Source organism: Labeo rohita, chromosome 7 (genome assembly GCF_022985175.1).
Source record: "Labeo rohita strain BAU-BD-2019 chromosome 7, IGBB_LRoh.1.0, whole genome shotgun sequence".
NCBI lineage: Eukaryota > Metazoa > Chordata > Actinopteri > Cypriniformes > Cyprinidae > Labeo > Labeo rohita.
In genome coordinates this window covers 38,431,800-38,666,964 of record NC_066875.1, presented here as the reverse complement: position 1 = coordinate 38,666,964, position 235,165 = coordinate 38,431,800, and the positions used below count along the sequence as shown (strand labels likewise).

Sequence of the window (235,165 nt, the reverse complement as noted above, 5' to 3'; positions counted from 1 at the left end):
CAAACAAGACAAAACTATAATGCTATAAGAAACAGAAAATATTGATTAATTGTTTACCTGGGTCTTTAGTCTATGATTAGCTCACCTCACCTCTTATCTGACAAGTTTTCGGGTTTGAGTCGTTCGTTCATCACGTGACAGCCCCATAAGATGAACAAACGACTCGAAAAACCCGAAGACTCCAAACAGGTGAACTAATTCCAGTACAGAAGCTAATAGGATGTTGCGCATGCGCGACTGAACGAATCACTCCCCCGAGACGACTCGTTCTTCCCGAGTCACATTAAAGATTCTTTCAAAATGAAAGAATCGTTCAAGAACGAGCCATTACTAATTCGTAGCGTCGTAGACGCGCATCCCAGAGCCTGTGCTACACCTGCTTTTGTGCTTAAAAAGTATACAGATTTGTATTTTTCGACAAAATGACCGATTGTTTCGCTAGATATGACCCTTCTTCCTTGGCTGGGATCGTTTAGAGCCCTTTAAAGCTGCATTTAAACTACTTTTTGGAAAGTTCAAAGAAAGACATGAACATCTTGGATGACAAGGGGGTGAGTAAATTATTTGTAAATTGTTGTTCTGGAAGTGGAATTCTCCTTTAAGATATATTAAGAGATACAAATTTTGATTAGGCCTATAATAAAGCAATAAGCCCCAAGAAGCCATGGTTTATCGTGAATTTATAACAGCTAAAGGGGCATTGTTAGGCACAACGTGAAGCGGAGTAAAACAGAGCAAATAAAGTGCAATGATTTTAATATAAACATTATTCTTCTACCAAACAATGTATTTTCTCAGAAACGGTTGTGGTTGCAACAAAGTGGTTGCCGAGCAACACGCAGATGTAAACAAAGGTGTATGTTTGTAGTGTAATTTACAACAGCTTCGAAAGTGGCTCAACCAATCGGAATCAAGGACCAGAACTATCCGTTTCATAATAATATTTTAGCAAATGTTAAAATTAACATGAACTAAGATTTAAAAAATGGTTTAAAGTTTTCACTTCCAATACAACTAATGGATCCTTACTGTAAAGTGCTACCATTATTTTTGATTTCCTCTATGAAGTATCCACCTTATTTTTCCCGTAAGAGCGGGTGCAGCCATTTATAAATTTTAAGGGTCCGGCTTCCGGTCTTGTCTGTGTCCAGCTATTTTTAGCTGTACAAACAGTTAATTTGCTGCTTGATATTACAAACTGGTGTGTCTCACCATATTATGTAAATGTGTTATCTTAAACGCAAACAGTTTTACCATTTACTGCACATTGTTATTCTTCTTGTTATTTCCCTGTAGAGGCTAATGAACTGGAGGTCTCACCCATAGGCTTACTTCCGTGTTGAAGAATGTGGATACTATTGTGTAACTACGATGTTTTTGTCATTTTTCCCCATCATATATTTTTGTACATATGAGTACAAAAGAACCTTTAGAAACTCCAACCTTTTGTAAAAGTAATTGTGATGCTTGCCTTGATCTTCAACTCCATACATTAACCTCAGAAAAAAAGACACTTGACAAATGATTCTTCAATACCCTTTCTTAAATACAGTATATCTTGGAGATTTTCATGAATTTGTTTAGCTTAAAACAAATGAAAAACAAGCATAAAACATTAGGAAGACCTATGTCCTTAACATCAGTAAGGTCAAAAAAGACACTGCACTGGCATGTCGGCACAAACTAACAATCACATACCCAAAACCTTGCAAACCTTTTAAATTATGTTTGCCACATTTCATAAGTCATCAAATAATACATTTTTTTGTGTAAAATTATTTTCCAATAGCTAGTGATTACTTAAGTTGGTTGACCTTTAACTCAAAATGAGAAAGTGCAGGGTAACTTATTAAGTTTACATAATAGTTTCAAAGCTTTGTTGTGGGACATTGACCTGTTGATATATTAGACACAAGACTTCGACCAAATAAAGGCTGCTTCATAGCCTGTCATCTGATTTATCATCAGCAACAGCTGTAGAATGATCATAAACATTCTGTCATGTAAACTTTTAGCTAAGATCTTAGTAAAAAACTATTGTGCAAACTGGTATCAGATCGAAGGTGTCAGGATATAAAGCAGCCCAAGGGAACATTCATTTCTGATGGCTTTATGCAATTAAAGAGAAAAAAAAAACAGACATAAGACAAAGATATGAGAAAAGGTACCTCCTTTGCCAAAAAAAAGTGTGCAATACTGTTTTATCTATTTCAAGACTGCCAGCATGTCAGAGTTGAAGCTTTAAGAACGCAAATATGACATACTGCTGTCAGAAGTACATGGCACAGTCTAAAAGAAACCACAACCCTAAATTCTGGAGTGTCATTTAAAGAAAACAAACATAAGCAGCAGAAAAAAAAGCATGAGACAGAAAAAGTAATGTTAGAAATGGCACGTATGTCAAAGAAAGACTGAAAATTTTGAGCCAAAATGACTCAGCTGGGGTTAAGACTCCAAGTTCAACTATACTCCATTTTAAGTCTTTAAGGACAGGAAATCAAACACCAAACTAATAGTGTTTGCCCAATCAAGTAATTTGCTCCTGGAGAAGTCCAAAACAGCCTTTGGATTCAAGTCTCAACAAGAACAAAAAAAAAAAAAAAACTCTTTGTTTGATAAGATTCCTCCAAAGTTCAGTTTGGATAAAGCAGATTCTCTAGCCAGGTTTCTTAGTCCAAATCATTGTCCGTGCATCAGCCTCTCTGTTATCAGTTGTAGTGGAACTTGAAGTGAAAGTTTCCACCCTCAAAGGGGTTGAAGCCAAAGGGCCATTCTCTGGTTCCTCCACCTCCACCCTGCTGATTCTCGGGGTCCAGGGGGTCCTCGCCGGCATCAAATTTCTGACGCATTTCTGTACAGAAAACAAAGAAGAATGCATCAGTTTGAAGTTAAACAAACGTCCTACACATGTAATCATTTTTTTAAACGTGTTTTTGAAATTGTGTGTGTGTGTGTGTGTGTACTTGTTTTTGCTACATTGTGGGGACCAAATGTCCCCACAAGGATAGTAAAACCTGAAATTTTTGACATTGTGGGGACCGGCTTGTGGTCCCCATGGGTACAAAAGCTTATAAATCATACAGAATGAGATTTTTTGAGAAAGTAAAAATGCAGAAAGTTTTCTGTAAGGGTTAGGTTTAGGGGTAGGGTTAGGGTAAGGGGATAGAAAATACAGTGTGGACAGTATACAAACCATTGCGCCTATGGAGAGTCCCCACAAAGATAATAAACCAGACTGTGTGTGTGTGTGTGTGTGTGTTTTTATATATATATATATATATATATATATATATATATATATACTGACTCCAAGCTTTTGAATAGTACAGTGTATAATGTTATAATGTTACGAACATTTTATTTCACATAAATGCTGATCTTTGGATCTTTCTACTTAAAGAATCCTGACAAAATGTACTGAACTGTTTTAAATATTGATATGATAATAATAAATGTTTCTTGAACAACAAATCGGCACATTAGATTCATTTCTGAAGAATCATGTGACACTGAAGACTGGAGTAATGAAGCTGGAAAATCAGCTTTGATCACAGGAATAAATTACACTTTAAAATGTATTCAAATATAAAGCAGCTATTTTAAATAGTAAAATTATTTCAAAGTTTTACAGTTTTTTCTGTACTTTGGATCAAATAAATGCAGGCTTGGTGAGCAGATGAGGTTTCTTTAAAAACATTAAAAATCTTACCGTTCCAAAACGTTTGTCTGGTAGTGTATATTACAGAAAAGTACTAAAAAATGCTATTTTAAATTGAAACAATATTTTACAACATTATTGTATTTATTAACTAATTGTATTTATTAAATGTATTATTGTATTATTATTGTATTGTTGCATTATTAAATAAATGCAGCTTGGCTGGGCATACTTTTGAGTAACAGTGTACATCCAGCAATAAAACAAGCTGAAACTAAATGTTACTGTGAATTGATTTTTTTTTTTAATTAATCATAACTAATATTCCTTTTTTGCAGGCCTAATATTTGTATGCTTTTGAGAACAAATATGTACCAACACTTTAGATAGCATGTTGCAATAACAGATGTATAAAAATAACCATAACAACCCATGACTTGAGAAAGTGAAGTAATCAAAAAAGCTAATGTTTTGCCAGTAACAGAGGCGGGGTTTCACATTTGAAAAACCAATCACATTAGAGAAAAATGTATACATCCATGCTATATAAACTGCTGCATTACTGTTGCGGGGATTCTCTGTGATTGGATGGGCTGACAATAGAAATTTTCAGTAACAGACTGATAAGGACTGAAAATAATGTCTTCATGTTTCATTTATTTTCTGCTGTCATCTGACGTTTTCCTACCTGGATCTGTGAGCACTTCCTTTGCTGATGCGATATCAATAAACTTTTTCTCTGCCTCTTTCTTGTCTGCTTCAGATTGGAAATTATCAGGATGCCACTGCTGAGCCAGCTTTCTATACGCTTTTATGATTTCCTGTTTGTTGGCACTCCTGAAAACAAATGACAAGAAACAAGCACTTCAGTCAAATAACCTTTTTTTTTGGCTTACACAAATATGCATACATGCTACATACATTATTATTATTACATATCGCAATTGTCCCAGCAACAACCTATTACCATATTTTCTGCATTATTATCATAAAACAGGACATAAAGAGTTACACTGCCAGCAAAATTTTTAAGGCAGGACTTTGATCCTTAGTCATTGCCTTACCTGCTGACCCCCAGGATCTTGTAATAATCTCTCTTGCGAGACTGCTTGAGGAGCTTCTGTGCTCGTTCAAGACCTTCACGAATCTCCTGGTTTTCCTGGTCAAACTCCCGTGCCTCCTGATAGTCTTCCACAGCTTAGAAAAGGAACAGAGGAAGAAACATGAGTTGAAATGATATGGTTAGAATATTTGATTCATTATATAGTAGTCAGTGAGTGTTACCTTTCTCATATTCCTGCAGTAGGATGTAGGCCTCCGCTCGGTCCCGGAGGATGTAGATATTCTGAGGTTCTCTCTGGTGGGCTTCTGAACAAATGTCTACGGCTTCCTCAGCACTCTTCATCTAAGGAAATCATAAGAGAGGGGGAGAGAAAAACATAACTAGTGAGGCTAGACAGTAAAACCAGACTTTTGGTGTTCTAATTCTTATTAACCTTTAAAGTGTTTATACAATATAAATGGTGATTACTAGCACAGCTAGACAAAAAATCTTAATTAAATTTTGTAAAGGAACACACTTTGACTAAGCAGAAGCAGATTCTCTCCTTTGCTTTATTAGTGTAGAATGCCACGTTCGGCTCTGTTCGCATCACAGATTCATATTTCTCAATGGCCTCCTGATACCTGCCATTTAAGAGAAAAAAAAGAGGACAAAAGAATTAATAAATCATCAGAACTGCAAAGCCTGGAATAGTAGAAATTATAAAATAAATTGAACACTAATGAAGATATAAAACCATTTAAAATCAAATCAGTAAGATTTCATATAATATATATATTTTAAAAGAATACTTTTATTCTATATTATAAATGTGACATTTATAATCTTACAACATTTCTATTTTCAAAAAAGCTGTTCTTTTTTAACTTTCTATTCATCAAATGATTCTAAAAAATGTCGTTTCCACAAAAATATTAAGCAGAACAACTGTTTTTTAACATTGATAATAATCAGAAATGTTTCTTGAGCAGCAAATCAGCATATTAGAATGCTTTTTGAAGGATTGTGTGACACTGAAGACTGGAGAAATGGCTGCTAAAATTCAGCTTTACCATCATAGAAATTAGTTGCATTTTCATAAATGTGACCCTGGACCACAAAACCTATCATAAGGGTCAATTTTTTAAAATTGAGATTTATACACAATCTAAAAGCTGAATAAATAAGCTTTCACTGATGTATGATTTGTAAGGATAGGGCTATATTTGGCCAAGATACAACAATTTGAAAATCTGGAATCTGAGGGTGCAACAAAAAAAATCTAACTATTGAGAAATTTGCATTTAAAGTTGTCCATATCAAATTCTTTGCAATGTATATGACTAATCAAAAATTAAGTTTTGATATATTTACAGTAGAAAATTTACAAAATATCTTAATGGAACACGATCTTTACTTAATATCCTAATGATTTTTGGCATTAAAGAAAAATAATTTTGACACATACAATGTACTGTTGGCCATTGCTACAAATATACCACTGCGACTTATGACTAGTTTTGTGGTCCAGGGTCACAAATGTTAAAATAATAATTTAAAAAATGTAATAATTTCATTTGACTGATACTGATAAAGACTAATAAGTATGTAATACGTGATAAAATAACTAATACAATAAAATAAGATATAGCTAAAACTAAAATATTATACATTTATAAAATAATTTGGTAACACTTTACACTAAGGGTCATTAGTTAACATTAGTTAACTACATCAGTTAACATTAACTAAGAACTAAGAATAAACAATACTTCTACAGCATTTATTAATCTTAGTTAATGTTAATATCAGAATTTACTAATGCATTATTAAAACCACAAGTTGTGTTTGTTAACATTAGTTAATGCACTGTGAACTAACATGAACAAACAATGAACAACTGTACTTGTATTAACTAACATTAACAAAGATTAATGAATAGTGTAATAAATGTATTGTTCATTGTTTGTTCATGTTAGATAATACATTATCTAATGTTAACAAATGACACCTTATTGTAAAGCATTACCCATAAATTATAATACAACAAATTTCAAACAAAGGCCAAAATGAAATGCAGGGTTGCTGCAGGATTTTTAAGCTCAAATTTAAGACCTTTTAAGACCTTTTTTAAGACCTGCACAAATAAAATTAATACCATATGAACAGGGTAGGGCAATGTCTATGGCTAAATATTAAGCTGTAAAATGACTGTAAACTACTGTAAAAACTGATTTACAGTTCAGATTTTTCACAAAAACAAAAAGTTTTATAAAATGATACATTTCACATTTCTTTAAAGCACCAATTTTTAAGAAAATAGATGAGTCCAAAATATTACTTATATTAATTTAAACAATTATTAGCAATAATGATTAAATTAACTTAAAAAAACATACAAATACATGATGTTAGTGTTTAGATTTTTAAGATGAATTATCTTCTTAATGATCCACCAGTTCACATTTACAGCTCTGCATGTTTGCAGGGTAAAAACATGGGTCACTTTTCGCTTTGGTCTGAACAAAAACAACCCCAATACTGTTGTTTGTTCCTATGGAAACTATTCATTTTCTTTCCATCTTATTTTTAATGTAAAAGCTGGCATAAACTTGAGTGTTCAAGGGAGTGTCGGCAATCTCCATTTAGCCTATTTAGCTGTCCAAAACAGTTCATTGTGCTGCTGGATGTTGTAAATTAGTATTTGTATTCAAATTATTTTACATTTATTGAAGTACTAATAAACACTAATTTGTACAGAAATTGTTTTACTGTTTACTGTACTTTGTTAAGTGGGTCACACATCAGGTATGAAGCGCTGCGGCTAATGAACTGAAGTCTAGAATATATTGAAATAAATTAGGTTAAATATTTCAAGAGGGTTACCAAGGGGTAAGTTTAGGGTTAGGAGTTGGTTAGGACAATAATTAAGTCTATATAAGTGTATATAGCAATTGCTATAAATAGTATGAGCTGTTAATGCATACACACAACAAATAAATAAAATAAAATAAAATAAAATACCCCTACAGTGCCTAGAAATGTGGTCCTGAAACTACAGCCTCCTGTATTGTAAGAACACCCTACTCAAAACAACAGGCTTATTGAAATGCACATTCAATCTCTGCCAGCAGATGGCGCTTTCGGAACTGCAGACGTGTGTTTCCAGTAACGTCAGTACACAAAGCAGCTCAGCACCGGATTTTGAACGTGCAGCGCTCATGTTTATTTAACGAAATCATAGCCTTTCGAAGTTTAATCGTCACACTAAGCTGTATCCCAATTCTGGTCTTCCCGTGCCTAAAATTTAAGAACCTCTTAATCAATTAAGACTTTCTTGTATAATTTAAGACTTTTTATGACCTTACATTTGATACAACTAAATTTAAGACTTTTTAAGTAACTGCAGGAACCCTGGAAATGGCTCAAAAATGAATTTGAGTTAGGTAAGCCTAATTAAAAGGTAATTTCTAGAAGTGACAGGGCAGTTTTCAGCACCTCTGTTCTGAGATCAGCTCTTCTGCAGAGTCCAGCTGCTTGCTGAGCTTCTTGACCTGTTTGTAATGAGCGAAACACTCCTTATCATCCTGATCCAGCTTCAGACACTCACGGACCTGACTGAAAACAGAAACAAAGAGGGAAACACAGTGAACAGCTGCAAAAGAAAGAGACAACTTTCTTTTTTACATTACATGAGGTTGTTACATTATCACTACTATATAACGACATGCACACAAGTCAGTGTTTCCCATTGACAACTGTAAAGGTTTGACTCTAGAACTGTCCTTAAACCGGCTTACAGAAGATGCTTTAATACTTTCTGTATGATTTAATAACCAAAGAATGTGGCTGTCATTCATACTGAATGGCATACTTAAGCGAGTCGTGATGTTCGCCCAAACTGTAATGGAGTTGACTGAGTTTGAGGAAGCCTGCTCGGTTGTCCGCACGAAGACGCGTTGCTGGCGTCAGGTCCATAATGGCCTTCCGCGGATCCCCAAGTCGGATGTAGCACTCGGCTCTTAGCTCTCGAGACTCCGGGTCCCAAGGAGAGAGCTGGAAATACAAAGAGTAGATGACTATAACAAAGCTAGATGACAACTAAACAAACACACTGAGTTTTTAAACATCCAGAGACATGTTGAGCTTATGTAGTTTGTTTTTGTATTTTATTTGTAGGGCCATGAATTTCAACAGCTCATATAAGAGAAGTGATAAATGATAAAATGTTAAATTCTTAAAGAATACTTAATTAAACAGCCCAAAACTCTAATATTTTTAGTAAAAAAATGAATTAATATCATTAAAATATTTTTATTTAGTAAAAGCTATAGTAAATAAATTTATAATGCTACATTTTTATTTCAAATAAATGCTGTTCTTTTTTATTTTTTTATTCATCAAGGAATCCTGTTCAAAAAATATGTTTCTATAGTTTCAACAAAAAAATTATTAAGTGACACGACTGTTTTCAACACTGATTATGAGAAATGTTCCTTGAGCATCAAATCAGCATATTAGAAATTAACAATAACTTGGCAAAAGCATTGAAAAAAAAAATTGGCAAAACTTTATTTTAAGGTGTCCTTGTTACACGTTACATGCACTTGCTATTATAATAACAATAAACTATGCATAATCACATGCAAGTAACCCTAAGCCAAACCCTAATCCTAACCCTAAATACATGTAGTTCATTAATATTACTCAGTACTTAAATGTATAATTACACTGTAATAAGGACACCTTAAAATAAAATATTTTACCAACCCCAACATTTGAACAATAGTATAATTTTGGGTTTCTAACTTAAACAAAGCTACTGTGTGGATTCAGAAATCACACAAGTTCTATAGACGAATTTTATGCTAATTTTTGGGTCCCTTTTTAAGCTTGACAGTATAAATTAAACGTGACCCTGGACCACAAAACCAGTCATAAGGGTAAATTTTCTGAAATTGGGATTTATACATCATCTGAAAGCTGAATAAATAACCTTGTTGGGATAGGACAATATTTGGCCAAGATACAACTATTTGAAAATCTGCAATCTGAGGGTGCAAAAAAATCTAAATATTGAGAAAATTGCCTTTAAAGTTGTCCAAATAAAGTCCTTGGCAATGCATATTACTAATCAAAAATTAAGTTCTGATATATTTACGGTAGGAAATTTACAAAATATCTTAATGGAATATGATCTTTACTTAATATCCTAATGGTTTTTGGCATAAAAGAAAAATCTATAATTTTGAACCATACAATATTACTACAAATATACCCGTGCGACTTAAGACTGCTGCATGTGCATTTTTGATTTCCAGATTAACTCACCTCTATGACTTTCTCCAGCACCTGGACTGTAGTGATGTAGTCTCCACGATGATGGGCCTCATGTGCCTCTTCCTGGAGTACCTCCAGCTCCTCGGTCTTGTGGAGCTGATCATGTGCTTCCTCGTGGTCCGGGGAACGCTTCAGCTGCAAAAGAGAAACGTTAACAAAGCAGTGGGCAGGAGAACAGAAACAGCGCACCAAGCAGATTCAGAATGTGATCTGGTTTGAGAATGAAGTTGGCAGGTTTTAAAAGAATAAGGGAATTGTTTCACTCACCACTGCTAGAAAGTCTTCTCTGGCCTCCTGAGTACTTCCCTGCTTCAGTAGGATATTACCCCTCTGCAGTCTAGCCTGATAACACACAGGTGCACACACACCATAAACATGCAAATACAGTACTGCCACCTAAAACTTAATTTGATATCACAACAACAAAAACAAACTCACAGCAAGGAAGTCTGGCTTGAGCTGTATGGCCTGTGTCAGGTCAGGAAGTGCTGACTTGGACTTTCCCATAGCCAGGAAAACAGCGGCCCGTTTGTAGTATGTCAGGTAGTTCTTAGAGTCACCCTCTGATTAAAACATTTGCATTTGTTAATGAACTGCATCTTTGTTTTATTTTAAACGTGACACTGGACCACAAAACCAGTCACCAGTCAATTTTTTGAAGTTTAAATGTATACATCATCTGAAAGCTGAATAAATAAGCTTTCCATTGATGTATGGTTTGTTAGGACAGAACAATATTTGAGATACAACTATTTGAAAATCTGGAATCTGAGGGTGCAAGAAAATCAAAGTATTGAGAAACTCACCTTTAAAGTTGTCCAAATGAAGTACTTAGCAATGCATATTACTAATCAACAATATTTATGGTAGGAAATTTACCAAATATCTTCATGGAACATGATTTTCACTTAATATCCTAATGATTTTTGACATTAAAGAAAAACATGTATAATTTTAACCCATACAATGTATTTTTGGCTATTGCTACAAATATACCCGTGCAAATTAAGACTGGTTTTGTGGTCCAGGGTCAAAAATCATCTGCGTAACCTGAATCTAAATGCATTTAAATACTAATTAGCATCAAGTAAAACAATTCATTTACAAGTCATTTAACTGCATGGTTTGTAAATGTTTTGCATTTGTTTTTTTTTATTTTTTTTTTTTATTCTAATTATTTTAAAAGATTTAAAAGTTTAATTTATTCGTGAAATGGCAAAGCAGAATTTTCAGCATCATTACTCCAGTCTAACACTTGTGCTGCCTAATATTTTTTGAGGAAATCATGATTTTTTCATCTTTGATTAATAAAATGTTCAAAAGAACAGCATTTGCTTAAAAAATAAATCATGTGTAACAGTATAAATGTCTTCACATGTCAATTTTATGCATTCTTTCTTAAATAAAAGCATTAATTTCTTTAAAAAATCTTTTGAATGGTAGCGTAGGTTCGATATGTCACCGTGTTTGTGTATATATGTCTTACCCACAGCTGAATGATAGTGAGACAGGGCCTCAGCCAGCTGTCCGGCTGCCAGCAGCTTACGGCCCATTTCCAGATGATGCTCAATCTCAACAGGTGTTGCTCCTAACACACCTGAAATAAAGAGACAGGTCACTTAAACATGACACCTGCTGAATTTTCATAATTTTCATAATAATTCTGCTTTTTGAGGCAGCTTTGAAAACCCTCCATCTGCCTGAACGGATTGAGTTTACATGCCTTAAACTTAAAAGAAACTTAAACGAAAATCCTAAAGGGTTCCTTGGATGCCCATTATCCACAAGTTGATATGATTCTTTAGCGTCTTAATGAAAAGTCTATAACATACTTTGGTTAAAAATTCTCAATGGTTGTGTAAAACAACACTCTTTTTACCTTGTCAAACTGAGCTCTGCAAAAATCATCCCATTCTGAGGGATTGTTCCTTTAAATGCAAATGAGCTCTGCTGGGAGGCACATTTCCTTTACAAACAAATGGAATCCACTGCACCTCCAACGGCTCAGATGTCGGGAGTAAATGACGACCACTATGTTCATTATTACATCCAGCAACACAACACCTCAATCGCTCAGTCGAAGATATTCTTGTCTAACTTACATCCCTGCTCCGGCATCGAAACAATGGAGGTCGGACTGTTACAGCTGATCTGAGGTAAGACGCTCATGTCAATCAACTATCGTGGGAGAGGCCTCTGTGGGTGTGAAGCCACACCGACAGGCGTCTGAGAATGGCTTGATTTGAAAAAGGGGATACTATTTTTACAGATTATTTAAAATCACTGCATGGATTTTTATCATTATAGGGTAGATTTGTACATACACTGCCAACACTACAAACAACATGTAAAAGCGAAGTTTGCATCCGATGACACCTTTAAAAGGAATTCAACATGGCATTCCACTGCATCCATGCTTCAGTGAAAACTGGCAAAACAAAAAGTGAAAGCACTGCAGTTGTTATGGAAAACAAAAGCTAAAATGACTTGAAAAACTACCACCTTTACTTACTCTAGTATGGTTTCTGTTTTAACATTAACCAATAAAGATCTCTAAAAGCTTTAAATGCATGATATTATCAACTCCAAAGTCAAGGTAGACGGTCATTGTATGTTTAGTTGTCACAACAATGCAAACTAATTAATTATTTAAAAACAAACTAAATAAATCTTGGTTTATGTCCAAAACATGGTGTTACCATATTAAATATACAAAAAAAATAACATGGTAGTATTATGCTGATTCTCTGCTTGACCAAAATCAGATTCTAAAGGAAGTAATTTAACTTAATTTAAATTTTATAATATACTTGGGTATCAGAGGGCATCAAAATGCTGTCTAGATAGGCATCAAACAAAGTTTTAAAGTCAATATGACTATATACTATTATTTAATAGACTTCTTCCTTGACACTTCCTGTTGAGCACCTGTGGAGGTACAGTGGTAGAATTATAGTAGCAGATGATGGCATCATAGTATTCTGATATATATATTTCATTATTGCTATATTCCTGTACCATGATTTTAAGTGATACTTCAAAAAATACCATAGTATTACCATGGTCCTTGTCCAAAAACATGGTAATGCTACGGTACTCAACAGACAACTGGGGAAAAAACTAAACAAAGCAAAAAAAATTCAAAAATCTGGAACACCGGATTTCTTTTAAATAAAAGTAAGATCTCAGGTATGAATGGAAAGTGAAATCTATGGAACAAAAATAATGCCAAAAGTATTTGAAATAAAAAATTTGTTGAATCACACAACTGGGGAAAAAAATGCATTGCAATTAACAGTGCTTACATTTTAATGCATTGTAATTTCAGGGGTTGCATTTTTGTGCGCTGCATTTTAACATGGTTGTATATTTAAGTAGTGAATATTTCAATCAGAAACATTTCACCAACTTTTTCATTGTTAAAAATTCAGTAATTAATATTCACCTCACAAAGTCCATTTCCAAAATATTCAGTTTGTTTAATAATTCCAACAATAACATTCGTCAGACAATTTTCGGTTAATTTTATTTCACTTTACAAATTCGTTTCCGAAAATTCAGTGGTTCAAATTCGACAGCTCTTAGCAGCGCACAACCGGGAACTGCAGGAAAAGCAGTAGAGTACCGGTAGAAGATCACCATCTGCTGTTAGACGTCCTCACCAGCAGGTGGTGCTAGCGGCTGTAAACGGCTTCATCAACAGGCCTCTGCAAAGCGATATGTGGCCAAGATGGACCAAGCGGTGAGTATTAAATACCAATTAAGACATAAAACCGAACTTTACTTCTTCAATTGCCTATAGTAATATGTCATTTCTTTTTACCTCGTGTAAACATGATCTTCTTTCACTGTAACGTTAAAGTTGATATAACGCAATAAATGTAACACATCACATCCAGTTTTCCTGTAGTTGGCAGTTATGTTACGTTTTAGAGAAACCAACGTAATTCGCAGAGAACGACTTGTTTTTGCTATTGACTTTTATTTGCAACAAAAATGTGCACTACAAAAATGTTTTGTTGTGTTTCCAGTCCAAATACTGTAGCATAAGATTCTTAAATCGAGAAGTTTTTAGTAGACAAGCAACAAGTAGTCTATTGTTTTGTTTTCTGGGGAAAAAAAAATAATATATATATATATATATATATATATATATATATATATATATATATATATATATAAGTCGTTCTCTGCGAATTACGTTGGAAGCTGTTTACACCCGCTAGCACCACCTGCTGGTGAGGACGTCTAACAGCAGATGGTGATCTTCTACCGGTACTCTACTGCTTTTCCTGCAGTTCCCGGATGTGCGCTGCTAAGAGCTGTTGAATTTGAACCACTGAATTTTCGGAAACGAATTTGTAAAGTGAAATAAAATTAACCGAAAATTGTCTGACGAATGTTATTGTTGGAATTATTAAACAAACTGAATATTTTGGAAATGGACTTTGTGAGGTGAATATTAATTATTGAATTTTTAACAATGAAAAAGTTGGTGAAATGTTTCCGATTGAAATATTCACTACTTAAATATACAACCATGTTAAAATGCAGCGCACAAAAATGCAACCCCTGAAAATACAATGCATTAAAATGTACGCACTGTTAATTGCAATGAATTTTTTTTCCCCAGTTGTGTAATTCAACAAGTTTTTTATTTCAAATACTTTTGGCATTATTTTTGTTCCATATAGATTTGTACATACACTGCCAACACTACAAACAACATGTAAAAGCGAAGTTTGCATCCGATGACACCTTTAAAAGGAATTCAACATGGCATTCCACTGCATCCATGCTTCAGTGAAAACTGGCAAAACAAAAAGTGAAAGCACTGTAGTTGTTATGGAAAACAAAAGCTAAAATGACTTGAAAAACTACCACCTTTACTTACTCTAGTATGGTTTCTGTTTTAACATTAACCAATAAAGATCTCTAAAAGCTTTAAATGCATGATATTATCAACTCCAAAGTCAAGGTAGACGGTCATTGTATGTTTAGTTGTCACAACAATGCAAACTAATTAATTATTTAAAAACAAACTAAATAAATCTTGGTTTATGTCCAAAACATGGTGTTACCATATTAAATATACAAAAAAAACATGGTAGTATTATGCTGATTCTCTGCTTGACCAAAATCAGATTCTAAAGGAAGTAATTTAACTTAATTTAAATTTTATAATATACTTGGGTATCAGAGGGCATCAAAATGCTGTCTAGATAGGCATCAAACAAAGTTTTAAAGTCAATATGACTATATACTATTATTTAATAGACTTCTTCCTTGACACTTCCTGTTGAGCACCTGTGGAGGTACAGTGGTAGAATTATAGTAGCAGATGATGGCATCATAGTATTCTGATATATATATTTCATTATTGCTATATTCCTGTACCATGATTTTAAGTGATACTTCAAAAAATACCATAGTATTACCATGGTCCTTGTCCAAAAACATGGTAATGCTACGGTACTCAACAGACAACTGGGGAAAAAACTAAACAAAGCAAAAAAAATTCAAAAATCTGGAACACCGGATTTCTTTTAAATAAAAGTAAGATCTCAGGTATGAATGGAAAGTGAAATCTATGGAACAAAAATAATGCCAAAAGTATTTGAAATAAAAAATTTGTTGAATCACACAACTGGGGAAAAAAATGCATTGCAATTAACAGTGCTTACATTTTAATGCATTGTAATTTCAGGGGTTGCATTTTTGTGCGCTGCATTTTAACATGGTTGTATATTTAAGTAGTGAATATTTCAATCAGAAACATTTCACCAACTTTTTCATTGTTAAAAATTCAGTAATTAATATTCACCTCACAAAGTCCATTTCCAAAATATTCAGTTTGTTTAATAATTCCAACAATAACATTCGTCAGACAATTTTCGGTTAATTTTATTTCACTTTACAAATTCGTTTCCGAAAATTCAGTGGTTCAAATTCGACAGCTCTTAGCAGCGCACATCCGGGAACTGCAGGAAAAGCAGTAGAGTACCGGTAGAAGATCACCATCTGCTGTTAGACGTCCTCACCAGCAGGTGGTGCTAGCGGCTGTAAACGGCTTCATCAACAGGCCTCTGCAAAGCGATATGTGGCCAAGATGGACCAAGCGGTGAGTATTAAATACCAATTAAGACATAAAACCGAACTTTACTTCTTCAATTGCCTATAGTAATATGTCATTTCTTTTTACCTCGTGTAAACATGATCTTCTTTCACTGTAACGTTAAAGTTGATATAACGCAATAAATGTAACACATCACATCCAGTTTTCCTGTAGTTGGCAGTTATGTTACGTTTTAGAGAAACCAACGTAATTCGCAGAGAACGACTTGTTTTTGCTATTGACTTTTATTTGCAACAAAAATGTGCACTACAAAAATGTTTTGTTGTGTTTCCAGTCCAAATACTGTAGCATAAGATTCTTAAATCGAGAAGTTTTTAGTAGACAAGCAACAAGTAGTCTATTGTTTTGTTTTCTGGGGAAAAAAAAATAAAAAAAAAAAATATATATATATATATATATATATATATATATATATATATATATATATATATATATAAAGTCGTTCTCTGCGAATTACGTTGGAAGCTGTTTACACCCGCTAGCACCACCTGCTGGTGAGGACGTCTAACAGCAGATGGTGATCTTCTACCGGTACTCTACTGCTTTTCCTGCAGTTCCCGGATGTGCGCTGCTAAGAGCTGTTGAATTTGAACCACTGAATTTTCGGAAACGAATTTGTAAAGTGAAATAAAATTAACCGAAAATTGTCTGACGAATGTTATTGTTGGAATTATTAAACAAACTGAATATTTTGGAAATGGACTTTGTGAGGTGAATATTAATTATTGAATTTTTAACAATGAAAAAGTTGGTGAAATGTTTCCGATTGAAATATTCACTACTTAAATATACAACCATGTTAAAATGCAGCGCACAAAAATGCAACCCCTGAAAATACAATGCATTAAAATGTACGCACTGTTAATTGCAATGAATTTTTTTTTCCCCAGTTGTGTAATTCAACAAGTTTTTTATTTCAAATACTTTTGGCATTATTTTTGTTCCATATAGATTTGTACATACACTGCCAACACTACAAACAACATGTAAAAGCGAAGTTTGCATCCGATGACACCTTTAAAAGGAATTCAACATGGCATTCCACTGCATCCATGCTTCAGTGAAAACTGGCAAAACAAAAAGTGAAAGCACTGTAGTTGTTATGGAAAACAAAAGCTAAAATGACTTGAAAAACTACCACCTTTACTTACTCTAGTATGGTTTCTGTTTTAACATTAACCAATAAAGATCTCTAAAAGCTTTAAATGCATGATATTATCAACTCCAAAGTCAAGGTAGACGGTCATTGTATGTTTAGTTGTCACAACAATGCAAACTAATTAATTATTTAAAAACAAACTAAATAAATCTTGGTTTATGTCCAAAACATGGTGTTACCATATTAAATACACAAAAAATAACATGGTAGTATTATGCTGCTTCTCTGCTTGACCAAAATCAGATTCTAAAGGAAGTAATTTAACTTAATTTAAATTTTATAATATACTTGGGTATCAGAGGGCATCAAAATGCTGTCTAGATAGGCATCAAACAAAGTTTTAAAGTCAATATGACTATATACTATTATTTAATAGACTTCTTCCTTGACACTTCCTGTTGAGCACCTGTGGAGGTACAGTGGTAGAATTATAGTAGCAGATGATGGCATCATAGTATTCTGATATATATATTTCATTATTGCTAAATTCCTGTACCATGATTTTAAGTGATACTTCAAAAAATACCATAGTATTACCATGGTCCTTGTCCAAAAACATGGTAATACTACAGTACTCAACAGACAACTGGGGAAAAAACTAAACAAAGCAAAAAAAAATTCAAAAATCTGGAACACCGGATTTCTTTTAAATAAAAGTAAGATCTCAGGTATGAATGAAAAGTGAAATCTCACCGTCCAACTGTAGGTCCAGGACCACACAGAGCAGAGACAGGGAGGACAGGACACTGCTCAAACCTCTCCACCGTCCCGACTCCATGATGACATTTATCACACCCCCGATGTACAACCGTGTGTCGTTCCACTGTGTTTCACAACGCGCAATAGGACAGAAAGTGTATTTATACTCAGATCATCATAACAGCGACATATCCGGCATACTTGGCAAGGAGGAGATGTTTCTGTTGTCCGGGTTATAAATATGTCCGAGTGGAATAAAGGAATGCGAAACTAGTTCCGCGGGTTTCTCGATAATCTACACTCTGCCGACTGCTGAGGTAAAAAAAAAAAACGTGTATTGTAATTGACAGGGAGTTGTTTCTTAGCTCAGTGTGACAGTGACCGTGCACAACAGCTGTCGGTCGTGTACTTTAGGAAGTCTGCTCTTGTTGAAACCTCCTGGGTGTACAATTCAAATCGCCCTACATTTCAGCGCGGTGACTGGCTGCACACATCCGTGTTTGCCGACAAACGTGGTCCCGTCCCATTGGCCGAATTATTTTAGCGCACTGGACGGACACGCCCACGTCCTGCAATGGACTGGTAGATGATATGACCCATCATTTACTTCACATGAAAAGTCTATTCTCGCTTGGCTTTTAGTCTCGATGATAAAGGAACCCGTCGTTACCATGGTTAATATTCTATTCTATTCTATTCTCTACTATGTTGTTACAGTATTATAGAACTAAGAACAGAACTTTACAAAATGTTCCATGTTAACCTTCTACCAAAATACCACACTACACGCAATGTAGTTCTCATTTTACAGAAAATATAAATAAATTAAGGCAGTGTAAGAACAGTGTAGGAAATTTTCGAATATTTAACATGATAAACATGGTTATTATTTGAGTTATTATTTGAGTGTCATTATTTGAGTGTCAAATAACATCCTCTCCAAAAATAATAGGATTTCATGGTTTGTGTATTTGGACCTATTGTATTCTGTTCTGTTTATACTGTTTTATAGCATTATAAAATAGATGAATAGAATAGAGATTAAAAGAACAGAATAGAAAATAGTAATGATGGTTTCCACCAAAATGCCAAGTTATCATTATTACTGAAAACAGAAAATAAGTAGTGTTACCTGTTTCAAACTGAAAATCTTGAAGGGGTTAATATGTATAAACAAAAAAATTTAAAAATTAATGTAGGACTTTATTAAATAGTGTAAATTATATAGTTTTGTAAGAATGGAGAATAATACGCTATCAGTCAATAGTTTTTGAATGGTATTTTTAATGTTTTTTTTAAGGAAAGTCTCTTCTGCTCACCAAGCCTGCATTTATTTGATCCAAAGTACGGCAAAAACAGTACAATTCTGGAATATTTTTGCTATTTAAAATAACTGTTTTCTATTTTAATATATTTTAAAATATAATTTATTCCTGTGATTTCAAAGATGGTTTTTAGCATCATTACTCCTGATCCTTCAGAAATCGTTCTGCTCAAAAAGCATTTATTATTATTATGTTAAAAACAGCGGAGTAGAATTTTTTCAGGCTTCTTTGATGAATAGAAAGTTCAGAAGAACAGCATTTATCTAAAATAGAAATATTTTGTAACATCAAAAATGTCTTTATCAACACTTTTAATCAATTGAAAGCATCCTTGATATATAATAGTATTAATTTCCAAAAATTTTTTCCAAAAAATAAATAAATAAATAAATAAAATTTAAAAACATATATACTGACTCCAAGTTTTTGAATGGTGTAGTGTATAATGTTACAAAAGTTTTTTTTTATTTCAGATAAATGCTGATCTTGGATCTTTCTATTCATCAAAGAATCTTGAAAAATTTACTCAGCTGTTTTAAATATTGATAATAATAATAATAAATGTTTCTTGAACAGCAAATCAGCATGTAACATATTTCTGAAGAATCATGTAACACTAACGACTGTAGTAATGATGCTGAAAATTTAACTTCAAAATCAAAAAACATTTCATGATGCTGTTTTTGCTGTATTTTGGATCAAATAAATGCAGGCTTGGTGAGCAGAAGAAGTACTATTTTTGACTAGTAGTGTACATTAATCTGGAACAGTGTAAGAAACTTGAATAGAATAGAATAGACCCTTTCACAACTGTAGTTAATTTGCTGTTATTATTATTGATATGCAAAACCAGACTAAAATAATACAGTATTTTATTAAATAGTGTACAGTGTTGTAAGAATGGAGAATACAATAAAATATGACATGCTGTATTATTGTAGTTAGTGTGAGTTGGGGTCAAACCACAAAATATGGCCAAATACATAATGGCATGTCATGTTTGTTCAATATTTGTATAAAACACATTATATAAAACAGGGTCATTTGTACAAATAAATGGAGACAAGATAATTAACATACAAATCTTCTTTTAAAATCTTGATTTATGTAACGGGAACAAAATCAATTTCAACTCTTTCATTCTGTATAATGTTCTCTGAGGTGTTTTTGCACAGCAAAACCGACACAGTAACATTTTACTTGATTAATGACTTTTTCCTAGGTGGCCACAAAACCACCTGTGCGTTTAGGACTGTAAAAATATTTACATAATTGCACTGATAAACCATCACTAGACAGAATATTAACAGTCGACTATTAACGTTACATTTGTTTGGCCATGAAATTGACCAGAATTGCTTCATTCAGACATAGGCATTTCTTCCATAAGTGCTCTGACCGTCTCTCCTGGATGCGGACGCTGAGTAAATGGTTTCACGGGTGGGCTGGTAGTAACCACTAGAGAAGAAGCAGAATGTAAGAAACACGCTCCCAAACACATGCACAATGCATAAAATAATAAGAATGGGCAAAATGGTATAGGAAAGTGTTATATGAAACAGAAAGAAGCGCATGAGTGAGTGTAAACAAAGAAACTTACGTCTTTTCCTTTTTGCCTAATTTGCAGGAGCACATGAGACAAGATCCACCACAGATGGCAAGAACACCGGAGGCCCAGCCGATGTATAAACCCTCTCCAATCTCATACCTATAGCACGCCACAAAAATAACAACATGTTCAGTCTAACGTACATAAGTTTCACTCAATCTAAAACTGAGCACCACAAACAGGTATTTGATGAGAGTAGTAGCTGAGTATTAAATAAGACAGCAGGAGGCAGCATTTGACTTTTAGCTGTCCATAGAGCACTCACTTTTGGCCAGGATACAACGGGTCGAAGAACACCTGAGTGATGTTGGCCGCGTACCATGATACTGATATCATCGTGCAGAAACCTTTGGATGGGATTAATAAACATAAAGATTAACAGATACAATAGCAATAAAGCGTTCGGAATGTGAATCTGATAAGAACTCCTAAAGATAGCTTAGCTGTTTGCCTGAAAAGCACATGTACCATAAGAAGATTATAGTCATCGTTGAGTTTAATTAGTAATGTGACTTACCCTGCAGCAGGAAAAATGCGCCTCCGATACCGGCGATTCTGCCTTTCAGTACTTCGTTGTCACCAGCGGCCTTCGAACACTGCATGCCGATGAGAGTGGCCACCACGCCGAATGTGCCACACACCACTGCCGCGATCATGAGAGCCCGAGACGCCTGGATATAACCTGATGAAACAGAAATATTTATCATTATATTACAGTATTAATTAACATACCAAAAGAGGGGAGTACAGTTTTGAAAAAATAATGAGGATTATATCTAAAATAATTACATTACTGCAATAAACTGCATAAAAAAGTCAGTCAAATGGGTATAAAATTAATTATAAGGCAGAGTAAACAAATAATTAAAGCTGGCAAAGAAAATGCATAAATAAATAGTAAACAAATAAATAAACCAAAAATATTGAAATGATAAATAAACAAGTAAATAAAAAGAAAGAAGGAAGAAAGCAATTAAAGTCAAATGATTTTAGAAGAATTACTAGATAAATAAATAAATAAATAAATGGCTGACAAAGACAATTCATAAATGTAAATAGTAAACTAATAAATAAACAAAAATTAAAATAAAATAAAATAGGGAAAGGATATATAAATAAAAAGAAAGAAGGAAGGAAAGTCAAATGAATTTAAAAGAATTACTGGATGGATAGATAGATAGATAGATAGATAGATAGACAGATAGATAGATAGATGACAAAGAAAACACAAATGTAAATGGCAGTAAAAAAAATAAAGAATAAATTAAAAAAGATGGAAGTTTATTTATTTATTAAATAAAAAATAGCTAGCTGGCAAAGAAAATACACAAATATAAATAGCACTAAACAAATAAAAAGAAATATATAAACAATTGAAAGGATAAATAAATTAAAACGAAAGACGGAAAGAAAGAAAGAAAGAAAACGTCAAATGAATATAAAACAAGTACTGGACTGAAAAATAAATAAATAAGAAAGAATAAATATATAAACGTCGCAACTTTTAAAATAAATGAATACATTTAGACATATTTAAACACATATATAAGACATAAAGAAAATAAAGAATTGGTTTATTCCAAAACATGCGAGTTGCGAGGAAAATAATTAATGGTAACCAAAGTTTCCACCAAAATCACATTTATTTATCAAGTTGCTACAACTGAGATTAATAAGTTATTATTATTAAAATGGTAACCAAAGTTTCCGCCAAAATTACATTCATCAAGTTGCTACATGAATAAAATATTATTAAAGTATGGTGATTTTTGTCTTACCAGACAGGGCGAGTAGAGAAGGGAATTCACGGCAGTTGTGCACTCCAGTCGAGTCCGTGGCGCAGGACATCCACAGGTTCTCATAAAGGGTTGATGTGGTGATCACAGTCCCATCTATAGACGACACTTTCCAGTAACGGTTCGGAATTGCGACGCCAACCATTATCCAACCGAAAAAGCCAAGACATAAAGCAACGACTTCAATAATCGGATCCATGGCTGCTTTAGATCAGCCTAAACAGACGCCAAGATCATCCACAGTCGAGTATGCCTTATATGTTTCTCTGCTTTATTTAGCTGTTTTCAAAATGTGTTCAGCCTTGGCTGCAAAATTAAAAGAAATGTCCAGGTTTTATTGATTTCGCAAGCAGTTTCGTGAGCTGAGACAATTTTTCCATACAGAGCGAGACTGCAGCAGTGACATATGAAATGTTGTTTTAAAAGAAGCGATGGGTCATTTATAGGCTCAGTTTGCCCTCCCCTCTAGTGAGCATGTCTCGCTTTTGGATTTTACACCCCGAAACTCAACAGGTGGTTATCACTAAAGTCCAATGGTCGTTCCCTGACCTTCGCAGGCAGTGCATCCGTTATGTTTCATGGATTCAAACACACTGCACACAGTAAAATGTGATTAGATGACTTCACCTGGGATCCGGAAATATAAATAAGAAACATAAAAATAAATAAAAAGACTATCTCGAAATTTAAAATATTTGTTGCCTATATCTGAAGTAACTACTATCCATATAAACTGTTCATATAAAGTTCGGGGTTGGTACGATGTAGTTTATTCCGCGACGGCAAAGCTGAATTTTCAGCAGCCATTACTCCAGTCTTCAGTCATATGATTCTTCAGAAATCATCCTAATATGCTGATTTACTATTCAAGAAACATTTATTATCATTGTTGTAAACATGTGCTGCTTAATAATTCTGAGGATTTGTGATGAATAGAAAGTTCGAGAACAGCATTTATTTTCAATACTTTTTTTTGCAACAATTAATGTTTTCTTTGTTTGTTGGCATTTTGCCTTTATTAAGATAGGATCGTGTAGAGTAGACAGGAAGTGAAGTGAGGGAGAGAGAGAGAGCGAGAGAAAGGAAAGGTCCTGGACCAGGGATTTGAACTCGGGACACCCACAACACAACAGCGTTACATGTTTGCACACTGCCAACTAGGCTATTGGCGCCTTTTTGCTACAATTAAATGACTTTACCTCCTTGCTGAATAAAAGTATTAATAAAATAAAAAAGTAAGCTTTTTTTAAGTTTACAAAAATTGAATGGTACCCATAAATGAATATAAAGACCAAAATAATTGGTATTGGGACTAATAAGAGCCAGCTAATAGTACTTTATATGTTATAAAACATATGGAACATGTCAGTTCAACAAGTGGTGACTAAACCAAATTTTAGAAGCCTTTCAAATGTTAACCTGGTCTATTAATAACAGATAGTTTTAGTGGATTTTAATAGGCTACTCAGACGTTTTCAGTAAAATGTTTTGGAATTGTCTTCAGAGGACGCTATCAGAGGAGGGAAAAGTGCAACTACTACTGGATGCAGTGATTAAATTAACAACTGAAGAAGCTATTGACAGTGTTTATCTAGTACTGCCTTTATCATTTGTCTCATTATCTGTCTCACTACGTCAGACGTCTTTATATATTCATCTCTAGATCAACAAGTTCACTGTCACCCAATGAAACCTCACTTCAGGAATCTACATGATGGTTAAATTTGTTCACATCATTTATTTGTCATTTTTGTGTATTTTAACCCTTTCCAACAATGACTATGATTTTCAGATTCATCTTTTCACACTGAGGACAACTGAGGGACGGACTCATACCCAACTATTACAAGAAGGTTTAAACACTCACTGATGCTTCAGAAGGAAAAACAATGCATTAAGAGTTAGGGGTGCGAAAACTTTTAAACAGAATGAAGAGGTACATTTTTCTTATTTTCTAACTTTCAGAAATTACAGAAGATACTTACATGTTTCACAGAGGACAAAACAAGTTAAATTTACCTTAGGTTTACCTTAGGTATTAACCTTCTGTAATAGTTGTGTATAAGTCCCTCAGTTGTCCTCAGTGCGAAAAGATGGATCCCAAAATCATACAGTCATTATTGGAAAGGGTTCAAATACACAAAAATACTGAAAAACCAAAGAATTTGTGGGACCTGAAGGATTTTTCAGAAAAACAGCAGGCAGTTTAACACTTCAGAATCAGGACAAACAAGGGACTCATGAACAACTCATCATTAAACAATCATTAAACAAAAAAAACACAGCTATGGATCATTCAGGTAACAACACAGTATTAAGAATCAAATGTGTGTAAACTTTTGAACGGGGTCATTTTTATAAATTCTAATATTTTCTCTTGTGGACTCCATATGAATGTCTTTCATGTATAATATCTTAATTCATGTCAGTATTAATAATTAACATTTTTCAGATTCTAGAAGGTGTATGTAAACTTTTGACTTCAGCTGTATAAAAATAATGCATTTAAACAAATATTGCATTATATTCCTGCAACACACCTGGTAATTGTCTCAGATTAAGAGTGTCAACATTAACAAGAAATAGGATTTAGTCACTGAAGATATCGCAGGAATGCCTACAAAGATCAAATATCTTTGACAAGTTTAAATAAAACGTCACATGACATGCAAATCTTTCATTAATGTTTAAAGGTTTAAAGAAAAACTCGCCATCTCCTAAAGAAAGACAATGTTAACAAAATATGACACACCAGAGGTTGAAGTTCATGTGGCAATAACTAAAACTTTCAGATTATTGTGAAATCCCTCGGAACAACAAAGAGGCTATTGATTTTAAGCATTAACACCATTAATAGCAAGATAACTGTCACTTATCCTTAGTGTACAAAGACCTATAAGTGATTAACTTATTTTATTGACATGAGACTAAGATATTTTGAGTGCACAGTACTGGAAATAGGCAAAATGGCAAACCATATCTTGAAGGATTTACATAGTGATTCTCAAATCGATTCCCAGGAAAAGGAAGCAAGTATGTTGCAAAACATGCCTCTGTAAATTCTGTAGAATGAAAAAATCAAATGCAGTCAATTCATATGTGTATATACTGCTGAAAGAGAGCACTGCCATCAGGAAACACTATCGCCATGAAGGGGTGTACAACACACTTACCTGGCCAGGCAAGACCAACACCAGGCAACCTTCTTTCATTGCTCAATGGTCTATTTCTGACCCTCACATGCCCATGTTAAAGAATTAGTTCACTTGCAGAATAAAAATTTCCTGATAATCTACTCACATCCATGTCATCCAAAATGATCATGCATTTCTTTTTCCGGTTGAGTAAAATATTTCAGGATTTTTCTCCATATAGTGGACTTCAATTGGGCCAATGCGTCCAGATTGCAGTTGCAATGGAGTTTAAAAAAAACTGTATATATATATACACAGTAGTCAACATTTGAAGTGGATCAAACAAGTTCATCAAAGGTGTCCTAAGACAAGAATGGGTATTGTTATGGTTTTAGGACAACTTTGATAAAAGATTTTGATCCACTTTAAATGTTGCTTTACTTTAAATTTTGATCCTCAAAAATGAGCATCTGTTAGTCTTGGGTGTCCATGATTCTGACACCGGTTTATCGGTTGTCCTTCCTTGCACCAGTTTTGGTAAGTACTAACCACACACTGAGAACATCCCACAACATCCCTAGCCATATCAGCCTTGGAAATAGCAACTTTTCATTTTCCATCGGTCTTAGCACACGATTAAACTACGGAAGTCGTTTTTTTAAAAAATATTGAAACTCTTTGGTCATTTTTGAACGAGATGCTAACAGTCTAATCAGATTCAATGATTTATGCTAAACTATGCTAAAAGTGCTACCGCCAGACCGGGAGATCGGCTAAACGTGTTCGGCTTTAATTCTAGGGAAGTTGGAAAATGAGCCTAATTTAAAAAAAAAGTGGAATGTTCCTTTAACCACACTATTTGGCCCTTGTCGGAGTCATTAAAATCAGTTTCCCCATTTTGCCCAGTTCCAAGTGAGTTTATATATTAATGTGCCCCTTTTATTGACACACAAACATACACACACTCACCACTCGCACACAAATCAAAGAAACATTCAGAAGCACAGAAACTTGCTGTGAACGTAATTAAACTCACAGCTTGTTTGTAGAGCGAGACGCACAGATGCAGATAATTCACGCACGCAACTTCCACCACTCTCAAAATGGCCATATTTATATTGTGAACAGCTGACTAATAGAGTGTTTTCACAACGCGTCATTAATCGGCCATATTTGGCAGCACTGAATGTAAACAATGCCACTGAACCGAAAGAAACTTGCATATTTAGCTGATTATTGCTGCTGAAAATGGTCAATTATCGTCATGTTTTTTGGCTGTACTTATCGGTTGGACTGAGAAAAAATAGGAACAAAAGTCGTTTGTGGATAGCCGAATTGAACCAAGATTTCCAGGGCAAAAACCTAACAAACAGTTGTGTTTCTTCTTATAATTTACAGTCAGGTAGGTGAAATATTAGGCTAATATCTTAAAGGGTTCATCGGATGCAAACTTTACTTTTACATGTTGTTTTAACATTAATGTGTGTTGGCAATGTATGTACAAATCTACCCTATAATGATAAAAATCCATGCAGTGGTTTTTATTAGTCTGTAAAAATAATATCCCCTTTTTCAAATCGAGCCATTCTCAGATGCCTGTCGGTGTGGCGTCACACTGACAGAGGCTGCTCCCATGATAGCTGACTGACCTGAGCTCTTACCTCAGATCAGCTGTAACAGTCTGACCTCCATTGTTCGAATGATTTAAGTTAGACAAGAATATCTCCGATTGAGCGATTGAGGTGTTGTGTTGCTGGATGTAATAATGAACATAGTGATCATCATTTACTCCCGACATCTGAGCCGCTGAAGATGCAGTGGATTACATTTGTTTGTGAAGGGAATGTGCCTCCCGATCTACATAAATGCGTCTATGTTTGCACAAATGATTCATGATCCGGCTTCACCTACAGCAGAAGTGAGTATAATTTTTTTTTGTGAATCTCTGCAATCACCTTTCCTAATAACGTGCTAGTTAGCCAGTTTTGCGGCTAAACGCGCTAAATGCGGTTGAAGTAATCAATCTCTCAGAGCAGCAGAGAGAAGAGAGGGGCGGGGCGAGCAGAGCTCATTTGCATTTAAAGGAACAATCCCTCAGAATGGGATGATTTTTGCAGAGCTTATTTTGACAAGGTAAAAAGGGTGTTGTTTTACACAACCACTGAGAATTTTTAACCAAAGTATATTATAGACTTTTCATTAAGACCCTAAAGAATCATAACTTGTGGAAAATGGGCATCCAATGACACCTTTAATTAATACTGCTGGTACATATCTTTACCTAATAACTTTAGTTTGTCCAATATTGTGCCCTTTCCTGCTTAAGTCCTTCTCTACATGATTTAGCAGCTTTCACATGTTTCTTCTGTGGTTTAGACAGCATAAATTAGCAGAACAACGTATCCAGTAGTACATTAACCGTGCAGTCAATGCTGTTGTTTACATCCAAATATCGCCTATATAGCCACGCATCCGGGTAACTGACCAAATTGTGATTGACGTTAAACATACGCTTCGCGCTCTGCTTCTGTGAACAGTAAACCCTGCCTACTTTGATTTGATTGGCCATCTCAATTATTTTGACATTGACGAGAGCTGTTTAGCTTGCTGAGGCCGAAAAATATGAAAATATAACTTTAAAAGGCTTTTGTCATCCAAACAAGAGCGCTAGAATGATTTCTGAACGATATATTCATATTGTATCAATGTAACAGATTTATGTAGAGAATAATGAATGTTTAACTCCTTCATATGTAACATGAAGAGAGGACAAAAGTTAAAAGTGGCACTATATTGAATCGCTTGCGTGTGATAAGCAGATGATTGTTCTCGGTTTTAAAGGTCAGGTTTATGACTAGCTTGCTTGACTATTGCAATACATCAACTTTAATTGTTCTTTAACAAACACAATAGTTTTCCCACATAGTTCTAAAACCGATGATGACACTTTCAATGATCTGACATTTATGGGGACCATAAAAAGAGCTCATAAAATAGTTCTGTTAGTTTCTGCAGTGATGCTGAATCCTGCACGTGGAGATCTATCCTCAGTTCAAACCCTGCTCTAACACACACAGCAAACTACTTCAACTCCAACACAGAACTCTGTCAGAGATGAAGGATCACTCTGAGTTTGTTGTGTTAAGTGAGTGTTATTTAATTGTCAAACTGTCATTTAAATGAGACTTATGTGTTATGTAAAATCAAATGCATTAAATTAGCCAGTAAACGTGTTTGCATGTTTGGTTACTTTGCAGGAAGGCTGATTTCCAGGAGCAAGATTGAGTTATGAGTGTAATTTAGGAAGGAACACGGAAGTGGACAAAACAAATATAAATGTATAGATGAGTGTATACAAGAATAATACGTGTTTGCCTATAGAGAAAGTGATGTAATTGCTTCAAGCAAATTTGTAATGTGTAAACAAGGAAAGAAAGAAAATTATGACTGAGCTCTGAACCCAGGCTGTTGTAAATCATTTTTATGATCTCTTTATTGTCTTTTAACATCAAGAGGCGAGCACAATCAAAAATGACACTCAATAAATAACAAGGATAACCTGTGCATTGGTCTTGTTTGACAGATTCTAAAATGCCCCTACATGTTTCAACCAGATCTCAAATATCAAAACACAAGTGTGACCTTCATAGGATGAAATGCACTCTCAAAAAAGGTACAAAGCTGAGCAAGTATCCGTAGGTACACAAGCTAAATGCTAAATATTAGTACTTTAAAAGTACATATTAGCACATAAAGTGTACACATTTGTAACTTTTAAACGGGTACCGCCCCAGTGACAGTTTTGAGAGCTCGACTTGAATCTTTGTTCTCATTTTCATGTCAGTGCTTTTTTAATTTGTCCCACAAACTTCAGTAAAGTTTAGGCATGACTAGCAGAATGTAACACCAGCAAAGTCACAAAACAGGAGAGAGAACAGCTTGCGCATCAGACTTCTTTTCATCATTTGCTTTACCAGTTAATTAGTAACCTCAATGCCATGTTATAAAATGATGTTACTAATGGCAACCATAAAGCCTGCATTGTAAAGCTGAGATGTCTTAACATGTGAGTATGTCCCTTAAATGAATAATGTGGGAAGTACGAATTGTATCCAACATTAAATTGAATGCTGTTATCAGCCATTATCTAAAGTAAACATGTTTTACAACAAATTTGTTACTTTCAAGGACTGGTAGTTGTTGGGCTTAAATCAATGTTGTAGATACTCCCACACGTGAGAGCGTCCGAGCTAATGATGCACGGAGGACAACCACTTTGTGAGTGACTATTTAACCAGAAGCTTCAGACCATAGTCAAAATTAAAGTAATCTATGTTTTTCTCACCATGATTTCCAGACCTTTCGACTAATGAATCTTTAAGGCTTTTAAATCATTTTATTGAGATTGCATTCTAGCTAATTACATTTATAATTAATCATTTAGCATACACTTTTATCCAAAGCAACTTAAGCATTAAATATAACATCCATGCCTGGAAACCACAATTTTATAAAATCCCTTGCAATTCGTTTTTTCATAAACACGGGAACTAGATTTGAGATTAGCAAGATGACAACATGACGCATATCCAACTAAAATGAATAATAAATTCGAAAATTCCTTTCATTTGAACCTTCCATATTTTAAAGACTTGTTTTGTTGAATGATGGACTTGATTCCAGATCGTTGTTCATCTTAATGTGTGGAGGACATGTGTGTCTTTGCAGACGTTTCAGTGTAAAATTTAGTATAGACTACAAAAAGTCACACAGGGAGAGACACAAGGTACATGTAGGCAAGATGAAACACTTGACAGCATATGTAAACCAATGGGTAATAAACACAGTGCTGACAAACAATGACTTGTAAGAATATGCATTACAAGGCCAGTCATCCATGACACTTCCAAATCAACTGTGCAAAACATGTAAACACACTCATTATTAGTTCAGTAACCACACATTTTAATTTATTAACAGCATAAGGCAATAATGTAGTTTATCAAAACTGTTCCATATTGATTATCTATAGTGTAAGTACATTTATATATTTAATTATAAAAGAGAAAAACCAAAAAGTACATGCTATTACAATATATCTTATCCTGTATTGCAAATCTTTGGCAAACATCTGTAGTTGAATTTCCTTGAAAAATGAAAGGTTTCAAAGGAAAAACATACACACTGTATTACTTTATTCCAACCCCACATCTCTATACATACCAAAAAGAGCTGGAGAATGATAAAGCAAAAGAAATGTGGTAAAATATGATGAAAGCCAGCAGAAAAATACAAACTAAAAAGGGACAGGCCTCCTCATGGTGTTATGTGATTATAAGAAATCATTAAGTCTCTCTTCTGCAGAGGAACTGAATCAAAGTACACTCGTCAGGAACTCCGTATTAGGACTTTGCACCTTTGGACACGGCCAAACCAATAAGACCAGCCAATCCGGCCACACCTAAACCGATACCACCGACAATTGCCATGCCAACTAATCCATCTGAAAAAGAATTAAAAAAAAAAAATTTGAAGTTTAATTTACATGCACATCAAATTCCATTTAAGGCTTACATTTGTGTTCATATACACTTGTAGACACTGAAATATGCCTATGTTGTCATACCTGGTCGCTGCAGGTATGCCAGTATAATCAGGATTATATAATTACTATTTATGATTTAATAAGGACTCCTCCACATCTCACCTTTAAAAACAGCTGACAACACTGTCATAAAATAGAAATAATCAGGCAAGTGCTAAAACGCACGTGCAGTCATGTGCTGGTAACTAAGCAAAGGAGGTAGAGAGAGTGAATGCAAGTTTGCAGCAAGGATGGTGGGAGAAAGCTGTGATGTTACAATTTACAGATGTAGAATGGCAAACCAATTTTAAAGTGTCGAAACGCTCTTTCCACATGTGCAATCATTGAGAATGTGATGAAACCAGATGTAATGCATGTATCCCCATATATTTCTTTTTAATGGATTTTCTGAATTTCAGTAACACTTTAGTATAGGGACCAATTCTCAGTAATAACTTGTTGCTGATTAGCATGCTAATTATTAACATACTGGCTATTTATTAATACTTGTAAAGCACATATTCTAAATGACCATATTCTACATCCCTAACCTGATACCTAAAATTAACAACTACCTTACTAACTATGAATAAGCAGCAAATTAGGAGTTTAATGAGGCATAAGAAATAGTTTTTTTAACCTCAAACACTTGTCTCTTCTTAACTGTTTTTTTTTTTTTTTTTTTTTTTTTTTTTTTTTTTGAAAATAACCAATCATTTCGCTAGATGAGACCCTTATTCCTTGGCTGGGATTGATTAGAGCAATTTGAAGCTGCATTTAAACTGCATTTTGGAAGTTCAAATTTGGGGGCACCATAGAAGTCCATTTTTGTTCTGAAAGTGAATTAATCCTTTAATGGCAAGAATTGAAACTTAAAATAAAGTGTGACACAAATTTCTAAATTAAAACAGGGTGAGATATGGAATTTGTGGAATCCAAAAATTGTCAGAAAAACAGTGCAGCAATAGGATTGTGGCATTTACATGGCTAAATTCCAATTAATATTAGAATACTGATATGCATTCTAAATAGATTTTGAACAATTAATCTTTGTGACAAATGGAAGGCGGTGAATAATTTAATATAATTAAATCTGATATTTATTCTCTGTGATGCAAAGCTGAATATTCAGCAGCCAGCACTCCAGTCTTCAGTGACATGCTCCTTCAGAAATCCTTCTAATATGCTGATTTTGTGCTCCAGAAACATTTGTGGTTATAATCAATGTTGTAAACAGTTGTGCTATTTTGTGCTATTTTTATTTTTGTGGATTCTTCGACAAATAGAAAGTTCAAAGCAACAGCATTTACTTAAAAATATATATTTTTTAATAACTTCTGAAGTCCTTGCTAAATAAAAGCATTATTTTTTCATTTCATACTGACCCCAACCTTTTGAACAGTAGGTTGTCACAAAAATGCTGTTGTCTGGTTGAAATGCTGTATCTCACCTTTTTTTAGCGCATTGTTTATGAGTTTTCCAGTTCCAGGGCCTGTTTATTATCTGGTTCATTTTTCAGCAGAGTGCGAATGTACTTCAGTGCTCTCTCATACTCCTGACGTAGGGTGGTAGAGAGAGCAAAACAAAGAGAGAGATTAGTTGGAAACTAATTAAACAAATTACCCAAGTATTCCCAAACCCATGTTATACTGCATTTTTGTTCAAATAAACGCAGCAATGGTAAGCATAACAATTCTTTGAAAAAGGTAGTGTATTTTAAATATGCATTCCCCTTGATTTTAGGGTAAAATAGGACGTGGACATGTACTTGACAGGTTCTGTGAGATTCACCTCTGCACATTTACTTCATCTGGTATTCATATTGAACGGTTTACACATTACACGTGTTTATATGGTGACACGACAATAAAGTTACTGAACTGATCTGATTTAATTTAGAAATTATGCAGTAAATTCCAATGTAACCGGGCTTCCAGGAACAGAGCTGACAAACACTCTTTTAACTAGATGCCAGAGAAGTCTTCATACAAAATATGTGATATAAATAACGTTTATTAGCAGTGACAAAATCAGCACATATCAAAAAAAGGAAAATGCAAACCCACCTTAAGTCTGTAGTTTCCAACAGCAAGGTAGAAGAGAAAATCTCTCTGATCATTTTTTTTGCTTGTATGAACCAGTTCTGGTGAAAGAAAACGGAATCACTATCTACAGAATTTCAGACCAAGAATGGGTACAATTACAGCTGGAGCTCAAGAAGGTTGTAACTAACCAAAAACTAAAAGACAAGCTGAAGCACTGACCTTCCAGTAGCTGAATGCCTTTTACAATGTCATTTGAGTACTTGCTTCTGATCAAGCACCAGGCGTATTCAAAAGTCGTTTCCCTGGAAACGGGTCCTTTCACCAGCTCAGCGTTATACTTCTTCTCAAACCTCTAAAAGACAAGAAGTCATGTCAAAGGATTGATGACAGTCAGATTCACTCAATTGCATCAGTAGATGGATGATGTCAGGATCATGTGCTCCCCCTGGCCGACAATCATAGACTAACTTTGACAGCAAGAATTAAACGTCTGATTCCATTAAGTACGTGAGATGATAGGATAATAATAATACATTGATTAAAAAAGTGTATTTTTATTCCAAAAAGCTTTTTAAATAAGTTTAAGAGTTTCATCAATCGTGTCATGTTCAATGTTGTTGTTTTGATGGAGTACAGTAGAACTGCGACCGTGGAAACTCCCGATTAAAACCCAATATCGGCCGTTTCACCACATACAACCTTGTCATCAAGACGACATCGATGTCATTTTGGATTTACAGTCATGAAAGTAAAGGATAAAATATTTTACCTTTAGATCTTCTGGTGCCACTATATCCGACACAACCGCCTCCATTTTCGCGGAAAAAGCAACAGCAGCGTGTTTACGTAGTTGTCAAAATAAAAGTCCGTGGTTATGACGTACTCAATTTCAGTGTTGTACACAGCTTGTTCACAGCTGTATATTTATCTAAAAAAAAGATTTTAGTGTTTTTTAAAAAACATCCCTTAGAGTGAATACTGTGATGGTACCATGGTATAATGGTGTTGCGAAATACCATGGTATTTTGATATATATTTTTATACATGGAATTTTGTAAATACTCAGTATTTAAAGTAATACCATTGTATTTTTAATGGTTATGGTATGTGTATATATATATATATATATATATATATATATATGAATACCTCATTAAAAATGCATAGGACACTTTTACCATGCCTTTATCGTTTATTTTTCCAAATAGCATCCATTCATTTTTTTTTAATACGAAGGCCTACATCATTTAAATGATTACTGTGTGACATTTCAAGAAAAGTATTTGAAAAGTTAATTTTCAAAAACAGATTAACTCTGTTTTTAACTGTTTTCAAAAATCATGTTTTTTCATTGTGCATTCCATTTAATCTCAATCAAACTGCAGTTGGGTTGTTTTGGTTAAGGAAAATAACTAAAAAAATCTGCTAACTAACACAATAAAAGCATGGTAACATAATAAAAAAAACATGATTTAAAATGTAAAAAAACAGTTTCAAATAAGCTCTTCATTTATTGTCAGCTACTAATAAAAACTACTATGCAATCTTTATCATGAAAATTACTGTGCAATACTACAAAATTAGCTTTAGCTACCCTGCTGGAAAACAAAACAAAACAATAAAAACCATCACAGAAATTCTAGTGGTTTTTACTGCAAATACCATTATAAACACCACAAACCATCAACTTTTAACCATTAAAAATGGCTTTCTGTACAGTACTGTGTTTTTGGGACATATTCCATTAGGATAGTGATTTTAACAAGTCATCAATAGGCAACAAATTGACAGTAGAGACCAATAAGCACCAATACAGTTTCCATGAAAATCATTATCAAATCAAAAATCAATTCCTGTTATAATTAGTGAAACCATTACAAATTCTGTAATGGTTTCTGTTTTTTAATTTTTTTTTTTATTTTTAAGCAGGGTAGATAAAGAAGTCATACAACGAAAGTGTGAAAAGTAAGTTATTGTCTAAAGGCTGACAGGACCCATAGTTGAAGAAACAACTACTAATAAAACTTATTAGGCCTACTATTACTATGCAATATTAAGATTTACGTAATTGTGTTTACGTAATTTCCAATTATTATTCCACACATTTTAGTCATGTAATTATTGTGGCTTTTATTTTGGACAAAACACATTTCCTGCAGTCATTTGAAATCTTCCGTTAGGGGTCGCTCTCTTCACGCTCGTCTAGAAGCAACTCGACACTCCGGTCACGTGGTATGACCGAGTAGGACGGCCATCTTCCCTAAAACACAAACAACAAGAGCGTACTAGACATCAACACGCAACGACCATTGGAGAGGGAGAGAGAGCAAAAAACAGTAAAAACGGAACACGATTCTCGAGGAGGAGCACAGAACACAAACAACTGCACATGCATCCAAAGTGAAGATCGTAGAGTTTGACGGGGCGACTGGACAGTAATCGCATCGACAGCTCCAGAAATACGGTCAGCAACTGTGTGTGCTTCTCTCTCCTTGAATGTCTGAAGCGTTAATGGCAGATGGGTGTTGCATTAAGTTTTATGCAAACTTGGAAGGGGAAGGGCAGTGTGTGTGCGGACAGCGAATGCGTATTAGTGCATAAGCAGCTTTAAGTGGCCAGCGCTTGGGTGTGTGGGAATTAATCGTGCTGTTTTAAGTTGTGAGGCTTGCTGTATGTTTGGTAAGGCAGCTGTGGCCATGGGTTGAAGGCCACGGGAAGCAGCGGAGTGGAGTTTGGAGGGGCGCCGCGTGCACAGGCAGGGGGAGTGTGCAGGCTGTGCACGCGCATGCACACTCCCCCCTCCCTGTGCACGCGACGCCCCTCCACACTCGTCCAATCAATAGAAAAACGACACCCAGCTATTTTAACAGACGTTTTTTTATTCCACGCTGTAAATATTAAACATCGACATTTTGCTTGTGTTACAAACTAGCCGCTTTTTTTCTGGGCGTACGTTTGCGTTGAGCTCAAAGACACAACGAATAGAAATGGCCTAAGCCAGTACTTATTTGTAGTTATGTCCCGTTCTTGAACGGCTCGTTCTTATGAGTCGGATCTTTTCAAGGAATCGATTGAACCGATTCACTAATAGGATTAGTTTATGACGGTTGTCGTGTCATCAGCTCACTGACTCGTTGAATCGCAAACTGTCAGGTTCGAAATTATTTGAGAATCATAAGATCATTTAAAGTCAATCGAAGTTATGTCCCTTTCTTGAACTGTTTGTTCTTTTGAGTCGGATCTTTTTAGTGAATCGATTGAACCGGAACCAAATGGAGTTGGTTCACGAATCCGTCTAAATTGTTGTGGAGTCATCAGCTCGCTGACTCATTGAATCGCAAACTGTCAGATTCGAAGTGATTTGAGAATCATAAGTAGGATCATTTGAAGTCAGCTGAAGACTTTACTAGTGGGACGGAAAGTAAGTAACTTGGCTTTTATTGAAGTTACTTAATAAATACATAATGACTGAATAGCATAATCGTTTCAAATAGATCTTAGTGGAAATATATTTATGATTCAAAGCATTTTAAATCAAGATATGTCAATGTAAAAATGGCCTATTGATGAGTAGTTAGTTGTAGTTGTGTTTTATTCTTGAATGTCTTTTTCTTTTGAGTCGAATCTTTTCAGTGAACTGATTGAACTGATTCACAAATTAAATTGGTTCACTAATAAATAGTGAATCATTAGCTCACTGACTCATTGAATCGCAAATTGTCAGATTCTTAATGATTCGAGAATCATAAGTAAGATAATTTGGAGTCAATCGAAATTATGTCCCATTCTTGAACGACTCGTTCTTTTGAGTCAGATCTTTTCAGTGAATCGATTGAACCAATTCACAAATGGGATTGGTTTTATGAATTTGTCTGAATGGTTGTCGAGTCATCAGCTCGCTGACTTATTGAATGCAAACTATCAGATTCGAAATGATTTGAGAATCATAAGTAGGATCATTTGTTGTCAATCAAAGAATTTGCTTGTGGGACGGAAAGTGAGTAACTTGACTTTTATTGAAGTTAAGTTACTTAATAAATAGTGAGTCATCAGCTCACTGACTCATTGAATCGCAAACTGTCATATTCGAAATGATTCGATAATTATAAGTAATATCATTTGGGGTCAATCGAAGACTTTACTTGTGGGATGGAAAATAAATAACTTTTATCAAGGTTAAGTTACTTAATAAATACTTAATGATTGAATAGCGTAATTGTTTCAAATAGAACGTAGTGGAAATTAAAGCCCGACCGATAAAGGATTTTGAAGGCCGATACCGATACAAATATTTATTGGTTTTAAAATCCAATATTCCGATATATCGGCCGATATTTTTTATTTTTTTTTTAAATTTAGGAAACGCGCAACAAAACATTAACAGATTTCCCTAACATTAGTTATTTGTAGTTATTTATGAGTTTTAACTAACATAATATGATAATACATTATAAAACGAAACTTGTTTCTTTTATTGTCACAATTACAATGTCAGCTTGCTTATCCCTTTACCTGCACTTTTTAAATTCTTTCCACCAAGCTACATCAAACCATTTTCAATCATCAGTTGCTGCCTGCCTTCTAAAATCTACTATTTAAACCTAAATCCATTACGTGGCTCGTTAATGCTGCGGCTGAACGACAGTCTGCAACGCACACTTGGCGTCATTGGATTTCACACACATGTAAAAGAAAAGCTAACTTTTATGCACAAGTTACGTTTGATACTTTTTCTCTATGTCTAAATGTTCACTCCTCGCAAGTCTAACTTACATTTTACAATGCAGGGACTGTAACTAGAGATATGCTAGTTATAAATACAGTAATCATTACTTTATTTAGGCAGAATAAGTTCGTTGTGGTTTCCAAGCTCATTAATGTTAACGTTAGCGGTCTTCCACTGATAGTGGCATTAGCTAGCTTTGTGGTTAGCTAGTCTATGATGAGCCATAATTTAGCAATGGATAACGTCATACTGCAAATTGTAAAACATACATTTTCAATATAACAGGCCAAGGAGAGATGATACGTCTCATTGCTATAACTGTCACGCTATTAAAGAAATACTTCAGTCTCATTGTCAAAAGTTAAAAGGACAGTCAGTCAACTACACTGTAACAACGTAACGTAATTACTAGCTAATTCCGCTTCACTCTCGGCTTGTTTAACAGCAGCAAAACTGGACATGATAGTCACGAATTTTGTCATGCTTATTTGAGTTAAGAGAACTGATGGGGATGTTCTTTTAATTGTTATTCAAGCAATGTATGTCTCGTGACCAACTCACCATGAACACACTTCACCGATGATCTCACTGGCGGATAACCTGGTTCTCTCTGCCCGACGCTGGCTGGATCAGCAGGTTGCAGGATGTGTGGCGCGTTATGCACGAGTGTTGCCAACAGGGACGGTGTAGAGTGCCCTCTGGTGGACAAACTATACAACGCCAACACTCATGACATGGTTGAAAGGTGTTTCGTCCGTTTTTATTTTATTTTTGAAATATTCATTTATCGGCCATTATAAATGCCGATACCGATAGTTTGGAAAATGCCTAATATCGGCCGATAATATCGGCCTGCCGATAAATCGGTCGGGCTCTAGTGGAAATATATTTATGATTCGAAGCATTTTAAATCAAGATATGTCAATGTAGAAATGGCCTAATGCCGAGTAGTTGTAGTTATGTTGTATTCTTGAATGACATTTTCTTTTCAGTCGAATCTTTTCTGTGAACTGATTGGTTCACTAATAAATAGTGAATCATTATCTGACTCATTGAATCACAAACTGTCAGATTCTAAATGTTTTGAGAATCATAAGTAAGATCATATGGAGCCAACCAAAGTTATGTCTCGTTCATTTGAGTCTTTTTAGTGAAACGATTGAAGCGATTCACAAATTAAATTGATTCATGAATCCGTCTGAGCGGTTGTCGAGTCATCAGCTCACTGACTCATTGAATCGCAAATGGTCAGATTCAAAATGAGTTGAGAATCGTAAGTAAGAGCATTTGGAGTGAATCGAGGGACGGAAAGTACGATTTTTGACTTTTATCGAAGTTAAGTTACTTAATAAATACTTAATGACAGAATAGCGTAATTGTTTCAAATAAAATGTACTGGAAATATATTTGCGAGTCAAAGCATTTTAAATCAAGATTTGTCAATGTAATATTGATGTGTACACAAATTGTATGTCAGTTTTAATTGACTTTATGAACTGAATCAAGACGGCAGCAAACTAAAACATTGCATGTGACGTTATAATAAACGCCCTTAGTCATAGAACTTACATAATAGTGTCATTATTAGTAAAGTAAACATGCATTTGTGATTGTGCAAGACATTATTAGTGTGCTCAGTCTATCAAACCATCTCAGGGACCACCATATGATATAAAAAGAATTGCTAAATATTTTTTTTAATCAATTCTTCCAACCAGTTCTTTGAATCAAACTTTCATCTCTTCATACTTGAGCTTTTTGCTGTTATTTGGCAGCTGTTCACATTGCCATTGCAAATGCTTAACTCCCATGATGAATTATGAGCTCTCCCAGGCATACTGATGTATCTCTAAGTGCCTTTGAAATAACAGGTGTCTTTAATTGTTCTTAAGATGATATAGATTCTCATATAGTGCTTTATGTTAAAGAGCCAGGCTTCCCCAGTGAATACTATTTATTCTCAACGGTTTGTTCGGTTGCTTAGATATTTCTGTTGCTATGACATCTGTGGGTGCTGTTGATTAAACCCCTGGGATGTTGCTTTTCCATCGCCATGCTATCCTGATTGCAAAAACGTCTAGTTGTGCAGCGCAGATGCCAATAATATAGAAAGATTTTTACTTAAAATACACATTATGCACACTTGCCCTTTCCAAAATATAGCGTTCTGGTAAACTTTGTCACAAACGAACGTATTTCACTATGTGTTTCCTAAGGCAGGGTTTGGTTGTGGCCATGTTTTTTAAAGTAAATATCTTTCAGAATATTTTAAAAAGAAGAGAGTTTATTTATATGTACGGTTGGCCTTTAAATTCATAGGATACTATTACAGGAGCGTGTTTGGCAGTGTGCGCAGCAGCTAGAACTAAAACTTGTAAAACATTTATGTTCGTTGAAATGAAGCTGAAATAAAATCTAAATATTAGGTGAAAATCTGCCCCCTTTTCTCTTTTTTAATGCCTTCAGTTATAGTACCTGCATTTAGTCCACAGTATTAAAGAGTTTTATGTGGTCATGTCTTGTTTTCTCCTACAGATAAAGGAGGGAGAGGGATTGTCGGCGTGAGGAGGGGGTCACCAGCTGGGACCTGGTCCACACAGCATTGCCAGTACAACAGAAAGCGTTCGAAAGACACACACAAATAGAGAAGGAGAGAAGCTTATTGGGGTCATAACTGCTTCTGGCAGCTGTATTATCAACAAGTTTGACTTTTTTCTGTTTTCTGTTTTGTCTGTTCGTCTGTTTTGTTCGTTTCTTGTAGTCGATCGACTTTAGACGTCAGTATCAAAGCTCTGCAGTTTACTGCAGTCCGACAGGTATTACTCATTTTAAGGGGTTTTGATTTCTTTTTTTGTTTTGCATTTGTTTTTATTTGTTTGTTTTCATCGGCTGTGAACAAGAGAGCTCTTACTGCATCTGACCTTTCGTATTTCTGCTCTCCTGCACACTTCCCCTGAATAAGGCAGCTATAACCCTACTCTCTCTTAGAAACACACATACGCACACACATATACACAAACACACCTTTCAGCCCTCTCACCCAGACCTGGTCCAGCCTAGTCTTGCCTGCGCCACTCCCCCGGACAGGGTAAGAATAACGCATGAACGACTGTGTTTACATATATAGATACATATATAGGTTTGACAAAAATGTTTAGGGCCCTATGAAATGTTTTATTTTTTCTCACCATGTATCAAATTCTGTGTTTTAGCATGTCTAATTATTTGAATGCATACTTAATTTATTCACATTTATTCTTAAAATAGCCTTATTATTTATTTATTTATTTTACTCTCAGTAGTTCTGTGTTGTGTATTTAAAATGTTCTAGTTATCAAATGAAGGCAAAAAACAATAATTTAATTTATCTTAAACCTTTTCTTTTGGCAAACAAAGGGGAATTTACTATTAAAATTAAAACATGGAAGAAATGTTGTGTGATTATACCCTAAAAAATAATGTTTGTTTAATTTTTGTAGTAGTAATATATTTCTGGCGCAATATCTTCAAGTTAAACCAGACTTTTATTTTGACGGGTTGCCGTGTCTGCCTTTACATTTCTGTGTGTATGTGATATGACGCTAGTTTTCCTAAAATGTAACGGTCAAATGCTGAAATCATTGCGAGCGTAATGCGCGCTTCAGTGTGTGTAGTAAACAAAACCGCTCGTCTGCTCCATTTATTAAAACAGAGACACATAGAACATGCAGGATTCACGTTTAAATGGTGTTTTTGCGGTGTAATATTTACAGATACTAGTCCATATTGTGGTTGGATTTAAGTGTAATGACCAACTTTTGATTAATTCATTCAAGCTTTGACAAATTCCATGACGTTCCGCATTATTCAGTAAATTCTGTTTTTATGACTGGATTACACGATTCCGTCCACATTTTCCGCATCATGGAAATCATAGGGCCCTATATGTGCTAATGAACAGCAGTATGCTTGCAGCATATTTGAGTGTGTTGCATGCTCTTATTCAGGTATTTCTGTTTGTAGACTTTCACCTCTGAGAAGGAAGGAAGAATATGACTGCTGAAACACTTAACTTTGGCCCAGAATGGTAAAATCCTTTCCTTTCTATTTCTGTGTCGCCTTCGCTTCGCTTGTCCCTCACTTTTTCTTTTACTTTTTTTTTTCATCACTGTCCTTGACTGAGTGAATTTCTTTTTTCCATTCTTTATCACTGTTGGAGAAATAATATGCAAGCAGTAACGTTACTACGTCACTACTTTTTCCTATAATAAGCTGCTTTAGGCTAAGTGACATGCTATGTTGTTATTTTTTTGCCGTGTTGTATTGCAAGTGTTGCTCTGAGGCGACCTTCAAGTGCCATTTGATTAAAAAAAAAAAAAAAAATTAATTAATACTTGTATTCAGCAAGGTTGCTTTAAACTGATCAAAAGTGACAATTGACATTTTAAAAATGTAAAAAGATTTGTATTATTTTGTAAAGAATCCTCAACCTAAAGTTTCCCAAAAATATTTAGCAACACAGATGTTTTCAACATTGATAATAATAATAAATGTTTCATCAGCACTTCAGAAATAATTCTTTAGCACATAAGAAATCATTCTTAAGTATATTAGAAGAATTTTTGAAAGGTCATGTGACACTGAAGACTGAAGTAATGGCTGCTGAGAATTTAGCTTTGACGTTCCAGGAATAAATTACATTTATAATACAGTTGAGGTCAAACACAGCTGAGGATCATTCAGCTAACAATTTTCAATGCCATACTAAGAATCAAGTGTATGTAAACCTTTGAATAGGGTCATTTTTATAAATTCAACCATTGTTTTCTTGTGTGGACTATATTTAAACATCTTTTATGAAGTATCTTATTCAGGTCAGTACTAAAAAAAAATAACATGCTTTTTTTTATGTTCGCTCTTATTTTGGTAAAATAATTAACATTTTACAGATTCTGCGAGGTGTATGTAAACTTTTGACCTCAACTGTATATTTAAATTGATAACAGTTCTTTTAAATTGTAATAATATTTCACAATATTACAGTTTTTGCTGTACTTTTTATCAAATAAATTGAGGTTTGGATTTCAAAAACATTAAAAAAAAAAAAAAAATCTTACTGAACCCAAACTTTTGCATTTGAAATCCTGAGCTAGTTATGTAAAGAGCAAAATATGTAATCAGTCACTGATGTCCATCACTGTGTTTTTCCTCACTGTTGTATTTTAGTTGTTTGTTAATTTATGTAAATTCAGTGCTGTCATCCTTATTGCAATGCATTTTGTGCTTCGATTAAAATCAAGAACATCTGTACATCCTTACATTTCCTACAAAATCCTACAGGTTTGATTCAAGGTTTAAATGAGATTTTGATGTGGACTTGAATGGCACATGCAATACAATGTGACGGACAAAACCCCCCCCCCAAAAAAACGGTATAACCATTTTGTTAAATAGCCCAGAGCAGTTTGTATGCATGTTATTTATAGTTATGTTGTTGAAAATATATTTCCTTCCTAAAACACTTTAATGTAGTGCGCTTTAAAACTGTTATTCTCATTTCCGTGTATTTTCCTCAGCACTGCTCTTTACTTTCCCCATGTTTCTGTAAGGCGCTCTCTCTCTCTCTCTCTCTCATCATTCCCTTCTTCCCAACCCCCTTCTCTCCCTGTATCTCCTCTTGGCGCACACTAAATGATTATGCAGAAATTAAACCGTTAGGCGTGGCCCTCTGCTGAACTAAGACTCTTCTGTGCATAGTTGGTCCTCGGCCAACAAAAGTGAATTCCTGAGTTTGACATGTACAATGCAGGGGTGGTATGTTTCCTCAAAGCTTTCTTCATCAGCTTATCTCAGCGGGGTAGTATTTATGTAAAGTTTACAAAGCCACCCACAGCTCTGAAACCCCTTTTCAACCAACAAGGTGCCTCAGCTGGTGCAGTTTCACAAGTTTCCACCGCTGAAAAGTGGTTTCAGTCAGGAAAAACAACTTTGCACTGGCCCCTGAAAGCTGCTGGGCTCGAACCAGGAACCCTAACGTCAAATGCCGGGGGCGAGATAATGTCAGCAACAAGTACAGTTGTCAGAACAACAATAACTCAATTCTGACACATAACAAAACCAGATTGATCCCGGTATAGTCAGCAGAGTTATTTACACTGTAAGCACAGTTCTTATATACAGCCTCTAACAAGACCCTTGATTTTCCTGTTTGCCTAAAATTAAACATTATGTAAGTATTATGCACTGCTCTTCAAAAGTTTGGGGTCAGTAAGATTTGCTTTTATGCTTTTGAATTGTTCTGTTTTTAAAACTTTAAAAGAAGTGCTTTAATTATATTTAATACATTTTGTAACATTCTAAAGGTCTTTATTGTCACTTTTCATCAGTTTAATGCATCCTTGCTAAATAAAAGTATTAATTTCTTATAAAAAAAAAAAGAAAATAAAATTACTGACCCAAATTTTTTGAACCGTAATGTATGTGTAAATTGATTGATATGGATTCATTAGGAAAAACAGCTTTTTTAGCTCTTAAAGGGAACCCCGGGTATGAAGACTTTTATGGCTTAATATAACATAAATGATGTCTCGCTGAAATATGTAGTAGAAAACCCACTAAAGATTTACATTATTTTAAAAAATCCACATTGTTTAATACATATTTTCAGTTATGGGGGGGTGCCATTATGACGTAAAATGGTTGCACTTGGTGAGTTAATGGCGCTACCTGTTTGTATTTTTACCGCAGCACAATTCTGAAAATAAAATACTGATACAATGACCAAAGCTACTGAAAGAGCAAGCGGCGATGGTTATAAGCATAAGCTTAAACCAAATGCCCTACCGTCAATATTTTTTATTCCCCCCAGAAGGAGTCTAAACACCCCTGGATATCAAGTAAAATCCGTGCTGAGAAACTCCTTCAGTGGCCACAGCATCATGATAAGCATCATCATGTTTACATCCTGCCAGGACAATGAGCCACAATGTGGCATTGTATCAGTATTTTATTTTCTAATTTGTGTATTCCAAGTTGTGTTGCAGTAAAAATAGCAACAGGTAGCGCCAGTAGCTCACTGAGTGCAGCCATTTCACATCATCGTATTAATGGCGGCAGTATGCATAAAACAATGTGGATTTTTAAAATGACGTAAGTCTTTTTATGGGTTTTCTACTACATATTTCAGTAAGAGACATCATTTATGTTATATTAGGCTACCCAAGCATCAGCCCAAGCTTCAGCACCATTTTCCTTGGAAAGGGGAGTGAGAGATCCTAAATAAAGTAGGATGTAGAGTTGACATTGACAGGGCCATCCTTGAATGGTAGCCAGAATTGGAGCGTTTCTCAATGAAGCTTTCACATTGTTGCCGCTGAATCTCTTTTGATCTGATTTTTCTCTCTCTCTCCCCCCCAGGCTCCGTGCACTTTCCAGTGGAGGCAGTGTGTCTTCCCCTCCTGCCTCTCCTGCTATGCCAAAGTACAAGTTGGCCGAGTACCGTTACGGCCGAGAGGAGATGCTAGCACTTTATGTCAAAGACAACAAGGTGGGAAAATGCCTAAGAACAATCCTGAGTTGAGTTGGTCTTTTTTTAAAAGGGGTTATATGATGCGATTTTATGTTTTCCTTTGTCTTTGGTGTGTTACAAGCTGTTTGTGCATATATAAGATCTATAAAGTTGCACAGATTACAGTCTTAAACCCAAAGAGATATTCTTTATAAAAGTTAAGACTCAGCCACGCCTTCCTAAAACGGCTCATTCAAACACGTCCCCACATCTACATTACGGTGTGGGAAGATTTGCATACTACCGCCCAAATGTATACGCAAACAAAGAAGACATAACTTTTATTCTCGCTGTAGTATTGTTGCAGCCGCTGCCATGTTGTGGAGCTGCTGTGTGTTTTGTTGCGAAAGTGAAAGCGCTTTGTTTAGCCTTCCAAATGAGTACACAACTAGAAATCAGTGGTTAAGTTATATTTACAATACTGTTCCAGAACAGTACAATGCAAATATCAAGTGTGTGTGGCGCATTTTACGGAGGACTGTTTCCTGAACCTGGGAGAGTAGCCTACAATGCCAGCTGTGCACACTATAAAGTGGGGCAATTCCAACTTTGCAAGGACAGTCTGGCACTTCTGACTCACAGCCTGTAAGTACGTTTTCATATTTAAAGAATTTGCTACTGGCAATTCAAACGTGAGTGTGAGCAGTGTAGAGTAGTGCTTGTTTGTCATTTCTACGATCACAAATGCAGACACTGTGTTATGTTTACGCGGCATGACGCAACACAATGCGTAAAAAGACAGTATGAGTTATTGTAATTTGTAATTATGTCCTCACTGGATGCAACAAATGCCTCATTTATAATGGATTTTATTGTTTTTGTATCGTCGCGCCGGGACACAGCATCACAACATGGTAAGGGGCATGATATTTCCGTCACATACTTGAGGCCAATCACAACCGAATACCTTAAGCGTGTGAAGATTTGCATAATACTGCCCAAATGTATAAGGGGCGTGACGTTTCTGTCACATGCTTGAAGTATTGGGCCAATCACAACTCACTGAGTAGCTTGCTAATGAGAGCAGAATGGTGAGCTTTGTAAAAATTGACACATTTTTTAGAAATGCGGGGCAGAGAGGAGCAACAATAATGTACAGTATGTGGAAAATAATCTTTTTGGCAGCATCATATGACCCCTTTAAGTTTGCAACATTCAGTTCAGTTTGCAGTGATTGTACCTACATCTTTATCTCTTGACCAAAAATTTTTTCTAGTCCAAGTGATCTGGCAGTAATTGGGCGTTTTCAGGTTATTGGCATCATTTGTTCATGTCAGCTTGGCCAATTTCAATCTCCTGACAGCTGTGTTAGTTAATAATTAAATAATTGCTATAAAACAAGTTTTCATTGGGGGAATTTTGCTCTACGGACCCTAATCTCTGTTCACATCCATTAAATGGAAAAGAGCTTGGATATTTTACTGAATAACTTTCTTTTATTTTGAGTTGCTGATCACAAAATGTTGTTTTTGGGTGAACAATCTCTTTACTTTATAAATTTAATTTGCTTCATATAACGTTATTAGATGCTCAGACAGTTCATCTTTCTGTGATTTTTGTCGAATACAAACATTGTGTTTGTAAATGTCACTCGATAAGGGTTTCGTGTTCTCATTGAGTGCTGAGCGACCTTTTGGAGGTCCATTAATGGATGTCTTTTGTGGCGTTTATATGGCCTGAGGTTTAGCACACAATGTATGTCTAGTACATGTTTCCACTGGTCGACTTTAAAATGCAAAAAATTTCTTAGCAGCACTGACACAAGTCATAAAGGTTTCCACGGGCAACGGCAGTGCCAGTGCTCTGTTGCAACAAAAATAGACTGTAGAAACTGTGCCTTAAGATAATGATTTACCATGGTTTTTATTGCAGAAGAAAAATTCAGCGTGTACTAATCAAGCGTGGAGATGTTTTGTAATTACACTTTCAGTGTGTCTAAAAAGTGTTTTTAAGAAATCTAGGCACTCAAAAGCACATAGAGCCAGTGTTGTGAAATCTGAAACTGCTTTGAAAAGGGAACCTAAAATGTTTTGATTTTTCTCTGTTTAGGCAAGTTGATTACATCTAAAAGTTGACCAGTTAGTGTCTGTTGTAGGAAGCCATGTCAGCATTGCGCAAACTTAACCCTTAAATAGTCACAGTTCCTTAGAAATAACATCAAACTCAAAGGGTGGTTTCCGTTTGAAAGTGAGCATTACTTCTGACCGTTTGACCGTTGTATGTACGCTACTGTTCAAAAGTATGGGAGCAGTATATTTAAATACATTCAAATAGAAAAAGGTTTTTCATATTGTAATATTTCACAATGTTACTGATTTTAATGTATTTTTGATCAGATGCAACCTGAGTGATTAAGCGTTAAAGGATTAGTTTACTTCCAGAACAAAAATGTAGAGATATTTTACTCACCCCCTTGTCATCCAAGATCCAAGAAATTATTTTTTGAGAAACATTTCAGGATTTCTCTCCATATAGTGGACTTCTATGGTGCCCACGAGTTTAAACGTCCAAAATGCAGCTTTAAAGGGCTCTAAATGAGGAAGATTGGTCTTGTTTAGCAAAATGATTGATTTATTTTCTAAAAAAATGTACAATTAATATACTTTTTTAACCTCAAATGCTTGTTTTGTCTAGCACATGCATACTCTGTGCACTCCTGTTCAATACAGTTAGGGTATGTCGAAAAACTCCCATCTCATTTTCTCCTCCTACTTCAAAATCGTCCTACGTCGCTGCAGAAATAACAACCTGGTGTTTACCATGTGAACATGCAAAGAAGGTAAAATGCCCCTTACAATAAAGGTAAAACAGCAATGTAGCACAATTTTAAAGTTGGAGAAGAAAACGAGATGGGAGGTTTTCGACGTACACTAACTGTCTTGAACCAGAGTACACATGTGCATCGCAGAGATAGACAAGACAAGCATTTGTGGTTAAAAAGTGTGTGAATTGTAAATTTTTTTTTTTTTTTTTTTTTTTTTTTTTTTTTTTTTTTTAGAAAATAACCGATCGTTTCGCTAGATAAGACCCTTCTTTCTCGTCTGGGAATGTTTAAAGCCCTTAGAAGCTGCATTTAAACTGCTTTTTGGAAGGCACCATACAAGTCCACTATATGAAGATAATTCCTGAAATGTTTTCCTCAAAAAAACAATTACTTTATGACTGAAGAAAGAAAGACATGAACATCTTGGATGACAAGGTGTTCTGAACGTGAACTAATCCTTAGAGACTTCTTTCAGAAACCAAACCTAAAGAATGCGATATTGAGAAAAGCGATTCAGTTGCTCAATTTGTGTAGCATCAACTTGCCTTTTGGAATTTACCCAGAATGTGATGTATTAAAAAAATATTTGAGAAGAATGTTGATGGGTTAAACCTGCACAGTCCAGACTTTTTGTATATTTAAAATGTTTCGCTGTCCGGATGTAAATGTCCTGATAATTTGAGTCTATCATTTGTAACAGCTGAGTGAGTCATAGTCTTTTGTGTTATCAGGTCCCTGAAGAAATGCAGGATAAGGAGTTTGCTGCTATTCTGCAGGATGAGCCTCAACAGCCACTGGCACTGTTGCCTCTCACTGAGGAAGAGCAGGTAAGAAGCGCACACTTACACATCTGGCATTTTGAGCTTGAGGCTGATTAAACATGCATCTCACACACGCACTCTCCTGTCAAAGTAATCTGAGGTGGGGCAAACACATTTTTCAGAAACCGTAAACACTCTCGTATAAAAAAAAAAAAAAAACGCCTTTGGCAGTACAATAGTGTTATCTCCACCGATTTTGTGGTTTTTGGTGTGGTCCTGGTTTCATTACTCATGTGTTTTCTCTCCTTGCAGAGGAACTTCTCAATGTCTGTCAACAGTGTGGCTGTGCTGAGGCTTATGGGTAAGGGGGGGCGGGGCCGTCCCGGCTGGGGTGAACCGAGGTAGAGGCAGCGTGAGAGGCAGTCGAGGCAAGTTGATCTATTTATGTGTACATGCATGTAAATTATTCATGTATTGGTGGGGAAGCTGAAGTTTATGTCTCGCTGTGTGGTTAGGTCGAGGACGAGGAGAGGGCGGATTCTACCAAAGAAGCAGTGAAGAAGGAGAGGGCGGTTTTGGTCGTAGCGTTCGAGAGATCCATCGCAGCCAGAGCTGGGATGACAGGTATTGTCAATTGTTTTATTTTATTTATTTTTTTTTAGATTAGTTTTTCCAGTTTAACGGCGTTAAAAATATTTAACGCATGGGTGAGGCTAATGTTGCCCCCCCCACTCACAACTGCTGTTTCTGTCTACTTTTTCTTGACATGAATTGTGTTTTAGTCACAGAATGTCTTTACAACCACATCAATGCATGCATAAATGAGACGGGGCGCGCTGTAGCCTCTATAATTTCATATTAAAGTGCGAATGAAACACAAGATGTTCATGCCTTTCTTTCTTCAGTCGTAAAGAAATTATGTTTTTTGAGGAAAACATTTCAGGAATTATCTCCATATAGTGGACTTCAATGGTGCCCCCAAGTTTAAACTTGCAAAATACACTTTAAATGGCTCTAAACGATCCCTGGCGAGGAAGAAGGGTCTTATCTAGCGAAACAATCAGTCATTTTTTAAACAAATGGACAATTTATATACTTTTTAACCTCAAATGTTTGTCTTGTCTCTCTGCGATGCGCATGCGTAGTCTGTGCAGTCCAGGTCAATATAGTTCCCCATCTCGTTTGCTTCTTCAACATCAAAATCGTCCTACATCGCTGTTTTTACCTTTTTTTTGTAATGGGAATTTAATCTTTCTTGCATGTTTACTTTAACACCGGGTCGGTACTTCTGCAGCGATGTAGGACAATTTTGGGGAGGAAAACGAATGGGAGTTTTTTGACATACCCTAACTGTATTGACCTGAAAAAAAAAAAAAAAAAGTATATAAATGGTCATTTTGTTTAGAAAATAACCAATCGATTGCTAGATAAGACCCTTCTTCCTTGGCTTGGGATCGTTTAGAGCCCTTTGAAGCTGCATTTAAACTGCTGTTTGGAAGTTCAAATTTGGGGGCACCATTGAAGTCTACCATATGGAGAGAATACCTGAAATGTTTTCCTCAAAAAAACTATTTCTTTACGACTGAAGAAAGACATGAACATCTTGGTTGACAACGGGGTTAGTAAATTATCTGTAAATTTTTGTTCTGGAAATGAGCTTCTCCTTTAAAGTAATAGCAGCCAAATAACGTAATAACCCGGGTGCTCTTATGTCTATTAATCAAAGAACAAAAGAAAAAAGAGGAAATCGATAACTTTTGTAGCTTTAAGGATTCATCTATATTTAATTTAATATTTAGCGTTTGATAACTTTTATTCAATTTCTGTATATTTCATACTTGCTGAAGGGCACAGGTAAATAATGGGTTTATGTGAAAATTGTTTTAAGTTTACTTTAAAGTTGCTATTTTTTTAAAGTCTAATAAATGTTAAAAATGATACCTCTCAATTAAATTGTAATGTTTAATGGCTATAGTCAATGGTTAAATATTAGGGGGAAAAAAAATTCTGGTGACATCTGTAATATTGGCATCAGTGATACTCGCCTTCAGTCATACAATTTTTTTTTTTTTTTTTTAACAAATATTAAAAATATACTGTCTTTGTTGTTTCTACTTTTTTTTTTTTTTTTTTTTTTTAAATTATTGCAATATTAAAGTATATTTAAAAACGTTAATGTTAGGTGGGGTTAAAAAAAAAAAAGTGATTAATTAGCCAATTTTTTTTAAATCGACTTGACCAATATTTTTTAGTTTAGTTTATTTAATTGTCAAATATTTCTGTAGTTTTGTTAGTCAAAAAACAACAAAAAAACCCTTTCTTTAATTTCATTTGTTGGGGTATTTTTCCAATTGTAGTCTCGGTTTGCTGCTTTAGCTGTTGTCTCAATAAATATAAAATACGTTTATCAGCATACTGTCTAGATTTAGTTGCCTGTTGAGGCAAATTAAAAGCCATCTAAGCCTCTGTCTCTTTTTAATCTGCAGAAACGAAAGACGTTTTGAGAAACCTCTGAGGAGGGAAGGTGTGCGCCTGGGTTTTGAGGAGGGGGGTCCAGGTGGCAGAAAGGAGTTCATGCGCTCTGATAGTGAAAACTGGCGCATACTTAGAGAGGATCAGGAAGAAGAGGACACAGGAGAGCCTGGTGGCAGCTGGAGACTCACCGGCTCACGAAGAGATGGTAACACAAGTTTACTAGTTAATATTAGATTTGCTTAAGTTCAGTTAAACATACACAACTGTTCAAAAGTTTGGGATCAGATATTTTTATTTAGCAAGGATGCGTTACATTGATCAAAAATGACAGTAAATACATTTATAATGTTACAGAAGATCAAATGTTGTTCTTTTGAACTTTCTATTCGTACAAAAATTGATTAGTTTCCACAAAAATATAAAGCAGCAGAACTGTTTTCACAATTAATAAGAAATGTTTCTTGAGCAGCAAATGAGCATATTAGAATGTTTTCTGAAGGATCATGTGACACTGAAGCCTGGAGTAATGGCAGCTGAAAATGGAATACATATTAACAAAAGTCTTCTTAAACTTCTTCCTAGATGGTGGTCCTCGCTCGGCCGGTTGGCGGGAACACTCTGGTCCGGGAGAAGTTCGCCGCAGGAAGTTTGACTTCGACTTCCGGGATGGAGGGAACGAGGGAGGCAGAAGGAGAGCAGGCAGTGAAGGAGCAGAGGAGGAGAGAGATGGTCTGCCAGAGTGGTGTACAGATGAGGAAGATGGAGAAATGGGAACCTTTGATTCTTCTGGAGCGTTTATGTCTATCAAGGTAAGACCACAAGATCTAGTCTCTAATGATTTCTGATGTGTGGTTTTCTTTTCTTAACATTTTTCCCTCACTCCTGTTGTCTTAGAAGGGCCCGAAAGATCCTATTCCAGAAGAGGAGTTTGAGTTCCAGGGGTTGGAGGATGAGGAAGAGGACGGTGCTAATCAAGAGAAGAAGAACGGAAATGATACTGAAAAAAGCGAGAAAGGTGGGAATAGAAATGGAAAAATGTATATGATTGCTTTGTGTGAGGAAAAGATTGAATTTTTTTTATTGTACACACATACAATATAAACGTTGCTGTGAAGTAGTCTGAGATTTATCTTTGAAGTGCATTTAATTCAGATATAATGCATTGATTTCATTGATTTTTATCTTTCTCTGTTTCTGCAGATGTCACTGACTCTGCTCCGATGTCTGAAACTGAAGTGAAACCGGTTTCTCCTTCCCCTCCTCCTTCTCTCCCTCCAACTCTTCCTACTCCTGTCCCTGAGGCTGTGCCCTCTGCTGCCCCCTCTGGCCTGGAGGAGCCTCAGCCTGCCCCCTCCATTCCCAACAAACTACCAAGTGAAGGTACGGTAAATTTTAAATTGATTTTCCTGTAGCTGTGTAGATGAACAGTGCTTCACTTGTGTATTTTTATTATTATTATTTTATTTTGTTTTTGTAGTGTTATCAGAGGCCATGTTAGATTTGAGCCCCAGTGCCTCCTCCAGTCTGCCTTCATCGCCTCCCTCTTCGTCCTCTGCTGCTACTGACCTCCCACTACCGGGGGGTGATATTGAGGATGATGAGGGCATGAAGCACCTGCAACAGGTACCACAGAAAACAAGTTCTGAGAGTAACAGATAAGATATATATAATATCTTGTTGAATACCATCTGCATATTAATCGCATTGATTAATAGATGCTCAGTATTCTCATTTGTGAGGTTTAGCCGATTACAACAAGGTTATTTTTTACATTATAATGTATTAATAAATATATAAATATATATATATTTTTATCTAAATTGTATTTTTTAACCTAAATTATGATTAAATTGTTTATTTTTTTTATTTAAATAACAATGTAATGTAATTGTTTCAGGAACCTGGTTTTAGACTAAACTAGACAAAACTAAATTATGACTAAATTATTACATATAATTTATTATAATTATTTGTAATGCGTTATTGCTAGCAAAAAATAAATAAAATTTATATATAAATTTTGTTGTGCAATCACAACAAGGTTATTTTTTATTTTTAATGTATTATTAAAAGAAATAAATATATATATATATATATATATATATATATATATATATATGTGTGTGTGTATTTATTTATTTATTTATTTAGAATACATTATAATAAAAATAACCTTGTTGTGATTGCACAACAAAATTTATATATAAATTTTATTTATTTTTTGCTAGCAATCTGGGATAGCATAAACCCAAAATATGACTAAATTGAATAGATTATAGTTTATACGTTATGATTTATTTGTAATATTTTTTTTGGGTGCTAGAAACCTAGATTACAGTTGTAAATAATGATTAAATTATAATAATTTATTTTTTTTTTAAACTAGGTTGCTAGGAGTTAAAATTAAAATTGACTAAATTATAATTTATAATCTATAATTTATAATATTTTAAAGTTATAAATAGACCAAATTATGACACTTTTTTTTTTATATATAAAAAAACTAAACTAAAACTAATTTATGACTAAATTATTTGTAATTCATTAATTTTGTGCTAGAAACTTGGAATAACACTATAAATCGTACAATTATAATTAATAAAATAAATGCTACAAAAAGTGTAGAATATGTTTCCTCTGTGGATAAATGACATTGTTTATAGCACCCTTGCATTCTTGTAGTGGAAAAGAGTTTTTGATGGTGATTTATGTGTGTAGGAGGCAGAGAAGATGGTGGCAGCGCTCCAAGACACATCTCTAGAGGAAGAGTGCTTCACCCAGACTCTTCAGGAGAGCAGAAACACAGCCTCTGCTCTTCCTCTCTCCCATGACTCGGCCATGAAATGGTTTTACAAAGACCCGCAAGGAGAGATTCAGGGTACGCGCGCATTCTCTCATAGGAGGTCGACTCATGCATATGGAGCAGTGCTTTGAGTATAGTCCGTTAATACCTCCTCTTTTGTCTGTTCTGTCTCTCTCAGGTCCTTTCAGTACAGTGGAGATGTGTGAGTGGTTTCAGGCGGGGTATTTCGCCATGAACCTGCTTGTTAAACGTGGTTGTGATGAGGGATTTCAGCCGCTGGGGGAAGTCATTAAGATGTGGGGGCGTGTGCCTTTCGCCCCTGGCCCCTCCCCTCCGCCCCTCTTGGTGAGGAATCAAGCCCAGCTTCGCCCTCACCCACCCCGGGGGGCAATCGTGAGTCTCTGGGTGGAAGGGTGAATGTTTGGGCATTGTTTTCCATGGGTTTGTTTACATTCTAGGGAGTTTATCTTGTCCATTAGTCTTTAGTTTAATTCAAATGGGAATAAGCTGTTTGTAAATTTGTGTCTGTGTGGGTCTGCGTGTATTTGTTTACATTTGCATATGTGTTCACGTGGAATGTGTGCAAGTGTCTTAAAGTATTAAAGTATTCAAATCTCACTTTTCAAAATGTAAAAGGTAGGTCCTAAATTTGTTCACTGAACTGCTTTTATTATACTTTTAATAAAATAAAAGCTCTATGGTTTAACTTTAAAAATGAAAGAAGTTAGGACAGATGTGAATATTAGTAATTTTACAGATTCTCTGTTAAAAATAGAGAATCTGTAAAAGTACAATAGTTTCTATTATTATTAAATATTTTGTTTTTATTTTACAGTGCAATATTATTGCTGCTTTGGAGCATTAACAAATTTAAATGCAAAATAAAAACTAAATCCAATCCCCCCAAAATTCTATTTATTTATTTATTTATTTTCAGTTTTAATTCTTATGAACTTCATTTTTTTCTGTTTTTATTTTTTTATGGTTTAATTAACGTTTATTAATCAAAAAGCATGTCTTCAAATCATGAAACACGTTCAGTTGAACAGCAATTTATGGAAAGTTTAACAAAAAGTGCATTTTTAGGGCCCTAAAAAAAATATTATATTTTACGATTATTATTATTTTTTTCTTCCTGGTAATCAAATGAAGACATAAAACATTAAAGTTTTCTCGTAGTCCAGTGAAAATTGAACATTTTCAGTTTTTTGGCAAACAAAGTACTGTTAAAACGTGGAAGAAAAATTCTGTGATTACTCTAATTTTAAGAATTATTTTAGAAGTAGTAGTGTTGGTGCCGGTCAAAAGTTTGGCATCAGTATGTTTTTTTTGTTTTTGTTTTTTTTTTTAATGTTTTTTTTTTCAAAGAAGTTTTTTTAAAGAAGTTTCTTATGCTCATCAAGGCTGCATTTATTTGATCAAAAATACAGAAAAAACAATAATATTGTGAAATATTATTGCAATTTAAAATAATAGTTTTCTATTTTAATATACTTTAAAATATAATTTATTTCTGAGATGCAAAGCTGAATTTTCAAAATAGATACGATGTCCATTTAAAATAAATGGTGTACTTTTAAACTTTTTATTCATCAAATGATGCTGAAAATTCAGCTTTGTATCACAGAAATAAATTATATTTTAAAGTATATTAAAATACTAAACTGCTATTTTAAATTGTATTAATAATTTACAATATTACACAATATAATTTTTTTGATCAAGTAAATGCAGCCTTGATGTGTAGAAGAGATTCATACCGATCCCAAAGCTTTGAACAACAGTGTAGGTAAATACCATTAAGCAAAAAAAAACTCTTTTAAGCCAAATGGATCAATTTAAATAAAAAAATAAATAAATAAAAGAAAGTTATGTGGTGTTAAAATATCAGGATTTTATCAATATGAATAATGTAATGAATACTGTTATCTTTAATTTGTTATTATATTGATGTTTTTACAATTTGCATTAATGTTTTGATGTCTTAAATATAATTTTCTTTAAACGTGGATAACTTGTGTTTGTAAATGTGCTTATGTGATATCTCTCTCTATCATGGGTTAACGTGTTATTAACCTCTCTGTGTCTTTCAGGGAAATATGGATCAGGAGCGGCTGAAGAAGCAGCAGGAATTAGCTGCTGCCACGGCTCTTTACCAGCAACTCCAGCAACAGCAGCTGTTCCAGCTCATCAACAGGTGAGTTTGTTGCGTTCGTGTTTGTGTTTGCAGTGTCACTGAGGACATTTCATGCATTACAATGCTTTTTTTTTTTTATATGTAGGTGTGGAGAGCAGGGTATGATGCCTTCGTTAAACAGGTCGATGTCAGTGCCAGATACAGGGTCCATGTGGGACATGCATACCTCAGCCTCACAGCCAGCAGGTACACACAGAAGAACACTTAAAGAATCACTTTTTTTCCCCTCACACTTGCATGTGAAAATAAATGAACTTTCTCCCTGTTCTTTGAGCAGGCGGTGAGGCCAGTCTATGGGACTTAATGAATTCTTCATCTCAGGGTCCAATTCTAGAACAGCTTCAGAAGGTGAGAGTTGCCACTGATGGCCTCTGCTGGTGATTTGAGGAAATGCACTGGACTCGAACTCCTGTTCTTATTGCCTTGCATTGTGTTTCAGCTACATGAGAGAAGAGAAGCTGAACTCAGGGCCAAGCGTGAGGAAGAGGAAAGAAAACGGAGAGATGAAAAAAGGCGAGAAGAGCAGAAAAGGAGAGAGGAGGAGGAGCTTTACAGGCGCAAACAGGTATTAGCAAATTTATTATGTTTTTTAATAAATGCATTTGATGCCAATGATCCGGCACATCACTCACACACACACAGTTGAGGTCAAAAGTTTACATACACCTTGCAGAATCTGCAAAATGTTAGTTATTTTACCAAAATAAGAGGGATCATACAAAATTAATGTTATTTTTTTTATTTAGTACTGACCTGAATAAGATATTTCACATAAAAACATATACATATATAGTCCACAATATCTACATATTTACATATAGTCTGCAAAAGAAAATAGTTGAATTTATAAAAATGACCCTGTTCAAAAGTTTAAATACAGTTGATTCTTAATACTGTGTTGTTACCTAAATGACCCACAGCTTGTTTGTTTGTTTGTTTGTGTGATAGTTGTTCATGAGTCCCTTGTTTGTCTTGAACAGTTAAACGGCCTGCTGTTCTTCAGAAAAATCCTTCAGGTCCCACAAATTCTTTGGTTTTTCTGCGTTTTTGTATTTGAACCTTTTCCAACAATTGACCGTATGACCTTGAGATCCATCTTTTCACACTGAGGACAACCGAGGGACTCACATGCAACTATTACAGAAGGTTCAAACACTCACTGATGCTCCAGAACAAAACACAATGCATTAAGAGCTGGGGGGTGAAAACTTTTGAATTTTAAGATCAGGGTAGATTTAACTTATTTTGTTTTTGGGGAAACATGTAAATATCTTCTGTAGCTTCTGAAGGGCAGTACTAACTAAAAAAATATATTTAGGCAAAATAAGAAAAATGTTAATTCTGTTCAAAAGTTTACACCCCTGGCTCTTAATGGATTATTTTTTCCTTCTGTAGCATCAGTGAGCATTTGAACCTTCTGTAATAGTTGCATATGAGTCCCTCAATTGTCCTTAGTGTGAAAAGATGGATCTCAAAATCGTAGTCTTTGTTGGAAAGTGTTCAAATACACAAAAATGCTGAAAAACTAAAAAATTTGTGGGATCTAAAGGATTTTTCTGAAGAACAGCAGGCCATTTAGGACAAACAAGAGACTCATGAGCAACCATCACTAAACAAAAAAACACAGCTGTGGATCATTCAGGTAACAACAACGTATGCAAACTTTCAAACGGGGTCATTTTTATAAATTCAGCTATTATTTTCTCTTGTGGACTATATGTAGACTTTTTTTTAAAAATGTGAAATATCTTATTCAGGTCAGTACTAAATAAAAAAATAGCATGCATTTTGTATGATCCCTCTTATTTTGGTGAAACAACATTTCACAGATTCTGCAAGGTGTATGTAAACTTCTGACCTCAACTGTATACAGTGTATATTCAAATAGAATCTAGTTATTTTAAATTTCACTATCGTATCCCTTTCTCAATTTTTCTCTGTTTCTTTCTTCATATGTTGTTTTTTCTTTCTCCCAGCAGCAGGATTTGCTGATGAAGTTGCTCCAGCAGGCTCCACGTCAGGGTTCCTCAGGCTCCGGGTCGAGCTGGAGCGGAGGACCCATCCCTGGTCTGGGAAAGCAGACCAAGCCTCTCAACCTCCTGGACGTCCAGCAGGAGACCGAAAGAATGCACAAACAACAGCACAGAGTCCAGCAGCAGCAGAGGGTAAGGCACACACACATACAAACATCACTGCTGTGCAGTCCAGTGCAAAAAAGTCAAAATAAATACATTATGGATGTCTTGCTCCAAAGTGGGGTGATGCCTCTTCGTTGTGGGGAGCTGCTGGATCTTTGGATGGAAAGGTGGGTGGCAGCGGCAGCCCCTCTGGAGGAGGCATGGGAGTCTGGGACGAGGCCCTCAAGAACCAGAGCGCACTTCGCAACAACATAGGGCTGAAGAACAGCCGGAGCAGTCCCTCGCTGAGGTAAACACAAACCACATGCTAACAGCTTTTCAGTTTCTTATACCAATATCGAGAGCAGTTTTGATAGAGGGATATAACAAACAATTTAAAGGGATAGTTCAACCAAAAATGAAAATTCTGTCATTAATTACTCACCCTCATGTTGTTCCAAACCTTAAAGACCTTCGTTCATCTTCTGAACACAAATTAAGATATTTTCAATGAAATTCGAAAGCTTTCTGACCCTGCATAGACAGCAACACAACTACCACATTCAAGATCTAGAAAGGTAGTAAGAACATTGTTAAAATACTCCATGTGACATTAATTTTATGAAGCTACGAGAATACTTTTTGTGCACAAAGAAAACAAAAATAACGACTTTCTAAGTATTCTCATAGCATCATAAAATTAAGGTCTTGAACGTGATAGTTGCGTTGTTGTTTATGCAGGGTCAGAAAGCTCTTGAATTTTATTAAAAACATCTTAATTTGTGTTCTGAAGATGAATGAAGGTCTTACGGGTTTGGAACGACATGACGGTGAGTAATTAATGACTGAATTTTCTTTTTTAGGTGATCTATCCCTTTAAGCACCATAACGGTTTTCAACATTGATAATAAAAAAAAATGTTTCTTAAACTCCAAATCATTTATACATGCAAAAAAGTAAATTGAACTGGGATTTGAACCTATGACCTTGGTGTTGCTAGTACTTGTGTTTATTCTAGCTAAATCATTTGTGTATGTTCCTACAGTGAGCAGTATATGATGAGAAACCGCAAACGCACTGAGGAGGAGGAGCGGCTGTTGAAACTCCTGCAGGGGATGAAGTCTCAGGACGGCTTCACCACCTGGTGTGAACAGATGCTGCATGCGCTCAACACCTCCGCCAATAACTCCTCCTCTTCCCAGGATGGTAAGACATGTCTCTTTTAGGATTTACACACTCATTTGGGTCTTTTTGTATTAAAAAATAATCTGAAATGCAAACTCACTTTTGACAACATCTGCTGAAGCTGGCGATTACGGTGGAAAGTAATTTAGACTCGTCCCTCAGCTTGTAAAAACAAACAGAAGACATGTGCACAGTAAACACACATTTATTAGCCTAGCAGGCCCGAGAGTTTCCAAGCGAAATGTGAGGGTGTGTTTGCGTCCACAGTGCCTACCATTGTGGCGTACCTGAAGGAGGTGGAGTCCCCGTATGATGTGTTGAACTTTATCTGCTCCTACCTGGGCGACACTGTCGAAGCCAAAGAGTTCGCCAGACAGTTCCTGGAGCGCCGTGCCAAACAGAAAGCTAACCACCAGAGACAGCAGCAGCAGGTGTGTGTGACAGGAAGATATAAATTCGTTGTGTGTGGTGTTTGCCTATTGCTAATAAAAATCTCGGTCCTCTTATAGCTCTCCAAAGAGATGGCTGGACTTAGCATGAACAACTTCCCTCTGCAGGTATGGGTTACAACTCTGTCAGCCGTGATTTATATTTCCTTGATGGGCAGAACCAAGATTTTCCAAGAATTTGGGTCTCATTCTCACATTCTTTAGGATACTGTACGAGGAATGAACCCCAGTGCCCTGCAGACGATGTTCCAGGTGCATTCTGGGAAGGGGGGTGTGGTCTATGATCAGGCAGCAAAGCTGAAGAAGAAACAGCCCATGATGCTGCACTCTGACCCAAGCATCTTAGGTAACCTATTTTCTTCTACATGCAGCATGACCAGAGTAGTCTGATTCCTGAGCAAATGTCTCCTGTCAGCTGGTTGTTTATATTGAATCAAAACAACCATGTAGCACAACCAGTGCAGTCCAACTAGTCTGATGACTGTTTTAGTGAACATTTGAAAAACAATGACATACTTTTTAGTGAATTAAACGCATACAGCTTAGAACTTGCTGTTATGTTGTACTTGAGGCTTTTGACCCTTAAAAGGCATAATTTGATAGTGGAATGTTTTACTTTTATATGAAATATTTTTTCATAAAAGCTCTAAAATTACATTTAAGAGGATTCAAAAAATTGTTTTATCATTTGTGCTGGTGTTTTTGTCAGCCATTTTTTAAATTTAGTCTTAGTCCTGTGTCAGCCTTTTCCTGTTTTTGTGTAGTTAAGTTTTAGCCGATGATTGTCGTCATTTGAGAAATGTATTTTTTACATTTGTGACCCTGGACCACAAAACCAGTCATAAGTGTCAATTTTTCAAAATTGAGCTTTAGACATCATCTGAAAGCTGAATAAATAAGCTTTCCATCGATGTATGGTTTGTTAGGATAGAACAATATTTGTCCGAGATATAACTATTTCAGTATATGAAATGTGAGGGTGCCAAAAAATCAAAATATTGAGAAAATCGCCTTTAAATTTTTCCAAATTAAGTTCTTTGCAATGCATATTACTAATCAAAAATTAAGTTTTGATATATTTACAGTAGGAAATTTACAAAATATCTTCATGGAACATGATCTTTACTTAATTTCCTAATGATTTTTGGCATAAAATAAAAATCTATAATTTTGACCCATACAATGTATTTTGGGTTATTGCTACAAATATACCCCAGCGACTTAAGACTGGTTTTGTGGTCCAGGGTCACATTTCTGGTATTGCACTTTCAGCAGTAAGCACAAATCAGTAGTCTGCACATGGTTCATTTTATTTAATTTAATTTACTGATTTATCATAGGCTATTTAATAGGCTATAATATAGAAATTAATATCAAATTAGTTATTAAAGGAGAAGTTCACTTCCAGAACAAAGATTTACAGATAATGTACTTACCCCGTTGTCATCCAAGATGTTCATGCCTTTATTTTTTCAGTCGTAAAGAAATTGTTTTTTGAGAAAAACATTTCAGCAATTATCTCCATATAGTGGACTTCTATGGTGCCCATGTGTTTGAACTTCCGAAATGTAGTTTAAATGCAGCTTCAAAGAGCTTTAAATGATCCCAGCCGAAGAATAAGGGTCTTATCTAGTGAAATGATCGGTCATTTTCTAAAAAGAAAAAAAAGTTATACTTTTTAACCTTAAATGCTCTAGGCTATGTTGAAAAACTCCCTTCTCGTTTTCTCCTTCAAATGTATAATCATTCTACATCGCTGCAGAAGTACCGACCCAGTGTTTACAAAGTGAACATGCAAAGAGAGTCAAATGTAAAACAGCGATGTAGGGTGATTTTGAAGTTGGAAAAGAAAATGAGATGGGAGTTGTTCGACATACCCTAACTGTATTGACCCAGATTAAATAGAGTATGCATGCACATTGCAGAGTTAGACAAGATGAGCATTTAAGGTTAAAAAGTATATATACCTTTTTACTTTTCTTTAGAAAATGACCGATCATTTTACTAGATAAGACCCTTATTTCTCTTCTGGGATCTTTTAGAGCCCTTTGAAGCTGCATTGAAACTGCATTTTGAAACTCGGGGCACCATTGAAGTCCACTTCAAGACTTAGATAATGCACACTCTGTCTACATTATGAAAACTAGTAAAATTAAACAAAAAAATATCATAATAGTGAAGTTCTTAATGGTGAGTCCAGTTATTCCAAATTGCAATAATATTTCTCTTAAAAACAACAGCGGTTGAGCAAGTGCATTTATTCAGCAACCACAGTTGCAAACAATATAGTCAAAATCTCATGACAGACCACAGACTGGCTGAAAGACACTTTCATTTAAGACAAACATCTCGCATGGAGATCGCTAAACTTCAACTTACTTGTTGGTGTTTTCAGATCATTGTCTGCACTTCTGTGATGAAGAGTGAGCGTGTGTGCACGGTTGCCAGATTGCAAAAATAAAGTAAAGCACAGGGCAGAAAATGCTGCTTTTAACAGACAAGCTCTGATTTGGGGATTTGGAATCTTGTTATCTGGCAACCGGACACATGAACGCTTGCGTAGTACAGACATACAGCAGTCCGCAATATTTTGTCTTTTTTTCGACAAAAAAAAAAAAAGAGATTTGGTATCGTTTTTAATTTTTTTTTAAATACATTTTAGTCTCATCTGTTATCGTCAATGATACTGCATGTTGATATAGTTTGATATAGTAGTATAGTATCATTTCAACATTGTCTCATTTTAGTCATGGGGGAAAAACTCTTGTCAAGAACATTTTTCCTCATATTTTTCAGTAACGAAATGAACACTAGTTTGTGTGATGGTTCGATTTCTTTTAAATTATGAATGTTCTGGGAATTAAATGCTCTGTTTAACTGAAAAGTTTTATGAAAAACCTACACTACTTTTCAGTAGTTTGGGGTCAGTAAGATTTTTATTTTTTATTTTTTTTAATTAAAATACTTTTATTTGGTATAGATGTGTTTAATTCAAGTGACATTTCAAGTGAATTTCAATTTCTATTCATTAAAAAATGCTGAAATGCTGACCATTTCCATAAAATATTAAGCTGCACAACTGTTTTCAACATTTAATAATGTTTTTTGAGCACCTAATCAGAATATCGGAATGATTTCTAAAGGATCATGTGATACTGAAAACTGGAGTAATGATGTTGAAAATTCCGCTTAGCATCACAGGAATAAATTGCATTTTAAAATATAATTGAAAAGAAAAATGATTTTAAATTGTAATAATATTCTGTTTTTTTCTGTTTTTGACCAAATAATCTCAACCTTGGTGATCATAAAAGACTTTATTAAAAAAAAAAATCTTCCCAACCCCAAAGTTTTGAAAGGTAGTGTACTTTTAATTCACAGTAGGCTGATTTGTTTGATATTTTGGAATGCGTCCTTTAGAGAACTTCTACAAAAACCTTCTACTGTTTTGAAGCTTAATTTTTCTTTCTCTGTCTGTATCTTTTTAGGGTACTCATTCCATGGTGGCCCTGATCGGTATGGTCTAAACGAGATGGAGATGGTCGAGGATTACTGAATCCACAGCAATAGCTACACGAGGCCTTTAAACCCGCGGGTCCACCTAATCAGACTCCGCAAGTCGAATGTGCACTGCTTTGAGGGAGAGGGGTTTGGGGATAAGCCAGGAGTAAGGTATCAGTTTAGGGGTGGGTGGGTTTTGCGCTGGGAATAGAAGAATGTAATTCAACAGGGAAGGGAACAGGTGTGAACTTATTTTTGTGTTTGTGTGTGTGTTTTCGGGGGACGGGGGGTGATAAAGTTCTGGCACTTACAGCATTAAGCACCTTACACTCAGACTAATGCACTTTATTAAGATAGAGTTTGTTTGTTTTTTTTTCCTTTTTCTTTTTTCGAGAAGATTTACTTGTATATTTATGTGGTATGGCTTCAGAAATATTACCACATATATATACCGTGTGTGTGTGTGCGCGCGCGCGTGTGTGTGTGTGTGTGTGAATCAGAACTGGAGTTTGTGCTGGGAGGAAATGGTGGCGATTGGGGGACCATTGCGTGTTTTAGTTCAGACATTATCAGAAAAACAAATCCTCTCTTTAAAGACAAACACTGTTGTTTTTTTATATACATATATATAAAGTTTCTATAAAAACGTAAAGCTATTATAAAAAAACTTTGATTATAAAACTTGAAGATTTGCACTCACATAAAATGCAAGTTAAAAAGATAAAAAAAAAAGTTAGATATAATAGAGATGAATATTTTTGTGATCGTGTGCCTGTGTGTGTATGTCAATACACGCATGTTTGTTCAAGACCGTATGAGAGCGTGTGTGTGTGTATGTGCGTTTAAAACATACCAGTCTGCACAATGTATTTTTTTTTTTAATCGCTTACTTAGATGATCAAAAGAGGCCATTTCGTCATTCAGAGTGATTTTTTTTTTTTTTTTTTCCTTCCTTTTTTTTGAATTCTATGAACCGAATGTGTGAATGTGAGCGCTTGTGTGCAGGAGGAACTGTGTGTATTACTCCTCTTGTAAACGTGCAGTATGTAAGCGAACGAATGAAAGACAGAGAGAGGGGCAACGGCACAACACATCCTCTTTCACCAGCCCTTCAATTCCCCAACAAAGAAAGACCTCTAGATTCAAACACAAAAGCTTTAGCCCATTTTACGCCAACCAGCACTCTTAGTTTTCACGGCGGGGAGCGCGAGAGACGTCTTTTCCTGCCTCCGCCGCCTCATTTTTGCCTCTGTGAGGTTTTAGAACATGTCATTAGCATTGTTTTTGTTTGTGTGTTGTTGAAGAGCTCAATCTTGTATACGTTTAGGAAATGGTTACTTGTGGTACGTTGCATTGCGTGCGTGTGCGTTTTTTTTTTTTTTCTGTCCCCACGTGTGCCTAAGAACTAAAGGGCGAATGATTAGACTTCATTGCTGCCATTAAGACATTATTTTTTAGCAAAGGGGCGTGGCTTCCTTCAGAAGGCTCCGCCCCCCACATGCCTCCCATGCTTATGAACCAAGAGCCTATCTCTGTACAGTTCTATTGTAGCCTGGGGATGCTTGGATGAAAGAAACATTTGATATTTGGAGGATGTGACCTAACATTGCCTTTCTGTCCACTCTCTTGCTCTCGAGTGACTGAGGTTTTGACTCTTTCTGGCTGAAAAAAAAAAAAACGATCGCAACAAACTGTGCAAGTGCACTTGGCGGTGCACAAAATGTTTGTATATTTTGTTACTTGTTCATTGTTGTTGTCGACGACAATGATGGTGATTTTTCTTTTAATGTTATATATGATTATATATGAATCTATAACAAAGTATTGGACTACAAAGGAAGAGCACTTGGGGCTGCTACTTTTTTTGTTCGTTTTGAAAAATTTCCTTGGATTTTTTTTTTTTTTTTTTTTCAGTTGCCACCATGTGAAGTGCATTTGTGTACTTTTTTTCTTTCCTTCTTAAAAAAAAAAAAAGTTGAATGTATTCCAAAAAAATGTAACGGTGTAGATGGAGTTGCTCAACACAGGATATTAACATGATCAGGAGCGAAATCGAAAGGCTACCACAAAAACGCACTGCCTCTACAATCCTGTTCATACAGACTTTGACTATGAAAATGAGAACTTAAAAAAAGATATTCTATTCCATACTGGAGTTTTGGTTGTTTACAAACCGCACAGACATTTGTGGGTGCTTTTTTTCCCCCCTTTATTTTTGTGGTGATCGAAAATGCGATTCTGCAGAAACGTTTTGTTCGGGGGACTTTAATGGCATGACGTCAGACCCTTCCTTTGCATGTGGATATGAGCGCAGCCTATGTAACTTGCTGACTGAAACAAACTTGGATCGCTGGAACGCAAGTCACGGAATTGCATCAAAGATTTGTTTATGTACCTTTATCTTACGGACAGGGTGTGTTTTTAAGAATCATAAAGGCGACCATATTTTGTTTACCGAACTTTTGTTCTTTTGTTTACTTTTGACTAATCTTTGCAATGGAATCGAATTGATCATCGAGACGAAGAAATGCTTTATGTACCTGGAAAGAAGGCAAAAATCATGACAGCACAGATGACCTCTTGGTACTGTAAGATGCATATTGAATGCTTTAACATTTTTCCCTTTTATCCAATCATTTTTTGGCTTGTGGATTAGTTTGGATGGACATATCTGTGATGAGAAGAACAAGAAAAGAACATAGACCTCAGATCTGCCAGATAATTCCTTGGACAGTGTGAACGTGTTTTATTCGTTTTGTATTTTCCTTTTTTTGTGTGTGTGTTTGTGTGTGTGTGTCCATCCTCCTCTCCGAGGTTGGACGGGGTGTCATGGCCATCATAAAGATAACAAAGGGACTAGCACTGCCCTGATACCCTCACTATGCACTTTTCATTTGCTTAAAACTGTGAGGAACTTTCACTCGGGCTCGGAGAGCGCCGACAGAATGCAAGATGCCCGCTTTCTGTCAGCAGATGGACGCTTGGAGAGTTTTTGACGCCCTTGTATGAGACTTGTTCTCCTTACGGTGGTCTGTTTGAGAACGCCACCATGCAAGCTTTACCGTAAATGGATAAGGGAAGCTTCAGACACATTGGGACTTGTGGAAAAATCCTTGGAATTTTCCCACGGAGGATTTTCGCTGAACAATGTTGATATTTAAGACTATATGAACAGTCTTCAAACTTGGTTACAATGTGGAGATTCAGAGCAGATTCACTTACAGTGTTGTCCGTTATGTAAAAAGGATTAAAACGCTCGGTCCAGGGTGCTAGCCAACACAATTTTCTTTTTTCTTTTTCTTTTTTTTTTTTTTTTTGTGGACTGGAATTATTTCATTGACTGAAAAAGACTTTTTTTAAAAAAAAAAAAAGAAAACAAAAGAAAACAAAAAAAGACTGGAGGATGTTTTTTTTTTTTTTTTTTTTTTTTTTTTTTTGATGTATTGGAGATAAAGAACCAATAAGCTTCATCAGCTCTACCGCCACCTGCTGACTGCATGGCTGAAGTTCACCTTTAGCTTGAAGTGGTTACTGCGCTACAAGACCGTCTGTTTGGTAATGAACATTTATTCATTTGTTTGGATAGACAGCTGTTCAAAAGTTTTGAATCAGTATGATTTTTAATGTTTTTAGTCTCTTATGCTCAAAGTTCCATTTATTTGATACAGAAAAATACAGAAAAAAGTCAAATGAAGTATTGGAATTTAACATAACAGTTCTCTATTTGAATATACTTTAAATTTTTTTTTTTTTTTTTGATGCAAAGCTGAATCCTTCAGAAATCATTCTAATATGCTGATTTATCATCAATGTTGAAAACAGTTGTGCTGCTTAATAATTTTTTGCAAGCTGATTTTTTTTTTTTTTTTTTCCAAGATTCTTTTAATAAAAAGTAAAAAAGAATAGAATTTATTCAAATCTTTTCTAACATTCTAAGTCTTTACTATCAGTTTTTTTTAATTGATTTTAACATCCTTTCATTCTTTTAAAGAAAGAAAGAAAAAAATACTGACCCCAAACTTTAAATGGTATATTTTGTTATAAAAAAAAATATTTTAAATAAATTCATCAAAGAATCCTGAAAAAAATATCATAGGTTCCAAAAAAAAATTAAGCTGCACAACTGTTTCCAACGATGCTAATAAATCAAGATATTAAAATGATTTCTGAAGGATCATGTGACACTGAAGAATGGATTAATGATTCTGAAAATTCAGCTAATTTAGGTTAAGGATAGTTCAGCTGACAAGAAATGACTTCGCAACCCCCAAACATCCTAGCAAAAAAAGAAAAAAAGCTGCATTTATTTAATTAGAAATACAAAATAATAATAATAATAATAATAATAATAATAATAATAATAATAATAATAATAATAATAATAATGAACATACTTAATTTTTTTTTTCTTTCTGTGATGCAAAGATTAATTTTCATCAGCCATTGCATGATCCTTGAGAAATCATTCTAATATGCTGATTTATTATCAATGTTGGAAACAGTTGTGGTGCTTAATATGTTTTTTTGGAACCTGTGACCAGGAATAAATTCTATTTTAAAGTATATTGAAATAGAAAACCACTATTTTAAATTGAAATAATATTTTGCAATATTACAGTTTTTTTTTTTTTTTTTTTCTGCATTTTTAATCAAACACAGCCTTGATGAGCAGAAGAGTCTTCTTCAAAAAACATAAAAAATCTTACTGATGTCAGACTTTTGAACAGCAGTTTGTTTATTTATTCATGGTTTCATCCATTTATTGATTTGCCTTACCCCATTCCTTCCAAAAGTAATACTCATGCTACTTCAGGTTAAGGATTGTTCAACTGACAAGAAATGACTTGGCAACCTCCAGAACATCCTAGAAAAAAAAGCTACATTGATTTAATCAGAAATATAATATTGTAACATTTTTAAATGTACAGTCAAACCAAAATTTATTCTGACACCTTGAACATTTCTCACATTATCAGTTTATTCGCTATAGTTTCGAAAACGGTAATAAAATATGACAACGAACTCAAGAGTTAAACTATGTCAGAACAAATTCATCTTGATAATGTTAGATAACTTTGATTAGAAAGATATGTAACAAAACATGATCAGGTCAGAGAGTCAAATCATTTTTTAGCAATTTTATTGGTAATCCACTGTATAAAGCATTTTTGGGTATAATATGTCAGTTTACTTTATTTTGCTATCCTCACATAAATGAACTATAGTGTCCTGCACCTGCTAGTAAAAACAAAAAATCAAAAAATTATATCTGGTGTCTGAATAATTTTTGGTTTGACTGTACATTTGAAATAAATAAAAAAATTAGACCTACTCATGATTAAATGATGTGATGAAATAACGCCTCCTTTTCTCCTGTTTTGATTAGATCTTTGCTGTTCCAGATCTTCAGATGAAGACGGAGGCTCTCCAGCGCTTCGTGCTGCATCTCCATCTCCCCTTTAATTCCTGTCCTCATCCTTTAAAGAAAGATCTCAAGGTCAGGAATTTCAAACAGCACATGAAATGATGACTGCATGACAGGAACTAAAAGCCCAGAAAGAAGCGGAGGGCTGCAGCTTCATTGCACCGTATTCGGACTACTTGGAGGAAACCGTTTCCTTGCTAAGAGGAGGGAGTGAACTGTGAATGCTGGAACAGCGAACTATGAGATCTCGAACCTGCACAGAATAGTTCTGCTCAAGTGCAGCCAGGGTTAAACACCGCACACACATAATACACCTGCATACACACACATATCCAAAAAATTAATTGTTGATCACACAGACACACACTGACATGGCTTCAGTTCCACTACACTTCATCTCTGGCTGCCATGTATATAATGTATATAACCCTAACCCCTTTTCCTTTCTCTGCTGGGTTTCAGGTTTGTTTGATTTATTTTTTTTCTTTTTCTTTTCTTCTCTTTTATGACATGCCTTAACAGTTCGATTTTGCCTATTAAGGTTCACTTAAGATGTGTAAAACAAAAAAAAAGTGTTAACAGTCAGCGAGACTAGCTCTGTGACAATAGCGTGTGATTTTATTTAGGAAACCCTGAAACATTATGAACCTGCAAAATGATTTAGATATCATTACAAATGATGCCCAAATAGATGAGACAACCTATAACATTTTCGATATTACAGCCAAAACTGTTTCCAGGTCAGAATTATGTCAAATGTTTCTATAAATAGACATGACTGTGCAGACGTACTTTTACTAACACATGCTTGAGTGTCAGTTGCAGCTGTTACTTGAGTTGAAGATCAGAAAGGATGCGATTTATTTGTGGAGGTGATGCATGTCACTATCTGAGTATGGTATTGCCCTTTTTAAGATGATTAATTTTGTAATGTTGCAGGTCAGATTCAACTAGAGATGCCTGATGTCTTTACTGGTATGCAAAAATCCGTTTTAAAATGTTGATGATGATAAAATACATGTTTCTTCTATTTATTGATTCAGTGTGTGAAGCAACAATACTGTATTGACTGTCACAGAGCTGTGTGTTCATGTTAAAGCGATCAGCTGAAAAACAGCGGCATTGGCCGATTCGAAATCGTAAGATGTTATACTAGTCATCCTTGCTATCACACATTCGAGGTGGATGTCTTTTGAAATTTCCAGAGATACAACAATTCAAAGAAAGGTCATAAGAAACCATTTTGACAATGTTTGAATATTCATTATGTACATAGTTTTTGGGGTTTCTGGTTTGTTTGAAGAAAAACAATAAATACTTCAGAATGAAGCACTTGTGTGAGCTTTGTTGTTTTTTTCTTTTTCACTATTTAGCATTTGACCAATTTAAAAAAAATTAGGGGTCAGCTGTCATTTCTGCTCCCTGAAGGTAATGGTGTTTTGCATAAAACATAACGTGTTTCATAAATCAACTAATACACCACCAGTCAAAAGTTTTTGAACAGTAAGATTTTTAATGTTGTTTTTTTTTTTGTTTTGGTTTTTTTTTACAGAAGTCTGTTATGCTCACCAAGCCTGCATTTATTTATACAGCAAAAACAGTGACATTTTGAAATATTTTTGCTATTTAAAATTAAAATTAATATTTTAAAATGTAATTTACTCATGGGATTTCAAAGCTTTTTTTTTTTAGCATAATTACTCCAGTCACATGGTCCTTCTGAAATCATTTAAATATTCTAATTTGCTGCTCAAAAACATTTTTTATTATAATTATGTTTAAAACAGCAGAGTAGTATTTTTTTCTGAAACAGTAATGTTTTGTAACATTATAAATGTCTTTATTATCACTTTTGATCTATTTAAAGAGTCCTTGCTAAACTAAAATAAGTATTAATTTCTATACTTTCTTCCCACAAAAAATAAAATAAAATAAAAATACTGATTCCAAGCTTTTGAATGATATAGTGTATAATAATGTTACAAAAGCTTTTTATTTCAGATAAATGCTTACCGTTGGATCTTTCTATTCATCAAAGAATCCAGAAAAAAAGACTCAACTGTTATTGTATTCAAATATTGATTGTACTCAAATATTGATAATAATAATAAATGTCTCTTTAATAGCAAATCAGCATATTAGAATGATTTTTGAAGGATCATGTGACACTGAAGACTGGAGTAATGATGCTAAAAATTTCGTTTTGATCACAGGAATAAATTACATGTTAAAATATATTCAAATAGAAAGCAGTTATTTTAAATAGTAAAAATATTTCACAATATTACTGCTTTTGCTTCTGCAAATAAATGCAGGCTTGGTGAGCAGAAGTGAATTCTTTAAAAAAACATGAAAAATCTTCCTGTTTAAAAACTTTTGACTGGTAGTGAATGACTGAGGCGAGGTCTACATCCTATTTGAGTGTATGTAATCTCAAACATTTTTCAAAAGAACTTTACATTTTGTTTTCAAAACCTTTGAAACATTTAAATGACAGAAATACTGATAAAATTTGAATTAAATATTACGTTTGAAATACTGGTAAAATGTAAGAAATGTACCTTTTGTTACAAAACACCGTGTCTTAGCTTGTGCAGTTCTTGAGATAAACTAAAAAAACAATATTCAAAGCATGAACTTTTAAGAAAATAGTAAAACTCTGATTAATAACATCACATGTATAAGATTTCAGTTCAAAACGTCCTATCAGTGTAGAAAACGGAATGTGACGCAAATATCGCGAGAGTCAGGTGACCTGGCAACGCAGACTGTGCAGGCATGGCGGCGCCCTGTGCTTACAAACACGACGCATGAGTTCCTGTGTGTTGTAGGTTCAGCGTAATGCGTTTATAATTGAGATGCACGAAAACTGTCGTCTGAATTTAGTAAAACATACACTGAGGAATTTTGTCTGACTTGTAAGATCCAGAGCACAAGACACGATACGAATCAAAGAAACAACAGGTAGACTGACTCTTTTTGGCTGGACGAGCTCAGCTGCTGTTATACAGTACAATATTCGTATTTTTTTTTACACCTGGTAACTTACATTACGTATATATTAGAATATGTGTATTACATTGATTAGGACAGTAGCTACGTACATGTAATGTAGCAGTTGTGGTTTTTGGAGGTAAAAAATGAATTGTTTTGTATATAAGATATGTAAAATGATGCCTTAGTGATACATAACCCGCTCTTATAGTCAACAGTACATTTATCTTTACAATAAAATATTTCTTAAACGTTAAATATTGTTCATATTAAATTTGTTTTGTCAGTAAAAAAGGTTTACACATTACAGTAAGGTTTGGTTAGTTAAAATGAGTTATTTTATTAACTAACATGAACAAACAATGAACAATACAGTATTTATTAATCTTTGTTAATGATACAGTCGTTCATTGTTAGTTCATGTCATGTTAACTAATGTTTATAAGCACAACTTGTGATTTTATTAATACGTTAGTAAATGATTCATTAACTCAGATTAGCAAATGCTGTAGAAGTATTGTTAATTCTTAGTTTATGTTAACTAAAATAGTTGACTAATGAACCGTATTGTATTTTTATGTAACAAATATAACTATTTTTATGTTATGTATTTAGGTAATTCAGTCATTTTGTAGAAAACCTAATTATATATATTATAAAACAGTAAAAGAAAATTCTTATAAGTCTGTGCATGATGCATCATTTTTCGTTATAGTTTAGAAATGATAAATTATTTTGTTCTGCCTAGTTTGTTTTTAAAATTATATATGAAATACATATAGCAGAAACTATTGCTTTAGCTGGGATTTATGGGTTTTATAAATGAGTTTCATTTTATTAGTAAGTAAGTAAGAGGTTTATTTATAAAGCACATTTATCTCAGCAAAGCTGGCCAAAGTGCTGAACAGAATCAGGATTAACACATAAAATAAGTAAGACAAACCATAAAACATAAAATAAATCAATTAGAACGCCTGGGAGTAAAGATATATTTTCAACATTGTTTTAAAAGTTATAATAAAAGGTGCAAGGCGGATGTCCAGTGATGTCACTGTTTTTACTGTTTTGTAATATAAATAATATGGTTACAGACTACTACATATTTTATATTGTTGTCAGATAACGGTGAATGTGTAAGCTTATATATAATTTATGCAGATGTATCAGTGCCACTGTATGTAATCTGTACGTGATATAAATTGTACATGTTCCACAGGCCACTTAACACAGATTTACCTCTGTAAACGGGATGTCTGGTGTGGCTCAGAGCAGTGATGGTGTTGCAGGACAAGACGCAGAGGCTGATGGAGAACCTCCTCATGAGGCTTATCAACAGCAAGATGTGGAAGGAGAAGAGGGAACACCACCAGCAGCAAAACAGCCTCGACTGGAGGAGGAAGATGTGGGTCTTGATTTACAAATGAAACAGATGCCTGTGGTGCCTTCAGCGGACACATGTGGGAGCCAGGGTGCTGCTGGGACTTTAGAGGAAGGTGAGGCTGTTGTTTTTTTTAAAGCACTTTCTAATGTCTGATTTACAGCATCCTGTTTGGCACACTGTCAGTATGCCCTTCTGATGTCTTTATATGTGATATAAACTCCATATGTGGTACTCCTGCCGCCATATTTAAAGAATTACACGGATCTTGTCCTTTAGTCTTTCATATGCATCCAATTTTATAGTTATGCAGCTCTCCGTAAGTGAACTGCTGGTTCCTTCCATAAATTTGGATGTGATGTTATTTTTCTTGGATCTGAAATGAAATGTGATTGAACAGTTCAAGGTTAATTTTTTTCATGGTTCGTCACATGAATGTTGTTCACTTCAAAGTAGAAAGTCACATTAAATTGAGAATAGTGCCTCAATTCCCTTTCAGGGAATAAGGCTTGGTCAACTGTAGCATATATATAAAATATATGTAGGCCTATATGTAGCATAAAATAACATAAAATATACACTGCTGTTCGAAAGTTTGGGATCAGTAAGATTTTTTTATGTTGTTTTTTAAAGAATATGCTTATCAAAGTTCTATTTATTTGATTAAAAATACAGAAAAGAAGTAGTATTTTCAAATATATAATGCAATTTAAAATAACAGTTTTCTCTTTTGATATACTTTAGAATATAATTTATTTCTGTGATGCAAAGCTGAATTTTCATCAGCCATTACTCCAGTCTTCAGTGTCTCACAATCCTTCAGAAATCATTCTAAAATGCTAATTATTTCGTCAGTGTTGGAACAGTTGTGCTGACTAATATTTTTTGGAACCTGTGATACTTTTTTCAGGATTCTTTGATGAATAAAAAGTTAAAAATAGCAGCATTTATTCAAAATAGAAATATTTACTTTAAGTCTTTACTATCGTAACTAAATATCTTTTATGTCTGAATAAAAGTATTAATTTTTTTCAAAGAAAGAAAGAAAGAAAAAAAGTTACTGACCCCAAACTGAATAGTGTGTATATTATTACAAAAGATTTCTATTTTTAATAAATGCTGTTTTTTTTTAATGTTTTATTTAGAATCTTGAAAAAAGTATCACAGGTTCCCAAAAAAAGAGAAAAAAATCAAGCAGCGCAACTCTTTTTAGCACTAATAATAAATCAGCATATTAGAGTGAATGCTGAAGGATTATGTAATACTGAAGACTGGAGTATAATTCTGAAAATTCAGCTTTGCATCACAGTAGTAAATACTATTTTAAAGTATATTAAAATAGAAAACCACTATTTTAAATTGCAATAATATTTCACAATATTACAGTTTTATCTCTATTTTTAATCAAATAAACACAGCCTTGATGAGCAGAAAAAACTTCACAATTAAAATAGCCAGAGAAACTAACATGGTGTTAAGCCACAAACAAACAGTTTTGTATTTTAAAATAATCAAATTAAATTAAATTAAATTTAACACATTAAAATAGGGGTCGGGTGTCATTTCTGCCCCCTTGAGGTGACCTGCTTTATGAAAAACAACAGATTTGATAAATCTATTGATATGACTGAAGTCTACATCATGTGAATGTACATAATATTAAACTTTTTGCAAAACATTTAAATGAGGACAGAATTACTGGCAAATTAAATTAGAAATACTGGAAAAAAAATAAATGCACCGTTTATTACAAAGAAGGGTATCTTAGCACATTTAGTTCCAGAGATTTACTAAAAAACCGACTCTATTACAAACAAACTAGTTAACATTTTCCAACAAAAAGAAAATTTTGATTTATGTACATCAAAGACTTTTTTTAAGGAATAGTTTCAAAAACAGAAATGTTACAAAAAAATTAAGACATTTCAAACCAGTATGACTCAGTCTCAGTCTTTTCCATGCAATCACAATGAATAAGGAACGGAGCTTTGCAGCTTCAGAAAAGATGGTTGTAAAACTTCAGAAGACTTTTTATTGTCTGTTTTTGTGATGCTTTTGAAGCTTAAAAAAACCTCAGACCCCATTTATTGTAATTGTTCGGAAAAGAGCGACATCATGCAACATACTTTATTTTCTTATTTATGGAAGAAGAAAGTCATATTTTTAGAGCAATAAGGTGAGTAAATGTTGACATTTTTGAGTGAACTATACCTTTAACCACTCAGCAAATATAGATTATTATTATTACCTTCAGTTTCTGACAATTTTCCTCTTTAAAGTCCATTTCAAATGCACAAAAATTAAGACTTTTTTTTTTACATTCTGTGAATACAAATACCACAAATTAGCATTTTACTTTACATCAGTTACCAGTCATCAGCCTGATGAAACAGGACAGTCTGTGAGACCTGAGGAAGTTGAAGGAGATGCGGAGTGGCATCAAAACGGAGCAGAGAACCGAGAAACGCTTGAACCATCTGAGGAGGACAGAGCAGATGAGCCTGAGAAGAACAATTCAGAAGACACCTCTGCTGAGCAGCGCTAGTAAGTCTATCGCTCATCTTAAGCCACCGTGTAAAGAAACATGGTGTGAACAAATGTGTAGTGAGAAAGTTGCAGTAGTACTTGGATATTTTCAGCTGTTTGGCAGCTCAATGCTGTGTCTTTGCTGTGTTCACAGTCAAAGCCTTGACTTCAGCCAGAACCCTCAGATGCTGACGGGCTCCTGGGCCGAGTACACCCACACCGCTGAGAATTACCTCAGAGGCTGCAAATGGTGATCACTGATCAAAGCTGTTTGTGATGGCTGTATAGTGGAAACTGTATCACAGAGATAGCTAACACACAGTCTGTCTTTCTTTATGACGTCGCTCTGCAGGGCTCCAGATGGTTCTTGCATTGTGTCAAACAGCGCTGATAATGTTCTTCGTGTGTATAACCTACCGCCTGAGCTGTACAGCAGCCACTGGGACATGCTTTCTGAAATGGTCAGCCTTTTCCAGAATATAATATCATATTTATGTGTACAAGTAAACATACTAAGATGAGATCAGTTCCCTTTGTATGTATAACTGATTTTAGTCTAGTGTTCAAGATGATAAATGCCTCGTGACACAATTTAAATGTAGATTCTACTTAATACCAGCATCTTCATTTTGAAAGTCTTGGAGTGACAGGATCACTTTTTTTTTTTTTTTTTTACTTCAAAACCCTTGATGTGCCTAGAAATATATACACAGTCTGATTTGCTGTATGCAGGATATAAGCCCATAATGCTTTTGCTTCTGTTTGTGTGCACTCAGAGTCCAGTGCTTAAGATGGCAGAAGGAGACACTATCTATGACTACTGCTGGTTCCCTAAGATGACTTCTATGGACCCGGACACATGCTTGTGAGTTTTTCTGTCTGTTGCATTTCAAGCTTTACTAAATAAGCCGTTAAAAGGAGTCTAAAGCAGGTTTTTTTTGTTTTATTTATTTTAAGTTTTTCTGTTTAATATTTATTTTTAGTTTTATTTGATTATTTTTTACATTAATTATACATTTAATTATTATTTATTTGAAATGTATAATTTTATTTATTTACTATTATATTAATTTTTTTGTATGAAGACCTCTAAGTCCACCTGTAATTTTTTTTTTTTTTTTTTTTTTTTTTTTTTTTTTGGAAATGAGTATTTTTATTGGGGTTTTATGAAAATAACATTGGACATTTTTGAAAAAAAAAAGCATGACTAATACTGACTAATAACCTTTTCATTGGCCTTAAAGTGAAATTACTCCATCCAAAAAAATGGGACCATGATGAAAAGGTTTTTGCATTTTGCAGCCTTCATATGTGACCCTGGACCACAAAACCAGTCATAATTCATAATTTTTTGAAATTGAGGTTTATACATCCACTGAAAACTGAACAAATACGGTGGGGGGGAAATTATTTGATCCCCTGCTGTTTTTTTACTTTTGCGCACTGACAAAGAAATGATCAGTCTATAATTTTAATGGTAGGTTTATTTGAAAAGTGAGAGACAGAATAACAACAAACAATCCAGAAAAATGCATTTAAAAAAATGTATAAATTGATTTGCATTTTAATGAGTGAAATAAGTATTTGATCCCCTATCATTCAGCAAGATTTCTGGCTCCCAGGTGTCTTTTATACAGGTACTGAGCTGAGATAGGGAACACTCTCTTAAAAGGAGTGCTCCTAATCTCAGCTTGTTACTTGTATAAAAGACACCTGTCCACAGAAGCAATCATTCAATCAGATTCCAAACTCTCCACCGTGGCCAAGACCAAAGAGCTGTCCAAGGATGTCAGGGACAAGATTGTAGGCCTACATAAGGCTGGAATGGGCTACAAGACCATCGCTGAGCAGCTTGGTGAAAAGGTGACAACAGTTGGTGTGATTATTCACAAAAGGAAGAAACACAAAATAACTGTCAATCTCCCTCAGTCTGGGGCTCCACGCAAGATCTCACCTCGTAGAATTTCAGTGATCATGAGAACCGTGGGGAATCAGCCCAGAACTACACAGGAGGATCCTGTCAATGATCTCAATGCAGCTGGGACCATGGTCACCAAGAAAACAATTGGTAACACACTACGCCGTAAAGAACTGAAATCCTGCAGCAAGGTCTGCAAGGTCCCCCTTCTGTACAGGCCCATCTGAAGTTTGCCAATCAACATCTGAGGAATGATTCAGAGGGAAACTGGGTGAAAGTGTTGTGGTCAGATGAGACCAAAATCAAGCTCTTTGGCATTAACTCAACTCACCGTGATTGGAGGAGGAGGAATGCTGCCTGTGATCCCAAGAGCATCATCCCCACGTCAAACATGGAGGTGGAAGCATTACGCTTTGGGGGTGTTTTTCTGCTAAGGGGACAGGACAAGTGCACCGCATCAAAGGGATGATGGACAGGGCCATGCACCGTCAAATCTTGGGTGAGAGCCTCCTTCCCTCATTAAAAAAAATTCGGCGTGGATGGGTATTCTAGCATGACAATGACCCAAAACACACGGCCAAGACAACAAAGGAGTGGCTCGAGAAGAGGCACATTAGGGTCCTGGAGTGGCCTAGCCAGTCTCCAGATCTTAATCCCATTGAAAATCTGTGGATGGAGCTGAAGGTTTAAGTTTCCAAACGTTTGCCTCGAAACCTTAACAACTTGGAGAGGATCTGCAAAGAGGAGGAGTTGGCCTGGTGGCCGACCTCAAGAAACACCTGACCTCTGTGATTGCCAACAAGGGTTTTGCCAACAAGCACGTTTTGCAAAGGGGTCAAATACTTATTTCATTCATTAAAATCCAAATCAATTACTTTTTTTTCAGTAACTTTTTTTTTGAAATGCGTTTTTCTGGATTGTTTTGTTGTTATTCTGTCTCTCACTGCATATTACTAATCAAAAATGAAGTTTTAATATATTTACGGTAGGAAATTTACAAAATATCTTAATGGAACATGATCTTTATTTAATATCCCAATGATTTTTGACATAAAAGAAAAATAATTTTGACCCATACAAAATATGGCTATTGCTACAAATATACCTGTGCTACCTAATGACTGGTTTTGTGGTCCAGGTCAGGGCCACACACATATGGCCATATTATATATATTATATTTTATTTTATAATTATTACAGAAATGTTTTAATACGTTCTCAGCAGCCATTACTCAATTCTTCATTGTCACATGATCGTTCAGAAATTGACTTAAAATGATAATATAATATAATTTTGTGGTAACTGTGATATATTTTTTTCAGGATTCTTTGATGAAATAGAAAGTTCAAAATAACAGCATAAAAATCTGTTAATTTTGATCAGGTCAGTGGATTTTTGCTAAATAATTAATTTACGTTAAAAAATCTTACTGACCCCAAACGTTTGAACGGCACTGTATTTACTTACAAAATATTAGTCTTCATAATGTCTGTTGCCTTTGGGTTAAGAGTGTTAAGAACAGGCCTTTTCCCCTTAATTATGCTGTTTTGAGAATCACTGTCATTGTGGTTTGTGTGAGGAATGTTAAGGAGTGTGTTTACTGGGTGGTTTGAACCCCTCATTAATAGTGGTTATTTTGTATTTATCTCAATAGTTGTTTTGAAAGCTAGCAGGCATGGAAAAAAAAAAAGTGAACGAACTGCAGGCTATTATCCATTCTGCAGTGCTGCTGACAAAATCGGACCTGTGTAGCATTGCCCAAATTGATATGCAACGTGCGAATGCTTTATCCTGTTTGTGCTGCGGAGAATAATTGTGTTTGGCTTCTCATTCAGCTCATAACAAAATAAAACAGCCTCCACATGCCAATGTTTGTGACCCCTGATCTAGAGGAGGATCACAAAAGGCTTTTTCCAGTATTTCTGGTGCTTTTCACTTTACAAAACCACACTGATACGTAGTGAAGACTAATGTTATGTGATGTTCAAGGCTTTTGGGAAAGGTTAGGCAAATGTTTTAAAGGAATAGTTCACCCAAAGATTAACATTCTTAATCAACCTTTTGAATCAAATGGTCAATCACTGATTAACACCACTTATGTCCACACTCACATTTTTTACAATCTCCATTGCCTGGTTTACAAAGTGGCCCAGTTAATTCTTTCCAGAGACATGGCATGTCTTTAAAGAGATTGTGTTTTGTTTAATTAAGCTGCTATTGTTCTGGATCAGGATTGCTGTGTTTCCCTTCTGTTATGATCAGTGCTGATGAGCCTTGTCTCCTCCTCTGGCAGAGACTGTTGGATTCAACCCAGAATGTAAATTTCAGGGATTATATTTATTGAGGCTGCTCACATTTCCTGTACCTCCTGCGAAACCCTTTGGAGCGACTGAGTGGTTTTGATTGCATCCATTTATAAAACTGTTAGTTCTGGCTCTGAAAATATGACTGATCTTTGCACCGTGTCTAACCACATACCTTTAGTGTGTGTGTGTGTGTATGTGTATATATATATATAGAGAGAGAGAGTGTATGTATATTTGTGTGTGCGCATGTATATATGTGACCCTGGACCACAAAACCAGTCATAAGTGTAAATTTTTCAAAATTGAGCTTTATACATCATCTGAAAGCTGAATAAATAAGCTTTCCATCGATGTATGGTTTATTAGGATAGAACAGTATTTGGCCGAGATGCAGCTATTTCAGTATGTGGAATCTGAGGGTGCAAAAAAATCAAAATATTGAGAAAATCGCCTTTAAAGTTTTCCAAATTAAGTTCTTTGCAAAGCATATTACTAATCAAAAATTAAGTTTTGATATATTTACAGTAGGAAAATTACAAAATATCTTCATGGAACATGGTCTTTACTTAATTTCCTAATGATTTTTGGCATAAAAGAAAAATCTATAATTTTGACCCATACAATGTATTTTGGTCTATTGCTACAAATATACCCCAGCGACTTAAGACTGGTTTTGTGGTCCAGGGTCACAAATATATATACACACACACACGTTTGTTTTTGTGAATTCCATAGACTTCTATAGTTTTTATACTGAGCAAACGATATTGTCTATCCCCTAACCCAACCCTAACCCTAAAACTACCCCTTACAGAAAACATGTTTGCAGTGTTACATTTTCAGATAAACATCATTTACTATTTTTTATCACTTTTTACATTGTGGGGACCGCAGGCTGGTTCCCACCATGTCAAAAATTTCAGGTTTTACTATCCTTGCGGGGACATTTGGTCCTCACAATGTAGCAAGAACAAGTACACACACACACACTACCATTTAAAAGTTTTTGAACCGTAAGATTTTTAATGTTGTTTTTTTTTTTTAAATGAGTCTCTTCTGCTCACCAAGCCTGCATTTATGTGATCCAAAGTACAGCAAAAACAGTAACATTTAGAAATATTTTTACTATTTAAAATATTATTATTATTTTAAATAGTAAAAATATTTCACAATGTTACTGCTTTTGCTGTATTTTGGATCAAATAAATGCAGGCTTGATGAGCAAAAGAGAATTCTTTCAAAAATATTACAAATCTTAGTAAACAGGTAGTGTATGTGTAGTTAGTACTTGGTTATAGCTAGTATAAGTTAATTAATTGTGAATTAACTGAATAATCATAGCCATTCAACATTACAGTGTAATTTAAAATCAAGCCTAAAATGCAAATTATCAGATGTTTAATTTATCATTTATTAACATTTGCAGAACATAAGTGAACTTAAAACAATATTCACATAAACCCTGTTACTGCCTCTGTCAGTGTTCTGTCAGCTCTCTGTTTAAATGAGCTGTCAGGGTTTCTTTTTTTCCCATTCGTTTATTTTGCGCATTCATTTTCACAATTAACACAAAAGGTGTGATCATATACTGTTTCTCTAGTGAAAGGCTGTGGGAAAAGACATTAGCATAGCAACTTCAGGAAGTGAAAATGGATGCTGTGTTAATAGTTTCACAGAATTTGACGTTATTTTCCCAGTTCTCTCTCTCTATATATAACTCCGTTTGTGTGTGTGTTAGTGTTACTGAAAGTAGTGCTGGAATTGTTTAGGGAGGCAGTAAGTGGTCTCTTATTCTTCCTCTCCAGTTGCTTCAGTCGCTTCAGTTCTCATTTAATGATGTTCTCTTTGATGGTTATGTTTTTTGCGGGACAAAAGGCAATGGAACAGAAATCAGTCCAAATCAATGCCAGTCGTCACGGAGAGCTGCGGCAGGTTACTAACAAGGGCTCGTTAACTGTGGCATGTGCTGTTTCACCCACACACGGCGTCAGTTCTGATCAAACGTTGTTTGGGATTACAGAATCCGTCCTGCAGCAACCGAAAATGACAAAGAAAATGAAGGAACAAGTCGTGGGTCAAGGACGAAACTGTAAACTTCATAAAGAACTCATAAAGATGAAGAGGATGAGGTTAAAGAAGTCAGATGAGACATGCTCAGTAACAATTTGTCATCTTCTGTCTGCTTGTAGTGATATTGTTTACAGGTATTTCTGACGCATTGTGAAATGCTGCGGATTTCGAGCAAAGCTTTTCCAGGCATTCGTAGCATAATGTTCAGACTGCTGCCATTGGCTGAAGAGCAGCTTGAATGTCCACAGGGGTTGATCATTATCTCTGACTTATGATTGGCCGCTCCCTCCAGGGGAGGTGCTTAGTATTCAGGTCATTTACTTCCTCCGTCTCGACTCAAGTCATTTGGTGTAGTTTCTCATTATACACTTTTAAACTGTGTTGCCCTCCTGTTGAGATAGAACGCTGATCTGTACTTAAGCGAATGGTTCACCCAAAAATAGAAGTTCTGACATCGTTTTCTCGCCCTCATGTCATTCAGAAGTGGAGTTAATTTAATAAATATTCGGTTGGGTAGAACGCAGTGGCAGTATATGGTGATTTGCTTTAACGCTTAATAAAGTACCTAAAGGTGCGGTGACATTTACCGCTGTGCAGTGAATCCCTATGATTGGGAATGTGAATGGACTTATTTCACTTTAAAGGTCCACTGATGTGCTTTGAAACATACAGGCTTATTCTGTGTGTTTAAGGAGAAGTTCACTTCCAGGACAAAAATTTGCAGATAATTTATTCACCCCCTTGTCATCCAAGATGTATTTCTTTCTTTCTTTCAGTCGTAAAAAAATAGTTTTTTAAGGGCAAACGTTTCACCAATCAGATCACCTTATGCAAATATACTAGGGCAGACACTAGCCAATTACGTTCATGCAACACCAGAAAAGTAATGTGATTGGCTGTTGTCACTATGACAGTAGCGTCAGCACCAAGCTTCAGCCATACCCTTCGTTAACGCTTCTGAAAGCAAATGTTGTCGTTGTTTTGTTGCACACTGGCTTATAGATAATCTTAAGGCTAATATACTCATACTAAAAGTTAACAAAATTCAAATTTGATTTCATGGGGACTTTAAATGTGTGACCACATTAGCAAAATTTCGACATAAAAGGTCTGTTGTCTCACCCTCATGTCGTTACAAACCTGTAAGACCTTCAATCATCTTCGGAATGCAAATTAAGATATTTCTGATGAAATCCAAGCGCTTTTTGAACCTGCATAGACAGCAACGCAACTGACTGCCCAGAAGTTAGTGAAGACATTGTTAAAATAATCCATGTGACATCAGTGGTTCAATCTTATTTTTATGAAGCTACAAGAATACTTTTTGTGCGCAAAGAAAACAAAAACAATGACTTTATTCAACAATTTCTTTCCTGTCAGTCTTTGGCATGCGTTCATAACTGTACCATGCAGGCGTGTGGTGCTGCTAATGCTGGAGCTGTAGAACACAGATTGTTGAATAATGTTGTTACTTTTGTTTTCTTTTAGCTTCATAAAATTAAGGTTGAACCACTGATGTCACGTGGACTATTTTATCAATGTCCTTACGACTTTTCTGAGCCTTGAAAGTGGTAGTTGCGTTGCTGTCTATACAGAGTCAGAAAGCTCTCCGATTTCATCAAAAATTTCTTTATTTGTGTTCCGAAAATGAACGAAGGTCTGCATGAGTAATTAATGACAGAATTTTCAGTTTTGGATGAACTATCTCTTTTAAGAGTGTGAGCCAAAAACGTACTCACTTATCATTTTCCAAGTGTTTTGATTGAATTTGGTAAAAAAAAAAAAAAAAAAATTGATAATTTAGCAGTTTTACAGTAAAAACAATCATGGTCTCAGGTATTCAAATGAAAACTTGCATTTATTTCCATCCCAAAGAACAGACATGGTTTATAAACAGCTCTAGTACTTCTCTATGTTCTGAAATCTTTAATTTAGGTAAAAAGCTGTTTTATTAGTTTGTATTCTCACTTATCAATGCTAAGTCATCACAAAATAATAAAGAATCATGCTGATATACCAAAATCTTTTGTATAGGGACTTTACAAACTTTTGAACGCCACATACTCATATGCCTCGTTCTTTTATCTAGCAGTAGACGTCGTCTTTCACTTCAAATTGTTTAGCTCTTCATTTGTTAGATTATCTATTGTGAATGGTTCTTTTGTCTTGCGAGTTTGGAAGAAAGCCAGTCTGACTGTCAAGCCTGATGCTGCAATCTCTTGTTTTTCCCAAAACAATAGATTTCGTTCGTGGAAAAAAAAAAAAAAAAAAAAAAAAGTTTTATGATTTTGCAATGTATTCCAGTTTTTGTCATTCTTCTCTTTCCCTTTCAGCATAGCCAGCAGTAGCCGGGACAATCCGGTCCACATATGGGATGCGTTTTACGGCGACCTCCGAGCATCTTTTCGACCCTACAACCACCTGGATGAGGTGACAGCGGCCCATTCGTTGTGTTTCTCTCCTGATGGCTCTCAGCTCTACTGCGGCTTTGATAAAATCGTCAGGGTCTTCCACACCGAGCGTCCTGGGAGAGACTGCGAGCAGAGGCCCACCATAGGTGAGGGTCCCGCTTGTAGAAGAATAACTGCTACATCAATCACTCTCACTCTTCAAACGCTTCTTAATCGGGGTCATTAAGACGGCTGGCTGGCTGGCATGGGTGTGGAATGCCTGTAATCCTATTTCATTTCTTTTTGTTTGTTTGGGTGGATTCGTTCCAAACACATTCATAGCGGGAAACACATATTTGGCTTGATTAAGCTAACATGGCATGCACGGCTTTGATCTAGACAGTGGCTGTGGATATAATTATCGTAGCATGTTTGTAGTGACTGACTCATTCATGGCGTTTCAACACTGTTATTGTAATTATTGGTCTGGATGTGACACAAAAGATCTTTGTTCAGACTGATGAAGAGAAGGGTTGAAAGTTGCCACCTATTATATCATATATATAAAATTAGATTTAGAATAATGTTTTGTTTCTAATATGAAAGCAAGCTACAGTCACGGCCAAAAATATCGGCACCCTTGCAGTTCTGTCAGAGAAAGCAACACTTCTCTTGTTCCGATTGCAAATGTTTGGTATTCCCGTGCTTATTGTTTTAGTTTGCACTGCAACAACACAAAAAAACAGAAGAAAAGTCAAACTTGATAAAATTTCATCATGGACTGGACAAAATTATTGACACCTTGTCAAAATTGTAAGAAATAATTGCTTTTCAAGCATGTGATGCTCCTGTAATTTGTATTTAGACACACCTCTGGCAAGTGACAGGTGTGGGCAATAGAGTAATCACACTTGCAACCATTTAAAATGAAGAAAAGTTGAGTCAGCCTTTGTGTTGTATGTCACACTGAGCATGGACAAAAGAAAGAAGTGCATTTGAGAGAAAAAATTGTGGAAAAACATGGACAATCTCAAGGCTACACGTCCATCTCCAGAGATCTTAATGTTCCTGTGTACACTGTGCGCAATATCATCAAGAGGTTTACAGCTCATGGCACTGTAGCGAACCTCCCTGGACGTGGACGGAAGAGCAAAATGAATGAAAAATTACAATGAAGGATTGTTCGAATGGTGGATAAAGAACCGCAATTAACTTCCAAACAAATTCAAGCTGATCTGCAGACACAGGGTACAACAGTGTCAGCTCACACTATCCCTCGAAGAGGGACGCTATGGTAGGAGACCCAGGAGGACACCACTGCTGACACAAAGACATAAATTATAAATTATTATCAACTTATGTGACAAAACCACAATCCTTCTGGGAGAACGTACTGTGGACAGATGAGACAAAAGTAAAGCTTTTTGGTAAAGGCATGTCATGGCACTAAATCATGGCACTGTTTACAGAAAAAGAAATGAGGCCTTCAAAAAGAACACAGTCCCTACTGTCAAACATGGTGGAGGTTCAAAGATGTTTTGGGGTTGCTTTGCTGCTTCTGGCACTGGATGCATTGACTGTGTGAATGGTATCATGAAATCTCATGATTACCAAAGAATTTTGGGGCACAACGTATTGGCCAGTGTTAGAAAGCTGCGTCTCCACCAGAGGTCATGGGTCTTCCAGCAGGACAATGACCCAAAACACACTTCAAAAAGCACTCAGAAATGGTTACAACCTAAGCGCTGGAGAGTTTTGAAATCCAGTAGAGAGGTGTAAGAAACTCAATCATGGTTTCAGGAAGCGACTGATTTCAGTTATTTTTTCCAAAGGGGTTGCTACCAAATAATAAGTTAAGGGTGCTAATAATTTTGTCCAGTGCATTTTTTTAGGGTTCTGTGTGAAATTGTATCAGATTTGACTTTTCTTCTCTGTTTTTGTTGTTGTTCTTCACATGTGAGTACCAAAACATTTGACACTGCAACAATTTTCTGAGAGAAGGGTTGCATTTTCTGACAGAATTGCAAGGGTGCTGATATTTATGGCCATGACTGTGATTACAATTAACTTTTGTTCTTTTTTTTTTTTTTTTTTTTTTTTTTCATTTCATACCTCCTCATTCTTCTTTAAAGTCAAGAAGCAGGGTCAGACTGGCATTATCTCCTGCATTGCCTTCAGTTCGTGCCAGTCCATGTACGCCTGTGGGTCGTACTCTCGTTCAGCTGCCCTTTACTCCTGTGAGGATGGTTCTCTGCTGGCTCTGCTGCCCGTTCGACACCACGGAGGCCTTACACACCTGCTGTTCTCGCCCAACGGCTATCATCTGTACACGGGCGGCCGCAAGGTCAGTGAGCTCATATGTGCAGTATTTCGGTACCTCACAGGTTTATATTGCCAAATTCAATATGACAGATACATCCACCAATAAGTACGCTGTTATTTGCTTTCATGTTTTGAATTCTCCAGTTAATTTTATGTGCTTTCAGGATTCAGAGATCCTCTGCTGGGACCTCAGAGATCCGGGGCAAGTTCTGTTCTCCATGCAAAGGAATGTCAATACAAACCAGCGTATCTACTTCGACCTAGACCAGTAAGATTTAGCTAAGAACGTCAGCATAGTATTTAGACCCATTTATGTTTTGCATATGTTGATATTTGTGTGTCTGAAATAGATCTGGACGATACCTGCTGAGTGGGGACACAGATGGTGTGGTGTCAGTGTGGGACACCCTCACAGCGCAACCTGATGGGAGCGAGGAGCCACTACAGCCACTGCTGCAGTTCCAGGCACACACAGATTGTACTAATGGCATCAGGTATAATTAGCATCATTTAGAAAATGTATGAATAAAAGGTAAAGTTAATGAACTCTTTAAAAATCATAGCTTTTATGGATAGATTGTAATTACTTTACCTTTTTATTGTGGCTCTGTAATTCATTTCCGTAATTTTAGGAGTATTGAAAGGTTAAGTTTGCTGTAGAATTTTTCTATACTGGGTTTATCCTCTACCCAGCCAATTTTGTCTTCTGAAATACATTTATTAAAATTTGGGAAATTATAATTTGTACTTTTTCCAAGAACTTAAAAAACATATCAATTTATTATTTATGCACTACTGTTGAAAAAGAAATTGGGATCAGTAAGGTTTTTAAATGTTTTTGAAAGAAGTCTCACCAAGCCTGCATTAATTTTGTTAAATATTACAATTTAAAATAACTGTTTTCCATTACTTTAGTCATCAGTGTCACACGATTCTTTAGAAATTATACAGTAGTATGCTTATTTGATGCTATTATCAATGTTGAAAACAGTTGTGTTGCTTAATATTTTGTGGGCTTTTTAAGAATAGAAAGTTAAAGAAGAACTTTTTTTTTTTTTTTTTTTTTTTTTAAACAATGTAAATGTCTTTACTAACACTTTGATCAAATTAATGCATCCTTGGTGACTAAAAGCTTTTTTTTTTTTTTTTAAAGAAATATCTTACTGACACCAAACTTTTGAACAATAGTGTAAATCTAATTTGTTTTAGATTGAAACAAATCACTGTCCACAATACTGATTTCCTTACCAAGCACTTCAGGGAACAACTGAGTTTTCAGTTCAAGAAAAAAGCAAATATTCACATTGCGTTACTTGCTCTAGATTACTCGTGGGATGTTTTTTGCATTACTCACATGAATAAAAACATTGCACATACTCTCCTTCATGTTCTGATAAAACTGGACGTGTCAAACTACATGTCAGTAAGCTCTTTGCTTATTCGCTTGTGCAACGTGTCATGCAGATTTTCTGCCTGAGTTTAAATTTTTTAACTTGCGTGGAAGACGCGATTGAGACGCACACCAGCTGCGTTGTCCGATGCGAATACATGTCTGTTTGCGTATTTGCATTGACTTTGTATGTGATCTACTTGTGCAGATAATTAGGGGTTCAAGTGCATAACCCTATTGTAATTGTTAGAATGGCCAAGGATTAGCAATCTCCGCGTAAAACTGATCGGGCAGACCAAACCGTAAGTCGTAGAGACTTGAAACTTGGAGGGATGGTAGTACTCAGCAGGGGCATTTCTAGGATTTGAAATCATCTGGGGCTGGTGCCAAAACATCAGGGGCTAGTGGTGGTGGATCGGAGCTCACACTTCATACTTATCTTACTTATGTAAGATTTTGTTAGACACAGGTGTGTGAACCTGGATCCTTCTAGGGAGGTCCGGGGGCATTACACAAATACATTACACAAATAAAATAATACATTTGAAAATATATTTACCACTGTAACAAATATATATTTGCATGCAAAAATAGGTCCATTTTATTTTTTCAGTTTTTTTCAGTTTTAATTTTTCTGGACTCTATTAAATTTAAATTTATTAATCAAAAAAAAAAAAAAACATGTCTAATTAATTAAAACAATTAAACTTAAAACAATTTAACATCAATTTATCAAAAATTAAGTTATGTTTAGGGCCCTATGATATGTTTTATTTTTTCTCACCCTATGTTTTATTGTTACCAAATTTGTTTTAGCATGTCTATTTATTTGAATGCATAAAACAACTTCTATTTTTTTCCACAACAAACCTTATGAAATTCTGTGTTGTGTATTTAAATTTTTCTGGTTGTCAAATAAAGACATTAAATATTAATTTATCTTTTAATTAATGAAAATTTTATTTCATTTTTGGCAAATAAAGGGGATGTACTATTAAAATTTAAAAGATGGAAGAAATATTGTGTAGCAAAGTTTTATCAATGTTTCAACGGTAGTATTAGTAGTAGTACTGTAGGTATGTACATTCTACTGAATGATGGCCTAATATATTTCTGGCACAATGTCTACAAGCTAAACCACGCTTTTATTTTGACGGGTTGCCGTGAATACCTTTAAATTTCTGTGAGTATATGACACTGGTTTTACTCAAATGAAACTGTGAAATGTTCATAAAGTACTCTCAGAGCAGTTCTGGAGATGTTGTTCATTTATATTTTTATGGCAGACGCTGAAATCACCGTGAGCGTCATGTGCGCTTTAAAATGTGTGTAGTAGTAAAGGAAACCGTGCGTGCGTCTGCACCATTCATTCATAAAAAGACATGCAGAACAAGCAGTTGATATTGCTAATTTTTCATGCCTCCCTTTTGTTGCTCTCATTTCTACAGCGTGCACCCTTTCATGCCATTGGTGGCCTCGTCCAGTGGTCAGCGTAAGTTCTGTGGGCCATCTGACAGCGACGACTCTGAATCTGATTCAGATGAGGGAAATGTGATGTCATCAAACGACGCCCGACAGGACAACGCTCTGGTGCTGTGGTGGGCCGGCCCATTGGGCTCAACCAATGAGAGGGCGCAGGAGGAGGAGCCAGCAGTTATTGAGAGCTAGAACTTTTGATTGTAAAACTACATTCCTGATGACCCATAATCTACTGCCAAACCTATAGTACTGATTGTTTAGGTGAAAAGTGGTAAGATCGTAATTCTGCATCGATTTTAATTGTAGAACAGTCCAGAATTTTTTAATTCTCCAGTCTTTTTGGAGTCTCCTTGGGGTTTTTTTTGCATGTCCCTGGGTTTGTAAACCTCAATCAATGAATGTCTCCAAAATCCATTGCATTTAAACCGGTTCTCACAGCAAATTATGATTCAGATCACCTGGAACACTGATCTGAAATATGAATAATTCATTCATAGATTTCATTTTGTTTGGACGGATCTCTAAATTGATGTTTACGTTGTTTACCAGCAATGCTTTCAGGATGCCCTGTCGTTGCTGGAGTGTGATGCCTCTCAGGTTTCCGATGTAGCAGTGCAGCCTTTTTTCCGATTTGCATCGGGTTTGTTTTCCTTTCACCACGTAAAGCCGGTTTTCAGGAAACACGTTGAGCCTTGTCTGGGACTTACTTTAAGGACTGTCAGTGAACGCAGAAGAGTTATTTCAGGAGCAGGTTTAATCCCTGTACGTGATGATTTTGACTATGAGAAGGCTACGTGTGATGGACTGAGACGGTTTATCTTATGTTAAATGTGCCATAGAGCTACAGTGGGCAGCTGTGAATATATTTTTGTAAGCCAGTAATCTGCTTTATTGTGTGTGAACGTGGTTGGTTTCCTGTCTCTCAGTGGGCCTCGCTGCTTTAGCTGAGGCTGCACATTCTCTTTTATAATAACCTGTGTTTATGTTTGTTTGTGTGTGAGTCTGAGAGAGAGAGTCTTTGCATATTCTAATGTTAGCTGTCATCTAGACACAATGGTGTGCGTTTTTACAAATGTACACTTTTTACAGCTTTACCTTGTGTGTGTGTGTGTGTTTTATGCCTGTAATTTACTCTTTAAAGCAGTGGGTTTGAATGTTTCAGGCTTGCCAAACATGCTCTAGTCAGAGTGCTGAATATCATATTACATTCACTGCTGAAAGCTTCAGTTGTTTGTACAAATGCGTAATACAAACCTTTTTTGTACAGTTTTTCTTGATTGTAAGCCACATTATTCAGGTCTGCTTGTGGTTTCCTCTGCTCAGAGGAACTATTTGCAACAGGTAGATCACTGGCTGAAAAGATTAATAAACATGTTTACATCAAAAATGTCATTGTGTTTCTGTAATTAATGGTGTTTGCAAAAGCAACAGTAATCACTATTACTATTGCTCATGCTTAGGTGTGTAACTTCCAGTATTTGTGCTTTGCACATCAATGATATCATGCGGATTTTCTAAGCAATTATGGGCCTGATTCATGTAAGTGTTCCTAAGAAAAATGTGAGAGAGTTCTTAACGAAAAATTCTAAGACATTTGTAAGAATGTTCCTAAGTGTTCAGCAATCAAGGATTGGCCAAGAATCAGCAATCTGATTGTGAAGACCAAACTGTTAGTCATAAAGATTTGAAACTTTGAGGGATGGTAGTACTCACACTGCCTATAATGTTACCAAGGCTCTCCCCAGTCGGCCTGACGGGGGTGCTACAGTGAACAGAAGTACGAAATCGCTCATAACTCCTAAAGCAGGGGTGCTCAGCCCTGTTCCTGGAGATCTACCTTCCTGCAGAGTTCAGCTCCAACCCTGATCAAACACACCTGAACCAACTAATTAGGATCTGTAGCTCTTCATAATTACAGACAGATGTGTTTGTTCAGGGTTGGAGCTAAACTCCACAGGAAGGTAGGTCTCCAGGAACAGCGCTCAAGTGTCTTATGTCATTGGAATCCTCGGCTCACGGTGGACAAAATGCATTTTTGGGTATTTTGGATGTTTTGAAAAACCTACTTTTGCAAACTTGTTCTAGGTTTTTCGCCCAATTGGAACCAAACCAGTGTAGAAAGATTTCTCTGGAGAGTGAATATCAATAATTATCAACAAAAACCTTTGACTTACTGTTGCAAAGGGAAGCCAAAACGTTTGAAAGGGGCGCGGACACTTTTGGTAAAATGTCTATAACTCTTCAATGGAATGAGATATCTCTGTCAAACTCAGAACACTTATGTAAGAGCTCAATCTGAAATCACATCATGGAGCTTGGCTGCTTGGTGGCGCTATAAGAGGGGAAAAAACAAAAATGGCTATAACTACGCAAACATGTGTCCTAACAACATGCAAATCGCTGTTCACGGTCTTGGTCTGAAGTGCCACAAGTGTCTATAAGGACATTTGCGTATCTCAAAAAAACATGACCACCATTGGTTGGTGGGAGAGGTTAACGGAGGCCGATCAAAACGAAACTCGGTGGGCCTGTTTTACTCGTTACCCCAAAGCTCTGAGAGAATGTTGCATGGTTTTATGCACATACGTGCAATATTCATTTCATGTGATAAAACTCCTCATTTCAGACAAGGTCTCTCTAGGTCAATAATTATCCCAAAAAAAAAGTTGAAATTTGCCCTTTGGGAAGCTATAACGGGGTTGTTTAGAAAACCGGCCTGTCCAAATTTACCCAAAATCCTAAAGAAAAACTCAAAACTACGACAGGTGGTTCTAAAAAAACATTCAGTTTTGGGGAAATCGGACCACAAGTGGCGCTATAAGTCGTAAGTTCAAAAAACATATTTCTATGGCAAATTACCTGTATTTGCCAAAAATGCTTTTTTAGGTGGTTAAAGGCTTGCTAAATAATATGTAATGTCTTTTTCCATATTTGCTTAAATGCCTTAAAGTGCTTAATCCCAGTATTTTTTTTTTTTTTTTTTTTACGTCTGAAGAACAATCTAAAAAATTAGAATATTAAAAAAAGTTGTTAATTTTAAGTCATGTTGAAATGATTCAGTGTTGCTCAAGATCTTTTCTTCCATATTGTTATGTACAATCTGTTTGCAAAGAGATTACTGAAAAAGAAAAATATGTAGGGCAGGGACTTTGTTGTTTACTGGATTCTGACATGGTGGATGTTCTTCTGGACAAATCTGATGTTTCTATTATGGCCATTAATAAATTCTTTACAGCTGAATCGAATTTGTTTCATAATGGATGGATTTCGCAACATTGACAGTTTCTGAACTGAACCGAATCAACACTGAACTGCGTTGCACTAAATAATGACACTATTGTCTTTTTAGAGCTGCTTTGCCGCAGAATTTCTTTTGTGTTTAAAGAAGTTTGTAATTGTTATTTTGCTGTTTATTACTGTGAAGCTGCTTTGCTTTGTATAAAGCATAAATGTGACTTGACTTGTACGTGGGTGCAAATGACAGGCAGTTGTTGAGTGTGATCAGGTTCTTTGCTTTCTGTGTGGGTGAAGAGAGTTGAGAATGATCAGGTCTTGGCAAAGCTTGTTCCTTAGAGGGATGAACAGTGTTTTTTGATAAAGATTTCAGGTTTACACGATGGGCATTCGTCCAGGCATTAATACTTACCAGAAATGCAGTGATTCATGAGGATATCTGGTTGTTAAAAGTGAGGATAACGATTTGGCGTAAATGGAGAATGAAAGTGGCCTAAGTACCGAGCCCTGTGGCACACCAGTGGGCATTTGCCGTGGGGACGGCTTGCATCGTGGCAGCGACTTTTGCATGGGCAAGCAACAGTTATATTGTTTTTAGAAAATGTAAAACTTGTTTAATTCAGTTTAAATTTATTTCTAATATTAAAAATAACGTTTATTTTAATGTACATTTTAGCTTTTGGATTTATTTTTTATTTGATTTATTGTTTCAGAGTATTTCTGCTGCATCTCCTCATATGTTTTGGCTTCAAAATATCTTTGAGCTTCCATTTAGGGCATTATATTCCATTTTGGGCTCTTTATATTGTGCAAAATGTGACCCACAAATGAGCATGAACCCTGAAGCAAAACATCTCAAATGACTAGCGCAGTGGGAGGCTGCTCATAAAACACTTCCACACAATCAAACACACACATACACACACATGCTGGCAGGCATCTTGTCTCAAATCTCTTGGATCAAATCATTCTTGAATGCTAAGCAGCACAGTCTGTTGTTTTGTTGTCCATGTTGCTAAGCGACCATCAGCAAGTCAAAGGCTGAAAGAAAAGACAAATCCCGAAAGAGAACGAGACGTGGTGGAGGGCAGGAAATTGCGAGTTTTTAAAAGCCAATCTCTGGTGCTTCTGTGTGGACCAAGGTGCAGTGTTTGCGAAGGCGAAATGTGGGACACAAGGTCTCTCGAGAAGATGGTGAACAGGACGACTCTAAGCACACAGAGAGTGCTCCACACACACATTCTGGGTGAGTGTAGCCTTAATACCACACAAACATATCGTCTCTTCAAGCCTTCATTAGTACGTACCAGGTCACATCTAGGTTCTCCTTCAGTAGTGTAATCTGAATTCCTTCCGAAGGGCAGAACTTTCTCTGCCTTGGACAACCAGAGCAATCAGTGCCATCAACCTCCCCACGTCCAGCCTAATGACTCTGGCATTTACTCCCGCAGTATCTGCTACTTGACTTTTATCTAACAAACAGAAATGCAGAAAGAGAGATCAAAAATTATATATGAGTTCATGCACAAAACGAAAGAACGTTTAGAGAAAAAAATATATATGTGGGCCATTCTACAGAATTGGTGCTGCGTCACAAACAAAAAATGCATTTTATTATCTATTGAAACCCACAATAATATTTAAAATACTAGTAAGCTTAATATATATAAAATCATCATTTAGTGGGTTCTTTAAGTTGGGAGGTGGCTAACCACTAAATTTCAGCTTATGAAAATGGTATTGCAATAATTTTCGTATTTTTTTTCCATTGTTGTTTTTAAATGTATCTTTAAAAATAATAATAATAAAATATATAAAACATATAAATATATATTTTCTTTGTAAATTGTGAAACATTATGTAAAAAAAAAATATGTCCCGTGAGTAAGTGACGTGTGGCCAAGTATGGTGAACCATACTTGGAATTTGTGCTCTGCATTTAACCCATCCAAGTGCGCACACACACACACAGTAGTGAGTAGTGAACAAACACGCGCACACACACACACACACCCAGAGCAGTGGGCAACCATATTGCTATTGCTGCAGCACCCGGGGAGCAGTTGGAGGATCGGTGCCTTGCTCAAGGGACTCGCTTCAGTTGTGGTATTGAGGGTGGAGAGAGCGCTGGTTATTCACTCCCCCCCCCACCTACAATTCCTGCCGGACCTGGGACTCAAACCCCCAACCTTTCAATTACAAGCCCGACTCCCTAACCATTAGGCCATGTGCCCCATGTAGATTGCTCTTATCATTTTGAGGTAAATGTGTTAAAAAGTTAAAAATCTGTGTGTAACATCACATGACATCGTTTCGGTAGTGACAAAAGGGAACACATAATCCTCATATTTGAGAAAACAATTTTAGTACAGTTATGCAATTTTTTTTTTGTATTTTAGTATGTTTTAGTAGTGTTTTAGTATGCGAGTTAAAATTCTGTAATGTGATGTGGTTGCTACAGAAACATTACTGTCATTACTGAAAATGTGCAGTCACTAGCATGGGATGTTTTGTCAAAAATAATGTACACTGAATTACCAGCTAAGATGTTATGATGGTGTTTGGTTCAATGTATATTCAAACTAACGAATCCTTAAAAGATAAGTTTCAGAACAAAAATGTACAGATAATTTACTTACCCCTTTGTCATCCAAGATGTTCATGTCTTTCTTTCTTCAGTTGTAAAGAAATTACATTTCAGGATTTCTCTCCATATACTGGACTTCAGTGGTGCCCCTGATTTTAAATGTCTGAAATGTAGTTTAAATGCAGCTTCAAAGGGCTCTAAACAATCTCAGTTGAGGAAGAAGGATCTTATCTAGCGAAAAGATTGGTCATTTTCTAAAAAATTATAATTTATATACCTATTAACCTCAAACACTTGTCTTGTCTAGCTCTGCGTGAACTCTGTGTATTCCGGTTCAAGACAGTTAGGGTATGTTGAAAAACTACCATGTCACTTTCTCTTCCAACTTCAAAATCGCAGAGAGGGCAAATATTCCAAAACTTTCTAAAATACAATATGAGAATTAACTGCACAATTACTAGAAATGCGTACCTTGGAAATTATACAATTTGCATACATACTAATTTTTTTCAAGACGTTTTCAAATATAACTTTGGACCAATTCTGTAGAATAGCCTATATACTCACCGTAAGGAAAGTCTACTAGCGTAGAAGCTGCTCTTCAGATCTTAAAAGACATTTCACCCAAAGTCTTAAACTAATATTTCACCCAAAAATGAAATTCTATTCACCCTAATGGCTTTGCTGTTCAGCAGTAGAACAACACTAGACCTCACTGACTTTCATTGTGCGGATGAAAAAAAAAAAGTTTTCGAAAAAGTTGGAATGATGTGACCCAATTTTTATTTCTGGGTGAACAATCCCTATAATGGAGTTTTTGGCTGTTTCATCTGTAAATGAATGTGGACATTCTCAGATACTTTAGTCTTAGAAGAATTTTGATGAGAAATACTTGGAAAAAATCGCTTTACACTGCTGGCAAATCTGAGCATAGTTTGAAACTTTTCTCTTCTGAAACTCTAGGAGACATGAGTGTCCTATTTCCACAAAAGGAACATGTGGAAAGACTTAAACCCAAGTTTTCATTTGCTCTCCATTAAATCTTGTCAGTGTCCAGGATAAACGAGTGCGATATTAGAGATAACATTTATGGTTTTCCTTTCCTGCATCTGAGATATTTTCTCATGAGGCATGCCTAAGATCTTTCATTTATAACATATTATTTACAGCCATATGTAATTTTTAAGATTGTGATCAGTTGCCAACTGTTTCATCCATTGACTTTCATGCTCAAACCATGTCTTGTTTCAGAACTAGGAGAACAGTTATGTCCATGGTCATCTCCCAGTGCTACACATGACCACCTAAAATTGGCTCCAAACTTGGTCAATTCGCAGCCTGCGATTGGACAGGAGCAGCCAGACGGCCTCGCCATGCAGGAATTTAAGCAGTTGGCAGAGAAGGAGAAACGCACTGCCCTTAGACTCCAAGAGGAGGTGAATATTTGTTATCCTCAAGTGAACCATGTCGAAAAAGTAATTAATACAGACATATTAGACTGTAACACTGTGTCTCGTGGAATTCAAAAAGCCATATTTCAGTCTCCAGGGGAGCAGTCCGGAGAGATTTTATTAGGACTTGATTAAAACTTTCTGATAAAAAGAGTCGGCTTCTAATTCAACTTCTTTTTCCCTGTCCAGCAGCAGCAACAGCATAATCCTTAACTTCTCTCCTCGCTGCATCCGAGTGTCAGATTTAATGAATGATCCGGTTGCTACTCCAACGCCAGTAGCAGTCAAAGCTTTGCCATTGTGTCAGAGAAATGAGAAGAGCTTTTGTAATAGGGTGTAATTGCTTGTGTAATTGCTCTCCAGGGAAAGCAAGCAGCAGCCAAACTCAGAGATGGCTCTCCTCTTCAAAAGCCCAGTACAGTTGCCCTGCCAACACTGATCATCCATCCTTTTCTTTCTCTCCCTCCCTAACGCCCGCTGTCTCCTTGTGTTCTCTCTGCCTCTCCATCTCCCACTTTCCGGTTTCGCCCCAACATCTTCATCATCTGTTCTTCTCTTCCTCTTTCAATTCATCCTTCTCCGTCCTCCCCATTCGCTTTTATCCATCTTCCTCTGTTTTTCCTCTCGCTGTTCTTTATTTCATCTCCATCACTTCTTCCCCAGAGTCTGCAGGCCCGGTTTCAAGAGGCTCTGCGAGCAAGGGACAGACTGGAGGCTGAAATGAGGCGGGAGCTCCAGGTCGAGCTGCAGGCCCAGTTCAGAGCTCATTGTGAAGGCCTGAGGGCTCAGATGGAGGAAGAGAAGGTCCAGGCCGTAGGGGAGGCCTGCAGGAAGCTGCAAGAACAGCTGCACAAAGAAGCAGAGGAGACCAGAGAGAAAATAATTCACACTGTACGAGAAGAGACACAGGTGTGTTTGTCCATGGTCTTGTTTGTTTATCCTTATTATGGGACATTTGCATCCCACAATAGCTAAATCAGATACACCCACACTGGGGTGACCTACCTTAAGGTCAGCTTCATAAAGGCTGTGATACACTAGGGGCAACAAAAGCTGACTGTGTTGTCGCGTCACGTCGCCTGTGTCTGGGACAAATAGTTGTGCTCAGACACACTGCAAAAAATACAGGCAACAACTAACTGGAACTTGCATTCTGTGCCTTTGTGAGAGGAAATTATTGTTTACAACAGCAGGTGGCAGTAGTCTATATTCGTCAATAAAAAAAGCAACCTAGGCCCATGAAAACACGTAAATGCATTTCTACCTTTATTACATATTTACTGCATGTTTCGTGGCAGTTTCAAAGTGAAATGTCTAGAGAGTGATGCTAAAATACATGTTCAATACTTGACCGTGGCACGTTTTTATTACAGACACATATTGCTGTGTTTTTATTACGCTGCTTGAGGTACGTATCTGCGGCTGTTCAGAATTCAAATATCCGGGTAATGTCGCTATAGGTTAACGCTCTAATCGTGTTGGAAATAGCCCCTACACCAAACCCAGCCCTACACTTACCTGATAGTGTTAACAAATGCACCAATAATATAAAAACACTGGGTAAAGTTAGAGTTAGGTGTGGGGTAGGTTTAGGGGTTAGCATTTGTGTAGCTGTGTCAGAATTGACAAATAAAATCTTTCAAATCAGCTGTGGGGTGGAGTTTGCGCTTAAGTGGATTAGAGGAAAAAAAATTGCGCATGTGTGTCATGTCCCCGTCTGTCAAAGGGAGGAAGCCACGCCCTATTTTGGAGCACCCACCCTGTTTTGGAGTTCCCACCCCCATTTGGAGATCTCCAGGCTACAGTTATACCCCTCTCCAGATTTGAGCTGTTTTGTTGAACTGCAGTTCAGGGTTTGTACTGAAGCACTTTATCACTCATCTCGTGAGCTACCAAGCAAACCTACTAATTAGAAAACTCATGCATATGAAGCTGTATATGTGACGACAACGTTCAAAAGTAACAGGTTTCAAATTGTGCAGGATGTTAAAATTGAGTCATAACATAATATTCTGCAAGTAATTGTTGAAAATTACACATTATTAATCAAAATTCTGTACTTGTAAATCACTCTTTGTGTGAAAAGGAATAAAAGTTATTGGAGTTTTACTGCCTCTAGTGTTCACTGTAAAAAATGACGAACATTAACATTATATCAGTTAATGAAATTACAGTATTTAAATGTAAATTTAAGATAAAACAGTAAAACCTAAAATGTTGTTACCGTATTTTTAACTGTAAAATTCTGGTAAGCAACCACAGTTGCTGGCTTCTTACCGTAAATTTTACATTTTTTTTTTTTTTTAACAGTGTTCATTTCAACTGGAAACTTCAGTGATTCATTTTTTTTTTTCGTTTTGCAGAAATGTATATAGAGGCACGTATTTCCAGTGGGCCTATGCTGAAAAAAGGGAACACAAAACTTGGATTTTGGATATACAAACTATAAACAAAGCAATGCTTGCATAGCATTTTGAATATCAGTGATGCTGATCAGTTAGTCTTTACTTTGTTCATTGCAGACAGCCACATTGCTGTGAAAATATTCACACATTAGAATTCTCAGGTAAAGTATAGTTGTAAAACTAGAAGAGCCATGTGTGTATCCATCGTCACTTTTGTTTTTCTTCTTGAGCAGCGGTTCTCTAATGCCAACTATCACTACACGATTTTAGGCCCGATTTTCACTAGCCGATGGTTTTCTGGAGATAGAAAACAAAAGCATGAAATCTGAGGCAAATTGGTGCTAGTACATGTGAGTGCTGATAGCATAGTCTCAGTGTTTGACCTCTAGTTGTTGATTAAATGTGTAATGTGATGTTTGACATGTAGTACTTTGCAAATCGTGTAGTGTGAAAGGAGCAGCGTTCTGACGACTTTGAAAATCACCATGGTGCCCAAACTCGGTCCTGGAGAGGTGGTGTTCTGTAGAGTTTAGCTCCAACTTGTCTCAACACACCTGCCAGGCAATTTCTAGTATCCCTAGTAAGAGCTTAATTAGATGGTTCAGGTGTGTCTAATTGGGGTTGAAGCTAAACTTTGCAGGACACCGGCCCTCCAGAACCGAGTTCGGGCACCCCTGGTATACACCTTATGCGCCAAAGAAACAAGTGCTCTGCCATCTTTAGAATTCTGGCTTTGAACTTCTGTTTTTGCAGTAGCTCTATCCATGAGGAAGTAAGCCTATGAGAGTGAGCCTTCTGATTCATTATACGCTATAGAGAAATAATGAGAAAAATAACAATGTGAAGTATATGATAAACTGTTTGCACTGCAAACTAGTGTTTTCATAATAAGGCTAATACATTACACAATACATAATATGGTAAGACACACCAATTTGCGATATCAAGCAACAAACAAGCTGTTTTGTACAACTAAATATATCTAGATGCAGATGAGACTGGAAGCCTGACTCATAAAATCTACAAATGGCTGTGCCCATTCTTATGGATAAAAAGGTGGATAGCAATCCAGTAATGAGCCGATGAAGTGAATTTGCATATAACTCACATACATACATATGCAAAATAATAAATAATCAGAGCATACATGAGTTGGTTTGCCAGGTAAAATCAAGTGCAATATATCATTATTTAAATTATGTGTGACATTGTAAGCTATACTAGTCATACACCATACACAATAAAGTTGCATATTTTATTTAATTCAGAAGAAATTGTAAATAATGAAAAGCACTATGTGTGGGTCAGTGATGTGCAGAGTGAAAAGCTGCTGTAGGTTCTGTTGTATGCAAATCAGACAGACACAAATCAGTACTAATCAAAAGTTACTACTGGTTGATTTTACTAATATATCAACTATGTAAATAGCTGAAGAAACAAACTTTGCAAAGTTTAAAATGTGACCTATTAGAAACAAGTAGAGTCGTGAGTCATTCACCTTGTTCATTCCCTTCGTCTGCCTCTCAGGAGTGTGTGAGGAGGTGTGTGCAGGATGCCGAGAGAAGTATTCGTGAGGAGTGCGACATGAAGGCAGAAAGAGAGAAACGGGCCCTACAGGACAAACATGAAGAGGAGATATCTGAGCTACAAAACAGGTAAAAATACACATGAAACTCTCCTCCTGCTCACCCCACCTTCCTGTTGTGAAGCATCTCAGCTATTCTCTTTCTCCTTCCCACCTTTTGTAAATTTCATCAATTTCTCTTTTTATACCTCTCTGCCTTCTCTCTTTTCTACAAGAATCCTAGAATATATATATATATATATTGCTGTCCTCATCAACACTGCTTCTCCACCACTTTGTCTTTCTTTCTTCCTTTTTTTTTTTTTAAATAATGTTTCGAAGTCGTGCATGACAATGCATGTGTGTTCCAGGATACAGCAGCTGCAGGACAGTCTGGAGCAGGCCTGCGGGGAGCGCATTCAGTATGAAGCAGAGTTTAAGGTCAGCCCTTGTAATGAGGTCATCATGAATAAATGAACAGCTCCATAAAGAGACCCGCTTAAATCCAGCATCTGCAACACCCTGCAACAAAATGACGGAATAACAGAACTCTCTCTCTTCCCGTGCCAGGACGTCCTCTGACGTTTGGTTCTTATTAAGCTTAGTTTGTTTTCCCCCGTGAATCTGTGTTCCTCCTTGTCTTAATAGACAACAGTACTGACATTTGACCTTTTGCTTGAGGACAATTCCATCTTTGGTCATTATGATGATCCACCTGTCTAACTAAAATTTAATCAGCATGTTTGTGTGCTCCCATCTTTCTTTCTGTCTTTCAGAAGGTGCAGGCCAGCTATAGGCGCTTTGTGGACTTGACTGATTCCTCCCTTCACTCTGATTACCTTTTAAAACTGCGCAGACTGGGGAAAGAGCCAGGTCTCATGGACACTGCGACACAGACTGATGAGATCACCTCCTAACTGTGATCTTGTGATGCCAGTGTTCTCACATCACACTGTCTGGGTATTTGACATGACATGTGGACAAAGCACTGTCCTCGCTGTACTTTATCTAAACCATTTTAAACATTTGTACACTACCAGTCAAAAGTTTTTGATTTGGAATGTTTTTAAAGAAGTCTCTGCTGCTCACCATAATGAAATGATAATGATTAATACTTTTATTTAGCAAGGATGCTTTAAATTGATCAGAAGTGATGATAAAGACGTTTATAATGTTAAAAAAGGTTTCTATTTCAGATAGAATATATTAGAAATATTAGATGATTTCTAAAGGATCATGACCGGAGTAATAATGATAAAAATCCAGCTTTAAAATCACAGGAATAAATTACACTTTAAAATATATTCAAATAAAAAAGTTATTTTAAACAGAAAATTTTTTTCAACATTTCACTGTACTTCGGATCAAATAAATGCATGCTTGGTGAGCAGAATGCTTTTTTTTTTTTTTTTTTTTTTTTTTTTTTAAAAAGAAAACATTAAAAATCTGACTGTTCAAATACTTTTGGTAGTGTATAAATATTAAAGCTGTGGCATCTAAAATGTACTTTCATTTATATATTTATCTTTACAAACTTTTTTTTAGTTATGACACGTCATCTTTTTCATAATAAATAGAGAATTAAATTATATATATATACATTTTTGCAGTGTTGCAAGATGAAAGTGAGTACAGCACATTTTCTCTGTCTGCATGTAAAATTATAATGTTAAACTAATAAGTTGATCAGATAATATTTTAATAAATAATTCTGCATGTTTAATACCCTGTTAGTCTTATTTTCATTATAGTGCAGTGACTGACACTAGTTATGAACAACATATTAAATATGTAATAATTTCCTGGAGCAGCTTACATGTCTATTTTAATTAACATGCATTGTATGTAATGTTATTCACTGATCCAATCGTATAGTACTAGACATTTTCACTAGAAAATCCAGCAAGATTTTATAATGACAAATTTTATAAAGGCACACAGGTAAATATTACAGGTAAAAAATACAATATTTTTAAAAATTATCCAAAATCGTCTAGTTTTCTAGTCGTTAAAAAGACCTGGTTATCAGATACCTTGCGTTAAATACCATTTTTAATGCCATTTAAAGCCTTTTGATGAATTGGGACAGCATTAAATGTAACATAAATGCGACATGGTTGAAATGGAGGGATTAATCGTTTATATTTGTTATATTAATATTACATAAAGCAACATTAATATTATATAAAATTGATATGGCTGTCCAAAAGGGCGTCAAGATTCGATCTGTAAAGCGTTAGTGGGCTGTAAAATCATTACTTCGCCGCTGGGTGTCAGTGCAGGCAAGGTTTTACTCCTCTGCCCTACGCCTTGGGGTCCCATCAGCAGCGCTTAGTCCATAACACACTTCCTAATTGTAGTTTTCAGATGTAATAGACAGGCATACAAACACAATTAATTAGCGATTTTTCACATACGCATAACGCTGAAAATCACTGCAGTTTCAATTGGACGGTAGAGATATTTATTAAACAAGCTCTTTATCTTCTGCATATCTTACTAAGCCTGTCATTAGTGTCGTTACCACCAGCATGAAATGTTATTACATGCACCGTTACCAGCGAATGCACTGGGGGCGCTGTAGCTCCGTAAGCCGTCGCTTCTGAATGCACAGCGTTGATCGGTGTGATCGGGTGCCAGGGATCACGATCATCATATCAAACGGAAAAAGTAGCAGTCACAAAAATTTACGTGCGCAGAGGCTGTTATTATTTATTTATGGACGTAGAGAATCCTTTACACGAGCACTGGGAAATATGTTTGCATGGTATATGGAGGTGTTCGTGACTGACGTGATTTAATAGCACCTCTACATGCGGAAAAAACAAATCCCCCAAAGAAAAATCCGCTCCGTTAGTGCGCACTCCAGCCGGAAGATGGGATTTTTCTTATTCGAGCGCGCACACCTCCCCTTTCCCCCTCCTCCCCCTCCTCCCCCTCCCCCTCCCCCTCCCCCTCCTTTCTTTCTCTCTCTCTCTCTCTCGCTCGCTCGCTCGCTCGCTCTCTCTTTCTCAAACAACTCAGTCTGTCAGTGTGCGCCGAGCGTTAGGAACAAGTCTCACTAGTCGGATTTGCAGCCAGTGAGAGAGACACATCGAGAGAATCCAAGCAGGACAGACGAGAAATGAACTATCTAATGACTTGCCACATCCGAGCACATTCTCAAATACCCTGCAACCGAGACCCATGAATAAGGATTGCAATATTTTTTTCCACCCTGGAAAATCTGGCAATAATTTTGTCAGTCTCGGCACATTTGCAAATTTGTGTCCATTTGATATGCTTGTTTTTAATTTGCATTAATTAGTTTCGTTTTGCTGTTGTTTTTTTTTTGCGTTAATTATCCGGATTGTTTGCATGCGGAATTATTGGAATCTCAGAGGCAAGCAGGAAATCCAATTGGAGAACTAGAGGAGAGAAAGAGAAGCAGCGAGATCTGTCCAGCATCAACATGTTCTTCTGAAGAGGCGAGGAAAAGCTCATTCCAAACCATCAACCATCTACCATCATCACATTCCTGTCCTATTTCGTTGGAAAACCAGTATGAAGTGGGAGTGAAAGGGGAATGGGAAAGATAGGTCCAGTCTAAAAGCCGCGGAAAAACAATAAGCATCACGAAATACTGGAAAAGTAAACTCTTGCGAGGGAAATTGCAACAAAACGGCTGTGGGAATTGAGTTTTGTCCACGAGCTACTTTTCCCTAAAGACGTTTTATTGTGGAATTCTCTCTTTATAAATCCACACAGACTGCACCTTTGTTTAATCTGTCCTCCCGTGTGTGTGTTTTAGTAGATATCCATGCAGGCTCCCAAAACACGTTGTTCCTGATCACACTGACGGATTCACCTGAAGCACAAACGCTTTGTTCCGAGTCCAGAGATCTCCAGCCTCTGGGAGAGTATCCCGCACAGCTTTGATGGGAGTAAATAGACGGAATTCGGGATTTCAAATGGCGAGTCGGGGCTGTGAAAATGGATTGGGAATTCTCCTGATATTCTTAGTGGATTTACTCGGGATCACGGCGACCAACATGGAGCCCATCTACTGGAATTCCTTGAACAAAAGGTAAGAGGCGCAACTAAAGGCATTGGGCACGGCGTTTATTCCCCGTTTATTTAAGAAGAGCTTTGCGTTGGAGATACCCAACGCCTCGTGTACTCGCACAAATCGTTGAAGGACGGCTTTGAAACGGGGGGAAAGAAAGCTGTTAAGCGCTATTACGCAGACAAGCCCCTTAGTGGATAATCACGAGTCTGCAGAAGTTACGAGCATCAATGTCGCCAGACTAATAAATGCCACATTTCATTGACGGTGTGCGTTGAGGAATTTTACGACGGTAGCCGCCACAGTTATTGACGCTGCGCTGTTTCACTGCCTCTCCTTCAGATACGCTCCAGTTAGATTGGCATGAATTTTAGTTGCTCAACACCAAGTGTTTTTCCGTCCTAATGCCATTTAAACAATGTAACCTTTGTAATACGTTCTTGCTTAACTTGTGAGAACGTGTAGAAGTCCTCAGAGCTGTTTTAGTCACCCGCTTAACTTCTGTCATGACAGCAGCTATTAAAACAAAGGAGCTTGCTCTGCCAAGGTGTAAACTTTAACATTAACATGTCGGCATTTCGTCCACACCGGGCATGTAAAAATGTTCACATGAATTCAAAACCACCTGCACTTATATGTATACGCGACAACTCTGTAAAATACAACTCGAACTTTGCGTCTTAGGGACTATTATTAGTTAGCAACTTATCTGCTGTCATGACAGTAGTTAAAACAAATGAAGGTGTAAGCTTTCACTCTTCCACGGGATTAGTTAACGTGGAAACACCTGAAGTGAAAAGTTTTACACGCAGGTGTTAACTTTAGATGCTCAATCAGTCCCATTTCACACTGCAAAATTTATTACTCCAGTCACGGAGGTGACACGATTTTCTCTGCCGCAGGAAGGAATAGTGGCTAATTTACGGCGGGATTTCTCGTAGTATATATCTGTAAATAAGGGGGAGGTTTCAGCAACCCAGCAACTGTGAATTCATTTAGTGGGGAGCCAAAGAAAGCCATGCAAACGGCGTGTCCGGCACATAAACGACGATTTATGGCCGCGCAGACCCCTTTCTTTCTTTCGCCCTTCTGTCATTACTGGGCTTGTTTAAATGGACACCCAGCGTCGTGGGAGCACTTGTGTGCCCGGTCTAAATCGGTATGTGGGTTATGAGGGGCTATTAGTGGTGCCACGAGCTCTTGAAAGACGAATAGGTTTTTAATGTGTCCATGTGGCGCATATACCGGGCTCTGCGCTTCAACAGATGCTGCTGGGGGGGATGGAGGGGGTTTATTCTGTCCCAGTGGCCGCTGGCAGACGCTCTTAATGAGGGTTCTTGTCGGTGTTGCTTGTGTTAATCTAGCAGGGGTTTGTGGGGACCTCATTTGAAACGGGAGCGCGCGCGCGGGTGGGGGGCATGACCGTGACCGCGCGTTTTCTGCTTGACCTTTACCTGAGAATGAGAGAAGGAGCACCGCTGACAATCGTTTTTAACTGATTCAATCACTTGCAATCGATGTCAGTCGATCAGCAGCGCGCGCTGTTTTTCTCACGGCTTCTTCGCACTTTAAATGATCCGAATTCGCTTCGTTTCACAGTGGAAACGCTCACAGTTAAGTCAAGACAAGACACCTTTATTTATATAGCGCTTTTAACAATACAGATTGTGGCAAAGCAGATTTACAGTATTAAACAGAGAAATAGTGTGTCGGTAATGCAAAAAGACAATAGTAAACACTCAATTTTTCAGTTAAAGTCGGTTCATCATTGATTCATTGATGTATTTGTGACCCTGGACCACAAAACCAGTCTTAAGTAGCACAGGTATATTTGTAGCAATAGCCAAAAGTGATCTATTTTTCTTTTACGCGAATGATCATGTTCCATTAAGATTTTTTGTAAATTTCCTACCATAAATATATCAAAACTTATTTTTAGATTAGTAATATGCATTGCTAAGAACTTCATTTGGACAGCTTTAAAGGCTATTTTCTCAGGCTTTTGTTTTTTTTGCACCCTTAGATTCCAGATTTTCAAATCATTTTGTCTCGGACAGAATTTTAAGAAATTGACCCTTGCGAATGGTTTTGTGGTCCAGGGTCACATTTGTGCAATCAAGTCGACGATATGGCTGGAAATAAAGTGATATCGTTGACTTGATTGCACAGATACTACACAAATAAGGGAAAATCCGCATTTTGTGAAAACCGTATATTGCAGCCAGTGTTCATTTTACACATCTACATACCCAGACAGCACACGTATGACTCCAAGATGTCTTTTAAAAATCGCTTGATCTGGAAAGCGTCTGCTGTGCACAAACATCTGATGAATATCTATAATATGTCAGTTTTACATACTTTCTAAATAATGAACATCTTCAAGACATCTAATAAATGTCTATTTGACATCTGATAGGAAACGTCCTATGGGCGTATTGCAGATAAGCAAACACTCAAAAAAAAAAAAAAAAAAACATCTTTCGGATGTAAATTTAGACATCAAATAGATGTCTCCATGATGTACATGTGCTATCAGGATACTCAGGACCAAATGGAACTCACAACAAAAAAGAAAACGAAAATGTGTTGTTTTCTATGGACAATCCATTGCATTGGCAAATTAAGCGTATGTAGTTAATCGCTGATTAATTTGCCCAGACAATCTGCCATAAATATGAAGTAGTATATATTACATATGTGACCCTGGACCACAAAATCAGTCTTAAGTAGCATGTGTAAATTTATAGCAATGGCCAACAATACATTGTATGGGTAAAAATGATCGATTTTTCTTTTATGCAAAAATCATTAGGATATTAAGTAAAGATCATGTTCCATGAAGATATTTTGTAAATTTTCTACTGAAAATATATCAAAACTTAATTTTTGATTAGTAATATGCATTGCTAAGATCTTCATTTGGACAACTTTAAAAGCGATTTTAGTATTTTATTTTTTTTTTTGCATTTTTTTTTTTTTCTAAATTTTCAAATATTGTCCTACCATAACCATACATCAATGGAAAGCTTATTCATTCAAAAATTACCCTTATGACTGGTTTTGTGGTCCAGGGTCACATATTAAGTCCTATTTGTTTGTATTAATCACTTGCTTACTATTGTGTCACATGGTAGCTTGAACGCTGTAATGTAAAGTCTGGTTTATGTCCATACAACCCACATACACAAACAGCATCGCCATATTCATATTTGATTTCAAAACACACTGTGCAGTGTAAATTTGGCTGCTCATGCAGACACGCACTTACAAGACATCTGCACCGTGTGGTTTTGCTCCAGGCTACAGGAGTCTGCACAGTTCGCACTAAAAGTAGCTGTACGCAGGTTACATTGTTGGCAGTGCTGTATGTTTAATAGGGTTCAGTGAACCTCTGCTCCTCAGCGCTTTGAAGATGAGGTCCTGCACCTGTAGAATGTTTTATTCACCCGTTGTATCCCATCGCTCTTTCCGTAACTACTACTACTCCATCTCGCCCTCTCACGATGGCGCTGCCACTCTCCTCCCCGTGCGAAATTAGAAACATGTGTAGCCTTCAGAGGAACGAAGAAAGAGTCGAGAAGTGATGGGAGGAAAGAGGGATCGAGAGACGAGGGAGGAACAGCGGGGCGCATCCTTAAATGTACAGAAATCAATATCTTCTAAGCCATGAATGTCAGTTTGAGTTAGGCTTACGAAAATGCAAGTCCAGCACAAAGATCACCTTGAAATTGTCTGCTTAGGGTAAAAAATCTATGAAGCAAAATTGTGTTTGTTCACAGACGCTGCGGTTTAAAGCAATTCCGGAATGTATATTTAATTAAGGGGGCGTAGATGAAAAATGGTTTCTTGAGACTGACTTTTTTTAGTAAACAGTAATGGAGTTTCTCAGTAAGCCAGCTTGTCTGGGAAGCGTCCTTCACCTTCTGACATTCACACCCCTTGATACATTGTTTACACACAAGAAAGACAAAGTGTGTTTGTGTGTCCTTGGTACCCGACCCTCTCCGGATGAGCAAACACATCTCTGACTGATGTTCTGAGGGGTCAGTTAGGGCCGTGTAATTCTTCCAATTGACTATGTTGAGACGCTGGTCGGGTAATTTGATCCCAAACGGTTACTAACGGTTCAGAAGGTTTCCGTGTTCTTCTGTCTAAATCACTGTGCGTTTCGGTAATTGCGTTTCAGAGATTCAGATCCGGCTCAAACCTGTGGGGGGTTTTCCGATAATGAATTCAGACGAGCGATTGTGGGTAACTGTAAGGATTTGTGTGTTATCGTAAATGTCACAGGGTCTGTGTGTGTACGCGTGATGGGCCTTTTGTATCGGCGCTCGCTCTCAGAGAAATATGTTACCCCCACTGGATTTTTTAATAATTAATTTATCGCAGGCTAATTGGACTCGGATAAAAGCGCTAGTTAAGCGATCTCAGGCTTAAGACGAGGAAATTTGGGAGGGAGGTCGTTGGGAGAAGGGATTAGAATAAGAGATGATCTCAGTAGGTCACTGACATACATGGTTGTGTTTAGAAAGTCCTAATTCGTGCTTCGGATAAACATCTGCTAAATGAATGTGAATGTTGAAACAAACACAGAAAGTTTTTTTTGACATATTCGCGAGTGGATTAGAGGTTTGAATCCGTGTTAATTTGCTAAACTCTGTAGATCCTTTTAAGCTTCCTGACTGGAATCACCTCTTTTGGTCAAGGGAAATTTGGTTTTATCCACAGAATTTAAACACTTGACACGTGTGTGCAGTATCACTGTGGTCTAAAAGAAGAAAGAAAGAGAGAATATGCTTTTTTGTGCCATGTTGCTGAAGTTAGTGTACACTCTTAAAAACAAAGGCTTCAAATGGGGTGTTTTTACAGTGATGCCATAGAAGAACCCTTTTTGCTTCCCCAAAGAACCTTTCGGTGAACAGTTCTTAAATTAACCATTTGAAGAACATTTAAAAAAATCTAAAAAACCTTTTTCCATTATAAAGAACCTTTTCTGCATTTGAAAGTTTCTACAGATGTTCAGGGTTCTTCGTGGAACCATCAATGCCAATAAAGAACCTTTATTTTTAAGAGTGTAGAATATGAGTATGTGCTTGTGTGGGTTTATGGATTTATTCTCTGGTTTGAGGATGCAGTTATTGCCAAAAGTTAAATAAATATGTATTTATACACACTTACGCACACTGTTTTTTTAAAAAAAGTCTCTTATGTTCATCAAGGCTGCATTTATTTGGTCAGAAATACAGTAATATTATATAATTTAATATATTTTAAAATGTAACTTGTTCCTTGTGATGACAAAGCTGAATTTCTGAAACTTCAGAAATCAGTCTAATATGCTGATTTGGAGCTCAAGAAACATTTCTTATTAGAATCAGTGTTGTGCTGCTTAATATCTTTGTAAAACGTGTGATATTCATTTATTCATATTTATTTCAAAAAAATCTTATTGACCACAAACACTGAATGAAAATGTGTTTATTTATTTACAAATTATTTTATTTTATTTTATTTTATTATCTGTTGAGGAATCCCTATATAAAATGTTTCTTTTAAGGTTAGGGTTTAGAGAGTTTTGGCTAGTCTTTGTAAAAAAACAAAACAAACAAAAAAAAACAACAAGAAAAAAGGTATATTTTATATGTAATATGTAAATTATATATATTACATATTTGTGACCCTGGACCACAAAACCAGTCATAAGGGTCAGTTTTTAAAAATTGAGATTTATACATCATCTAAAAGCTGAATAAGTAAGCTTTTCATCGATGTATCCGTACTGATGTTTGTTAGGTTAGGACAATATTTGTCTGAGATTGTCCAACTTTTTGAATATCTGGAATCTGAAGGTGCAAAAAAATCAGAATACGGAGAAAATTGCCTTTAATGTTGTCCAAATGAAGTTCTTAGCAATGCATATTACTAATCAAAAATTAAGCTTTGATATATTTACGGTTGGAAATTTACAAAATATCTTCATGGAACATGATCTTTACTTAATATCCTTATGATTCATGGCATAAAAGATAAAGGCTTGTACAGCATGAATGTGTGTGAAATAGCATTTGAGCTTTTATAAACCATCTTCTCAGGACCCTGCAGTGAGAAATAGGGGAAATTGTGAGTGTTTGTGTGTGTGGTGCAGGGTCTGCTGGAGGCTTTACGAGCTCTCAGCAACAGGAGCTGTGAAAATGGCTCTCAGCTGATGTGGCAGAATAACTGCAGCCTGCCTGCAGACCAGACACACACACACACACAGACACTGACACACACAAGGCAATATAATGGGGAAACAAAGGCGCCTTCCCTGCGGAGACAGCCAGAAGTGTGTTCGGGGGCTGTGTGATGCAAATATAAGGAACACATGTTTACACAAACACACTTCTGTGTGCCGAAACGCATCCAGACGTTTGTGGGGTGTTAATTTAAACTATTTAGAAATAATTGAAAGGACGTCGATCGTCACACACACGGTTTGATTGTTAAACTCATGCTGACATGCGGAGAACGGTGTGTTCCTGAGAGCAGGCCCCCAGGGGGCCCGGGCCTCCTAAACCCCTGCAGCATGGTACAAGAGAAAGTGTGTGTGTGTGGTCTCGCTCTGAACATCTCTCATCACTCTGTGTTTGTTTGAAACTGTGTATTTGTGTGTGCAGGTATGTGATGACAGTTCTCGGAAACTGGGCCTACTCACTTAAGCCATAACATTCAACACGGGCTGAATATGAAACAGAGTCAGTTCAGCTCATTCTCTGCCATCTTCCTTCTGTTTTTCCTTTTCTTTTTTCTTTTAAAAGTAATAAAGCTGATCAGGGTCTGTGCCCACCTGCTGCTACAGATGTTAAGACCTTCACTTCTGTTTTCACTCTCTTTCTGGGCTAATTCCATTCACAGGTTTAAAGGGTCACATGAGCGCTGGGCAGGAGGCTTTCCGTCTGTGTGTTTATGTGTGTGTGTGTGTGTGAGTGTTTGTGTGTGATTTGGTTAGTTCTCACACAGACCGCCTTTACTAATCAGGATCATCCTCTCCTGCTGCCGTAAGGTCCACCATGGGTCAATGACACGCACATACACATACCATCAGGTCTGGATTTGGCTAATGAGACTGGGAAGTTCTCTTTTTTTTTCTTTCTTTCTTTCTTTCTTTCTTGCTTTTTTGCTTTCTTCCTTCTTGCTTTCTTGTTGTCTTGCTTTCGTTTTTCCAGATTGCATTCTTTCTTTTTTTTTTTCTTAATTAGTTTTGATATGATTTACTGTTTTCGGTTAGTAAAATGTTTTTGCTAAAAGCATTCTGAGATGCAGGAAGATTTTTTAAAAGAAATTAATAGTTTTATTCAGCCTGGGTGCATTACATTTATCAAAAGTTTTATTTGTAGTTAAAGTCAAAAGTTTACATACACCTTGCAGAATCTTCAAAATGTTAATTATTTCACCAAAAAAAGAGGGATCATACAAAATACATATTATTTTTTTTATTTAGTACTGACCGGAATACAATTTCACATAAAAGACATTTACATATAAAGAGAAAATAATAGTTTAATTTATTCAGTCACTGATGCTTCAGAAGGAAAAACGATGCATTAAGATCCAGGGGTGAAAACTTTTGAGCAGAATGAAGATGTGTACATTTTCTTATTTTACCTAAATATCATATTTTTTTTCATTTAGTACTGCCCTTCAGAAGCTACAGAAGATACTTACATGTTTCCCAGAAGACAAAATAAGTTAAATTTACTGCGCCATTTAAATTAAAGTTTTCACCCCTGCTCTTAATGCATCATTTTTCCTTCTGGAGCATCAGTGAGTGCTTGAACCTTCTGTAATAGTTGCATGTGAGTCCCTCAGTTATCCTCAGTGTGAAAAGATGGATTTCAAAATCATAGTTATTGTTAGAAAGGGTTCAAATACATAAAAATGCTGAAAAACCAAAGAATTTGTGGGACCTAAAAGATTTTTCTGAAGAATAGCGAGCAGTTTAACTGTTCAGGACAAACAAGGAACTCAAAAACAACTATCACAAAAAAAAAAAAACAAAACAAAAAAACTGTGGATCATTCAGGTAACAACACAGTATTAAGAATCAAGCGTATGTAAACTTTTGAACAGGGTCATTTTTATAAATTCAGCTATAAGTTTTTCTTGTGGACCATATGTAAATGTCTTTTATGTGCAATATCTTTTGCATTTTATCTTATTTTGGTAAAATAATTAACATTTTGTAGAAGGTGTATCTGAACTTTTGACCTCAACTGTATATTTTTAGATTTCTATTTAAATAATTTTTAAATTATATTTAAAATCTGAAATATAATATTTCAAATAAATGCTGTTCTTTTGTTTATATGGAGCACAACTTTTTTCAAATTTCCTGAACTCAAAATCATGTCATCACAGACATAAATTAAATTTTAAATGTATATTCAAATAGAAAAACAATTTTGAAAAACAATTCACAATACTTTTTAGTGTCTTTTTTGATCAAATAAATGCAGCCTTGGTGACCCCAAAATTACGACTCCATTTTTTTTTTTTATATATTTTTGATATTGATATTTTTTGAAGTATACATTTAAAAGGGGATACAAGCCATATCTACAGACCAAAATCAATGTTTTTGACTGCTTTTGGGCAGTAAGCAACACCCTGCCAACCACCGCCAATGCCGTAGCGTGATTAGAAGAATTTTCTTGTTGTTCTCCTCTAGCTTCCTCTTTCCCCAGAGTTGATTAGATGAATCGTAAACTTAATTAGCCTGAGGAAAACTGCCATGTTGATATAGATTAGCCCATGTCACCCAGACCTGCTTTTATTGACTTCCCCAGCCTCTCTGTCTGCCTTCAGATCTGGAATCAGCTCTGATACGGAAAACAAAGGAAAAGCAAGTTTTACATGGCTGATTCCAGATCTAACAATCCAAGGGCTAAAACCTCTGTTGCGATAGCAACGTTTACTCTATACTGCAACTTTGAAGCATTTCTCTAGTGGTCAAAATCATCGGCGGTCAATATTAATCAGAGGATACAGACAGTTTGAAGTCAGTTTGGCCATTTGTATGCTGTGCTTAAGATTAGATATGTTAGTCTGTCTGTTCTGGGGTCGGTCTGCGGGTCTGTAACGGGGTCAGTGTCGCTGCTCGGGCCGAAGGTGACTGATCTCAGAGCTGTAAATGGGAGCGGCAGACAGACACACGGAGCCAGACCTAATTTGCATAGTCGTCTCTACAGTTAAGAACACACGGTGTCAGAAAACAGGAGGGGAACTGCAGTTATCAATGGAAACTGGGAGATCTGCAGTTGTATTCAAAGCGTGCACAATGTGCAAACCTTTCCTGTCCTCCATGACGTCTGACTGCGCTGTTGTAGTGATAAGTGTTGTCTGATTTTGACTGAAGCCTTATGATTTGTGTTAATGCCTGTGCTAAAAATACAAAAGCCTTTATGTAATCCTCCTAACCAGTTTAGTTCAAATGAAATATATCAAAAACAAAGGAAAAAGGAAAGGTCAGCATATTACCGTTCAAAAGTTTGGGGTCAGTATTTTTATTTAAAGAAATGACATGAATAAATGAATACTTCTATTGAGCAAGGATGAATTAATCAAAAGGGACAGTGGAGACGGTTACAAAATACTTCTGGTATTTAAAATAAATGCTGTCCTTCTGAACTTTCTATCGAAGAAACAACAGTTTTCAATATTGATAATAATAAATGTTTCTTAAACAGAAAATCAGCATATTAAAATGATTTCTGAAGGATCATGTGACTCTGAAGATTGGAGTAACGATGCTGAAAATTCAGCTTTGCATCACAGGAATAAATTAAATTTGTACATATATTAAAATAGAAAACAGTTATTTTAAATTGTAATAATATTTCAAAATTTTTACTGATTTTTTTAATCAAATAAATGCAGCTTTGGTGACCATAACAGAAAAATCTTACAGACCTCAAACTTTTGAACTGCACGTATATTTTATAAATCAGACATGTTAATAAAACAACATTTACAAAAAAAGCGCAGATGTGCACCTCCCCGTCTACTCCTCTCAAGTAATCAGTTGATTTATCTGGAGTGCTTGAGTAGACAAAATGACCAAAATGCCCTAGCGTGTGTGTATGTGTGACAGTTTGTAATTGTCAGTTAGGGGGCCTGGGGTTTGACGTGACCTACTTACAGAGTGTGAGAGATGGTCAATGGATCACGACCCTGAAGGCTTCCTGCCTCACACACACACACACATACGGTTTTCCCTTATAGAAAGCAGAACGCAGTACTCACAGTTGGTGACAGCGCTAGGGCCGCGTTCCAGCCTAACGAGAACTCATGGCCCTCCCACGGCTCCTCTGCACACTTCAACTCGAAGAATCCGTCATGTTAGGAAACATAAACCAGTCCCACCAGCAGCGCTGTTTACTGCTATTGTCATTGATCGCTTTTTACATGGACAAAACAAATGATGGAGACTACAATTACTACCGTCGACAGTTGTAATCAGTGCTGAATCAGTTTCCTTAAAGGAATTGTTCATCCAAAAATGAACATTCTGTCATCAATTACTCACCCACATAGTGCTTAAAACCCCTATGACTGACTTTCTTTATAAAACACCCAAGATTCAATATGTTACAGAATTATAGAGTATAATAATATATATTAAGAGTGCTATTTTTTTAAGGGATGCACAATGCGTCAGTCAGTCCCAGATAATTATCAGCTAATATTAGAATTTGTCGATATTTTGACTGATATTGTATATATTCGCTAGGTTTTAAAACATTTTATTTCAGTTTTGTAGTGTTTTTCTAATAATTGTATTATTTTTATTATGCTATTTTTAATATTTAAATTTCTGCCTTTCAGTATTCACTACGTTTTTTTGTTTTATTTAACTTTTTAGTGTTTTATTTTTAATATTTTATGCTTTTATGTTTGTTTTTCCAATTTGTTAACTTTAATCATTTTATTATTTTAATATATTAATGCTGTGATATTTTTAATTTTTAATTTTTAATTTTCAGCTTCTTATTAGCCAGAATTTTAATATTGGTGCATTTCCTAATTTCTTTCATAATGAACTTTGAGGTTGTTGTATGCCATTATATATATATATATGTATATGTGTGTGTGTATGTATATGTATATGTATATATAAATATTGGAAATATTTACTACCTTTTATGTTTTATTTAACTTTTTTGTGTTTGATTTTTAATATTTTATGCTTTTTTTTTTTTTTTTTTTTTTTTTTTTTAATCATTTTATTCTTTTAATAAATGTATGCTATGCTGTTTTTAATATTTAATTTTCAGATTCTTATTAACCAGAATTGTAATATTGGTGCATTCCTACTCTTTTTCACAATTAACTTAGAGGCTGTTGTATGCCATATTGCCATATATATATATATATATATATATATATATATATGCATATATATTTTAAGTTTTTAGTGCTTGTTTATATTTTATGTTTGTTTTTCCAAGTGGTTATATTTAATAGTTATATTTTCATGTTTTTATTTTAATATATTAATGCTATGCTATGTATATTTTATATTTTTAATATTAGTGCATTTCTATTTTATTTTATTTTTCACGTCTTTCTTACCTGGCATACAAAAATATGTTATTTTATTTATTTATTTATTTATTTTAATTTTTTTTCCACACAGAATGTATGGGTCTATACAACTATATGTATTAGTCCATACAACTTGTGCCTTACATATTTTTTTAAAAAGTTACACAATATCTTTGAACTTACAAAAATGTAAGTCCTAATTTGCTGAAAATGTAAATCTCATTGACTAACCATCTCAATTAGTGTCTGTATGTTGTTGCTGTCTCTGTGTACTGGAAGCTAATGACACTAAAACAAATTCCTTGTATGCGCAAGCATACTTGGCAATAAATCTCTTCTGATTCTCTTAAAAATTCTTCTGAAGGCACTTAAAAATGGTTGCACCATGGTTTTACGTCATTATGTGAACAAATGACATTTAATATCACTTGATATGCCATGACATGCCAGATTTAATATGAATGAATGTGCAACTGACATGAAAAGATTTTCAGCTGATCACATTGTATTTTTAACACAATATATAGTGCCCAAGTCGTATGAATTACTTTTGTGATGCTTTTTGGCCTGTTTAAAGTTTGACAGGCCTTAATTAAATGGAAAAGTAAGTTTTCAGCTTTTTGCATAATTTCTTATTTTGCGTTCCACTGAAGAAAGAAATTCATACGGGTTTTAAATGAGTGAGTACATTCATTTCATTTTTAAAGTTCAAACATGCATTTTTTAAGCATTCATTACATGACTATAATATCAGATGACACCGTTAGCGTTTTTGGGTTTCTCGGCATAGTTCAGAGCAGCGTTTCCTCAACTGCAAGAGAAGTGTTAAGCGTTTGTGTGTTTGTTTGTGTGTGTTTAGAGACCGGCAGTACTGCAGGCAGAGTGGCGGGGGCGGCAGGGTGAACCCTGTATTCATGAGCTGGGCGGCAGCTCCAGTTTGGCCCCCGGTGCTGATGCCATGTTTTAATATCGCTTCAGTGTTTCAGCTGCGTTTCCTATAATTCAGCCCAGCCTTGAGATGCACTTCAGAGTGCAGTCGGCTTTGAGTTTCACCCCTTTTTTCTTTCTCGCGCTCTTTTTTTCTGTTTCTGTTTCTTTCCTTTCTGCAGAAAAGCTTTAACGCGCACGTCTGTTTAAAAAATGTTATAGCTCAGAGCGCTGGATCAAGTCCAACTTCGGGGTTAAATTTCCTAGGAGGCCGGACTCCCTCTCTCCCTCCTTCAGTAGCGTATCGCTCGTTTTTCTGGAGTCTCTCCTCCTCTGCCCCCTCTCCCTCTCCTCCCCTCAGAACAAAAGAGGTCTCCACTGTGCTTCGCTGAAAGACCTCAAAAACACACATACAAAAACGTCTCAACACATATAGTCCTGCTTAAGCACTGAATCATTCGCCAAAAATTATGCCTCGCTCGATGAATCCCCCCCTTCCCCCTCATTCTTTCACTCTCTCTTTCTATTAGTTTTCCTGTCTCTTAATCCAGTCGCTCTCTCATATTACACGTTTGGCCAGACCGGGTGTGTGTGTGTGTGTGTGTGTGTGTGTGTGTGTGTGTGTGTGTGTGTGCTGGGTTTAAATAGTTGCTTGTGTTTCTCCACTCCGTTGCCCTGTCTTTTCAAAGTGGGTGGTTTGACGAGTTTGTGCCAGCCCGAACATCTCAAACACACACAGTTATTCTTTCGAATACTCTTGATTTTTAAAGTCACAGGCCCGTGTCAGAAAGTTTTGTGTGTCTCATGCTCTTTTATTCTGTGGTAAATATTTTGGCAAATTTGATTATGCTTTAAAAGTCCTTTATAAACAAGTTGATGAACTGTAAAACAATATATCAGAACCATATTGATTATCAGCCAATATTAGATGCTCATTTAAAGTTAAAAATATTATATGATAATAAACACTAATGACACAGATTAGTGTAATGTTTAGCAAATTCTTTATTTTTAATGCCATTTATTTTATTTTATTATTTTATTTATTTTATTTTATTTTTTCACTTAAAATGTCTGGGCCTCTCTTACATTTCATTTCATTTTTTCTTTTCTTTTCTTTTCTTTTCTTTTCTTTTCTTTTCTTTTCTTTTCTTTCTATTTTTATTTTATTTTATTTTATTTTATTTTATTTTATTTTATTTTATTTTATTTTATTTTATTTTATTTTATTTTATTCTCCCAAAATGTTTGGGCCTCTTTTACTTGATATTTTATTATTCTATTCTATTCTATTCTATTCTATTCTATTCTATTCTATTCTATTCTATTTCTATTGAAAAAAATAGAATAGAAAATAATATAATCTTTTTTATTTTATTTTATTTTATTTAAATTCTTTTCTCTTTATTCAAAATGTTTGGGCCTCTTTTACGTGGTATCATTTTATTTTATTATTTCTATTCTATTCTATTCTATACTATTCTATTCTATTCTATTCTATTATTATTTTCTATTCACCCAAAATGTTTGGGTCTCTCTTTACTTGGTTTATTTCTTTTCTTTTCTTTTTTTCTTTTCTTCATTCAAAATGTTTGAGCCTGTTTTACTTGGTATTAGTTTATTTGATTATTTTCTATTCTATTCTATTCTCTTCTATTCTCTTCTATTCTTTTCTATTCACCCAAAATGTTTGGGCCTTTCTTACTTGATATTATTTCATTTCATTTCATTTCTATTCTGTTTTATTCTATTCTATTCACCCAAAATGTTTGGGCCTCTCTTATTTAATTTAATTTAATTTAATTTAATTTAATTTAATTTAATTTAATTTAATTTAATTTAATTTAATTTAATTTCACCCCAAATGTTTGGGCTGCTTTTTTATTTTATTTAACTTAAATTTTTTAATTACATTTTTTATTTTATAATTTTTTTCTTTCCAAAATCAGAAAAAAAGCTGAAAAAACTCCACAGATTCTCTGACCGGCCTCTCTCAGAATATACGAGTAAATTAGCTGCATTTGTGAGCGACCGTGTGACTCACACCTTCTCAGTGGCGGTTCTCAGCGCTCCACCGCGGAACGACAAGAAAATCAATCCTCCTTTACCTTTCCTTTACCCCGTCCTTATGCACTTTTCATTCTTTCCCTTTCTCTCTGCCTTTTTTCCTCTCCTTTTTCAGTAGTGCATTTTCCCCGCGTCTCTCTCTCTCTCTGTTGGAGTCCGGCTGTAGTATAACTCCAAAGCCACGGGAGGGAGAACAGATGGAGAGGTTTTCTTTCTGTCCGTCCACCTAAAGAAAGGGAGGGTTAAAAATGCCAGGCGGAAGGGTGTGGGGGGTTTGTCGGGTGCCTGAGACAAAGACACAGAAGTGATGGAGCTTTGTGTGAGTGTGTGTAGAGTTGTGTATATAGTTGTGTGTCTGGGCCGAATCCACAGTGAATAGTTGGATTTTTTTTTTTTGCTGGACATATTTCTAAGATAAACGAAGGTCATTTTTGACAGCTTCAAGTGTTTTTGGTGTGTTTGCGTCTAAATTCATTGTATCTGACTGCTGTGGAGGTTGTTTGGTATATTCCTCTCAGCCACACTGAGATTTACAATCTGGTGTACTATTGGCACAAGTATCTGAATGCTTGAATACTACTAAGTGACAACAATTTTCAACCATGAAAATGAAAACTTCCATTATTTTATTTTATTTTATTTTATTTTATTTTATTTTATTTTATTCACTCAAAATGTTTGGGCCTGTCTTATTTGATATTTTATTGTTTCTCTTCTGTTCTGTTCTCTTCTCTTCTCTTCTACTTTATCTGTTTACCCAAAATGTGTGGACCTCCTATTTTATTTTATTTATTTTATTTTATTTTATTTTATTTTATTTTATTTTATTTTATTTTATTTTATTTTATTTTATTTTATTTATTCACCTAAATAAATAAACTTTATATCTCTTATTTTCTATTCTATTCTATTCTATTCTATTCTATTCTATTCTATTTACCCAAAATGTGCAGCCTCTTATTTTTTTTTTATTTTATTTTATTTTATTTTATTTTATTTTATTTTATTTCTATTTGACTCCTGTTGAGGTTGCTTGGTATATTTCTCTCAGCCACACTGAAACTTACAATCTAGTGTACTATTGGCACAAGTATCCGAATGCTCGAAAACTACTAAGTGACAACCATTTTCAATCCTGAAAATGAAAAATTCAATTTTTTCAGAAGAAACTGTTTAGTTTTCAATTCTGTGGTTGGTTACGCTAGCTTTCTGAGAGGTACCATGTGTCTGATTTGTTAGTCAGGACAGCAACTGTAAACAAAGACTGTATATTGTGATTTAATGCACACAAACATGCAATCAGCGACTTTTTTGCGTCCACTGGAAATTTGAGCATGGGTGGCCTCATCCTTCTTGACGCCACATACATACTTTCAAACACACGCTTAGAATGAGCAGGACGGTGTGTCTTGTTTCATATAGCACAACACACACTATCAATTACGTCTTTGCCTGGCATTCCAGAGTTTTCATTTGTGCGTGTATTCCTACCCACCTGGTTTATGTTAGTCTCTCTCTCTCTCTCTCTCTCTCTTTCCATGAATAAGTGCCCAGATCTGGGCTGAATGGAGTTTGATAGGCATCGTCAGGCAGCAGCGTTCCCTGTATCTGTCCCTCGCACTCAGTAGGAGCCGGGATATTGAGTTTCACATGGGTTCGGAAGTAAAATGGGGTGCAGATGAAACTGGTCTGTCCTCACCCTGCGCACTCCCCCTCCCTCACATCTCGGGCCGCAGGGTGCTGCCGTCTCTCTTCTGAGGGAAATATCACATCATGAAGGAAAACATAGCTGCACTCTCCCCCCAAGTCCCTGCAGTGCAGATAATTTATTTATTCTTCACATCGGAATTGGAGCGCAGACAGGAATAGACAAGATCAGATTCATAAAGTCCTCCTGCAAGATCTTGAAATGTGATCGTTTGGGGTGTAACTGGTTTTTTTTGAAGTGTTGAATGTCAGTTTTTTTTGGTGTTTGATGTCTTGAATTTTAAAACTAAATCTGTTTAGATTTTGTGGTAATATTGGACGAGGGAATATTTATTTAATGCAAATCAAAATGAAGCTGTGAGAGATACAATTACTGTTACTGTGGTGTAATGTCTTAATGGAACAGTTCACCCCAAATTTGGATCTTTTTAAAAAAGATTTTCATGTCAAGTTGCTCGTTTTCAGTCAGTGAAAGTGAATGGTCACCAAAAAAACCCACAAAAGTCCATACACTTTGTCATTCATCTTAGGATGAAATGTAGCTTTCATAATTAACTGTTTTGGAGTTTAATGAAAATTTTCCATGTTTCATTGACTAAGTGAATGACACATGCAATTATACGTGACAGTATCACATGCTTAAACCCAAAGCATACTTAAGTTTTGATGCAAATGCTAGCAAATACATACTGCAATTCCAAATTATTTTTTAAAAAAGTCTTTTCTGCTTATCAAGGCTGTGTTTGTTTGATTAAAAATCACTAATAATGTGAAATATTATTGCAATTTAAAATAGTGGTTTTCTATTTTTATGTACTTTAAAATAACATTTATTCTTGTGATGCAATGCTGATTTTTCAGCATCATTGTTCTAGTCTTCAGTGTCACATGATCCTTCAGAAATCATTCTAATATGCTGTTTTATTTATTTATATTGGAACCTTTTTTTTTATAGACTTTTGGATGAATAAAATGTTTAAAAGAACATCATCTATTTAAAATAAAAAACTTTTGTAACAATATACACTACCGTTCAAAGTTTGGGGTCAGTACATTTTTTCTTTCTTTTCTTTGTTTGAAGGAAATTAATACTTTTATTCAGCAGGGATGGGTTAAAAAGTAATAGTAAAGACTTATATTGTTAGAAAATATTTCTATTTTGAATAAATGCTTCTTTGAATAAATTCTTTTTAACTTTTTATTAATCAAAGAATCCTGAAAAAAGTATCACAGGTTCCAAAAAATAAAAGCAAATTAAGCAACACAACTGTTTCCAACATTGATAATAAATGAGCATACTAGAATGATTTCTGAACAGCATTTATTTAAAGTGGAAATCTTTTGTAACAACATACACTACCATTCAGAGTTTGGGGTCAGTACATTTTTCTGTCTTTTCTTTGTTTGAATAAAAGATGGACTTTGATTCAGCAGGGATGGGTTAAATTGTTAAAAAGTGATAGTAAAGACTTATACGGTTAGAAAAAATGTCTTTTTTTTAAGAAATTCTGTTATTTTTTAACTTTTTATTCATCAAAGAATCCTGAAAATAGTATCGCAGGTTCCAAAAAAAAAAAAAAATAATGCACTATAAAATGCAATAAAATGTCTTTGTACTCATTTAAATGAGAGTTGTGGGTTTTCAGACACTTTACTCTGACTTAAGCAAATAAATTACCATAAAAGTTGCCATATATCTCTGTTAAAGTTGTATCTTGTCAATTTTTTTCCCTGTTGAGTCACAACACAGTTTGACAGCTGGCTAAAGTGAGCGAATCTGTCTTTAAAAGCAAACATAATTATGTCAGCACGTTGAAAGGACAGGGGTGGGAAGAGAGGGGGTGTTTTGATTTATCCGTCCATATTAAGGCGACATTTGCAAACCAAAACCATAAACAAAACAGAGCAAGTGGCTCAATGGACGTGTGAAAGTGAGTGGGAAAACAAGAGCCAACGGCCTGTACCACTTGACCCTGTCTTAGGGGTGTATGAGCGATGGGTGGATAATCCCCCTACACTCACACCCCTCTGAGACCCCCTCCAGGGCCGCCCCAGTGTAGCGCACTCGGCTGTCAATCACGCCACAAAGCTGTCTGTTAGGGGATTAGGACCCTCTCTTTCTTCCTCTAGACTTCGCTCTCTCTCTATTTCTTCTCTTGTGTGTCTCTATCTCATTCACTTATTCCCTTCATTGGCAGCTGTCTTTAAATCCGGTTCATTTTCGGCTTCCACACATCCTCTCGTTCTTTAACTCTCGCTCTCTCTTTCTCATTCGTTTTCTCACCTCTTGGCTGTAATCTTCTCACCGTACCTGCTTTTCCTCTCAAGCCGATTCTTCACGTCTGTCCGCTCTATCTCTCCATCCCATTCGTCCTTCTTCCATCGCTTCTGCGGGAGAGATGGAGGGGCGTCTGGCAAGGATGCTGCCGCTCACTTGTGCCAGGAGCCGCAGTGACAGACACACACGCGGACTGCAAAAAGGGATGCCAAGCATCAACCTAAACTCGTCCAGACCAACACCACCCACAGGAAAGAGAAATCACGAATGTGATCTCTGTAATAGCTCAGTTTTGTCTCCTAGAGCAGTGGTTGTCAAAGTTTTTGACTCGAAGGCCCCATGTTGTCCAACACAATATTTGAAAGCTATTTCAAGTATTTCTGCTGTAATTATGACAAAGCTGCTTGTTTTTATACTTTTTTATTAGCAGAAACTGGGTGTATTAATATTGAATTAATTAGCTAGATTCATTATGCAACTTCAGAAGTTTCAACTTGAATTAAAACAACAGTTTTTGACAGGGATTTTATTTAATTATTTTAAAGAAATACATTTCAGTTGACATCTTGGTTTTGTGTTTTTAGCATCTTAATTCTGAGTCAGTTATTTTAATATATTAATAACTTATTCATTTAAATCCACAAAATAGGAGTATGATTGGTTAAACTTGACATTTTGTCTTCACAACTTCATTTTGTGGCTTTAGAAGTTTCAAGAACTGAATGTTCTTCAATTAAAAACGACAGTTATTCAGTTGAAATTTTACAATTATTTTATTATTTTTAATTATTTGATTCTATACAAGAAGCTTCAGTTTAGGTCTTGATTTACATCTGTGGTCAGATCCTCCAAGAGACTAAAACCCACACCAAAAGTCAAATATTTAAATTTGAATGCAAACATTTGTCATCAAATTCATACAAAATCAAATTACAGTTGAGGTCAAAAGTGTACACCCTCCTTTCAGAATCTGCAAAATGTTGATTATTTTACCAAAATAAAAGGGATCATACAAAATGCATGTTATTGTTTATTTAGTACTGACCTGAATAAGATATTTCACATAAAGATGTTTGCATATAGTCCACAAGAGAAAATAATAGTTGAATTGACCCTGTTCGAAAGTTTACATCCCCTTGATTCTTAATATTGCGTTGTTACCTGAATGATCCACAGCTGTGTTTTGTGCTTTTTGTTTAGTGATAGTTGTCCATGAGTCCCTTGTTTGTCCTGAACAGTTAAACTTCCTGCTGTTCTTCAGAAAAATCCTTCAGGTCCCACAAATTCTTTGGTTTCCCAGCATTTTTGTGTATTTGAACCCTTTCCAACAATGACTGTATGATTTTGAGATCTATCTTTTCACAGTGAGGACAACTGAGGGACATGTAACTATCTTCTGTAGCCTCTGAAAGGCAGAACTAAATGAACACATATGATATTTGGGCTAAATAAGAAAAAAAATGTACCCATCTCCATTCTGTTCAAAAGTTTTCACCCCCTGCTCTTAATGGATCATTTTCCTTTCTGGAGCATCAGTGAGCGTTTGAACCTTCTGTAATAGTTGTATAAGAGTCCCTCAGTTGTTCTCAGTGTGAAAAGATGGATCTCAAAATCATACAGTCATTGTTAGAAAGGGTTCAAATACACAAAAATGCTGGAAAACCAAAGAATTTGTGGGACCTAAGGGATTTTTCTGAAGTACTTTAGTGTTTGTCCATAAACAACAAAATCAACAAAGTAATTTTAAGAGAAAAAACTGATACTGTTACTTGAAAACAAGGCATCGTCATATTTGGGTGTCTGTGGAATCAGAAAGTTTGTTAAACCTTGTCTTGAGCTATGAAAGAGCAAAATCTAAGCAAAACATTTTCCTTCATGTGGCCATACATACGCAGGGTTCATGTTATAAGATCGAAAGAGATTTAAATTTCTTTTCCCCCTGTCCTTCACCTCTTTGTCTTTCTAATATCGCTAATGTGAATGTCTGGGGTTCATTCCTAGAGGTTAACATGATAATCAGCTAAAATACCAGGAATAATCGCAGACTTTAATCCCTCATGATTAGAGCTCAGAGAGAGAGCCCATTTTCCTGTTATTGCAAAAACAGGGAGCGTGTGAGCGTGTGTGTGAGAGGAAGTGCAGGGTGATTTAACGTGGTTGTCTGTAACGTTATCTCTGTCTTTAATTCATCTTCTGAATGATCTGGTGTAATTAGATTTGTTTTTTATTCTCTTCCCCTCTGCTAGAGATTGATGCTCTGATTAAACCCACAGTCATAAGTGAGAGTTAGGCACGCTCGCTCGCTTTCCCTCTCTCTCTTTTCCTCTGTCGTCTAAATAAGCAAGGCCGTAAGTTCAACAGTGTCAAGAAACACTGCAAGACAATTACATTACTCTACCTTACTCATTAACCTGACGTTAAATTGATCCGTATGTATTTAACTGAATCTTCTCTGCCCGTCTCTTCTCAGATTTCAGTAGCTGAGGTGATATACTAATCTAAAACAGTTCATTTAATTTGTGTGTTTTATATACATGCAGTTCTTTCGAATTTATATTATTTGAGAGGAATGAAATACATACATGGAATATTGCATATATAATTATCTCCTCAAACTAGCTTATGTAGACATACACTACCAGTCAAAAGTTTTTGAACAGTAAGATTTTTAATGGTTTTTAAAGAAGTCTCTTCTGCTCACCAAGCCTGCATTTATTTGATCCAAAGTACAGCAAAATTTTGAAATATTTTTACTATTTAAATTAACTGTTTCTATTTGAATATATTTTAAAATGTAATTTATTCCTGTGATTTTAAAGCTGACTTTTTAGCATTATTACTCCAGTCATGATCTCTGATCTCTACTCCAGAAATGATGCTGGAAAATGTAGCTTTGATCACAGGAATAAATTATATTTTAAAAATTATTCAAATAGAAAACAGATATTTTAATTAGCAAAAAAATATTTCAAAATTGTAATGTTTTTGCTGCACTTAGAATCAAATAAATGCAAGTTGGGTGAGCGGAAGAGACTTCTTTAAAAACATTAAAAAATCTTACTGTTCAAAAACTTTTGACTGGTAGTGTATTAAAAAACAAAAACATGTAACAAAATTACTGAAACATCAGCAAAAAATAAAATGAAAACATAAAATATAAATAAAAACAAGATGTAATTTAAAATATGAACAAAAACTATAATAGTATATTAATAATAAAATAACACAGATACGTTCTAAATTCTAAAAAAAAAAACGAATCATCTACTTAGATGTTTATATTAATAAACATTATATGTGTCTGCCTGTGTACATGTATACATGCATGCTATGCTTAAATGCTGAAGTAAAGCTGAGCTGAATTGATCACATGGCCTTTTCCCTCTCTTTTTAACACACACATTCCATATGCATTCATGCACACATCCAGACAAAAGAGTGAGATGCCCCATACATAATACACTTACAGTGGAATGTTTAAGCAAAAGAAAGAGTGATGAGAGAAAGAAAAAGAGAGAAAAGGGAACATATAGAAGTATAGAGCAGATGGATATGCTTGTGTTATTAATTATGTCTCCTCTGGAGAATGGCAGCTTCCTTTAAGCTCAGCTCACTGCTGTTCCATAATGTAGCACAATCAGACAAAAGCCAATAAAGGAACGGGGGAGAGAGGAGGAGAGAGATAATCCATCCTGCCGTAAGCTGCGTCATTAACCGTTTCATAGTGCCATGTCATGGCGAGCTGCCGGCTGCGTCTTTGTGTCAAATCATCACTCTTTCTCTCTCTTTTCTCCTTCTCAAGGCCGGATTGTGGTGCGACTTTTCTTTGGCGGCGGTGAAAACGTTGCGTGTGACTCTGGGAGTGTCATTGTCATATCTAGCAAAATTTCTTGGTGACTTAACTTTTTTCCTCAGGGTTTAACTGTTAAATAGAGGCATTTTAAACATATTTTGTGACAAATAAGAAATCTAGCTATAAAACTCAGTTTTATTCATAATAAGGGGCCTGCTTTAAAAAGGGCCCCACATTTGTCACATGACCAGCTGAATACTATTCACATATTTGCTTTGTCTTAGTTACCCGCATATTATTCATCACTTTCATTTTGTGAAATAAATTAATCATTTGTGACAAATATGGCTGCCAAAAATGATTTCTGCATTTGCATTAGCAATTAGTTTTGTGATTAGGTGTCCAAATCTATCGTATCTGCTAGCAAAAGATTCTTGGAGTATGTTTTACAAGAAAACACTATTTCAGTCTGTTCTGCATCAAAATGTTTATTTCAGTGTGTTTCTTGCCATTTCTTTTTACCAGCAAATTAATTTCACCGTCAGTTTTTTTCTTCCAGTTTACCCCCGAAACATACTCTACATAAGCTTAATTTCATGCATTGTTTTTTTTTATAAGTGTTATTAGCGTAATTGTCTTAATTTATGCTCACTTTCCCCTTCAGGTCAGCTGCTGAATTGTTCACAATAAGACTAAGAACATGTATTGGGAAAGTACATCTCATCTATGCTGCAAATGAGTGATGTAACGCAACAAAACTGGATCTTTTCTGTTATAATCTTCACACATATGCAGTTTGGCTTGGTTGATTATAAAGGAAGTGATCTACTTTTGTCACGCCGCTGGCTTGTGGCATAGACACGATGCAGGGATATTTCAGGATATTGTGTGAGTGTTAGTGCATGTGTGCTTGGCTCCTGTCGTTGGCAGAATGTTGCTGTGTCTGGCACAGAGAGAAGAGGATAAGAGGAGACCATCAGAGATGGGATTAGGAAGAATTACACACAAGCACACACACACATAAATTGAGCCTGCCACACACAAACCTCATCAAATGTACACACACAGACTCACAGACTCAGTTCTGATTGATTTTTGTACAACCAAAAGCCAAAAAATATGACTTTTTATTATTTTTTTTAAGTGTCATTTACTATAATACGATACGTTTTATAATTTGTGACTCTGGACCACAAAACCAGTCTTAAGTAGCACGGGTATATTTGTAGCAATAGCCAAAAATACATTGTATGGGTCGTAATTATCAATCTTTTTTCTTTTATGCCAAAAATCATGAGGATATTGAGCAAAGATCATATTTCTTTAAGATATTTTGTAAATTTCCTACCATAAATATATCAAAATGTAGTTTTTAATTAGTAATATACATTGCTAAGAACTTTGGACAACTATGAGGGTGATTTTCTCAATATTTAGATTTTTTTTTTTTGCACCCTCAGATTCCAGATTTTCACATAGTTGTATCTCGACCAAATACATCAATGCATACATCAATGGAAATCTTATTTATTCACCTTTCAGATAATGTATAAATCTAAATTTCAAAAAATTGACCCTTATGACTGGTTTTGTGGTCCTGGGTCACATTTAGGCTAAATAAGGATAATAGATTTCGATTCTTTTGGAGTTTTACACTTAATTTAAGGTAGTAATGTAGTAAACAACTAAACGATAGTAACAACTAAAACGATAAGGATAACTGGAATCACTTTCAAAATGTTTTTTTTTTTCCAGCAGAGGAACGTTAAAAACATTGACAGCCAATCAGAATCCAACCGGACTTCAGTTAAAGATGATTCGTTAAAAGAACTGATTCATTAGAGTCTATGTCACTAGAGTCATTTTTCTTTTATGCCAAAAAATCATTAGGATATTAAGCAAAGATCGTGTTCCATTATGATATTTTGTAAATTTCCTACCATAAATATATCAAAATTTAGTTTTTAATTAGTAATATACATTGCTAAGAACTTTGGACAACTATGAGGGTGATTTTCTCAATATTTTGATTTTTTTTTTGCACCCTCAGATTCCAGATTTTCAAATAGTTATATCTCGACCAAATACACCAATGCATACATCAATGGAAATCTTATTCATTCACCTTTCAGATGATGTCTAAATCTCAATTTCAAAACAATTGACCCTTATGACTGGTTTTGTGGTCCTGGGTCACATTTACGCTAGATAAGGATAATAGATTTCGATTCTTCTGGAGTTTTACACTTAATTTAAGATAGTTATGTAGTAAACAACTGAACGATTGTAACAACTAAAAGGATAAGGATAACTAGAATCACTTATATATATATATATATATATATATATATATATATATATATATATATATATATATATATATATATATATTTTTTTTTTACCTCGGGATAATGCCGAACGCAGTGCAAGAAGTACGTTTGTATGCTCACCGCAAAACCACTTATTGCAGGGAAACTGAAGACACGAAAACAGCGTTTAACTGTAATGTTTTTCGCGGCATTAATAACCCGCGAAAATGCGACGCAGACAGTACAAGCAGGTTTTCGTACACCTTTTCGTTACTTTTAGACATTTCACGCATTCTCCGCTAGAAACCCAGGTATGCTGTACCATTTTCTCTCACTTCCTTTTTATAATACAGTGTATACAGTGGCAAATTTGTGATGTTTGAATATGCTCCCCTCTAATAATAGAGGCATGTGTATAAATGTGACGAGAGCCGGATGAAGTATTTCTGACTGAAATCTGTGTGTGCGTGTGTGACCTGTTGATGTCTGAAACGCTCACAGACATCAAGCCTGTCATTCTTTCTGCAAACACACACACACACACACACACACACTGAGGGCCGCAGATGGAAAACCTAATTCTGTCTTTTCTTCTTTTCTGTCTTTCCTTTTCAAAAAGCCACCAATTACATCCACTTCTCTCTCTCTCTCCACCTCCCTCTCACACGCTCACTCTCTCTTTCTCTCGTTCCTGTCCCCATCCTTTAACGAGCTATCTTGTTAACGTCAGAGCCTCTCTTACTCTCGGCCTTTCTCCTTCTCTCGTTTTCTTACCCTCTGCTCTCTCCATCTTCCTCTCTCTCTCTGTTTTTGTTCCACTCTTGTAGATAGAGGTGTACACCGAAAAGCTTTTGGCCTGATGAGAGATAAAAAACGAGGGAAAGCGAGGAAAGTGCTCTTGCTTTCGGAATAGAGGGATGCGGCGAAAGAAATGGAAAGCGAGAGGTGAGGTTGAAGGGAAAAAAATGGATGGAAAGAGACTTGGAAAAGCAATAATAGGTGGACCAGTGACAGAGATTAGAGCCCTGCTAGACAGGGGAAGTAATTGCGTGGTGCACATGTTATGGGAGGGTGATATTTTACAGCGCGCCCGTTTCTGAAAGGGATGCGTGTTGCCTTGGGGATTTTGGTCCCTTACATACAAAGGGACAGCAAATGACATTTACAAAAAGAATTCTGAAATTCCTTCAGTATTATGAAAGAATATTATTTAGAATGCATTGAAGATTTTACATGTTTCTTCTAGACAGCCGTGTGAATCAGTTGTAGAGCAAATGAAGAATTCCTCTTTGATTTTTCCCATGAGAAAAGATACATCTCATGTGTCTTCAGAAGAGATGAAGACACAAACCGTTCTAAAACAGTCAGCAATCAAATATCATATTTCAAAAGATACTGATATCTCAGTTCAGCTCAGTTCTAATACACAAGCATTTGATTCAGTTCCAACAGATTTATGTATACATCTCTTTATGATGTCAATTTTGCTTGCATATAAAAGAAAATCTCTCAGTCAGTGCTGCAAATTATACAGAATATTGTTGTAGTCTCATTCAAACCAGTATCTTGTGTTTTTGAACTGTTCATGAAAAAAATCAGCTCTTAAGAGTAATTTGTTTTGGGAATCGTGCAACACTGGACACACTAGGGGTGCACAATTTGAGGAAAAAATTAATAGCGATTTTTATAATGTCCGTTTTGCTTGCATATAAAAGAAAATCTCTCTCAGTCAATGCTGCAAAATTGTAGACTTTTTCAAACCAGTAACTTGTGTTTTTGAACTATTTATAAAAAGAATCAGGTCTTAAGAGTCATTTGTTTCGGGAATCGTGCAAAAACACTGGACACACCATGGGTGTTTGGGATAAAAATTAATAGTAATTTTACTTTTTTTTAAAAGTGTTTACTGTGATTGTTTTTGGGTACCAAAATTTGGCCAAAAATAATGTGATTTATAAATCAATATGATGATACAATAACAAAAATGATTATTATTAGTATCGTAATTTTTATTGAAGAAAAATATTAAACAAAATAAGAAATATCACTCTTGTTCATGTGTGACTTCATTCTTCACATATTTATTTAATTAAATTGCAGCCTTTGCGATTCACTCTGCAGTATTACACTGTTTTTAATTCACAAAAAAGAATCAGCTCATAAGAGTCATTTGTTCGTGAATCGCTCTACACTTTCTCCTGGCGAATGTCACATTGCGTATTTAATATTAATGAACAAAGCTGATAAATTTTATATTACGCCCTCTCTTACATATGGAGACTGTGCTCCTGGCTATCCACATTAATTTTATAGCTCTGTACTCTTTACTTTGTCAACCATTGTCTAATGTGCTTCTATTCTTATTTCTCTCAAGGAATTTCAGCAGAAACATTTGAGGCAAGGTTATGCTGAAAAGAAACATATAGCCCTGAGATTCTTATTCAGAGTGTTTCCTTCGGAAAAAACCCTCCCTGCATCAGTAAAGACACATAAATAGAGAGGGCTGGAGAGAGAAAACATCACTTGACTTTCGAGACCAGTGAAAGATGTAAGTTGGGAGGTAGTGTGGAGGAAGGGGGCGGGCAGAGCTCCCACAAGCGGCGTTAGCTATGCCTGAATTGATGCGGTAATGAACGACCTCGTGCATAGATAATTAATAAGAACTCTTGATTAATTACACTGCGATGAGCTGCTATAGATGCAGGCGCGGAGGAGAGAGAAAGTAGGAGTGATATGAATGTGAAAGATTGTTTAGTTCTGACTGTTTACTGAGTGTGTGTGTGTTTGCGTGTGCATGTCCCCGCGTGACCTTTACAGAGAAGTTTAATGTTGTTTGGAGTTTATAGAAATGTAAAACTCAAGCTCTGTCACTAGCATTTGTGGCTTTATGGCAGACAATTAATTTGACCCAATGATTTTGTGGTAATGGGCATTTGGATTTGTTGTAATAAACCTGAAACGGTCCTTTTAAAGGTGTCTGAATGGAAGGGGAAGTTTGTGTGTACATGTGCCAGCAGTGGTGCTTGTGCTTCATGAAACGGTCCCTTTAATACCAGTCCAGAGGCATCAGACCACAACCTCTGCAAAAACAAGACACGACCTTTGGCTCCGTACCAAACGCGCACACATGCTGGATCTGAGGATCAAATGGCAAACTGTTAAATGAAACCCGCAGGGACCTGTAGGTGAAGATGGAGGAGCTTCATGTAGTTACGTTTTCTAGAGTGAATGCCGCCGCTTATTTAGACGCTTGAGGGAAAAAAAAATCAGTCCTGAATATAATTGTGCACATTTGTGCTTCACAGGAAATTAAATTTTCCAAAAAAATTACAGCTGATTCTAGTCATCCGTGATGACAGTGACCTTGAGGATTCTTTATGGCCGTGTTCTTTAGAAACGGCATAAGCTGTAATTTTCACTTTACGTCCGTCGCTGTAAAAATGTTTTTGTCTTCTAGTTTTAAAAATGTACTTCATGTTAAAATTTTGATTAGCTGGTTTTATTCAGTCACAGAAAGTATTTAATATAATTGAACAAACCTAATGAAAGCATTTTGAAAGGATCCCATGAAACAAAAATGTTTCATCAGATAACCTTAATATAAAGTAGGACCTAAATTAACAAAGTGATATATATTGTAACAGAGTGAACCTGCGTACATTTGTGACCCTGAACCACAAAACCAGTCGCATGGGCATATTTGTAGCAATAGCCAGAAATACACTGTATGGGTCAAAATTATTGATTTTTCTTTTATGCCAGAAATCATTAGGATATTAAGTAAAGATCATGTTCCATGAAGATATTTTGTAAATTTCATACTGTAAATATATCAAAACTTAAGTTTTGATTAGTAAAAAAATAAAAGCAATTTTCTCAATATTTAGATTTTTTTTTTTGCACCCTCAGACTCCAGATTTCAAATAGTTGTATCTTGGCCAAATATTGTACTATCCTAACAAATCATACATCAATAGAAAGCTTATTTATACAAAGGTTATTATTTCAGGTGATGTATAAATCTCATTTTAAAAAAATGTCCCTTATAATTGGTTTTGTTGATCCAGGGTCACATTTGGTCCGTCTAATAAAAGTAACTGGTAAGAAAATGAATTTGTCACAAATGAGAACGGGACCACCATCCATAGATTTTATTTATGTCAAGTGAAAGTTGAAGTGAGCATTTTTGATGTTGCCGTATTTTAAAAATGATGACTGGTGTTTTCAAACCGGTTTCTCAGACAAACAGATAATGCCGACCCCAAACTCACGCTATTGGTTTAACTAATGAGGATTCTCTAACAAACCCTAGAGCCATGGTTTTTACACTTTCTAGGAGACTTAAACCTGTATGACTTTTTCATCTGAAGAATACAAAATATATCCATCCGTAAGAGCAGGCGTAGCCGTTCTCATCCGCTTCCAGCTATTTTTAGCTGTACAAAACTGCTCGTTTTGCTGCCTTATATTGCAAATTGGTGTTTCTTACCATGTTAATTTAATGTGTAGTTATAATTATGAACACACTGGTTTGTAGTGCAAACAGTTTTACCATTTACTGCACATTGTTATTCTTCTCGTTATTTCCCGATAGCGGCTAATACAGCAATAATCCCCAAGAAGCCGTGGTTTACAGTGAATTTATAACAGCTGAGGGGCATTGTTACAGGCGTAAACAAAGGTGAATGATTGTAGAGTAATTTACAACAGTGTTGGATGTGGCTTAATCAATCAGAATCAAGGACCAGAACTATCCATCTTATAATAAACCATAAGTCTCACCCATAGGCTTACTTTTGCATTGAAGTAAAAGGTAGATACATCAAAAATATATAGAAGAATGCTGGTATTGACTACAATTGACTTTCATTATAAAAAGAACAACAGGCATTTCTCAGAATAGCTGCTTTTGTGTTTCAAAGAAGAAGTCATACAGCTTTGGAACAACATGAGGTGGAGTAAATTATGACAGAATTTTTATTTTTAGGTGAACTATCACTCTAAGCTTAGAATTGTGTATTTTTGAATGGTGTCGTTTCCCTCTTAAAATATTTTTGTCTTAATTAAACTCCTTAAGGTAACAACTATGCTGTTTTACTTTCTGCAAGTGTAGAAGTAACTCATTAAGCGCACTATTTTTACTGATCAGTGTATTTAAGCATTGAGTTCAGGCTTATATAGGCTTTCTGAAGGCAGATGCTGACAGGAAGTGCCATCATGTCACAATGAATCTCTGCAGTGTGTTTAGGTCACCAAAAACACCACTGAGCTGAACTGATGGATAGACAAATGCTCATTGTTGTCCAGAAGGGGCCGGGGTCATGCATTTTTTTGTGATTTCTCTCCCTCTCTGTCTTCTTTTGTCATCTGTTCTTTTGTAAAATGATGACAAAGGGCATTTTTCAAGCTCTTTCTCTTTCTCCAGCCCCTCCCTCATCTCCTCATTTCTCTTCTTTCATTCTTTCTTCTTTCCACCACTCTCACTTTCAGACTCTCTGTCCATCCATAGTTGTCTGGCTTTTAGTCCCTTACCTCACCATTCTCTCCCTCCCTTTCTTTACCTGTCAGTCTCCTCGGCTGGAGGTCTGACTAATTATTCTCCTCTCTTTCTCTTCCCCTCTCTCCTCTCGTGACACTCTGCTGAAGACACCTGGCTTAACCCAGCAGGACATCTCTGCGTCCATCTTTTCTCCCAGTCTCTCCATCCCTCGCTCCGCTCCGCTCCGCCCCTGCTCTCCTGCTTTTGTTGTCTGATTTTACCAACGGAGCAGATATATTCTTCTGTTTATTCTTTTTTTCACCTTTTTATTTTTATCTCAGTCATCCATCTTTTTATAACACAACATTAAATAATTTAATAATTTTATTCATCAAGTATGCATGTTGATCAAATGTGACAGTAAAGACATTTACAGTGATGGGAATAACGTGTTATAAATAAACAGTGTGACTAACGGCATTATTTTTTTTCAGTCCATCTAAATGGATGCGCAGCGTCCCTGTATTTGACGAACCGCAAACTCTAGTATGAAGGCACACAACTAGCTGTCGCTTTGTCTCACACACACGCAAAGAAAGATACAAAGCGAGAGAGTCTTATACCATGCAGAATTGAAATGCTACATCTAAACTATATTCTTTGCTGTATTTTCCTGCCAAAATAACATAGTTCCTTTGGAATTTTTCAGCTTTTAAGAACTGCCGGTTTCTCCTGTAGTAGGCATAACTAATGCGCAAACAACAATCTCATTGGCTGTGGTTTTGATTTCAGCAAATCAGTGCAAGCGAACGCAGCCAACGTGATTAATGTTCATGAACCCAGCAGCTCATTAATCCTTAGAGCATTTTATATTGTTATTAGTAGTAGAATTCATAGTAGTTTTGTTTCTTTTCAGTATTATTTTTTGTTTTCCCCCTTTTTTGTACAGAAACACTAAATTACAAACAATATCTTAAGCACCACCACCAGTTCAAGTTCAGTCAATATGATAAATATGCATTCAAACATGGTTATTCTAAAGTTCTAATAACTAAAGTTTAATGGTAAATTATCATGTCATATTATGATGCTGCTAAATGTGCATTCAGGTATTTAAAAAACTGTGCCATTAAGCTTTATATATCTGGTGAGTAAACTAAACATTTAATTCATTTCATTTAAATTTCATTCAACATATTTCATATTGCGGGCATCCAAGTTATTTGACATATTTGAAATTTTTTTTTAAAAAGTAACAGTAGTTCCCTGGTAATTAGTTACTAATATAATGATGTAACTTAGTTACTAACTCAGTTACTATTTGTAAGAAGTAAGTAGTAACTATTACTAATTAAATAATCTAAGTATCATGCCCAACACAGGACATTTATAATGTAACAGAAGATTTCGGTTTAAAATAAATGGTGTTTTTAAACTTCCTATTCATCAAAAATTCTAAAAAGCATTATGGTTTCCATAAAAACACTTTTTTAACAACAGTTTTTAACATGGATGATAATAAATGTTTTTTGAGTGGCAAATCAGCATATTAGAATGATTTCTGAAGGATCCTGTGACACTGAAGACTGGAGTAATGATGCTGAAAATTCTGATATTATTCAGAAATTAAGATAATAATGAAAAAAACCCCACTTAATTTATGAAAATGTTTTACACTATTCACAAAAATTACTTGTTTTTGTTGTGTTTTTGACTACGTAAATGCAGCCTTAGTGAAAGAGACTTCTTTATATATCAACACTATCCAGAAAATAAAAAGAATAAAAAAAGAAAATCAAATTTTCACAAATTAAAGGGATTTTAATTTGATCCCATTAGGATTTTTTAGGATTGGCTCTAACTTAGGATTCTTCAACAAGTGAATTTGAACATCTAACACGTTTTCTTCTTTGTCACACCCTTTTTTTCCCATCTCTTTCTAACTCTCTCTCTGTCACTCAGCCTGTTAACCTAGTCAGCAAGTTGGTGTGAACTTTCTTTCTCTGAGACTTTGATAGGAATAATGATCAGCCATTTTTTCTCCCTCTGTCTTTCTCCAGAGAGACAGAGGGGCGGGAAGGGCTGAGAGAGAGAAAGGGAGTCAAGAAAGAGTGAATAGGGAATTTCGGCTTTCGTTTTTTCCAGCGTGTTCATGTTCGCTGTTTTTGTGAATGGTCTCTTCAGAATTGCCCGATACTAAGGAGAGAAATGTGGTATTTTTAAACCCTTTCATATTTAATTATCGTAATCATCAGGGATTTGATGCATCTTTTCAGAATGAGTGTGCATATGGATCTCATCCTGTTTGTAACAGTGTAGTTGTAACGAATTGGAGTTGTTGTTTTCTTTCTATGCGAGTACGTGTGTGTGTGTGTGTGTGTGTGAATAGAGTGGTTGTTGTGGTATTCCTCTCACGGGACTCTAAACGTCGCCGCGTTCTCTAAAACGTGCCTCTACCCCGCTGGGATGCTCGTACTTCACTTCCAAAATTCATTTGCTCTCTTTATTTATCCAGCATCCCTCGTTCATGCAAATGAAAGGGGTTGCCGGCAGAAAACTTTCCTGTGGACCACCGCGCAGCTCCAAAGCCTGCGAGTCCTCTCTCTCGCCAGAGGCCTGTCAATCATCTCCTCAGCTGTCAATCTTCCCCCCGACAGGAAGTGCTCTTGAGAACAGCGTTTGAGAGGCTGTTTCTAATTGGCTGGGGGAGAGAAGAATGTCATAAAGACCCCGTGACCCTGTATGAGTTTGAGATGAAAGTTTTGTGTGCTAAAAAGATGCCCTTCGGCACTCTGGAGGAGATGAGATTCTTATGCTACGGCACACGCACACACAATCGCAGCAGAGACTGGCATGACGCACATCTTGACAGGATTGGAAGCAGAGGTGTTTGAAGCAGTAGTCAGTCTCATCTGTCTGCTGACACCTCTCTCTCTCTTGCCGTCTTTCTCTAGCTGTTGATTTTACCACAGGGCTCCTCAACCTCGGGTCCTGCCAGGACCCCGGCCTGACCGCACTAGACCCACCGGAGAGAGAATAAATGGAGATAAAGGAGGCAGTCAGAAGAAAAAAATGCAAAAAGAAAGATAGAAATCGTGTCAAAGGAAGAGGGAGAGAGTGAAATGACTTTCAGATGCCGGGACGACTGGTGAGGTTGATTTGTGAAGGCGTCGGGCTGTTTTCGGGGTGGAGTGGAGCGCTAGGCCTCAGGGTGTGGAATAGCGGCCTGTCATCACTCCGCACTGGCCCTGATTCGCCCCGCACGCCACATGGCCCTGCTAGGCCAGAATTCAGAGACCTCCACACAGTCAGAGCCCTGCAGAAGCAGGCTTTTGTGCGGTGAGCTACTTAGAAAAAAACATTTGGGTAGATTTTACAGCTCACAAATTTAAGGATGCCACATAACGTCAGGTAGTATACCAACATAGTTAAATAGTCAAGCAAGCGTTTCATTACTATTATACATGGCTTGCTGGGATAATAGTGCTTGGAGATGTTTTAAGGCCTGTTCGCTCTTACAAGTAATGGTTCTTAGGTATTGCTTTATTGTATTTTTGCAGCAGAATTTGCCCAATTTGGGATGAATAAATGAAAAGTAGGTCAGTACGCTTAAATCAAAATGCAATATGGACTAGTGTCAGTGAATATTAAGCTGTAAAAATAATATTTAAACATGAACCTGCATGTTCTGTGTGTCTCTGTGTGAATGAATGTCGCAGACGCGCAGTTTCGTTTACTACACTCGTAGTGAAACGTATGTGACGCTTGTGGTGTTTTCATCCTCTGCTGCCTCAATATTTGAGTACATTAAAACATAAAAATAATCTCTAGAACTGCTCTGAGACAGTTTACGGTTTCTTTTAAAGGGGTCATCGGATGCCTATTTTCCACAAGTTGATATGATTCTTTAGAGATTCTTTAATGAAAAGTCTGTAATATACTTTGGTTAAAAATTCTCAATGGCAGTTTTTACCTTGTCAAAATGAGCTCTGCAAAAATCATCGCGGGTCTGAAGTAAGAAGCTCATGTCAATCAACTATCATGGGAGCGGCCTCTGTGGGTGTGACGCCACAACAACGGGCATCTAAGAATGGCTCGATTTTAAAAAGGGGATATTATTTTATTACAGATTAATTAAAAACCACTGCATGGATTTTTATCATTTTAGGGTAGATTTGTACATACACTGCCAGCACACATTAATGTTCAAACAACATGTAAAAGTGAACTTTGCATCTGATGACCCCTTTAAGAAAAACTATCCTCATATCATATACAAACAGAAAAAAAAAAAAAAGTTCAGTTTAACTTGAAGAAACTGTAACAGAAATGTATTACTTTTGTATTAAGTTACTACTAATTAAATTATTATTAAATCATTATTTTTAAAGGAATATTTACCAGAAAAATGTAAATACATTACACAAAAAAAAGAAAATAAATAAAATAATAAACTAATCATTTATAAAATCAATTAATTAGACATGCTTTTGATGATTAAAATGATGAAAACATTATAAAAGGAATCCAGAAAATGAAAATGGAAAACACAGAATTTGCTAAAAATAAAACTGAATAAAACATATTTCATAGGGACTTAAAATATAATTTTTGTTAAACTTTTAATAAATTGCTGTTAACACTGCCAACTAGTGATGTCTGTTTGATGTCTGTGGGTTGAAGTGACCCCAATAGCGTCATATTTAGTCTCTGAAATACAAATTTACCGGGGAAACCCTGACAAAAAACCAAACAAAACACGTATTTTATTCCCCGGAGCGCGATTTTTAACGGGGACCCACCTCGAAATGCGATTGGGCTAGCTTTGAGTAGCAATCGGGAGGGTTTTATTGTGAAAACCTGGCGACCCTCATATAGAGTTCATGTTCTTTGTGTAATTTATAGGCAGTTACGAAAGTTATGAAACTCCTAGTTATGAAGTTATGAACCAATAAAATAAATTCAATTTTACAATTTTCTAAACTAATTTCTAAACTTAAATCACATTCAAAATTCTTAAGTAATGTTTAAAAAAAAATTACTTAATTTTTATGAAGACTTTTTTCCTGTAAAAAATATCCTTAAAACAACATTAATGTATTTGTTAAGCAAAACAGTATGAAACATACTAGTTTTCTGCTTTTTTTTAATTTATTTGATTATACTTTATACAATTATTTGTGTTTAAACTTTTTATTATAGGCAAGTACTTAGATTATACAAAAAAAAAAAAAATAGGACTGATTTCAGTACTTTTTAAAAAAAATATTTTTAAAGCATTTACCAATTGCTTTGCTTTATTGCCAGTCAGAAAAAATGAATGTTTTTTTAATACAAGAATGAAGCTAGATGGAAATTTGAGATTGCTAAAGCAATAATTATTTGGCAGCGGTTCTCTAATGGCATGAGGCCTTAAATGCTTTTTTGTTTCTATCTGGAACGTTTAATTTTAAGTGCGTAGACGTTGAAAGCCAATAGCGCATTGTTTTATGTGTTCCGTGTCCTCAGGACTCTAAATCTGTTTCTCGTATTCGCCGGTCCAGTTTATTCCTGTCAGGAAAATACGCGGTAGCTCATAATCTCTGCATGCACATGGAGTCAGGTGAACCTTTGAGTAACAGTTTCGTGGGGCCCCAAAGACATCTGAGACCCATGTCGGGGTGTTTATAGGCCTTGCGGATGCTCTGGGCTCTGTGAGGTGGACAGTGGGGCAGTGCCGGGTCTGACACAGGTCTCCACGGGGCCCCACAGTATGTGGCCCCTCTGTCTACCTCTGACCCCTAGTGCCTCGGCCTAATCAGACCGTTAAGTTTGAGAGAGTGAGTTTAACCTGGAGTCATCTCCCTCGAGGAAGGAGTCCGCACACTAATACGCACACAGACCGCATTCATATGCACACATTTAAAAGGAACACACACTAATTTCACACAGAATAACACAGGCATTGACACAGGGACCTGTGGTCACACACCAGCTGGGCTGAAAGACTCATTTTACTCTTTAGAAAACCCTTCATTCTTTCACACCTACGTTCTACATGTGTGTGTTTGTGTGTTCCTCAGATGAACGCTCACCTCTTTAAACGGCATTATGATTCATTATGCCGTGAATCATATTCATGTGCACATACAGACTCACACATATGTTAATCTCTCTGAACGGGGGGCTTTGAGAACATACGGCTGCATAAATATACAGGCCTGATCTGAGGATATGAAATACAGACAGCGAGAGAAGGAAAGCATATGTTCTCTCTTTTCTTTTCTCTCTGTCAGTCTTGATGGATTTCGATTTCGTTTTTTTGGCCAGGAGGAGGGGGATGGCCGTTCATTAGCATTTATTTCACATGTGATTAATGCTAAACTTTCCAGACTGCTTTCGGAGGGTGTGGAAACGATCACGCTGTTGAAAACAAGGGATGTTTGAATAAGAAACACAAGGAAATCCAGCTTCTCTGCTGTCTGCTTAGAGAGCGCATATGACACTGGCACTGGAGCGATGTCGACCGCCTCCTGTCAGGAAAGGGCACGACTGTAATGGTGACAAGGACAGACTTACCTTCACACACACACAGATTCTCTGTTCACCTGCTTTGTGCTTGCAGACTCACAGGGGATTTTGTTTTCTTTCTAGTAAAACATCTTTAGAACAAGATAAAGACTGAAGAAACTACTTGAAGAATACTTACTACTTAGGATACTTGCTTATGCTTAAAGGTAAATTTCATAGTTTTTCATAGTGGCTGCAAACATAATTGCAAAAAATGTTACACTTGAACACTCAAATACAGACATAAACAGATTGCAATTCTGTTTGGTGCCACTAGTGGTGCAAATCTTTTGGCAATCTTTTAAAAATAGAATTTTTATTTTTATATTTTCTGTTTCCACTTTAATTTTTAGTTGAATTTTGTTGTGGGCTTTTGTAATTCTTGTTAGTTTTTTTTTTTTTGTTGTTATTTATTATTTTTTTGTTTTATTTATTTTAGTACTTCAAGTTAAATTCTACAAAAATATTTTGTTAATGTTTGTTTTATTTTATTTGAAGTACCAATACATAAAAAATAAAAAGAAAAGAAAAGAAAATTAATAAAAAGAAAATTTAGTTTTTTGTTCATTTTTATTTATTTTATTTTTTTATCTGTTTTGGTACTTGAAATGTTGCCAAGCTGAAATAAAATATTTATATTTAATTTTATTTTAGTTAAAGTTTATTTTGTTTTATTTCAAGTACCAGTAAAATAAAATAAAATAAATAGTGTTTTCAATTTAAGTTAAGTAGTTTTTTCTGTTTTTACTTTAATTTTAGTTAAAGTTTTAGTAATTTTGTTGTGTTTTTTTTTTTATTTGTTAATAAATTTATTTCTATATTTTATTAATTTTTACTTGTTTTATTTATTTTAGTACTTTAAGTTAAACTATACAAAAATGAGAAATGTTGCCAATGTGAAATAAAATATTTATATTTAATTTTATTTCAGTTAAAGTTAAATTTATTTCAATAAAATTTAAATAAATAAATAAAGGTTTCAGTTTAAGTTAACAAATTGTTTCTGTTTTCACTTTTTTTAGTTCAAGTTTTAGTAATTTTGTTGTGGGTTTTTATAATTTTTATTATTAATTTGATCATTTTTTCCCCCTAATATTTAATTTCAGTTTTTGTTCATTTTTATTTATTAGTTTAAGTTTTATTTATTTTAGTACTTTAAGTTAAACTATACGAAAGTGAGAAATGTTGCCACGCTGAAATAAAATATTTATATTTAATTTTATTTCAAGTACCGAAAATTCCAATAATAGATAAACAAACAAACAAACAAATAAATAAATAATGGTTTCCGTTTAAGTTAACTATAGTAACCCTACTTTAAAACTGGCATGAAATGGAAATGCACCATATTTACTTTCTTAAAGCATCTTATTTATCTTACGTTGAACGATTCATGCATGTTTTATTTTTTAAAAACACATTATCTGAAATCACATTATCTTAAATAATATCTTATGTGGTTTTGATTCTGATGTACATTTATCTTGTTTCGAGGATGTTCAGATGTTTTTAGTGGAAAACAAGTCAACAACAAACTTATGTTTTTTTTTGGTTTTTTTTGCAGTACACATCCTGTCTTCCATTTGCATCTTTTTCCATTTTTCCCCTCCATCAAGCCTGTTTTTTTCCTTTATGTTAACTTAATTTTCGATCCTTTTCTTTTGTCTCCCTCTGTAATTCTCCTCGCTTTCACTCTCGCTTTCTCTCTCCCGCCAGGAGTGGCCATATGGAAGCCATTACGCCCGCTGTTCCCCTCACCACAAACATTCCAGCAGTGCCTCCAGCTCTCTCTTTCTTCACAGCAGCCTCTCGCTCCCTCCTTCTCTTCCCTTCTCCCTCCTCTCCTCCCCTTTTATCTTTCACCTGTTTTCGTTGTCCTCATTTCCATCATTTTCAGAGTTTGTCTGCCGAGGTCATGTGATAATTGGCCACATGTGATCTGCTCATTGTCAGACGGTTCGGTTAGGTTGTACCAACATCTCAGCATACTGTGCTGTGTTTACATACTGGCCTTTAGCTGTCATTAAATATCTGTAAACAATCACATATCATTTTCAAGACGTAATTGTCTGTGGATGTTAGATGATAATTGGTGTAATGTGACCTCATTTGTAGTCTCTACACGTACTTTTGTAATATTTTTGTGTGTTGTGTGTGGTGTTTGCACATAGTTCATTTGAATAGAAAGGAAGATGGTTAAATGTTTGTGTGTTCTGATGGGACTGTGGCTGCAGTGCGACAGTTGCTCTAAATAAATACATCAACCGCGTCGCAAAGGTTCTGTTTTGGTCTGAAATGTTTAGGCAAACTTGGACTACCGAATGCTTGGGGGGTTTGGGAGCAGATTTAGTTTGGCTCGCTGTATAATTGATGAGAAAATGCAGGTGAAGACTGTACAAATAAAAGAGCTGCATGTCATTGAATGTCATTTTAGGCCCTTTTGTTGGTACACACACACTTAGTTATCTATCTATCTATCTATCTATCTATCTATCTATCTATCCATCCATCCATTCATTGTTCTATTGATCCTTCTATAGTGTAATCTATCTCTCTGTCTTTCCAACATCCATCCATCCTTCTATTTTATCTATCCATCCATTGTTCTATTTTTTTATCCGTCTGTCCGTCCGCCCATCCATCCATCCATCGTTCTGTCATTCCATCCATCCATCCATCCATCCATCCATCCATCCATCCATCCATCCATAGTTCTCGTTTTATGCATCTGTCCATCCATTCTTCTCGTTTTATCCGTCTGTCCATCCATCCATTCATTCATCCATCCATCTTTCTGTTGTTTTGTCCATCTGTCTGTCCATCCTTCCATCTATCTATCCATCATTCTGTAATTTTGTCCATTAATCCATCCATTGTTCTGTTGTTTTTTCCATCTGTCCATCCATCCATCCTTCTGTCATTTTATCTATCTATCCATCCATCCATCCATCTTTCTCGTTTTATCTATCCATCCATCCATTATTCTGTCGTTCCATTTATCATCCATCCATCCATCCATCTTTCTCGTTTTATCTATCCATCCATCCATTATTCTGTCGTTCCATTTATCATCCATCCATCCATGCATCCATCGTTTTATCCATCTGTCTGTCCATCCATCCATCCATCCATCCATTGTTCTTTTGTTTTATCTATCTGTCTGTCCATCCATCCATCCATTCAACCTTCCATCCATCCATCCATCCATTGTTCTGTTGTTTTATCCATTCGTCTGTCCATCCATCCATCCATCCATCCATCCATCCATCCATCCATCCATCCATCCATCTTTTTTATCCATCTGTCTGTCCATCCATCCATTCATCCGTCCATTATTCTGTTGTGTTATCCATCTATCTGTCCATCCATCCATCCATTGTTCTGTTGTTTTATCCATCTGTCTGTCCATCCATCCATCATCCATCCATCCAACCATTGTTTTGTTGTTTTATCCATCTGTCTGTCCATCCATCCATCATCCATCCATCCATCCATCCATCCATTGTTTTGTTGTTTTATCCATCTGTCTGTCCATCCATCCATCCATTCATCCATTGTTCAGTTGTTTTATCCATCTATCTGTCCATCCATCCATCGTTCTATTGTTTTATTCATCTATCTGTCCATCCATCCATCCATCCATCCATCCATCCATCCATCCATCCATCATTCTATTGTTTTATCCATTGATCCATCCATCCATCCATTCTATTTTTTATCCATCCATCCATCCATCCATCCATTGTTTTGTTGTTTTATCCATCTGTCTGTCCATCCATCCATCCATTCATCCATTGTTCAGTTGTTTTATCCATCTATCTGTCCATCCATCCATCGTTCTATTGTTTTATTCATCTATCTGTCCATCCATCCATCCATCCATCCATCCATCATTCTATTGTTTTATCCATTGATCCATCCATCCATCCATCCATCCATCCATCCATCCATTCTATTTTTTATCCATCTATCTTTCTCTTGTTTTATCCATACATCCATCCATTATTCTGTCGTTCCATTTATCATCCATCCATCCATCCATCCATCATCCATCATCCATCCATCCATCGTTCCGTTGTTTTATCCATCTGTCTGTCCATCCATCCATCCAACCATCCATCCATCCATCCATCCATTATTCTGTTTTATCCATCCATCCATCCATCCATCCATCATTCTATTGTTTTATCCATCTATCTGTTCATCCATCCATCCATTGTGGACAAACTTGTCCATCTATGCATCAGTCGTTCTATCATTTTATCTATCTCTCCATTCCTGTCTTTCTGTCTGCCTAGTCCAAGTTTTAAATGTTCCAATATGCTGTTGTTTTTAATAGCTAGATTCTCTCCCTCACTTTTTCCGTCTCTGTTTTTCCTGGTCTCTTGGCAGTGTGATAAGGGCTCGAATGTCTAACTGGTAGGTGTTGTTTAGTCTGGTCACTCGAGACCCTGAACAGGGCTTAATCGGGCCCTGGAAGCTGACGATATAGCCGTGAAGAGAAAAGCGAGAAAGAGAGATGGGAGATTTACTCGTCCTCTGAGAGGGCCGATATCTCAGGCCCACCGCTGGTCTGCTGGACGACAGCCGTGATTCCAGCTCCTCCATGGCACTGCTCCTGATGAGATCAATGCACGCTTGGAGGTGAAATCAGCTTAGTGAGGTGGAATAGAAGCTGAAAATGAAGTGGAAATTGCAGAAGTCAAAAGTCATTCTCACGGCATATCAAAGTGATTCGAACTGAAGGATTTCACTTGGTGTTAGCTCGATAGCTTGTTATCACATGTAATCACCAACTTAGATCTAATTCTTAAATCTGGAAAGCTTTTTTTGGCCGGTGGGATTGAAGATGTCAAGCCTGCAGGAGAACATTTTTAGTGGTGTTTGCTAAAGAAGACATGGCTGTTGCTCATACTTAGGATTAGAAATCGAAGCAAAGCATTAAATTTCAGCACTAACTCATTCTGTACCATTTGTTCAACAGACATGAATGAGGCCACAAATTATGCAGCTTGGTGAGGCGAGTGATATATTTTATTTTATTCTCACGCCTGGTGAAAGAAAAAAAACATCCTTACACTCTGCAACAGACATGAATGAGACCTCAAAATTATGCTGCTTTTGTTTATTTATATATTTATTTTTTAGATTTAGAGATTTTCACAGTGGTTAAAAGAACTGGCAAAAAATCCCAAAGGCTTACATCATGCAACAAACATGAAGACTTAAAGTCATGCAGATTTTTTATGTTTTTATGTATTCTTTGTAAACTTTTCGCATGGTGGATGGAAAAACAGGCAAAAAAATTTCATAGACTTGTCATAGGATGTCATAAGTGTTAATAAGGAGCCAACTAGAACCTCCTAACAACCACATATCAACATGATAAAAACACCCTAAATGCTTTAGCAATTGCATAGCAACACCTTGGGAACCACCACTCATTTTTCTATAAAAATCTAGTTTCCAGATTTCATTTGCGATATGTTATATTAATGTACTTCATGCCAGATCTGTGGCTGATGTCCTCATCTAGGGTGTGTTGAAACCTCTGCATTTATCATGTGAAGGATTCCCGGCCATCTCAGACATTCCATTTTTATGCACGCACACACAAACACACGCGCACACACATGCACACACACACACACACACACAAAGGTCCACCTCACTGCACCTGTGCCCCGAGCTTGTTTTTGGACACAGCTCGAGTTTCTCGTGTGGAATCTTTGTAATGCAAGACTGACGAACAAGAGGACGGTGGAGGGGTTTATGGACTAGAGAAGGTGGGTTCGGGCGGGGTTGAGGGTCAGTGCTGTCGGGGGGTGGGACGGGGTGAAACTAACACTCGGCTCTTTTCAAGAGCTGTCAGGGTCAGGGAAGGGCGTCGGCGAAGTTTGACAAAATGATGTTTCTGCCCTCATAAACGAGCCCGGAGCACACACTCCTGTCACCTCTGCCCCCCTCCATCCCCCCACTCCTTGTTTCAATGTGTGACCATGAATGCCACCTTTGTTCCAGAGTGGGAGAGAACGAGAGAGAAACCGAGGGAGGGTGGGAGAGAGAGAGCAAAACAGGAATGATGAGTGTTTAGGATGAGAAGGAATGGTTGGAGGAGTGTATTATCATGTTTATATTTAGAGTAAACAGAGATGTCGATATAATTTCGCTTTAATCTGCGCTTTGAAGGCCTGCCCGTGTGTGCGCTTAGCTTTTTCGAGCTTTGCACAAACACCATGAAAGCATTTCGGTCTGCACAACTCTGCTTTTTTCATTCTTGCTTCACTTCCACACTCTCAAACTTGACTTCGTGGCCGCATTTTTATACGCGTCCCTTTTTCTTCAAGTTTTTTTTCTTATTCTAGCTTGACACGCGGGTCAGAAATTCTTTGGCGAGGTTCTGCAAACGTTCTCTAATTATCTGCCGAGTGCTTGCTTAACCCTGAGTTTGCTCATTAGACATTGCCGCCTGACAGTTGTTCAATCACGAAGGCTAATGCGGTCCAGTGCTGAAACATATGTAATTACACAGGCTGTACGAAAGGGTCTGGCGCGCACACGTGCTTTAAAAGGAACGCTGATGGATCACAGCGTTTGTTGTGTCGGACTGGTTTTTCGGTTTCACTTTTTTACACTGTAAGCACAAAACTAGAATGCTTCTATTATAGTAAAAACAAAGCCTTCTATATGCAACTACTGTATACAGGTAGGCCAGACACATAGTATGCAAACAAAGACGTTAATACTTTGCCAATGCAAAATTCATTATTATTCAGGTTGCCAGCTGTAGACATGTTGACTTGAAAATTTGCATTTCATGTTTCTAAATGTAGCTACATATCTGTTTTTTAAATGTAGTGTACTGATCTTGTTATAAAACAATTTATCCATGTATAAGGGGCTGGGTATCGTTCAAAACTCTTCAATAATGTATACCTTGACTTTGATACGGGTTCCTGAGCAATACTTTTTTCAGTACCAATTTTATGCAATATGTTTTAACAAAATTACATTGCACTTTACCTCAAAACACTTTTTTCAGCTTGTTGACATTTTAGAGACTCCTGAGCCTAGAAGACATTTATACGGATGAAACATAATGCTAATAAACATCATTACAACAGTATATAATTTGTACATGTTTTTCAGGAGATTCTTCCTATTTTCATAACCACACAGGATGTTTACATGAGAAATGCTAAGCAGGTGTAGCATAACTAACGAATAAGCAGAAATTAAAAAAATGGTAGTTTTTTTAAGCTTGATAAAAATGCTACAAATTACATTTTTCAGCAACATTATATGGCCAAAACACACATTAGATCGCAATCGTTAGTTATTACAAACACTCAGTGGTGGTTTAAAGTGAGTTTTGAGTAAAAGCATAGTATAATTTTTGGGAATTATCATGCTAGTGTGCATAAATGGTTTTAGTACAGTTTTAGTATTTATGTTGTAAGCTTTCAGCTTTTTTTATATACACTACTAGTCAAAAGTAAAAAAAATGATTTTTTTTTTTTTTTTTAAGATGTCTCCTCTGCTCACCAAGCCTGCATTTATTTGAAAAAGTACTGCAAAAACAGTACAATTTTGAAATATTTTTACTATTTAAAATAATTTTCTATTTGAATATATTTTAAAATGTAATTTATTCCTGTGATTTCAAAGCTGAAATTTTAGCATCATTACTCCAGTCACATGATCTTTCAGAAATCATTGTAATATTCTGATTTGCTGCTCAAAAACATTTATTATTATGTTGAAAACAGTAGAATTTTTTTCAGGTTTCTTTGATGAATAGAAAGTTCAGAAGAACAGCATTTATCTAAAATATAAATCTTTATTATATGTCTTTATTATATGTTAAGTATGTCTTTATCATCACTTTTGGTCAGTTTAAAATATCCTTGCTAAATACAATTTCTTTTCCAGAAAAAAGATAAACTCATCAAACTTTTGTATGGTATAGTGTATAATATTACGAACGCTTTTTATTTCAGATAAATGCTGATCTTTGGATACTGTTTTCATCAAAGAATCATGAAAAAAATTTACTCAGCTGTTTTAAATATTGATAATAACAGTATAAAATGTTTCTTGAACAGCAAATCAACATATTACAATGATTTGTGAAGGATCATGTGAGACTGAAGCCTGGAGTAATGAAAATGTAGGTTTGATCAAAGGAATAAATTACATTTTAAAATATATTCAGATAGAAATTAGTTGTTTTAAATAGTAAAATATTTCACAATATTACTGCTTTTGCTGTATTTTGGATCAAATAAGTGCAGGGTTGGTAAGCAGAAGAGAATTAAAAAAATTGTAGTTTTTTTTTTTAAACTTAATTTTAGTTTTACCATTTTCAGTACATCAACTTAAACTAAATGAAAATGAGTGTTGCCTTTGCAGCTAGCTGAAATAAAATAATTTTCTTGTATATTTTGGTTTGTATATGTTTTTATAGTTTTAGTTGCATATAATAACCCTGGAAAGAGTTAGGGAATGTCCCATGCAACACCCACGAACAAGGTAAAAACACCTAACACATGGCCTCTCTTGGCATTGTGTTTAATGGGCCGCTCATTTGATTCTAACGTGAGCAATCTAGCTTTTTGCAGTGTGTACTTGTGTGTTTACTAGCAGCGAGTGTGAGTTTGACTAAATGCTGTTCTGTCACGCTGACACGGAGGGCGTGAGAGGGAGGGAAAGAGAGAGAAGGTGTGAATGTGGTGATAAAGGACAGTATTCTTCTACTTGTGTGTCTGGGTCTCAGCAGAGAGTTCAGTGGGTTAGAGCAGACCAGCGTGACCATGTCAACAACACGGCCAGTACTGAGTGAGCGCCTCCCTTATCTCCTGCATCCTCCGCTCGCTTGCTTTCTTTCTCTGTGTCCACCTGTTTTTTTCCATCCGTTATTGTTCGTCTCTGTTTACTCTTTTCCTCTCAGTTTCGAAAGCTATTTTATCTCTCATTCAACCCTTTCATTCCCTCCTCTGATCCTCAACACATCTCTCTCTCTCTCTCTCTCTCTCTCTCTTTCTGTCTTTTCTTTCTATTCTTCAGGTCAAGTCTACCGTGATGCTGTCTGCGATAACCCAACAGACAAAAATCTACCTAACAGAATGTGTATGCAAAAAATGTCTTTTGCATCTGCAGGATGTTGTGATACTTTTGTTCATCAGTTTTCCGGTGTATGTATTGTCTACCTGGAAAAAAACACACTTAGCAACCGCATGTCTGTGTTTTGTTTTGGTGTGAAGGAAATACTAAAGAAAGTTGTTAGCTGAAGTTAAGTCGGCAGAATTTGTGGCGTAATGTGGATTAACACAGAAAGTTTAAACTGATCCATTAATTGTGTTTAATTCAAAATTGCACATGCAGTAACAAAACAAAACTCATGGTTTTAAAACTTACCACAAGACTTTTATACATGTTGGCGTGCTGTGGTTAAAAAGAACGTGATGTAATGCTGCATTCATGTCTTCCTGGAAAGTTTACTTATGAGTTTGGAAATTGTAATTGCGGTACCACATGATGTACGTTCAAGTAATTTCAGTTGGAACAAAATTGACTAACAGGACAATTATCATATTTTTCTCTCTCTTTTTGACTTTTTGACAAAACCAGGAAGATTTTAGTGCTAATACAACAGAACGAAGAGTAAAGGATGCACATTACGTGTGTAACTCATGCTTTATCTGTGTGTTGTATCGTTCTAGTTCTAGTATCATTCTGTAGAAAATGACAGGAAATGTAACTAAATGAAGAATATTTCCTGACTGCATTTAACACACAAAATGAGTACAAATGCACAGATTTTACTGCCATCATTTTGCTTTCACTGTGATTTTTAAAATTAAATGTCATCACAATAGATTAAAATGCATTTATTTTATACTAAGTATAGTTCAAGTCTATTTACATATTTACTGACATATCGCTTGAGACTTACTGATACAAAAATTATGAATTATAAATGATATATAAATTTAAAAAAATTGTAAATAAACCTTATTAGGAGTACTGCTTGTGCACAATGCACATTTCTTAATATTAAGCCTAAAATATGTTTTAATGTCACTATTGCTGTGGATTGTATGATTTTTAAAAAATATTGGTCTTTAAATAAGTGTACCTAAAGTATACTTGCATCAGTTCCACTTTAGCACAATCAGATATACTTAAGTATGTCTTTAGTTGGACTTAGCTCTGCTTCCATACAATTTAAGTGCATTAAGTACAAGATTAGTTGTTCCAATTTAGCAGACTTTTAAATATACCAGTTTACTAAAAGTACAATTGCAGGGTATTTTTATTAAGTACATAATATGTAAATTTATTTGTAATATACTTGGCATAAAATAAATGTATTATAAATACATTTCAGTATTTTATTTTTCACTAGGGAACTTTAAAAGTCTGAGCTTTAAGAAAGTTCCTGAGTTTCCCCGTTAGTAATTTTGACTATTATGTGCTCAACTAGAAAATATGATCATTTTGACATGAACAGACTCACAGAAAACCCACAGGAATTACACTGCTAATGCAAAAACAGAAGTTCATCCACCTATAAAAGTAGTCCCACTTTAAAAGGGACATTTAGTCAACTTTAAAGCTCAAACAACATGTTTTATTGAATAATTCATGTGAGTGCTTTAATAAAAATTCAGCCCTTAAATTGGTTTTAAAACCCTCTGGAATCCTCCGGCCTGGTTTACTTTCATTGTAAGTACACCACCATTCAAAAGTTTGGGGTCAGTAAGATTTTTTTAAAGATATTATGTGTATTCAGTAAGAACGTGCTGGCTCTAAAGACGTTTATAATGTTACAAAAGATTTAGTTTTCAAATAAATGCTGCTCTTTTGAACTTTCTGTTCATCAAACATATTAACATAGTAAAAGCAATATATTTAAAATATATTTATTTTATACTAAGTATAGTTCAAATCTGTTAACATATTTACTGACATATTGCTTGAACCTTCCTGATATAAAAACTATAATTAAACTTTATTTTGGAGTACTTCTTGTGCACAATACACATTTCTTAATATTAAGCCTAAAATATGTTTTAAGGTCACTATTGATGAGGATTGTATGAGATTTGAATAATGTCGGTCTCTAAATGCAAGATATGCAATAGTTCTATTTTAGCACAATTAAATATACTTCAGTATATCTTTAGCTGCACTACTTCTGCACAATTAAAGTGCATTAAGCACAAAATTAGTTGTTCCAATTTAGCAGACTTTAAGTATACCAGTTCAGTACACTAAAAGTACAATTGCAAGGTATTTTTATTAAGTATTAAATATGTGAATGTATTTGTAGTATACTTAGCATCAAGTAAATGTATTTTAAATACACTTTAGCATATTTATTTTTCACCAGAGAAGCACAACTGTTTTCAACATTGATAATAAGAAATGTTTCTTGTGTTTAAGCAGCAAATCAGCATATTAGAATGATTTCTGAAGGATCATGTGATGCTAAAGACTGGAGTAATGATGCTGAAAATTCAGCTTTGCGTTACAGGAATAAATTACATTTTAAATTATATGAAAATAGAAAACAGTTGTGTTGAATTGCAAAAATATATGACAATATTACTGTATATTTGCAGTATATTTGCAGCCTTGGTGAAACTTTAAAAACATCTCAAAAACCCCAAACCTTTGACTGTATGTTTTTGTAAATACAAGTTTTGCCTAGCAAGTCAGAAGTTCATTGTTTTCTATGCCACAAACACTGAAGTTATGTTGAACCCAAAAACATTCCTTTAAAGTCACATGTGTGCGAGTATCGGTCAGTCTAATTGTAGTACGTGAAGTGTGTGTTGAGTGTCTGTTCTCTCCACTGTAAGAGCTACTGATAACCTTCCTAACCTGTGTGACAAGGACAGGAAGCTCTTCTCCCATAGGAATGCCACACACACACAGAAGCCTTTTTTCTCACACACTCTGCTTTTGTTTCTTAAGAGCAAGAGCGACAAGCTTTAATAAACGTGCCCTAGGTTAGCATGCAATGTTAATGTATGTGATTTGGAAATGGATCCACCCATCCTTACGTGAATGTATTTCCGCATTTCTTTTCACATGGAAATATGAAGCCCGTAAAAAAACAAAGCTCAACTGACTTAATTTGTTTACATGTAAATAGCCGTTGGTGTGGCTGGCTGTTTAGAGACGATGATAAAATGTTAATTAGCGTCTGCGAGTCGTTTAGTCATTTGTTTACATAGAAGGAATTCAAAGGAAACTCCCTGAGATTCCGCAACAGCCAAAATCTCCTGGAAATTGGAAGCTCTAGACGCGTCCTCTCCGCCGCGCTTTGATCTGACACGGTTTCCTTTGGAAACGAACGTTTCGGGGTGGGATTTGGATCCAGACTGGCCTATTCATTCTCATTAGAGTCACTTGTTGAAGATAGAAGAACAAAATATCACATTTCTAGAAATTCAGTCATCAAAAACCTTAAAGTCTCAGCACCTTCAGATGATTTACACAGCGGAAACGAGCACTTTCATTAGGGCTGTGAATAAACAGGAAGAGAGACGAGCGGAGTAGATGAATGAAGTGTAAAAGAAGAGGATGAGTTTCTACTTGTGGAAGGTAATTTATTGAAGAAAGAAACACAGCGAGAGCGTGGAGCGTGGTTGGATCCACACCTGCGCCAGTAAATGGCAGCCACTTCCCGAGGCAGCATGCATACCCACAGACATTTTCATGAGAAGTGTGTGGTTTTGTCAGCGAATGTCCTGAAGCGAGAGGTTACAGTGGCAGATTAAGCTAGTCATTCGTATCCCATGATGCATCCGTGCCCCCTTTGCTGATCCGTGTAATTGACAGATTTTTGCAGGTTTACTCTGCCACAAACAAAAACGAAGATGAAAATATGAACATTTATATTGCATATCATGTTTTAAACGTAAATATTTATAACCGGATGTGCATTTTTCTGATTAAATGAAAAAAAAAAAAAGATTAAACTCAATGTGACAAGCCATTTGCAGCCTTTTTTAACTCGGCATATTTCTGAGTTATTTTTAGTGACAAAAAGAAAAAAAATTATTGCGTTGAATTTTGCATGCTTGAATGATGAAAAGTGATAGTCGCATATGAGAATGGAGCTAAATGGAAATGCAAAGTTTGTTAAAGGTGCCAAAATATTTGTAAAAATGTGCATTAATTAAAAAAAAAAGTATTTTTTGTAATGTGAGTTATTTATAATGTTACAGAAGAATTAGATTTTAAATAATCTGCTTTTTTGGACATTTATATTTTTATATTTATATATTTATTTATTTATATTATGTTTATTATAGTATTAAACAGCACAACGGTTTTCAACGTTCTGAAGGATCATGTGACACTGAAAGACTGGAGTAATGATGCTGAAAATTCAGCTTTGCCATCACAGGAATAAATGACATTTTAAAGCACATTAAAATAGAAAACTGGTATTTTTTTAATATAAATATAAATATATTTTGTTTGTTTATTTATATGACTTCAAAAGTGTCTTTTTCAATTAGATTTTGCTAAAAATAAATACAAGAATCAATTAATCAATTAATTGCAATTAATTGCGATTAATCGCAAGCAAAATAAAAGTTTGAGTTCGCCTAATATACTGTATGTGTGTGTACTGTGTGTAATTATTATGTATATATAAATACACACAAATGAATGTATATATTTAAGAGAAATATGTTATGTACAAAATATTTTTATTTATAATAGAAATTATATAAAAATATAAATAAATACGTATTCCTGAATATATTTTTCCTAAATATATACGTGAATGTGTTTGTATTTACATATACATAATAACTACACACAGCACACACACATATATTAGGCAAACTCAAACTTTTATTTTGTATGCGATTAATCGCTTAATTAATTAAGCCCTAATATTCTCACACACTTTTTCTATTTTGGTTTTAAATGATTTATTGGTTTTTAACCACGCCATTGTTTGCAGTAAATTTATAGCAGTTTCTAATGCCATGACATTAAATTCTCTGTGTTTCCCTCTCTGTCTTTCTCCAGGTTTAGCGATGATAAGGGTTATGTCCTGTACCCTCAAATCGGGGATCGCCTGGACCTCATTTGCCCAGCGTCTGAGCCGCCCGGTCCCCGCGCCCCCGCCGAATACGAGTTCTATAAACTGTACCTGGTATCATCACGGGAACAGGCAGACAGGTGTGAAGTGACCGGATCACCCAACCTGCTTCTCACCTGCGATAAGCCCAACAGTGATATGCGTTTCACCATCAAGTTTCAGGAGTACTCGCCTAACCTGTGGGGTCACGAATTTAAAACCAATCAGGACTACTTCATCATCGGTGAGTGCGTGCATGTGTGCTATTTGAATCAAAACATGTAACGTCAAAACGTTCTATTGTTTTGCCCAGCCACTTTTAATTTTGAAAAGATCTGTTTGTAATAGACTTCAGTGTGTTCATTCAGCATCCCCCCTTGTTTATTGCTTTAATCAGTGTTAGGATGGATGGCATGATGGTGTTTTATCACTGCGTGTGTACTGGGTTTGTTTTCAGATCAGGCTAGTTGGTTCTCAGCAATCTTTTGCAAGGATTCAGCTGATTGTGACTTTATCATGTGGAACCATCTTTTGTTGGGTTGTGTTACTGAGGGTTGTTTTTAAAACAGTTCATAGTAGCATGGAGGGAATGAGGCCAACGTAAACGGAAGCCCGTCAATATCAACATCTCAGAAAGTAGATTTCACACAGGAAAGTGATGTCCTAACACGCTTAGACCCAAAACATGCAATGGGCGTGTGTTTTTTAGCATCTATTGGCAGATTTCCCCCAGTCATAGAATACCTGGAAAAGTAGGTGAATATAAAAAGCCATGGAGGTGTGATAAAAATCCAAAAAGTTTGGGGCAGGCCATAGAACTTTACAGTGTTAGTATTGTTTTTTTTAAAAAAAACCCGCTTTCTATTTGAATATATTTTATTTTATTCCTGTGATCAAAGCTAAATTGTCATTATCATTACTTCGGTCTTCAGTGTCACATGATCCTTCAGAAATCGGAAATGTTATTATTATCAATATTTAACTAAGTTGAGTGCATTTTTTCAGGATTCTTTGCATAATAATAATAATAATAACAATAAATGCTTTTTGAGCAGCAAATCAGAATATTTGAATGATTTCTGAAGGATCACGTGACTGCAGTAATGATGCTAAAAATTCAGCTTTGAAATCACAGTATATAGTACATTTTTAAAATATATTAATAATAGAAAATGGTTATTTTAAATAGTAAAAATGTTTCAAAATTTGACTGTTTTTGCTGTGCTTTTGATTAAATAAATGTAGGCTTGATGAGCAGAAGGGATTTCTTTAAAAAACATTAAATATATATATATTTGTCTTTTTTAGCACATTATAGTTGTTGTCACAAACCCGAAACTGCATTTGCAACCAACATTTTACTTACATAATGTGATATGGTTCCAAAAAGGATATTCAAGTGGAAAAAATGTAAGTCTGGGCTCAATTTTGTCCATCAGGAAATGATTTGCTCATGAATTTAGACATTAGTATGACTCTAGTGTGTACTGATGAATTATGCAGAATAAAACCATGTGTTTTAAGAAAGTAAACAGATTCAATTTTTGAATATACACTACTGTTCAAATGTTTGGGTTCAGTAAGGTTTTGTTTTTGAAAGAAGTGCTCACAGAGACTTTATTTATTTGATAATAAATAAAGTAAAAACTGTAATATTTTCAAATATTATTGCAGTTTTAAATAACTAATTTCTATTTTAATGTATTTTAAAATGTAATTTATTCTTGTGATGGCAAATCTTAATTTTTTCAGCATCATTACTCCAATCCTCAGTGTCACATTATGCTTTAGAAATAGTTCTAATTTGCTGATAAAATTTCTTATTATGAATCTTGAAAACAGATGTGCTGCTTAATATTTTTGTGGAAATTAATGTTTTTTTCTTTGGTAAAAAAATTAAAATAAAATTTATTTGAAATAGAAATAAAATATGTCTAACATTATAAATGTATTTAATTACCTTTATCTTTCCTGAATTATTTTAACATTATAAATATGTTTAATGACTGCTTTATCCTTGCTGAGCAAAAGTAATAATTTTCACTGAATAATGCTGAATAAACGTAGTAATTTCTATTAAAAAATAATCTTACCACAAACTTTTGAACAGTAGTGTGTTTCTTTAAATATAAACTGATTTGGTGCTCAAGATTAATTTCTTATTATGAATCTTTCAAACAGATGTGCTGCTTAATATTTTTGTAGAAATTGATTTTTTTCTTTAATAAATGTAAACAAAATTAAATAAAATGTATTTTAATATTATAAATATATTTAATTACAGTTAATTACAGTTATGAAAGTAATAATTTCTATTAAAAATATGATTTCCCACAAACTTTTAAACTGTGTGTTTCTTTAAATATAAACTGATTTTGTGCTCAAGATTAATTTCTTATTATGAATCTTTCAAACAGATGTCCTGCTTATTATTTTTGTTTTAAATTTATTTTTTTCTTTAATAAATGTAAACAAAAAAAATCATGTGAAAGAAATAAAATATTTTTTATTATTATTTAATTATAGTTAATTACAGTTTTGAAAGTAATAATTTTTGTGGAAATGTATCATTTATTTTAACAATTAAAATAATTTTTTTAACATTATTAATATCTTTAATGTAACAGTTTCATCCTTGCTGAAGAAAAGTAATAATTTCTATAAATCTTTTTATCTTACCACAAACTTTTGAACAGTAGTGTGCTCCTTTAAATATATTTTTTCCAATGATTTGTACCCTATGTATGGAAATTTCTCCCAGCACTCTCTATAATATCAAATGGAATTTGATTTTCTAAAAGGTGTGAGCCTTTATTCCAATAACGAAAAACAATAAAACCAGATTGTTTGGGAAAGAAATATTAGATGAAACCAGAGAGGTGATGACTTAATAGATGTGCCAGATATTCTTTCACCAGGGTTAGTTGTCAGTCAAATTGTATTCATACTTTTTGAAACCACATAATGTGATCCGTATCTCAAACAGAGGAGATTATAGGTCGCTGGTGCTTAAGACCCTGAGGTTATATATATTTGTATTTGTTTTTATGACATGTGCAAAGTGTGTGTGAAGGTGTGGCGGCTGTTCTGTGTCTAATATTAGCACTTGCCGGTCTCGCAGACACTGTGTCATTGAGATAAGAATCAAACTCTTTCCATCCGCTCCTTAATGGGCAAACAAGTGTGAGTTTTCTGGTATGTGGACGTCAGGAAGAATCCAGGGCTCTTCCGTGTTCTGTTAAGCCTTAACGTAGGTGTCAGTGACACACACTCACACACATACGCTGCAGGCTTTATCGTTGCTCCAACAGGCCCGACGAATCGATCGACAGGCTGTGCCAGTCTATGAGTCGTCAAAAGCAAGGTCAGAGCCACACACACACACTCATGCAGGCTGCGAGATGGAAAAAGAGAGCGAGAGAAACCATCAAACAAGCGCCCATACGGAAAAAAAGGAGAAAAGTGATTTTAAGGGTCATTGAACATTTAATTTAGTGTTTATGTGTGTGCATACGTGTTTAAAAATAGTTGTGTGTGCGATTTGGGTGCATTTATACAGCGTCTGTCATGACCGGTTGATGTTCTATTTTCCAAAAGAGTGCACATTTGATGGCTTCTGACATCTTCATGCCCGTGTGCCGCCGCATATGTGTGCGTGTGTGTGTAAGGGTATGTGTACATTAGAGATTTGGACCTTAGGGAGAATGGTATTAATTAACCTACCTTAACATGCGCTAATTTATTCAGCCTAGCTCAAATGAGCTGGAACAGGAATGATTCATGAAATAGAGAGAGGAAGAGAGAGAGTGCGTGTGTGTTTATGTGGAAGAGAGCATTGACAGGTCATTATGGCTGCTCCAATCTCGTTGTCTAATTATCACATGGGTCACGAAGACGCCCCTAGGTCACTAATAACAGTGTTTACACACTCTCACACGTGGGCACTTAAAGGGATAGTTCACACCAAAATCAAAATGATCATCATTTGGTGAACGATTGTCATTGTTTACTCACGTATGACTTTCTGCACTGTACAGTGTATCTGTATCATATTAGCAGTATTATTTTGGTATTATTTATTATAGTATTTATTAATATTTAGAATTTTAGTTTCAAAAATTAATTGTATAATTTTATTTAAAATTTACTAATACTTTTTGTTATTTTTAAAATATATATTTCTATTTGGCTTTATATTTATTTATTTATTTTTTAAAGCAATTTTAGTGCTTAAACATTTTATTTCCATTAGCTGCCATGACAGCATTTCAACAAACGTTTTTTATCTAATATTTATATTTTATTTCATTTAGTGGAGTAATTTTAGTATTAGTTTTTAATTTAAGTTCGCAATAACAGCACTGCATATCAGTTTTTATTTATTTATTTATTTTTTTTCTGTATTGGGCAACTTTGAATATATGTTTAAAAGATCATTTTAATAAATATCTAGATTTACATTTAAAATGGTTTATTTTTATTTTAGTAGGGTTTCTTTTATATTTTAATATTTTTTTACTATTATATTTTAAACTATTATAGTATTTATGAATATTTAGAATTTTAGTTTCAGAAATATTATATATTTTTATTTAAAATTGTTTTAGTAATTTTATGTACGTATGTTATTTTTAAATGTATATTTCTATTTCTATTCATTTGTTTTTATTTCAATTTTATTTTTATTTTTATGATCATTATTATTATTATTATTATTATTATTATTATTTTACACTTTTAGTGCTTAAACATCTAATTATAGTTAGTTGCCATGGCAGCATTTTGAATGTAATATTTATTTTTAATTTAATAAAAAAAAAAAGTATTTTATTTTTTATAATTTTAATTGTAGTATTTGTTTTTAGTTTTAGTTAATAATATTAATTGCATATCTGTTACAACCCAATATTATTAGAATTTTTTTTTTTTTCTGTATCGGACAATATTGAATGTTATTTAAACAATAATTTAAATAAATATATAAATTCACCTTTAAAATGTATTTTCATTTTAGTGGGGTTTATTTTATATTTTAATTTTATATTTGATTGCAGCATTTCAAATTTTCATCAGTTTTCATCTAATATTATTTTTTATTTTATTTCATTTAATTGTGTTTAAAAAATATATATTTTTAATCATTTTAATTTTAGCATTAGTTTTTAGTTAGGCAGCATTGAATATATGTTTAAAAGTTCACTTTTAATGCGGTTTATTTTTATTTTAATGGGGTTTATTTTATATTTTACTTTATTGTTTTTATCTTATTTTATCTTTTTTTTTTTTTACACAAAATGGTATATAATTTTACAATAATTTCTTTACTGGTTACTGGCCATAACATGAAGTGGTGTCAGAACTAAAATGTTAAAAGTTTTAGAATTTTAGGTCGAATTTTAATGTCCATGTATCTGTAATTGTTTACCATTGACAAAGCTGTCAGTGAAATTCTGAATGTAGACCGAAAATAGCACACAATATCAATATAGACTAGTTTTATGGTACTTTTTGGTCCTTTTTGCCATTTGACAGCTCTGGTTCACCATGTGTTTTGTTGTAAAGCATGTTTTTTTTTTTTATTCCATTAAATAGTAAGTTTGGAATGACTTGAGCGTGAGTACATGATGACACAATTTTCATTCTTGGCTTAGTTTTTCAATTAAAGCATGATTTTCCTTGCTTCGCAGTCATTCCAGTATCTATCTTACAGCAGAGTTGCTCGTAAACACACACACACGCGCACACACACATGTTGCTGTCAGTCAGCGTGAGGGATTTGGGGTACCTGACTGCGGAGCTGCTCTGGGCTTCTTATCGCCGTGGCATTGCTGTGGCAGCGGACACAGACAGATGGCTAACTGTCACTCAAACTGAGAGAAGAGAACTCAAGAGGAAAAGAGGATGAGAGAGTGAGGGAGAGAGGAAGAAAGAACAAGAGCGACAGACGGGTCTTACCAGGGTTTACCGTGTTTTTCCAAAGAACGCCAGCTCAGACACACATGCAGATGCCAAAAATCTCTGTACGGTTATTTTACGACTGTGTTGCGCGTGTGATGTGTTGAGTGTTTCATGCTGCTGAATTATTTTGATCCATATTAATTGCTTCTTTTATGGTGACTGTTTTAAGATTCGACTGCACAGAACAACAACAGAAGGACAGAAATAGAAAGAGGGAATGAGAAGAAAACAAAAAGAAGAGGCAGTCGAAGAGCAAAGGGAGCAGGGGATTGAGAGAGATCTATATTTGATGAATATTTGAACGTTTTAAAGCCCCCAGACTGAAGTTTTCCCTTCTTACTGAGACAAAAGCTAACCACAAACACCAGGGAGAAGAGAAAGGTAAATGAGAGAAAGAGAGCGAGAGAGATTTTTACACTTAAATTCCCAGCAGCCTGTATGTTCTGCCAGCGGTTTTTGGCTGAGTTGTTTTTATCAGTGCACATCTGGCTCTCCCGATCCGATTGGATGAGAAAAAATTCATTTCGCGCCTTTAGCCAATCAGAACATTTTGGTGCAGGCCCGATAAGCACAATCATTTCCTGAGTGATGACGCTGATCAGAATAACAATGGCAGTAAGGATTCGACGAATATCAGCAAAACACACACGTGCACACATATATATATGACCCTGGACCACAAAACCAGTCATAATGGTCAATTTTTTTTTTAATTGAAATTTATACATCATCTGAAATCTGTATAGATAAGATATGATGTTTGGTTTGATAGGATAGGACAATATTTGGCTGAGATACAACTATTTAAAAATCTGGAATCTTGAGGGTGCAAAAAAATCTAAATATTGAGAAAATCGCTTTAAAGTTGTCCAAATCAAGTTTTTAGCAATGCATATTACTAATCAAATTTTTTTTTATATATATATATCCGGTAGGAAATTTACAAAATGTCTTCATGGAACATGATCTTTACTTAATATCCTAATGATTATTGGCATTAAAGAAAAATTGATAATTTTGACCCATACAGTGTATAGTTGGCTATTGCTACAAATATACCTGTGCTACTTGTATAGTCACATATATAGAGATGAACACGTGAGCCATGTTGACCAACCCTGACAGAATGACTGATCAAATCATACACTGAAATGGATTGTGCCCAAAATCACATACCAGAGATTTGATTCTGATTGTGAATCGTTTCCGATTTCAATTTGATTCAGATTCATACGTGCATATTGAGCACAGTTTATGTCTGTTTTGCGCATATGAAAGAAAAACTTTCCAAAAGTTACAAATCAGTTTTCGTAACAGTGTAAAATGATTGAAAATGTATCATTTTAGTTATAAACACCCATTGAAGTATAGAATGTTTGTGAGTCTTTTAGATTGTTCATTTGTTTGTGAATGGGACTATGCTGGTTGTGCTGTTTGATTTAGTAGAAAGAACTGGTTCATAAGAGCGAATTGTTTGTGCATTTGATTTCTTTGATTCACTAAAAGAGCTGTTTCATAACTATTTCTTGTTTGTGAATTGGAGAACGATGTAAAGATGGGTTTTTTAAGGCATTACTTAATACACAGCTTACCTCTTATACATAATTCAGACTGCAAACTCAGGTAAAATATGATTTATTTTACCGATGGGCTGTAGATTTAGCAGTGGGCTGCATTGCCTTTAAAAAGCGGTGCAGAAAACACTGACAAAGTAATCTTGGGACTTTAAAAATGTTTATCAGTGTCGCTCAAATGACTAATCAGAAAATCGAAGTTTTTGCCCGGCTCTAGCACATTCTGTGGAACAGAAGGAAAAGGTTTGGTTTTAAAGAGTGTGTTTGTGGAGAGTGAGTAAGTGAATGTGACAGGTCGCCTCACCAATTTAGGTCAGGAATCAGAACAGCACTGTTTGTGTGTCTATTCGGCTATACTTGTCAGGGACAAATTTTTAACAAATATAGTACAACATGACCAAAATCTACTTGTGTGGACATTTGAAGTCATCTTAAAGAGACAGATGAACTAAAAATCCAATTCTGTCATAATTTACTCACTCTAATGTCCTTCCAAACCTGATTTACTTTGCTCTGTGGAACAAAAATGAAGATACACTCCTAAAAATAAAGGTTCGTTATTTGCATCGATGGTTCCACGAAGAACCTTGAACATCCACAGAACCTTTTAAATGCAGAAAGGTTTCTTTATAGTCAATAAAGGTTCTTCAGATTTTTAAAACGTCCTTAAAAATGGTATTTTTAGGAACTGTTCACTGAAAGGTTTCATTGGGGAGCCAAAAATGGTTCATAAACTCCTTTTTGGAACCTTTATTTTTAAGAGTACTGTACAATAGGATATGAAAAACGAGGTTACTAATATGTTATTATAATCAAAAGTCATATCTGTTAATATAATATACCTGAGCTAACATGAACAAACAATGAACTAGTATTTTTATTACTAAATAATAAAATTAAATAACTAAAGTTAACTAATTGGAGCTTTTTGTAAAGTTTTAAAGATTAATGGGTGACTCTTTACAATATGGTTCATTAGTTAACATTAGTTAACTACATTAGTTAACAAGAACTAAGAATGAACAATACTTCTACAGCATTTATTAATCTTAGTTCATGTCAATTTCAGCATTTACTAATGCATTACTAAAATCAGTTGTGTTTGTTAACATTAGTTAATGTACTGCGAACTAACATGAACAAACAATGAATGACTATTTTTAACTAACATGAAGAAAGATTAATAAACAGTGTAATGTACTGTTCATTGTTCATTTATGTTAGTTAATACATTAATGTTAACAAACAACACCTTATTGTAAAGTGTTACTGATTAATGCAAAACATGCCTATCTCGTTGTTAGTTAGGGTTAGTTAATGCATTAACTGATTTTAACTAATGAGACCCTATTGTAAAGTGTTTTCATCTTCACTAGTGCAACAGTTTTTGCCAATACAATATGCCAAGTCATAAAGTTTTGGTAAGACTTGAGGGTGAGGAAAAAAAAAAAAACTTTTCTAAAGCCTTGTTGATGTGTTTCTTCAAATTTACTCTTATTAACAGATTTGTGTGAGGGTTATGTTTAGGGTTGCAGTTTAGCCAATTTCATCACTTCTGTTTAAAACCTTGCAGCCAATGTGTGTGTGTGTTTATGTGTGTGGATGGATGGATTGGACAGATACTCCCCAAAGGTCAGACAGAAAAAAAGCCCACACTAATTGGATTCCAACTAGTTAACATTGTGTGATTCATTTAACCTCACATGCGAACACACACACGCTCACACACACATAGCCTCCGCTTTTTCTCTCTCTTTCTGCGCGGTAGCGGACAAAGCCGGCATTGTGCCTCATTCCGCTGAGGAACCACTTGTGGAGGGATGTGTTTCCCGGGAACAGGGGGGGCGCTTATCCAGCGCTCACCATGCCATTGACCCTTGACATCGCCTCACTGGGCCGAATGCAGAAACACGACGACATGGCCACAATTTAGTGTGCGAGATCACGCAAACATGACCCGTTAATAGCAATAATGAACAGAGAGTGCACACATACGCACACAGCTGCTGCAACGGCTTGTGTGTGAATGCACAGTGAAAAACAAATTATTCCTCTAATATTAATTCACACATGTGAAACACACAATAACCACACACACACACAAGCTCACAAAGCTCTTTAGATCATCTTCATAGATCATCTATTCATCAACCGCACACTCACATGACAAACACACTTTTTGGGTAAACAGACTTTAGGCAGAGAGGATGTTTACTGTGTGTGGAGGGAGATTAAAGAGTTGGGGTGGGATTGGGGTTGACCAGCTGTCCACGAGAGAGACAGACAGATACAGAGAGAACGAGTGAAATGGTTGCGACTGAGAAAGCGAGAAAGGAATTGAATAATTCTGGTTCAGATTCTGCTTCTGCTTTTTAATCTGGTTGAATAGTCAATGTGAAATCAAAGCCGACTCTATTTACCTGCTTAATGCGTGTTGCTGGGCATGTTAGTTCAAAGAAAGAAATGTTTGTCCTCGTAATCTTTCATCAAAATGTGCTGACTTTCTTTGCTTCTGAAGTGATATGCCTTTTTTAGTTGATGTCGCCTAGTTCTTTTGTTTTCGTGTGCACACTATCATTCAAGGTTTGTTTAAAAAATAATACTTTTTAATTTTTAAGGATGGATTAAATTGATCAAAAGTGACAAATAAGACTTTTAGATTTTTGGGAAAAAATGTATTTTAAATGAATGTTCTTTTGAAATTTCTATTCAACAAAGACTCCTGGGAAATCCACAAATAATGTTTTCAGCTCTGATAATAGTAGAAAATGTTCTTGAAGTTCAAATCAGCATATTAAAAAGATTTTTGGAGTAATGGTGCTGAAAATTCAGCTTTGACATTGAAAAAATAAACTATAGTTTAAAATATTTAAACATAGAAAACAGGTATTTTAAATTGTAAATTTTGTTTACAGTTTTATCATTTTTACTGTGTTTTTGATCAAATAAATATAGCTTTGCAAAAACATAGGCTTTAAAAAACAAAACAAAAAGGGGATTAAATAAATTTGGCTCTAATCTACAGTTTTTCTTTGTAAATATTAAAAGGATAAAACTTATTAAGCAGCACAACTGTTTTCAGCATTGATAATAGTAAGAAAGTTTCTTGAAAATCAAATGAGCAAAATAAAAACATTTTCTGAAGCATTGTGACTCTGAAGACTGGGGTCTTCAATGCTGAATAAATTATAGTTTAAAATATATTGAAATAGAAAACATTTATTTTAAATTGTAAAAATATTTCACAGTTTTACTGTTTTTACTGTGTTTTTGATCAAATAAATATAGTCTTGCAAAAACACGAGGCTTTGTGTAATGAATGTAATAAATGTGGTTCTAATCTAAAATTTTTCTTTTTAAATATACTGTTTTGCATGTAAAATGGATTGCAAATTCTTTCTGTTAATGATTACATTAGCTATTATTTCAGTACTTTGGCAGGCTGATTTGTGAGTCGTTTTGATTGATGTAATGAAACGCACCTAGTCATAAAAGTCATTTGTTTGTGAATCGGACTAGACTGATTGTGCTGCATTTTCGTCTGTTTTTGTGGGTGAATAGAAGTTCTTATTCTCAAGTTTATTTTCTTAATTCCCAGTCCTAACTCGCACTCCGTGGACGCATTAATCTCACCGTTCATTTGGCTCTTTCCTCTCTGCTCTCGTTTCTCCTTCCAGATCTTCATCCACTCATCTGTCCCTCAGATAAATCTTTTAATCTTAGTTTATTTATTTTCTTTTAAGCTAGTGTATCTTACCAGCACAAAGTAGATTCTTTCCCTTATCTGACCTCTTCTGTCATCTTTCCTTCTTTCTACCCCTTTTTGGCCCCCATTTTTCTTTTTGGCAGATTTCTCATTCTGCCGTTCTCGATGCCAAAGCCATAATTCACCAAGCGCACTGGCGGGCGTGCCAAGATTTTAATAATCGTTAAAAATGCAAAGCCACACTGGCATTTTTGAGTGTGTGTGTGTGTGTGTGTATTTTAGCATTTCAGCAAAGCTCACAACCTCACTGATAGTAAGTTCAGAGTTCTCTAGTAGCGTTACAATGAGAGCGAGTGATGCGACACAGCTAGATCAATCTCATTATGATCATCAGAGCTCTCTACACTTCTACATGTACTCTACATGTGCTTGATTTTAAGTTTCTCAGATAAAACTTTGTCTTTGAAAGAACTAGGGGTGGGCGTTATATTTGTAGACAAAATTAACTGTTAGAAATTTGTCAACCAGTAGAGATTTAGGACTATCATTTCTGTCGGGATTACACGCTCATGCAGTGTTGCCAGGTCTGCGTTTTTCCCGCCGAATTGGGCTACTTTAACACCGTTGCTGCGGGTTGTTTTTGATGTCCACGGGTTGAATCGACCCCAATAACATCATATTTAGCAACTGAAATGCGAATTTATTAGGGGAACACAGACAAAAACATGGATTTTATCCCTCGAAATGCGACTGGGCTAGTTTTGACTAGCAATTGGGCGGGTTTTATTGTGAAAACCTGGCAACCCTACGTGCTACGTGGTTTAATAACTAGTGATTTTAAGCATTTAAAACATTTTATGAATCAAAATAATCGATTTTTCATTTATGCCAAAAATCATTAGGATATTAAGTAAGGATCATGTTCGATGAAGATATTTTATAAATTTTCTACCGCAAATATATCCAAACTTAATTTTTGATTAGTAATATGCATTGCTAAGAACTTAATTTGGACAGCTTTAAAGGTAATTTCCTCAATATTTATATTTCGTGCACCCTCAGATTCCAGATTCTCAAATAGTTGTATTTCAGCCAAATATTGTCCTAAAGAAACCATACATCAATGGAAAGCTTATTGATTCAGCTTTCAGATGATGTATAAATCTCAGTTTCAAAAAATTGACTCTTATGACTCGTTTTGTTGTCCAGGGTCACATATTGTGATATAAGATTTTGTTCATATCGCCCAACCCTATTATGAACCTTACAAGTTTTGCCAAATCCAGCAACTAGTTCTTTCTCAGAAGTGCTCATTATAGCAGGTTTTGTTTTCCAGCAAACTGATATAAACCAGTGCACACCGACTCACGGAAATTGCGTTAACCAAGCCAATCAGATTGTCAATTTCCAATCGGAGAAAACTTTGCCTGCTTTTTTGTGCAACAAACATCAGACCCAAGATTTGTTTTTACTACACTTCAAAGGCTTGGTTCACCTGAAAATTAAATTCTGTCATCATTCTGCCACCCTCTTATTGTTCCAAACCTGTATGACTTTCTGGAAAATCAGATTTTGAAAAATGCCTGTTTTTTGTGTTTGTTTTTTTTGCGTATACAGTAGTATAGTATTGGACCCCATAGACTTCAGTTGCATCCAGTAAAACCCTGTTTTGTTCTTCAGAAGAAAGTCTTTAAGGCTTGAAAAAAAAAAATAAGCTGACAAATCCATGACAGGAATTTTTATATGATCTATTCATACTGTTTTTGTATATGAGCATTGAGTCATCCGTTCTGCATTCGTTGTTGGCCACAAACCGAACACTTAGACAGGAAGAGGCTTGTAAGTTTGGGAGATTGTAAACATGATGTTCCTGTGGGACAGATAAAAACCCGAGTACCCTGACTTCCCAAAAATGCAGCTTGCCAGTTCGAGAAAGCTCTTGGCACTTTTTGCGCAGTATGCATCCATCCGTAAATTCGTCCGTAATGTCTGAGGCCGGGAATATTCCTAATCAACGAATCTGTGCTGAAAATAGAATAGGACAGAACTTAACGCCACCACAGCCAGAGCAGATTAAATCAGCCGTCGTTTAAAAACAAGACATTACCACGGTACGTTCTGTCCTATGGGTTAATATGCTCTTCTACTGACTAATGAGCTCTTTTGAGTGCTAATATTCCAGCCATATATTTACAGCTGTGCGAACGAGTTTATTAATATGGAGTAGAAGATGCATGTCTCAGCTGGGTTTGTGCCACCGCACCTTCTGCTCAGTGTGTGAAGCCTGTTCCTCCCCTCTGAAACCAGAATTGTAATGCATGCAATTAAGGAGTCTAATTAGGGTAATTAATTCTGTGGGAGAGAGGAACCCAACACTCCTCCATTCACGGTTATAGATCTGACTTAATCCCTGTGCCCTACACTCCAAACACAAAGCTGTCTCAGATAATGGGGGCCAGGGACTCTATGTGCGTGTGTGTGTGCGTGCGCGGATCCGCCGTCTTCTCTCAAGCTAACTCTCAAACTCCTCAAGCATGGAAAATGAAGGAAACACGGAAAGGTATGGTTTAGAACATTGTGAACGACTCTTTTGATGATTCATCTGAATCGATTCACAAAGGAATTGTGAAGAAGAATTTTGAGGAGAACTGTGAGATCCAAGGTTTGTAATTTTAAGGTCTGAAATAGATTTAACAGCAAACAAGCAATATTTAATCAAATAGACGATTTAGAGCACTTTTGATTGATGCCTATAAATTTTCACTGAGAGATTAATTTAACTGACGGTTTTTGTTCAAACAAATCTTTGGAATCTTAAGTTTGAATATTTTTGTAACATTTGGACGGAATGTTACATTCACATCGTTGTTCTGTCCTCAGTGGAAAATGAACACATCAGTCTAAATGTCCAAATGAACTGATTCATTCAAATTAATTGGAGTTTCCATACAATTTCATATGTGGGTTTTTATGAGGAAAAATGTGTTTTAGAAAACCATTCAGTCACAGTCAGAAGAAAAGGCAGAGTGTTTGTGTAGGAAACCATAAACTATATTAATCTCTTTTATAAATGCTGTCTTTCTCTTGTTATACATTTCTCTCTCCTGCACATGCACACATATATTACGATCCAAACACTTAAATACTTACACATCCTGTCATTTTAGCAAAACCAGCATACTCTTGTTCACACAGTGTGGCTTTGGAAAAGCTTGAATAACTCATTTAGTTCCTTTACATAAACACAGACCAACAGCGCTTTTCTCTTTCTGTCGTTCTTTCTCTGGCGCGCTCAAACGCATCCAAAAGATCTTCCTCCCAGCCGTCCAAACCCTCATTCTTCTATTCCTGCTCCAGTCTGTGAATCCACAAAGGACAAACAGACAACAGAAAGTATGTCACATTCAGCAAATCAAACCGCACAAACAAGCCTTAATCAAACATATTTTCTGTCACGGTAGAAACACAGACGACTTTGCACGCAAATCTTAGTTATCTCTTTCATTCTCTCTCCCACAATCCATCATCTCTATTTCAACTGATTCTTTATGTCCATCTCTTTCTTTTTCATGCGATGCCTCTCTCTCCCTCGAGCCCTATGCAGGCACAGATGTCAGGATACATTATTTCAACCGGCTACCTCCCATGTTTCCCCTATTTCTCCTTCTTTCACTATGTTACTTTGGTTCTCCTTTCCCCTCCATGCTATGTTCATAGTGATTTAGGGTTTTTGTGCATTTCGGATATACAAATGATAAAAGAAGAGCTAAAAGCTCGACAGGATCTCTCACAGAAGGCGAACATTTTGTCCCTAGTTGGTCTCTCAGTCTGTCTGTCTCTCTCTCTCTCTCTCTCCACACACACGCATGGCCAGTGAATTATGGTTGGCTTTAGAATCTGTCCAGCCCTAAAGTACTCCAGATGTTGGACTGTGTGTGTATGTGTGTGTGCGGTTCTGGCTGTTCTGTCAAACAGAAGGGCCAAAGTGGATTCAGGTTTTTTTTTTTTTCCCTGTGTGTGTTTAGAGATGTTATTTTGTGTTTGGCTTCTAGGCACAAGCACACATACGCACACCGCTGTACTCGCCGCTTTGCTCGTTTGGCAGTGTTCTGCTTGCTTTCATTAGAACCTGTAATTAAAACGACAGTGAAATGTGATTACAGTCTTTAAGATGTTCGACTGTGTTCGGCACACACTGAAATAGGGTTGGGCGGCATGATGGTGCACGGTAGAAATGTGTCAGCCGATAGAGATCCTGCAGTACTGATATGTTAGGTTTAGTTCACCTAAAAATTTAAATTCTGTCATTAATTACTCACCCTCATGCCGTTTTAAACCCGTAAGACCTTCATTCATCTTTGGAACAAAAATAAAGATATTTTTGATGGAATCCGAAAGCTTTCTGATCCTGCATAGACAGCAATGCAACTCACGTTCAAGGCCCAGAAAGGTACTAAGGACATAGTTGGAAGTGTCCATATTATGGATTATGAAAGGTTCATATTTTGTTTTTTGGGAGTTCCTAACAACAGGTTGACATGCATGCAAGGTCAAAAAACACTTTCATTGTCTTATATTATGCGTTTATTTGCTCAACGACTCCCACACAATTCGCTCAACAATACGTTTTTTCAAACCCCTTGTTTTCGTGATGCCAATCTGCGGTGATTGGTCCGATGACCCAGTTTGTTGTGACTGGTCTACTGTGTGCACCATTACATTAAACACCCAAATAGCCATTGTTTATGTGTTAGCCCAACGCAGAAACATTGATAAAGCACTGCAGTTTGTACAACAACATATTGATCTATTTTTTTATCATAACTCCAAGTAATAACAACGACAAACATTCACTATTCATCGACACATTTCTAGACAATTGTGAGCGAACAGATATTGCTGTTAGCCAGTTAACCGGAAACCTACAAGCTCCGTGGAGTGAACACAACACGCAACTAAATATGTATTTTGCATGCTACAAAGTACATGAGAGCTACCATTTTTAAAGGAACATCCACTTTCAGACTAAAAATTTCCTGAAAATTTCCTCACCCCAATGTCATCCAAGATATTCATGTCTTTCCTTCTTCAGTAGTAGTTTTTCTAGGAAAACATTCCAGATTTTTTTCCGTATAGTGCACTTCGATGGTGCTCAATGGATTGAAGGTTGAAAATGTAGTTTCAGTGCAGCTTCGAAGGGCTCTAAATGATCCCAGCCGAGGAATAAAGGTCTTATCTAGCGAAAAGATCGCTCATTTTCTTTAAAAAATTAATGTTTATACACTTTTTAGATGTTTAAGTTTTTAAGTTAATATTTATTACTTTTCAAGTTTTCCTGGGTCTGCGTGCGCAACAAGTGGGCGGGCAATATGCTAATGTTTCAAGTTGACGTCAACATGAAACGGCTTGGGATTCGTTTTAAAAACGACTCGTTTAAATCATTCAGAGTTGACTATTCTTTTGAGAGACTTTATACACGGTGCACTTTTAGATTTTAAAAATTTCCAGGATGTTTTCATTCACTTAGAGCTGTGTTACATTCTGCATGAAAGGACATTTTCAAAAATCCATAATAGGCACACTTTAAAAAAAGTCCATGTGACATCAGGCACTCAACCATAATGTTATGAAGCTATGAGAACTTTTTGTGTGCAAAGAAAAAAAAAACGACAACTTTATTTAACACTTTCTTCTCTCCCAGTCTTCGATGCTTCGTCCACTGACGTCACATGAACTATTTTAATGATGCCCTTACTAACTTTCTGGGTCATAAATTGTTTCAGTTGTGTTGCTGTCTATGCAGGGACAGAAAGCTCTTGGATTTCATCAAAAATATCTTAGTATGTGTTTTGAAGATGAATGTTTGAAGGTCTTACAGGTTTAGAACTACATGAGGGTGAGTAATTAATGACAGAATTTTCATTTTTGTGTGAACTGTCCCTTTAAATAGTGTTTTTATATACATGCTTTTATATATATTTGAACATGTACATAAGATTGTATTCAGTAAGACATTAATGCTTTTATTCAATACATTAACTTGATAAAAAGTGACAGTAAAGACATTGGCACAGTGGTACAAAACAATCTGTTTTAAATAAATGCTGTTCTTTTGAATTTTCTATTCATCAAAGACTCTTGGAAAGAAATGTATCATGGCGTCCACAAAAATGTTATACAACACAACCGTTCTCAACATTGATAATAGTACGAAGTGTTCCTTGAGCACAAAATCAGCATATTAGAAAAAAGTGGCAGCTTTGTCACCACAGGAATTGTTTAAAAACATTTAAAAAAAATATTTTTTTACAGTGGCTATTGTGATTCATCCAATCATATTTATTTTATCTTTAGACGTTTGTTTTTAACTTTTTAATCATCGTTATTGTGTTTTTGTGCTGCTATGAATAATCTTATTTGCGTCAATTAAGTTCTAAAAAAAAAACACATAAATAAATAAAAAAATTAGTACCTGTCATGTAGCAAATTCAGTGGATTATTAAAAATCCATTTTATTCTATTAAATATTTTGTGTCTGTATTTTTAGCAACTATTTATATATATATATATATATATATATATATATATATATACACCATTACAGTGATATGAAATTATTCATACTATGATTCCACCCACCTCTTCACTGAAACCACTTTAGCTGTCCCCCCGTGTGCCTGTGTGTTTGCCGTTTGGCTTTGATGTGACCCAGAAACGAACGGTCCACCAGAATTTTCAGCCACACTCTCCGCTCTGTTACTCCTCTCCTGTTTTTTCCAGTCTCATACTTGCTGGCATCTTTCTTTATATAGCAACCCCCTCCTTTCCTCTTTCTCCATCTCTTTATCTCTCTTTCTTTCTCCCTCTTGCTTTCTTTCACTGAATGCCATCTCCTTCCTCCCTTCAGACCATTGACCCACTTCCCTCTTTTCTTGCTCCTTCTCTCCCTCCACACTTTTGTCCTTCACCTCAACAACTTATTCGTCTCCACTCTTGAAGTGAAAGTTGTCCGGAGGGCAAACAAATGTTTTGGCTGTGTTGCGTCAGCGGCGCGTTTCGTGTGGCTAGGCTAATTTAGCAAGCGGTTGCGCGTGTGGGGCCGCAGGTCAAGGTGGAGTGTAAGAGAAGCCCATATTGATTAGGATAGATAGATAGATATAGAATGTTGAGCGTCAAATGCATTGATCTTCTTCAGTCCTCTCTCGCTCTTTCTTTCTCTTGTCTTTAATTAAAATTCATTGGATGTTTAGGCTCATGCAGACATGACTCATCCGGTTTGAATTGAACCCACACAGTGTAAGCAGATATATTCAGATTTCTTTTGCAGTAGACAAAGCATAGATCCACACGCACGCTCTCCGCTGAGGTCTGCACTCAAGCGCTGTTGCCCACAGACATGACCCAGTTAGGTTGGATGTCCTTCCTCCTTTCTGACCTACATCCTCACTGTCAGCCCGCCACTCTTCTGAGATTACGAAAGATCCGTGCCTGAACGCAGATGACGTTCGTTTCGTAACCCCACATAACCTAGGAGTCCTGCGGAGATATCCCATCATGCCTTGCTCCACTCTTGTATTCTAAAATGGAATGTTGCTTTCGTGAATGCTGTCGTCTGGACAGGCTTGTTGGTTGCACTTAAGTCGGTGTATATATACATAATGCATTATGATATGTGACGCTGGACCACAAAACCAGTCATAAGTAGCACGGGTATATTTGTAGCAGTAGTCAACAATACATTGTATGGGTCAAAATGATCGCTTTTTCTTTTATGCCAAAAATCATTAGAATATTAAGTAAAGATCAAGTTCCATGAAGATATTTTGTAAATTTCGTACCGTGAATATATCAAAACTTAATTTTTGATTAGTAATATGCATTGCTAAGAACTTTTGGACAACTTTAAAGGCAATTTTCTCAATATTTAATTATTTTTCCAGATTTTCAAATAGTTGTATCTCAGCCAAATATTGTCCTAACAAACCATACATCAATGGAAAGCGTATTTATTCAGCTTTCAGATGATGTGTAAATCTTAGTTTCAAAAAATTGACCCTTATGACTGGTTTTGTGGTCCAGGGTCACATACAGTATTCTTTATTTACTGAAGAAGAACTCATTACCTTATAATCAAGTCTTGCAAATAATGCACATTGTAATTACAGTAACCTACAGTAGTTATTTTCTGTAGTTATATTAACAGTCGCACAATTTGGTTCATCGTCATCATTAAGCTCTTTAAAGGTTTAATATTATATATACATTTAATTTTAAATTATTTTATATTATATTTATGTGTATATTTACATTTGCTTATGTGTGTGTGTGTACATAAATATATTTTTTTATATTTTTAAAAACAATTTAAAATCAGATTTATATTAGTGCTCTCAATCTATTAAAAAATACATAATTAATCGCACATTTTTCTGAAATTAATCATGATTAATTAGTGATTAATCCCACCTAACATTAAAGTTTTTAAATATAATTTTATATTGCAATAAATTCACATTCAATCTTCAAATTAATGTAGAAACAACATAAAGACATTTTATGTCTTGTTAAATATTTTTTTAATGACTGAAGGTGAGTATCACTGATACCAATATTACTGATGTCTCTAGGACATTATTCTTTTTCCCCTAACATTTAACAATTGACTATAGCCATTCAACATTACATTGTAATTGAGGGATATCAATTTAAACATGTATTAGACTTAAAAAAATAACTTCTAATTAAAGTGAACTTAAAACAATCTTCACATAAGCCTGTAATTTACCTTCAGCAAGTAAGAAATATACAGAAATTGAATAAAGTTATCAAACACTAAACTACAAAACTACAAAAGTTATTGATTTCGTTTTATTTCTTTTGTTCTCTGATTAATAGACATTAGGATATTATACTACTATTACTTTAAGAGCTGCCGCTGTTGAATGCGAGGTGGATCTGACATGCATGCTCGTAGTTTCATTTGCGCTTTTGTGTGAAATGATACAGGCTACAGCGTGCACCGTCACATTTGTGCATGCATTTGAGGCATGCATGCTACGACGACTGGCGCTGAAGTGAAGTCAGAGTGCGCGTCTGAAAAGTCTCCCGTTTGATGTGGTCGTAAAGATGTTCTGCGACTAAATAAACGCACTTCTTGTCAAGAAAATTTAACCGTGTTAAATTTTTTAAGGCGTTAAACTGGAAAAAGTTAATCTCCTGCATTGACGCGTTAATTTTGACAACGCTTATTTATATATTTACATTTGTTTTCAATTTATTTAAAAAATAGAAAGGGAATAGGATCAAGGCTCAGTGGGTGTCTGTACTGAACCACTGAATCATGGCTCTTTTGCACTGATCATATTCCATCAGCTTATTAAATGTAATCAGTTTTGTATTATATGTAATATATTTAGAGGCTTGATAAGCCTTGTTGGTGTTGAAATTCATACAGTAGATCCCACAGCTGATTTACAGTCCAGCAGATTTTACAGTCTGAACAGGATTAGGGCTGTCTGATCTCATTACACGAGCCACCAAATGCTTTATTTGTTTACACGCTTATTTATAGACTCAGATCAACCTTATCTGGAGAAAAGGAAGAGGGATTTTTCAAATCTGTCTCTTGTCTCTTTTTCTCTGCGACCTCTGCCCTCGTAAGCCGCTTTCTTCTCTTGGACACTTGCTCTGCTGGAGTTTGTATTTGTGCTGTGTGTTTACTCATACAGGCTGATGGGCTGGCAGCTGGAGCAGTATTAGAGATGGAATGGTTAAGAGGTCAGACGGGTTAAACTCTCTCTAGTGGTTCACGAGTCTGCCTGGCAGGCCTCCAGTACCAGCCTTCTCTTAGTACTCGACCACTGGAGCCTTTCACCTCGAACTCGCTCTAACACACTACAACAACCATTTGCAACGTGGAGATGTATGCGCTGGCAGTGCGTGTGGTGTCATGCATACTTTGACTGTGAGAGTGTGTTTTCGTGTGTATATAAGAGGAAGTATATGTGCTTCTTGCGTGTCTGTGGTCTGGTCCCCCTGAAGAAGCTGGCAGCGCTTCGCCTCCCCGGGGGGCGATTGAGAGAGGGATGACCGTAATCTGTCTGGATGGGTAAAAACATGAATAACTGGCCACAAATGAAAATGTCATTGAGCATATAGGAAAGGTCATGTAGGGCTGTAGCTAATGGGGTCAAAGGTGGGAATGACTCTGGGGGTCCACAGGTGCAGAAGCGCCAATGTATTTCATGTATGTTACCTCAGAATATAAGAAATATTGCAGGTTGCAATACAAGTCAGGGTCAACTGACAGTATTTGTGGCATAATTAGGGCCCTCTGATTTCCACAATGAGGAAAACGTGGACGGAATCATGGAATCCAGTCATAAAAGTGGAATTTACTGTATAATGTGGAACGTCACGGAATTTGCCAGATTTTGATTAACTGATTTTGTCAGTTATGGATATGGACTAGTGTCTGTGAATATTAAGCTGCAAAATATTATTTAAATATGAAACCTGTATGTTGTGCGTCTCCGTGTAAATGTATAGCACAGATGCGCGGTATTGTTTACTACACATACTGAAGCACGTGTGAAGCTTGTGGTGTTTTCAGCCTCTGCCACCTCAATATATGAGTACATGAAAACATAAACATAATCTAGAGCTGTTCTGAGAGTCTCTTCATGAGCATTTTACCATTTCTTGTGAAAAAAAACTGTTGTCATGTACTTAAAGGTCTTCACAGCAACCTGTTAAAATAAAAGTTTGAGTGTGAAAAATGTGAATACACAAGACAGTATTTCTGAAAATAAATAAATAAAATAACAATACATTTTTTGTAATAAAATCAATTAATTATAGATGCTTTTTGATTATTGAAATTTAATTAAAACATTAAAATGGAGTCTAAATAATTAATGAAAAACACAGAATTTAGTAAAAAAAAACCAAATCTGAATTTGAGAAAAAAATAAAACACATTTTTACAGCACCTTAAAAATGTACTTTTTGTTAAACTTTGAATACATTGCTGTTTGATTAATATTTCTCATGTAACCATTAAAAAAAAAGAATTTTGGAAAACATAATGTTACCACAAACATTAATTGAAAGAACAAACAAACAAACAAACCAAAAAACAACGGAGCCAATCTGTTAATGTAATTTTTTTATTTATTTTATTTTATTAATACTTTCAATAATATAGCCGTAAACGAAACAAGAGTTTTGTGGGAACAAATAAATACATTTTTCCACTTTGTGGAAATGACAATGGAATGACAATGGAAAGCATGACAATAGAAAGCAAGAAACCCTAAAATGAAAAAATCTTCATTACAGTTTAAATAATATGTTATATAATAGAAGCGTAAAAGTGAGTGTTTTTATAAAACTACAGAATGCTAAATGATACACTAATGTTCAACAGTTTGGGGTTGATAGGATTTATTTTAGTTTAATTTTTTATTTAATTTAGTTTTTTTTTTTGTTTTTTAAATAAGTCTTTAATGCTCACCAAAGCTGCATTTATTTGATCAGAAATGTAGTATAAACAGCAAGTATGTGAAAAATGATTACAAATTTAAAATAACTGAATTCAATTTAAAAATGCTATGTACTCCAGTCACATGATCCTTCAGAAATGATTCTAATGTGCTGATTTGGTGCTCAAGAAATATTATCTCCATTGAGAACAGTTATTCTACTTAATACTTTTGTGGAAACAATGATATGTTTCTTCAGGAATAGAAAAAACAATAAAATCTTTACTGTTGTATTTGATAAATTTAATGTGTCCTTTTTAAATAAAAATATTAATTTCTTTCTTAGAAAAAAAAATCTTCAAGTCCTCTAAAATTCAATATTCAGCTTCATAATACTTCAATATATTTGAGAGAACAAAAATTACATCAGAGCATTGTCCTTACATTTTGTTAAAAATGCAGGCCCAGCTCGATATACAGTCAGAAGGCCTAGAATCCCTAACTATAGCCTTGCCTGTGTGCATGTGTGTGCCTTTGTGTGGGGACTAGATTATATACACTCAAGTATGTCATTTATGTTTTAAACATGTTTGCTTTTGACAACTGTATTCTAGTGTTACTGTGTGCGTGTGATCATCTGGGACATTATGAGCTGCAATTATGCACCATTGCCAAGACTGTCAGTGTGATATACTCGTACCCACCTCAAGAGGCTCCTTAATCTGTCCTGCTCGCACAAAGACGTGCACATACACTCACGATCTGATGCAAGCCTGTAGGCTTTCAAATGTGCTGCTTTATCATACACTCACACAGGGCCACTTATAATGACATTGCGGACTTGTCAGACAAGTCAGGGTGAAAGCCGGCTACGGCGCACGTCGTCCTCTTGTGCCTCTTTTGTGGACGTCGTAAACTGACCAATCAGAGTGCAAATCGCTACGCACAGAAGCATTAAGAAAACATTAAGAGAAGTGGCATCAAAATCTGCATCCATTTCGACATCAGCAACCATTTTCCCTCATAAATTGCTGTTGTTTTGGAAGATAACGGCATAAATTGTACCTTGCAAGAACATTGCTGCTTTTAAAGTTAATGGAAAACATTATGATTTCGTGCCGGCGGTGAGTCTTACGTGGCACCTTTTTTGTGTGTGAATTCTCTCGTTCTTCTCTCTTTTTAGCTGTCAGCACTCTCTTAATTGCTTATGAAGGCTTCGTTAATGGCTTAAATCAACCGTACGAATGTGTTGCTTCAGATTTATTGAGTCTTATTTAGTTTCAGGAAATATGAAGTGTGAGCCAAAGGTGGAAATATTTGGCTGAGGACAGAAGTGCAAATCTCTGCTGGTTCAGTACTGTACTTAAAAAAAAAAAAAACACACATCGTACACACTCTCAAACTAACTTCATGTTTTGCAGCTCAATAATGGATGTGTTTTGAGATTTGGGCACTTTTAATGGAATATTGTGAGTTATTTACAGCTCATTGCCAATGGAGAGCATCTGTGGAATGTTGCGTAGAACATTAATTTTGACCTGTTTCTCAGTCTGCAACAAAGAGAAAACATGCTTTTAGTGTGTTTATATGCAGTTTGATTGAAAGCACAGCAGGCAAATGGGCCAGAGGGTTTGAAAACAGAAATTTGAGGCTGGTATTTTATTAAAAGGATCATTTTTCCAAAAATAAAAATTGAGAATGAATTACTGCCACTCATGTTTTTCTAAACGTTGTGGTTTTCTTTCTTCCGTAGACCAGAAAAGCAGATGTTCACACTGCTCTTTTCCTTACAGTGAAAGTAAATTTGGATTTTCTAGTTTCAAAATGGACTGTAGAAGTGACAGAAAAGTAGTCCCTGCAATATTCCAAATGTGTAGAAGTCGTACAATAGGTCCTAATTTAAGTATTCACTGAAAATCTTACCCTCTGCCACTGGTCTTAAATTAGTTTGATTTGAACATTTATATATTCGAAATATTTATAAGACATATTATAATCAGTCACTGATGTGATTGCAAGACTATCTATCTTTTTGACTATAAATGGATGTAAATGAGATCTGTAATGTTATTTTTGTATTATTTTATACACTGTTAATAATTAGAATTAGCTTTTATATATTTCTTTATTAACTTAAACTTATTTAATTCAGTTTTCTTTTTCTCTTTTATTATTTTATTTTATTTTATTTTATTTTATTTTTCATTTTAATGTTTCTTTTTTTATTTTATTTTAGTTTAGTTTAATTGTATTTTTTATGTGCTTTTGTCATTTTTATTATTATTTTTTTTTTTTATATTTCTGTTTTATTACTGTATTTTTATTTCAGATTTAGTTTTAGTCATTCAGTAATTTAATATCAATTTAAACTTATTTTAGTTCAGTTAGTTGCCAAGGCAAAATTTCACATTTTTGTTTAGGTTTTTTATTTAATTAAATTTTTATTTTATTTTATTTTATTTTAACATTATTTTATTTTTTTTATTTTTAGTTCTAATTTTAGTTTTAATAATGTTGTGCTTTTGTCATTGTTATTAGGTTTTTTTTGTTTTTGTTTTTTATATTTCTGTTTAGTTTTCCTTTTTTATTTTCAAATTTAGTTTTAGTAATTTAGTAATTTCAAGTATCAATTTAAACTTTTTTTAATTCACTTAGTTGCCAAGGCAAAATTTTCATATTTTTTAAGGGTTATTTTATTTTACTTTTTAATTGTATTTATTTATTTAATTGTATTGTATTTTTTTTATTTTATTTTCAATTAATGAAAACTATTTTAATGGTTTTAGTTAATGACAAGAACAAAGGATTTGCTGCAATTAACAAATAAAAACAAAATATTTAAATTAATTTTATCATATATTATTTTTATTTAATTATATTTTCAATTAATGAAACTATTTTTAATGGTTTGAAAGATGAACTAAATTTTCATACACATTTGTGTATATATACTCTTAAGGATTAAAAATGCCCTCTGTTTCAATGAACAGGTTAGAATATCCCACACTGTTCCTTTAACAGACAGAATTTGAATATTTATGATTATTTGCAATCTGCTCTGAAATATATCTAACATGCATGCTACACAAACACATCAAACAAGCAAACACAGTCTCTCGACTGTCTGTAATTCTCATAAACACACTTGCACACAAATGTGCTTCCACAATAATAGCCGTGGGATAACGCCCACACATAACACACACGTCTGACTGACTTGCGCTTTATCACCATCATTAGTGCGACAAGAGGCATCCCAGAACCCCTTTACATAAACACATGCGTGGGAGATGCACACACTCTCTCACACATACACACACAGCTTCCTCAGCTTCATTTGTTTGTGCTACTGTTCACTAAATCGCTCTTCTGGCCTTTACACTTCATTCTTTTTATCAGTTCTTCTCTCTTGAATCTTTGTGACATGCACCGGCTCCTGTCTTCACACAAGTTTTTACTCTTATCCTGGAGAGAAATACACACACTGAGGAGAATAAAATACACATAGTGATTAAGAACAAAGGACTGCGATGTTTCTTCATGACTTCTGCACTTCGTTTCTTTCTGTTCCTGTTGTATGGGACTTGGAGAATGGTGTTCCTCTGCCACCCCATCCTCCATTTCTCCTCATCCCACCATCACTGCTGATCATTGTCTCAATTACTCATCCTGTCCTTCGTTTATTCTTTTTTCTCTCCCTCTCTAGTCTTTGTGTTTCCATCAGTCTCTTATCCCATTTTTACCTCTTTATCTCTCTCTACCTCTTTGTTTCTCTCTGTCTCTCCCTTCCATTTATCTTTAAAGGAGAGCAGAAGCTACAGCTTTGCTGCTTGCAATAAATAGCATTGTTCTTGTTTGTCTTTTGTTTCTGCCCCAAGACCTTTCAGTACTCCGGCTTATAGGGCAGAGCCACATTCATACGTGTCATCAGGCTCACTCCCTCTCTCTCTTTCCACTCTTCCTTACACTTTCTTTTCTGTCGTCTGCTCACACATTTGGTCTTTCCATCACCTCCTATCGTCTCTCTTCTCAATCACATCAGCAACAGCTTGTCAGAGACCATCAGTGTCTCCCTCCCTCCCTGTCCCTCTCTCTTTTTTTACCATCTCACAAAATGACTCAGAATATCCATGTTTTAGGGTTACAGTTAACCTTGACCTTCTCCTTCTCTATCTATCTATCTATCTATCTATCTATCTATCTATCTATCTATCTATCTATCTATCTATCTATCTATCTGTCTATCTATCTATCTATCGTTCTATCGTTCTGTCGTTCTATCGTTCTATCTATGTTCTATCGTTCTATCTTTTGTTCTATCTTTTGTTCTAGCTTTTGTTCTTTCTATCATCTATCTATCTATCTATCTATCTATATTGTTCTATCGTTCTGTCGTTCTTTTTGTCATTCTATCGTTCTATTTATAATTCTGTCGATCTATCATTCTATCCATCATTCTGTTGTTCTGTCTATTGTTCTATTGTTCTGTCGTTCTATCTGTCATTCTATCGTTTTCTGTCATTCAGTTGCACTATGTATTATCTATCCATCTATCATCTATCTATCTATCTATCTATCTATCTATCTATCATTCTGTCGTTCTATTTATAATTCTGTTGATCTATCATTCTATCCATCATTCTGTTGTTCTATCTATCTATCTATCTATCTATCTATCTATCTATCTATCTATCTATCTATCTATCTATCTATGTATCTATCTATCTATCTATCTATCTATCTATCTATCTATCTATCATTCTGTCGTTCTAACATTCTATCATTCTGTTTTATCTATCTATCTATCTATCTATCTATCTATCTATCTATCTATCTATCTATCTATCGTTCTATTGTTCTGTTGTTCTGTTTATCTATCTATCTATCGTTCTATCATTCTATTGTTCTATCATTCTGTTTATCTATCTATCTATCTATCTATCGTTCTATTGTTCAGTTTATCTATCTATCTATCTATCGTTCTATCATTCTGTTTATCTATCTATCTATCTGTTGTTCTGTCATCCTATCTATCTATCTATCTATCTATCTATCTATCTATGTATCGTTCTATCGTTTTATCTATCGTTCTGTCGTTCTATCTATCTGTCGTTCTATCGTTTTATCTATCGTTCTGTCGTTCTATCGATCTATCTATCTATCGTTCTATCTATCGTTCTATCATTCTGTTTATCTATCTATCTGTTGTTCTGTCGTTCTATCTAACTATCTATCGTTCTATCTATCTTTCCATCTATCGTTCTGTTTGTCTTTTTTGTCTATCGTTCTACTGTTCTTTCTCTATCTGTCTATCTATCTATCTGTCCGTCATCTGTCCGTCTGTCTTTTCATGCCCCTGTCCAGACACACTGTGCAGTCCTTCAGTGAGGCTGAGAGCGTGAGTGACAGAGAGATGAAGGTGTGAAGGTCTCTTTTTTCACACCCTCCATGGGTCATTGGTGAGAATGTTATTCTCCTGCCCAGGGGTATTTTTTTAATGGACAAAAACGTTTAAGAAGTCCATGTGAGACTGACAGACAATGATACATTTTAAATAAATGAAGGAATTAGAATCAAGAGACATTAAAAGACAATAACATATTACACAAGTGTGGGACAGAGGTGTGTCCTCCATTTTATTTCACTCTCTCTCGCACACCATCCCTCAGTAAATAAGATCTGGCACTCTCACTTACATCAGATCATTATTTCTCTCTCTTTCTTTCTGTCTCTCTCTCTCATTTAAGACGGCCAGACCTTATTACCAAGGACAAGCTGTCCTGTCCTGTCTTAAGCCCGTGCGTCTGGCCCACATGTAACCAGCCGTCGGCCGCTCTTAGCTCACCTCAACCCACATGCATCTCGCATGACGTCCACCTGTAGCCCACTTCATATCAAGAGCACCCATCGCTGGCCCACTTAGGTCCATGAAGCTCACCGATATCATTTCTCAAGTTCCTGTCAGCATTTCGGAAGAGTGCTGGATTAAGCGAGTTTGTGTGTGCACGAGTGATGGATGCAGTTTGAGGCGTTTTAGGATGTTAAATGACCTCCTCTGGGACCGGAAATTAGGCCTCATTAGAGCTGTACCATGATACAGAATGACATTTGTGTGTGTTAATCTACATTAGATCAAATATCTGTGCAGAATGGCTGAGTGTCAGTAGGAACTATTATTACTACAGTATCAGATCTGTGTCTGAGAGTCTGTTTGTGACACCATATTACACATTTTTTCATAGCATGCAGAATGTATGCCGTTTCTGAAAAAAATGTACCAGACGGTAATTTGCCGAAATGTGTATTATACAACCAAAGCACGTGTGAGATACTGTATCCCACAATGCAATGCTCTTAACTTGACCTTTTATGCTGATAGTGACAAATCACTTTTGTTAACATCTCGTTCTTGACTCAATTTTTGATAAGGCTGCATAGACATTTTTACACAAACTTGGATTAAGAACAACATTTTACAGTTTTTCTCAGTCGCTTTGGTGCATTTCTCACAACACTATTTACATTTGCACAACAGTTAATGCATTTCTCAAAACAATTAGTACAAACTGCAAAACCTAGTTGATAACCTGCAAAAGCGTGTCACTTGCTCAAAATGGATAGCTCATTCCTCAAAAGCAAGTATTCATGTCAATGAAAGTGTCAGTGTCATCAAGATAAAAAGTCCTGACACCATTGTTTATGAACAAGATAGTCAAATGGCTTTGTCATGTTTTCATTATGACAGTTTACTCTGTAAATTTTTTCCTATGCAAAAAAGTCAGATTTTGGTGAAACTTCCTGAAAATGCTCAAGACAGCACTATATACTATTTGCACAGCCATTTGAAAACTACAGTAAAGCTAGACATTACTGTATTTAGTGAGGTATCTGAGTACAAGACACTGAATATGTATGTTTCACATTTTTACTGCATATGCTCTTTGCAATTCTAATTTATTCAAAGCATTGTGCAAACGAATAAATACACCCTTATTTACAACAAACATAAACTACCTTTGGGTAGAGCTGTGCACAATTGTAAACAATATTGCAGTACATATTGGAACTGAACCTACAACATACATAGGTCTGTAAATCATTCATGCACATTTGCAGAAATTGTTCAATTTAGAAGACATTTTCAGGAAAAAAAAAGATTTAAAATTTTTTATAAAATTTGCTTGACAGATTTTGACAACTAGTTCAACATTTTTGTATGTAATGACTCAAGCAATGAAATGAGGACTATTAGTTTTATATGGAATGACTATTCAGCATTCACAAGTTTAGTTAATTTTGACTGACATGACATAAGCAAATGATAATGTTATAAAACAGCAGAGAGTTGTATGAAAGCAATTGATGCATGTCCAAAAGCATTTGCAATTTGTTGGAAGGAATGAGAAACTGCTACTATGATGTGCACAAATGACTAAATGTTGTGGAGGTTGAAGTAAATGTTGTGCAAATGTAAATAGTGTTGTGAGAAATGCACCAAAGCGACTGAGAAAAACTGTAAATAAGAAAAATACCAGAATACACTTACATTCAAAATATAATAAATGTAAACAAGGCTTAATGACTTATGCAGTGTTGCTTTTTTCTATTTTTACTGGAAAACAAGTAGTAAAAGTGTCATTTTTTGCATTGCTGTTGATTGTTTGGAATGTGTATGGTATAATAAGTAGTAAATCTCTTCTTTTCTTTCACAGCTACATCAGATGGGACGCGTCAGGGGCTGGAGAGCATGAGAGGAGGAGTTTGCGCTACACAGGGCATGAAGGTGGTGCTGAAAGTGGGACAGAGTGAGTAACACACACACGCGCACACACTCTAGGGACCATATCGGCAGACAAAGCCAGAGGGTTGGTCACCTGAAACAGTTACGGATGCTGGATTTGCAGAAACTTAGGCTCAGTAAAGCGTTTCTCTCAGTGGCACACGCTTGTGACCAATAGCTTTTGTTTACACGCAAACACAAACTCTGTTGGCCCCTTGTTAGTTTTCATTATTAAACTCAGGAAAACAGCGGTAAGTGAATCCCAACAGACTGTGGACACAAGTCCCTGAGCCGTAACAGTACACCACAAACACTCGTGTCCGTTGTGTGTTTAGAGTTATTTATCAGTCATGCCTATCACACTACACTGTTGAATAAGAGAGGATTAACACAGCTCAAAGACTATAAAACGTTTTAGTTTTTTTTTATTTTCAGTCTCCATTTTTGGCTATGATTTAGATTTTTTTTCCACAACATTTATTGACTTTACTTAAAAATCCCTTTCGGTCGCTCTCTTTCACTCTCACTCTCTCACTGTAGTTGTTATCTGCTTCGTGGCTGAAAGGTCACGTCTGTTTTGTTTGTCATCTAAATAAAAGCCGTTTCGGTTGGAGATATCTGATGAGATGTGCCTGCACACACACACAGACTGTCATGGCATTTTGACAAGTGTGACAGCTCACCATAAGCTCAGAGATGACTCTGTGTGTGTGTGAAATGTCTGTCTGCTGTCTAAAGTGTTTGTAACCTCAGCGGTAGCCCCTCAACAACAACATTGCGGTGTGAAACATCTTAAAGGAACCCTGTTGGACGCTTTTGCTTTTTATACTAATAAACCGCAGTTGTAATTGATTTTTACAGGAAATCTTTGTACCTGCTCTCTCCCCTTTAAAATTAAACAGACTGTTTTTGCTGCTGTACCTTTAAGATTTATGCAGATGCAATTCTTGAGGATTGCCATTCGTTTGATACTGAGTCATAAGGGACCATTTTTTGAAACTGAGATTCATACATTATCTGAAAAAAAAAAAAAAACTGAGAAAATTGCCTTTAAGGTTGTCCAAATGAAGTTATTAGCAATGCATATTACTAATCAAAAGTTAAGTTTTAATATATATACAATGGAAAATTCACAAAATATCTTCATGGAACATGATCTTTAATTAATATCCTACTGATTTTTGGCATAAAAGAAAAATAGATAATTTTAACCCATGCAATATATTTTTAGCTATTGTTACAAATATACCCGTGCTACTTAAGACTTGTTTTGTGTTCCAGGGTCACATATACACTGCCAATCAAAATTTTGGAAGAACTAAGATTTTAATAACGTTTTTGAAAGAAGTCTCATCTGCTCATCAAGGCTGCATTTGTTTGATATAGCAAAAACAGTAATATTGTGAAATAGTTGTAACATTTAAAATAACTGTTTTCTGTTTTTATATGTTTAAAAATCAAATTTTATTCCTGTGATGGCAAAGTTGAATTTAAAGGGTTAGTTTACCCAAAAATGAAAATTCTGTCATTAATTACTCACCCTCATGTCGTTCCAAACCTGTGAGAGCTTCGTTCATCTTCGTTACACAAATTAAGATATTTTTGATGAAATCCGAGAGCTTTCTGACCCTCCATAGACAGTAAGGGTCCTACCACGGTCAAGGCTCAGAAACATAGCAAGGATGTCATTAAAAAGTGCTTCAACCATAATTTTATGAAGCTACGAGAATATTTTTTGTGCGTGAAGAAAACAAAATAATGACTTTATTAGGGCTGTCACTAATGATTATTTTGGTAATCGAGTAATCTGTCAAGTATTCTAACGATTAATCGAGTAATATAGTTTTTTTTTTTTAGTAACAAAAATAGACCTAAGAGAACAATAGCCTTTAAAATGACTTAAAATGCTTATATATAGCAATGAGGCAAGATTGCAAGATTGTAATATGGCAGTGTATTTGTATTTGTTATGTTGTGCTCAGGTTGACTGAACCATTATTGTTACTAAACGGTTTCTCAATCATGTGTCCGCAGGTCCATATGGTCTGCCGGCCAAATCTCCCAAACCTGACCCCGCGGACCGTATCAACAGCCTGAATCCAGGTAAACACAGCTGCCTTCGGTATCATGAGGACAAGGCTCATCCCAAACAGACATCACATTAATAAAAGAACAGAACTAACGAAAGGAACAGGGGAAGGAAGCGACAGATGGATGGAGAGAAACAGGCGTCTTGGCGCTCGGGTTCTTTTTGATATATTCCACCCTTCTGTTTGTTCTCTCCTCCTCAAGTTCCCTTATTTTTTCTCCTCTTTTCCTCCGTTCGACGTCTTCTACAAAGGCCCTGGAGCTGCGAACTGGAGGCAGAATGCGGTGGGGGTAATGGCCGCACGGGGAAAGATAAAGGATGAGAGGAGGAGAGAGCCGTCGTTTCGGAGACTTATTAATGCCATTAGTTTAGCGGCTTGGGTTTAGTTGGTCCTGAGAGGAAGAAAGACACAGAAAATGGGAGGGAGAGGAGGATGATTAGTGTAGGATGATAGAAAGGGAAAATTACTCACACTCTTTGTTTGCACGGGTTTGACATTTGGGAGCGAGAGACTGCTGCCTTGTGTCCTATTCTGTTTTTTATTCGACATACAAAGACAAAAAATCTAATCTATCTATCTATCTATCTATCTATCTATCTATCTATCTATCTATCTATCTATCTATCTATCTATCTATCTGTCTGTCTGTCTGTCTGTCTATCTATCTGTCTATCTGTCTGTCTGTCTAGCTGTCATCACTTGGAGTGGTGGAGGATGTAGGTGGGTTTGGGGGGCTGCAGGTCATTACGAGCACAATAACACGGACAGTCATAGAGACACGGAGCGAAGGAGGAGGTGGAGGAATAGAGTGAGGGATGGAGAGAGAAAACGAGAGGAATTGTGTCAAGAATAATGATGGGCCAATTGAGAGCGCCTGCAGTCAGATCCCTGTATTTCCGACCGTTCCCGTGCTCGGCAGGGGCTCTCATTGTCTCCCGTCGAGATCGCAACTGCACATACACATGTACACACACGCTGAAACTCAGATCAGCTATGTCCGACTAAGTAAGCACAATGGTCATTTGTTCCATGTCTTGTATTTAATGTGTGTGTGTAATCAAACCTGTTGTACCTTTCCAATCTGTGTTTCCCATTCCCAATAAGCTGTAGTTTGCTTTAAGAAACAGTTCACACAAAATCAACAGTGTTTAAATCTGTGGAGCACAAAATGAGAATATTTTGATAAATCTTCATTAATTACTCACCCTCTTATTGTTCCAAACCTGGAACACAAATTAAGATATTTTTGATGAAATCCAAGAGCTATGAGATCCAAGCAACTGACACGTTCAAGTCCCAGAAAGGTAGTAAGGACATTGTTAAAATAGTCCATATGACATCAGTGGTTTAACTGTAATTTTACAAAGCTATGAGAATAGTTTTTGTGCGCAAAGAAAACAAAAATAACATCTTTATTCATGTCAAAGACTGACACAGAAGAGAAGAACAAACTTTGCACAAACTTGTCAGATATTGATGCTTGATCAGGACCCCTTGGTGTCATTTTTTGATGTTCGTGGTACCCCACTAGCGTCACTTTTGGACGTGCAGGGTCGTTACTACGATGTCCTTACTACCTTTTTGGGCCTTGAAAGTTGTAGTTGCATTGGTGTCTATGCAAGCTCAGAATGCTCTCGGATTTCATCAAAAATATCTTAATTTGTGAAGATGAACAAAGGTCTTACAGGTTTGGAATGACATGAGGGTCACTAATTAATGACAGAATTTTCATTTTTGGGTGAGCTATCCCTTTAAATTTCATTCAGTTCAATTCAGATGTATTTGTAAAGCACTTCCCACAATACATATTGTTTCAAATGTTGTAGTCAAGAAGCCAGAAGTGATTGTGTCAAGTAGTTATTTCATGAAAATATATTTTAGTTGCCATTTCAAGCAAATTTAGTCTCACCAAACACCACTGGTTCTTACATGTTGCACAACCAATCATGCTGTGGCAACAAAGGGCAAGATTTGCATTGTAAAAATAACTTGCATAACAGTCTGTTGCTCATTCAGAGCACTCACATTGGTTCTGAAGACTTTAAATATAACAAGTCATATGGACAATTTTTATGCGTGTCAGAATATCTCCTTTTGTGTTCCACACAAGAAAGAAAATCCTAAAAGTTTTAGATTTTCATTTTTGGCTGAACTGCCCCTTTAATAACCTATAAAGTCTTTATAGTAAGGCAGTTCACCTTTGAGAATGACCATGTGGTTGTTATCTAGCACATCTCTATTGTGTGGTTTTGTACTTCCTCAGGTTCCCCATCTTAAAGAGCCCAATCAAGCCACAGCGTTTAGATTGGCTTTCATTTCCCTTGCGAAATGCCTCCTACGCGCCATAATCCCGTTATGTAAAGATAAATGACTAATATAGCCTCATAGATCCCACATCTATTAAAATGCTCTCTCAGCTGTTGTTCATAGAAGAGGCTAAATACACGATTCCAGTGTTTAAAGCAGCAGCACATAAACCACAGCTCATGTTTCCAAGTGTAAATTTTTTTTTTATTTATTATGTTTTTTTATTACAGAGGGGAACGTTTAGAGCTGCTGCTCCCTGGTGTGTCCTCTGAGTGTTTAACAGCTTTTAGGGCAAAAAAAATGAACGATAAACAACTTCCAGCAGCAGAAAAGTTGCTATATTAAGAATAATTCATGGCGTAGCCTCGTCTGCAAGTACTGTAAAGGCCAATTCACGCAGAGAGGAAATATTCACCATGGATATTCACTCAAAAGAGACTTTGAGTTAAAAAACAGAGCAATTCTTTGAATCTATTCATACTGGAGATTAAACTTTGCCTGATTATGGACGGTTTTTCCAATTTACTCTCATTGTGAACAGACCTTTTGTCTGCGATTTATCATTTTTACGTTTCGTTGTTGTGAACAGGTCTTAACGCTATGTCCGAATACTCACCTCCTCGTCTTTATTTTCCAACTCAACGGTCTGATGATTGCGGTTCACGTCTCTATTGCCAGACCGCAGTGGTTGACCACAGGTTTACACTGCGTGTTTTACGCCCGTGCCAAAATGTGCATGTTTGCAGAAACCCAATCCACCTTGACTCATTGTGATGTGAGTCACTGGTCAGCGAGTTCAGAGAAAAGTCCGGTTCTTTTCAACATCCTCCAAACTTTATTCAGATTTCTGACAGTTTGAGTGAACACGGAGGGCTCTAATTGGTTCGGTCTGATCTGTTAGGGACATGAACAAGCCAATCAAAGGGTTAGATGACTGGCCCTGTTTAATTTGTTCCATTTGATTGGTTAAAGTCATTAACTAGCCCATCAGATGACGAGGTAGACGGAGGAGGGCGATGCTGGAGGGCAGGATGTGGCAGCGCTAATGAACCCGCTACATCAGACTAATACTCATGTAAGTGTCAGAGGGCACTTCTCTGAGTCCGCGCTCCAATATGGGAACAAGTTAAAGGTGGTCATCTCACTAATGGGTGTCATCACCACATGCAGTCCAGAAGGACTCGCAAAAGTTTCCCTGCCAAAAAGCACTAAACTTTAGGAAACTGTGTTTACCCAAGGGACGCCAATTTAGAGGACTTATGCGAACTAATCTAATATCCAAGTTTGTTCAAGGAAGCAATATGTGACAGTCTTATCATTTCAGCAGATATCACAGTGAGCTGTTTTGTCACTTTTTAATGTGGTGTGACAGATTGCTGCATTGCTGAAAGTCATTCAGTGTCCACAGCAATGTCCACAGCCATATGCTGCTACCAGTTTGTCTGTTCGGCCGTTCGTTTATTTATTTATATACCACCTTGCAGGTTACACACTAGCTCCAAAGTGCTGTACATTACAATGTGTGCTGAAATACAGCCATATCACATTATGAGTGTGATATTGCATTTATGCAACAGTTCGATGGAACGAGTGTGTAAATACATAAGAAACAACAACAAAGTGTCTTTAAAAACCCTCTTTGTGTGAACTGCTTCCTTCCACCATGGATTCAAATTCGAAAACGTCGCTATTTGCTCTGGAACAAATAATTGATTAATGAGACCAAAGACGGCCTGTTAGATTTACCCAAAATGAAATATATTTCATGTTTAACCACTATAAAGAAATCAGAGCCAGTGGCAAATTCCAGAAGATCTGGCCGAAGTAAGGCTGCTCTCGGTGGGTTCATGAGTGCAGCACGGCCGCTGTGAGAAATACCACAAGTGGAGTGATACAAACAATGAAACGGTTGGAGCTCAGATATCACTAGAATATTGCACTCCTCTCAGCCAATCAGATTCGAGGACCAGAAAGAACTGTTGTATAAATACATATATACACTACCAGTCAAAAGTTTTTGAACAGTGACATTTTTTAGGTTTTTTACAGGAATTGTCTTCTGCTCACCAAGCCTTCATTTATTTGATCTAAAATACAACAAAATCAGTAATATTGTGAAATATTTTTACTATTTAAAATAACTGTTTTTTATTTGTGTATATATTTTACAAATTAATTTCTTCCTGTGATTAAAGCTAAATTTCAGCATCATTACGCCTGTCTTAAGTGTCACATGATTCTTCAGAAATCATTCTAATATGCTGATTTGCTGTTCAAGAAACATTTATTATTATTATTATTATCAATATTTAAAACAGTTGAGTACATTTTTTCAGGAATGTTTGATGAATAGAAAAAAAAACAAAGTTCAGCATTTATCCAAAATAAAAAGCTTTTGTAACATACACTATACCATTCAAAAGCTTGGAATCAGTATAATTTATTTTTTTTTTGGAAAGAAATTATGAAAATTAATATATTTTTTTTTAGCAAGGATACTTTAAACTGATCAAAAGAGATGATAAAGACATTTATAATGTTTCAAAAGATTTGTATTTCAGATAAATGCTGTTCTTCTGAACTTTCTATTCAGCAAAGAAACCTGAAAAGCTAATGTCACGTCCTTTCCTTTCCTTTCCTTTCCTTTCCTTTCCTTTCCTTTCCTTTCCTTTCCTTTCCTTCCTTTCCTTAAAAAGTTCTCAACTATTTTCAACATAATAATAAGAATTTTTTTTTCAAATCAAAATATTAGAATGATTTCTGAAGGATCATGTGACTGGTGTAATGATGCTAAAAATATAGCTTTGAAATCACAGGAATAAATTACATTTTAAATATATATTCAAATAGAAAACAGTTATTTTAAATAGTAAAAATATTTCAAACTGTTTTAAACTGTTTGTTGTACTTTGGATAAATAAAAATAAATAAATGCAGGCTTTGTGAGCATAAGAGACTTCTTTAAAAAAGAAATTAAAAATCTTTCTGTTCAAAAACTTTTGACTGGTTGTGTATATTGGGATCAAGTCTCTTATTCTCATCAAGGCTGCATTTATTTAAAAAAAAATACAGTAAAAACAATTATATCCTGAAATATTATTATTATTATTATTATATTAAAAAAGTCTTACTGACCACAAACATTTGTAGTGTATGTTAGAATGAATCACCTAAACTCTTAAAAATGTCTGAAAAAGGCCATTTTCTCAAAAATTATTATTGATTACATTTAATTAATCACTGAATAACTACATATTTAGTTATTCAATATTATTTTCTCGAAATCTTGAAATAAATAAACTTCAGAACGATGGAGCAGGTCACATATATACATATATATCTATATATATCTTTTGAACTGATCAAATTCTTCTGTTTTGCAGGTGCTGGAAACAACACACATCCCAGAATTCCCCCTAGAGGTCCTGGTGGAGAAAACGGCCCCCTTCCTCCCTCCAACATCGCTGTTATCGCAGGTGCAGCCGGCGGTTCGGCTTTCCTACTGCTCGTAACTGCCGTGATCTGCGTGGTGTGCTACCGACGACGACACGCCAAGCATTCCGAATCGCACCACCCTCCCCTCTCCCTCTCCTCCCTGACCTCGCCCAAACGAGGCTGCGGCGGGGGCGTGGGAGGCGGCAACAACAACGGCTCGGAGCCTAGCGACATCATCATCCCGCTGCGGACTTCTGACTCCGCCTACTGCCCGCACTACGAGAAAGTGAGCGGGGATTACGGCCATCCGGTGTACATCGTACAGGAGATGCCCCCTCAGAGTCCCGCCAACATCTACTATAAAGTATGAGAACCGGAGACCACCTTAACGACAACATCTGCTAAGACCACACCCACCTTAAACGACTACCTAAGTCCCGCCCCCACACTCTGCATCCCCGTAGATCAGATCCTTTTACGTTCACGCGCATTTCTCCGACACACTGACCATTCGTGGTCGAGCGTGTCTGTATGTGTGTGCGCTACCATTCCTCGCAACTCACCCAACTTCGGCCTTTTGTTAGAGAGAGGATGTCCTGATGTGAGGGCCTCCCTCTCTCTGACGTCCCACATGGGAAACGTCCTTAAAGCTAGAGAAGACCTCCTGGAGTGATTCAGCCAACTGAAAAAACATAAACTCCTTTTTTGGAGGGCATTCTGGAGCACAAGCATCAAAACTTTTTCTGATGTACTTGCAAAAAGACTAAACGCATAAAAAAAGACATCTCAACTCCAAAACCTACAAAGACAACTTGTGAACTTTGACTTCGAATGCTACATTTACTCACAAATAGCGGTCTAGTTTGTGTTAAACTCCTTCGGAAGGGGGAGGGGCCATTGATTCAGCCAATCGTCACACAGGGCTGCAGTCACGTGATCTAGGACCCATGTGTTTGATTGGTGGAGTTGTAGTGGCGTGGAGAATCTTGTATATTTTAATAACGTGTGTATTTTGTGAGTGTGTAGGATAAATATTCCGACACTGCTGTCGCGCACGTTGCGACCGGCGCGCTTCAGTACAACTCGCGAGTGTTTTTGCGTGCGGATGAGTGCGTGTTTGAGTACAGTGTTAGCGTGAGCATGGGCGCGTGTGTTTGTTAGACTGTTTCAAAACCAAAACACAAAAATATGAGCGAACATCAAAAAAGTTTTTTTATCGCTTTCAACACATAGATTATAATTATATATGAATACTCAGTAAAATAATTTTTAGATTTGTTTTTTTTTTCATGTAAAGTTACAGTTTGCTAGGCCTAATTTTTTTTCCTATTTTTTATGACATGCTGACATTGTTTCTACCCCTTTTTGAGTTGTAAATTAATTTAATGCTTTCGTTCTGTTGCAGAAACCGAGTTTGTTTGGTTGGTTCCCCCTCGTTTTCCTCTTTCCCAGGAGTCTCCTCCGCTCTACACATATATTTTTATAGCTCCTTGTACTCTGATGTAGTTTTGAACCTAGACCTCGTTTGTGAATGTGTTGAGGTAGAACAATCCGAGAAAGTTTTTTATTATTATTTTTAAAGACGCTTGGAAAAAAAGGGAAAAAAATCCAGAAAGGAGGGAAGAATTGGAAGGGGGTGAAATAAAACGAAAAGAACGCGAACACCGCCTGTTGGGAAAGCAAACGCGCAAGGAAACTTCTAGAAAGACTGTGAAACTATGGAAGAATCACACATTAAAAGAAAAAAAATAGGGGAGGGGGAGGTGGGGGGAGAGAAGGAACGTCGAAAGATGATTGAAGGAGAAGAGAGAGAGAGTGAGAGAGAGAGAGGAATGGAAAGGTTTTTAATAAACTCCTCTGAAGCGCTGGAAGAGGCAGATTTGGGCCCGATGGTCTTCTGAGGTACAAAGAGACAGATGAGGGGAAGAAAGAAACTCATTCTCTCAGATGGACAACAGGATAGATGGACACACAGAATTACTCTTTTACAGACACACAGTGCGCTTTTTTGTTCACATGAAGTGAAGTGGAAATATTTCTAGACTCGTTTCAAATTCTTGAGTATCGGACACGTCTCAATTTAGTAGACGTGTCCGCGCACACACATACGGAGAACGATTCAATGGCCATGGCACACAGAAAAGCTCTTGTAGTGATTTTCATCACATGCACAGCTCCAAAACACAATCAAAAGCCATTCTGATTGGGCATATATGCTGGTTACCTCAACAAATGCCGTGATTAGCATTGTTCTCTCACATTCTCGTTCTCTCCTCTCTCTCTCACACACACTTACACACACAATCATGCAGCCTTGTAACTAGCTGTGTGTGTGTATCTCTGTTAGTGCCAATGAAAATCTCTCTTTTAGGCCTGAAATACAGTCTACGCAAGTATGTGAACGCAAACGCTTCCAGCTACACGTCGTTGCTTTCTGAAACGTGTCAGAACTCAGTTGCATTCTCAGCACATATTAGCATAAACTGTCGTGTTTTATGGTCAGTTTTCTCAACAGCTTGGGAAAGAATTTACAAAGCTAGTTAGCGTGGTTGGATTTGGAATAGGATGCTACTCTTAAAATCCCAGCTGAAAAAAATAATAGAAACCATCACAGAAATTCTAATGGTTTCCATCACAAATACTAGTCCAAACATTACAAACCATCAACTTTTAACCATTAAAACCATTAAAAAATGGAATACATTCCGTTAGTATTTAGTGGTTTTAACAAACCACCAATAGAAGGCGACCAAATACCAGTAGAAACCCACAGGGTCCATTACAGTTTTCATTAAAACCAATACATGTGCCATTATAATCAGTAAAACCATGACAAATTTTATGATGGTGTCTATTGTTTGTTTCAGCAGGGATGTCTGTCATAGTATGCTATTTGAAAATGTTAGCTAAAGCGATTCAAAGGCTGAATTCAAAATAGCATACTAACAAGCAAGTATATTATTTACGAATGCAGCATTTGACTAGCTTTAGCTAATTAGCAAAGAAAAAATTAGCTGTATGGCAGAAATAGTGACTACAGAGCAATATACTAGACATGCAAGGTCAAAACAAATTAAGAATTAATTTGTGGCCATGTTTAATTAATTTGCTTTGTTGTTTTAGTTAAATCCACAACTGAACTGAAGTGAGGAAACAAGTTAAACTAGTTAAACTAAAACAAGGGAACTAATAAATAAATAAATAATGAATTTAAACCATCACAGAAATTCTAATGGTTTCCATTGCAAATACTAGTCCAAACATTACAAACCATCAACCTTTAACCATTAAAACCATTAAAAAATGGAATACATTCCATTAGTATTTAGTGGTTTTAACAAACCACCAATAGAAGGTGACCAAATACCAGTAGAAACCCACAGGGTCCATTGCAGTTTCCATTGAAACCAATACAAGTCCCATTATAACTAGTAAAACCATTACAAATTCTGTGATAAAAAAAACAACAACAACCAATAGAAACCATTAGAGAAATTCTGGTCAATACCATTAAAAACATAAACCATCAACTTTTAACTAATAAAATCAATAAAAATGGTTCCTGTACTGTGTTTTAGGACATATTTCATAAGGATGTAGTTGTTTTAACAACTCACCAATAGAACGCAAAAAATTGCCAGTAGAGACCAACAGGGTCCATTACAGTTTCTATTAAAACCAGTACAATTCCCATTATAACCATTACAAATTTTGTGATGGTTTCTATAGTTTTTTTTTTTAGCAGGGTACCCTGATAGCACATATACATCACAGAGACATCTATTTGATGTCTGCATTTACATCTGGAAGACGTATTTTTTTAGAGTGTTTGCTCATCTGCAATACGTCTATAGGACGTTTCCTATCAGATGTCAAATAGATGTCTATTAGATGTCTTTAAGATGTTTATGATTTAAAATATATGTAATCTTACAGATGTCTGTCAGATGTTTGTACACAGCAGATGCTTTCCAGATCAAGTGATCTTTAACAGACATCTTGTAGACGTACGTGTGCTATCTAGGTAGGAAATGATTGAATACAAGGTGACCACTAATTAATAAGTCTTAAGAAGGACTGTGTGTTTATTTTATTTGTAATAAAAGTAGTAAGCTAGTATGCTATTCCAAAAACATTGACCAAAGTGTTGACCAAGTATTTGCGTCTGCATACTTGCATAGAATTTGTTTCTGGCCTTAGGAGTGCGAGTTGTGTTCTGTTTCACTGCCATTGTCACAGTGTGTTTTGTATGCGTGTAAAGAATGTTATCGCTAAAAAATACACCGCATACACGCACATAATAACAAGCCATTCATACCCAAATATGTTGGTGGTCTTATTTTGCAGATGTGATTTGTGACTGACGTTGGGACTTGAACAATCTGTTACTGTTTTCAATCTGCCTAGAAAGCTTCAATATTTGTCTCTCAAAAGCATTTAGTTTTGTATCACTCTGGTGCATCAAGACTGTGAGGAAAAAAAAAGAAACAACATGACATTGTTTTCCTGTCACATCGATGTTTTCTTCTTACACGCAAATTTGGATTTTGTTACTTCAATATCAAGTTGCCTAAAATGTGGAGGTGTTACGTTTGTTCGGCACTGTTGTATTCGTGGGCTGTTTCATACATATTTAAGCGTTCGATTTCTGTTCAGATTCTGTTGCATTTACTAAAACAATCAGCGTAAGCCATGTCTCTGACCCTGTGCACATGGACTTGGATACGTGTGTGTGCGTGCAGGCGTGCGTATGTCCGAAAACACGCGTGGACATCGTTCAAAGACGGACCGATTGCGGAGGGTGTGCCGTTGCGTTCGGATCACAGAGGACACACGAGGAGACACAAACTCTCTTGCTCACCATCCTCCCTTTTTTAGGTCTCGTTTATCGAACATCTGGCCTCGGAAAGGTCCATCTTCTGTCTCTCACGTCGAGCGGTTCTTTGTGCACTTGCTTTCGCCACGAACGCTGGGACCAGTATTCTGTACGCAGACACGAGCGGGGACGAACCACAAAGTGTGTATTTTTTTAGAGAACGCTTCAGTTGTGTGTACGTGTTTCTCTGTGCCAATAGCCAGCGGGTGGCGGCCACTTTAAAGACCTCCATTCCTCTCCAGTGATGTGTTCAGACGTTTGTAAAACACCATGTTTGTGTGTGCTGTTTTCTTTTCCGTGTCCATCTTGCCATCTCCCCCCGCCCCTCACAATCCCTCTCTTGTTTTTCCTCCTGCATACATGCCTTTAAAAGGGTTAAACAACTAATACATTCCTTTGAAGAAATGTTGATTAAAAAACACACAAAAAAAACTTTACAATGCATTCTTGGGTTCTCTTTACTGTGTGTGTATTTGCTTTCGAATGCATTGAGTTTTGTGGACTTCCACAAGTGAATGAGATAGAGAAACCATTTAATGTGCTTTATTTTTCTTTCCACTCTACCATCAATCTCTTCTTCCTGGTATTTCATCTTCTCTAAAGTAAACACCGGCTTTTACAGTCACCATCCATTGCCAGCAGAGAAATGAATGTGTTCTTTAAGTGCAGAGAAATACCTTTTCTTGTATTAGTTATTTTAGACTGTATCTCTCTTTCTCTTTTATTGCTTTCCTTTAGATCCGTCTGTATGTTTCCCGTAATGCCATTCAGTTGCCAAAGCAACCATTGCCTTCCGGCGACAATTTCATTTTTATGAAAACTTGCGAAATCTGGTATTGATTGTCCCCGTGAGGTTTCCACACAGTTACAGGTGATGCAGAGGCGACGGCCGTATTATTGGCCTGGGAACGCTTATGTCGTGCTACAATCCTCCAATTGGTGTAACGTGATTTAGGTGTGAAGGGGAAGGTTCTGGAACACGGGGGAGAGAAAGAAAAACACTTAAAAAATGTCCTTACAGGCTTCTGCGGTCATCTTTATTGCGTAATCATTTTTCTAAAATGTGCTTGTATGCCTTTAATGACCCAGAGGAGCATTTTATTGCCAGTGGTTTGCTCAGGGAATTTCTCAACTGTGTCTCAGGTTTTTCTCCTACATTTTCCTTGGTTTAAAAAAATAAAATGTCAGAAAATTAGACCATTGTTGATATATAGTGATAAAATTAATGTGGATTGTAAAGATAACTGGGTTTTGCAAGAATTTGGTGATAAAATGAATAGAATTAGTGATAAAAATGAATGTGGATTGCATAGATAATTAGGTTTTGTAGGAAATTAATAAGAAATGTTTGAGCTCATATAAGCTCAAGCAAAAATCTCCTTTTAATCTCCATTTAATATCACTGCTGTCTCTAGGAGTGGTTACCCATATTTCCTCCCAGTTGCATGAATAGGACCTAAATTAATTACATGCTTAACTTCAAAAAGTGCTACAAATAAATCAAATCTGTGTTCAGAAAGGGGAAAAAAGCCATAAAAACGTAAAAAAGTACCTCAGAATTTTAAATAATGCTAACCTTTTATTAAAAGGTAATGAATTTTATAAATTCATCACATTATTTTGGGAAAAAATACATATTTTGTGATAAAAGTGTTTACTTTTGATAGCATAAATATGATATATTTAGGAATAGACTAGATATTTTATTCTGTTCTATTCATTTAATTTAATGAATTGATATTTCATCATGAGCCTGTGGCCTGCATCTTGTCACCCACTAAAAAAATCGGTTTGAAATCCCACCAATAGTATACAATAGTCTATGTATCAAATGTAATACATTTATATTTTATATATTTCATTAACTTTGCACATAGATAAACTTTGTTGAATTTCCTTTCAAATTCCAAGTGTTTTCACAACGCCATCAGTTGGCCATATTGGCGGCACTAAACGTAAACAGTGCCTCTGAACTAAATGAAACTCACATATTTGGCTGAATATTGCTGCTGAAAATGGTCTATTAATGTCATGTTTTGGGCCGTGCTAATCGGTTGAACTAGGAAGAACATCTGGAGTACTATTAAGGAGAAGAGTGAAAAAATCTGTCTGAGGAACAAAAGGTGTTTGAGGTTGGCCAGACTGAACCAGGATTTCCAAGGCAAGAGTCTTGACAACATTTGTGCTTGACCTTATCATTTACGGTCAGGTAGGTGAAATATTAGGCTAATATCTTAATTAATACTTCTTGTACGTATCTTTACCACCTTTTGACTTTACTTTGCACTTTATATTGTGCCCTTTCCTCCTTACTAAGTTCTTCTCTATAAGATTTAGCAGCTTCCACACAGGTTTTCCATGATTTCGACAGCATAAATTAGCAGGACAACATATTCAGTGGTACATTAACCATGCAGTCATTGCTGTTGTTTACATTCGAGTATCGCCAATATGGGCGTGTATCTGGGTAAATGACCAAATCGTGACGTAAGTGCAAACTCTCTATTTTCTATTTTTTTTATATTTGATCAATTTTGCACATAAATCCACTTTGTTGAATTTCCTTTCAAATTCCAATTCATTATTCTGTGGCTGCGGAAAGAAAGAAAGAAATATACCTCAAAGAAATTAAATGGAGGCACCCCAGTAAAGCAGAAAAAAAAAGAAATGCACATCAGACAATCATTCAGTACTAATATATATATATATATATATATATATACTCACGTAAAAAGGAGTTAAAGCAACCACTATTTTTCCAATTGCGCACCCACTGCGCAATGTGACGTCGTAGTGACGTGACCCTGACCGACGGACCCAATATAGACATGATCTGCACGTCTATCCGACGTCCAATGTTTAGTGGGCATAGTCACAAAAACATTATAAATAAATAACCGATCACATATTTCTTTTGTTCTTTATTTCTTTCGAAGGCATTTACTCTGCATAGTCACGAGTCAACTTCCGGTCGGGGGCGCACCTCACGTTCGTTCAGTCTCAAGTTCGTTAAACGGTTACGCGCTTTGATTCAAAGTACAAGGACTTGAACTCTCAACATCATTGGCCCATTAATCTGAGCTGAGTATTGTGGCGTGAGATAAATTTTATCGCCTGTGTTTCATAACAAGGACAATGCCAGGTGTGTGAGACAATATTAAACGCAGACGGTTGTTTTGATGACGTCATGTGCTCGTCGAAATGTTATGAGGCCTTCGCTCGTCTTTTCGATCAGTTACCAGATACTATCAAGTCCAGTGTCTCGATACATCGATACATAACATAAGTAAGTATTTTAACATTGTTTTAACAGTCAGTATTATAATGAAAGACAATAATGTGTGTATAGTAATTATTTCCAAAAAAATGTACATTTACATATAATATGTACCAACATAAATGCTTTTAGTCTTTTTAATATACCTAAATACACACATCCCGCTTTCTTCCAGACAGCAGCTGTGCTTTTCTCTGAAGTAGAGCACAGTTTCTGTTGTGTTATTAAAAAGGAAAGAAAAAACTCAAACTTGGCCTGGAGTGAAATCAATTAGGAGATAATCCTCTATAATCAGATTTGAACAGGTTTTGGCGGCAAGGCTAAAAATCCCGAAGACCGGCGCGCTTGACTTGAATGTCGCCACGGGAGCCTTAAGACCGTGTTGCTATGGGGACCCTCCTGAAGGTCAGAGAGAGCGAGATAGCGTTTCCTAGCCGCCTGCAATTTGGCCATTTGAAAAGCCGGTCAGTCATCTGCATATCAAATGCGCAAAAAGAGCGAGGGAGCGATGGGGAGAAACAAGAGGGAAAGGAGAATGAAGTACAGGCCACCTCCCCTGCGTTTTCTTTTCTAAAGGCCGAGGTGAGGAAAGGTGAGGGCTGAAAGTCAAGTGTCTCTCTCGCCGTCTCTGATTGCACCTGTAGGCAGCGTCGACTGGAAGCGACTGATGAAAAGACGGGTCTTTAAGTCGTCACCAGGAACCCCCTCTGCTTAATCTCTCTTTGGGTCTCACAGCCACCACAGCTCTGATCTCTGACAGGGACATTCTCTCTCTAGCTCCGTCTAAATTTCTTTCTTCTCCCGCTTTCGACACGTTCTCCTCCCTCTCTCGTTCAAGCCTTGCATTCTTCATGTTGTAGGAGAGAGAAAAACAAACTGCTACAGTTAATAATGGGGCTGATGACAAGTACAGCTGGGCTGGTAAAAATGAAGCTGATAAAGCAACAGAATTGGAAAGAGAGAGAGAGAGTCGTTAGAGGGTGTTCATTTCAGATGATTAATTTATTAACATGACACCATACCAGCCGAATATCCGATACAATACAGTTCATACACCCACACGGTCTCATGTTCTCTCTTCCACTTTATCCACAAACAGCACGCTCTCACAAACCCTTAGATCTATATGATAGCATCCGAAAACATCACCGTGAGTTATGGGTAATCGTTTGCCCTCGGATATTCACACAGAAAATTGCACGGTGGTCCCATGATCTCATCCATCATTCATTTACGTTATATCTGGAGTGTTTCTTTCATCTTCGGTTGCTTTTGTTATTCGAGTCGAGGAAAAATCAAAATTGGCTTATTACTTTCTTGCCGCAAGTTTTCTGGTTTTGTTTTGAACAATTCTGCACGTTGTGCCAAAGAAGTTAAACGTTTATTCTTTATAATCAAACTAAAACAGCTTTACTTTTTGTCTGATGTCACCAAGGCTGCTATTTAGTCTGATAGCTACTAGTTAGACATTGTTTGAGGCTACTGTTGTAGGTAATTCAGCCTTTTTATAATCTTGCAAAGCTGTAATTTAAAACTAGTTACAACCTACAGCGTTTCTGGAGCTCGAACAGTGCCAGCAATGCTAAAGTCATGAGTCCCAGAGAACACAAGAACTGACTAAATGTGTATCTTGAATACATTACAGATTGCCTAAAATTGTGTAACTGTAAAGGTTACAGCAATAATAGCGAATAAAGTGACTGGGATACATCAAGAGGCTCTCGAGGGTGAACTTGACATTCTCCACCATCTTGGTTTTCCAGTTGGTAGAGGCTCAAATAAATATGGCTTGATGCCTGGGACAAAAATTTAATCCGCACAAAAATCTCCTGCAAATTTGTACCTGACATTCTGGAATGAAAAAATCCACTTTTCAAGGTCCAGTCAATTCTTGGATAGAATTTTTTCCTGTTTAGTTTTCTACTGTTTTCAACAGTGGTAATACTATAAGACATGTTTCTTGTCTTGCAGTATTTCTTGTCTTACAAGTCAGCTTTATTGTATAGCGCTTTTTACGATACAGATTGTGTCAAATCTGCTTCAATCAGCATATTAGGATCATGTAACACTGAAGACTGTAATGGCTGTTGAAAATTCAGCTTTGTCATCACAGGAATAAATTATATTTTAAATATATATTTAACAATAAAGCAGTTATTTTAAATTTTTTTTGCAGTATTAATTATTTTTCTATATTTTTGATCAAATAAATTCAGCATTAATGAGCATGAGAGACTTTGGGCCATATCCAAACTTTTAAATGGTAGTATTTGTTCTGTTTTATTTTATTTTATTTTATTTATTTATTAATTTTTTTTCCAGAAATGCATCACATTATGGAAGTCACATGGGTTGCAAATGCTGTTCCATGTTGATTTTCACTTAGTTCTTTTTTTCTTTCCTCACAATGGATGTATGTGTGGTTCAGTGATGATAGGAAGCTACAATGTTTTAAGAGGGTTGTGAATTCAAAAGAATAACTTTGTTAAGCATCTGTTAGTCCGTATGTTCACTTAAAGAGATAGTTCACACAAAAATGAAAATTCTGTCATTAATTACTCACCATCATGTCGTTCCAAACCTGTAGGATATTTTTTTCTTCTTCAGAACACAAATGAAAATATTTTTGATGAAATTTGAGAGCTTTCTGACCCTGCATAGACAGCAATGCAACTGACACGTTCAAGACCTAGAAAGGTAGTAAGGACATCATTAAAATAGTCCATGTGACATCAGTGGTTTAACCTTAATGTTATGAAGCTATGAGAATACTTTTTATGTGCAAAGAAAAGAAAAATAATGTAAAAAGTAAGGCTGGGCAAAAAATTGCAAGTCATCTTCTCTGTTGAACTCTTCAGACGTTTTTACAAAGACTGTTTTATGTACAGCATTTGTCTTCTTCTGCTTGTAAACAAGACACAGCGCATCTAGGTTCTACGTCAGAGCGCTGGCTTCTGCAATGACGTGAGGGTGAGTAATTATTGATAGAATTAAAATTTTTGGGTGAACTATTCCTTTAAAGTTTGTCTGTTTCTAAACCCTGCTATCATGTCTCTTTCAGGTTGGACAGAAAGGCTGTCTCAAGAACATCCACTCAGCATGTTGTTTCTAAACCAACCGTCCATCTCTCTGCTTCACAACCTATTTTGATGCCCAGTGACCTGAGGTCAGTCTCACCCTGCTTTAACACTTCAACACCCTGAGATAGCACAACAACAACAACAACAAAAATCAATACAGCCTTCGTCTGAAGGGATTTCTTCTTTTTTTTTCAAATCCCAAAGGAAAAAGTGTTCAATTCTGTGGTGTTTCGTTAACATCGAAGAAGATGTCACAGGAAAACGAGGCAAAAATGTTAGCCCTGAGGACATGCGCGAACGTGCACAGTCACCTAAACAATGAGACAATAATGGACCCCCACAAAGCCTCAAAATTCAATTCGAGAAGTTTTTTCAAAAATTCCCCAATTGACAAGAGTCCTTCAGCAGCAGAATAGCTGCCCTGCGTCCTCTCTTTTCCCCACCCTCGCTCACTCTTTCAGCCCAGAAAAGAGGAATAAAGTAAAAATGAATCCACCACCTCCCTCACTCCCCCCACTTACTCTCCTTTTAAGACTTGCACACACACTCTCGTTGCTTTATTGAGGCAGCTGCACCCTTTGACCTCTGTGCTTGTGGAATGTGTGTGTATGTGTGGGTGTGAGTGTGTGCGAGAGAGAGAGAAAGAACGGCGGGGGTCGCTTTTTCTCCATACAACAAAGGCTGTCGGATCGACAATAGAGTGGCAGAATAGAGTGTGTCCAGAGGGCCAATGAGTCGTGCTAGCTTGCTAAACCGGCGAGGGGGACGGACAGACAGTGAGAGAAGAGAGAAAATGAGTTTAATTTAAAAAAAGACGAGAAGAGATGAGGGATATTTGTTTTGTCTTGGCACACTCAGAAATATATGACTTCCGATGCCAAGGGAAGCAAAAAGATGGCCCCATGATTGGTTTTAGACGTACGTGTGTGTGTGTGTGTATGTGTGTGTGTGAGGGGCCCAGTACACACAGCAGGAGTGTGGGCCCAATGACTCACTGCTGCAAATGACATCAGCAGTGTCAGCCTCAAATACTGCCAAATGCTGCATTCAGAGAAGGAATGTGTGTGTGTGTGTCCAGGTTGTGCAGCTGGGCTACGAACAGACAAAGGTGTTCCGTCACGCTTTGCCTTAAAATGTGTGTTTCCGGAGATATGGGGGCAGCTTGATGATTTTCTTTTCAATCCTCTCACACACACACTTGGTTTTATCGATCTCTGAGGTGGATGGCAGATGTATATGTGTAGTCTAGCATCTAGGAGTGTGTGATGTGATTCGCTTTGAGGTCCTGTTTTGGGCAGGCCCTAAATCTCTTCAGCCTAGCTGAACTGAACCTAGCATTTCCACCATATGCTGACGGCGGCCTTAAGGTCTCCGACCTCAACAGATTACATATGGATCTCAATTCTCACAATTTTACACACAAAAACAGTGACTAACAGAAAGTGCGGTCCAAAAGTTTGTAAGCCTTCGGCCAAGTGGGGTTTTGGACAATAAAAATAAATCCTGATCATTTCTTGGCGTAGATCTACAATACAGTTCAAAAGTTTGGGCTTGACATTTATAATGTAACACATTTCTAATAAATGCTGTTTTTTAAACTTTGTTCATCAAAGAATCGTGAGAAATAATGTATCACAGTTTCAACAAAAGTATTAAAGGAGAAGTCCACTTCCAAAACAAAGATTCATATGTAATGTACTTACCCCCATGTCATCCAAGATGTTCATGTCTTTCTTTCTTCAGTCGTAAAGAAATTATGTTTTTTGAGGAAAACGTTTTAGCGTTTTTCTTCATATAATAGACTGCTATGGTCCCCCGATTTTGAACTTCCAAAATGCAGTTTAAAAGCAGCTTCAAACGATCCCAAATGCGGTTGTAAACGAGTCCAGCCGAGGAAGAAAGGTCTTATCTAGTGGAACAATCGGTTATTTTCATTAAAAAAATACAATTTAAATACTTTTTAATGTCAAATGCTCGTCTTGCCTTGCTCTCCCTGAACTCTGTGTATTCTGGCTCAAGACAGTTAGGGTATGTCGAAAAACTCCAATCATATTTACTCCCTCAACTTCAAAAATCATTTCAAAATCATCCTACATTGCTGCAGAAGTACCGACACAGTCTTTGCAAAGTGAACATGCAAAGAAGATCAAACACCCTTAACAAAAAAGGTAAAACAGCGATATAGGACGATTTTGAAGTTGAGGGAGAACATGAGATGGGAGTTTTTCGACATACCCTAACTGTCACAAACTGGAAAAAAACAGTCCAGGCAGAGTAAGAGAAGACTGTACATTTTTTATTTTTATGAAAATAAGCGATCATTTCGCTAGATAAGACCCTTCTTTCTCGGCTGGGATTGTCTACAACCACATTTGGGATCGTTTACAGCCGCTTTTAAACTGCATTTTTGGAAGTTCAAAATCGGGGCACCATATCAGTCCATTATATGGAGAAAAATGCTGAAATGTTTTCCTCAAAAAACTATTTCTTTACGACTGAAGAAAGAATGACAAGGGGATGAGTACATTACATGTTAATCTTTGTTTTGGAAATAGACTTTTCCTTTAAGCAGCAAAACTGTTTTTAACATTGTTGATAACAAGAAATGTTTCTTGAGCCCCAAATCAGCATTTTAAAATCATTTCTGAAGGACCATTTGACATTGAAGACTGGCTTTTGGTGTAATGGCTGCTGAAAATTCAGCTTTGCCATCACAGGAATAAATTACATTTTAATATAAAGGTGACATATCATGACACATCATAAATTTAAGTGCTATAATTGGGTCCTCAGTGCATCTACCAAGCCATAAAATGTGAAAAAGGACAACCCAGTAACTTTGTTTTGGTAAGACTTTTTCTGCAACCATGTTTCCACCCACGGCGCCATCATTTTGTTTTCGCAAGTGACAATGGTGTACCAGTTCTAACACCATTGCAAAGGTGTCAAGCAAAGCATGCTAACTGTTCTGTTTTTGGCTACACAGACGAGCACAGAACACTGTTTAGATTTGCAGCCTCAGAGGAGACAAGAGAGTGTTTATTTATTTACTGTACTGTATATTTCGTTGCTGCTACACAGATCTAATATAAACATGCGATTTCTTTCCCAGCTGTTTACCTTCAAAGATATAACTGACTTTTTTTTGTAAATTTTTGTAACTTCTCTTAGTTTTTAACAAACTTGTTTGTATTTGACAGTATAAGTGCAATAAGACATTAAAGAGAACTTAGTTTAGTACTCATATGCTGTGTGACAGCCGCTTTCTATGCGTGTGCTTCGGATATGTGCGTTCAGAAACCGTTATGTTAGAAGTTTAAACTAATATGGTTTAAAACGCATGATTTCAGTGCGATAGATGTGATAATCAAAACCAAACAGATGTATTTTGGCAGGATATCTGATGTATGAGCTTTAAAGGCACAGCCATGTTCTGGAAAAGGGGGCGGGGAGCAGCAGCTCATTTGCATTTAAAGAGACATGCATGAAAACAGCATATTTCTGCTTTCACTCAAAATAGGCATTTTCAAAATGATATAATAAATGATCTGTGGGGTATTTTGAGCTTAGGCTTTTATTATGTATTGTACAAAGGGGCATAATAAGTCTCCTTTGAAATAGTTTTTTTTTACACTGTATTTTTGGTCCGGTACCTGTGACGTAGTTTAAGCAACTGTTTATGCAACTAGTTGCTTACTAGGGCATTCTGGGTGGTTTTGCCAAATGCGAAGGTTGCTCAGACAGTTTAATGCTGCTCAGAGGTGGCTTACAGTAAATGCGTTTTACACAGCAATTTGTATGCTGTATATAGTTATACTAGAATCTGAGGTGGGTCAGAGCAGGCATAAATTACCTCATATATTCTAGCCTCCAAATATGACTCACATCCTTCTTGTGGTGTAAGTCTATGTTTTTTTTTTTGTTTTTTTTGGGCATGTTTTGTTGTCCTCCAGGTGAAAATCATTAGTCTGATTGCTTAGAAAAGTAAAAGCACGCCTCTTCTTAACATGCCACATGTTTTTTTAAAGCGATAGTTCACCAAAAAATTAAAATGCTGTCATTAATTACTCACCCTCATGTTGTTCCAAACCAGCAAGACCTTCGTTCATCTTGGAACACAAATTAAGATATTTCTTAAGTGCTTTCTGACCCTGCATAGACAGCATGGTTCTACCACAGTCAAGGCACAGAAAGGTAATAAGGTCATTGTTAAAATAGTCTGTTTGACATTAGTAGTTCAACCGTAATTTTACAAAGCTACGGGAATAGTTTTTGTGCGCAAAGAAAACAAAAATAATGACTTCATTCAACTTCTCCTCTGCGTCACCCTATCGCCATCATATAGTTTATCACGAAATTATGGTTGAACCATTGCTGTCTATGCAGGGTCAGAAACCTCTCGGATTTCATCTAAAATATGATAAACAAGGGTCTTATGGGTTTAGAACAACATGAGGGTGTGTAATTAATGACAGAATTTTTTATTTTTGGGTGAACTTACACTTTAATAATTATAGTTATGGATTTGTTCAAATCACCCTGGATCACTAATAATAAATGATTTTTGATAAATGTTTTTATGTCATTCATCAGTTCAAAGCATGTTTTTGTTTGTTTCCCTAACAAAACAGGTGGTCTCTGTGTAACACCCCCTCCTCCCCTTTTCATTTGTGATTTCAGTCACTGCATCCCCTCCTCCTCTCTTTCCATCCCTCCCTCTCTCTCTCTCTCTCTCTCTCTCTCTCTCTCCAAACAATGCTTGAAGGGAGGGTTTCTCTCGTCCACCAGCACAAACTCACCCAAACTCTGCTCGGCTCCTCCCCCGACCCCCATCTACCCCAGCACCCCCTTCCTGCTCACGCAGCAGCTGCCAGGCTCCTTTGCAAGGAAAATGATGCGTGTCCAAAAACAACTGATCGCACATTTTTTCTTTCCCAATCGTAACTACATCCCCCGCACACCTCCATCCACTCCTAATTTGTTTCGTTTTCAGCATTCCAGTCCACGAGGGTCTGGGGCTGTGCAGGGTCCCTGAACAGTATAATGTGTCTCTCTGTCTCCATCCCATATAGCTATAATACTAAACTGGGCTTCAGTTCTGTGTCCTGACAGACGGAGAGATTTCAGGAGGGAGGCTGAGCATTTAAACATACTGTTTATTGAATGTTCATTAAATTTAGAAGGGAGAGGTCACCCAAATATTCTGTCATCATTTACTCACTAGTATGAGTGTCATTATAAACCTTTCTGTTTATTTTATTTTATTTGTAACACTTTACAATGAGATTTGTTAATATTAGTTTATGTATTAACTAACATTAACAAACAATGAACAATACATTTATTACATTATTTGGTTGCACTTTATTTTAAGGTGTCCTTGTTACAGTGTATTTATACATTTAAGTAATATTAATTACATAACTTTGGCTTAGGGTTACTTCCAAGTAATTATGGATAATTAATTTTTTAATATAATAATAAGTACATGTAACAAGGATACTTTAAAATAAAGTGTTACCCATTATTTATTCATCTTTGTTAATGTTGGTTAATTAAAATGCAGTCATTTATTGTTTATTCATGTTAGTTCACAGAGCATTAACTAATTTTAACAAACTCAACTTGTGATTTTAATAATGCATTAGTAAATGCTGAAATTGACACTAAGATTAATAAATGCTGTAGAAGTATTGTTCATTCTTAGTTCATGTTAACTAATGTAATAAACTAATGTTAACTAAAGAACCTTATTATTTTATTTTATTTTATTTTATTTATTTATTTATTTTTTTTAAATACCTGTCTTTGTTCTTACAATGAAAGTCAATGGGGTCCAGTTTTCTACTTGTTTATAGGTTGCAAATTTTGGTCAAACATTTTAATTATGCATCAGTATAACCAGAGAATAATAATAATAATAATAATAATAATAATAATAATAATAATAATAATAATAATTGTTGTTGTTGTTTTTATATTCAAATAAGAAATATTATAATTAAAATGAAGGAAAATATGTATATATTACATAAAAATATGTATATATATTAAATTTGACTTTTTTTATTTTTAATAAATATACACTGCAATTTGAATGCAAATTTCCACTGCAATAATATAATTTATTTTAAGTGTATTGTGCAGCCATTAGCTTTCATTGTATAGACAAAGACAGAAGAGTAAATAAACAATGACAGGATTTTCTTTTTTTGGGTGACCTATCACTGATGAATTTCCATTCTGGTTTTGCTGCTGTTTGGTGTAATTAGTATAGCCATGAAAGAAGCTCATTGACTTAGTTAAGTTAAGCAGCCTGATAGGAAAACCTGGTCCTTTCAGCAGTGAACAGACAGATGGAGACGTAGGGAGAGAGTTTGGATAGCTACTAAACACTCCAAGATGTTTGAACGTACTTCTGGAGACATAATATTCAGGGGTACATACTTTCATAGTGTGTATCTACACACACACTCACACACCGAGATTTGCCGCCACACAAGGGAATCCCCTTTGAGACCTCAGCTTCATTATGATCTGGCTTACCTCAGCATAGACTGGAGTGTGAGCTCTTTGTTGGCTCTGTCAGGGAGCAAGAAAAGGAGAGAGAGAGTGATGGAGAAAGCTCACAACCGTGTCAGTATTGAACACTCAGGCCTGTCTGTGAAACCTATCCCTCCCATTTTTTCTCTGCGTCCCCTTTTCGAGCCCCTCTTCTGCACTACTGGAGCTAAACTCTTTTTGTTTTTGCTAATGAATGCCGTGCTGTCACCCGTCTGCTGACACATGTAATGCTCACATTCATCCATGTACTGGACTGGCAGGGAACACACGCACACACACACACACATGCACACACACACACATATGCCCCCTTGTGTGGTTGTGACCTCATAACCTTGTTGTCATGCAGTATCCATCTGCCATCAGGACACAACAGGACAGAGGGAGAGTGTAAGACAGAGAGGAGGCTGTCAAATGTCAGGCCCTCCCTCCATTCTTGCTTGTGAAAAACACTAATGACTTTCCCTTTCTCTTCCCTAGCCAATACTTTTCATTAGGCCGGCCATTACTGACTCAAACTCAGTCATTACTTGCTCGCTGCTTTCACTTTATTGGCATATTTATGTTTTGTTAAAGAGTGGATAAAAGTGTTTTTCAAATTCTACAAGAGTTGCGTGTCAAAGTAATTAGTTGGTTGCTGAAATGTTCTGTGTTGTGGGATAACCCAGAAGAGCACAGATGAAACTTTTTCCTAAGCGCATTTTGGCCAAGTATTGTTTTACGTTTTTTTTTTTTTGTGTACTGTTATAGAATTGATTAATTATTATTTGAATATTTCCAGATTTCATTTTAATTTTAGTTTTAAGTTCTAGTAATTCTGTTATGTGGTTTTATCATTTTTTTTATTATTATTATTTAAAAAATATTCTATTTAGCTTTATTTTTAATTAATTTTTTAGTAATTTTAGTTCATCTTCAACTTATTTTATTCATTTAATTTATTCATAAACCACTTTCACACTGCAGACTAGCCTTAAAGTGGCTTTATAATATTAAAATTTTATCATATGTGACCCTGGACCACAAGACCAGTCTTAAGTAGCACGAGTATATTTGTAGCAACAGCCAACAATAGATTGTATAGGTCAGAATTATCGATTTTTCTTTTATGTTGAAAATCATTAAGATGTTAAGTAAAGATCATGTTCCATGAAGATTTTTTGTAAATTTCCTACCTTAAATGTATCAAAACTTAATTTTTGATTAGTAATATGCATTGCTAAGAACTTCATTTGGACAACTTTAAAGGCGATTTTCTCAATATTTTTATTTTTTTTGCACCCTCAGAGATTCCAAGCAGTTGTATCTCAGTCAAATATTTCAGATGATAGATCTCGATTATTTATTAAGTTTACATTTACATATAGTATTTGTCTTTTATTTTAGCTTTAGTTAACATTAACATTAGTGAAAGGTACACCATGAAACTTTTTTTTGTTTCAAGTATACAAAATATAATGAGCGAGTACATCACAAGTCCTACAGTATGCCTATAATAAGTGTTTATATTCTATTTTAGACCGAGTGACTCATCAGATTCATAAACAGAGAGAAGAAGCTCTGGCTACACTGTTCTTCCTCAAGAAGCATGTTTTTTTTTTCTTTATTAAGCTCTAGAGCGGTTACATAGTGTAAGGTACACTACAGCGTTTTGGGACAAAATGTTTGGCCTAATAACTACTTTTTGGTGTGATTTTTGTGTGTTGACACTTCTATAAACAAGCAATGCTTGCACAAGCTGAATGAACTACTTTTATAGTATTTATGACCCTTTTTAAGCTTGCCAGTTCATTATCACATTATGTTTTCATTGTATGAAAAAAAACATTCTTTAAAACATCTCTTTCTATGTTCCACTGCAGAAAGAAACTCATACAGATTTAGAAGAACATGTGCAGGGCTGGATTATGGATAGAGCCAGTAGGCCCAACGCCTCGGGACCTCGGATTGCCAGGGGCCTCCAAAGCCTCAGGCTGCGCACCCCTAGACTGCCAAAGTAAGCTGAACACCAGGGTCCTCTGCGCAAGGCCAGCAGACATTTCCTCATTTTGGTTGAATATGAAATGAGCTGCTGAGTAGCATGTGCCAAAAACATCTCAGTTTATTCTCACTTGTAGTTTTTTCTCTTAAAGGATTAGTTCACTTCCAGAATAAAGATTTCCTGATAATTTACTCACTCTCATGTCATCCAAGATGCTCTTGTCTTTCTTTCTTCAGTTGAAAAGAAATGAAGGTTTCTGAGGAAAACATTCCAGGATTTTTCTCCATGTAGTGGACTTCAATGGGAGCCAATGGGTTGAAGGTCCAAATTGCAGTTTCAGTGCAGCTTCAAATTGCTCTACTCAATCCCAGCCAAGGAATAAGGGTCTTATCTAGCGAAACGATCGGTCATTTTCTAAAAAAAATACAAATGTATATACTTTCTAACCATAAATGCTCGTCTTCCACTAGCTCAACCTCATGCATGACGTAGTCACGTTGGAAAGGTGGAAGTACCAACCCAGTGTTTATGAAGCAACATGCAAAGAAAGCCCTTTACAAAAAAAGGTAAAACAACGATGTTGGGCGATTTTGAAGTTGGAGGAGAAAATGACTACCATTTTGAATTGAAGTAAACTTTCCTTACGTAAAGTCATGCATGTGCATTGCAGAGCTAGTGCAAGGTGAGCATTTGTGGTTAAAAAGTATATAAATTTAATTTTTTTTGCTAAAGAAGACCCTTATTTCTTGGCTGGGATCGTGTAGAGCCCTTTGAAGCTGCATTGATACTGCAATTTGGACCTTCAACCTGTTGGAAAATCCTGAAATATTTTCCTCAAAACACATAATTTCTTTTCGACTGAAGAAAGACATGAACATCTTGTATAACATGGGGCTGAATCATTTATCAAGAAATCTTTATTCTGGAAGTGAACTAATCCTTTAATTTAGTGCATCGAACACTTAACATATTTTATTAAAACAGTCCAACTTTTCAGTATGCTACTTTTATGGTGTAGAAAAAATAAATAACTTGTAATGAGTGCTCTGTTTGGTGCTTTATTAGAAAACCTAGAAGATAGACAATCATTATTCAAAATATCTTCTTTTATGTTTAACAGAAAAAAGAAACTCATGCAGGACTGGAAAAACTAGAGGGTGAGTAAAGGACAATTTTCATTTAACCCATGCAAATTATATGTTTTTATAAACATTACAAACAGGGCATTACAAACATACCCTATGGGATTCAAGGCACGAACCAAATTGTTCATGACACCAGCCTTGAACATTAGGGTAAGTAAATGACAACAGAACTTTGCATGATCTGTTCCTTCAAAAGTGGATTTAAAGCACGTTCTGACTTGGGTTGAACATCTGAGTTGCAGAGATAGTGAGCATAAGACCTCATATGTATTCTGCCAACCCAGAAGATCATTTAACGGCAAGGGCAGATGTGTCAGATAGTCTGACGGTTGTAGTCCTAACCTAGAATCTCACAACATCGGATCTGGAGTTCCTCTGCACAGCGTGCCAGTATTGCAGTTCATAAATAACTATGCGTCCTTCCCGTGACACATTTATTTGTTGAAATTTGTATGATTCATAATGTGGAAACAGAGTGTTTGTAATGAACTGCCTTTTGATAAATTTTAATTAAATCCCATTAAACCCGCCGCTTTGTCGCATGTGGAAAAGGCGGCTGACAGTAGTTAATTAGCCTGTTTAAGCGCAGCTCGCTTTTATAATGCATTTTGCTTTGTCATCATCCCGCTTTTCCCTGTAATTAGGCGTGACAGTGCGAGAGCCGCGACGTGAGGGCCGGGGAGCAAGAGCGCTAGATGGAGACAGGTACATGTGAGGAGAGCGTGTGGGAACCGGAGGTTTTTTTTTTTGTATATGGGCGCCAGGCGATTACCTTACTGAGCACATACTCTCCCATACCATGCATTATATTCCCTCCTCCAAGCATAACCCCCACCGCCTACCTAATCCTCCTGAACCCCGCTTCCCTCCTCGCTCTCCTTCCTCATCCCTCCCTCCTTTCCCCCATCTTCCCCGCACCTAGCAAAAAAACTCATTTCCTCCCGCGCCCTCGAGCAATGTGTGCCACGCTAATTGTGCAAAGGTGGAGCGACGTTTTCGTCTGTGTTTGTGTGCAAAATGTATTATATTCGCTGCGTAGTTAATGTGTGTATTTGCATGTGTCCGCTCGTCTAGGCGTAGTTCCAGGGCTTCCTGTGCCACCTGGGCATCTTAAAGTCTGCCAGTCTGTCGGTACAGGAGACCCAGCTGGACCGAGGGCTGTGATGGTGTGTTGGTGGAATCAGTAATGAAGATTTAGTGCCAAGAACATTAGCCGTCTTGAGCCTCAAACCCACCCAAGAGCCCCCAGGGTGCTCAACCTTGAGCTTGTTGCCCTCTATGTGTTCGTGTCTCCAATTGTTCACGGCGAGATGTATTTGTGCTCATGTGGAGACTTGTTTTGATATAGCAAATGTTTATGTAGGTCCTTGAGGTAAATGTGAGAGTGTTTTGAATTGCTACGTCCTTTTTTAATTTTCTCTGAGCTGCAATTATCATCTAACACCTTCATGTTTATTAGCGACACATGTGTGCTTAATAAAGGTATGCGATGTGGTTACTGTGAAAGGTGTGAAGGAACTCTGCAAACAAACTAAACCATTCCAGACTCGCCACCAGTGAAACCATAGTGTCTGCCATGAAATGCACAGTTTTTGGAACAGAATGCTGATTTACCTCATAATGCACCGTATGTTTTGTTCACCGCTTACTATTTTTTAAAAATAGCATGCAAAACAGTATGCGTTATGTAGCTATAAATATTTTAAATAGTTGTGTGTCACATTATCGTCATTTGACCTCATCATCTGTTGTGTTTCATTCAGCAAGTGGCATTCAGTTATCATCTTGCTAATGTGATTGTTTTGCATTTTTAATTCAAGTCTGTGTAAAAATACAGTACCTTTTAGCTTTTTAGTCATAAGTCAAGAAGGAGATGTTGAAAATCACAGCTGATCAGGTTAAGCAGAACAGGATATGAAAGGGCAAGCTGGGTGCTTTGCGTTGTGGTTTTCAGTAACTAGCATGGTTGTGCACTATTAGGAAATTATTTGAGAATGCCTTGTAAAGTGTAGTTCCATTTCTGAGTTTGAATTTGAATTAAAATAGCAAAAAAAAAAAAAAAAAAAAAAAAAAAAAAAAAAAATATAGTTCCACTTCAGAAACGTATTACAGTTCACAGTTCAAAAGAACTATGTACAAACAGATGCCATGAAGCTGTCGACTTGTACAAAGAAAAAGGATGAGGAGAAATAAAAGAAATAAAAGTCACATAAGCACAGTAGGAATGTCAACTTTTCAGTCTATCTAGCAACATCACTGCAATATTTGTCCAACTCTGAATAGTGCTGTCCTTTGCGCCATTGAGCCTGCCAGTGGTACCTTCCAGCAAAACAATAATATCTCTGAAGTAAGATAGCCAAGTAAAAGTTGTGGGAGTGGATGGTTCTATCCATAACTTCAAAACAGTCTTTTTGGCAGCAGTACTTGCAGCTGATAGGGTCCTTTTTTAATGAGAATTCAGCTGCAGAATGGAATTGTCTACCAATAGAAAAAGTAGGGGATCTCGAGGTATATCTAAACGCAGGAAATCAAGTATAGCAATTTTTAAAGGTTAATTGTATTTTACTCTAAATTTCTTTCTCGATAAAATATTTTAGAACTTGGCATAACTATGAAAATATACTACATTTTATAATAATATGTGACCATGGACCACTGTTCATAGGGGTCAGTTTTTAATTTGAAATTTAGCACCTGAAAGCTGAATAAAAAAGCTTTCCATTGATGTACGGTTTGTTTGGGACAGTATTTGGCAGAGATGCATCTATTTGAATATCTGAAATCTGAGGGTGCAAAAAAAAGAAAGAAAATATTGAGAAAATTGCCTTTATTGTTCAAATAAAGTTCTTAGCAGTGCATATTACTAATCAAAAATTTTGATATATTTAGGGTGGGAAATTTACAAAATATCTTCATGGAACATGATCTTTACTTAATATCCTAATGATTTTTGGCATATTTTGGATCATTCTGACCCATACAATGTATTTTTGGCTATTGTTTTAAATATACCTACCATATGCTACTCAAGATTGTTTTTGTGGTCCGGGATCACATGTATGTCCATAGAGTTTAAACATTTAATTTTTAAATGATATGAGTTCAAGGTTTAGAAAGGTTTCCTCATATATCCAGATCTTTTAAGATTCTGGATCTTTAGAGAACAAAAACCATTTATTGACATGGAATTAAAGTAAGAAATTTAGTTGTCTTAGCTGTTTTTAATGCTTGTTTGTCTTGTTTTAAATTATTTTAAGTCATAGGTCCTTCAGGTCCTTTATTCTGCCTCCGTACTCTAGCTGAGAACTGCTGTGATAAGAGGTAATATTTCATTTCCCAGAATGCATTTGAATTTCTTTTGCAATTCAGTAATTTCATCTTCCTTTCGTTCCGATTCAAATTCCTGTTAAAACTTCTTGTGGAGTGTGGCCAATTCAGTTCTTATTCTTATTCACAGGGCATATTGCACATTTTGCTAAGTGTGCATCTGTTTTAAGAATTCCTTTCTTAATGCCAGTATTCAGCTTGCATTTTGAAAGCAGCCTGAAACTGCACAGAAGAATTTTAATGCTTCAGCTGGTCTGATGCAAGATTCTTGATGTTGATGGCATGATTTGTACCCATGCTGCATGAATGTAGTGTTATCTGTCCTGTTTACAGGGCTGTGTGTGCGTGTGTGTGTGTGTGCATGCCGATACTAGAGGAGACACAATCTTCCCTAGAGACTGATTAGTAAACCCACCAAATGCCATTAGAGCAAAATGAATTCGACCACAATCCCTGTAATGTGTAATAAAGTGAATGGAGTGTAATGTTATTACAGTACAGACCAGACCATGATATTAGCGGTCTTGGACACACGCACACATGCACACGTCAGAACGTAATAGGCTCTCTATTCACATACACTCTTTTAATAAGGCCATTATAAAAATAGTGACTTCTGAGTAATATTTCTGAGTTATGGTATTGGACACTGTAGACTGGGTGAGGTGACGTTATGTCATATATGTGTGGTAAAGACTAAACCAAAGCATTAAACCACAAAAAGAGGCCCATGTGACCTTTTGTCTGGCTGTAATAGACTACAATTTTTCCATAATATTAGCAATCAAGTCCCGAATAGCTTGGCTTATTCTGCACAGATATGAAACTTGGACGTCATAAATATTCTGCGCTTTTGTATGAGAATACAATTCTGAACAATGATAATAATTCAGATTTCCCTTCCTGCGTGGAGCTGACGGTTGGGTGTGATTGCAGGAAACAAAGATTTATTTCCTTAACGTCACATATCAATGTTACGTCCCTGCAACGTACTGTCACCGCATCCCTCACGCATGCATTTAATTAACTACCAAATGAATTATTCATAGTCGAGCCTCAGGGCAGTAGATAATTATAACGATGAGGGTTATTCTGTTTATTTTGCTCTTTATTGTGTTAAGATGTCAATTCCTCTCACTGCATCTCATGCATTTGACACGGAAAGTCACACTCTGTTTTTAACCCAGAAAGATAAGGAGCAGGGTTAGCAGAGATAGAAAAAAGGCTGTAAGGGGATGATTTGCCTCTCACACCTATATAACCGATGTAGATAGATTGATGAAGTGCAATCATGAAAACAAGTAGAGAATCTATGCGTAGGTTCTTAATTAGTTCCCTGAAATTAGTCTGGATATTTTCACGTCTGGTATGCAGAGCTGCAAAATTCAGCTGCAGATATTCAATACCATTGATTATATGTTTATACAATTGATTTGGATCATTCACATAGAGATAAATAATGGCCATACACCAGTGTTCCGCACTGCTTCGAGCGCCGCTGCTGATGAATCAACAGCTCCACACCAAAACCACAGATGTGTTTGCAATCTGCAATTGAATGTTGTGACAGGAAAAGATGGTGTACTGAAAATAATGACAAGAAAGCATCTTTCTACAGTTGTCTTTGTGTGATGCATGTAAAAACACTGCACGATTAGAGTAGTCTGATTTACAAATGATTCTCTTGAGCTTGTTATTTAACGAATCATTAGGCTACTCGGTGTATATATATACTGTATATATAGTATTTTTGTGTGTATGATGTAGGATTTTGTGTAATTTTAAAATTTTGTGCGTAATTATATTTGCCCCACTAGTGACCAGAGGCCGAAAGTTTACATACACCTTGCAGAATCTGCAAAATGTTATTCACCAAAGTAAGGAAGGATCATACAAAATGCATGTTGTTTTTTATTTACTGACCTGAATAAGATATTTCAAATTAACAACATATAGCTTACATATAGTCCACAAGAGAAAATAATAGTTGAATTTATAAAAATGACCCCGTTCAAAAGTTTACATACACTTGATTCTTAATATTGTGTTGTTACCTGAATGATCCACAGCTGTGTTTTTTTTGTTTAGTGATAGTTGTTCATGAGTCCCTTGTTTGTCCTGAACAGTTAAACTGCCTACTGTTTTCAGAAAAGTCTTTTTCAGGTTTTTCAGCATTTTTGTGTATTTGAATCCTTTCCAACAATGACTGTATAATTTTGAGATCCATCTTTTCACACTGAGGACAACTGAGGGACTCGTATGCAACTATTACAGAAGGTTCAAACCCTCACTGATGCTCTAGAAGAAAAAACAATGAATTAAGGAAACATTATGCATTAAGAGCTGGGGGTGAAAACTTTTGAACAGAATGAAGATGTGTACATTTTTCTTATTTTGCCTGAATATCTTATGTTTGTCATTTACTACTGCCCTTCAGAAGCTACAGAAGATACTTGCATGTTTCCCAGAAGACAAAATAAGTTAAATTTGCCCTGATCTTGAAATTCCAAAAGTTTTCAACCCCCAGCTCTTAATGCATAATGTTTCCTTCCGAAGCATCAGTAAGCATTTGAACTGTCTGCAATAGTTGCATATGAGTCCCTCAGTTGTCCTCTGTGTGAAAAGATGGATCTTAAAATCATACAGTCATTGTTGGAAAGGGTTCAAATACACAAAAATACTGAAAAACCAAAGAATCTGTGGGACCTGAAGGATTTTATTGAAGAACAGCAGGCAGTTGAACTATTTAGGATAGGAAACAACTATCACTAAACAAACAAACAAAACAAACACACAGAGCTGTGGATCATTCAGGTAACAACACAGTATTAAAATCAAGTGTATGTAAACTTTTGAACGATGTAATTTTTCTAAATTCAACTATTATTTTCTGTTGTGGACTATATGTAAACATATTTTATGTCGTATAATATCTTATTCAGGTCAGGACTAAATAAAAAATAGCATGCATTTTGTATGATCCCTTTTATATTTTGGCAAACTAAATTAACATTTTCTGCTAGGTGTATGTGAACTTTTGACCTCAAGTGTACAGTATATACACATATACATACACATATTACATCAGTATGACATCTTATGTATAACTACGCAGTAATGGCTTGGTAAATCATATTGGTTGGCTTACATAAAGCATAGACAGGTCACTGATTGGCTGATAAATATATTTGTGGTTGACATATATCATGTATATATGTCCATTAGACCAACCCAGCTGGGATCAGGGCAGAGAAAGACGATGGATGATGTTGGCTCTGGGCTTTTAACAGACGATCAATATGTGATTGATGGCTTAAGTAGTTGTTATGACTCCAAGAGTGACCTTAGAGACCTTTGAGGAACTGGTAAATCTGGGTAAAAAAAACCCTCATCGTCTTCTTTACCACGAATAGCTATTGATTAGCGGTTTTTACGTCTGCTGATCAATGCTGCGAGACTGTTCTATAACTCATTTAAACAAGATGTCAATCAGTGTTGATCTATCGGCTGACAGGGGGCGCAGAAGGGGATTTTTCCTGTCCGTGAGGCCTTGTGGCCGGAGTGGGAGCGGAGAGTGACAGGCATGGATGTTGTGGGCGTAAAGCTTGTCCAATCTAAACACGAGCAGCATGTCAGACATGGAGCCGTCCACCTACACACATATATACTGCCACTTAACGACAGCATTCCACCAATCAGCGTGTCAACGAGCTCTATTGCATCCCAGTGGTCTTTAACATGTCTGGGCCTGACCGCAACCTACGCAGCTGTCTGTCAAAAACCGAGGCCCCGCCTCCTTTGCCCACTGTTTGTAGAGTGGTGAAACGCAGACAGAAGTGTGGCACTATGCGGGGGGTCGTATGTTTGCACAGAGTCACCCACTGCAACAGCGCCTGATGCATGCTGGGAGAACGTGGGCGTGGGAACGCCAGACGGACACGTGTCTGGCAGGATAGACTGAGCGCAAGACGGTTTGAAGGAAAGGCAGGAAGACGCTGTACAACTGAGCAAAGCATGTCATGGCTTGAAGTGTATTCAGGGACACATGATGTTTATTTAAAGCAAGAACACAGAATTGAAGAGATGTACAGAACAGCTTTGTTTAGTACTGGCACTTCATGCTTCTTTGGGACTAGTCTCACAAAGCCAGATTTTTAGCTGTCGGTGTAAAATTTGGTCCAATTTTCGGTTTATTCCAGCCAACTAGCACCCACACTGTTTTTATTTCCATGTTTTTATTTATATACACTATCGGTCAAAAGTTTTTAAACAGTATGATTTTTTTTTAAGAATTCTCTTCTGCTTATCAAGCCTGCATTTATTTAATCCAAAATACAGCAAAAGCAGTAATATTGTGAAATATCTTTTAAACTATTAAAACTAATAAACTATTTAAAATAACTGCTTTCTATATGAATATATTTTAAAATGTAAATTGTTAACTTATTTATTAATTTAATAAATTAAGTCATTTATTCCTGATCAAACCTAAATTTTATTCCTGATTTTCAACATCAGTATTTCAGTCTTCAGTGTCACATGATCCTTCAGAAATCATTTTAATATGCTGATTTGCTCTTCAAGAATCATTTTTATCATTTATTATTATAATCATCAATATTTAAAACCGTTCAATTTTCAGTTAATTTTTTTTAGGATTCCTTGATGAATAGAAAGATCCAAAGATCAGCATTTAACTGAAATAAAAATCTTTTGTAATATTATACACTATAATATTCAAAAGCTTGGAGTCAAAAGTGATGATATCGAGATTTCTAATGTTACAGAATATTTCCATTTCAGATAACACTGTTCTTCTGAACTTTCTATCCATCAAAGAAAGCTAAAAAAAAAAAATCTACTCGGCTGTTTTCAACGTAATAATAATAATAATAATAATAATAATAATATTAATAATAAATGTTTTTTTTAACAGAAAATCAGAATATTAGAATGATTTCTGAAAGATCATGTGACTGGAGTAATGATGCTAAAAATTCAGTTTTGAAATCACAGGAATAAATTACATTACGTTATTTTAAATAGTAAAATATTTCAAAATTTGACTTTTTTCTGTACTTTGGACCACATAAATGCAGGCTTGGTGAGCAGAAGAGACTTTTTAAAAACATAAAACAACTGTTCAAAAACTTTTGACTTCTAGAGTATATGTACAGTGGGGCAAATAAGTATTTGATACACTGCCGAAGTTTTCCCACTTACAAAGAATGGAGAGAAATGTAATTTTCATCGTAGGTACACCTCAACTGTGAGAGACAGAATCTTAAAAAAAAAAAAAAAAAAAAAAAATCACATTGTAGGATTTTTAAATAATTAATTTACATTTTATTGCATGAAATAAGCATTTGATACAGTAGAAAAATAGAACTTAATATTTGGTACAGAAACCTTTGTTTACAATTACAGAGGTCAGACGTTTCCTGTAGTTCTTGACCGGGTTTGCACACACTGCAGCAGGGATTTTGGCCCACTCCTCCATACAGGTCTTCTCCAGATCCGTCAGGTTTTGGGGCTGTCGCTGGGCAACACAGAGTTTCAGCTCCCTCTATAGATTTTCTGTTGGGTTCAGGTCTGGAGACTGGCTAGGCCAGCACCTTGAAATGCTTTTTACGGAGCCACTCCTTAGTTGCCCTGGCTGTGTGTTTGGGGTCATTGTCATGCTGGAAGACCCAGCCACGACCCATCTTCAATGCTCTTACTGAGGGAAGGAGGTTGTTGCCCAAAATCTCATGATACGTGGCCCCATCCATCCTCCCCTCAATACGGTGCAGTCGTCCTGTCCCCTTTGCAGAAAAGCACCCCCAAAGCATGATGTTTCCACCCCCATGCTTCACGGTTGGGGTGGTGTTCTTGGGATTGTACTCATCCTTCTTCCTCCAAACACAGCGAGTGGAGTTTGAGACCAAAATAGAACTATTTGGCATATCTAACCACATGACCTTCTCCCATGCCTCCTCTGGATCATCCAAATGGTCTTTGGCAAACTTCAGACGGGCCTGGACATGTCCTGGCTTGAGCAGGGGGACCTTGCACATGCTGCAGGATTTTAATCCATGACGGTGTAGTGTGTTACTAATGGTAACCGTTGAGACTGTGGTCCCAGCTCTCTTCAGGTCACTGACCAGGTCCTCCTGTGTAGTTCTAGGCTGATCCCTCACCTTTCTCAGGATCATTGATACTCCACAAGGTGAGATCTTGCATGGACCCTCAGTCCGAGGGAGATTGACAGTCATCTTGAATTTCTTCCATTTTCTAATAATTGCGCCAACAGTTGTTGCCTTCTCACCACGCTGTTTGCCTATTGTCCTGTAGCCCTTCCCAGCCTTGTGCAGGTCTACAATTTTGTCCCTAGTGTCCTTAGACAGCTCTTTGGTCTTGCGTATAGTGGAGAGGTTGGAGTCTGATTGAGTGTGTGGACAGGTGTCTTTTATACGGGTAACGAGTTCAAACAGGTGCAATTAATACAGACAATGAATGGAGGATAGGAGGGCTTCTTAAAGACAAACTAACAGGTCTGTGAGAGCCAGGATTCTTGCTGGTTGGTAGGTGATCAAATACTTTCATGCAATAAAATGGAAGTTAATTATTTAAAAATCATACAATGTGATTTTCTGGATTTTTTTTTTTTTAGATTCTGTCTCTCACAGTTGAGGTGTACCTACGTTGAAAATTACAGATCTGTCCATTCTTGAAAACTTGAAAAATCGGCAGTGTATCAAATACTTATTTGCCCCACTGTATATATTTTGCTATCAAGTGTTTTAAACTAAACTGTAAATGTCTTTAAAAGATTCCATGAATTGTCATTCTTTAAAAACACTCATACCTTTCAGCAACAATGTACAGTAGTTTTCCAATAGACAGATAAGCATCTTTGTACCTTGGCGTCTGGAGTGTGTCGCAATTTGGCTGATTGGAGCTGTGATTTTCTGATTTTGTGTGCAGTAGACGACAAGCATTGAGCGGATTGTGGGTGGTCCGCGTGAGGCTGAGACCACTCTAGGATCAGCTTTTGCTCTTCAATCCGTCTCATCCACTCAGCCAAACCTCAGAAGAGTTAATAGTGGACACCTTCTGTCCCTTCCTAATTGTTTGGTCTGAGCACGATAGCTCTGGTGAGATTCTGTCAGTTTAGGTCAAGCTGTTAAAAACTGGCTCTCCACACTAGAGCGACAGGTCTGCTGTGGCATGAGCACAACCGATATTTAAATCCCACCGATGCCTCACAGAGAGGCAAACACACACAAGCATCACATCAAAACATTTCCATCAATACACCTCAGTTCCCTATACCAAGTGAAGTGCTCTTCATGTTTAAGGACACTGAACTCACACAAGTAAAATTGCACGGCGGCTGTTACCAGGGTAACAATGCCGTATGGAATGAAACGGGAGCCAAACGCGTTCACAAGTGCACAAGATCTACTACTTTCCAGGATCCTTGCATATGTTCAGTTGTGTGTTTGTTAAAGGGAAGGGGGCAAAGGAAGATGTGCAGTGAGATGGTTGTTGTCTGCTGAGACAACGAGTAACATTTTGTGCACCGCTGCCAGGCAAGATTGCTGAAAAGGGGTAACTGAGCTACTTAATACACACTTAGGCTCTGCTTCAAAAACCTAGACCGCACTCTTGGCATCATAGAGTATTTGGTTCAAATACTTTTTTTGATCATCGTATATGCATTTGAAGCTTCAGTTCAAACTGCGGTTTTAGACATTGTAGTTTTTACGTGTGATTTAAATAACATTTTTGCATATAATTGCTTTTTTAGCACCTTAGGTGTCTAAATTCAAAGATTTTTTGGGTGTCCTTGTTATATTCAAATTTTCAGTTCAATTAGGGATGCACAATATATCAGCTGTCATATTGGTGTTGATAAGTCAAGTAAAATAACCCTATATTGTATGATTAGGCCGATGAAGAATAGCCAAATATGTGAGCCTGGACCTCAAAACCAGTCGTAAGTAGCACAGGTATATTTGTAGCAATAGCCAACAAAACATTGTAACATGGTCAAAATGATCAATTTTTCTTTTATGCCAAAAATCATTAGCATATTAAGTAAAGATTATGTTCCATGAAGATATTTTGTAAATTTCCTGCTGTAAATATATCAAAACTGCATCCTCAGATTCCACATTTTCAAATAGTTGTATTTCAGTCAAATATCGTCCTGTCCTAACAAACAATACATCAGTGGATGACCCTTTTGACTGGTTTTGTGGCCCAGGGTCACATATGACCTTTTAAGTTGGCTAAACAATTATTAATCACAAATGAATTCAAATGTTTAATCACCTGTTAGTTTGATTAATCATGGCACATGGTATTTTGGCTATTTTTCTGAATGTTTTATTTTAATGTTGGTACTTTTTTTAATGACTAATTTTAATAAAGTTTTTCTTTTTTAAATATATCTATTTAGTTGTAAATTAGTTATTTGAGTTAATTTTGGTACTTCAAAATTGTTTTGTTTCAGTTAGCTGCCAAGGTAATGTAGCTTTTTTCATTTGTTTTTCATCTGCTGTTTATATTTTATTTTAGGTATATTTCAATAACAAATAGGTTTTAAAAGTTTTAGTTGTAGTTAAAGGATTAGTTTACTTCCAGAATAAAAATGTCCTAATAACTGACTCACCTCCATGCCATCCAAGATGTTAATTTCTTTCTTCAGTCAAAAAGAAATTAAGGTTTCTGAGAAAACATTCCAGGATTTTTCTTCATAGGGAGCCAACGGGTTGAAGGGGGAATCCAAATTGCAGTTTCAATGCCGCTTCAAAGGGCTCTACACGATCCAGTTGTGCAATAAGTGTCTTATCTACCAAAACAATCAGTTATTTTCTAAAAAAAAAAAAAATTATATACTTTTTAACCACAAATTCTCATTTTGCATGAGCTCTGCGATGTGTGTCTGTGACTTCACGCATTATGCAATCACGTTGAAAAAGATTATGCATGGCTAGTTCTTTGTTTGTGCACTTTGATTAAAAAAGGTAGGGTAGGATGAAAAACTCCATCTCATTTTCTCCTCCAACTTCAAATTATCTGATGTGTTTTACCTTTTTTGGTAAAGGGCGTTTGACTTTTTGCACGTTTGCTTTATAAACACTGGGTCGGTGCTTCCACCTATGTCACGCATGGCCTTTCCAACGTGATTATGGAATGCATAAGGTCAGACTAGTGCAAGACGAGCATTTGTGGTTAAAAAGTATATAAATTAGTATATATATATATAATTTTTTTTTAGAAATTTCTCAGCTAGGGTCGTGTAGAGCCCTTTGAAGCTGCATTGAAACTGCAATTTGGACCTTCAACCCGCTGGCTCCCATTGAAGTCCTCTATATGGAAAATCCTGGAATGTTTTCCTCAGAAACCTTAATTACTTTTTGACTGAAGAAAGACATGAACATCTTGGATGACATGGGGGTGAGTAAATTATCAGGAAATTTTTGTACTGAAAGTGAACTTATCCTTTAACAAGAACAACACATTCAAAGTACCGTTTTGGATATGGTAGGTGCGTTTATATTCAATTCAAGTAAATTTGTGGACATATTACATTTGGACATTCAGATGTTTTATGATAATTATGTTTATTGGGATATTACATGTGTGTTCGAATACACATATATGTTTCAGTCCAGACTCGTAAGCACAACTTGTTATATAGATTCCTGTTTTTCTTTTATTTACCTGTTTCCAGAGTGTCCTATGTCTTAAAGCTTAACTCGTTTGCCACTAACTCAAGGAGCCATTGATAATCTGCGTATCTCCGTGACATAGTCCACACGGCTGTGTGCCTTTCATTTTTCTGTGCCAGTGAAACAAACGTTTGATAAACAAGTGAATAAATTAAAAGGGGGGAGAAGGGGAAGGGATGACAAGTTTTTCATCAGAAAAATTTAATTTCTCACTTGATCACACACGACAGAGAGTGAGTGGTGTGTTTGTATACGTACGTCTTTTCTCATTCTTTCTGTGTGTGTGTGTGTGTGTGTGTGTCTGAGTGCGAGCACCTGTGAGAGTGTGTGTGAGGGATTATTATCTGTGTTGTCTTTGAAGCATTCATCCTTGAATATGCGTGCATTAAAAAATATTTCTCTCCTCCATTTTCTTCTGCCTTTGTCTCTTCTTTACCATCTTTTACTTTCTCTCTTTGCTCATCTTTTTTGCATCTCTTTCAAATATCCGTTTTTTCACGTTAATACACACACACACACTGTTTTGCAGGTTAGAGCCTCCGTACTGTATGTACAGGCCTTATTGACTATCCATCGACGGAAAAAAAACATATGAAGAGGACTAAAGAAAAGATTTTTGCTCTTCCTCAGTGTGACAATTGCTCTTTCTCTCTTTCTCTCTCTCTGAGTCGTCCTCTGGGAGCGATGCCCCTGGCAGCAGGGTGGATCTCGTTTTAAAGGGCTTTAATTTTTAATTGAGCTCTATTCTCACCCCCCCGTCTTCCCAGACACCCCCCATCATTCCTCTCTCCTCTCGTCTTTGCTCCAGGCTGGCTCTGAGGGCTACCAGATTTCACTCAGTCGTAATAAATAATTCTAAAATCTACACACACACACACACGCATCGACAAACACACCCAGTTTCTGCTTTTTTTTTTTTTTCTTCCCTGGAAAAGCCCAGCTGTCAGTGTGGTGTGAGTGCAGTAGTTCAGATGGAGCTGCTCCTTCTCTTCTCAATAATAAAATATGCCAGTAAAATGTCATTCCCTCCCCTAAGAGCATGGCAGAGGAAACTGATCGATTCACATTAGTTGTTCAATTGACTTTGGCTTTAACCTCCCTGCCCGTTTGCTCTCTTTCCTTCACTCTCCTCTCGGTCTCTCTTTTCTCTTCTCTGTTACATTTTAGTGTATTTTAAGGAATGGTTCACCCAAAAAGAAATATTCTGTCTTCATTTGCTCGCACTCATCCCAGAGCCATGTAACATTCTTCACTGAAAATGTTTCTTTCTACTGCACCTCTCAAATTGCATTTGTATGTAATACATCACACATGATCAAACCATGTTTGATGTCATTCATGTCATATGTGGGAGGACATGTCATATTTTGGTATATAGTGTGTGCAGATATTCAAATGGTTTAGTTACTAATTTCATTATTAATTGACAGTCGTCCATTAATAACTCTTCTGATCATTTACATTTACATAATTTACATGTGCATTGGAGACATTATATTTGTTTTTCCAAGTTTTTTGTTGTAGAAAATAGCTTTGAAAATGTATACTCATTTTTATTTATACATAATATTAATACATTTCAGTCAGTTTTACAAAATGAAACTTATACTGAAATAGCAAAAATAGTATTATATAATTTACAAAATACCAAATATTCAGAATTTTTTTATATTTATTTATTTTTAATATTTATATGTACACTACCAGTCAAAAGTGGATTTTACTGTTTTTTAAAGAATTCTCTTCTGCTCATAAGGCCTGTATGTATTTCATCCAAAATACAGCAAAAGCAGTAATATTGTGAAATATTTTTACTATTTGAAAATTCTTTCTATTTTAATATATTTTAAAGTGAAATTTATTCCTGTGATCAAAGCAAAATTTCCAGCATCATTACTTCAGTATTCAGTGTCACATGATCCTTCAGAAATCATTCTAATATGCTGATTTGCTGTTCAAGAAACATTTATTATTATTATTATCAATATTTAAAGCAATTTTTAGGATTCTTTGATGAATAGAAAGATTGAAAGACCAGCATTTATCTGAAATAAAAAGCTTTTGTAACATTATACTCTATACCATTCAAGAGTCAGTATAATTTTTTATTTTTATGGGGGATAGAAATTATAGAAATTAACACTTTTATTCAGCAAGGATGCTTTAAATCGATCAGAAGTGATAATAAAGATATTTATAATGTTACAAAGTATTTTTTTTTTTTTTCAGATAAATGCTGTTCTTCTGAACTTTCTATTCATCAAAGAACCCTGAAAAAAATTCTACTCAGCTGTTTTCAACATAATAATAATAATAAATGTTTTTCAAGCAGCAAATCAGAATATTAGAATGATTTCTGAAGGATCATGTGACTGGAGTAATAATGCTAAAAATTCAGCTTTGAAATCACAGGAATAAATTACATTTTAAAATATATTCAGATAGAAAACAGTTAATTTAAATAGTAAAAACATTCAAAATCTTACCACTTTTGCTGTACTTTGGATCAAATAAATGCAAATAAATGGCTTGGTGAGCAGAAGACATTCTTTAAAAAACATTAAAAATCTTACTGTTCAAAAACGTTTGACTGGTAGTGTATAAATAAGATTTAATATGTCTTTTTTTAGTTATTTATTTCTAATAATTATGTAGAGGTTAAGTACATTGACAATTATATATTTATTGTTTTTTTTTTTGTTTGTTTCTTTGTTTTTGTAGAGTGAATATATTGGTATTTATTTAATCAACCAATGTTGTGAAAAATGATTTCTCCTTTTCCACAAGAAAAGAGTGGCTAGATATTGATTTTGAGTTTAAAGTGAATGATCTGTGAAAGATGCGAATCAACCAACCTTCATTTACTGTCATCGCTTAATAAAATGTTTTTCAACACTGGTTTAAAAAGACTCATGATTCACTCCCTTTCAAACATTCATTTAGCTAATCATTTAGCAAATTTTCAGTTTTTGGTTGAACTCCTCATGTAGGGGTCTTACTCATTACCCCCCCCCCCCCTTCTCAAAGTCTGTTTGTTTCTCATGATTCATTCAACGTGATTTCCTGTCTTTTCTTTCCTCTTTGTTCTCTGCCCTCCTGTCCCTTTCTTAAGAAAAGTATATAGCTTTCTTTTTCTCTCTCTTTCTTTCCGTCTCTCGTTTCTTCTCTCCTGTGGCGTTTTGATTTGATCTTGCTGCCAGTTCCAATTCGCACCTTCTTTACAGTGATTGCCGTCATTAAGTCCCTTTTTCATTTTTGCTACTCTTTCTGCATGCGCACACACAAATTCACGCACACTTTATCATTGTGCCACGCTGATGCGTTCGCCCGCTTTTAAAAGCACCCCACTTTTCCAGCTTAGCTTATTTTTATCTGGTTAAAAACGTTTAGGCCAGCAAGATTCTAGCTTGATGCCTTACATTTAAGCAAACGTTTGTCCGGTCCGCAATTGTTACCTTATCTCTGCCAACGCTGCAGGCACCTGGCTATCTGCAGCGTTGTATCGACGCTAAATCAACGCTGAATCAACGTAACGGGCCGACGCTCTTATCTGTACAGCCTGTTTTTTCAGATGGGATCCCAATTTGGACTCTTGTCGTGTAGAAGAGAGAAACAGACGGATGGGGATGTGTGTGTGTGCATAGGGGGGGAAGGTGGAGAGTGAGGTCAGAGGTCACTGTAAGAGAAACTGATGGCATAAGGTCACGGGGGGAGGTTTGTTGAGGTTAAAGGGGGGTTTGGTTAGTTGGGGTTTAGGGGTTAAGCCTCTATAGGATTGAGTCTAAAGTTAATATCCAGGCCTAGGACACGCAAAAACCACTCTCGCCCCACTCTATGAATCAACAACAGGTCCTTTGACTCTGGTCCCACAGCTAAAGCATATGTGAGTGTGTGTGCCTTCAGATTAAAAACCCTAGCTGGGAGTTTCCCACTTCATTTTATATCCTTTAAAAAAAAATCAGTTGTTCGCTTCCCGTACAGAGACATGCTGCAGCTCGATCCTGTCACCAATGTGAGTGGCATTCTGTGGGTATTTCTGCCCGGATGGCGCCATTTACCAGCCTCTGCGGTCGTACCCTTGATGTCACACCTCCTTGTTAGACGCACACACGCCCTCATATGCGGCTCTTTTAAAACAGGAAGCCGGAGCACCGCATTTCACACACTGTGATGTCGAGCACATGGCAACATTTATCTTAAACCTTCATTTCTGTCTAATTAACAAAAACGAGATTTACAACCGTCTTAATTTAAACCACCGTTACACATGCTACACACATGTGTGCATTTGTCTGCCGTCGCATGTGTGCGTTTGTGTACGCTGCTGAGCGGAAGGCAGACGTAAATTCTCACCGGTGTCACTGCAGTCGCATTAATTAAAGCTCACTGTTGAGCCCGAGTGTGTGTGTTTACGTGACTTTAGGGTCATCGTTAGCTTCATGTCAGTCTTCTTGTTCTTTTATGGGTGCTTTTGTTGTGTGTGTTTTTTATAAGAGGGGCACCATTGGTGGTCCTGGCCCACTTGTTGCAGTTCAGATGTGACTTAAAAAAAGCTTCTTAGGGAATTCATTCCATGGCACTGTGTACAAACCAACCACAATGGAATGACATTTTAAGCAACAAATAATTTGTCCGTCCGCCTCAAACATGAAAATTGTGTGTGACAAGACATCAGTTATAAAACACAGGCAATCGGTCAAAAGTGTGTGTAAATTGGTTGTTTGCATTCTGTTTGCACAGTCATTGTAGTTTTATGACTTTTGTGTTGCTTCTCTAGACGGGATACTTTTTATGGTTTTCCTTGTGAAACTGGAGGGATTTATCATTTATACATATACAAAAATATATAAAAATATGTGAGTTTTTAATCCTTTTTAAAGTTATTTATTTGTAGTGTCTGTGTGTAGGTTGAGTATATTGCCATCAGCTATTATTTACTTTTATTATATATATATATATATATATATATATATATATATATATATATATATAAATTGTATTTAATTATATACACATTGTATATAATTATATATATATATATATATATATATATATATATATATAAATATATAAAAAACTATTATTATTATTATTATTATTATTATTATATTGAAAACAGCTGAGTAGAATTTTTTTATGTTTCTTTGATGAATAGAAAGTTCAGAAGATCAGCATGTATCTATTTGGATCTTTCTATTCATCACAGAATGAATAACTGTTCAAAGAATGAATAACTGTTTTGAATACTGATCATAAAAAGGAATAAAATTGTTTCTTGAACAGCAAATCAGCATATTACAATGTTTTCTGAAGGATCATGTAACAGACTCGAGTAATGATGCTGAAAATGTAGCTTTGATCACAGGAATAAATTACATTTTAAAATATATGTAAATAGAAAGGAGTTATTCTGCTTTTTCTGTATTTTGAATCAAATAAATGCAGGCTTGGTGAGCAGAAGAGAGTTCTTTAAAAAACATTAAAAATCTGAATGGTAGTGTATATTTCTTTTTTATATATATATATTTTTAAAGCTATGTAGGTTATTTATGATGTTTATGTGTAAGTAAAATATTTATTTATTTACTTAATAAATTAAATAAAGCTGTTAAAGTGACTCTCTGTTCCACAGGAAAAAGCTCATATGAGTTTTGAGCACTATTAGTGTGGTGGCTAGATATTGATTTTGTGTTTTTAAAAAAATGAACCGCAGGAGGTTCAGCTAACTAGGAGCCAACTAAATTCCGTGAATAGGAATACAGTAGTCAACATTTGAAGTGGATCAAAAAAGCCCATCAAAGTTGTCCTAAGACAAGAACGGTGTATTGTTTTGGTTTTAGGACAACTTTGATGAAAGGTTTTGATCCACTTCAAAGGTTGACTACTGTATATAAAGCATTTTACAAACACTAAAAAACTTAATTATCCAAACAATTTTTAGAGAACTGAATTCTAAATTCAAATGGCTCCAGAATGTAAGCAGTATGTGAATGATGCTTCAGCATGTAGGTGTGTGTGTGTGTTTGTGAATTCTATATGTAATTCTCTTGAAGCTTGTCGGGCCTCATTATGGCAGGAGGAAAAAGCAATAACTGACATGAGCTCTAATCTCCCATAAGACCTTATCGGCCATATACCACCACACAATCTGTGGCCTTTAAAAATACTCACCTCTATAAAATGAAGGGATGAGGAGTTTGACTGACTGAGAGAGCTGGCGATAGAGAGAGAGAGATTGTGCGTTATGGGCTGAAAATCCAGGAAAGGAGGGAAAGAAAGATGGAGTGATAGAGTGAGACAGGAAAAGAGAGGAGAGGCGTGTGTGTGCTGACAGCTCCCGCAGTCTCTGTGGGGTTGGTGTCTCATCCCTGACATTTGGAACAATATTGCGCTAGTATGAGTCTACAACACACACACACACATACACACGCACATCCCCATCTCTCTCTGTCCTGCGGGTGTGTGTAAGAGGAGGTAGATTTTTCTCTGTAAACTATGGCTTGTTCTTTTACGGAG

At 35.8% G+C, this 235,165-nt stretch overlaps 7 protein-coding genes and 1 long non-coding RNA gene across 8 annotated transcripts; 5 read left to right on the top strand and 3 right to left on the bottom strand.

Annotated features, from left to right (window-relative positions):
* Positions 1-1,525: 1,525 nt before the first annotated feature.
* dnajc3b (DnaJ (Hsp40) homolog, subfamily C, member 3b) lies at positions 1,526-18,481 on the bottom strand. The gene is made up of 12 exons (XM_051115789.1): positions 18,029-18,481; positions 11,527-11,637; positions 10,479-10,603; positions 10,308-10,382; positions 10,032-10,175; positions 8,575-8,756; positions 8,199-8,318; positions 5,239-5,344; positions 4,943-5,063; positions 4,723-4,855; positions 4,347-4,495; positions 1,526-2,851 (listed from the first exon to the last, which is right to left on the bottom strand). Exons 1-12 carry the CDS (start codon positions 18,111-18,113, stop codon positions 2,709-2,711), a joined length of 1,494 nt encoding a protein of 497 aa, XP_050971746.1. The 5' UTR covers positions 18,114-18,481; the 3' UTR covers positions 1,526-2,708.
* Positions 18,482-20,214: 1,733 nt separating this feature from the next.
* On the bottom strand, positions 20,215-23,232 carry cldn15a (claudin 15a). The gene is made up of 5 exons (XM_051113912.1): positions 22,747-23,232; positions 21,486-21,650; positions 21,234-21,315; positions 20,960-21,067; positions 20,215-20,817 (listed from the first exon to the last, which is right to left on the bottom strand). Exons 1-5 carry the CDS (start codon positions 22,961-22,963, stop codon positions 20,724-20,726), a joined length of 666 nt encoding a protein of 221 aa, XP_050969869.1. The 5' UTR covers positions 22,964-23,232; the 3' UTR covers positions 20,215-20,723.
* A 7,614-nt stretch (positions 23,233-30,846) lies between these two features.
* Positions 30,847-34,368, bottom strand: fis1 (fission, mitochondrial 1). Its single transcript, XM_051116060.1, is given in 6 exon segments — positions 30,847-31,401; positions 32,933-32,959; positions 32,962-33,037; positions 33,549-33,625; positions 33,747-33,879; positions 34,297-34,368. Coding segments are annotated over 6 exon segments (459 nt in total). The 5' UTR covers positions 34,342-34,368; the 3' UTR covers positions 30,847-31,300.
* A 1,401-nt stretch (positions 34,369-35,769) lies between these two features.
* Positions 35,770-70,805, top strand: gigyf1a (GRB10 interacting GYF protein 1a). The gene is given in 27 exon segments (XM_051115933.1): positions 35,770-35,991; positions 40,789-41,341; positions 42,256-42,319; positions 45,649-45,778; positions 49,295-49,390; positions 49,637-49,692; positions 49,694-49,752; positions 49,840-49,948; positions 51,811-52,004; positions 52,382-52,608; positions 52,694-52,814; positions 53,000-53,179; positions 53,277-53,422; positions 54,518-54,677; positions 54,781-54,995; positions 56,696-56,799; positions 56,885-56,985; positions 57,077-57,147; positions 57,239-57,364; positions 58,776-58,964; positions 59,054-59,226; positions 59,962-60,122; positions 60,369-60,532; positions 60,611-60,658; positions 60,755-60,896; positions 64,039-67,606; positions 69,438-70,805. Coding segments are annotated over 24 exon segments (3,075 nt in total). The 5' UTR covers positions 35,770-35,991; positions 40,789-41,341; positions 42,256-42,284; the 3' UTR covers positions 64,107-67,606; positions 69,438-70,805.
* Positions 70,806-72,232: 1,427 nt separating this feature from the next.
* wrap53 (WD repeat containing, antisense to TP53) lies at positions 72,233-91,637 on the top strand. Its single transcript, XM_051115934.1, has 11 exons — positions 72,233-72,440; positions 73,687-73,963; positions 76,215-76,392; positions 76,529-76,624; positions 76,727-76,835; positions 77,151-77,239; positions 85,003-85,226; positions 87,192-87,403; positions 87,546-87,649; positions 87,732-87,875; positions 90,220-91,637. Exons 2-11 carry the CDS (start codon positions 73,720-73,722, stop codon positions 90,437-90,439), a joined length of 1,620 nt encoding a protein of 539 aa, XP_050971891.1. The 5' UTR covers positions 72,233-72,440; positions 73,687-73,719; the 3' UTR covers positions 90,440-91,637.
* A 2,865-nt stretch (positions 91,638-94,502) lies between these two features.
* Positions 94,503-102,911, top strand: si:dkey-111f13.5 (myosin-9). The gene is made up of 6 exons (XM_051115936.1): positions 94,503-94,730; positions 97,323-97,507; positions 98,186-98,431; positions 101,455-101,582; positions 101,863-101,932; positions 102,268-102,911. The coding sequence occupies exons 1-6, from the start codon at positions 94,649-94,651 to the stop codon at positions 102,406-102,408; spliced, it is 852 nt and encodes a 283-aa protein (XP_050971893.1). The 5' UTR covers positions 94,503-94,648; the 3' UTR covers positions 102,409-102,911.
* Positions 102,912-104,533: 1,622 nt separating this feature from the next.
* efnb3b (ephrin-B3b) lies at positions 104,534-199,455 on the top strand. Its single transcript, XM_051115935.1, has 5 exons — positions 104,534-105,557; positions 156,293-156,588; positions 186,778-186,870; positions 188,880-188,948; positions 194,626-199,455. The coding sequence occupies exons 1-5, from the start codon at positions 105,409-105,411 to the stop codon at positions 195,045-195,047; spliced, it is 1,029 nt and encodes a 342-aa protein (XP_050971892.1). The 5' UTR covers positions 104,534-105,408; the 3' UTR covers positions 195,048-199,455.
* A 3,155-nt stretch (positions 199,456-202,610) lies between these two features.
* On the top strand, positions 202,611-216,947 carry LOC127168950 (uncharacterized). The gene is made up of 6 exons (XR_007828166.1): positions 202,611-202,839; positions 205,747-205,800; positions 205,892-205,996; positions 214,337-214,470; positions 215,576-215,612; positions 216,675-216,947. It is a non-coding gene; the product is annotated as an uncharacterized LOC127168950 (long non-coding RNA).
* The last annotated feature ends 18,218 nt before the right edge of the window (positions 216,948-235,165 follow it).

Bases quoted from the DNA above. Each gene is read 5' to 3' on its own strand.
- dnajc3b (XM_051115789.1), bottom strand. From the start codon at position 18,113: ATGGAGTCGGGACGGTGGAGAGGTTTGAGCAGTGTCCTGTCCTCCCTG. The intron at 4,496-4,722 runs GTAAGGCAATGA...ATTTGTTTTCAG, and splicing joins AAGATCCTGGGGGTCAGCAG to GAGTGCCAACAAACAGGAAA. The intron at 2,852-4,346 runs GTAGGAAAACGT...TTTTCTGTACAG, and splicing joins GGAAGTGCTCACAGATCCAG to AAATGCGTCAGAAATTTGAT.
- efnb3b (XM_051115935.1), top strand. From the start codon at position 105,409: ATGGGAGTAAATAGACGGAATTCGGGATTTCAAATGGCGAGTCGGGGC. The intron at 156,589-186,777 runs GTGAGTGCGTGC...TTTCTTTCACAG, and splicing joins TCAGGACTACTTCATCATCG to CTACATCAGATGGGACGCGT. The intron at 186,871-188,879 runs GTGAGTAACACA...ATGTGTCCGCAG, and splicing joins GGTGCTGAAAGTGGGACAGA to GTCCATATGGTCTGCCGGCC.
- wrap53 (XM_051115934.1), top strand. From the start codon at position 73,720: ATGTCTGGTGTGGCTCAGAGCAGTGATGGTGTTGCAGGACAAGACGCA. The intron at 85,227-87,191 runs GTGAGGGTCCCG...TCTTCTTTAAAG, and splicing joins CGAGCAGAGGCCCACCATAG to TCAAGAAGCAGGGTCAGACT. The intron at 87,404-87,545 runs GTCAGTGAGCTC...ATGTGCTTTCAG, and splicing joins TGTACACGGGCGGCCGCAAG to GATTCAGAGATCCTCTGCTG.
- si:dkey-111f13.5 (XM_051115936.1), top strand. From the start codon at position 94,649: ATGTGGGACACAAGGTCTCTCGAGAAGATGGTGAACAGGACGACTCTA. The intron at 94,731-97,322 runs GTGAGTGTAGCC...GTCTTGTTTCAG, and splicing joins GCTCCACACACACATTCTGG to AACTAGGAGAACAGTTATGT. The intron at 101,583-101,862 runs GTAAAAATACAC...TGTGTGTTCCAG, and splicing joins ATATCTGAGCTACAAAACAG to GATACAGCAGCTGCAGGACA.
- cldn15a (XM_051113912.1), bottom strand. From the start codon at position 22,963: ATGGATCCGATTATTGAAGTCGTTGCTTTATGTCTTGGCTTTTTCGGT. The intron at 21,651-22,746 runs GTAAGACAAAAA...CTGTTTCATCAG, and splicing joins TTCTCTACTCGCCCTGTCTG to GTTATATCCAGGCGTCTCGG. The intron at 21,316-21,485 runs GTAAGTCACATT...TCCCATCCAAAG, and splicing joins CGCATTTTTCCTGCTGCAGG to GTTTCTGCACGATGATATCA.